General features: G+C 40.0%; 4 protein-coding genes and 1 long non-coding RNA gene across 22 annotated transcripts; 4 read left to right on the top strand and 1 right to left on the bottom strand.

Annotated features, from left to right (window-relative positions):
* Positions 1 to 98197: 98197 nt before the first annotated feature.
* RCBTB2 (RCC1 and BTB domain containing protein 2) lies at positions 98198 to 140726 on the top strand. 15 transcript variants are annotated; one of them, XM_019971273.2, is made up of 15 exons: positions 98204 to 98332; positions 109982 to 110074; positions 110732 to 110809; positions 112280 to 112330; positions 118282 to 118437; positions 118666 to 118816; positions 119843 to 120009; positions 120547 to 120705; positions 120834 to 120941; positions 121937 to 122079; positions 127302 to 127492; positions 128003 to 128129; positions 129751 to 129890; positions 134024 to 134154; positions 139468 to 140726. In XM_019971273.2, the coding sequence occupies exons 3-15, from the start codon at positions 110747 to 110749 to the stop codon at positions 139606 to 139608; spliced, it is 1728 nt and encodes a 575-aa protein (XP_019826832.2). In that variant the 5' UTR covers positions 98204 to 98332; positions 109982 to 110074; positions 110732 to 110746; the 3' UTR covers positions 139609 to 140726. The 15 variants fall into 15 exon arrangements, 14 of the variants coding, with proteins under 14 accessions (XP_019826836.1, XP_019826832.2, XP_019826834.2 ...); XM_019971272.2 differs by lacking the exon at positions 98204 to 98332 and adding an exon at positions 98566 to 98689; XM_019971271.2 differs by lacking the exon at positions 98204 to 98332 and adding an exon at positions 104712 to 107008.
* Positions 140727 to 143467: 2741 nt separating this feature from the next.
* RB1 (RB transcriptional corepressor 1) lies at positions 143468 to 263821 on the bottom strand. Of its 3 annotated transcripts, none has more exons than XM_070800086.1 (27): positions 263469 to 263821; positions 260596 to 260722; positions 238199 to 238314; positions 235743 to 235862; positions 226692 to 226730; positions 225619 to 225686; positions 223266 to 223376; positions 220745 to 220887; positions 218203 to 218280; positions 215642 to 215751; positions 214601 to 214678; positions 212151 to 212238; positions 206222 to 206338; positions 204734 to 204790; positions 204619 to 204650; positions 204458 to 204534; positions 203281 to 203477; positions 161451 to 161569; positions 158165 to 158310; positions 156556 to 156701; positions 155823 to 155927; positions 155242 to 155355; positions 154981 to 155144; positions 152683 to 152713; positions 149937 to 150079; positions 149370 to 149419; positions 143468 to 145972 (listed from the first exon to the last, which is right to left on the bottom strand). In XM_070800086.1, the coding sequence occupies exons 1-27, from the start codon at positions 263603 to 263605 to the stop codon at positions 145902 to 145904; spliced, it is 2784 nt and encodes a 927-aa protein (XP_070656187.1). In that variant the 5' UTR covers positions 263606 to 263821; the 3' UTR covers positions 143468 to 145901. The 3 variants fall into 3 exon arrangements, with proteins under 3 accessions (XP_070656187.1, XP_070656185.1, XP_070656186.1); XM_070800084.1 differs by having other exon boundaries at positions 143468 to 145941; positions 263469 to 263818; XM_070800085.1 differs by lacking the exons at positions 220745 to 220887; positions 225619 to 225686; positions 226692 to 226730; ... (2 more) ...; positions 260596 to 260722; positions 263469 to 263821 and having other exon boundaries at positions 143468 to 145941; positions 223266 to 223363.
* LPAR6 (lysophosphatidic acid receptor 6) lies at positions 176307 to 178404 on the top strand. The gene has a single exon (XM_019971270.2). The coding sequence runs from the start codon at positions 176989 to 176991 to the stop codon at positions 178012 to 178014; it is 1026 nt and encodes a 341-aa protein (XP_019826829.1). The 5' UTR covers positions 176307 to 176988; the 3' UTR covers positions 178015 to 178404.
* Positions 263815 to 276501, top strand: LOC139186183 (uncharacterized). Of its 2 annotated transcripts, none has more exons than XR_011569687.1 (3): positions 263815 to 263887; positions 264993 to 265115; positions 276193 to 276501. It is a non-coding gene; the product is annotated as an uncharacterized lncRNA (long non-coding RNA). The 2 variants fall into 2 exon arrangements; XR_011569686.1 differs by lacking the exon at positions 263815 to 263887 and adding an exon at positions 263943 to 264288.
* Positions 276502 to 286104: 9603 nt separating this feature from the next.
* Positions 286105 to 286938, top strand: LOC109566713 (large ribosomal subunit protein uL2-like). The gene has a single exon (XM_070800092.1). It carries the CDS (start codon positions 286131 to 286133, stop codon positions 286902 to 286904), a length of 774 nt encoding a protein of 257 aa, XP_070656193.1. The 5' UTR covers positions 286105 to 286130; the 3' UTR covers positions 286905 to 286938.
* Positions 286939 to 288358: the final 1420 nt, after the last annotated feature.

Here is a 288358-nt window from a genome sequence, read left to right as displayed (position 1 = left end):
TAATAATAATTTTAATAATAATAGAAAATAATCCAAGAAGAAGGAAAGAAGCAAATAAATAACTAAAAAAAAAAAAAAAGACTAAATTCTTTGGCCAATGTATTTTTAAGCTATATCTCCCAGATCCAATTTAAACCAGGATCTTTGCAAGTTAATCAAATGAGCCTTAAATTAGAAAATATATGTACATTCAGCTAACACTGTTCCTGGTGCAGAATAATTTCTAATAAATTAAGTTTCTAACCCCCGTTTCCTAGAAGCACCGGATTTTATTATCCTGAAGGAGGGTGGAGGGCCTCTTTAATTTGAGTCCTTCTCGTGACAAGGACAGATTTATGTGGGGCCATGGCATCGGATGGCTCCTGGCACTTACACCAGAGACTGCTCTTCCAGACTTGCCAGCCTGACAAGCTGACGACAAGAATGAAGACATGACAGCATGTTGACATGATGGAAAGGCAGAACCGTAGTTGTAATGTGTGGAAATTCTGGGTTCCTGCAGCAAAGAAGTCTTTTTCCCTCCTCTTCTCCCCCTTAGGTTTTTGTTTGTTTGTTTGTTTGTTTTGTTTTGTTTTTGTTTTTGTTTTTCAAAAAATGCTTTATTATTTATTTATTTGGTTGTTCCAGGTCTAGTTGTAGCTTGTAGGATCTAGTTCCCTGTCCAGGGATTGAACCTGGGCCCCCTGTAGTGGGAACTCAGAGTCTTAGCCACTGGACCACCAGGGAAGTCCCTGCAACAGGCCTTCTTGCTCCACTGAGGGAATAATTTTCACTGTGAAAGACCTGGTCCTTGCTCCCCAGTGCCCTCTGGCATTTTGTGTCAACGCATGGCAGCAACATAGAGGACGCAGAGGAAAGAGACAGTGGTTGTGTTCAACGCCATGCACTGACACAGTGAGGGCTGCTTGACAGAGGCTCCCACCGTGGGACCCCCAGGTCCTGGGACTGACCTTTCCAGAAGGCAATGAAGTCATCCAACAATAACTGTCTTAGTGGAAGGAGATGTGTGTCTCTTGAAGGAGAGCTTAGGTACCTCACTTGTTCTGATTCATTCTTGTCTTTTCTTAGCGTTTTGCACTGAAATCATGTGAGATGTCATAGACTGTCTCTCTGAAGTTGTCCTCCATTTATGGTCACCATGTCAATAAAATAGAAAACCATACCCTGGAACCCTTGGAAGCAGTACCGTACCTTGATGAAGCATTGAAATTCTTCTAGAGCTTCCCTGGTGGCTCAGATGGTGAAGAATCTGCCTGCAATGCAGGAGACCTGGGGTTCAATCAATCCCAGGGTTGGGAAGATCCCCTGGAGAAGGGAATGGCTACCTACTCCAGTACTTTTGCCTGAAAAATCCCATGGACAGAGGAGCCTGGTGGGGCTACAGTGCACAGAGTCACAAAGAGTCAGACAAGACTGAGCAACTAACGCTTTTGAACAGGAAAAAAGAAATGTCAGATTAGTAAGACATCTCTCTCTTATGTGTATACATTATCTTACTTCATCTTCTCAGGCGGTGGGTATTACTATTTTATAGGTGAAAACAATGGACTGCATAAATTGAGAAAAAAGGCATGATTTTGCTATATTAGTTTTTTAGTGCTCCATAGAAAATGGCCACAAACTTAGTGTTTGAAGACAACAGAGATGCATCCTCTGAATTGAGAGAGTAGCATTGACTTATATACAGCTGTTGCTATTGTTCAGTTGCCAAGTTGTGTCTAACTCTTCGGGACCACACAGACTGTAGCATGCCAGGCCTCCCTGTCCCTCACCATCTCCTGGAGTTTGCCCAAGTTCATGTCCATTGAGTTGGTGATGCCATCCAACCATTTAATCCTCTGTCATCCCCTTCTCCTCCTGCTTTCAATCTTTCCCAGCATCAGGGTCTTTTCCATTGAATCGGCTGTTCGCATCAGGTGGTCAAAGTATTGGAGCTTCAGCATCAGTCTACTGCCGTGTATAAAACAGATAGCTAGTGGGAAGCTGCTGAATAGCACAGGGAGCTCAGCTCAGTCCTCTGTGATGACCCAGATGGATGGAACGGGGGAGATGGGAGGAGGCTCAAGAAGGAGGGAACATATGTATACTTATTGGCTGATTCATGTTGTATAGCAGAAACTGACACAATATTGTAAAGCAATTATCTTCCAATTAAAAAAGAAAGAAAGAAATGTATCTCCACCCAGATCGCAGGACTTCCAGAAGTCCTAAATCAAGGCATCAGCATGTTCTGTCTTGCAGCATCCAGGAAGGAACCCTTCCTTGCCTCCCTCCCAGCTTCCAGAGGCAAGAGCATCCTAAGCATTGCTTGACTTGTAGGTGCATCGCTCCAGTCTCTACCTCCCTCTCCACAAGGCCTTCCCCTCTGTGTGTCTCTGCATCTGTTAAGTCTCCCTAGCCTTTCTCTCGGGACACCAGACTTCGGATTCGAATCCCTCTTTGAGTCGGGATGGTTTCACCTCTAGATCCTTAATTTACTGACATTTGCATGTACTCATACTCACGTTCAATTGCTCAGTTGTGTCTGACTCTTTGTGACCCCATAGACTGTAGCCCGCCAGGCTCCTCTGTCCATGGGAGTCTCCAGGCAAGAATACTGGAGTTGGTTGCCATTTCCTTCTCCAGGGGATCTTCCCGATCCAAAGATCGAACCTGCGTCTCCTGTGTCTCTCCTGCTTTGGCAGGTGGATTGTTTACCACTGAACAAGCAGGGGAAAGACCTCATTTTTGAATAAGCTCATATTCACAGAAATCGGGGGTTAGGACTTGGACATATCTTTTCAGGGAGGACACAAGTCAACCCATTATAGTCATGAAGAAGTGGCAAAGCCAAGACTCAAAACCAATTCTATATAAATTTAGCAATTCTGAGTCACATAGGCTTCTTCAGTGATTCAAGAGGAACTTGCATAAACCACTCTAGACTTACAGCTACACTTGAAGACAAGTTCCTTTTCTGGATTGTCTTCATTTTCTAGGAAAAAAGTTTTCCTTTCTGCTTTTCCCATTACTTCAGTTCAGTTCAGTTCAGTTGCTCAGTCCTGTCTGACTCTTTGCGACCCCATGAATCGCAGCACGCCAGGCCTCCCTGTCCATCACCAACTCCTGGAGTTCACTCAAACTCACATCCATCGAGTCAGTGATGCCATCCAGCCATCTCATCCTCTGTCGTCCCCTTCTCCTCTTGCCCCCAATCCCTCCCAGCATCAGAGTCTTTTCCAATGAGTCAACTCTTCACATGAGGTGGCCAAAGTATTGGAGTTTCAGCTTTAGCATCATTCCTTCCAAAGAACACCCAGGACTGATCTCCTTTAGAATGGACTGGTTGGATCTCCTTGCAGTCCAAGGGACTCTCAAGAGTCTTCTCCAACACCACAGTTCAAAACCATCAATTCTTTGGTGCTCAGCTTTCTTCACAATCCAACTCTCACATCCATACATGATCATTGGAAAAACCATAGCCTTCACTAGACCGATCTTTGTTGGCAAAGTCCCATTGCTTAGCTGGATTCAAGTGGAATATAATCTGAGTCAAGTCCTTCTGAGAATTTCTTGAGAAGTATGTGGGGGGTTATTCTAATGTTAAGTATGTTTGGCAGAATCTCTCTTCCTATAAGGTGCTGAAATTGTTCTGAGAAAGAATCTGGGTTCACAAGACAACAGAGGCCCTGGCAAACACTGAACCAGGAGGGAAAAGACCTTATTTCCAAATAAAGTCTTACTGAATTTGTAAAGATGCTCCTGACATGGGAAGGAGTGCTTTAGAACTATCTGTTGTGTCTGATTTCTTTAACAACAAAAATTCATTTGGATGCTCTGCAATAAAGCAGGGGTCCCCAACCTCTGGGATCTGATGCCTGATGACCTGAGGTGGAGCTGATGTAATAATAATAGAAATAAAGTGCACAATAAATGTAACACATTTGAGTCATCCCCAAACCACCCCCTTCCACCTGTGGAAAAATTGTTTTCCGTGGAAACTGTCCTTGGAGCCAAAAATGTTGGGGACTGTGCAGTAAAGGATTATTTCAGCAATTCTAGATTGTCCAAACCCTGCACATTTCAGAGACATTTCACTTCCAAGGTGGCGCTAAAGAACCAGACTGCCAATGCAGGAGAATTAAGAGATGCAGGCTAGATCCCTGTGTTGGGAAGGTCCTCTGGAGGAGGGCATGGTGACCCACTCCCGTATTCTTGCCTGGAAAATCTCATGGACGGAGGAGCCTGGCAGGCCACAATCTGTAGGGTCACAAAGGGTCGGACATGACTGAGGAGACTTAGCACGCATGCAGCACACACACACCTCGGGTCTTCAGCCATGCCAGATAGTTTATGCAAACAACTTGACTTAGGGAACCCTTGGGCGACATGGCATTAGCTTGGTCTCTGCAATTAGGTCAACCACACAAGCGGTCAGCCGTGCCTCTGTGATAGAACCCCAATAACAACCCTGGACCCCAAACTCAGGTGAGCTTCCCTTTTTGACGATACTTCATGTCCACTGCCACACTTCGATGCCTAGAGAATTCAATGTCCACGTGACCCCACTGGGAATGGACGACTGGAAGCGTATGCCTGGTCTCTCCAAGGATTCATCCTATGACCCTTTCTCTGTTGTCGATTTTAGCCTAGATCCTTTCACCGTAACAAGTCCCAACCACGATTATAACAGCTTTGCTGATTATTGTAAGCGCTTCTAGTGACTCACTGAACCTGATGCTGGGCCCCGGGAGTCTAAAGAGGACCCCCGAACACAGGAACTATTGTCTAATAAAAGTCTGTAATTTCTCAAATAGTGCATTGTTTCCTTTAACATTTCAGTTCTGCCAACGTCCTGCTAAATTACATCGGACACTCCATTACAGTGAGAATGTCTCCTTTTTCTGTTCATCTTTACATCTCCTTGTCCCCACAATACACATACAGAGCTTTGAATGTACTCTGTGCCCAATGAGAAGCGATTGGAAATGACGTGAAATCTGAGACCAGACTGAAGAAAACTCTCCTATCACTGGAGCTGACCTGCAGGCCATAGGTGAGCATTGCTGTCAATACTGGGCTTCCCGGGTGGTTTGGTGCTAAAGAACACCCCTGCGAATGAAGGAGAGGCAGGAGACATGGGTTCAATCCCTGGTTAGGAAAGATCCTCTGGGGGAGGGAAAAGCACCCTGCTCTAGTGTTCTTGCCTGGAGAAGGCAATTCTGGGAATAAGCAACTTCTTAAATCGCAACCTTGAAACAGATGCCTTGATTCTTCAAGAAAAGCAGCGTCTTCAACGGACTTTTGTTTTACAACTAGAATTTTAGTGGACTCTTTGAGGTTGGTCAAAAGTCTTAGAATAAATAAAACTGGTTGACTGAGGCAAATATTAAGTCTCTCTAGCCATCTAGAGCTAGCATACTTCTTAGGGGTCTCTGTTCTTTTGCTTTGAAAGAGAATAAAAAAATTTTTAACACATAATGCCAAGTGGCAAACTGCCCAACAAATTGGGCAGTGGTCACTAAAACAGAAGGTTAGAAGCATTTTACATGGCGTGGAAGCTGTTCTCTGCCATCCAGAGATAGCATTGCTGCTTTGTTCATCTGTTTGTTTTTTCTCATAACAATATCTTCACTAGCAAAATTGTTGTGGGTAAAACATTAACACAAAAGGGGTCGGTTAACTGATTTTTGACAAGGACACCAAGACAGTTAAAAGGGGAAAGAATAGTCTTTTCAACAAATGGTGCTGGGGACAAATGGAAAGCCACATGCAAAGGAGTGGAGCTGGACCTTCACTCCTTCACTAACAAAAGCTAACTCAAAGGATCAATGTAAGACTAACGCAAGACTGAAGAGTATAAAACTCTTAGAGGAAAATATAGTGGTTAACCTTTGTGACCTTGGATTAGGCAATGGTTTGTTAAATATGACACCAAAAACACAAGTGACATTAGGAAAAATTGACTTAGAAAAATAACAGCACCAAAATAAAAATTGTGTGCACCAAAGAACACCATAAAGGAAGCAAAAAGACAACCTACAGGATGGGAGAAAATATTTGCAAGTCATACATCTGATAAGAGACTTGAACATATGCTATATAAAGAACTCTTACAACTCAGTAAGACGAAGAGACAAGACCATTTTAAAATAGGAAAGGGACCTGAATAGACATTTCTGCGAAGAAGATATGCAAATAGCCAAGAAACACATGCAAACGTGCTCAGCATCATTGGCCATCAGAGAACTGCAAATCAAAACCAGAAAGAGATACCACTTCATACGCACTAGGATGGCCAGAATCAAAAAGTCAGGTAATGCAAGTGCTGGCAAGTATATGAAGAAATTAGAATCCTCATACACTGTTGGGAGCAGAAAATGGTGTAGCTACTTTGGGAAATAGTCTGACAACTCTTCAAATGTTCAAAAATAGAGTTCTATGTCATATGATTTAGCAACTCCATCTCTAGATATAAACTCAAGGCAAATAAAAACATACTTTGGTCCATTTGGGCTTTTACAACAAAATCCCATAGCCTGGGTGATCTAGACAGCAAACAAATATGTTTCTCACAGTTCTGGAGGCTGGAAGTCTGAGGTCAGGGTACCAGCATGGTTGGGTTCTGGCAAATGTTCTTTTTCTGATTTATAGATGGTATTTTCTTACTGTGGTCTCACATAGCAGAGAGAGAGAGAGCACGCGCTACAGTCTCTTCTTATAAGGGCACTAATTCCTTTAATGAGGCCCCATCCTATGGCATAATTACCTCCCAAAGGCCCCACATTCTAATACTATCACATTGGGAGTTAGAATTTCAACCACTGAATTTTGGGGTACACCAACATTCAGTCCATAGCAACACACATCCACGCAAAAATTTGCATGCAAATGTTCATAGTAGCATGATTCTTAAAGGCCCCAAAGGAAGAACAACCCAAATTTACCATCTGATGAATCAACCAATAAAATGTGATCTATCCATATAATGGAATATTACTTGGAAATAAAAAGAAGTACTAATACATGTTGATGGCTCAGCCAGCAAAGAATCTGTCTGCAATGCAGGAGACACAGGAGATGCAGGTTTAATCCCTGGGTAGGGAAGATCCTCTGGCGAAGGAAATGACAACCACTCCAGTATTCTTGCTTGAAAAACCCCATGGACAGAGGAGCCTGGCAGGCTACCATCTAATGGGCCACAAAGAGTCAGACACCACTGCGAAACTGAGCACTAATACACGTTAATGTACTAATACTAACACATGCGATATGGATGAACTTCAACAGCATCCTGAGTGAAAGAAAACAAAGGGCCACATGTCATGTGATTCCACTTGCATGAAATGCCCGGAATAGACAGACCTACAGAAGTAGAAAAGAGACTAGAGGTGGTTGCCTAGGACTGGAGGACATGGGGCAAGGGTGGGGGGTAGTGATGGCTAAGGGATGTGAAGTTTATTTTTTTGAAAAATTATTAATGAAAAAATTCTGAAATTGATTTTTATCATGATGGATGCACAATTTTGTGAATATACTAAAAGTCATTAAGCCATGCACTCTAGACGGGTGAATGCTCAGAATGTGACTATTTCTCAAAAATATTTTTAAGTTGCCTATTACAAAAATATGAAGGCTGAGAAAAATTTCAGAAACTGATGACATGCAAAAATAAATAAATAAATCACATAGGTTAATCCCTCCTCCATATCTCCCAGCCCAGGAGAAAGGAAACAGCTTTGCTGTGCACATCATTGGTGCCAAACAATTCTTGTTGTAAGCCTGTCAAGATCACACAGCCAGTAATGGGGAGGCCAGGCCCCCTTGAGGAGGGACCTTTTTGTTGGTTTGTTTAGTTGCTAAGTCATGTCTCACTCTTTTCAACACTATGGACTACAGTCCACCAGACTTCTCTGTCTATGGAATTTCCCAGGCAAAAATACTCGAGTGGATTACCATTTCCTTCTCTAGGGAATCTTTCTGACCCAGGGGATAAACCCAAGTCTCCTGCATTGCACATTGCTACACTGCTACAAATGTATACTGTTCCTTTTTATCCCAGCTGTCTCCGAAGGGATCTTTGGCCTTTTACTGGGTGACTGTGAACTGGGGAAAAGAAAATAACCAGACATTCAGGGGCCACTGGACACTCAGTTCAGTTCAGTTCAGTCACTCAGTAATGTCTGACTCTTTGCGACCCCATGAATCGCAGCACACCAGGCCTCCCTGTCCATCACCAACTCCCGGAGTTCACCCAAACTCATGTGCATCAAGTCGGTGATGCCATCCAGCCATCTCATCCTCTGTTGTCCCCTTCCTCCTGCCCCCAATCCCTCCCAGCATCAGAGTCTTTTCCAATGAGTCAACTCTTCGCATGAGGTGGCCAAAGTACTGGAGTTTCAGCCTCAGCATCAGTCCTTCCAATGAACACCCAGGACTGGTGGACCCTAGCTCTCAGTTAACACTAATTCCAGGAGACCCAGCACCTCACTGTGGCTCACCAGTTAGAGTCAGGGCTTACGGAGGTCAGGTGATCAATGATATTTTAGCTCAGGTCTGTCTCACAGTGGGTCCCTGAACTCATCCTGTGGTTGTCTTATTTTGAGGGAGCATAATTGCAATAGACGTACACAGCAGCTGAGAGAATCCCCATGGGAGTGGGAGCCCGCACTGAAATCTAGATTTGTTTGACTCCAGAATCTGTGTTCTCTCCACTCTGCCAGATGTCTGGAGGGCAAGACAGCAAATTATTAACAAGAGGCTCCAGCAACCCTGGAATTTATGCCTACTTTCTGCATAATGGAGTTATGGCCAGTGATCTGGTTTGTCAACACAGAGCAGACTGAAGCAGCAAATTAGAAGGGATACAAATTAGGCAGAAATGTTCTGCTGACAGCCATGAGGGATGAAAGCCCTCAGTGGGAGACAGAAGCTGCAGAAAGGCAGGAAGAGCTCCTCTTGCAAAGGGCAAAGCAGTCGCTGGGTGTGGGGCAGAATGCAGTTCCACCCCTCCCCACCCCGCCATGCCCCAAGAGCATCCTCATAGCAGCCCCTCTCAAACTTGAGTGAACTTCACAATCACCTAGGGGAGTTCTTGTTGTTGTTCAGTCGCTCAGTTGTGTCTGACTCTTTGTGACCCCATGGGCCGCAGCACACCAGGCTTTGCTGTCCTTCACCATATTCCAGAATTTGCTCAAATTCATATCCATTGAGTCGGTGATGCCATCCAACCATCTCATCCTCTGTTGTCCCCTTCTCCTCCTGCCTTCAATTGTTCTCAGCATCAGGGTCTTTTCCAATGAGTTGGTTCTTCACATCAGGTGGCCAAAGTGTTGGAGTTTCAGCTTCAGCATCCGTCCTTCTAATGAATATTCAGGACTGATTTCCTTTAGGATGGACTGGTTGGATCTCCTTGCAGTCCAAGGGACTCTCAAGAGTCTTCTCTAGCACCACAGTTCAAAAGGTGGGGAGGGTCAAAAAAAAGTTTCCCAGACCCCACCCCTAGGATTTCAGATTCAGCGGGTCTCAGGGAGCTGAGAATGGGCCTTCCTAATGCATTCTGGGGTTGCTGAGGCTGCTGGTCCCAGGACAGACTTTGAGAACTGCCAACCTAAGTGTTCATCGGAAGGACTGATGCTGAAGCTGAAGCTCCAGTACTTTGGCCACCTGATGCAAAGGGTTGACTCATTGGAAAAGACCCTCATGCTGGGAAAGATTGAGGGCAGGAGGAGAAGGGGGCAACAGAGAATGAGATGGTTGGATGGCATTATTGACTACTGACATGAGTTTGAGCAAACTCTGGGAGATAGTGAAGGACAGGGAAGCCTGGAATGCTGCAGTCCACAGGGACACACGGAGTTGGAAATGACTTAGTGACTGAACAACAGCAACAACCTAGAGACTAGCCCAGAGCATTACCAGGTGTTCCCAAAAGAAAGATGTGATTATGCCAGGTTTCTGTGTTATAAAGCAGAGGTGTACAAAGCTTGTAAAATAATTTTGGTCAAAGCTAGTCAGAATAAAAATTGGGGACATTTAAAGAGGTAAGGTTTGGGAATTGGGAAGATTCACTCCTCAGGAGCCCTGCACATGGATCCCCTGAGGAGGGGGAAAGACTACCCTCATCCCTTTGGCCATCCTCTCCCCACCCCCACCCCATCCTGCCATCCCTGGTCCCTGCTCCCCAACCTTGCTCTACTTCATCTCAAAGCATTTCTCACAACTGGATGCTTCCTTGTGCATTTATTTGTTTACATGCTCATGGTCTTTCTCCCACAGAAAGCAAGATCCATGAAGCCAGTCTCATTTTATTCTGTTCACCAAGGGTCCCCAGAATTGAGAACAGGCCTGGAACCTGGCAGGGTCTTGTTATTCAGTCACTCAATCTTGTCTGACTCTTTGTGACCCCATGGACTGTAGCATGCCAGGCTTCCCTATCCTTCACCATCTCTAGGAGTTTACTCAAACTCATGTCCATTGTGTCGATGATGCCATCCAACCATCGCATCCTCTGTTGCCTCCTTCTCCTCCTGCTTTCAATCTTTCCCAGCATCAGGGTCTTTTCCAATGAGTCAATTCTTCGCATCAAGTAGCCAAAGTGTTGGAGCTTCAGCTTCAGCATCAGTCCTTCCAATGAATAGTCAGGTTTGATTTCCTTTAGGATTGACTGGTTTGATCTCCTTGCAGACAAAATAACTCTCAAGAATCTTCTCCAACACCACAATTTGAAAGCATTAATTCTTTGCCACTCAGCCTTCTTTATGATCCAACTCTCACATCCATACATGACTACTGGAAAAACCATAACTAACTAGATGGACCTTTGTTGGCAAAGTGATATCTCTGCTTTTTAATATGCTGTCTAGGTTTGTCATAGCTTTTCTTCCAAGGAGCAAGTGTCTTAATCTCATGGCTGCAGTCACCATCCACAGTGATTTTGGAGCCCAAGAAAATAAAGTCTGTCACTGTTTCCATTTTTTCCCCCATCTATTTGCCATGAAGTGATGGGGCCAGGTGCCATGATCTTAGTTTTTTGAATGTTGAGTTTTAAGCCAGTTTTTTCACTCTCCTCTTTCACCTTCATCAAGAGGCTCTTTAGTTCCTCTTCACTTTCTGCCATGAGGCAGGGTCATAGTAAATAGTTATAATGAGGGAAACAACGTTTTGTGAAAATTCCGGCTAAAGGCAGTGTGTGTGTGTAATGTTTGTGGTGTGTGTTGGTGGTGCATTGTGTGTTTAGTGTGTATAGTGTGTAATATGTGTAGTGTGTGTGCATAATGTGTGTTGTGTGTGTGTGTATCATGTGTAGTGTGTGTGTAGTGTGTGCAAAATATGTTTGTGGTGTGCAGTTTGTGTGTCTACATGTGAGTTTGCTTGTTTTGAGAGGATCAGGGCCAGAAGAGGTATAATTGTTGGGTGGCTACAAGTCAAGAAAAAGGACCCTCCTCTCTGCACCTCCTTTGAGAAAGTGGCGTTTGAGGAGTGCGGGAAAGGAGTGGAGGGAAACCATGGATTGGGAAGAAGCTGTTTCCTTCTCCATCTGTTTTCTGAGAGTGAAGCCCAGCTCAGGAAGGGCAGGAACCCCTCGTAGGTTTTTCCTGGTGCCCCTCCTCCTCCCCAGGGCTGTATTCAGGGATCTAACTCCTTTGCTCACTTTATCCATCACCCAGTTTATCCAACCCCGAGTCCAGCATCTATTGGGGAAAAGAGGAGGCGTCTGAGACTGACTGTCAGCTCAGTGACTTCTCAGTGCAGCTGAGAAAAAAGCCAAGTGTCTGGTGGTGGAAAAATACAAAAAGAGAAATGCCCCGCACCACTCCTCCTCTCCCCTTGTCTTCCAAACAACATCCTGTTTTCCCTCGCTGTTACTCTCCAGAGAATCCCACACATACCTTCAACACAGAAAGTCAGGGGTCAGCCTTCTCTGACACAGAAGCAATCACAAACGTCCAGGAAACAGAGGTCACTCTCCCAAGTCAGCCACAGATCCAGGACCAGAATTCAACTCTGTCCATCAAGAGAGCTTTCTGCTACCCACCCTGTCACTGCAGACTTGGAGTGCCTGTGGAGAGCAACTGCCCGTTCATCTGATGGGCACCATAGCTGGTACAAAATAGATCTCAAGAAGCAGCTAGGACCAAATAGGAGAAAACTTACTATCTTTTCCTCCATATGCCCTGCAAGAGGCAGTGCGATTATGGATGACATTAGAAACATGACTGGTGTGGTTAAAGAGAGAAAGGGACATGAGAGAGAAATCACAGGACATCCAGGCATCGAGTAGCTAAGGAAAATCAACAGGATGGGGTCAGCCTTTCCAGGCTCTTCTCATACATTCTTTGTGTCTGGAAGCTCAATTTTGGAACCATCTCAAGCTAACAAAACTCACAAGAGACCATAGGGCAGGTAATTCGTATTTAGTGTTCAGGAATGACTAGGTATCTGGATTAGTTCATCAACTGTTCTCTCCCTGTGGGAAGATTTAATTGGGAACCATATCCCCTAACTGTATGTCCCAGTCCAACCCCTAACACAGTGACTAATCACTTAAAATTATTCTTCCTGTTAAGTAAGGTCCAAGAGGGCAGGCATATTTGCCTTTCTTTCTTATCAGTGTATCCCAAGCACCTAAAAGAATGTCCATCACATAGCACATGATCAGTGAAGAGCTCTTTAATCAACACAAAATTAGGACAAAATTAGGAAAATTGCACTATTGGCAGCAAGAGGCTTATGTGGATACAGCCATGTCTGCTAAGAAAATACAGCTGCCAAGCAAACCCAATGGGTGTGTGTCCATGGGCATCTTCATTGAGGGTGTTGAAGACACTGATTAGCCCTAGCTCCCTGACCTCCCTTTACTCTGCAGATCTGCCTTTGGGGTGTCAGATTATTTCTTTGGACAAGGTATAAGCCAGTTCTCTCTTTCTTGATTACACCCACCTTCCAAGCACCTGCTGCTGCTGCTGCTGCTGCTGCTAAGTCACTTCAGTCGTGTCCGACTCTGTGTGATCCCATAGACGGCAGCCCACCAGGCTCCCCCGTCCCTGGGATTCTCCAGGCAAGAACACTGGAGTGGGTTTCCATTTCCTTCTCCATCCAAGCACCTAGTGACTACATTTTGGCACCTGGCCACCTTGCTTGAAAGTGGGTTGAGGCTTTCTAGAATCTCCCCAACTGCTCATTTGTTTCTCTTGGCGGGGAGTCAGTCCTTTTCATGTTGATTCATCCTTGTTTCGCCCACAAAGGGCAACTGAGTTTCCAAGTTCAAAGCTCCCAGTGATCTAGCCATTGTCTGTAGCAAGTATTCAGAGGGAATCATGGGACAAGCCAGGAAATAAAAAACCCTCCAAACAAGAGATTCTCCTGAGCAACTAGCTGTCAGGTCTGCCATTCATTGTCAAGTATAATTAACCTGCTCATAGTATCTTACAGTGTAACAACACTCATACATGATATCACTCTCATTTTTATTATTCAAGTATCACTGATATATATATATATATACACACACACACACATGCACACCATGAATATCAATGTATATCATATATATAAGATGTTATGGAAAAAGTCAAATGAACATTTTGGCCAACCCAATGTATATGGATAACCGAATCACTTTGCTGGGCACTTGAAACTAACACAACATTGAAAATCAACTACAATTTTTAAATTTTAAGAAAAAAAAAATACAGTTGACTTACAATATTAGTTTTATGTGTAGAATATAGTAATTCTTTATTTTTATAGAGTGTACTCCATACCAAGTTATAAAATATTGGCTAGGGCTTCCCCGGTGGCTCATTGATAAAGAACCCACCTGCCAATGTAGGAGATAAGGGTTCGATCTCTGATCTGGGAAGATCCACATGCTGTGAATTAACTAAGCATGTGGGCCAGAATTACTGAGCCTGTGCTCTAGAGGCCCATATGCTGCAATACTGAGACCCCGGGTGCCCTAGAGATGCCACCACAATGAGAAGCTCATGCACCCCAACTAGATAGCAGCCCACGCGCCCCGAAACTGGAGAAAAGCCATGTAGCAACCAAGACCCAGCACAGCCAAAAATAAATACATAAATAAAATAACTTTACCAAAATAAAAAAACAAAATAAAATACTATGTTCCCTACACTGTATATTATATCTCTGAAACTTGTTTACTTGATACTTAGAAGTTTGTACCACTTAATCTCCTTCCCCGATTTTGCCCCTCCTCCCACCACTCTCCCCTCTGGGAACCACTCTTTTGTTCTCTGTATACACGTGTTATCTCTTGATCTGATGCTCATATAACCACCTGTCATAGATACAGTCAGGATGGGAGAGCCATTTCACAGAGGAAGACATGGCAGCAGCTTCACCGCCTGGTCTAAGCTGACTCTGCTACTGAAGAACAGAAGTGGAGTCTGAGCTGACTTTGTAAGACCCCAGTCTAACAATCTTCCTTTATGTCCTCTCCCTCTATAAACTGAGGATGTCATTAGGATGAGGGGAAGGTAGTGACTGAACCCAGCGGTATGTCCAGGTCCTAAAGAATAGAGACCAGCAAGATAGAAACTAAACCACCAGGTGCCCACAGTCCTGAAACCTCCTTTCTGCCCCTACCCCCATCAGCATGCTCCCCCAGTCTTTGTTCTGAGATTCCCCCCAAAGTGATCGTCAAGGAATTTAAAAATTATAAATCCATGAGGATCAGGAGAACCCAAGAGGAAACAATGATAGACAAGAAGTGCCCACCTAGTTTTAGAAGATGCTAAAAGATTGTGGAGATCCAGAGACTTTTATTTGTGTAGAACAGATGGGAATACCAGACCACCTGATCTGTCTCTTGAGAAATTTGTATGCACGTCAGGAAGCAACAGTTAGAACTGGACATGGAACAACAGACTGGTTCCAAATAGGAAAAGGAGTACGTCAAGGCTGTATATTGTCACCCTGCTTATTTAACTTATATGCAGAGTACATTATGAGAAACACTGGACTGGAAGAAGCACAAGCTGGAATCAAGATTGCCGGGAGAAATATCAGTAACCTCAGATATGCAGATGACACCACCCTTATGGCAGAAAGTGAAGAGGAACTAAAAAGCCTCCTGATGAAAGTGAAAGAGGAGAGTGAAAAAGTTGGCTCAAAGCTCAACATTCAGAAAACGAAGATCATGGCATCCGGTCCCATCACTTCATGGGAAATAGATGGGGAAACAGTGGAAACAGTGTCAGACTTTATTTTGGGGGGCTCCAAAATCACTGCAGATGGTGACTGCAGCCATGAAATTAAAAGACACTTACTCCTTGGAAAGAAAGTTATGACCAACCTAGATAGCATATTGAAAAGCAGAGACATTACTTTGCCAACAAAGGTTCGTCTAGTCAAGGCTATGGTTTTTCCAGTGGTCATGTATGGATGTGAGAGTTGGACTGTGAAGAAGGCCGAGTACCGAAGAATTGGTGCTTTTAAACTGTGGTGTTGGAGAAGACTCTTGAGAGTCCCTTGGACTGCAAGGAGATCCAACCAGTCCATTCTGAAGGAGATCAGCCCTGGGATTTCTTTGGAAGGAATGATACTAAAGCTGAAACTCCAGTACTTTGGCCACCTCATGCGAAGAGTTGACTCATTGGAAAAGACTCTGATGCTGGGAGGGATTGAGGGCAGGAGGAGAAGGGGACGACAGAGGATGAGATGGCTGGATGGCATCACTGTCTCGATGGACGTGAGTCTGGGTGAACTCTTGGAGTTGGTGATGGACAGGGAGGCCTGGCGTGCTGCGATTCATGGGGTCGCAGAGTCGGACACAACTGAACGACTGAACTGAACTGAACTGAACTGAACTAGATCACCTTGGCCTTCCCTTGTGGCTTAGTTGGTAAAGAATTTGCCTGCAATGTGGGAGACCTGAGTTTGATCCCTGGGTTGGGAAGGTCCCCCAGAGAGGGAAAAGGCTACCCACTCCAGGATTCTGGCCTGGAGAATTTCATGGACTGTATAGTCCACAGGGTCTCAAAGAGTCAGACAGTCGACTGAGCGACTTTTACTTTCACTTTAGATCAACTTAATATGATGACACAGAAAGTTGCATAATAAAACAAAGAGATATTTAAGAAGCGGTAAGAAAATTTGGTATCTGGTGGTACAATATCTGACTAATAAGACATGGGAGAAAGAGAGAACTGAGAAAACAGAGCAAGGAAATTTTAAGGAAAGAGCATAAGAACTTTTAACCAGGCTGAAGGAAATAAGACTCTGGGCTGAAAGGAGCCCACTAAATATCCAACACGATAAGTTAAAAAGGACCCCCACAGCACAGCATCATGAAATTTCAAGAACCCTGGTATTAAGAAAACACCCTAAAAGCCTCCAACCAAATATAATTTCTAAGAATCAGAATGACTTTGGGCTTCTCAACAATACGAGAAGCTAGGATACACTAGGTGTTTCAAAATTCTAGGAACTCAGTCTATAAATTGATACTTGGAATTGAGGCATTTTCAAATGCACAACGATGAGAAGTTTTTTATCTCGTGTCTGCTTTCTCAAGAAGCTACCAATCAAAAGAGTAAATGTGAAAAGAAAGGGAAAGAGTGAATACAGGAAGAAAGGGCAAGGCCATGGATACAGAAGACTAGCATCCCAGAGAGGAGAGCAGTCAGGAGGGACACCCTGATGCTGACAGGGTGAGACCACCCCACTCCCAGCGGGGCTCTGGAGAAATAAAAGGAACAGATACATTCCCTGGTGGCTTTGATCATGCTCTACAGATTACTTGGCCGCTTTAGGAAGAATTAAAGAGTGGCATGAAAAGATAACCAAATAATAAAAGGGAGACAAAGATTAACTCTGGACAATCTAAATATGTATAAGATGAAATGCAACGGTTGGCTCAGCACGGGCCGTTACACAGCACTAATAAAGAACATTCTAAATATGTGTGTGCGCAGTCGCATCATTCATGTTTGACTCTCTGTGACCCCATGGACTACAGCCCTCCCGGCTGCTCTGTCCAGGGGATTCTCCAGGCAAAATACTGGAGTGAGTTGCCATGCCCTCCTCCAGATCTTCCTGACCCAGGGATTGAACCCATGTCTCCTGTGTCTCCTGCAGTGCAGGTGAATTCTTTATCCACTGAGTCACCTCATAGTTAAAAACAAAACAAAAAGCTTATGATATAACCTAATTGACAGCTGGAGGGAGGAGGAGAAATAAGGTAGGGATGCCCGGCAGCTAAATCCTTATCGACTGCAACAGGACAACAATAGCTACCATCAGAAACTGACAAGTCAGGAAAGAGCTGTATATGTATATTCCTTAAAAATGTTCAGTTCAATAGCAGAAAAATAGAAGGGGCTTGGAAGGGTTGAAGGTGATGGCCTTCAAGGAGCAGAAATGGAGAGACAGAAAGACAGAAATGTGAAGTAGAGAGCCGCTGTTTTTTGTCTTAATCTCTTAGTACTACTGGACTTAATATGTGTGTATGTATACCGTGGATAAAAGTGAAAAAAGGCACAGAGATAGCTAGGGAATGTGGTGCATTATAAAGAAATTTCCTGCGAAAATGGCTGGAGTCAGCAAGCACCCATATAGAATTTAAGATGCAAGCTTCAGCTGTTTGAATAATGCCCGCTCAGGGCTTCCCTGGTGGTCCAGTGGTTAAGACTCCGAGCTTCCAATTCAGGGGCTGCTGATTAGATCCCTGGTCGGGGAACTAAGATGCCACATGCCACGCAGTCCAGCCAATAAATAAATAGATAATATGAAAAATAAAAATGCTCACACCCGTTGCCCCTTGTGCCCCACACTGAGCCCAGCACTGTTACCACACCCCCCAGCTCTCAGCACAAAATCTCCCCTCACACTCCACCTATTCAGGGAACAAACTGTTTGCTCTGCGAATCTGGGCAATAAGGGTTTTCTCCAGGAGATTTGTACTTTTCCATAGCGGATGAAGCATGTCTCCTACATACCCCTAAGGGGATATTTTGTTGACTCAGCCCTTCTGGTCTTTGCCAAGCATCCCAAACTGTCAGCCTGTGTGAGTTCTAGAACCTGTAGGACTGAGTTATGACTTTCATGGGCTCAAGGCACTTCACCTTTGTGGCTCCTTCCTCCATTAAAAAAAAAAAATATATATATATATATATATATATTTATTTATTTATTTATCACGCTAGTGTAAAGGTTAATATAAACAATCTAGATTCATTGTTACATGTGTTCATTAAGATGTGTTTTGTTTTGTTTTGTTTTTTTCTGATTTGAAGAGCAATGAAAACCATTTTCACTGGTCCTGAGAAATGGCAGGAAGGGATTAGCTGACCTCAACACTCTACCACCCCCTTCAGGTTCTGGGAGAAAAGTGTCAAAAGGAAATAAAAGACAAGCATCAGACGGGACAAAGTCATGGTCAAGTGTAAGCGGGTGTTTGTTAAGAAGTTATTACGTGTGTTGTGCTAAGCAATTTGCAGGCACATCTTTTTGAGGTCCCTCAGCCTTCCTGTGACATGGGCCCCATGTCCACTGACATCCCAGTGGTTCCTGAGGTTAGATTTTGTGCTTAAGTTCAACTACGCCATCAATGGCAGGCAGCCCAGGGTGTGTGGCCACCGAGTTTGCCTCTTCCCACCTTGCCCTCAACCTTTCTGGGGTGGTGGGGGTGGTGGGGGCCGTGCACCTGCTCCTGTCACCCTCTGTCTGAGTCCTCCTTTCATCACCATACACCTTACCTTGCGTGGAAAAGAAAAATAAACATCAGCGTGCAGTAAGAGTGAAGTCAGAATCTGATATACTAGGAAACTCCGCGAGTGCATGTTCCTTTGTATCTACAGAGATCAGAATGTTGGTGACATTTTTTCCCCCTCTCTATCTAAGATTCCTTATCAGCACCTTGTGTTCCCATTTCAATCTGTATCATCAGCCGGCCTTGATGGTTGGTCACCGTTTGTGGTACCTGAATGGTGCAAGGCATTAGCACAAAAAGAGTTCCCCCTTACTCTGAGAGACAGTTTTAGATGAAGTCACAGCCAGCCAATAATTCCAACTCCACCTTATTTTCGTCAGCTATTACCCATGGAAGAGAAGCTATGACAAACCTAGACAGCGTATTAAAAAGCAGGGACATCACTTTGCCACCAAAGTCCATATAATCAAAGCTATGGATCTTCCAGTAGTCACATATGGATGTAAGAGTTGGATCATAAAGAAGGCTGAGTGCCAAAGAATTGATGCTTTCGAATTGTGGTGTTGGAGAAGACTCTTGAGAGTCTGTTGGGCTGCAAGGAGATCAAAGCAGTCAATCCTAAAAGAAATCAAACCTGAATATTCATTGGAAGGACTGATGCTGAAGCTGAAGCTTCAACATTTTGGCCACCTGATGCAAACAGCCCACTTATTAGAAAAGACCCTGATGCTGGGAAAGACTGAGGGCAGGAGGACAAGGGTGCAACAGAGGAAGAGAGGGTTGGATGGCATCACTGACTTGATGGACATGAGTTTGAGCAAGCTCCAGGATATGGTGAAGGACAGGGAAGCCTGGTGTGCTGCAGTCTATGGGGTTGCAAAGACCTGGACACGACTGAGTGACTGAACAACATTATCCATGTCTGTCTGTGAAAGGGACTCAGTGAGAAATGTGACAATTCACATTTATATGGAATCCCAGCATTAATTAATCAGAACACTTAGCTACCTGATAAATCCTTCCCTGAAAGTCAGAAAGCTAAACCTTGTTTGAAAGAATGATTTGCGCTGCCACAGAATCTCACCACAGGACTCCTGAGCCTCACAACCTGAGGAAATCATTCTCTGTGGGAAAACCTGTCCATTTATTCCCACAAGGTGACGTTCCTTTCCACTCTGGCTACCCTCCTACCCACCTCTGTACCCACTCGCTAAGCAAAAGCATTATGATTAAAAAGGAAAAAACGGGACTTCCCCGGTGGTCCAGTGGTTCGGTGGTTCAGTGGTCCTTCCAACATAAGGGTAGAGGATTCAATCCCTGGTCAGGGAACTAAGATCCCACATGCCTCATGAAAAAAAAAAAAAAAAAAAACAGAGCATAAAATAGAAGCAACATTGTAACAAGTTCAATAAAGACTTCAGGGCCTTCCCTGGTGGTTCAGTGGTAAAGAATCTGCCTGCGGAGGCAGGAGACGCTGATTTGATCCCTAACTGGAGAAGATCCCACATGACGCGGAGCAACTCAGCTTGCGCTCTAGAGCCCGTGTTCAGCAGCAAGAGCAGCCATCGCCATGAGAAACCCGCGCACCACAATTACAAAGTAGCCTCCGCTCCCTGAAACGAGAGAAAAGCCTGCACAGCAACAGAGGTCAAGCACAGCCAACAAAAAAATTTTTTAAATTATTTTAAAGAAGGAAAAGGATCTTTCCTAAAGTAAACAAGAAACCACAAGAGGGTAGGTTGAGTCACGGAACACCAGCGTGACGCCAGCTGCCACGACACACAGCAGAAAGCTGTGAGGAAATGACCAAGTGAAGGAAAGGCAGGCCTGAGGCAGAACCTTGGTAAGAGACAGAAAACTTCAAGAAATGAATCACTGTGATGAACATTGGGGTTGAGCCCCAAACTGTTCACTGAGGGGTTACCTCAGAGAAGTAGTTCAGAGAGGGAGGCTGTTGGGGTTGCAGAAATCACTTCATATTCTTCTGGAGGTTTGAAATATTTGTTACACAAAGAGCATGTATTGGTTTGATTACTTTCAGCTTGGCTACCCTGGTAGTTCAGCTGGTAAAGAATCCGCCTGGGTTCGGGAGGATTGGGTTTGATCCCTGGGTTGGGAGAAGGTAACGACTACCCACTCCTGTATTCTGGTCTGGAGAATTCCACAGACTGTACAGTCCATGGGGTTGCAAAGAGTCAGACATGACTGAGTGACTTTCACTGTCAGCAGAATAGAAATAAAAGAAATTAAATGATAGCCATGGGAGGCCTCCAGGCCAAAAAAAAAAAAAAAAAGAAGAAGAACAGAGAAGCCGGAGACAAGGACTTGAATTCATCTTTGAGCTTTCTGCTTCTCAGAGTCTTCGTGTGAAAAATACAGAAGTTATGGTGCTTCTCTGCCAGGTTTACCACAGGAAGATTCCAGCAGGTGGTAAGTGAAGAAAGCATAGCGTGTCTTTTCACGTAGCCCTTATCACTAACCCCCCTAAGTCTATGGAGGATGGAATATACTGTGTCCCCAAACACAATTTGCCAAAGATTTTCTTTCAGGCCATGTCTAGGCAATGTGAGGGTCCCAGACTTGAGGAGCTGCCCAGCAGACATGAGATCCAGGCAACCTGTCAACCAGTAGCCAAGACAAAGCTCACAGACCCACGGACACGTCACCTGCACAGGCGTGTGCACACACTCACTGGTAGAGGCGAATGTGGAAACATCCCCTAACACCTTCATTAGGGCCCAGAGTGAGGTGACTGAGAGGTCAAAATGGGAGCGTCAAAGATACACAGGAGGGGGTATGGTGCTTGGGGCGGGGGAAAAGGTGTTGCCTAGAAGCAAAATTCAGCCACCAAAATATCCTGCTGAGAGAGGGTTCTCTCTGAATTCTGGGGATCCAAGCAAAGTTGCCATTAAGCCCCAGGTTGCCCTTTTCCTTCCTTTCTCACCCCTCAGTTTCCCCGATGGCTCAGGGGTAAAGAATCCGCCTGCACTGCAGGATAACGCAGGAGACCCAGGTTCGATCCCTGGGTCAGGAAGATACCCTGGAGGAGGAAATGGCAACCCTCTCCAGTATTCTTGCTGGGAAAATGCAGTGAATGGAGGAGACAGGAGGGGCTACAGTCCATAGGGTCACAAAAAGTCAGACATGACTGAGTGGCTGAGCACACAGCACGCACCCCCAGCCATCCACACAGACTAAGAACCACATCTGGCTACCTCCTGAAGAGAGGTAGAAGAGAGAGTTTGGGGGAAGAGAGATGGGGGTAGGGAGAAAGTCTACAGTGGGGTGGTGGGGGAACCTTTCAGGCTTAGACCTAGAGCTCCGTGGGGAAATGATTTGCACCATTCCTCATCACACCAATGACCAGCGTTGCAGGCATCACTGGAATTTTTATTATACTCTTTGCTGCTCTGGAAAACTGTGTTCACCAGGACTTGATATGTTGGTTCTTGGTGTTAAACCAAGTTGATTATTTAATCTTCCCCCTTGTGTAAGGAGAACAGATTGAGCAGCACATTCACACTGTCAGGACACATTCTTCTCATCTGTAAAGGGGAAACTTCTCATAAATGAAGGCTCTGCCTTCCAAGATGGACAGGAACAAGCCAGACTGTGCTCAACATGTTCAGTCCAGGAGAAATAGTAAAAGCTGGGCAAAAATTTCATAGGTTGTGTTTTGAGGTATTGCTGGCATAGAGGTTAAAAAGTTCTAACAAGTATTATTAATATTCTAGTATCAAGGATTGCCGGAAAATGTCAGGCTCTGTGGACCATCACTCAGTAAAACGTCCTGAGGCTGCTTCCTCAGGTCCACATACCACGCCAGAAGCTCTGTGATAGAAATCCTCCTCATTGTGGCTTGTCTCAGGAGGTGCTGTGTAAAGAATAATGGCTGATAAACAGCTGAAAAAGCCTTCAACAGACACCATCTGGGACAACTCCCTAACATCCGACAGACATGTGTTCTTGTCACCGATTGTAAGTGAATGGTACCCGGGGCTGGAGAGGTGCAGTGACTCACCCAAGGTTACACGGCCAGTGATGGAGAAGCTACGGTGAAAACTCTCATCTCTGCCTTCTGTGCATGCCCTTTCCCTTCTCTGCGGCTTCCCTAGCCCAGGGAAAACTTGGGGGTGATTTCCTGGTCAGTGTGCATTGCTGCCACTCAGCCACTATCCACAGATTCATCCCATCCACCTACCCTCCGATCCATCCATCAACTTATCCATCATCCACCCACCCATTCATCCATCCATCCATCTACCCATTCATCTACCCATCCATCCACTTATCTAGTTCAACAAACATTTACTAAGGACCTACTCTGTCCCAGAGTCTGTATTCTCCAGCAGTTGGAGGTATAAAAATAGGTAAAGAAGCATCTTCTTCCTTTGGGTGTCTGAGGCTCAGTGGGGGAGGCCCACACATACTCACCCACCTGCCACACTTAGACTCAAGCTAATAAGAATAAAGGCTTGGATGAGGCAGACAAGATGGGGTGGATGAGGGAGGGGCTATGTATAAACAGCTGGAAAGGAGAGGGCTTTCCTGCTAGAGGCATGGGAGGAAAAAGCACCAGGAGTGGTCTGAGAACACAAGAAGACCACGCTGTCTGGCTGGGTGGAGGATACAATAAGTGATCCGGGTTAACAGAAGCCCCAGTAAAGACAGATTCAATGCCCTGTGACCTCCTGGCTGACCCTGCTCCTCGGCAAGTAAGAGAAATGTGGGGGACAGGATGGGACGTGAGGTTGGTGCTGGGCTATGTGGACCTTGAATGTTGGAGTTGGTCACTGAGACTTGATCCTGTGACGGCGTCCCCTCTCCCTGTGTCGGAGTCATGAATCAATCCGGGGAGATCTGTGTGACTGATATCCTGTTCGTAAGTGCTTCTGAATTGTTCTTTCTACCTAGCTTGCTTCTAGTACTCCCCTGAGGGGGCGGGCAGGGGGGAATTCTGCGTCCTTCATCCTTCATCCTTCACGTCTTCTGCCCCAGCGTGTACCCCTGATCACTTCCTGATTGTTGTTTACTCGTGGTTGTTTTTGAACATCGTGTGCGGCCAAGTTATAAATAACTTATTTCATTTAAGAAGTCTAAGTACGCTTATCCACCTCACTGATACACGCTTGTTTCTGATGGTACAAACACTCTCCTGTCATTTACCTTCCTGTTGCGTCTCCCCACGCAGCTAATCGGTGGCCCGTTCTGCTGGTTCTGTTTCCTGTGATTAGCTCCCTGTTGCCTCGCAGAGTGTGACCCCAGCTCGTGTTAGGCCAGCTAACCCAGAGCCTGTCAGCAGGTTCTAACACGGACTCTGCTGCAGACAGAGGCTGGCCATTGGCCGAACTCTTGGGGAGGGACTGCACGCAGCCTTCCTGTGGACAGGAATGCTTGACAACACTGAGGGCAGAAGCCAGCCATGAAGACTTCGGTTATCTCTGATTCCAAAACCATGCCCCAGATAATTATGTTAAGTAAAGAAAAGGAAAATAAATTGCCTTCTCCAAATGCTTAAAAGGTGAGGGCTAGGACTTCCCAGGCTGTTCAGTGGTTAAGACTCTGAGCTTCTATAGCAGGGAGTATGGGTTCGATCCCTGGTCAGGGACCTCAGATGCTGCAGGCCAACTGACCCCAGAGCAGATATTACATAACACCAACAATAAACCGCCAGAGTATAAGCTACAAAAACACAAAACAATACAAAAATGCAGCTGCTTGGAAACTGAAACTCTCTCTCCTAAATCTTGGATCAATGAGAAATCAAATATGTAATCACAGAATGTTTGGAAGAAAAAAAAATTATATGAACATTTCATATTAAAACAAAGCAAACTGATAGCATTATTGTGTCATATTAAAAAACAAAAAATTAATGTGAGGGCCACCTTTACTTCATACAAGTGCCACTTAGCTACAGGGTCAGTACCAAGTGGCTGTTCTATTACTGGATTCAGACCTCATGGGATTCCATAGCTCACACAGATAAAGGGTTTGAGAACCAGTGTCCTTCACATCCCATGGCTGAAATAAAGGATTTTTTAATTTTTTTTTTAAGAAAGTGAGACAAGTGGGGACAGAGATGGAAGTGGGGTAAAGAGAGAAAGGCAATCATTAGAGGAGTTATGAGAGAAGAGAATACACACACGTCAGGATTGTCACCAATGAGAAGTGGATCATGTGTTTTTGATAACTTCTGATGGAGGGAGAGCGCATGTTCTTTTTAGATAAGTAAAGTAGTCCAGGTTATGTAGCCTTGTTTCCTGCTATGAGAGAGAAACAGAAGAAAAAAACGTTCCAGTGGTTATGAAAATGAGGTCGGTTGAATCCCCATAAAGGGTTGCCAACAAGAGACCTCATTATATTCACCTTCAGAAAAATAAGGAATAGTTTTTTGTGGGTAAGTATATCCCAAATATTGTATATTTAAAATTTTTTTGTTGTTTATCCGAAATTAAAATGTAACCAGATATCCTGTATTTTCATCTGTTGAATCTGACAACCCTACTCTTACATTAAGAAGGAAAACTCTCAATAAGCTTGACATGAGAATGGTGTTTAGAATATAAGAGAAAGGTCAGCAAGAGGTCATCCGGGGAACACCACAAAGAGTCTTTATTCAGGATCTTGAATAAACACCCGGTAAACCCGAGCTTCTTGCTCCTATGAAAGGCTGGTTCTGTTTCTTGGCAGGATGAAGGCTGCCCTCAGTAACCCCAGTTTATAGCCTGATTGGAAAACTCTCTCGGATTAGAACTGGTTTCCATGGGAACACCCTGGCTGCCCAATACTTAAGTGCCTGGCATGCATTGCTTATAGTAGGTGTTCAGCAAGAAGGGGAGGTTGGATGAGAGAGCTGGTAGATGAATTCTCTCAAATTTAGCATCAGAAAAGTGGCTGACTTTTTAAAAAATAATTAAGCTTTATTGTAGTATAATTGCTTTACAATGCTGTGTTAGCACCTGCTGCACAGCAAAATGAATCAGCCATACATGTACATATATCCCCTCCCTTTGGGGTTTCCCTTCTACTTAGGATGGGCTTCCCAGGTGGCTTAGCAGTAAACAATCCGCCTGCCAATGCAGGAGACACAGGTTTGATTCCTGAATCAGGAAGATCCCCTGGAGAAGGAAATGGCAACCCACTCTAGTATTTTTGCTGGGAAATCCCATGGACAGAGGAGCCTGACAGGCTACATACAGTCCATGAGGTCTCAATAGAGTCAGATATGACTTAGCCACTAACAACAACCCATTAGGGACGCCACAGTGCCTTAAGAAGAGTTCTCTGTGCTATACACTATGTTCCCAACAGCCGTGTATTTTGTATTGATAGTGTATATGTACCAGTTCCAGTCTCCCGGTTCCTCCCCTCCACCTCTTTCTTTCCTCCTGTGTGAGCGTGCTCAGCCATGTCCAATTCTTTGCAGCTCCATGGACTGCAGGCCACCAGGTTCCTCTGTCCTTGGAATCTTCCTGGCAAGAATGCTGCAGTGGGTTACCATTTCCTCCTCCAGGGGATCTTCCCAGCCCAGGGACCCAACCCTTGGCTCTTGTGTCTCCTGCGTAGGTAGGAGGATTCTCCACTGCTAGCGCCACCTGGGAAGCCCACCGTTTCCTCCTTGGTGATTGTTTAGTAAGACTAATCAGCCATCCAAAATGTTTCTGTCTGCACTCATTGGCCAATGTTCAGTTTTCTAAGTATAAAAATGGGCAGATCTTTAGACAAGGTCACTCAGCAGCTTAGTGGCAGAGCTGGGACGAGAAGAAGAAACTATCGTGCTGTACCATATGCCTTGGCGCATGTTTCCATTCAACAGTTTGCTTTCTTACTTGATAGCTAAGATTTTTAATCCTCACGGGGTCAAATAAAACCACACTTTTCCATAGGCATTGTGCTTTACGCATCATGTGTAAGACAATTTACACAGCCTCCATTTTCTCAATTTTTGGTTTGTTTGGGTTGATTTATTTTGGAAAACCATCACACGGTGGAACCATTCCAGCTACTCTTTTTATCTGAGGATTTATGAATATTTAAATGAACTTGGTCCCTGCCAATTTACATATGATTTAGGTAGAAATTTTTATTGCTTCTTCTATCTTCCATGTATCCAAACTCCATTAAGTGATGGTACATGACCATCATTTAAATCTAATTCACACATTTAGTTGGGAGTTAGAATATGCTTAGGGAATTACCCTGAAGTTTGATTTTATTTATTTCATTTAATTAACTTATTTATTTTATTTTATTTATTTTATTATGTCTGTGACTTTGATAAAATTTAGAAGCATTCCCAGAAAACATCCATTTTTGAGTACTTCAGATCAGATCAGATCAGTCACTCAGTTGTGTCTGACTCTTTGCGACCCCATGAATCGAAGCACACCAGGCCTCCCTGTCCATCATCAACTCCCGGAGTTCACTCAGATTCACGTCCTTCGAGTCAGTGATGCCATCCAGCCATCTCATCCTCTGTTGTCCCCTTCTCCTCCTGCCCTCAATCCCTACCAGCATCAGAGTCTTTTCCAATGAGCCAACTTTTCGCATGAGGTGGCCAAAGTACTGGAGTTTCAGCTTTAGCATCATTCCTTCCGAAGAAATCCCAGGGCTGATCTCCTTCAGAATGGACTGGTTGGATCTCCTTGCAGTACTTAGCATGTTTCAAAATCTACATCAATAAATGAGTCTGAGTTTTGAGCAGAGTATCTCCTTGCTTTCAGTCACTTAGTCGTGTCCAAATCTTTGCAACCCCCTGGATTGCAGCACACCAGGCTTCCCTGTCCTTCACCATCTCCCAGAGTTTGCTCTAACTCATGTCCGGTGGGTCAGTGATGCCATCCAGCCATCTCATCCTCTTGCCCCCTTCTCCTTCTGCCTTAAACCTTTCCCAGCATCAAGGCCTTTTCAAATGAGTCAGCTCTTCACATCAGGTGGCCAAAGTGTTGGAACTTCAGCTTCAGCATCAGTTCTTCCAATGAATATTCAGGTTTGATTTCCTTTAGGATTGACTGGTTTGATCTTCTTGCAGTCCAAGGATTCTCAAAAGTCTTCTCCAGCACCACAGTTTGAATGCATCAATTCTTTGGTGCTCAGCCATTTTTGTTGTCCAACTCTCACATCCATACATGACTACTAGAAAAACAATAGCTTTGACTATACAGACCTTTGTAGGCAAAGTAATGTCTCTGCTTTTTAATACGCTGTCTAGGTTTGTCATTGCTTTTCTTCCAAGTATCTCTTACAGGAGAGGAAAAAAAGAAGATGAATCAGACTGAGCTTCCTGGTTTTTCCTTGAGGCACAGCCTTCCATCGCTCAACTCAGATCTACTGACCTAGAAGCACCAGGCAGGGCCTCACAAATGTCACTTAGAGGGTGTCATCATCATCCCTGACAAAATCCCTGATCACACTCACAACTACTTTACCTCATAGATGCCTTTGGCTGGAATTCCAGAAGAAACTACCAAATTTCAGAACTTATGTCATCCTTGAAATGTGTGATGAGAAGAAGTGCTTGCTTGGATCTGAGAAAACAGAATTGGGCATTTACGTGGAAGGTGTATTTTATAAACTCACATAGCAGTGGTGTGGGATGGCCCTGGGACCGGAAATACTTTCAGAGCCCATGCTCAATACCAGATATTGAGCTAGACATCTGGGAAATAGAAAGATGAATTTGTCTCTCTCTTCTCAAAGGACCGTGAGACATGTAGTTAATTAATTATAGCACAAGGCAAAATACAAAGCGTGTTCTAAAAAAGCACAGAATATCATAGTATTAAGAGGAAGGAGAGGGACTGCCCTGGTGGTCCAGTGGCTAAGACTTCGTGCTCCCAGTGCAGGGGCTCTAGGCTCAATCCCTGGTCAGAGAAATAGATCTTGTATGTCCCAACAAGGACCTTAAAAAAAAAAAAAAAGAAAGTTGCTCAGTTAAGTCTGACTCTTTGCAACACCAATGGACCATAACCTGCCAGGCTCCTCTGTCCATGGACTTCTCCAGGCCAGAATACTGGAGTGGTGCAGCCAAATAAGATAAAAAATAAATAAGTATTAAAATACATAAATAATTTTTTTTTAAAAAGGAGGAAGGAGAGAGGATTGTACCAGAGAATAATCAGAAAACAGTATTTTAGCCTTGAAAGTGGCTTTTGATGACAAGACGAGGATCCAGGCAAGCTAGATTCTAACAGGGGACGGTATAGGGTGTGTGAGGAAGCACATTTCGGTCTTATCAGTAGGATGCAGAGGACAGAAGTAGCTGAGCCTAGAAAGGTAGGCTGGGGTCAGGTGGTGCCGGGCCTGGAATGGCTTAGTCTGGTGTTCAAGTTCCCTGAGGCAGAGAGTAGATTATCCTCACAATCTCACGTTCACCCAGGCCCTCTGGCTCCATCATCTATGTCCAGCCTAGGCTCTTGTCCCATACATATGTGCAGAGAGGTGCTGGACAGTGGCATTAATTTTTGCTAAGTAGCTAGAGACCAAAAGTTATCATCAAATTTTCAAGAGAGACAGAGAAGAAAGAGTTTCTTTCTAGAAACATAATCTTTAAACAAAGACATTAGTCTGCCAACAAAGGTCTATCTAGTCAAAGCTATGAAAAGCCATAGTCACGTGCGGATAATGAGAGTTGGCTTGTGAAGAAGGCTGAACACCAAAGAATTGATGATTTTGAACTGTGGTGTTGGAGAAGACTCTTGAGAGTCCTTTGGACTGCAAGGAGATCCCACCAGTCCATCCTAAAGGAAATCAGTCCTGAATATTCATTGGAAGACCTGATGCTGCATCTGAAGCTCCAACACTTTGGCCACCAATGTGAAGAACTGACTCATTGGAAAAAACCCTGATGTTGGGAGAGATTGAAGGCAGGAGGAGAAGGGGATGACAGAGGATGAGATGGTTGGATGGCATCACCGACTTGAAGGACATGAGTTTGGGCAAGCTCTGAGAAATGGTGATGGACAGGGAAGCCTGGTGTGCTGCAGTCCATGGGGTCACAAAGAGTCAGACACGACTGAGCAACTGAACAACAGCAACAGCTTTTAAACAATGACAGAGGCACATCACAAGCCTGCCCTCCAGGTGTCCCCGAAGGAAAGCCATTGCCTGTAAAGGCCAGAGCAAGAGTGGAGGGAGAAGAGGAGCCCTTGAATACGAGCGACTTCTTAGAGCCTGGCTGTGGTCAGAGTGTGGCTCTCCAGTGACTGTGCTCCTCAGGGGAATTAGGTCAACTGTCTGCACACTGAAGGACATTACCCCTTGGGCCAGGCCGCGGAAACTATTTCCCACATCCTCAACATCTCTGTTGTACTGCCCCAGAAGTAGCTGTGGGAGCTCAGCCTGTGCCCTCACTCTTGTTTACGTCTCCTCGTCACCCTTCTCCCACTTAACAAAAGAAAGACACCGCCGACCATCCCACATGTCTTACCACATACATGGTCCCAGTGTGTGAAAGCATGCACCAAATAACCCAGCAAAAGGAAACTTCAGATCCGAGAGAGGAAAGTCCCATGAGAGAAAAGCAGAAGGAGCTTTCTGGAAGGAAATCCTAGCCGGGCAGAGCAGCCACCAGCCTGCCCTGCCCCAGCCGCTCACCTGCCTCGGTATCCAAGACAAGAGTGCCATGGTCGCCATCACAAAACAGTTTCTTGAATGGAAAATGATTGAGTCAACTTTTTTTTTTCCTTGTCAGAATGCAATTTTAATTTGTCCACTGGCTTGACAGTGGGGGCTGACTTTGCCCATGAGGAGATTCAGGGGGCATTTTTTTTATCCATTTTATTTTACTTTATTGTTTTATTTCATTTCATTCATTTTTATTATTTCAAAATATATATATTTAAAATTTTTGCCACCCTGCATGGGATCTTAGTTTCCTGGCCAGGGTTGGAACCCATGCCCCCTGCAGTGGAAGCGTAGAGGCTAAATGGCTGGACCAACAGGGAAGTCCCTAGATGTCAACCTTATAATGTGCAGGGGGCGCATAATTGCTCACAACTATTTTAGGGGACGTAGGAAGGAAGCTTGAGGATCCCTGTGTTAGTCCCTCAGTCGTTGACCCCATGGACTGCAGCACACCAGGCCTCCCCATCCATCGCCAACTCCCAGAGCTGCTCCAAGATGGAGGGGAGCCTGGCGTGCTGCAGTCCATGGGGTCACAAAGAGTCAGACATGACCGAGCAACTGAACTGAACTGAGGGATCTTCAGGATCTTCCCTGGTGGCTCGGATGGTAAAGACTCTGCATACAAAGCAAGAGACCAGGGTTGGATCCCTGGGTGGGGAAGATCCCCTGGAGAAGGGAATGGCTACCCACTCCAGTATTCTGGCCTTGGGAATTCCATGGACAGAGGACCCTGGCGGGCTACACTCCGTGGGGTCAAAAAGAGTCGGACATGACTGAGGGACTAACACAGGGATCCTCAAGCTTCCTTCCTAAGTCCCATAAAATAGTTGTGAGCTGTTATGTGCCCCCTGCACATTTTAAAGTTGACATCTAGGGACTTCCCTAGCTGTTAGTCTCTACACTTCCACTGCAGGTGGCATGGGTCCAACCCTGTCCAAAGGACTAAGATCCCACATGCCGTGCAGTGTGGCAAAAAAAAAAAAATTGAAATAATAAAAATGAGTGAAATGAAATAAAATAGTAAAGTAAAATAAAATGGATAAAAATCTCAGTTTTAGTGATTTCTATAGATAAAGATCCCTAGACCTTCAAGTTCTCTTCAAACTAACCAGTGTTGGGAAATACATTAACATAAACTGCTGAGCTGAAATTCTAGTTTTATCCTGAAGAGGGCAGTATTGCTAAAATGTTACAGAGCTGAAAAACTATTTTTTCCTAATGGTTCTCTCTAAGCTAACTCATCCTGAAGGAGATCCGTCCTGAGTATTCATTGGAAGGACTGATGTTGAAGCTGAAATACTTTGGCCACCTGAGGCAAAGAGCTGACTCATTTGAAAAGACCCTGATGCTGGGAAAGATTGAAGGCAGGACAAGAAGGGGACGACAGAGGATGAAATGGTTGGATGACATCACCGACTCAATGGACATGGGTTTGGGTGAACTCCGGGAGTTGGTGATGGATAGGGAAGCCTGGCGTGCTCCAGTACATGGGGGTTACAAAGAGTCGACACGACTGAGCAGCTGAGTTGAATTGAACTGAAGCTAACTCTGCTTATTTGCTTTCAGATAATTTTACTTCAAATAAGAATGAACTTTAGCATTTGAAGGCTTGAGGAGAGAGTAGCTGTCTTTTCAGAACAGAAAGGCGTCTGTGTCAAGCACATTTTTTCAAGACTGAAACAGTATTATTATTATTATTATTTTTTTTGCTTTAAAAATTTTTTTTTCTTGAGTTCCAATAGCAAATAGGTGCTCAAAAAAGTGCTTCCTTGGTAGTTCAGCTGCTAAAGAATCTGCCCACAATGCAAGAGATCCTGGTTTGACTCCCAGGTTGGGAAGATCTCCTGAAGAAGGGTTGGGCTGCTCACTCCAGTATTCTTGGGCTTCCCTGGTGGCTCAGATAGCAAAGAATCCACCTGCAATGCAGGAGACCTGGGTTCAATCTTTGGGTTGGGAAGATCCCCTGGAGGAGGGCATGGCAACCCACTCCAGTATTCTTGCGTGGAGAATCTCCATGGACAGCAGAGCCTGGCAGGCTACAGGCCATGGGGTTGCAGAGTTGGACACAACTGAGTGAATATGCACAGCACAGCTCAAAAAACTGTTTGATACTTGGACAGTCAGGCTACCTCCAACTCCAGGGAAGTTTTTGGTTAAACACGCAGGATACTTTTGTGTCGACATGACTCCCAGGCAAGGCTCACCCACGTCCCCTGAAAGCCCACCTCACTCAGATTGCTTGAGCCTAGCAGTGCCTGGAGAGGTCAGACACAGTGTGTAATTAAAGAGGACTTTGGCACTGGCTGACGTGCAATGGCTAAACGTGATTACAGCTGCTTACAGTTCTCGATGTCTCCAGGAAATTGTGTTCTGATGTCATTTCACTAAGAAAATCATGTGGTTTCCTTATGGGGAGTTAATTATTGCCAGGTCTTGAATAAATGATGGTCGAAAATTTACACTGAAAGCACAGATAAAGCATGTAGACAGATAATCCATGGCTCACATCGAACACTACCCTATCAGGAACTGGAAGCTTCTTCAAAGATGAGACGGGGAAGCAAGATGAAGTTGAAAGAAAAAGTGTGAAATAATGAGTTCTGACTCTCAGACTCTCAATTCCTCTTTTTTTAATTTTTATTTTTAATTGGAGCATAATTGTTTTGCAGGGTTGTGTTGGTTTCTTCTCAATTCCTTTTTCCAGTGATGCGTCCACTCCCAGCTAAGTGGCTACACACTTCTCATTCTAGATGTAAAAACTGCCTTCCGGCAAGTTTTAACTTGTGAGTATTGGTTGCCTCCACTAGGGTATTTGAATATTAAATGGAACTGAAATAGATGATTTTTCTCCGAGTAGAAGGAATTCCAGCATCAGAGACAGGTGTGGGAGGTAGCTTTTCCAGAGGGTGAGTTCTGTTGCTGAGATGGCTGGGCAGGTGTGAAAGGAGCCCTCAGACTCCACACAGCCCTTCAGACATCTCATCAGCACCTTGGCACCGCCAAAACAGAATGTCAGGTCAAGGGATCTGCTGCTTTCAAGGCACGGAAAGTTTCAAATATAATCTACAACAATCAAACCACAAAACCAAAGGCACAAGGTATGCGTGCCTGTGTCTGTGTGTGTATATATGTGTATATACATGTATGTGTGTATATGTGCGTGCATGCTCAGTCACTGAAGTCACGTCAGGTCCGTTTTGCAATGCCATGGACTGTAGCCGGCCAGGCGCCTCTGTCCATGAAATTCTCCAGGCAAGAATATTGGAGTGGGTTGCCATTTCCTCCTCCAGGGGATCTTCCCAGACCAGGGACTGAACCTGCGGCTCCTGTGGCTCTTACATTGGCAGGCAGCTTCTTTACCACTGAGCCACCTAGAAACCCCTGCATGTATATATACACACGCATAAATATCATATCAATACTGTATACGATATATTGGGTATACATGTATTTAAGCACACAATTAACTGCAAAACTATAATGCTTGCTATATCAAGAACTGTATATCCTACCAGGAAGGAATCTGTCATCACCACCACCAAAGGCAAACAGTTATTAATTAAACGTCCGTGTTCACATGGCATTTTCCTGAGCATACAAAACCTCCTGCAGCTCTTCCTGAGTTTACCATTGTGTTAAATACCAGTGTGGGCCCTTCCAAAGAAGGAGAGGCAGACAGAAATGAACAACAAGGACCAGGAGTTGATCAAATTAATATAAACACATTCTGTGGTTGGTGGAGACAAGCGTGAGGACTGCATGACATCCTGGCCTTGGCTGGGCCCTATTTTTTCATTTAATACATACTACTTATGATCTTGGTTAACTGCTAACCTGACTTATTCAGGTCTTGGCTTATTCCAGACTAAACCACTGTTTTCCTGTTTCCAGATGTGTGTGTATGCTCAGTTGCTCAGTTGTGTCCAACTCTTTGCAATCCCATGGACTGTAGCCCACCAGGCTCCTCTATCCATAGAATTTCCCAGGCAAGAATACTGGAGTGGGTTGCCATTCCCTTCTCCAGGGGGTCTTCCCGACCCAGGGATCGAACTGGTGTCTCCTGAATCTCTTGCATTGGCAGGCAGATTCTTTACCACCAAGCCACCTGAGAAGGTGATGATCCAGATTTACTGGTAAGCTGGCTTATTCAGGTTCTGGCTTATTGCAGACTAAACCACTGGCTTCCTATTTCCAGATGGCAACATCAAATACACAGAATAAATATTTACGCTCTCCAAAACTTCTTGTGTTGAAATTCTAACCCTCAGGGTGTTGGTATTAGGACCTTTGAGAGATGGCATTTTTCTTGAAAGGTTATGAGAGTGGAGTCTTCGGGAAGGAGATTAGGAGGCTTACGAAAGAGACCCCTGGGAGCTGCCTCACCCCTTCTACCATGTGAGGACACAGCAAGAAGTTTTTGCCATCTGTGAATAGGAAGTGAGCTATTGCTGGACATCAAATCTGCCAGGTTGATCTTGGACTTGCCAGACTTCAGAACTGTAAAAGACACATTTCTGTTGTTTAAGTCATGCAGTCTAAGGTATTTTTGTTATAGCAGCTTGAACAGACTAAGACCCAAGGTAAAGGCCATGTTTATTATGCATAGACTTCAGGGTCCCAGAAACTAGTATTGTCATTTGGGTACTGAAGAAAGGGACCCAGGAAATTGGTGAACTGGAAGTCTACTGGAAAATTGCTTCTAGTTTACCATTAACTGGAAAACTCAGCCCTAGCCCACCTTAAATAGAGCTGTTGCCGGAGTGATCTCTAAGTCAAGAGGGCAAGGGGAAGGAGGGAACAAAAGACATTATAGTCCCTTTCCTTGAGAGTCTTACTTGCATTTCTTCACCCTCAATAAGACTATTCCAGGGGATTAACCCCAGAGATGCCAGGAAGACAGCATCTTTGACTCTTAAGGGGGAACGTTCAAGGTTAAAAACCACATTCTAAACCTCAGCAGCATCAGGCCAGGCTCTACCCAAGATAACACATACCCCTAGGAAGAAGTGGGGGCTTCCCTGGTGGTTCAGATGGTAAAGAATCCACCTGCAATGCAGGACACCTGGGTTTGATCCCTGCGCCAGGAAGATCCCCTGGAGAAGGGCATGGCAGCCCACTCCAGTATTCTTGCCTGGAGAATTCCATGGACAGAGGAACCTAGAGGGCTACAGTCCATGGGGTCACAAAGAGTCAGACACAACTGAGCAACTAACACTTTTTAACTTTTGGAAGAAGCATCGCTTGCCCCAGGAACCCAGGAGTCCACCCTTCCAGGCACTTCCTCTGTGACTCAGATCCTAGGATGTTTGGTGACCCTTGGGTGTGATAACGGCTTTGAAGCTTGTGAAAAATTAGTTGAAGAGGAAAGACGTCAGCCCCACACACCCCTCCCCACCACCCCAAAGAATGAAAGGTCTTAGAAAGGTCTCTAAAGAATACAATGACCAGACAGAGAGCTTTAGCTTAGTGTTTTGATTCTTACTTTTTTTTCAAATAGTCATGGCTTCCTTTACAGTCTCAGAGGGAGTCTGAAATTCACCCAAATTCTTAAAATAAATCCAATTTAACTTAGGAAAATTACTGTATGTCTGACATTTTCAGAAGAAGATAGGGAAGGATTTTTCTATACAAAATAACAATAATAAAATGATTGAATTCATTAAAAACCATGTATCAGTTATTTATATGTATTATATATAGTGTATATCTATAGCTATATCTGGGCTTCACCGGTGGCCCAATGTTAAAGAGTCCACCTGCAATGCAGGAGACCCAGGTTTGATCCCTGGGTTGGAATGACCCCCTGGAGAAGGAAATGGCAATTTACTCCAGTATTCTTGCCTGGGAAATCCCATGGGCAGAGAAGTCTGGCAGGCTATACCCCATGGGGTAGCAAAGAGTTGCGTAGGACTGAGTGTCTAAACAGCAACAATATGTATCTGTATCTGTCTAGCCTGAAGAGAAAGGATACTAATAAGCAGGACCCCAGTTATTCCTGCTAGGCATTTTGTAACATCACCTCCCTTAAACCTTAGACAATCACATGAGGAAACCAGGGGTTTGCCAAGATCTGGCAGCTGATGAAATCAGGTGGGATCAAATCTAGATCTGATGAGCCAGAAGCCAGTGTTCTTAGCTGACTCTGTTCCACCAACTTTCTGGTCATACTCAAAGTGGGAAAAAGAAAGGTTTCATGAAGATCTTCAGAAAGAATAGAAGGCTATTGCATCTGATTGGTATCAGCCTTTGTAAGTATCACTGGTGCTTACCAGAGCTTCCCTGGTGGCTCAGACGGTAAAGAATCTGCCTGCAATGCAGCTGACCCAGGTTCGATCCCTGGGTTGGGAAGATCCCCTGGGGAAGGAAATGGCAATCCACTCCAATATTCTTGCCTGGAGAATTCCACGGACAGAGGAGCCTAGTGGGCTACAGTCCATGGGGTTGCAAAGAGCCGGACACAACTGAGTGACTAACACTTACTTACTTACTATTGCTGGTAAATACAATATCCATGGTTTATAGTTAACATTGTTTCCATCTGTATCTTAAAAAAATTTTTTTAATTAATTAATTTGGCTGCACTGGGTGTTGGTTGGGGCACATGGGATCTAATTCCCTGACCAGGGATCAAACCCAGGCCCCCTGCATTGAGAGCACAGAGTCTTAGCCACTGGACCACGAGGGAAGTCCCTCCAACTGTGTCTTAAAGGGAGGAAGGGAATGGGAGAAGGAAAACGGGGAGGGGAGGACAAGAGTTAAAGCAGCTTTGAAATCTTTGACGAGTCTACTCTTTGTCCCACTAGGCAAGTGGAGAGCACACTTCCTGGGAGAAAAGTCAAGTCATTCCCCACGGCACATCACTCCCCAAGAACAACTGGTTACCTCCTTCAGAGGGAGGCGTGTGATTCCTGCTGGCAGGGTGAAGCACCTGGCTTCAGGAAGGATGAGACACTCGGAGATGTAATCCAGTTCATTCTAAAGACCTGGGCAGGGCAGCCTTTAGAAGGCCATTCCTTGCTCCACAAGCCCTGAGGATTTGAATGCCAGCCAGAATGACGCCAAGGAGCCTTCCTCTTTCCTGATGGCGTGGCCGAGAAACCTCACTCCAGGGACCAGCTTCCTGGCCAGATGTTTGTCATCCAGACCTGCAGACCTTAGGAAACCTAGGGTGACCTCAGTAGGTGCAGCCTTGACTTCCTTCCCACCACCACCCCTGAGATGTGGGAACTGAATGAAAATCCACACTGGGACCGTCCGCTCAAGCAAACGGGTCAGGGTGGAGAACTTCCTTGCTTTATGGCCAGTAAGGCAGGTGTTGGGCCGCCTCCTGGCACATGTGATCAAAGGACAAGACCATCCAGGCAGTGGGTCAGGCTGTTTTCTTGCAGGATGGTGTGGTGGGGCTTCTATTTTGTGGCTCATCCGGAAGCAGATGGTATTTATGCATTTATGTAGGCTGTTCCAGGTCTTTGTTGCAGCCTGTGGGGTTCTCTAGTTGTGGCTCAGTTGCCCTGAGACATGTGGGATCTTTCCGGACTAGGAATCGAACCTGTCCAATGCAGGGACTTCCAGTGTCCCCTGCATTGGAAGTCGGATTCTTAACCACTGGACTACCAGGAAGTCCCAGATGGTTCTGATTCTCTAGTGATACTCCCAGAGCCTGTGCTAGAGCAAAGAAGCCACCCCGTTGGGTTCTTGAACGTTGGATTAAGCCAGACAATCAGACAGCCGCCTTTGTGCACTGTATTTCTTAGCCTCTCCTAAAAGGGCCATTTCTGAACTAGCCTTTCATAGACTGCCCCCTTTTGCATTAGTGAACACTATGCCAGCTGTAGGACCATTTCTGTGATACCACTAAGTGCTAAGTTGGTTCAGTCGTGTCCCACTCTTTGCAGTCTTATGGACTGTAGCCCACTAGGCTCCTCTGTCCATGAGATTCTCCAGGCATGAGTACTGGAGTAGGTTGCCATTTCCTTCTTGAGGCGATCTTCCCGACTCAGGGATCAAACCCACGTCTCTTATGTCTCCTACATTGGCAGGCAGGTGCTTTATCACTAATGCCACCTGGGAAGCTGATGCTACTAAGGATGTGGCCCAATCCAGCTGACAGCATTGATCCCCTTTTTCAGGCCTGTTAAGAGAGATGGTTTGAATAACCAGAAAAATGTGTGTTTCTCCTGAATGTGAGCCTGTTTTCTTTTCCGGGCATTATGCATCTGGTAACTTACAGAATTTCTCTCTTTACGTTGGATGTTGGGAAATTCAAAGCTAAATATGTTGCCTACTTCCATCAACTTGCACAGTCCCACAGGCCATGTATTATCTGTATGCTCTTTGCACTTGTGTTCATCCTGTTTTCCTACTCTTGCTTTCTTTTTGCCCTAATTGCTTCATCTCTTAGTCGTTGTTGATCACATTGGATATATTTTAAAGGTTCCCTGTATTAGTCAGAGTAGGCCTACTAACATCACAAATGGCTCCAAAATCTCAAAGCAGTAAGTGAGGATGACCTCTGACTTGGGCTTCACTGGTGGCTCAGTGGTAAAGAATCCACCTGATAAGGCAAGGAGACACAAGAGGCAGGGCTTTGATCCCTGGGTGGGGAAGATCCCCCGGAGAAGGAAATGGCAACACACCCCAGTATTCTTGCCTTGGAAATCCCATAGACAGAGGAGACCGGTAGGCTGTAGTCCACAGGGTTACAGAGTGAGACACGACTGAGCAACTGGGCACACACACACACGGCTTCTCACTTGACTTAAGTCTAATGCAGCTATTACGTGGTGATTCCCCTCCTCAGGAACCCAAGTCCTTTTCACCATGAGGTAGAAAGATCGGAAGCATATCAGAAAATTGACTGCTTCAACCTGGAAAGCACACACCATTTCTTTGCACTTTCCATTGGCCAACGCTAGTCACACAGATGCAAAATTTCTTGGAAATATATTTCCCAATTGGGCATTCTCTTCCTCCAAGCAACTCTATATGGGAAGGAACATGAATCCTTGATGGTCGGCTATCCTTTCTCTGCCACACTCCCTAAATTGTTCTTGGAATAAGAAAATTAAACTAACTCAATAGACTCTAGATAAAAAGGAAATTTCTCCTTGCCAAAGAACCAATCACTCCAAAAGTAACCAGAATTGGTGAAGATCTATGGCTGGACTCTATGCTGGGTACTGTAGGTGACACAAAAAAATGAGTTAGACAGTTCTCGCCTTCAAGCGGATTACAGTGCTTCGTGTACACCTTCTACACTTACACTTCCATGGTTAGGAGATGTAGCCACCCTCAAAATCATTCTCTGGTAGAGACATCATTCTACCAGATATCCTGTCCTCATCAAACTCTGTAAAGAGAAGAGTCAGACGCGACAAGGAGCTAGCTTGTTCTGCGGCATAAACCAAAGGCCTTCTGAAGCCACCTTTAGGGCAGCCAGTGGGAAGCAAGTAGGCAGGCACTCTTCATTTCTGGCCTTGGGTAAAGGGTTTAATTTCCTCTTGCCTGGATTCCTAACCTGTAAATTGGAGATAATGATGTTTGCCTACCTTGCCCTCAGAATTAATTAGTGGTTGTATTGCGCTTTTTGTCTACAGATGAAAGGCTTTCATGTGAACATCATCATCATCATCATGACCATTATTACCTTGGGTCCTGAAGATAAAGTGATGGAATTCCCACACAAAGTTTCCAGGAGACTTGACCTTTCTAACCTTTCAATCTCCTCCTCTACACTTTTAAAAAGAACTAACCCACTTTCCCCCTCTTTCTGACCTTGCTGTCAAGGACTGAGGAAATGAGAGCTAGTCCTCATTTCATAGAGACCTGTGTTTCACACACCCCAACTTGACAATGACTTTCTCCCAGCAATCGAGACTATACCATTTCAACCACTCCCCGAATCCAGATGTAAGAGATAGATCAGAAGACAAGGGAAGGGAAAACACTTAGAGAAACTTTTTAAAACATCTCGGAACTCTTCAAAAAATTATTTCATTTTTTTTTCCTCACAGGACATCTAACTACATATATTGACCTTTTCTATTTACTTGATGACATTATAAGAAAGAGTATTATATCCTTTCTTCCAGGTAGCTCAGTGGTAAAGAATCTGCCTGCCAATGCAGGAGAGGCGGATTTGATCCCTGGGTCGGGGAGATCCCCTGGAGGAGGGCATGGCAACCCACTCCAGTATTCTTGCTTGGATAAACCCATGACAGAGAAGGCTGATAAGCTACAGTCCACACAGGGTTGCAAAGAGCCAGACACGACTGGGCACGCATGCAGAGGCACAATTATTTCCTTTGAACTTAGTACCATGGGCTGGATCCCAAGTTCTAGAGAGCTTGTCTGTCTCTGAAAAGGTCAAACTCTGATGTGAAAACTAGAGTCCTTCCAGGGAGATTGACAAGGCTTTGGACAACATCCTACTTTTGGAAGTGGGAGCTAGGAGCAGAGGTAGTATGGGTGATGAAGTGATAGGAGCAGCACCAAGAAAATAGGGTTATCAGAGAAGAACCTGAAGTTTCCTTGGTACCTAGATTTAGTGTTCCTGAGCCAGTGCTGAGTTGGTATAACCCAATAGGGACTTATATACAGTCCCAGTTCCCAGGACTAGATTAATTGGGGTCTTGATATTTCTGGGACACCAATAAAATAGAGTAGTTTGCTAAAGCAGTGTTAATCCTTTCACTTATCATCCGTGCTGGTACTTCCTCATTCTAAATGAGCCCTGAAATGTGAAAGCTGGTCGGGATTGGAAGAGCTGGAATGAGTCAGCTACCCCTGTGATTCCAGCCCCAGCTTGCCTTGTTTCCAGCGACAAGTTGCACAAGGGGATTAAAGTTTTGATTCTGAGTTCTTGGTGACTCATATGCTTAGTCAGGCAGTAATGACCGTAGCAAATATGTTTATGCCTCTTCCTGTGTGCTAGGCATTGTTCTACCCCTTTGGCATGAAATAAGTCATTTAAACCACCCTAGGAAGCAATTTCTATTATTACCCCTACTTTAGAGATAAGGAAACAGAGGCAGAAAGGGTTTAACTGTCTTACGCAAGCTTTCAAGGCCAGGCAGAGGCAGAGCCAGTCTTTGAACCCAAGCTATCTATACTTGGAACCCCTAAAGTACAGTGACGCTGCTGCTGCTGCTACTGCTGCTGCTAAGTTGCTTCAGTCATGTCTGACTCTGTGCCACCCCGTAGACAGCAGTCCACCAGGCTCCTCTGTGCCTGGGATTCTCCAGGCAAGAATACTGGAGTGGGTTACCATTTCCTTCTCTAATGCATGCATCCGTGCTTAGTCGCTTCAGTCGTGTCCGACTTTGTGTGACCCCATAGACGGCAGCACACCAGGCCCCTCTGTCCACAGGAGTCTCTAGGTAAGAATACTGGAGTGGGTTGCCATTTCCTTCTCCGACAGTGACTCTGTGAATGTTCTTTTCTGTGTTGTGAAGCATTTTTCTGCATCAGGAAGTCAGTCCCTATTCCTGGACTGAATTTAAACAATCTGTTTTTTTTCCACAAGTTGGAATTTTCATACCTACAAAAGACCTGCAAATACTGGGTTGGCCAAAATGTTTGATTCTTTGGCCAACCCAGTATGATCAACCACAAAGCAGGGAAAAGGCAGAGCCCAGCAGAATGGATGCCACTGAGTGAGCACGCGGTACAGACAGAAACACACACTGGGGTGAAAGGAGGGTACTGAGGGCACCGGTCCAGTCCTCCCATGGCCAAGACAGGGTTTTGTTTTGTTTTGTTTTGTTTAAAAAAACACTCTAAACCAAGATGGAGATATCTGTTGCTGATGAGAAAATCTCTCAGAAAGTAGGAGAGACAAGAGGTCCTTTTAACAAATGGTGCTGGAATAACTGGGGATCCACAGGCAAAAAAATAACACCCCAAATTAATTTAAGCCTGCTGCTGCTGCTAAGTCACTTCAGTCGTGTCCAACTCCGTGCGACCCCATAGACGGCAGCTCACCAGGCTCCCCTGTCCCTGGGATTCTCCAGGCAAGAACACTGGAGTGGGTTGCCATTTCCTTCTCCAATGCATGAAAGTGAAAAGTGAAAGTGAAGTTGCTCAGTCGTGTCTGACTCTTAGCGACCCCATGGACTGCAGCCTACCAGGCTCCTCCATCCATGGGATTCTCCAGGCAAGAGTACTGGAGTGGGGTGCCATTCCCTTCTCTGAATCTAAGTATAAATTTTACACTTTTGGCAAAAATTAACCCCACATGAGTCATAGACCTAAATGTAAATGTAGAACTATAAAACTTCTAGAAGATAACACAGGAGAAAATCTAGGTGACCTTGGGTTTGGCATAACTTTTAAAATAGAACACCAAAGGCACAATCCAAACCAATGTCAAAACTTCATTAAAATAAAAATCTTATACTACACAAAAGACGTCGTTAAGGGAACGAGAAGACAAGTCGCAGATTGGCAGAAAATGTTTGCAAAATGTGTATCTGATAAAAGGACTTGTATTCAGAATATACAAAGAGCTCAAACCCAACAATAAGAAAACAAACCACCCAATTTTAAAAAGTAAAAGGTGAACAGACACCACACCAAAGAAGATATCCAGATGGCAAACATGAAAAGATGCCTCATATCATATGTGACTGGGGAACTGCAAATTAAAATAACTATGAGATACCACTGTACATTGATTAGGAATAGCTAGCATCAAAAAGAAAAAAAAAAAAAAAACCCAACACCAGCAAATTCTGGAAAAGATGCAGAACAACAGGACCCCCCATTTGTTTTCGTTGCTGGTTGGAAGGCAAAGTAGTACAGCCACTTTCAAAGACAGTTGGGCAGTATCTTAAAAAGCTAAACACAGTTCATATGTCAGCTCTCTCTCAATAAAGCTGTGGGGAAAACAGTCTTGCCACAAGATTCAGCAATCCTGTTCATGTTTACCCAAATGAGTTGGAAACTTGTATTCTACACAAAGACCTGTACACAAATATTTATAGCAGGTTTATTTATAATTGCCCAAAATTGGAAGCAACCAAGATGTGCTTAAACAGATGAATAGATGAATAAACTGTGATATATCCAGATAATGGAATATTATTCAGTGTTAAGAAATGAATTATCGAGCCATAAACAGCTTTATAAGGCAGAACCTTAAATGCATATGCTAAGTGAAAGAACGGAGAAGGCAATGGCACCCCACTCCAGTACTCTTGCCTGGAAAATCCCATGGATGGAGGAGCCTGGTAGGCTGCAGTTCATGGGGTTGCTGAGAGTCGGACACGATTGAGTGACTTCACTTTCACTTTTCACTTTCCTGCATTGGAGAAGGAAATGGCAACCCACTCCAGTGTTCTTGCCTGGAGAATCCCAGGCACGGGGGAGCCTGGTGAGCTGCCGTCTATGGGGTCGCACAGAGTCGGACACGACTGAAGCGACTTAGCAGCAGCAGCAGCAGCAAGTGAAAGAAGCCAATCTAAAAAGGCTACATACTATATGATTCCAACTATAAAACACTGTAGAACAAGGCAACACTAAAGATCTAATTTAAAAAAAAAATCAGTGCTTGTTGGAGGGAGAGAGGGATATAAATGGATCACAGGTGATTTTTAGGACGAACTATTCCTGGCGTGCTGCGATTCATGGGGTCGCAAAGAGTCGGACACGACTGAGCGAATGAACTGAACTGAACTGATTCTGTATGATATGATAATGGTGGGTATATGACACGTATTTGTCAAAACTCACAGGCCTGTACTACACAAAGAATGAACTCAAATGAAAGCTATGGACTCTAGTTAGCATGTTGGTTCATCAATTATAATAAATGTTTCACACTACTGAGAACTATTAACTATGGAGGAAAGTGAAACAGAGAGGAACAGGGAAGGCGGGTGCATATGGGAACCTTTACACAATCTGCTTGATTTTTCAGTAACTAAATTGCTTTAAAAAGTAAAGTCAGGCTTCCCTGGTGGTCCAGTAGTTAGGAGTCAGCCTTGGCACGCAGGGGACACTGGTTCAGTCTCTGGTGCAGGAAGATCCACACGCCACTGAACAACTGAGCTAATCTGCCACAGCTACTGAAGCCCATGTGCCTAGGGCCTGTGCTCCATAACAGAGAAAAGCCACCGACCACAATAAGAAACCTGCACACCACATCTAGAGAGCAGCCCCCACTCACCACAACTAGAGAAAAGCTCGTGCAGCAACAAAGACTCAGCACAGCCAAAAATATAAATAAATAAATAAAATGATGAAAGTTTTTTAAAAAGTAAAGTCTTGGGAATTCCCTGGTGATTAGGGCTCTGTGCTTCCACTGCAGGGGACACAGATTCGATCCCTGGTGAGGGGTGCCTTGTTGTGTGGTCAAAAAAAAAAAAGAAGCGGCAGGGAGTCTTAATTATAAAAAGGGGGAAGTACAAATGATGAGAAAATTGAAGGATTAATTCAGAAAATTCAACATCTGGCCCACCATTATAAGGATGCAAGTTCAGCATTTGGAGAGATTTTATCTCTTTGGTTCATCGTTATGTCCCAAGAGCCTAGAACTGATTCTGGTATACCAGAGCTAGGTATAAAACAATGCTGTATAAAATATATTTAATATATATTAAAATATATAAACAATGCTAGGTACTCCAGAAAGAAAAAGCAGAGAAAATGGAGAGGACAAATTTATTAAGGAAATAATACATTTCTCAGAACTGAAGTATCCTCTGAAACAGAAAAATGAGGGACCAGAGGGCCAACAAAGCATGTTACCTGCCACTTCAGAAAATCCACAATAAGGAAAAGATCCTGAAAGTTTACAGAAAGGACTAAGAAAGATTTGGCATTGGGTTTCTCGACAACACCAAAATCTCTATGAGAATGGAGCGACATCTTCCAAATTTTGAGGGAAGTCTCCAACCCAGAATTCTCTGCCTTGTTAAAATATTAATTGAATATGAAGATAAAATAAAGTCTTTTTCACACCAGCAAGGGCTTCAAAATTTCCCTCCACCAACTCCTTCCCGGGAGCTTCCCTGGTGGCTCAGCAGTAAAGAATCCGCCTGCATGCAGGAGATGCGGGTTTGATCCCCTGGTGGAGAAGATCCCCTGGAGAAGGAAATGGCAACTCACTCCCGTATTCTTGCTTGGATAATCCCATGAGAGAGGAGGTTGACGATCTACAGTCCACGCAGTGGCAAAGAGTACCTCCTATTCAGAAAGTTCCAGAAGGATGTACTCCACCAAAGGAAGGAATTAAACCATGAAAGAGGAAGGCACAGATTTTAGGAAACAGAGGCTTCAACACAGACTGTGGACAAAGGAAATTCCCCAGGTGCTGACGAAGAGAAGTCGAGTCACACTGGAGAGCAGACCCAGTGAGCAGCCAGTCCCAATCCGAGCCAGGACAGAGGGGTCTCTATCTTTTTCTAAGTATGTACATATTCATGGTCATGTAAATACAAAATGTTGATTTAACCCCAATTTCAGAAATGTCCATATAGGGAGGTAGAGAGTGAAAGTGGGAAGGTGGAAATGAACTAAAGTCTCTCTGCTGCTGCTACTGCTGCTAAGTCGCTTCAGTCGTGTCTGACTCTGTGCGACTCCATAGACAGCAGCCCACCAGGCTCCTCCGTCCATGGGATTCTCCAGGCAAGAACACTTTAGTGGGTTGCCATTTCCTTCTCCAATGCATGAAAGTGAAAAGTGAAAAGTGAAACTGAAATCTCTCAGTCGTGTCCGACTCTTCGCCACTCCATGGACTGCAGCCCACCAGGCTCCTCCATCCATGGGATTTTCCAGGCAAGAGTACTGGAGTGGGGTGCCATTGCCTTCTCTCATTCTATAGTAAAAAGTCAACATGTAATGCTTATGATTGAAAAATTGATAAAAAGCAACACAGCCCATTTGGTTAAAATATGGAGGTTATTACTTTGAAAACACCATCAGTTTCCTGTAGAGAGGAGGCCTCTGGATGGGGAAGCTGTCTCTCATTAGAAAGAAATATTATGATGTTCTTTGTCTTTTGAAGCTATGACATGTGTTATATCTTCAAAACACAAATTCAGTTAAAAAAAAAAAAAAAGAAGAGGAAGAAAAGTTGTAGTAGTAACTCCAAAAGGACTCAAGCAGATATTTAAAATGGATAACCAACCAGGACCTACTGTACAGCACAGGGAACTCTGCTGAAGATTGTGCGGCAGCCTGGATGGGAGGCGAGTTTGGGGGAGAAATGGAAACATGTACATGTATGGCTGAGTCCCTTTGTCATCTACCAGAAACTATGACAACATTGCTAATTGTCTATACTCTGAGTTCAGCTCAGTTCCTCAGCTGTATTCAGTTACTCTTTGCGACTCTATGGACTCTAGCACACCAGGCTTTCCTGTCCTTCACCATCTCCCGGAACTTGCTCAAACTCATGTCCATTGAGTCAGTGATGCCGTTGTCCCCCTTCTCCTCCTGCCTTCACTCTTTCCCAACATCAGGTTTTTTCCAGTGAGTCAGGTCTTTGCATCAGGTGGCCAAAGTATTGGAGCTTCAGCTTCAGCATCAGTCCTTCCAATGAATATTCAGGGCTGACTTCCTTTGTGATTGATTGGTTGGATCTCCTTGCAATCCAAGGGACTCTCAAGAGTCCCTTCTCCAACACCACAATTCAAAAGCATCAGTTCTTTGGTGCTCAGCCTTTTTTACAGTCCAACTCTCACACCCATACATGACTACTGGAAAAACCATAGCTTTGACTATACGGACCTAAAATAAACTTTTTTTTTTTTTAAGGACTCAAGCAGGGTCCTTTGGGCTGTCTGCTGATTATATGAGGATGGAGAGGTAGTGTACAGGTGATCTGTCCATCCCAAATTCCTTTTTTGGGACACAGAATCCAGATTGTGTCTGGGGTCGAGTAGTAGACTCATTTTAGTACATCAGCAACATCATTTTTGGTCTTTGCTCTCTGCCTCTCTGACTTTGAATCCTTCACAGGTTTGAAAATATTGCAATCATACCTTAGCAAGAGAGACAGATACACATTTTATGGGACCTAAACCTTATATGACTTTGGAGATCCTTGCTAAGAAAAATAATTACAAAGGAATATTTACTCATTATTATTTAGAATGAGACAATATATCACAATTCAAAATGTTTAAAGCTGTTGAATACCCAAAGGCTAAAAATCCAGAGAAGTGCTGTTACATTTATTAATTAGCTTCCTGACACACCCTTAAAATAATTTTTTTCCTATATTGTTTTGTATGCATAATCTTTGATCCCTATAACAAAATTTTATCATATTTTTATGGAGAGATAGAAACATAATTCAGTCTTCTCTCTAGCAAGGTTGATAGAAATCTTTTTTTTTTTTTTTTTTTTACAATTGGTTGCTTAGAAAATGTTTTCTCTGGTATCTAAATCATTATTGGTAAAGCCATGTACACGTTTAACGTTGTCGTCTTGAATATTGAAATGTCTTTTTGTTCTTTTTATTTATGAACTACTTCAGACACCTTACTTTTGTGGTATACTTCACACTTGTTGCCTGCAAACACAGGAATTCTGATAAATGTTGTTGCATGCGATTTCCATCAATACAGGAAAGGGAAAAAAAAAAAAAAATATATATATATATATATGGGCTTCCCTGGTAGCTCAGCTGGTAAAGAATCCACCTGCAATGCAGGAAACCCCGGTTCAATTCCTGGGTGGGGAAGATCTTCTGGAGAAGGGATAGGCTATCCACTCCAGTATTCTTGGGCTTTCCTGGTGGCTCAGTGAAGAATCTGCCTGCAATGCGGGAAACCTCGGTTTGGAAGATCCCATGGAGGAGGGCATAGCAACCCACTGCAGTATTCCTGCCTGGAGAATCCCCATGGACAGAGTTGCCTGATGGGCTACAGTCCATAGGGTTGCAAAAAGTCAGACATGACTGAGTGACTTAGTGCGCACAGCGCATGAACACACACACACACAGGGTATCATAATTCTCTACACTGCATTTTCAAGTATATTCCTGACAAGAAAGAGCATGCATTTTGACTAAACTTGTTTGAGAGCTGAATCTTGCATTTACTGAAGATTGGAAGAATGTTCCCCATTTCACATCTTCCCAACTGAAAGATGTTTTTCAGTTCCAACCTTTCAAATCTTGTTTCTCCTTCACTGTTCTCATGCTTCCAGTGCCAAATGCCACAGGACTTTCCATGTCATGAAATGGCCTCTGTCCCCTGCATCTTACTGTCACGACTCCAAGCCAGTGAACAATAGAAGTAGCCCTTAGACATACTCAGCAGAGACCACAACATTCAACAATATATATCACTAAACCCAAACTACATGTATCTCCAGCTCAACTTCCTCCACAAAGCCCAGGGAAAGCCACAATGTCCGCACCAGATGGGAAAGAATGATGGAAAGGAAATGAGAGAAGAAACAAGGTCTTTACTGACTGGTTAAAATATGCCTTGCAAATTTTATTTTTTTAAAAAACCATATGACCATGAGGCTCTATTTCTAGAGCCTTAGAAGGCCCAGTGCAAAGGAAATGCCCTGTAGTTGAAGCTTCACTCCCTCTGACTGGCAATTAGGCAGGAAAATGGCCAGCACTCCATTCCTTCTGCCTTGACATGAAATGTCACAGCTTCTGCCCTGAGGCCAAGGGATGGGGAGGTTTAGACTTGGGGCAGGTGAAGAGGTAGGGCTCACGCCTGGCTCACCTGAGCTGACCCTGGCTGTGTGGCTTAAGGGATGTGAGCAGAGGACAAAGGAGGTCACCCTGGAAGCACTTTCTCTGCCAGGTGGCAGGGGAGGAGGCAGGGTGGGGAGTGTTGAGGGAAGGCAGGAAAGAAAGGAAAACCTGGTCCCTAACAATTACTAGCAGACACCAGAGAAAGTCTCTTCTGGCATTGGATCTTTGATTCACATCACTAGGATAATCAATTCATTGATTATTACCATTTTTTCTGAAGACAGCCATCTTTCCTGTATTTGTTTTTTTTTTTTTGAAACAATATATTTAACTATATTTATTGTTCATGCCCCTTGAATTACTCTTTAAGGGGTAGAGCATATTTTTTTAAAAAATATTTTATAATATTTTTTTAATTAATTAATTTATTTTGGTGAGTGAAGTTGCTCAGTCATGTCTGACTCTTTGCGACCTCATGGACTGTAGCCTACCAGGTTCCACCATCCATGGGATTTTCCAGTCAAGAATACTGGAGTGGGTTGCCATATTTATTTTAATTGGAAGCTAATTACTTTACAATATTGTAGTGATTTTTGCCATACATTGACATGAATCAGCCACGGATGTACATGTGTTCCCCATCCTGAACCCCACCTCCCACCTCCCTCCCCATCCCATCCCTCAGGGTCATCCCAGTGCACCAGCCCTGAGCACCCTGTCTCATGCATCAAACCTGGACTGGCAGTCTATTTCACATATGATAATATACATGTTTCAATGCTATCTTCTCAAATCATCCCACACTTGCCTTCTCCCACAGAGCCCAAAAGTCTGTTCTTTACATCTGTGTCTCTTTTGCTATCTCGTATATAAGGTTGTTACCATCTTTCTAAATTCCATATTTATGTGTTAATATGCTATATTGGTGTTTTTCTTTCTGACTTACTTCACTCTGTGTAATAGGCTCCAGTTTCATCCACCTCATTAGAACTGATTCAAATGCATTCTTTTTAATAGCTGAGTAATATTCCATTGTGTATATGTACCACTGCTTTCTTATCCATTCATCTGCTGATGGACATCTAGGTTGCTTCCATGTGTTGACTATTGTAAACAGTGCTGCAATGAACATTGGGGTACACGTGTCTCTTTCAATTCTGGTTTCCTCAATGTGTACGCCCAGCAGTGGGATTGCTGGGTCATATGGCAGCTCTATTTCCATTTTTTTTTAAGGAATCTTCACACTGTTCTCCATAGTGGCTGTACTAGTTTGCATTCCCACCTACAGTGTAAGAGGGTTCCCTTTTCTCCACACTCTCTCCAGCATTTATTGTTTGTAGACTTTTTGATAGCAGCCATTCTGACCGGCATGAGACTATTCCTCCTTGTGGTTTTGATTTGCATTTCTCTGATAATGAGTATTGTTGAGCATCTTTTCATGTGTTTGTTAGCCATCTGTATGTCTTTGGAGAAATTTCTGACTAGTTCTTTGGCCCATTTTTTGATTGGGTCATTTATTTTTCTGGAATTGAGCTGCAGGAGCTGCTTGTATATTTTTGAGATTAATTATTTGTCAGTTGTTTCATTTGCTATTATTTTCTCCCATTCTGAAGGCTGTCTTTTCACCTTGTTTATAGTTTCCTTCATTGTGCAAAAACTTTTAAATTTAATTAGGTCCCATTTGTTTATTTTTGCTTTTATTTCCATTACTCTGGGAGGTGGGTCATAGAGGATCCTGCTGTGATTTATGTCAGAGAGTGTTTTGCCTATGTTTTCTTCTAAGGGTGTTATAGTTTCTGGTCTTACATTTAGCTCTTTAATCCATTTTGAGTTTATTTTTGTGTATGGTGTTAGAAAGTGTTCTAGTTTCATTCTTTTACAAGTGGCTGACCAGTTTTCCCAGCACTACTTGTTAAAGAGATTGTCTTTTCTCCATTGTATATTCTTGCCTCTTTTGTCAAAGATAAGGTGTCTATAGGTGTGTGGATTTATTTCTGGGCTTTCTATTTTGTTCCATTGATCTATATTTCTGTCTTTGTGCCAGTACCATACTGTCTTGATGACTGTAGCTTTGTAGTATAGTCTGAAGTCAGGCAAGTTGATTCCTCCAGTTCCATTCTTCCTCAAGATTGTTTTGGCTATTCGAGGTTTTTTGTATTTCCATACAAATCATGAAATTAGTTGTTCTAGTTCTCTGAAAAATACCATTGGTAGCTTGACAGGGATTGCATTGAATCTATAGATTGCTTTGGGTAGTATACTCATTTTCACTATATTGATTCTTCTGATCCACGAACATGGTATATTCCTCCATCTATTTGTGTCATCTTTGATTTCTTTCATCAGTGTTTTATAGTTTTCTATATATAGGTCTTTTGTTTCTTTAGGTAGATTTATTCCTAAGTATTTTATTACTTTCATTGCAATGGTGAATGGAATTGTTTCCCTAATTTCTTTTTCTGTTTTCTCATTTTTAGTGTATAGGAATGCAAGGGATTTCTGTGTGTTAATTTTATATCCTGCAACTAATCAATATTGCTAATCCTGCTAATCAATATTCATTGATTAGCTCTAGTAATTTTCTGGTGGAGTCTTTAGGGTTTTCTATGTAGAGGATCATGTCATCTGCAAACAATGCATCTCTCCTGTATTTGGCTGAATGTGTTCATTCTGTGGACTGTGACAATAACAGCTTGCCATCAATTGTACTTTGGATCTGTCTCTCTTGTCATCAATTGTACGTGCAAAAGAAATATAAAAGGATATTACTGGTAGACCAAGGAAAATATAATGAAGAAGATGATTTCAGACAGAAGGTAATATATTCTACAGTCAAACAGATATTATTCTTGAAAGTCTGTTTATTTCTGGCTCTTGGAGGAATAAGGGGCTTCCCTGGTGGCTCAGTGGTGAAGAATCTGCCTGCCAGTGCAGGAGACATGGGTTCAATCCCTGGATCAGGAAGATCCCCTGGAGAAGGTAAATGGTAAGCTACTCCGGTATTCTTGTTGGAAATCCCATGGATGAAAGAGCCTGGTAGGCTACAGTCCATGGGATTGCAAAAAGTCAGGCACAAATTAATGACTGAACATGCTCTTGGAGGAACAAACATTTTTAGAGGTTTAATTTGTGCCATTTGTATTATCTCCTTTAATCTCACAATAATCCTGAGAGGAGGTGCTATTAGTTGTATTTTGCAGAGAAGGACACAAGCCCAGGGTAAAATTAAAATGTTCAGGGTCTGAACAAGATAACACAAAGGTTGTCTGACTCCCAGGCTGTGTTTTCCCACCACCTCACACTGATCACTGAAAACCACCCATAATATCAAGTCCCCAGGCTGGTCAGTGTCCTCCCCACTGAAGGGCTTGGTGTCTAGGCCTGTTACGCTCTGAGCATCTGGACCCTGACCAAAGCAAAGAACCTATCTTGTCCTTTACAGGGCTGCTCAGAGCTTGCGGACTGATCCTGACAACTAACTGATAGATTTTATTCTTTTCTCTGAAGAATTACCACTATCCTCAGAAGCAAGCCCTAGAACTAAGAAAGGTCGTAGAAAACTTCTTTTATTAATAGAAATAGTTAAAATTTTCATTTTCAGCTCACAGATTAGGGAGCTTTGAAGGTTAATAATGCTGAGTTGGATGAGTTTTTTCAAAAAATCCTTTCAATTTGAAGCTATTGTAAATATTATAGAGACATATTTTCACTCTATATCCTGGGAAACTGTCAACCAAACACTGGCTTCCTTCTCTGAGTTCTGGTGTCTGAAACAAAAGCTGATATTTCTTGCTTGCGTGCCTGGTTGTTGTTTCAAAACGAAACCAGAAGATTCTTAGCCTTCGGGTAGCACTAGTAGCCACAGACAACTGGCAATTCTGCAACCACAGTGAAGAGGTTAGGGGAAACTCCCACTAGGTCCCACACACAGATCCGCTGTGTATGCATGTTTATACATATTTTTTAGTGAAGCACAAAATGTAGACTCAGAGAAGCACAACTGCGGTTACACACTGAACTACCTTCCTGTCCTGACTTTGTGATTCACTGGACAAGTGGTTTGGGGGCTGAGAGAGGAGGGGGCCAGGACCGTGAGTCCTTTGATTACACCAAAGCTTTAGAGATGTTTCTGGAAGAATAAGCAGATTGTCTTCGTTTTCTAAATATGTATATATATATGCTGCTGCTGCTGAGTCACTTCAGTCGTGTCTGACTCTGTGCGACCCCATAGATGGCAGCCCACCAGGCTCCCCCGTCCCTGGGATTCTCCAGGCAAGAACATTGGAGTGGGTTGCTATTTCCTTCTCCCATGCATGAAAGTGAAAAGTGAAAGTGAAATCGCTCAGTCTTGTCTGACCCCCAGCGACTCCATGGACTGCAGCCTACCAGGCTCCTCCATGCATGGGATTTTCCAGGCAAGAGTACTGGAGTGGGGTGCCATTGCCTTCTCTGATATATATATATAAAACTTATGTCAGGCAATGGAGACTGTTGCTTTTTCCCACACAATCACATGTAGCTATTTCAGTCTCCGTGGCAGGAAGAGGTCCTTGAAGACCTGTATGCCTTGTCCCATAAAAGAGTAGAAGCAATCATGATGCCAGATCCATGCTGGCAAACCTCGAATGACTTTTTAAGAAACTAATTAATGTAATTGGAGGATAATTACTTGACAACATTGTGATTTTTTTTGCCACATATCAACATGAATCAGCCACAGGCATACTTGTGTCCCCTCCCTCCTGAGCCCCCCACCCACCTCCCTCCCCATTCCGTCCCTCCAGGTTGTCAAAGAGCACCAGCTCTGGGATTTTCCAAAGGACAACAGTAATCATCACGGGGACTTCCCTAGTGGTCCAGTGATTAAGGCTCCATGCTTCCACTGTAGGGGATGTGGGTTCCATCCCTGGTTGGAGAGCTAAGATCCTTTGTGCTACACAGCATGGCCAAAAATAAGAAATAAATAAGTAAAAATTTTAAAGTAACATAGAAACTATTTTAAAAAATGATCATCATGTTTGGAGACATCTTTCTCAAGGGGAGCCCAATGAATGATAGCCCTGTCTTTGACCTTTCCCTCTGAGTCCCTAAATCTCATTGGCTACAGAACAGTGAGGCATCTGCTCCTAAGTCTCCCTCCCTAGGGCCCCCTCATCCCACTCGATGCCCCAAAACTCCCTGATGGCTCTGGGTTGCTCAGAACCCCCAAAGTGGGGCACAACTTTGCTATTCCCTGGCTAGCAATATTGGCCTCACCTGGGGGCTGGTCAGAAATGCAGCATCCTGGGACCTAGCCCTGACCTGCTGGATGGAGTCTGCATCCTAACAGGACCCTTGGTGACTTGTGGGCATGTGTGTAAAGGGCTGGTCTACACTATTTTCATAAGGGTACAGCTGAGCCTTGTTACCAACTCACATATGACCTGGGGCAGGTCAGGACATACCTCTGGGCCTCAGTTTTCTCATTTGTGAAATGAAGAAGTAAAACCATCCTCAGGTAGCTCCAGAGTCAGGCCAACCACTCACCTCTGGGTCAAATGAGTCAACCCCCCACAAGCCTTAGTCTGTGCTCAGTTGCTAAGTCAAGTCCATGGGACAGGCTCCTCTGTCCATTGGATTTCTCAGGCAAGAAGGCTGGAATGGGTTGCCATTTCCTACCCCAGGGGATCTTCCCAACCCAGGGACTGAACCCACATCTCCTGTGTCTCTTGCATTGGCAGGCAGATTATTTAACACTGAACCACCAGGGAAGTCCTTAGTTTACTCATTTGCAAAATAGCAATATTAAGTTCCTATCTGATGGGGCTATTGTAGAGAGGGGGATAGATGAAAAAAATCTGTATTTTTTTCCTGTTGCTGCTATAGTAAGTTATCCCGAAGTTAGTGGCTCAAGGAAAAAACACTTTTAAATTACAGTTCTAGAGATCAGAAGCCTGAAATGGGTGTCACTGGGCCGAAACCAAGGTGTCAGCAGGGCAAGGAAGCTCAGAGGAGAATCTGTTTTCTTGTGCTTCCAGCTTCTAGAGGTTGCCCATACTCCTTGAGCCATGGCTCCCTCCACCTTCAATCTCAGCAATAGTCAGTCAAGCCCTCACATCACATCATTCCAACCACTGCTTCTGCTATTACATCTCCTTCTCTGACACTGCCTCTTGCCTCCTGCTTTCACTTATAAGGACTCCTGTGATTACCCACCAGATAATCCAAAACAATCAACCCATCTCATTGTCAACTGATTAGTAACTTTAATTCCATCTGCAGCCTTAATTCTTCCTTTGCTGTCTAATGTAACATAATCACAGACTCCAGGGATTGGGACACAGACATCTTTAGGGGGCAATTTTTTGGCTACCACATGGCATTAGGGAGTTATCGCTGTGCCCAGCAAGTAGTCAACACTCAATAAATGTTAGGTGTTTTTATCCTGTTTTATAGGAGCAGAGCAGTGGAGTGGCTGTGTTTTAATGATGAAGTTGAAACAGAGTAGGACCCTACGGGCCCTGTCCTCCACGTCCTCAGCCTGCCCTTTGTCTGTGGAAAAACTCTAGCCAAAGAATAAGTTTAATCAGAGAAGTGAGAAAATGCAGAAGCAAAGGAAAACAGTCCAACAAGACTAAATAATAATAATAGTTTGGTCATTAAGCAAAGTCAAGGACCTTTGGTTCCTCCTCAAAGGCTATAGATAAGATTCTGAGCTATGTCCTGTGAGCTGTCTTGTAGATATTACTGAAACCCCCACCAGGTCAAAGAAGTTCACTACACGATGACCAGACTACAAGCCATGACATAAGTTGCTGCAGTTCTGAGAACTGGCTTCAAGGAAATGGGAACAAACCAACCATGGAACTGAAGACTAACTGTACTTAAAATAATCAAGATGACACTGGTCAGACCACCGATGACCAATTTGAAGATGACTGTCAGAGCTGACGGTACTGTTTCTGCACGTAGCCCCTTCCCTGAGCCTATAAAAGCTTTTGCCCCCTGATTGTCAGGGTAGGGAATTGGCCTTTGGACGGAAGGCTGCTGCTGCTGCTGCTGCTAGGTCGCTTCAGTCGTGTCCGACTCTGTGCGACCCCATAGACAGCAGTCCACCAGGCTCCGCCGTCGCTGGGATTCTCCAGGCAAGAACACTGGAGTGGGTTGCCATTTCCTTCTCCATCTCCTTGGTTGCCAGCAGCCAAAATAAACAAACTTTCCTTCCCACCAACCTGGGAAGGCTTTTGAGTGTTGAGCAGCCAGACCCCACTTCCTGTCACAAAATAACCAAGACTGTTTCCATAGATGTGTCTTCTGGTTCTGGCTTGTCTTATCTGCTACAACTTTGGCTCCTGTGGTTAGACACACATCCCTAACTAGGGGGCTCCCACACCCCCTGACAAGTCAGCCACATCCCATGTCTAAAGCTTGAGAAGCTTTCATGTATACATGTGGATAATAAGTTACAGCTTCATGACAGTTACAGAGTTCCCTGAACCCATTATCTGAGTTTTCTCCTGCAGACCACCTATCCTCTATCATGTCCATTCATTTGAGAAATACTGAGTACCTCTCAGGGGCTTCCCTGGTGGCTCAGTGGTAAGGAGTCCACCTGCCAAATCAGGAGACACAAGAGACACAGGTTTGATCCCAGTGTCAGCAAGATCCCTTGGAAGAGGAAATGGCAACTCACTCCAGTATTCTTGCCTGGAAAATCCCATGGACAGAGGAACTTGGCAGGCTACAGTCCATGAGCTCACAGAGTTGAACACGACTTAATGACTGAGGATGCATGCACCAGTACCTTTCAGGTGCTGGGCACCAAAGCTAAAACAAGGTTGAGAGGGCTTATCTCCATTTGTCAATAGAAACCTATGTACCTGCAGAGGTGACATGGGAGCTGCCAACAGGGTTCAGAGGGAATCTGGGAGGCCCTGGCTTCTCCGAGCCTCACTTCAACAGAGCAGCTTCACATGAGACTCTATGGCCATCAGTGCAAAGACTTTGGACCAATTCTTTGTATTATACTTGGTTACCTCTCAGCTATATAACATCTGAGTGCAAATCATTGAACTCTTTAACAAAGTATTGTAGAGAATCAATCATAATTGGTTTTTTTTTTTTTAAAGCAGCTTCAATTTTTTTTCTGTTTCACACAGTGGAGTTCTGTGTAGTATTTTGTTTAAAAGCAGAGTCCCCTTTCCAGGACCTGGCACTCAGTGTACTCAGTTGCTCACTGTCCGATTCTTTGCGACCCCTTGGACTGTAGACCACCAGACTCCTCTGTCCATGGAATTTCGCAGGCAAGAAACCTGGAGTGGGTTGCCATTTCCTACTCCAGAAGATCTTCCTGACCCAGGGATCAAACCCACGACTCTTGCATCTCCTGCATTGGCAGGCAGATTCTTTACCACTGCACCACTTGGGAATCCCTTGGCACTCAGTGGACACTTGTAAATAAGTAAAGCTCTGTGTGTGTGCAAACCATTAATCTAGGATATGGACCCCCTTTCCAGCTGAGTCTCCTGGGTTGGCCCCTGGGTTTGCTAACGCTGACACCCCAGGTTCTCTGGTCCTGAGCCTGGAAATGCCTTCTCACCTCAGCTCAGTTGCATGGCTTCCCCTGAGTGCCTTGAGCAGCTCTCCCTCCTTTGTCCTCACTAGTTTTGACTTCCTCTATTCTTTCCATTTCTAGGCACCACCCTCCGCCGTCTTTTGGTCCACTTCTGGTATTTCTGGAGCACATGTCACCCCTCTTACCATCTTTCTGTCTCCTGTCAGTTAAATCCTGGTTTATCATCATAGTAATCAGCTCAAACCCGCGGTGATAGTTGTTGCTTTCTTCTAAAAGGGATTCAACCTGCCCTGCTTCCCGGGGGAGAGGAGAAATCACCCTCCTCCCCTTGCCAGCGCTGCCCTCTCCCTTACTCATCCATACTCCACACTCCCTCCCCCGCCTTACCATAGAGCAACAACAACCCTTACATAGGGCTTCCCAGGCGGCTCAGTCATAAAGAATCCACCTGCCAACGCAGGAGACACAGGAGACTCGGGTTTGATCTCTGGGTTTGATCTAGGCAGATCCCCTGGAGGAGGGCACAGCAATGCACTCCAGTATTCTTGCCTGGAGAATCCCATGGACAGAGGAGCCTGGTGGGCTAAAGTCCGCAGGGTCACAAAGAGTCAGACACGACTAAGGGACTAAACAACAACCCCCACACAGCTCTTCTCCACCCCGGGGGATTTGAAATTACTTAAATTAAGCTGTCTCATCATTCCCTTCCAATCACTTCTAATAACACCTTATATTTATAGCTCTTTTGAGTTCACAAAGCTCTTTGACATTATCGCATTTAATTTGAGCCTCAGACGCCTGTATGAGGTAAGCAAGGCGGTGACTTTTTCTTCTCTTTTTGCAGAGAAGGGAACCAGCTCTGGGTGAAACAGCGCTTTGCTGAAACCACTGCGGTAAAACCAGCTGCAAGTTGAGGTTTGCCCAAGCACAACCCTCTCTGCACTGTGTATTCAGCCTTGCATCCAAGGAGTAAGAAGGTTCAGGGCCTGTTTCATGTTTGTTTCGGAGGTGGAATTGGCAAACGAGCAAGTTGCTCTTGATCCTGCCTGTGGCTGTTGGAAAACTTGCCTCACCCTCCTCACATTAGTTGCCTGTTGAATTTGGAACCTGAAACAAAGAAATCTTCCGTTTGCTTGTTTGCATTTTATATTGTTTCCTTCTTTGACTTCATAGAAAGGGAAGAAGCTGGAAACTTGCATTTATATCATAGTTAGTCACTTTAATTAGGCCATGACACTTGAAAATTAAGCCAGCTTTGTCATGAAAATCAAGTTTAATGAAGACACATAGTCTGGTAATATTCTGCACAGCACATCCTTGACCTGCCACAGAATAGAAGGGTAGTTAAGATACCATATCTGAATTATTTGGTAACAGAAATAAATTCTCCTGGTCTCAGGACTCCAAATACTAAGAAATACAAATGTAGGCTGTAAAGGATCACTAGATGTCAGTTCCTGTCATTTCTGTTCCCTCTCCTCTGCCTTCCTTGAAGAAAGCTGTACAATTTGGGCTGTTCTCAGAACCTTGGAGACATGTGAAGTACTTTGTATTTTCAAACTTTTTTTTTTTTGGTTAAAATTGATACTGAAAGAAATGACAGATTACACCTTCAGAGCCAGGCAAGAAATTGTATTCTGCTTGGGAAAAGTGGTCACCCTAAAAGCTAATCAGTTTTCAGATCAGCTTTCCTCTTACTGAGTCAGGCTGGGAGCAGAATAAGAAATAAATGGTTCTAAACTTGAATGCAAAACAAGAAGTACCTCTGACTAGATGGTATTGAATTGAATGAATGAATGTAGAATGCTTTTCCATCAAAGGAAGAACCAGGTGGTTCTGGATTAGGAAGAGAGGAGTCAGTGTGATTCAGTCATGACTTAAATAAACATATATTATAATTTTCCCTACTGAAGGGCCCTAGAAACAATGACACTTCAGGAACAATAAACACACCATGTGCCCGGATATTGGTTTCTAAATGCCATTCCCCTGGATTTGTAATGAAAAGGAACAGTTTCAGGGCTGGGGAAGGGACTACAAGATAAGCCTATGATATGCCAGAAAGTAGAAAAGCAAAGACTTGCAGGTATTCATAAAAAATATCATTCAGGGACTTCCCTGGAAGTCCAGTGGTTAAGACTCCACACTTTCATTGCATAGGGCACAGGTTTGATTCCTGGTCAGGGAACTAAGATGACTCATGCGACACAGGTTGGCTGAGAAATTTCAAAAAAAAAGACAAGATCACACAAAGACATTCATGAGTCTTAAATGCGTATTGGTCAGTGAAAGAAGTCAGTCTGAAAAGGCTACATACTGCATAAATACTGTATAATTACATTATGTAATATTCTGAAAAATGCAAAGCTATAGAGAGGCTAAACAGAGCAATCTAGGGTGGGGAAGATTGACTGAATAGGTGAAACACAGGGAAACTATTCTGAAAAGTAAAGAATTTTTTTACAACACAAAAAATCACTTTGAGACTTATCTGTTTTCCAACTTCAGACTTTACTGTATAGAATTTTCTAAAAGGAAAGAACCCACAATATACTTACATATGTATGTATTACAGAATATATAGGAAGAACTGAAAACTGCAAGTGTTGATATGTAGGGTTTATAAATGCATGTAGGCAATATCTTGGGAGATAGAGTACAATAAAGTTTCAATACATATTGCAATTTGTTTAATAGACTGATTCATTTGATTCAGACATCACCTTAGGTTCCATGGAAAAGAGAAAGTGTTACTCGCTCAGTCATGTCTGACTCTTTGCAACCCCATGGACTGTAGCCTACCAGGTTCCTCTGTCCATGGGATTCTCCAGGCAAGAATACTGGAGTGGGTTGCTGTGCCCTTTTCCAGGGGATCTTCCCGACCCAGGGCTCTAACCTGGGTCTCCCATATGGCAGGCAGATTCTTTATGATCTGAGTCACCAGGGAAAGTTTCATACTAAATTGTAAATAGACTGAATGAAGTTTAATAACAAGTGCTGCTGCTGCTGCTACGTTGCTTCAGTCGTGTCTGACTCTGTGCGACCCCATAGATGGCAGCCCACCAGGCTCCCCTGTCCCTGGGATTCTCCAGGAAAGAACAAGTGCAACTGAATTAAAAACACAGAGTTTCCCTCTTCATCATGTCCTACCCCACTGCTGCAAAAAAAAGTCTCATAAAACGTAAGGGACCTATATGTCACAGACCCTGGGGCATGAAAGGCCAGAATATCATTGATGAGGCTGTCACTCTGCTTGCACCTATTCAGAAATCTAGAACCCACCTGTAATGCCTCCGAGAAGGGGACATTTTTATTTACTGTGAAGTCAAATGGGCCCCATCGAATGAGCCCATCTTTCATGGTCCCAGTTGTAAAGGTGTCTACAGAAGATGTAGAGATGGAATATCACCTGAAACCTGCAGAAATTCAAGCCTCACGCTGCTCCTGGGCTAAATCACATGGTCCTCTGAAGAATAACTTCCTCACCGGTGTGCCTCATCTAGGGCACACACTCACACACCCTTACTCACATTTACACACACTCACATACATTTCCCCCTTTTCTTCCCTGAATACTCAATTCCAAGGCAAACTCTGCATAGCACCATTTGTTTTCTTTCTTTCTTTTTTATTTTTTGTCTATGTAAGGAGCATGGGGACAAGCTTACAGATAACTGCAAACTTGTGCAGAGTCAGTATTTGTAAAACCTCTCAAAGTGACTCTTATCACTATCAAAATAGACTAGGTCAGCAGCCCAAAAAGGAAGTAAAACACAGAGGAAGAAAGATGATCTTCTTAAACTAGCATAAACATCCTTATTTATTTGTCGTGGCCTCTTATTATCATTACTTTTCTTTGCTGGAATAGCATGAATATTTTTTTCGTGAGTTGTTATCACCAATTAGCCCAGAAATAGGATAGCACTTATTTATCACTCTTTCTACTTTCTGCCTTTCTTGTCACAACCATTTTAAATCTCTTTCCAAGATACTGGTTGGCACCATGTATCATGTCCACCCTTGGACACTTTTACCAGCAACACTAAGAGAATCTATTACTTTTGTCTTCCTGGTGAGTCACACAGTTTATTAAAAGCATCTCAAGGCCAGTGTGAGTGCAGTTGACTTAATAGTTGATGAAACACAGAGGAAGTTTTTTTTAATTAGGTGAAGGCACACATGTCTTTATGTTAAAACTCTTTTGGCCACTATCCCTGGTAGTTCAAGCGATGTTTAATATGACAATTACCCTTAAACAATTCAAGCAATTTGGGTTTGGCTACAAAGGAAGGAACTGATCATTGGAAACCTTACAAAATAATCAGGGAAAAGATTACTCCCTCTCAGTTCTCTATAGAATTGGGGAGTGTTAGAGCAGGAAGGGACTTTGGGGGGCTGTCCATTTTAATTTAATTTGATTTAATTTTATAGATGAGGAGGCTGGGGGCCAGGGAGTTCTGATGCCTCATTGAAGGCTAGCGATTAGCTGCTGGACAAAACAAATTTGACCCAGTGTTTTTCCATTAAATCATGGATTTGTATTATTTTTGGACTTTTAGACAAGAAAGAAATATGTTTGTTAATTAAATTGCATCCATATTATAATCATAGTGCTGAATATCATAAAGGTCTCTAGAAAAATGTAACCAAAGGGCATATGGCTCTAGGCCTTAAACACTGATTTCTGGGAATATTTAAGTGCCTTCAAGTTCAGTAAGGGATTCAGAAGAAATCATAGTCGACATTTTCTAATTTCTTTGAAGAATAGGCAGCGATAGAAACTGTTTTGGTTAACAGATGTGTGTGTGTTCAGTCATGTCCAACTCTTTGTGGCCCCATGGACTGTAGCCCACCAGGGTTCTCTGTCCGTGGAATTTTCCAGGCAAGTTTACTGGAGTGGGTTGCCATTTCCTACTCCAAAGGATCTTCCTGACCCAGGGATCAAAACCGCCTCTCTTCATTTGTAGAAGGATTCTTGACCACTGTGGCTCAGCTGATAAAGAATCCGCCTGCAATGCGCAAGACCTGGGTTCAATCCCTGGGTGGGGAAGATCCCCTGGAGAAGGGAAAGGTTACCCACTCCAGTATTCTGGCCTGGAGAATTCCACGGACTGTATAGTCCGTGGGGTCGCAGAGAGTCTGACGTGACTGAGATACTTTCACTTCACTTCACTTCACTTCTTTACCACTAGCGCCACCTGGGAAGCCCCTTGGCCAAGAGAGGAGACAGTCAGGTATAGCTGGGAACTAAACATTTTCTGCCAGTTGCTCTTAGTTTCAGCCATCTTGAGATGTCACTGAAAATGAGATCTATGGGAAGAATTAAAGGCATGGAGATCATTATGGTTAAGAGGTCAACCATTCTGGATAGGGATGGAAAATGATATTTCTTAATATCTAAGTCACTGGCAAGGCCAGGAACTGTGGTCAGGAGCCCTCATTCTGCACCCTCTGTATATTAACCTTACCCGTCTTCTCCTGTGTTATATTAATATATTAATTATTATATTAATACTACCATCATCAGGCTTCTCCTGTTATCCAAGTAAAAGGAACTGTTAGGTAGGTAGAATAGGGAAAAGGAGTCCAAAATGGCGGTGGCTAAAAGACAAGGAAGGTCAAAGGAAGGTCTAAGGACCAGAGTGAAGACTTCAGGCAGAACAAACAACACTCCTGGCTAAGCCCAATTTGCATAGGGCAGGCCCAGGTGGAGGAAAAAACATATAAAAGGAGGAGCCAAAGCGTTTTCTCACGGGCTCTCTCCCCCACCTGCGTGCGCTCTTTTCTTTCTCTCTCTCTCTCACTCTCTCTCTCTCCTGCTATCTTCTAAATAAAATGGAGCTGTAACACTGATTTGCCTAAGAGCTGTAGCACGGATTGTCCAAGACCTGAGAGCTGTGATGCACCGAGGGCTTTAATGTCCATCGCTCCAAATCTTTGTTGTGCCGAGACAAAGAACCAAGGAACATACACTCGCGTGACAGAACCATTAAAAAATCATTTGGGGGAATTTCTTTGTGGTGCAATAGCTAAGACTTGGTGCTTTCACTGGTAGGGACCCAGTTCATCCCTGGTTGGGGAATTATGATCCAGTAAGCCACATGGTGCAGCCAAAAATAATTATTCTGGTGTTCTCCCATACTTTGTCAAAATTTGGGCATATAGGAAGCTCTTCATTTGTGTTTTACTTTTGTTATCAATTATTTAGTTGATTTGGAGAAATTGTACCAAGTTTGGGTCCGCCAATTTGTAACCATAAGGTAGACCAGTTGACCACATTGCAGAATGGAAACCCACACTTGGAACCTCTCCAGGTAGTCTAAATGTGAAGCCACACTCCTTGTGAGTAACCACTTCCGAGGTTCACACCTAGTTCTCACTGCCTCTTATTGAATCTCTCTCATGTATGTTTTCTCTTTGTTTTTCTCTCAGGTTAGTGGTGCTTCCTTTAGATAAGGCGCTAAACATCTCAAGTCAGAGTATATCGCTCTTTTTGCTTTACAGGTCACATTCAGCAAACAAGGCACGCTGGTCAATATAAATGCCTCTTGCATTGGATTTGGCTTCTGATTTATCATCTTCAGTGTCAGGATGATTATGGATTTGCTTTCAACAGCAGATTCATCTATCCAGTGGGTCATTAACTCCATTTCAATGAACACTCACTAAACACCTTCATTGAGCTTACTGTTCTAACAGGCACTGTAGAAAGCACAGTCTCTTCAGGCAATAGAATCTAATTTATTTAACTTGTCATATTATTGTAATTTAGATGTGTTTCCTGTAGTTTGCTCATTTTATCTTTCATTTCTCGGTTTTTTAAAACATCAGAGCAATAAGTAGGGCAATAGCTGCTTAGTAAATTTTTTTATGCACATTATTCTTCTGCTTATGAATTTGTAAACTAATCAATTCATATGCTAATCTGCTATGGATCTGTGTTATTTAATAAAAAATAAATCTGAAAATAGTATATTAATATTTATCAATGTTTAACTGACTAAAGTCAACCTTATATATATATATATTTAAATTAAGTATCACTGTAAACAATGGAACCATAAAAAATTCCTGAACATTTTGGGTCAGATTTTTCAAATCTGAAAGGAATAAAAAAGCTCGGGTTATCAGCAGTGATCTTTTAAAACTCAGGATGCTTGAAGGACAGCCAAAATTATAATAAGCTTGAAGCAAATTATCTAATTAATCTTGGTTGATGTAATGACTGTCCTAGCTTGTGAAGCCACCTGTCTCCATTTGAAGATGTCAACATCAAAAGTGAAACATTTACTGAGAGCCTACAATGCTTCAGGCAGTGGAGAGGAAAGCAAAATGAAAAGACCTCACTTTAGTGAGCTTATAATTACAAGGGAAGTAATGGGGAGGGTATTTTAGGGGAGAAATAAATAGAAATAACAAGATAATACTGAGCAAGAAGAAAGTTTAGGATGAGCTCAGGAAAATAATTCCTATCAAAGTTCTCAGTGTAATCACTGGAGACATTATAGTGTATAATGTTGTTGGGGTTATTAATATTAATCATAGTAATCATCATTTCTTATGAGTGCAGCATACAGAACAATTCTGCAGTGGTAGGATGATGGAACAGATAGAGCTGAACAAGGAAGGCTGTGCAGTTTATGAATTCTAAGAACAGAAGGGCTTACGTACTTCATTATCAGAGATAAGTGCTGCCTGACCACATCCAAACACGTGTCTTCTTTGCAACTCTACTCTTTTAATTAAAGAAGATGATCCTTAATGTTACTGACTCACTTGAAAAAAACACTACATCCAAGAATGTTCAGTTATCGTTAGTGGGGAGCATGTGTATCCATCTTCCTGTTTTCTTTCATCTTTAAGAAGTAATCAAAATACTTACAAAATAAGTTTATCTTGTTATTGTGCATAATTATTTGCTTATCTTGCAACTATGTGCAAGATAAATCAGGTGAAGAATAAAGAACGGAACTTTAGTAGAAAAACTAAAGAAATTTAGATTATCAAACCATTTTTCATTGAATTTCTTATTTAAATAATTGTAGATACACATACAATTATAACAAATAATACAGAAAGTATCTTCAATTCAGTTTCCCTCAACACTTTGCAAAACTGTAGTATAATATCGCAACCAGGATATCGACATTGATACAATCCACTGACACTATTCATATTTTCCTAGCTTAACATGTATACTTAATGTGTACTTAATCTTATACAATTTCATTACATATAGGTTCATGTATCTATCACCACAGTCAACATATAGAACATTCCATCATCACAAGGATCTATCCTGTTGCTTTTTATTAGCAACATCCAACTTTCCTCTCACCCTGTTAATAACCCCTGGCAACCACTAATCTATGTCCTATTTCTAAAATGTTGTCATTTCAAAATTATTGTCTAAAGGAATCATACAGAATTACCTTTTGAGATTGGCTCTTTTCACTGAGCATAATTCCCTGGAGATATATCCAAGTTACTCCTTGTATCAGTAGTTCATTTCTTTTGATTGCAAAGTAGTATGTCATGGTACGTATGAACCATAGTTTGTTTAACCACTCACCTGTTGAAGGACATTTGGACTGTTTCCAGTTTTTAACTATTACAGAACACTGCTATGTACATTCATAAACAGGTGTTCATTATGTTTGTCCAAGAGTGCAATTGTTAGATCAGATGGTTACTGCATATTTAGACTTATAAGAAAACATCAAATTGTTTTCCAAGTGGCTGTACCATTTGTAATTCCCACCAACAATGTATCAGTGATCCAGTTTCTCCGCATCCTTGCCAGCACCTGGTGTTGTCAGTATTTTTAATTTTAGCCATTATTGTGGGTGTACAGTGATATCTCATCATGGTCTTAATGTGGATTTCTTGAATGGCAAATGATGATGACCTCTTCAATAAAAGTGTCTTCCTGGCTTTTATCAAAAATTATCATGACTGACTAGGGTTTAGTCCAGGAATACAAGAATGGTTTAAGACATGAAACCCTATTAAGATAATTTTCCACCTTAATAAAATTTAAAATAAGGGATAATCTCTATATATGTTCTCCTCCAATTCAATAAGATTAGACACTTATCTATGATGTTTAAATAATTGAAAAGAATACTTTAGAAATTAGGAACAGAAAGAAAATTTCTTCAAGTGATAAAGGGTAATTATAAAAAATCTGCCACAATTATCATACTTAGTGAAACATTAGAAGCATTTTGTTTAAAGTCAGGAAAATCACAAAGATATCACCATTACTATTTCCATTCAGCTCAGTTCTAGAAGTCTTAGTCAGAGCTAAAAAAAAGAAAAAGAAATAAAATGGAAGGGGAAAAAAATTAGTTCCAAAGAACTTAATTGTTCAAACAGTGCATCCAAGAGAATCTACAAATTTTTCAAGCTAATAAGATGGTGTGTTACAAGAGCAGTATTAGAAAGTCAGTGGCATTCTAGGAGACTAGCAATGACCAATCAGATTATAATTTTTTAAAAAAATGTCCATTTACAAAATGCAATAGGAATACAACTAACATGAAATATATGAAAAAAATATGAAAAACCTTATAATGTATTACCTAGAAACATAAAAGACCTAAATAAATAGGGAGATAGACCATGCTCATGATTTGGAAGACTCACCACAATGATGTCAGTTTTTCCCCCAAATTAATCTACAGATTTAATGCTTTATCTTGGGCTTTGACAAGTTGAGCCTAAACGTCAGGGATCGAGTCCAGGTCTCCTGCATTGTGGGCAGATTCTTTACCATCTGAGCAACAAGACTAGGCTCTTCAGGACAGCTAAAAAAATTTGGAAGGAAAAAGTAGAAGAAAGGATAAAAATATGTAAAAATATATCACCTTTTCAAATATCAACATTTATTATAAAACCATAGAAAGGAAAACAATGTACCATTGACAAAGGGGCAAAAAAATAGGCCAATTAATCAGAAAAAAAAAAAAATGTCCAGAAAAAGAGCTTGGCAAGTGTGGAAATTTGATAGCTAACAGAGGAAGCATTACAACTCAGTGTAGACAAGATGACTAATTAATAAAGGATGCAGGAACAATATGTTACTGTAGGGAGGGAAACGTTTAGAACTTCATCTCATTTTGTACACATGCTCAATTATAGACAGATTAAACACACCAAAGCCTTTGACTGTGTGGATCACAACAAACTGGAAAATTCTTCAAGAGATGGGAATACCAGACCACCTGACCTGCTTCCTGAGAAATCTGTATGCAGGTCAAGAAGCAACAGTTAGAACTGGACATGGGGGGAGGCGCCAAGATGGCGGAGGAGTAGGACGGGGAAAACACTTTTTCCCCCACAAATTCATCAAAAGAGCATTTAAACGTCGAGTAAATTCCATAAAACAACTTCTGAATGCCGGCAGAGGACATCAGGCACCCAGAAAAGCAACCCAACTCTTCGAAAGGAGGTAGGAAAAAATATTAAAGACAATAAAAGAGACAAAAGAGGGAGGGACGGAGTTCCGTCCCGGGAAGGGAGTCTTAAAAAGAGAGAAGTTTCCAAACACCAGGAAACCTTCTCACTGCCGAATCCGTGCCGAGCTTTGGAAGCACAGAGGGTAACATAACAGGGAGAAAAAATAAATAAACAATTATGACTCGCAGATTGTGAGCCCTACGGTAACTCCCCCAGCGGAGAAACAGCGCAGACGCCTGCATCCGCCATTAGCAAGCAGGGGCTGGGCAGGGAGGCGCGGCGCGGGCTGCATCGCTGAGAGTAAGAATCTGGCCTGAATACCCTGAGCACTATCTGAGCGAAATAATTTGGGCTAGCAAACCAGACTGTGGGATATCTACCATGCGAAAAGCCAGCCCTAACCTAAGACACCGCCAGCCCGCTCACGGAACAAAGGACTAAACAGAGATAGCCGGCTGCAGACCTTCCCCCTCCGGCGACAGGCAGCCAGAGCCGGAAGGGGGCAATCGCAGCCCCAGAGAGACATTATCTATAAAACTGGCTTCTTTGCTAACTAAAACTTATTGGGGGTCTGGACGGTCAACATCTGCCTGAGAAGGTGCGCCGGTTTTACACCCAGATAACCGAGTGGCGGGGAGGCGATAAGTCGCAGCATTGGCGCTCGCCAAACACCTCATCACCTGAGCTGCTTGGACCTGGGAAGAGCACAAAACGCAGGCCCAACTGAGTCTGCGCCTCTGAGGACTACCTGAGTGCCTGAACCTGAGCGGCTTGGACCTGGGAGGTGCATGCAACCCAGGCCCAGCCTCGGATTGTTCCCGGCGGAACAACCTAGAGCCCAAGCAGTGTGGGCCGTGAGCCGGGGCAGACCCAGTGTGGCTGGGGCACTGCGAGCGCACGCCAGTGTCATTTGTTTGCAGCATCCCTCCCTCCCTCCCCACAGTGCGACTGAACAAAGAGAAGAAATACAGCTCCACCCACCAGAACACCGACACAAGCTTCCCTAACCAGGAAACCTTGATAAGCCACCTGTACAAACCCACACACAGCGAGGAAACGCCACAATAAAGAGAACTCCACAAACTGCCAGAATACAGAAAGGACACCCCAAACTCAGCAATTTAAACAAGATGAAGAGACAGAGGAATACCCAGCAGATAAAGGAACAGGATAAATGCCCACCAAACCAAACAAAAGAGGAAGAGATAGGGAATCTACCTGATAAAGAATTCCAAATAATGATAGTGAAACTGATCCAAAATCTTGAAATTAAAATGGAATCACAGATAAATAGCCTGGAGACAAGGATTGAGAAGATGCAAGAAAGGTTTAACAAGGACCCAGAAGAAATAAAAAAGTCAATATATAATGAATAATGCAATAAATGAAATTAAAAACACTCTGGAGGCAACAAATAGTAGAATAACAGAGGCAGAAGATAGGATTAGTGAATTAGAAGATAGAATGGTAGAAATAAATGAATCGGAGAGGATAAAAGAAAAACGAATTAAAAGAAATGAGGACAATCTCAGAGACCTCCAGGACAATATTAAACGCTACAACATTCGAATCATAGGGGTTCCAGAAGAAGAAGACAAAAAGAAAGACCATGAGAAAATACTTGAGGAGATAATAGTTGAAAACTTCCCTAAAATGGGGAAGGAAATAATCACCCAAGTCCAAGAAACCCAGAGAGTCCCAAACAGGATAAACCCAAGGAGAAACACCCCAAGACACATATTAATCAAATTAACAAAGATCAAACACAAAGAACAAATATTAAAAGCAGCAAGGGAAAAACAACAAATAACACACAAGGGAATTCCCATAAGGATAACAGCTGATCTTTCAATAGAAACTCTTCAAGCCAGGAGGGAATGGCAAGACATACTTAAAATGAGGAAAGAAAATAACTTACAGCCCAGATTATTGTACCCAGCAAGGATTTCATTCTAGTATGAAGGAGAAATCAAAAGCTTTTCAGACAAGCAAAAGCTGAGAGAATTCTGCACCACCAAACCAGCTCTCCAACAAATACTAAAGGATATTCTCTAGACAGAAAACACAAAAACAGTTCGAACCCAAAACAATAAAGTAAATGGCAACGGGATCATACTTATCAGTAATTACCTTAAACGTAAATGGGTTGAATGCCCCAACCAAAAGACAAAGACTGGCTGAATGGATACAAAAACAAGACCCCTACATATGTTGTCTACAAGAGACCCACTTCAAAATAGGGGACACATACAGACTGAAAGTGAAGGGCTGGAAAAAGATTTTCCATGCAAATAGGGACCAAAAGAAAGCAGGAGTAGCAATACTCATATCAGATAAAATAGACTTTAAAACAAAGGCTGTGAAAAGAGACAAAGAAGGTCACTACATAATGATCAAAGGATCAATCCAAGAAGAAGATATAACAATTATAAATATATATGCACCCAACATGGGAGCACCGCAGTATGTAAGACAAATGCTAATAAGTATGAAAGGAGAAATTAACAATAACATAATAAAAGTGGGAGACTTTAATACCCCACTCACACCTATGGATAGATCAACTAAACAGAAAATTAACAAGGAAACACAAACTTTAAACGATACAATAGACCAGTTAGACCTAATTGATATCTATAGGACATTTCATCCCAAAACAATGAATTTCACCTTTTTCTCAAGCAAAAAAAAAAAAAAGAACTGGACATGGAGTAACAAACTGGTTCCAAATAAGGAAAGGAGTACTTCAAGGCTGTATATTATCACCCTGCTTATTTAACTTATTTGCAAAGTACATCACGTGAAGTTCAGGGCTGGATGAAGCACAAGCTAGAATCAAGATTGCCAGGAGAAATATCAATAACCTCAGAGAAGCAGATAACACCACCCTTATGGCAGAAAGAGAAGAAAAGCTAGAGTTTCTTGATGAAAGTGAAAGAGGAGAGTGAAAGAGTTGGTTTAAAACTCAACATTCAGAAAACTAAGATCATGGCATCCAGTCCCATCACTTCATGGTAAATAGATGGGGAAACAATGGAAACAGTGAGAGACTTTATTTTTTGGGGCTCCAAAATCATTGCAGATGGTGACTTCAGCCATGAAATTAAAAGACAATTGCTCCTTGGAAGAAAAGCTATGACCAACCTAGACAGCATACTAAAAAGCAGAGACATTATTTTGCCAACAAAGGTCCATCTAGTCAAAGCTATGGCTTTTCCAGTAGTCATGTATGGATGTGCAAGTTGGACTATAAAGAAAGCTGAGCACCGAAGAATTGATGCTTTTGAACTGTGGTGTTGGAGAAGACTCTTAGTCCTTTGGGCTGCAAGGAGATCCAACCAATTGTAAAGGAGATAAGTCCTGAATATTCATTGCAAGGACTGACGCTGAAGCTGAAACTCCAATACTTTGGCCACCTGATGTGAAGAACCGACTCCTTGGAAAAGACCCTGATGCTGGAAAAGATTGAAGGTGGGAGAAAAGGGGGAAAACAGAAGATGAGATGGTTGGATGACATCACCGACTTGATGGACATGAGTCTGAGTAAGCTCTAGAAGTTGGTGATGGACAGGGAGGCCTGGTGTGCTGCAGTCCATGGGGTCGTAGAAAGTCAGACATGACTGAGCGACTGAACTGAACTGAACTAAAAGACTCTAATACGCAAAGCAAAGCTCTAAAACTTACAGAAGATTAAGAGAACATCTTTGTTACCACAAGGTAGAATGTATTTCTATACAAGACTCAGAAACCACAAATCATAAAGGAAGTATAATTAAATCTGAGTATTTTCAAATTTAAAACAAGATATTTAAATTTTAAAAATACATTTAAATTGAATTCGAATATTTAAATTTAAACGTAACACATGGTATTGAAAGGTCAGAGATTTGGAGAAGATACTTAAAATGCATGTCTAACAATAATTCAACAGTCAAACTATATGAAGAATTTTTAAAAATCAAGAGGAAAAGTCAAATAACAATTGGATAATTGAGGATGCTAAAAGAATAAATTCAAAGAAATGTATTAACATAAATACAAAAGGATGTTCCAATTGATCAGTAATGAAGGAAATGCATATTAGAACAAGGAAATGTCTTTTTAGGTCTGTCAGATTGGCAAGAATTCTCAGAATACCAAGTGCTGGTCAAGATGAGGACATTTCATATAGTGTCTAACTGATGAGAAACTGACGCAACACTTTGAAAAATAATTTTGTGTTGTCTGATAAATTAAAGTTGTACATACCATAAAGGTCTTCCCTGGTGGCTCAGATGGTAAAGAGTCTGCCTGTTATGCAAGAGACCTGGGTTTGATCCCTAGGTCCGGGAAATCCCCTGGAGAAGGAAATGGCAACCCACTCCAGTATTCTTGCCTAGAGAATTCCTTGGACAGAGGAGCCTGGAGGGCTACAGTCCATGTGGTTACAAAAAAGAAAGAGACAGACACGACTGAACAACTAACACTTTCACTTCACTTTTTTCATATACCCTAAATCCAGCAATCCTAATTTTCAGTACATAACCATGAGAGAATTTTGCACAGTATTCAGGGAGGTATATAAATGGATTTTTATCACATCATTGTTTGTAATAATGCAGTATTGAAAATATTTAAATATTCATAATTGGAAAATAGATAATTGTGATATCTAGTTGAAGCACATGAAATTGCTGCTATTCAACCATTTGTATATTGTTCAACTTAATAAATTTATAAAACTGAGTATTATACAGGAGCTAAAATGAGTGAACTAAACCAATCTGATTCACCATGGGTAAACCCCTAAAACAAAATACTAAGTTAAAAATTCATGCTATAGTATTTATGGTATGATCACAAGCACATTCAGGTAAAAATTATCATCTTTCAGATAGAGGATCTATGCATAAAAATAACTAGAAGTGTTTCAAAAATTCATAGATTTTTGAAGATGGTGAAAGGGTTCATTGAGATTTGTACAGTTTATGTTCACACTGAAAGTAGTGGTTCCCCTGAAGGAAACCATAGCATTGTTAGACAAGAAAACAGGCTCTGTGTGGCCCCAAGTTACAAATGTTCACTTTACTATTCTAGTCCCTTACTTTATTTCAGTTTATTTCATATTTACTAGGTGATCCATTACTGGATATTAATCCAAAGAGAAGACAGTAAATGATTCTATGTAGAAGACTGAAAACTCTCCAGCGGTAGAAAATAAATAGATGTTATTAATTGAAACAGAGAAGGAAATGGCAACCCACTCCAGTATTCTTGCCTGGGAAATCCCATGGACCAAGGAGACTGGCGGGCTCAGTCCATGAGACCACAGAGTTGGACACAACTTAGGGACTAAACCACCAACCACCACCATTAACTGAAAATCTTTATTACAACATGCTCCACTTGTTTCTAGACATTCCTATGTATATCATATCAATCCTAAACTTATTTTAAGTAAAGATTAAGATTGACAAATTCACTTTTATTGTTCCCCTTCTTTTCTTTGCTCACGAGGTTAGTGATCCATACATGAGATTTTAAAAATATGTCCTCTAGTTCTTAATGATAAAGAGAAAATGCAACAATACCACAAATGTGAATTAATTTTATTTCTTCATATCTAAAATTCACTATTTGTTCCCTACCATATGTCACTTCAGCTGTGTTGACCCAGGGATTGGCAGGCAGATTCTTTACCACTACTACCACCATGGAAGCCCATCAGAAAAATCATCTTCAAGTCCCAAGTACTGAAACCAAAATAGGGAAGCTATGGGCTTTCTCAGGATTGTCTATTTGGGGCAGCAATTTCTCTGAGTTTTTAGGGAGACGTGGGAGGCATGTCTGAGCTGCGAGCTAGTTTGAGTGGCTCCACTGTGGAAAGGAAAGGGAAGGAGGATTTGAGGTCAAGGGAACCAGGAAGACTGGTTAAACCAGGGCCTGACATTCTGATGAATTTAGTAGGTGACAGAGCTTGGTCACAGATGGAAGTCACAAGAGTCAGCACTGCTGTCAGAAATGAGTGTTGAGAGACCAAAAGGATACTGAAGCCCAGAGCTGAGCCAGAGAAGAGCTACTGTCAAATCCTAATTAGAGAGAAGAGGGAAGAGATCGGAGTTAGAAGTAGGTTGAGGTGAGAAGGGAGTTTCCGAGATCACGGGTCACAGCCAGAGGCAGGCAGCATGGTACCACAAATTCCTAGTTTCTTGCTGTATCTCCTGCTTCTTTTGCACCCCTGTTGTTAACCACTGACTAACAACCGATTCCTAATTTGCCTAGAGCCTCACTGTTCATTTCTCCTTTTGTGTGTGTTAGTCACTCAGTCGTGTCTGACTCTTTGCAACCCCGGGGACTGTAGCCTGCCAGGCTTCTCTGTCCATGGGATTTCCCAGGCAAGAATACTGGAGTGGGTTGCCATTCCCTTCTCCAGGGCATCTTCCAGACCCAGGGATCAAACCCGGATCTCCCGCACTGCAGGAGTCCACTGGGGAAAGGACGGATAGCCATTCGGTTTGGTGATGTTGAGACAAGAGTTCAGAAATTCATCCATAACCCAGGCTGAGCAGATCCAGGGAACAGCGCCAGAATTTTCCTACAAACCCCTCTCCTAATTTTAATTTTAGGAACCCTGAAGGTGGCCTTATCACAGCCCATTACATGGGTAATTTTATTTCAATGTGCAAAAAGAGTCAGAAAATGGGTGAAGGGGGTCAGTTGTATGGTGATGGATGGAAAGTAGACCTTTGGTAGTGATCTCTCTGTTATGGATACAGAATATAATCACAGTGGTGTACACCTGAGACTTATGTAATGGAATATTACCTATTTTCAATTTTTAAAAAAGCTAAAAAAAAAAAAGAGTTAGAAATTTCGTTGTGTTCTTCATTTCACTATGATATATTTGAGATCATCAGGTCAGACTATATTACCAAGCCTTGGAAATATCACACCAGGCCCTGCAAAATGAGATCATGAATTGGTTTCCAAGTTTTCTCTAGTGACTTGGATCTGAGGTCCCAAACCTGAGCTAGGAACTAGCACACTAGATAGAAATCTCAGAAGGGAAGGGGATTAAGTAGACACTGGTACTAAATAATACAGTCTCCACAACCTGACTTCTAGGTGGGACTCTTAAACTCTCCCACCACTGACCCATGCCTTGTGTTTTTACCTGAGGGGATGGCATTCTTGACCCAAAGTAGACCTGAGATCCTAAATCCTGAATGGCTTGGCAGGAAGACAGTCTAAGCCTTTCCTCCAAATTTGCTACAATATTTTCTCCAGGGGCACACTGACTCTGACTGCTGTGGAAATGTCAGTTTTGAGTCCCTGCTGTTGAAGCCTTGTTTGTTGTTTTAGTTGCTCAGTCCTGTCTGACTCTTTTGTGACCCCATGGACTGTAGCCACCAGACTCCTCTGTCCATGGGATTTCCCAGGCAAGAATACTGGAGTGGGTTGCCATTTCCTTCTCCAGGCGATCTTTCCTACCCAGGGATCCAGCTGGCGTCTCCTGCATTGGCAGGCGGATTTTTTACCGGTGAGTCACCAGGGAACCCCAGAAAAGCCTTAGGGAGGCCTTGTCTAACCTCTGACCAGATTTCAGAACAGCCTGTCCCCTAAAAGGCAAGTTGAGTGAAGAGCCAGTGGTATAGGAAGACCCCAGACAACCAGGCCCATCACGAAGCTATAAGAATGCTCCCAGGGAGAATGGCATTGAAACATGTATAATATCATGTATGAAACGAGTCGTCAGTCCAGGTTCGATGCACGATACTGGATGCTTGAGGCTGGTGCACTGGGACTACCCAGAGGAAGGGTATGGGGAGGGAGGAGGGAGGAGGGTTCAGGATGGGGAACACAGGTATACCTGTGGCGGATTCATTTCGATATTTGGCAAAACTAATACAATATTGTAAAGTTTAAAAATAAAATAAAAATTAAAAAAAAAAAAAAGAATGCTCCCAGGGGAGGGTATGAGCAACGTCACCTCACTGAAGACTCAGGGCAGGACAGGGAGAGGACACCAAGGCTGTAATATGGTCCTTGGATAGATGGCCTGCTGTATTTGTCCTGGGGTCAGGGCCACAGCCCTGTGTCTGTGGGGAGGTGAGTTCTACTGCCAATCATCTGGTGATAACGTGGATCTATTGCAGATATCTGCAGATAACCTGGCTCAGAGTTTCACCACTTCCATGCTGCCTGCCAGGAGCAAGCTGCTCCTCCTTTAGAGCTCTGACCTGAGGATGGACAGAAAAATGCTTGCTCTCTGTTACCCTTCCCACAGATGAAGTAAATTCAGCTCTGCCAAAGGCTCCATGGTGTCGAGAGAGAACAAGGGAGAAATGACCCCAGAGACCATAGAATGTAAGTGTTTGCTTAATCCCTCTTTTCTCCTCTCCATCCCCAAATGACCTCTCAAATTCATGCTTGCATTGTCTACTCTAGACTCCAGGGGCGCTTCTCAATTCGTCCCCCTACATTTACCTGCCCCTTCATGCCATCCCCCAGACCATATCTGATCTCTGTTAAAAATTCACCTGTGACCTCAAGGAACTGCCTTTCTAGATTCACCTCCAGCTAGTCTCCCCGCATGCCTTCGTGGTGTGTCTGCACTAGCTCATGAGGTCTGTGAGAGCAAGGTTAGCTCGTCCACTGAATTTGCCACAGCATCTACGGTAACACAGGGCACACAGCACATGGGTCATAGATACATGTGGATTCTATTTCTTTTGTCCACTGTCATAGTCAGCACGGCCCTGGCTCCCTGTGTTGAAGGCCTGGTGGAATCAGTAATCAGTTAATTACACAAAGGGTAATTAACTAAAGGAAAAAAGGCTCTTCTTCCATTTTACTCTGGAGGCCAAGAATATTCTGAAAACCAAAAAGATTTTAACATCTTTTCGGCTTTAAGAATATGTAATTTCTTGGGAGAATTAAAGGTGCCTAACAAATACACTAGACCATTCAGGTACGACCTAAATCAAATCCCTTATGATTATACAGTGGAAGTGAGAAATAGATTTAAGGGACTAGATCTGATAGACAGAGTGCCTGATGAACTATGGAATGAGGTCCGTGACATTGTACAGGAGACAGGGATCACGACCGTTCCCATGGAAAAGAAATGCAAAAAAGCAAAATGGCTGTCTGGGGAGGCCTTACAAATAGCTGTGAAAAGAAGAGAAGCAAAAAGCAAGGGAGAAAAGGAAAGATATAAGCATCTGAATGCAGAGTTCCAAAGAATAGAAAGAAGAGATAAGAAAGCCTTCCTCAGTGGTCAATGCAAAGAAATAGAGGAAAACAACAGAAGGGGAAAGACTAGAGATCTCTTCAAGAAAATAGAGATACCAAGGGAACATTTCATGCAAAGATGGGCTCGATAAAGGACAGAAATGGTATGGACCTAACAGAAGCAGAAGATATTAAGAAGAGGTGGCAAGAATACACAGAAGAACTGTACAAAAAAGATCTTCATGACCCAGATAATCACGATGGTATGATCACTCACCTAGAGCCAGACATCCTGGAATGTGAAGTCAAGTGGGCCTTAGAAAGCATCAGTATGAACAAAGCTAGTGGAGATGATGGAATTCCAGTTGAGCTATTTCAAATCCTGAAAGATGATGCTGTGAAAGTGCTGCACTCAATATGCCAGCAAATTTGGAAAACTCAGCAGTGGCCACAGGACTGGAAAAGGTCAGTTTTCATTCCAGTCCCAAAGAAAGGCAGTGCCAAAGAATGCTCAAACACCGCACAATTGCACTCATCTCACATGCTAGTAAGGTAATGCTCAAAATTCTCCAAGCCAGGCTTCAGCAATACGTGAACCATGAACTTCCAGATGTTCAAGCTGGTTTTAGAAAAGGCAGAGGAACCAGAGACCAAATTGCCAACATCCACTGGATCATCAAAAAAGCGAGAGAGTTCCAGAAAAACATCTATTTCTGCTTCATTGACTATGCCAAAGCCTTTGACTGTGTGGATCACAATAAACTGTGGAAAATTCTTCAAGAGATGGGAATACCAGACCACCTGACCTGCCTCTTGAGAAACCTATATGCAGGTCAGGAAGCAACAGTTAGAACTGGACATGGAACAACAGATTGGTTCCAAATAGGGAAAGGAGTACGTCAAGGCTGTATATTGTCACCCTGCTTATTTAACTTATATGCAAAGTACATCATGAGAAACGCTGGGCTGGAAGAAGCACAAGCTGGAATCAAGATTGCCGGGAGAAATATCAATAACTTCAGATAAGCAGATGACACCACCCTTATGGCAGAAAGTGAAGAGGAACTAAAAAGCCTCTTGATGAAAGTGAAAGAGGAGAGTGAAGAAGTTGGCTTAAAGTTCAACATTCAGAAAACGAAGATCATGGCATCTGGTCCCATCACTTCATGGGAAATAGATGGGAAAACAGTGGAAACAGTGTTAGACTTTATTTTTTTTTTTGGCTCCCAAATCACTGCAGATGGTGACTGCAGCCATGAAATTAAAAGACGCTTACTCCTTGGAAGAAAAGCTATGACCAACCTAGATAGTATATTGAAAAGCAGAGACATTACTTTGCTAACAAAGGTCCGTCTAGTCATGGCTATGGTTTTTCCAGTGGTCATGTATGGATGTGAGAGTTGGACTGTGAAGAAAGCTGAGCACTGAAGAATTGATGCTTTTGAACTGTGGTGTTGGAGAAGACTTGAGAGTCCCTTGGACTGCAAGGAGATCCAACCAGTCCATTCTGAAGGAGATCAGCCCTGGGATTTCTTTGGAAGGAATGATGCTAAAGCTGAAACTCCAGTACTTTGGCCACCTCATGAGAAGAGTTGACTCATTGGAAAAGACTCTGATGCTGGGAGGGATTGGGGGCAGGAGGAAAAGGGGATGACAGAGGATGAGATGGCTGGATGGCATCACCGACTCGATGCACATGAGTTTGGGTGAACTCTGGGAGTTGGTGATGGACAGGGAGGCCTGGCGTGCTGGGATTCATGGGGTCGCAAAGAGTTGGGCACGACTGAGCGACTGAACTGAACCGAACTGAACAAATATAAATTTCTTACATGTAGGTTAACAGGAGACTACTTATTATTTTTACCACTAAGTGAAAATTGTGCCAATTTTATTCTCTTGGTGACTGGGAAATGTCTCTATAATAAAACGCATGTTTTTCTCAAAGTTTTTTTTTTTTTTTTCTTCAGCAGGATAACTGTGTCCCCCTGGGCTACAGAGTACTGTTAATTATAATGATAAGATACACAAAGAAAAAAAAAAAGGTCAGGAAATGCTTAAAAGTCTCCAACAAATGTTTATCAGGAAATGTTATTCCAGAATCAAAACATTTCCTGTCCAGTGATTATGCCATGGAGAAAAATCATGTGATGCCAGTTATGGGGTCCTATGAAAAGAATTTTTCTGATGAGATATGTTTATTTGAAGCAAAATCATTACAAATAACATGAGATAAATGAGAATTGCTCAGAATCACACTTTTAAAAAAAGTTTATTATTTACATCAAAATCTAAACCTCAAACCTTACAGAAATATATAAGAAATAAATTGGAAATTCACCATCTCACCACTCAGAGATAACCACTCTTAATATTTATCTTAATATTTAAATGAACATAATTCCAAGTGTGTGAATGCTTAGTCACTCAGTCATGTCCATCTCTATTTGACCCCATGTACTGAAGCCCTCCAGGCTCCTCTGTCCATGGAATTTTCTAGGCAAGAATACTGGAGTGGGTTGCCATTTCCTCCTCCAGGGGATATTCCTGACCCAGGGATCGAACCCATGTTTCCTGAGTCTCCTGCATTGACAGAGTCTTTACCACTGAGCCACCTGGGAAGTCCTTGGACTGAAAGAAGATCAAACCAGTCAGTCCTGAAGGAAATCAATCTTGAATATTCATTGGAATGACTGATGCTGAAGCTGAAGCTCCAACACTTTGGCCACGTGATGCGAAGAGTTGACTCATTGGAAAAGACCTTGATGCTGGGAAAGATTCAAGGCAAAAGGAAAAGAGGGCAGTAAAGGATGAGATGGTAAATAGCATCATCGACTCAACGGATGTGAATTTGAGCAAACTCCAGGAGATAGTGGAGGACAGAGGATCCTGGTGTGCTACAGAGATTCTTGAGTGTCTGTGTCAGGACTGACTGGGGCCAGGACCCTGAGAGGAGGAAGCTGTGCAAAGATGAGAGGTCAAGGTCATGAATCCAGGGGAGTTCAGGACAGTGGGAGAAAAGGGTCAGCCTGGGGCTGCCAGCCAGTCTCCTTCCTGTGCAGAGTGTGATCAGAGCCCAGGCCATGGCGGAGAGTCCCAGAGCTCTGGGAGAGCAAACCTTCCAGTCCATGGGGTCACAAAGAGTCAGACACGACTTAGTGAATGAACAACAACCGAGACCAGGTAGGTCTTGGTGCATATATATAATAATAGGTGTATCAGCAACATACATAGATATCTTTCCCTGTCAAGAAGTCTATAACTGCAGTGTGTATTCATAAGTGTGCATGAATATCATATGTATCCATTGGGATGTTCCAAGCTTCAGCAGCAGCTCTTCAAACATCAAGTCCTCAGGTGACAATATGAGAAAAGCCTGAAGGGAAGAGGGGGCAGCTGAGTGGGTGGAGAGGTCATTCTTTAGTGTGAACTTTCTCATAAGTGTCTACATCCAGGATTAGCCACCTGCCCACCCCAAACACTGCCAATGAGAAGGCACTGATAAAAAGTGCTCACAGAAGCCAAGATTTCTTCTCTGTGACTAATTGCATTGCTACCTAAATGAAACAGGGTTCTGTGAGCAAGAAAACACATGAGCAATGAAACACATGAAGCAAGCTTAAATCCATGAATTCACAATGATACCAACAGACAAACTCATTTGATCATCTTTGGAGACTGTGAGTGAAACAGCTCATTATTTTGCAAACTAGCAAATTAAGAAAAAGAATTAAATGCCTTTCTGGTCTTCCTATATCACTTGGAAACCAACTCATTGAGGAAAGTAGTTTCCTTTTATAAAAGTGTTCCAACTAATAGAAGAGAAATGATGGCGTTAGGATTATCACCATTTATAACACTAGATGCTAATCTAATCAGTAGATTGAATTCAGTATAGTATGAATATATACACTGAGCATCAACAGTTACTAACCTCACACACCTCTTGATGGAAGGACACAACATTATCTAAGAAGAAGTCATCTGGCTGGGGAAAAAAAAAAAAAAAAAAACCACCTGAATCTAACCAAGACTCTAGATCAGGGGTCCCCAGCCTCCTAGATCTAATGCCTGATGATCTGAGGTGGAGCTGATGTAATAATAAAGAAATAAAGTGCACAATAAATGCTAATGTGCTTGAATCATCCTGAAACCATCCCCTCTACCCATCTGTGAAATAACTGTCCTTCACAAAACTGGTCCCTGGTGCCAAAAAGGTTGGGGACTGCTGCTCTAGATTATCAGTGACCAATTTATGGGAAGTGTGAAGAGTGCATTCAGGAAAATCCAGAATTTGGAAAATCTAGAGGACAAAAGGAGAAGGCAAAAGGAAAAGAGGGTAGTAGAGGATGAGATGGTTAGATAGCATCACTGACTCAGTGGACATGAATTTGAGCAAACTCCAGGAGACAAGGAAGGACAGGGAAGCCTGACCTGCTGCAGTCCATGGGGTCACAAACAGCGACTGAACAACAGCAACAACAACAGAGGACAAATAACTTAAAAATTTCAAGGAAATGAAAGGAACTGAAGAGGGAACCTGTGAATTAAGAGAGACAAGACGTATCAACCAGTTGCAGCGTGCAGACTTTGAGTCCTGAGTCGCCCAAACTGTTAAAAAAGTATATAAGGCACTTTTGAGGTAATTAAAAATTTGAACTCTGAAAGGATGTCTTCTGATCAAGAAATCTGTGAAAGGATGATAATATTTCAGTTACAATTTTTTACAAAAGAGTTCTTATCGTTTAAGAACTTTTACATACTTATGTATTGAAATATCTAATATTCAAATTGAAATATTTACAGATGAAACGACAAGATGCTTCAAAATCATATGGTGGTGGAGAGAAATATTGATAAAACCCATTTTGCCTGTGGATTGCTAATTGATGAAGCTGAATGATGAATACATGGGGGCTTATTAATCATTTTTCCATTTTTGTACATGTTTGAAATTTTTCCTAGTACAAAGTGAAAGAAAGAAATGAGGAAAGAAAGAAAAAAAAGAAGGAAGGAAGGGAAGGTGGCTTTTAGGTAGGCCACCAATAGTATTCTTTTACTCTAATTTTTCTAATTAGGCTGTTTTTCCTTTTCTTCTAATTATAAAGATGCTGTGATGGACTTCCCCGGCGGTCTAGTGGTTAAGATTCTGTGCTTCCATTAAAGGGGGTGGGGGTTTGATCCCTGGTGGGGGAATTAAGATTGCATATTCCACTGCCCACCCCTACCCAAATACTGTGATTTATAGCCATCTGCATACATCTTTTCACATTAACAGGTTCCCACACACACTACACACACACTAAGTCACTTCAGTCATGTCCAACTCTGTGCGACCCCAGAGACGGCAGCCCACCAGGCTCCCCCGTCCCTGGGATTCTCCAGGCAAGAACACTGGAGTGGGTTGCCATTTCCTTCTCCATTGCATAAAGTGAAAAGTGAAAGTGAAGTCGCTCACTCGTGTCTGACCCTCAGCATGGACTGCAGTCCACCAGGCTCCTCCGTCATGGGATTTTCCAGGCAAGAGTACTGGAGTGGGGTGCCATTGCCTTCTCCCAACAGATTCCTAAAGGTGGGTTTATTAAGCCAAAAATAAATTTAATACATAAAGTCAAACTGCTTTCAAAAGGGCTCTGCCGAAATACACTTTCAAATGGATTTTTAAGTTATTTCAATGAAAATATTGAGACTTTTATTAGGATAGCATTAGACTTACAAATTAATTTTAGGAAAATTGACATCCTTACATTATTGAATCTTCCTCTCTAAAAACAATACAATATTCTTCTCTATTTTGCCTTCCTTTGTCTCAGTAGTTTTATAGTTTTCTAATTGATTTTTGTATATTGATTTTGTAACTGGCTATGTTGCTAAACTATTATTTCTAAAAGTTTTTCAGTTTCTATTCTTGGCTGTTCAAGATCTATTTCAGTTAAGCCAAAAGTATGAATGATTAAGGTGGTGTTTGACAAGGAGGACCAGAAAAACTCAAATCCTATTCTGAACCTGCTTTTCTTTAAGGTCCCCAAGAAGAGTACATGAGCACAGACACACAAAGAAAGCAGGGCCCTGTTACACTCTGATGACTTTCGCCAGGAGCCTTGAACTCAAGCAGATTAGGCTACACTGTCACACTATGGGCTTCCCTGGTGGCTCAGATGGTAAAGAGTCTGCCTGCAATGCTGGAGACCTGGGTTCAATCCCTGGGTCAGGAAGAACCCCTGGAGAAGGAAATAGCAACCCACTGTATGTGCCTACATGACATAAACAAAACAGGCATGGAACCATGATCTTGGCTCTTGCCTCTGCAATGCAGGGTAAACACAAGCCAGAGCACCTGGTCAAGAAAAGCATGTACTAGAGCATTAAAGCATTTGCTCCAATGCTTGGGGAGTTGGTGATGGACAGGGAGACCTGCCATGCCACAGTCCATGTGGTCACAATGAGTCGGACATGACTGAGCAACTGAACTGAACTGAACTGAATAGGGTAGGGAAAAGAGGCTGTGAGTATCCCTCAGCCAAAAAATCTAACTTCATCATCAATAAATAATGATAAATTATCTGTATCCTGGGAATTCCGTGGCATCCAGTGGTTAAGACTTCGTGATTTCACTTCCAGGGTCTGGGTTGAATCCTTGGTAAGGGAACTATGATCCTGCAAGCTGTGAGACACAGTTTAAAAAAAAATTTTTTTTCCCTCTGTATCCTTTTCAGTCTTCAGTTCCTTACTTTACTTTCTTATCTAATTGTAACCATTGTTTTATTACTATATATAACGGACATGCTGTTAGGATTTCACCATTAAACATGAAGCTAGTTTTCAGTGTGTGCGTGTAGCCTTTTAGTAAAATTTCTTTTTATCAAAAATGAATATCATGATTGAATTATATCAAAGATATTTTCAGCATCAATCAAAACATACCCTATTCCTTTGTCCTGTTTTTAAAATCGCACTACACCTTTATGGTGCTTTTGCAGATACCTTGTTTTTGTTTTTTTATAAATTGAAAGTTTGTGGCAACTGTGTTGAGCAACTCTTTTGGCACCACTTTTTTTTCCCAGCAGCATTTGCTCATTCTGTGCCTGTGTCACATTTTGGTAATTCTCACAATATTTCAAACCCTCCACGAGGAAGAGATTATGACTCACTGGAGGCTCAGATGAGATTTAGGAGTTTTTGTCCTTTTTTACCCACTCCAGTACTCTTGCCTGGAAAATCCCATGGACGGAGGAGCCTGGTAGGCTGCAGTCCATGAGGTCGCTAAGAGTCGGACACGACTGAGCAACTTCACTTTCACTTTTCACTTTCATGCATTGGAGAAGGCAATGGCAACCCACTCCAGTGTTCTTGCCTGGAGCATCCCATGGACGGGGGAGCCTGGTGGGCTGCTGTCTCTGGGGTCGCACAGAGTCGGACACGACTGAAGCGACTTAGCAGCAGCAGCAGCAGCAGCAGCAGCAGCATTTAAGGTATGTACATTTTTAGACATAATACTATTGCATGCTTAATAGACAACAGTATGGCACAAACACAACCCTTATATGCAATGAGAAACCAAAAAACATGCAACCCACCCAGGCATACCTTGGAGGTTGGCTCCCAGATCATCACAATAAAGCAAAAATTGCAATAAAGTGAGTCACATGCATTCCATGGTTTCCCAGTGCACAAAAAAGCCATGTTTACACTATACTGCAGTCTTTTGACCTATTATTATAGAGAAATAGGTTAACCAATATTTTCTCAAAATCTTCTCAAATTCATCTTTTCCTCTCTCTTTAAGCCCACCCCACTGTCACACTGAGTTCAACTCTTCTAACCAGACTGCTGGAAAAAACCTAAAGTCCTGAGAAAGTGAAAGTGTTAGTTACTCAGTCATGTCCAGCTCTTTTCGACTCCATGGACTCTAGCCCACCAGGCTCCTCTGTCCATGGTATTCTCCAGCCAAGAATAGGAGTGGTTTGCCATTCCCTTCTCCAGGGGATCTTCCTGATCCAGGGATCGAACGTGCATCTCTTGTGTCTCCTGCATTGACAGGTAGATTCTTTACCATTGTGCCACTTAGGAAGCCCATTTAAAATATTACACAGATTCAAAACATATGGTGAAATCAGATGCCTGCCTACAGAGCTAATGGTACTCTAAGGAAGTTGGTCTGTACATATTTAATAGTTTTATTTATTCACTTTTGGCTGTGTTGGGTCTTCTTTTGGGCTTTTCTCTACTTGCACAAGCAGGAGCTACTCTCTAGTTGCAGAGCGCAGGCTTCTCTTTGTGGTGGCTTATCTTGTTGTGGAACATGGGGTCTAGGGTGCACAGGCTTCAGTAGTGTGGCACATAGGTTTAGTTGTTCTGCTGCACGTGGGATTTTCCCAGATCAGGGATTGAAGCTGTGTCTTCTGCATTGGAAGATAGATTCTTCACCACCCAGCCACCAAGGAAGCCCTCTACGCGTTTTTGATCATGTACTATGACCACCAAAAATACGCACTATTGTCAATCTCCATGTTAAATACTAGAAAAGTTTGAGTTCTGGGGGGAGGAGCCAAGATGGCGGAGGAGTAGGACGGGGAGAACACTTTCTCCCCCACAAATTCATCAAAAGAGCATTTAAACGTCGAGTAAATTCCACAAAACAACTTCTGAATGCCGGCAGAGGACATCAGGCACCCAGAAAAGCAACCCAACTCTTCGAAAGGAGTGCGACTGAACAAGTGAGCCTAAAAAAAAAAGTTTCCCCCACCGTCCCCTTTGTGTCAGGGCGGAAGCCAGACACTGAAGAGACCAGCAAACAGAAGAAGTTATAACAGAGGGAAACGCCTTGGAAGCTACGGGCAATAGATTAAAACCCCATGGTTACTACGGACTACATAGGAAGGGGCCTATAGATCTTGAGAAATATAAGTCGGACCAAGGAACTAGCCAAAAATGAACTGAACCCACAATACAACAAAACCAGAGAAAGTCCTAGATATATTTTTACTATTTTTACGATCATTCTTTCTTTCTTTCTTTTTTTTTAATTAAAAAAATTTTTTTAAGTCCTCTATTGTTCCTTTAATTTTCACTTTTATAACCTATTACTTTGCAAAAAAAAAAAGACCCTATTTTTTCTTCTTCAGCAAACTTCATATATATATATATTTTATAATTTTTTGACCTTGTTTTTTTTTTTTTTTTCTTCTTTTCTTTAACATTGTATTTTTGAAATTCCAAACTCTACTCTAGTTTTTTAATTTTAGCTTTTTGGTATATCTTATCAATTTTGTACCTACAGTTTTTTTTATATATAATTTCTGTGAATTTTTGTTTTTTTTTCTGTTTCATTCTCTTCTTCTTTCGTATAACATTGTATATCTGAAATTCCAAACTCTACTCTAGATTTTTAATTTATGCTTTTTTGTATTTGATATCAAATTTGTACCTATATTTTCTTTATAATTTTTGTGACATTGTTTTTGTTTGTTTGTTTTCTCTCTTTATGTTTCTTCTTCCTTTTTTTTAACATTGTATTTTTGAAATTCCAAACTCTACTCTAGATTTTTAATTTTTGCTTTTTGGTATTAGTTATCAATTTTGTACCTGTATTTTCTTTATAATTTTCGTGACCTTGTTTGTTTTTCTTTGTTCATTTTTTCTCTTTCTTTTCCTTCTTCTTTTCTTTAACATCATATTTTTGAAATTCCAAACTGTACTCTAGATTTTTAATTTTTGCTTTTATGTATTTGTTACCAATTTTGTACTTTTAAGAACCCAATCTTCAGGACCCATTTTTCACTAGGGAGTGAGATTACTGGCTTGACTGCTCTCTCTCCCTTTGGACTCTCCTTTTTCTCCACCAGGTCGCCTGTGTCTCCTCCCTAACCCCTCTCTACTCTACCCAACTCTGTGAGTTTATGTGTGTTCCAGATGGTGGAGAACACTTAGGGAACTGATTACTGGCTGGAGCTGTCTCCCTCCTTTTCATTCCCCCCTTTTACCCCTCTGGCCACCTCTGTCTCCTTCCTCCTTCTTCTCTTCTCTGTATAACTCCGTGAACATCTCTGAGTGGTCCAGTTGTGGAATGCACATAAGGAAGTGACTACTGGCTACCCCACTCTCTCCACTATTGATTCCACCTCATCTCATTTGGGTCACCTCTAACTCCCTCCTCCCTCTTCTCTTCTCCGTGTAACGCTGTGAACCTCTCTGAGTGACCCTCACAGTAGAGAAACTTTTCATCTTTAAAGTAGATGTTTTATCAACAGTGCTGTATAGAAGGAGAAGTTTTGAAACTACTGTAAAAATAAGACCGATAACTGGAAGCAGGAGGCTTAAGTCCAAACCCTGACTCCAGGGAACTCCTGACTCCAAGGAACATTAATTGACAGGAGCTCATTAAACACCTCCATACCGACACTGAAACCAAGCACCACACAAGGGCCAACAAGTTCCAGGGCAAGACACACCAAGCAAATTCTCCAGCAACAAAGGAGCACAGCCCTGAGCTTCAAGATACAAGCTGCCCAAAGTCACCCCAAAACCATAGACATCTCATAACTCATTACTGGACATTTCATTGCACTCCAGAGAGAAGAAATACAGCTCCACCCACCAGAACACCGACACAAGCTTCCCTAACCAGGAAACCTTGACAAGCCACCTGTACAAACCCACACACAGCGAGGAAAAGCCACAATAAAGAGAAGTCCACAAACTGCCAGAATATAGAAAGGACACCCCAAACTCAGCAATTTAAACAAGATGAAGAGACAGAGGAATACCCAGCAGATAAAGGAACAGGATAAATGCCCACCAAACCAAACAAAAGAGGAAGAGATAGGGAATCTACCTGATAAAGAATTCCAAATAATGATAGTGAAATTGATCCAAAATCTTGAAATTAAAATGGAATCACAGATAAATAGCCTGGAGACAAGGATTGAGAAGATGCAAGAAAGGTTTAACAAGGACCTAGAAGAAATAAAAAAGAGTCAATATATAATGAATAATGCAATAAATGAAATTAAAAACACTCTGGAGGCAACAAATAGTAGAATAACAGAGGCAGAAGATAGGATTAGTGAATTAGAAGATAGAATGGTAGAAATAAATGAATCGGAGAGGATAAAAGAAAAACGAATTAAAAGAAATGAGGACAATCTCAGAGACCTCCAGGACAATATTAAACGCTACAACATTCGAATCATAGGGGTTCCAGAAGAAGAAGACAAAAAGAAAGACCATGAGAAAATACTTGAGGAGATAATAGTTGAAAACTTCCCTAAAATGGGGAAGGAAATAATCACCCAAGTCCAAGAAACCCAGAGAGTCCCAAACAGGATAAACCCAAGGCGAAACACCCCAAGACACATATTAATCAAATTAACAAAGATCAAACACAAAGAACAAATATTAAAAGCAGCAAGGGAAAAACAACAAATAACACACAAGGGAATTCCCATAAGGATAACAGCTGATCTTTCAATAGAAACTCTTCAAGCCAGGAGGGAATGGCAAGACATACTTAAAATGAGGAAAGAAAATAACCTACAGCCCAGATTATTGTACCCAGCAAGGATTTCATTCAAGTATGAAGGAGAAATCAAAAGCTTTTCAGACAAGCAAAAGCTGAGAGAATTCTGCACCACCAAACCAGCTCTCCAACAAATACTAAAGGATATTCTCTAGACAGAAAACACAAAAACAGTGTATAAGTTCGAACCCAAAACAATAAAGTAAATGGCAACGGGATCATACTTATCAGTAATTACCTTAAACGTAAATGGGTTGAATGCCCCAACCAAAAGACAAAGACTGGCTGAATGGATACAAAAACAAGACCCCTACATATGTTGTCTACAGGAGACCCACCTCAAAACAGGGGACACATACAGACTGAAAGTGAAGGGCTGGAAAAAGATTTTCCATGCAAATAGGGACCAAAAGAAAGCAGGAGTAGCAATACTCATATCAGATAAAATAGACTTTAAAACAAAGGCTGTGAAAAGAGACAAAGAAGGTCACTACATAATGATCAAAGGACCAATCCAAGAAGAAGATATAACAATTATAAATATATATGCACCCAACACGGGAGCACCGCAGTATGTAAGACAAATGCTAACAAGTATGAAAGGAGAAATTAACAATAACACAATAATAGTGGGAGACTTTAATACCCCACTCACACCTATGGATAGATCAACTAAACAGAAAATTAACAAGGAAACACAAACTTTAAATGATACAATAGACCAGTTAGACCTAATTGATATCTATAGGACATTTCATCCCAAAACAATGAATTTCACCTTTTTCTCAAGCGCACATGGAACCTTCTCCAGGATAGATCACATCCTGGGCCATAAAGCTAGCCTTGGTAAATTCAAAAAAATAGAAATCATTCCAAGCATCTTTTCTGACCACAATGCAGTAAGATTAGATCTCAATTACAGGAGAAAAACGATTAAAAACTCCGACATATGGAGGCTGAACAACACGCTGCTGAATAACCAACAAATCACAGAAGAAATCAAAAAAGAAATCAAAATTTGCATAGAAACGAATGAAAATGAAAACACAACAACCCAAAACCTGTGGGACACGGTAAAAGCAGTCCTAAGGGGAAAGTTCATAGCAATACAGGCACACTTCAAGAAACAAGAAAAAAGTCAAATAAATAACCTAACTCTACACCTAAAGCAACTAGAAAAGGAAGAAATGAAGAACCCCAGGGTTAGTAGAAGGAAAGAAATCTTAAAAATTAGAGCAGAAATAAATGCAAAAGAAACAAAAGAGACCATAGCAAAAATCAACAAAACCAAAAGCTGGTTCTTTGAAAGGATAAATAAAATTGACAAACCATTAGCCAGACTCATCAAGAAACAAAGGGAGAAAAATCAAATCAATAAAATTAGAAATGAAAATGGAGAGATCACAACAGACAACACAGAAATACAAAGGATCATAAGAGACTACTATCAACAATTATATGCCAATAAAATGGACAACGTGGAAAAAATGGACAAATTCTTAGAAAAGTACAACTTTCCAAAACTCGACCAGGAAGAAATAGAAAATCTTAACAGACCCATCACAAGCACGGAAATTGAAACTGTAATCAAAAATCTTCCAGCAAACAAAAGCCCAGGTCCAGACGGCTTCACAGCTGAATTCTACCAAAAATTTAAAGAAGAGCTAACACCTATCCTGCTTAAACTCTTCCAGAAAATTGCAGAGGAAGGTAAACTTCCAAACTCATTCTATGAGGCCACCATCACCCTAATACCAAAACCTGACAAAGATGCCACAAAAAAAGAAAACTACAGGCCAATATCACTGATGAACATAGATGCAAAAATCCTTAACAAAATTCTAGCAATCAGAATCCAACAACACATTAAAAAGATCATACACCGTGACCAAGTGGGCTTTATCCCAGGGATGCAAGGATTCTTCAATATCCGCAAATCAATCAGTGTAATACACCACATTAACAAATTGAAAAATAAAAACCATATGATTATCTCAATAGATGCAGAGAAAGCCTTTGACAAAATTCAACACCCATTTATGATAAAAACTCTCCAGAAAGCAGGAATAGAAGGAACATACCTCAACATAATAAAAGCTATATATGACAAACCCACAGCAAACATTATCCTCAATGGTGAAAAATTGAAAGCATTTCCTCTAAAGTCAGGAACAAGACAAGGGTGCCCACTTTCACCATTACTATTCAACATAGTTTTGGAAGTTTTGGCCACAGCAATCAGAGCAGAAAAAGAAATAAAAGGAATCCAAATTGGAAAAGAAGAAGTAAAACTCTCACTATTTGCAGATGACATGATCCTCTACATAGAAAACCCTGAAGACTCCACCAGAAAATTACTAGAACTAATCAATGACTATAGTAAAGTTGCAGGATATAAAATCAATACACAGAAATCCCTTGCATTCCTATACACTAATAATGAGAAAACAGAAAGAGAAATTAAGGAAACAATTCCATTCACCATTGCAACGGAAAGAATAAAATACTTAGGAATATATCTACCTAAAGAAACTAAAGACCTATATATAGAAAACTATAAAACACTGGTGAAAGAAATCAAAGAGGACACTAATAGATGGAGAAATATACCATGTTCATGGATTGGAAGAATCAACATAGTGAAAATGAGTATACTACCCAAAGCAATTTATAGATTCAATGCAATCCCTATCAAGCTACCAACAGTATTCTTCACAGAGCTAGAACAAATAATTTCACAATTTGTATGGAAATACAAAAAACCTCGAATAGCCAAAGCGATCTTGAGAAAGAAGAATGGAACTGGAGGAATCAACCTACCTGACTTCAGGCTCTACTACAAAGCCACAGTTATCAAGACAGTATGGTACTGGCACAAAGACAGAAATATAGATCAATGGAACAAAATAGAAAGCCCAGAGATAAATCCACGCACATATGGACACCTTATCTTTGACAAAGGAGGCAAGAATATACAATGGATTAAAGACAATCTCTTTAACAAGTGGTGCTGCGAAAACAGGTCAACCACTTGTAAAAGAATGAAACTGGAACACTTTCTAACACCATACACAAAAATAAACTCAAAATGGATTAAAGATGTAAACATAAGACCAGAAACTATAAAACTCCTAGAGGAGAACATAGGCAAAACATTCTCTGACATACATCACAGCAGGATCCTCTATGACCCACCTCCCAGAATATCGGAAATAAAAGCAAAAATAAACAAATGGGACCTACTTAACCTTAAAAGCTTCTGCACATCAAAGGAAACTATCAGCAAGGTGAAAAGACAGCCTTCAGAATGGGAGAAAATAATAGCAAATGAAGCAACTGACAAACAACTAATCTCAAAAATATACAAGCAACTCCTACAGCTCAACTCCAGAAAAATAAATGACCCAATCAAAAAATGGGCCAAAGAACTAAATAGACATTTCTCCAAAGAAGACATACAGATGGCTAACAAACACATGAAAAGATGCTCAACATCACTCATTATCAGAGAAATGCAAATCAAGACCACTATGAGGTACCATTTCACACCAGTCAGAATGGCTGCGATCCAAAACTCTACAAATAATAAATGTTGGAGAGGTGTGGAGAAAAGGGAACCCTCTTACACTGTTGGTGGGAATGCAAACTAGTACAGCCACTATGGAGAACAGTGTGGAGATTCCTTAAAAAACTGAAAATAGAACTGCCTTATGATCCAGCAATCCCACTGCTGGGCATACACACTGAGGAAACCAGAAGGGAAAGAGACACGTGTACCCCAGTGTTCATCACAGCACTGTTTATAATAACCAGGACATGGAAGCAACCTAGATGTCCATCAGCAGATGAATGGATAAGAAAGCAGTGGTACATATACACAATGGAGTATTACTCAGCCATTAAAAAGAATTCATTTGAATCAGTTCTAATGAGGTGGATGAAACTGGAGCCTACTATACAGAGTGAAGTAAGCCAGAAGGAAAAACACCAGTACAGTATACTAACGCATATATATGGAATTTTTTAAGACGATAACAATAACCCTGTGTACGAGACAGCAAAAGAGACACTGATGTATGGAACAGTCTTATGGACTCTGGGGGAGGGGGAGAGGGTGGGAAGATTTGGGAGAATGGCATTGAAACATGTAAAATATCATGTATGAAACGAGATGCCAGTCCAGGTTCAATGCACGATACTGGATGCTTGGGGCTAGTGCACTGGGATGACCTAGAGGGATGGTATGGGGAGGGAGGAGGGAGGAGGGTTCAGGATGGGCAGCACATGTATGGATGGATTCATTTTGATATTTGGCGAAACTAATACAATTATGTAAAGTTAAAAAAAAAAGTTTGAGTTCTTAATTTAGACAAAAATAGAGGTATTCTAACAATTTCTTTCCGCAATCCAACTGCTCTATGTGTCAGATTTGTTGCAGGAAAGTTCCTACTTTATATTCTAGGAATATATTCTATAATCAACACTTGCTTGCATCCTCTGTTCTAATCATTCTTGCAGTAATCTCATCTTAACATCAAATTCCCCATTAGCAATATATTTCAGTGCTGAAATCACAGACGGTCTCTACTATATACTGTCTTTTATTTTTTCATCATTTAGGAATAATCTCAGGACTAAAATCTTCAGGACTTTAAAGATATATGTATCTTATTTTAAAAATACCTTATCTTTTAAAAATTAGTTACTAATTTGTCAGCAGTATTATTTCTGCAGAGAAAGGATTGTTATATAGGTTGATTTGTAAATTCTGTATGACATTCCGTATGAAAGTTTTTTTAAATTTTATAACTTTGCTTTCTAAACAGTGACTCAAATCCCTTGCATGTGCGCTAAGTTGCTTCAGTCATGTCCGACTCTTTGCGACCCTATGGACTGTAGCCCGCCAGGCTCCTCTGTCCGTGGGGATTCTCCCGGCAAGAATACTGGAGTGGGTTGCCAAGCCCTCCTCCAGGCTATATTTCCCACCCAGGGATCGCGACCCTACTGCTAATCAAGTCTACCGCACTAGCAGGTGGGTCTTTACCATTAGTGCCACCTGGGAAGTCCCTGAATCCCTTTAAATGCCTTAAATATAGTATGGATACAGGCATAAAGAGGCAGGAAACGGCGAGTGTTTGAGTAACAAAGAATTCCTGTTTCATGAATCAACTCTAAACTTGTTTAATGATGAATTTTAGCTTTGGTGGTGATCAAAGGAAAAGTCCTTTCCTGAACAGAAAAATAAGTGATTTTTAATGAAGACTCAGTGTTATGGTAATATGCGACAAGGAAAGCAGGAGGGAGAAAACTGGTTGACCAGGTATTAAAAAAAAACAAAAACAAAATGTGACTTAAAGCCTTTTCGGATTAGTATCAATCACACTTAAGACTATGCCAAAGCCTTTGACTTTGTGGATCACTACAAACTGTGGAAAATTCTTCAAGAGATGGGAATACCAGACCATCTGACCTGCCTCCTGAGAAATCTATATGCAGGTTAAGAAGCAACAGTTAAAACTGGACATGGAACAACAGACTGGTTCCAAATTGGGAAAGGAGTACATCAAGGCTGTATATTGTCACCCTGCTTATTTAACTTATATGCAGAGTACATCATGTGAAATACCAGGCTAGATGAAACACAAGCTGGAATCAAGATTGCCAGGAGAAATATCAATAACCTCAGATATGCAGATGATACCACCTTTATGGCAGAAAGCAAAGAAGAACCAAATAGCCTCTTGATGAAAGTGAAAGAGGAGACTGAAAAAGTTGGTTTAAAACTCAACATTCAGAAAACTAAGACCATGGCATCCAGTCCCAACACTTCATGGCAAATAGATGGGGAAATAATATAAACAGCGAGAGACTTTAGTTTTTTGGGCTCCAAAATCACTGCAGATGGTGACTGCAGCCATGAAATTAAAAGACAATTGCTCCTTGGAAGAAAAGCTATGACCAACCTAGACACCATACTAAAAAGCAAAGACATAACTTTGCCAACAAAGGTCCATTTAGCCAAGGCTATGGTTTTTCCAGTAGTCATGTATGAATGTGAGAGTTGGACTATAAACAAAGCTGAGCACTGAAGAATTGATGCTTTTGAACTGTGGTGTTGGAGAAGGCTCTTGAGAGTCCTTCGGACTGTAAGGAGACCCAACCAATCAATAGTAAAGGAAATCAGTCCTGAATATTCATTGGAAGGACTGATGCTGAAGCTGAAACTCTAATACTTTGGCCACCAGATGGAAGAACTGACTCATTGGAAAAGACCCTGATGCTGGGAAAGATCGAAGGCAGGAGAAGAAGGGGACGACAGAGGATGAGATGGTTGGATGACATCACCGACTTGATGGACATGAGTCTGAGTAAGCTCCAGAAGTTGGTGATGGACAGGGAAGCCTGGTTTGCTGAAGTCCATGGGGTCGCAAAGACTTGGACACGACTGAGCAACTGAACTGAACTGAACACTTAAGAGGTGTGTCTAACCAGGCTATCAGGTCCAGGAGAACTGGCACAAACCATCCCAAATGAAAGTAGACTATGGATTCACATTTATGTTTAGGTCTTTTCATGTAGTAGCAAAGCATATTTGAGGACCCAAAGGCACATACTGTGTTAGTCACTCAGTCGTGTCTGACTCTTTGGGACCCCATGAACTGTAGCCTGCCAGCCTTCTCCATCCATGGAATTCTCCAGGCAAGAATACTGGAGTGGATTGCCATTCCCTTCTCCAGAGGAACTTTCCCAACACAGGGATCAAACCCTGGTCTCCTGCCTTGCAGGAAGGTTCTTTATCGTTTGAGCTACAGAGAAGTAAAAGGCACATAATCAAGGTTAATTTGATTCCACAAACAATTCTTAAGCATTTTATGATACATACATAATAAGGCAAGATCTATCCCCTCAAGGGTGCTTCTCTGGTGGCTCAGACGGTGAAGCATTTCCCTGCAGTGAAGGAAACCTGGGTTTGATCCCTAAGTCAGGAAGATCCCCTGGAGAAGGAAATAGCAATCCACTCCAGTACTCTTGCTGGAAAATTCCATGGATGGAGGAGCTTTGTGGGCTACAGTCCATGGGGTTGCAAAGAATTGGACACGACTGAGCAACTTCATTTTCTTTCTTTCTTATGCCCTCAAGAGTTTCACAATCTAGTGAGATAGAAACATCACAAGTAATTGTATAAGGAAGGTAAGTTTAAGTGATAACCCCACCTCATCTGGCCACCCTCCCCCTTAGATAAACACTCTTGAAGGAGTTCCTTTTGATTATCCTTTTCAAATAAAAATTCCAAGCTGAACTTTCACTTACAGTTTTATTAGTTTATATCAAAAGGCCAAAAGGGGGAACTCCCCAGCATTCGAGGGCATGGAATGTGGTTAGGATGTTGGGCTCTCACTGCCAGGGCCTGGGTTCAACCTCTGGTCAGGGAACTAAAATACCACAAGCTGAGCAGTGCACCCAAAAAAAGCAAGCCAAAGGATAACTAGTTGTTTGGTGGGGTGGGGTGGGGTGGGGGGACTTTGTCTTATGCAATGTCGTCACTTCTGTTCAGCTCATATCCCATAAAATCAAATAAATGCAAGCCCCGTGGGGCTCAGAGGACTATGATCTGATGATAGACGTAATGCCTGCCAACTATAGCACCTGCCATAAAAGTGGTTAGATGTTCCAGAATGATGCTTCTTCAATGATATGACAAAAGCCAAACCACACAAAAGACTGACATGGTCATTCTGAGTTGAAATCTCAGTTACTCCATGAGGCTATGCGGCTTTTGGTAAATCATTTGAACTTCGAACCTGTGTCAAACATTTCAGATGTGTGCAGCAGTAAGTGACAGCTTGCAAGCAAACAGCAGTGAGCGGTGGCTGGAAGCAAGGTCTGAGTTTCCCAAACCGGGAGCCCTAACCACCGGACCACAGGAGCCAGGAGTTAGGGCTAAAAGTCCCTAGTCTTGCCTGCCTAGTCAAGAACAAATTCAGATGAGGAGGCAGAAGGTAAAGAGTAAATTAAAAAGTTTATTGAAAAGAAAAATACATGTGGAAAGGTACATGGAGAGCTGAGAGAAAGAATCACGCCTTTGGGAAGTTTAAATCCTTCATAAAGGGGCAGTTTCATAAAGGGGCAGTTTTCCGGGTCTCAGACCAGTCACGTTGCTCTGCCCCTCTCTGGTTATTTTGTCTCAGGACCCTCCCCTGGGGTGACCATGCGCAGCCTAGCCAAGATGGATTTCTGAAATGAAGGCTTCTGGGAGGAGCAAGGCTCATTATAGCCTTGAAGACTCATTAGCCTCTGACTTTTGACTACAAGGAGCCTTTCTGCACATGTGCAGTGTCTCCCTTATCAGACAGGGTTTTTTTTTTTCCTTTCTTTGTCCTCGCAATGATTATTCCCCTGAGGTGAGAGACAAAGACTGGCTATGTATCCTGTTGTTGTTGGCTGTGAATTCCTCAACTGGAGCCCATCTATCCCTTATCTCAAAAATTGTAAGCAGAAGTGTGACTGATTGTAAATTTCCAACCTGGAGCCCATCTATCTCCTACCTCAAAATCTGTGTTAAAAAACCAGTGTAAAAGAAACCAGTTTACTTCATAGGAACAGCTTAACAACATCAGTTACAGCGCATTTCATCAATACCAAAACCCACTTAGGCCCAAAGTCACTGCAGAAAGGTGGAAGAAATTATTGCACATTATAAAGCTGTGAACCTGGCTGCAGTGCAGGAGACCCGGGTTCAGTCCTTGGGTGGGGAAGATCCCCTGGAGAAGGGAATGGCAACCCACCCCAGTATTCTTGCCTGGAGAATCCCATGGACAGAGGAACCTGGCCGGCTGCACTCCATGGGGTTGCAGAGTCGGAAACGACTGAGCGACTAACAGCACACACATAAAGCTGTGATGCATTTTACGAAAATCTACGAAGACCAAGAGAAGTGCAGTGTAATACAAGAAATGACTGCAGATCAATAAACGGAGAGCACGGTTGTTCCAAAGGACCCAACGTAACCTTAACCTACCTACGTCACCGCCTCAGCTCCCATCACCCATTATTTCGGCCTTTGGATTAGAAAGGTACAGGACTTCAGCCCCACAGCAGTGAAGGGAAAGCAGGGAAACCGTGTGTAGAAGTGATCTGAACTCCCTAATGGAGGGACCACCAGTCGAAAAGCCAGCACTGGCTTGGGGAGAGGGACTCTGCAAGAGGTTGCCCCAGCATCTTCTGTGCGCCTCATCCTTCCGGGTCAGGCATCTCCGAATTCCCAAGACTTTGGGGACCAGAAGCCTGGAGAAGGTGGGGTGTGTCCACAGGGGAATCCCTGAGAAAAGGGCAGAGGTGCACACAGCGGGGTAACCGGTGCCCAGTACTAGGGGTCCGTTCACAGGCGAGAAAGGGGGCGGGGGCGGGGGCGGCAGGGGGGCAGCGGGGAGGAGGGGCGAGGCGCCATCGCCCGGCCCCCTCCCCTCCCCTCCCCTCGGGTCCGCTCCCCCCTCTTCCCTCCGCGATCGGGCATCCGGGCGCATCCCGCCGAGGCCCGGCTGCTTCTGGGGGAGGCGCCAGCTGGTTGTTGCGCCGGTCCCCCAACCGAGCAGTAACGGCGACCCGGGAGGCCGAGCGGATGTGGTTCGGGCCTGCGTTGAGGTAAGGGCAGAGGGGATGGCGCAGGAAGTCAGGAGGGGGTGCCGGGCTCGAATCCGGCCCCTCGCAGATCCCCACAGCGGGAAGCCACCTCTCCCCGCCCCCCGCTGCCCGACCTCGGGGCGCGGCAGCTGTGAGAGTAGCCCCTGGGGCGAGAGCCCCGCCCGGGGCCGCTTGCTTAGGCGTGTCTGCGCGTGCGCAAGTCCTCCGGCGAGGCCTGGGCGCGGGGCTCGGGGGCGACACTCTTGCCCGGTACTGGGGCTCAGGTGTCGGCGTGCGTGCGCACAGCCGCGGGCGGTGGCACGGCGCACGGCCCTGGGATCGTACCCCGACCCAGGTCTCAGACCGAGGCGGCGTGAGGTGCGCATGCGTGAGTCACTAGCGGAAGTGGCGCGGCCCCGCGAGGGTCGCGTGTGGCGTCTTGCCAGGGCTCGTCACCCAACTGGAGGCTTTTTCTCTTTAGGCTAGCGCGGGTGAGGCAACTGCCTCGGGGCTTCGCCTTTCTTTCCCGCTCTCCGCACCTCCTTGAAGCTGCGGTTTTCGTTTCCGTCACTCAATCTTGGATTCCCGTCCTGTACATCTCTATTTCCCCCAGCTTCCGGGCCCGAACCGGCGCGCTAAACTCACTTTGCCTTCAACATTCGGTCAAGGGATAGTGCAGGAAGTCTGACTAAAAGCTAGGCCAAGCTGTTTGGGAACTGCTGTGGGGGGGTGGGGAGAAATAGCCTTCAGTCTTTATTTTAAGCTGGAAGATACTTGCCCTGGAAGCAGGGATTTTTTGAGACGCTAAAAACTTTCCAAGTGCTCCGCCCAGGTGGAGAAAGAACTTCCTGAGTTGGAAGGCGAGTTCAAAGGGAACTTTTTGCTTTTTGTTCTTTGGGAAATTACATAATATGTCTGAACAGTTCGAGCCCAGGACTGTAACAAAACGCATGTCGAAGAACTGACTGGTACTGCGCTTGGCGACTTAATCTTTGTCAGAGCTGAGTAAAAGGGAGTAGAGTTCTCAAACAGTGCTTTGCCACGAAGATCTTTCCCCCTAACTAGGAAGTGACAGTCACTGTTTGATGTTTACTGAGCCTCCTAGCTTCACACCTTTCTAGTACTACGTTCCTACTTGGCTTTGCACCTTCCGGGGCAGTGGTACTTAGGTCAGTTTCGTGACTCCTGTGGCTGTTCTTGGAATGATTTTTAACAATATTGCTGTGTGCCTTGTAATCTGATATGATGTGCTGATACAGCTATTTGGAGGCTGGAATAGAAGCATTTACTATCAGAGAATCTGAGTACTCTAGGTGAAATGTAATCTCTTTTCCAGGGCGTTAGGCGATATACACGGTATTAAGTGTGGGTAAAAGCAATAGGGGGCTTCCCAGGTGGCGCTGGTGGTAAAGAACCCATGTGCCAGTGCAGGAGACCTAGGAGACCCTGGTTCTGGGTGGGGAAGGAAAAGGAAATGGCAGTCCACTCCAGGATTCTTGCCTGGAGAATCCCATGGAAGGAGGAGCCTGGCTAGCTACAGTCCATAGGTTCGCAGAGTCTGACAGGACTGAAGGGACTTAGCACCCATGCACGCAGAAGTAATGGATACCACATTCTTGCACACTCCACTCATTCTGCACAGGCCTTACTGTTGTTTCTGGACTTATCAAATCTGCCTCCATCCTCAGCATTTTCTCCATACTCAAAGTTCACTTAACCGTTCTACCCAAATCTGCATGGCACCCAATTAATTGCCATCACTTCAAAGGGGACTACCTCATCTACAAAGGCACTTCTCTCACTCACCATCCCCTTAGGCTTTTTTTTTTTAATCCTCTATTTGGCTTTGTAGCACCTATCACTGTCTTTTTTTTTTTTTTTTTTTTTACATTTATTTATTAGTTTGTCTGCCCTGGGTCTTGGTTGTGGCACTTGGGATCGTCTGTCTTTGTTGCTGCATGTGAGGTCTTTAGTTGCAAAATGTAATCTCTTAGTGGAGGCGTGTGAGATGTAGCTCCCTGACCAAGGATGGAACATGGACCCCCTTCATTGAAAGCATGGAGTCCTAGCCACTGGACCAGAAGGGAAGTCCCAGTAGATTTTGTTAACTGTGCACATGAAATTGGTATTTAGCTCTAGAATATTTTATACTGAAGCCGCAATGTAAATTCATTCATTCATTCAAAAAACATTTTCTGAGTGACTGGTTTGTATAAGATTGTCTTAGGTGTTTAGAGTAAGTCAGTGAACAAAATAGACAAAGATCTCTTTCCTCTGGAGCTTAAATTCTAGCAGAGAATGATTTAATTATTTATTGTGCTAGAAAATTGTAAGGGCTATAAAAAAATGAAAAAAAGGAGGGCAGAGAAAAGGAAGTGAGAATTTAGATGTGGGTTGCAGTTTTAAACAGCGTGGTTATGCTAAGTCTGAAGGATAGACTGAAGGTGACATTCATGGTGGAGAACTGGTTTTTAGAATTGAATTATCTTTCTGGGAAAACTTTTTTTCCCCACCATTCTCTACTGTGTATTTCATGGGACCCCACAGCATGTCCATTGTGGCTAATGTAACTGTCCTTTGTGATAGGTGAAAAAAAATCTTTTCCAAAAACTTCACAATATTCATGGTTTTACAGTTTAATGCAGCACATCAGATGAAGAGAGTGGGCTCTTGAATGGATAAGATGAACCAAACAAATACTGCAGATGGGTGGAGGAAAAATGTGTATTCTCTTCACATTTTACTGCACTTTGCAGTTGTTTTCTTTATGTCCCTCTGACTATGGATGACCAGGTGAAGTTGTTTTGTATGAGTAGTCATTGATTTTCTTTATTTGAAACTGTGTTGAAGAGTCACCTGATATGACGTCATGCTTTAAGGTACTAAATTATTGCTCTTAGAGGTTTCTCAATGAACCAGACAAGCCTGGCCAAATTGCAGTACATAATTAAAGGATGCTTAGAGAAAGAGGCTGATAGAGAGGAACAGTTTTAGAAAGTGAAGTGTTTTTCCCTTTGGGTCCTTTACTTAAGTGGATTACAGACACTGTGTTTAAACATCAAAAGCTATTAATCTAGAACTATAAATGTAGAGTACCCAGGGGATTTGCTGATGACGCTAGGAGTTTGTCATATTTAATTTTGGATTTATCACATGGCTAAAGTGAAATTAAAATGCCCCTAGGATGCTGTTACCTTTGAGGTTTACTGAAATTGACTTCCTGTAAATCAGAATTGACCAGGAAAGATTTGAGAATCTCTTTGAAAGGGAGTGGAATTATGAAATGGAATGATCAGGGTTGCAGTGTGACATCAGGGACTCCTGTTCAAAGCTGAACATGGAGGGCTGAATGAGGTTTTGTTTTTTTTTTAATACGTTTGCTTGTTTGTTTTTGGCTGCACAGGTCTTCACTGTTGCGCAGGGGCTATTCTTTGTTACCGTGCTCAGGCTTCTCACGGCCGTGGTTTCTCTTGCTAGGCACACCGGCTTCAGTAGTTGTGACGCACAGGCTGAGTTGCCCCGTGGCATGTGGGCTCTTCCCGGACCAGGGATCAAACCTGTGTCCACTGCATTGGCAAGTGGATTCTTAACCACTGGGCCACCAGGGCAGCCCTAAATGCAGATATTTACTTAAAGGGAGCAGGTAAACTTCCTTCTCTGAAAGGGATATTCATAGTGTCCTTCAATGGAAGGCTGGTAGGATCCTCCTTGCTTTCATTATTCAGAAGGGACATTTGTCTGATTCACGTGGCGAGCTCATCTTAACATGAAAGTCTCCAGGGAATTTAAGACATAATAGTTTTTTTCAGCATTAATCTGACATTGGAGTGTACTTTTTATATATCTCAGCCTTGCTGATCTAACCTGAACTCATATCTAGTATGTATATGTCCCCATGGAAGACATTTTGAGCTGACATGTACCAGTGGATGATAGTATGTGAGTAAATCATGAATTGTGATCACATTATAATATATTCTGTATTATGCTGAGTGTGTTTGACTGAACAGTGTGAATTGCAAATGGAAATGAGCCAAGGCTAAGGGTTGTTGGCCTTGTTGAAGGCCATGTTAAAGTTACATTGTGGGGCAGAGATCTTTAACAGGATGCTTTTTAATAGGCATGTTAAAGGGCTTAAAAAAATTATATTAGATCTATAAGGATCTAAATTTCAAATGGATTTACAAATGTCTCAAGTACCTGTTCATTTTAGCTAGTGTGTGAAAGTAAAAGTGTTAGTTGCTCAGTTGTGTCCGACTCTGGTTCCTCTTTCCATGGTATTCTCCAAGCAAGAATACTGGAGTGGTAGTCATTCCCTTCTCCAGGAGGTCTTCCTGACCCAGAGATCAAACCCAGGTCTCCTGCATTGTGGGCAGATTCTTTACTGTCTTGAGCTGCAATCTAAAAATATTTGTATAGTTAATGTTGATGATTTTTCATATTTGAAAGTGGCACTTTTGCTGTGCTTCTCTGAAAAGATTAATGCTGATGAGCTCGGTAATCTCTTCCAACTAAATGCAACTTTGCTTTGGATTGAAGATCTGCTTCATCAGTCTTTGTGAAATTTGGAAACTGTTTACAGTGAAATCATTAAAATGGCAACTGTGTTTCTGTGTTTCATAAGTCATTTTGCTGTTTATCTTAAACATGTGGCAATACCATTCCCTTTGAAGTTGTGCTTTGGTTTTAGTTGGGCCTTTAGTTTTTCAGTCTTGTCCATCCTGTCTATAATTGACCCACTTTAGTTGGCAGTTTTATAGGAGGGATCTTACTGTCATTGGTTTATGACACCTCATTCAAGTGGAGGTAAGTTATGCCTACCATTCTTTTTGGCAAGGGATAATTGGGATCATGTTTAATTATCTTATATTACATTTATACATTTTTATATTACTTCTAACTTTCAGAAGACATACCATTTAAGGGCTCAGGTAAGCATGCAGGTGGGCACCATCATTACTCCATTGACATTTACTTGGTCTGGAGCTCATTAACACACTGATTCTGTAAGCTGTATGCTGGTGTCCTAAAAGACATTGGTTTTCCTTCATGCCCTATTTCTTTGATTATAAAAGCATCATCAGCTGTGTTGCCCAGATAGGCAGATTTGTTGAAAAAGCGTTGGGCGTTGTATTGCAAGAAAACTTTTTTATATATTAAGTTTCTCCAGCATAGCTTTAGAGTTGATTTCATACTGTGAAGTTGAATTTTGAAAATGTATGACACTGGGCTTATTCTCAGTCATGTCCGACTCTTTGTGACCCCCATGGACTTCTCCATGGAATTCTCCAGGCCAGAATACTGGAGTGGGTAGCCTTTCCCTTCTCCAGGGGATCTTCCTGACCCAGGAATCGAACCAGGGTCTCCTGCATTGCCGGCGGATTCTTTACCAACTGAGCTTTGAGGCTTTCTCTGCAAAAAAATAATTTTCTTATTTTTCATTTTTCTTCTGGGATCACTTCTAGAGAACAGGTACCGGCATTTAGGAGCTTCTAATTAACTGCACAATAACAATTCCCATGGAAAATGCATTCTCTGATAGATAGTGTGTCTAGTTTATTAGTGCTTAAGGCCCATGCTTACTACTGGGTTGGGGTAATATTGACACAGGCAGCTATGAGCTGGATATCCTTTTGCTCCATGTTATTTTTATTTTTTTACATATTTGCTTTCAATTTAGTGCCTCCTGCAGGCACTAAATCAATATCTGTTGAATGAATTAGGCAAATGAATGTCCATTTATCAGTTTAATTAATTAGGTCAGAGGTATTATCAAGTAATATGACACATTGCCATATTAACAAACACTGAATAATACTGATTACCAGTAATAACATGTAGAGATTGCTTATTATATGCTTTGTACAGAAAAATGAATTATTTGATCTGTTCTTCAAGAGGATTAGGAATGAGTATGTTTATTGTGTTCAGTTACTGAAAGACTGTCGTCCTGTCCACTGATCTTTAACTGTGTTATTATTAAAAGTACAGATAAAACTCTCAAAATACAGTATGTACAGAAAGGAGTTATCTGTCCCAAACAGGGATAGTTTAGAAATAAATTATTGAACTATACAAGTTTAAGAGAAACAGCCAAAGTAGGAAATGTCATGCAAAAGATTACCTAAGTTGATATATATTTGGTTTTGGAAGTTACTCTTATGGGAATTCGCTGGTGGTCTAGCAGTTAGGACTCTGTGCTTCCACTGCAGGGGCCACAGGTTCAATTCCTGGTCAGGGAGCTAAGACCCCACATGCCATGTGGTGTGGCGGAAAAAACGAAAATTACTCTTAAAAAACTTGGAACGTTGGCTCTTGAGTGTCTTGTTTGGAACCTCTGAAGGCAGATGTCAGTAGCAGGAGCTTCTGGCTGGAAAAGGTACTTATTCTTCTATTTCTTTTTATATTGCAAGGCAAAATATCAGTATGTTAAAATTCCATAATAACATTGTTCTTTTATTACATTTCAACAAAATGAGGAAATGCATAAGAAACTATTTTTCAAAGCACAAGGCACTTTTTAATTTGAGTAATTCAGTAAATACATGAGCCAAGTTATGTATCCCAAAATACACATAAGGAGAAAACAGTAAAGCAGCATATATTGTGGGTATCATATGGGATGATCTTTTGCCATGACACTGTCACTGTGAAGAAGAGTTTCCCGGTGCAAATGCCAGCCTCTGCCCTGGGGCTCCCTCCTGTTCAGAAACGGGGGAAATTTGCAAGCAGAGTGAGAGCAGAAGTAAAATCACGTTGTAATGCACTTTTTTCCTATTTCAGATCCTTCTTCCCTGGCGTTTTAAGATACTCTCCTTTTTCTATGTTATTGAGTTAATATCTTCCTGTGCTGTTGGTAGAATTTTATCTTATGATGAAAGAAATTGTGGTTTATGAATTGTCAGTATCAAGCCTTCATTGAATTCCTATGTTCATGGTAAAGACAGTATTAGAGTGGTTTATTCTGATTCTGCAATTTTGTTTTCCTTACTGTTGGGTAACTGTATCCTTCCTTCATACTCCGATGATTAACTTAAGCTTAAAATCTTGAAGATTTTCTTGTCAATTGGAAAAACCAAATTACACTAATTCATTGATAGAATTACGTGGCAAATTTTGCCTTTGGCATTACCTCTGGTCTGAACTTTGTTATGAAAACATTTCCATCAAAGTCCAGCCATGGGTATGTCAATATCCATTACACATTAAAATAGTATTGTTTTCTGCATGTTTAAAACTTTATCAAATAGTGTATCATATGCATTATTCTATGACAGTGATTTTTGATCAGAATTGTTTTGGAGACTAATCTGTGTTGATTCTAGATAATTTAATTGTTGTGCAGTATGTACAATTTGTAAATTTTGTTGATGGAGCCTGTTGATCAGTTCTATGCACTATTTCTAATGTTTTCCTATTGCAAACAATTTTGTATATGCTCTAGAATTTCATCTAGCCTAATGTTTTCCAGGACGTGACTTGTTAATGATCTTGAAGTTATCTTAGTGGGCTGAAACCAACATTGTAAAATTAAATAGAAAAGGATAAATTAGGGTAGGAGTAGAACTGTTGTCCAGTCGTTGAGTTGTATCCGACTCTTTGTGACCCTGTGAACTGTAGCATGCCAGACTTCCCTGTCCTTTACTATCTCCTGGAGCCCTTCACTATCTCCCGGGTAGAATAGAATAATGTAAAATAGAAAAAAATAGGAAAGAGGATATCCCTTAGTATCTCATGTAGCAAGGGTAAGAATTATTTTGTGAAACTTTTGTTTCAGGTACAGATATGTATCAAAAAAGCTTGAAAGATACTGTTCTGGTCTAAATATTGTTGCTGCTGCTGTCGCTTCAGTCGTGTCCGACTCTGTGCAACCCCATAGATGGCAGCCCACCAGGCTTCCCTGTCCCTGGGATTCTCCAGGCAAGAACACTGGAGTGGGTTGCCATTTCCTTCTCCAATGCATGAAAGTAAAAAGTGAAAGTCGTGTTGGACTCTTAGCGACCCCATGGACTGCAGCCCACCGGGCTCCTCCGTCCATGGATTCTCCAGGCAAGAGTACTGGAGTGGGGTGCCATTGCCTTCTCCGCTAAATATTGTTAAGTTGCTCTAAAAGTAATTGTACCAGTTTACATTCCTTCCAGTAATATGAGTAAAATGTGCCTTTTGATCTTTATCCTCACTAACACTGTGTATTATCCCCTTTAATTTTGCAGATCTGATTGGTGAGTTCTATCTCATTGTGATTACATTTCCATGATACATTCTGTGGATGTGTTTGTTAATTTCTTCTTCTGTGCCTTGCCTCTGTCCTTTTCCCATTTCTAAATTGGATTGTTTGTCCTTCTTTTTCTGCTTTTGGGTATTCTTTATATATTATGGATACAAATTATTTGCCAGCTATCAGTTATATATGTTGAAAATATGTTTTACAACTCTGTGGCATGTTTTTCCTTTTGTTCATTTTGTCTTTTATAATGCCAAAGTTTTAAGCGTTAGTGTGGTAAAATTTACCAGTCTTTTCTTCGTGGTTTGTGCTTTTGTGTCTCAGTTAAGAAATCCTTCCCTGCCCTAAGATCGTAAAGATATTTTCTATACCTTCTTCCAAAATTTGAAAAGTTTGCTTTTTTCCTTTTCCAGATGGTTTCCCTTGCACTTTCTGTGTTGAAATACTGTAGATTAAACCTTAAGTGTCTTTTGGTAAGTTTCAGTGTCCATATTGTTGAGGCCTTGTCCCCAAACTTATAATATCTGAAAGTTATATTTTATAATATTAATTCTTTTTATAATTGAGCACCTCAATTGCTGACTTTCTAATAGTAAATTTAACTGATACAATTTTTAAACTATATTTTTCTCAGATAAATACTGGCTTTTTGAAGCCAGTGGTATGTTCTATGCAAGATGGTATGTTCCTTTTCTTTTCTATTTTTCTGTAATAGAATTTATTTATGTATTTCTGTTTTCAGTCACATTAACCTTACTCTAGAATACAACTTCACAAAAATCTAGAAGGAAGGGGATTAAAGATGACTGAATACTGGGCTCCAGAAATTTAAAACAATCAGATACAAACATTTTTGGAGGGAATATTCCCAACCAGTCAGTACAAAATGAAACCATCTGTAATGTACACAAGAAAACTTAAAATATCCCTGCAGTACAGGGGAAAGTCCCAAGATCGAGGGCATTGAAATGAATCCTGGCTCCAACCCTGCCTGGCTGGTGACTGTTGGTCAAAGTATTGAAAAATGTCTGTTAAACAGAGGCAATGATGATATCTGTTTCTTTTGGCTATTATAAAGATTAAATGAGATAAGGCACTTAGTGTTTGGCAATAGTTTGGGTAACTATTTATTTTAACTATTATTATTGTTCCTGTTATTTAGAATTCATATTTATCCCATCATTGATGTGGTATTCTATATGTGTATTAATGAATTTTAAGATGTATATGTTGATATATTACTATAACATTGTTATTAATAATAGCTAGGTGAAATCAAATAGATAACAAGATGAGATGATTATAATCTGCACATATATTCCACAAACTATATTCTTCAAGTAGTGTAAACTGGGGAAGCTAGTTTTCTCTATTATATTTATATCACATCGGAATAATGTTAAAAAACCAACCAGGGAATTCCCTGGTGGTCCAGTGGTTGCGACTCCACACACTGCCTTGGGTGTGCGTCCAATCCCTGATTAGAGAACTAAGATGCTGTAATATGCAACAAGACCAGAAAAAAGAAAAACAAAACCCATTTTCTACAGTGCTACAGATTTTGACTTTTTTTTCATAGTACTGCATAATAGTAATTAATTGTGAACCATTTTTAAATCTTCAAAGGCATTCTGACAAAAATGAAGTTAATATTATATTTAGTGTTAATTGAATCTTACTGAATGTGATTTCTTTGAGTATGGTAATTTTCATCTGCCATACATGTAATTATGTCTTAACCTGATTAGTCAAATAAATGGAATGGCCTGTTTTACACCATTCCAATTTTTAAAGAGTTAAGATAGTTGCAATTAATCAAAGACACTGAGAAGAGCTATTTTTTTGTTTCCTTGAGCACCCAGGATATGCTGGTATTTAAAATTTTCTATTAGCTAATACAGAGTACTTTCCAGGATACATTGTTAGGTGAAAAAAATAGATCGCAAAAGAGTATGTGAAGTATGCTATTTTTTGTATAAGGAGGAATTGGGAAATAAAAACACATAAATATATATACTTATTTTGCAAAAAGAAACAGAAGCAAACCAGAAACCAGTGAAATTAGTTATCTACAGTGGTGGAGGGATGTGGTGGGGAAACAAAACAAACCCCAGGATTATTGTGGCGTGATCTCAGCATATTAGCAGGATTTCCTTCTACTAGGAACAAAGGTGTCCTGAAGTCCAGCAAGAGGCAGTCAGTTCTCTAATTAGATCTGGTTTCTTTCTCTTGTTTCTTTTTTTTGCCTTTGAATTCCCTTCCTCTGCTCTTCTCCTTTGTCTTCTCTTCCCTCACCTATCTTTTTATCTTTTATTCCAATAAACTGGGGGCAGCTATGGAAAAGATCTTTCCAGTTAGGATGAGGTAAAAAGAGAAGAAACTCCAGTATAGACTGTCTGCAGTCAACAAAAGGGTGTATTCAAAAGATGCTTTCAACAAATATCTTATGTTTTCCTCTGAGCCGTGTGTTGTGGTGGTAATAGCAGTGACTGGGTCATGATCCCCTCCCTTTTTTTCTATTTTGTTATAACTTACCTATTTATCTTCGGCTGTGCTGGATCTCCGTTGCTGCGCAGTCTTTTCTCTAGTTGCAGAGAGCAGGGGCTACTGTCTAGTTACAGTGTGTGGGCTCATGGTCCCCTCTCGGAAGGAGCTTGCAGATTAATAGAGAAGATAGATGATATAGGAATAACTGCCACATGAAATGATTTTTTCCATATTGGCAGCCAGATCAAATTTTATAAATTTGTAAGTGAGGAAAGTCTAAGTGATCCTTTTCTCAACAAGTGTATTTTTTCCAAACATGAGAAGTAATGATTTGTATTATTGCCATAGTTTGAGTAACTGTTATTCTGAAGGTATCATTTATTATTCTGTATATGCTAAGAGACCTTTTTACAGCTGAAGAAAACATAATTTTACCAGTATCCTCAAGTGAATATAAAACATCGATAAGTACACTTTTAAGAGTTACTCTTATTTTGATGATTGCTTTTATCTATTGCTAGGCTCTAACTGCTTGTAGGTAACAAACTTCAAGAAAGATGTTCCGATGTTAGCACTTGAATTCTGGGTTTTATCTGAGTAAATAGAAGCCAACCTAGTAAATCAGAGTGTCAACATTGTTTGACATGATTATATTAAATTGCTTTTAGGGGGAGAGAGAATATTTATTCCTATTTATTTTTAGTGATAATTGTGTAACAGTTTAACCAGATCCCAGACATCCTGCATATTTTGTGACAGGGCTGCTTCTGCTGTTACTTGTATGTGGTAGAAGGTAGTAATTGTGGAGACAGTTAATTAAGGCAAAAACATTCAGTGCAATGGCTACATGCTTGGCGGCTGTTTTATCAGATTTTTTGTTAAGGTCTAAGGTAACACAGTCACATTTGTTCATTCATCCTTTTGTCCTTTTCATTCATTCATTTTTTTTCCCCACTTAGCAAATCATATATTCTTCAGTGAAGCTGAGAATTGATAAGTCTGCTCTTCACAGAGATTTGGAACTTTCCAGTCCCAGAGGAAGTTTGACCAAGGTCCAAAATTTATTTTTTCTTACCTCTAGGAAGTAAACTCTGAAATGAAAATTTTCTACTCATTCCCTAGTAGATGTTTATCTTCTACTAGGGAATATACGTTTATCCTGGGATTATTTTACATACCTCTGCTGAAGGATTCTCATCAGAGAACAACAGTTAAAACATTTTTATGTTTTATAGCTGTTAACGCCCATGCCCCAAACTTAATTCCCTTCACTATATTTGAAACTTAGCTTCTTTTCTCTGTTAACTAGAAAAGTGAAAAGTGAAAGTCACTCCATCGTGTTTGACTCTGCGACCCCATGGCTTTATAGTCGATGAAACTCTGCAGGCCAGAATACTGGAGTGGGTAGCCTTTCCCTTCTCCAGGGGGATCTTCCCAACCTAGGGATTGAACCCAGGTCTCCCACGTTGCAGGCAGATTCTTTACCAGCTGAGCCACAGGGGAAGCCCAAGAATACTGGAGTGGGTAGCCTATCCCTTCTCCAGCAGATCTTCCTGACCCAGGAATCGAACCGGGGTCTCCTGCATTGCAGGCGGATTCTTTACTAACTGAACTATCAGGGAAGCATTAATTAGAAGTAAAGTAATTTTAACCTATCCAGTTTCACTCGACACATGGTATCCTGATTTTACTACATACTTTTTCCTCAGGGACTACACAGAACCATGGAGGACTATGTGGAAGATGAACTTTTCCTTCTCTATACTCTCTATGGAAAAAGTGGCAAGGTTAGAAAAATCATGCCCGTGGAGCATGTATTTTCTGTCATGTAAAAGAAACTTTGTCAAACATCTGTTGGTCATTCAATAGGAAGATCATTGAGATAGTGTCTTTCTTTGCGGGGCTCACAGTGTAGTGGCTAAGGTGCTGGCAGCTCACTGTTGTGGATGTGCAGAATGCCTGGGGGCCAGCAGGGAATGTGGGGATTGTCCAAGGGTTAGAGGAGGGGTTCCCAGAGGTGGTGACGTTTGAGCTGGATGAGGAGGAGGCCACCCCTACTTCCACAGATAATGCTGTTTAGTCTCTCAGTTGAGTCCAACTGTTTATAACCCCATGGACTGTAGCCCACCAGGCTCCTCTGTCCATGGGATTCTCCAGGCAGGTTCTCCTGGAGTGGGTTGCCATGTCCTTCCTTAGGGGATCTGTCTGACACAGGGATGGAACTCGCATCTCCTGCATTGGCTGGTAAATTCTTTACTGCTGAATCACCAGGGAAACCCTCCACAGATAATGCTGTCCTACAGAAGGGTCTGGGTTGAACAATGTTTGCTCCACTGCCAGAGATTAAAAAAATAATAATAAATTCAAAATAGTTAATCTTGGATGACACATCCTTAATTCATTGCAGATATTCTTTATTTCATTTCTGTCACATCCAAACATTACAGTCAACCAGCTTAACTCTGGTCAGTGTCCCAACTGACGTTGAAAGTTTCACATCTTTCAGCAGGCACATCCATCTCCATCTTGTGTTGATTTTATTAAATTTATGAAACATCTTTTCAGTGTTAACAGCTTAATGTTAACTGCCACCGTTAACTTTCATTTTTCTGTTTTCCACTTTTTAGAAAATATAGTCAAAATGCTGTAAAAGACGTAAATCATTATAACAGCCGGCACAGTGTACAAGACAGCACTGTGGACCACAGACAGCAGCCCGAGCTGTGGTCCTGCTGTGCGCTGAGTTGAAGTGCTCGTTTATGAGCTTCTGTAGGAGAGTAGCTTGAAAAGCAGTCTGTAGAACCTGAAAGTCTTACAGAATATTCATAGAAGATTTCTTTGTTGTTTTCTGGGAACAGATTTGGTGAAATAACAGGCTCACAGCATTAGCAACGAAATTACTTTATTACATGGTGTTATGCTGCCAGGAAATCCTTAAAGGGTGAGGTATCTGCTGTTGTTTTTGAAGGTTTTTTTTTTTTTTTTTTTTGACTATGCATGCCTGCTGTGTAATCTTAATTCTGTTTTTATATGCTGTATTGTAAAATTGCATTGTGGCAACTTAATAATTGTCCATAGTTAAGTATCATAATTCGCTTGTTCTTTGTATGCATGCAGGAGCAGAGTTAATACGGAGAGCACACACTCAAAGGAATAATAAAATGCATTTTGGTATCTAACTCTATGGAGATGTATTTCCTTAATTATGTTCTCCTTGAGCTAATATTAAAATCTCACCACTTTGCCTTTCCAAACAGATGCCCGTGAAAGATGAGAGAGGTGACCTGGATGTGAGCAAAGTAGTGAAGGTGAGCTGGCCTAGGGTTAATTCTCAGCTGTGTTGGTGAGTTGTGTGGGAAAAGGAGGGTCCAGGCCAGGATGCAGATTCCAGGGACAGGATCTTAATGATGTAAATGTCAAGCTTTCATGCCCTCATAGTGTATTTTTCCCCTACAGATTTTTTAAATTGCCTACTCTTGGCTCCTGCTCAGCCAATCCCTAACTTAACAGTTGGATCCAGAGGTGGTTGGGTGCCTTCTGCAGAGATGCCTGCTGTCATGCAGGTTGGCCATGGTGTGATTGAGGCTCCTAAAGTGTGTGTATCCTTACGTACACTCCTACTATATACAGTGTATGCGTGCATAGGTGCTAGGTCACTTTAGTTGTGTCCGACTCTGTGTGACCCTATGGGCTGCAGCCTGAAGTATGTGTGTGTATGTATATATATACACACACAGGGTATGGACTGGAAGAAACACAAACTGGAATCAAGATTGCCGGGAGAAATATCAATAACCTCAGATATGCAGATGACACCACCCTTATGGCAGAAAGTGAAGAGGAACTCAAAAGCCTCTTGATGAAAGTGAAAGTGGAGAGTGAAAAAGTTGGCTTAAAGCTCAATATTCAGAAAACGAAGATCATGGCATCTGGTCCCACCACTTCATGGGAAATAGATGGGGAAACAGTGGAAACAGTGTCAGACTTTATTTTTCTGGGCTCCAAAATCACTACAGATGGTGACTGCAGCCATGAAATTAAAAGACGCTTACTCCTTGGAAGAAAACCTATGACCAACCTAGATAGCATATTGAAAAGCAGAGACATTACTTTGCCAACAAAGGTTCGTCTAGTCAAGGCTATGGTTTTTCCTGTGGTCATGTATGGATGTGAGAGTTGGACTGTGAAGAAGGCTGAGCGCCGAAGAATTGATGCTTTTAAAGTGTGGTGTTGGAGAAGACTCTTGAGAGTCCCTTGGACTGCAAGGAGATCAGCCCTGGGATTTCTTTGGAAGGAATGATGCTAAAGCTGAAACTCCAGTACTTTGGCCACCTCATGCGAAGAGTTGACTCATTGGAAAAGACTCTGATGCTGGGAGGGATTGGGGGCAGGAGGAGAAGGGGACGACAGAGGATGAGATGGCTGGATGGCATCACTGACTCGATGGACATGAGTCTGAGTGAACTCCTGGAGTTGGTGATGGACAGGGAGGCCTGGCGTGCTGCGATTCATGGGGTCACAAAGAGTCGGACACGACTGAATGACTGATCTGATCTGATCTGTTGTAACTATATATGCTCATGATTATGCCAGACAGAAGAATGTATTTTTCTTCAAAGAACAAAGATGCTCAATTCCTTGAGAGTGATGTTAAACATTTACTTCAGAAAAGAATATTTAAAAAGTGCATTTTATAAATGAAATCATCAGTTTTCTATGAAAAAGTTTCCCCATAGAATTAGAAAAAAATGAATTTTGATGACTCACCTCCAGCAACCAGCCTTCTGGCAGAGATTTAAAAAGCAATATTCACACTTGTGTTGTATTTAGGTTATATTGTAATTATTTGTTGTCTATTAAGTTGTGAGCTCCATGAAGGCAATAACTACGTATTTTTGTCTTGGTATCTGATACTTGGTAAATGTTCATCGATACCATCAGACCCAGTGTTCTCTCACCCAGTAGCCTTCTTTACCAAATGTACCACTGCAGGTGATGTCACAGATCCACACACCGGAATCCCACTGGTCAGTAGAGTTATGGGTTGGGTACCATAGATTTTGTAGAAGTGGGCCAGGAGGAAAGCTCAGAACTAATGATTTGTAGATAAGTGTTAAGGAGCTGGCTGGATTGACAGCCAGATTCTAGGCTTCTAGTTCAGTTCAGTTCAGTCGCTCAGTCGTGTCCAGCTCTTTGCGACCCCATGAACCACAGCACGCCAGGCCTCCCTTTCCATTACCAACTCCCGGAGTCTACCCAAACCCATGTCCATTGAGTCGGTGATGCCATCCAACCATCTCATCCTCTGTCGTCCCCTTCTCCTCCTGTCCTCAATCTTTCGCAGCATCAGGGTCTTTTCAAATGAGTCAGCTCTTCACATCAGGTGGCCAAAGTATTGGAGTTTCAGCTTCAACATCAGTCCTTCCAATGAACACCCAGGACTGATCCTTTAGGATGGATTGGTTGTATCTCCTTACAGTCCAAGGGACTCTCAAGAGTCTTCTCCAACACCACAGTTCAAAGGCATCAATTCTTCAGTGCTCGGCTTTCTTTATAGTCCAACTCTCACATCCATACATGACTACTGGAAAAACCATAGCCTTGACTAGATGGACCTTTGTTGGCAAAGTAATGTATCTGCTTTTTAATATGCTGTCTAGGCATCTAAGAAACCACTTGATTTTGTAGCAATCAAAATCCAAAAATCTGCTTGAAAGGAAAAAATGAGGTAGCAGTCAATCACTGTATACTACTTATGTTCTTGTTGTATGTCGCTGTCTGTCCTGTTCTTGGAAAGACAACCTGTGGTGGGCATTGCCTTGTTCACTAAAGACTTCCTGAGCACAACAGCCCAGACCCTACAAGTGTGAGCAAACACTGGGTCTGCCAGGAGTGTCACTTTGTATGTGAACTTTTTACTCAGCCACACATGATGTGTGGAAAGAAATCTGGTCCATCCGCTCAGAAGCTAGTGATGTGGAAGATTTCTTAGTCCCTCTGACCCTCAGGCTCCTCCCAGGTAAAATGAGGACAGCGCTGTGTGTGTCCTTCACTTGTGAAGATGAGGAGTATCAAGAATATGTAAGAACCCTTTTAACTAGCACATTAGCATGTCTCCATGAAATATTTCATGCCATATCCCAAACATTGTTCTTTCTGAAAATTAAAGACTTAAAAAGGAAAAAACATTAAAATGGAGGAAGTTAAGAGGAGGCTCATAGTAAATAAGATTCCGTCCTAGTATAATGAGGTGGGTAATTTAGAAGCTTAGATTCAAAGCTGACATAACAAGGTTCTGTCATTAGCGCCACAGGGCCCCCAAAGATAATAGGAGACATCACTGTCCGGACAGGATCTTGCAGTTTGAGTGGCATAGTGGGGAGCAGTGGCCAGATTTGGCACTAGGGGAGGCTCTGCCGCTCGTGAGAGTGATGCTGCTGGCATTGACAAACTGCTTCCCCTCTGTGTTGGTTTCTTCACATTAGTTTCCGCCCTGACAAAGCACCACAGTTCAGGTGGTTTAAAACAGCAGAAATCTATTCTCTGACAGTTCTGGGGGCTTGAAGTCTGAAATCATGGTGTCGGCAGGACCACGCTCTCTGAAGTCTTAAGGGAAGAAGTCCTCCCGCCTCCTCCCCCTTCTGCTGGCTCCTGGCACTCCTTGGTGTTCCAGGACTGTAGCTGTCCCACTCTGGTCTCTGCCTCTGTCTTCACATGGCCTTCACTGTGTGTCTTCACACAGCTCACTATATGTGTCAACTTTGAGTGGGCCCCTCCTGCCCAGGTTAAATATCATCTCTGGGTGTGTCTGTGAGGGTGTTTCCAGATGAGAATAGCACTTGAATTGGCAGACTTAGTAAATGGGTTGCCCTTCTCAGTGTAGGCGAGTTTCCTCCAGTGTGTTGAGAACCTGAATGGAACAGAAGGCAGAGGAAGGAAGAATCATCCTTTTTTCCCTGCCTCACTGATTTATCTGGGAGATCTCATTTCATCCTCTGCCCTCGGGCTGGGGTTTACATCATGGTCTCCTCTGGTTCTCAGGCTTTTGGACTTAGATTGAATTATGTCATCAGCTTTCCTGGGTCTTCAGTTTGCAAATGCAGATGTAGGACTTCTGCACCTCCATAATCTTGTGAGCCAAGTCCTTATAATAAATAAGTTAATTTCCCCTGACTCCTTTAGCTAGTCTGATCTTCTCTCTACTAGAACATATATCTGGTAAGATGGACTTAATATCTGATGGAAAAGACAGGCCTTAGAAAATTCTTTATTCCTTTAAAGGTAGAGTATGGTGATTATTGGGGCTTCCTGGGTGGCTCAGCTGGTAAAGAATCCTCCTGCAATGCAGGAGACCCTCGTTCGATTCCTGGATCAGGAAGTTCCCCTGGAGAAGGGATAGGCTACCCACTCCAGTATTCTTGGGCTTCCCTGGTGACTCAGACAGTAAAGAATCTGCGTGCAATGAGGGAGACTGGGTTTGATCCCTGGGTTAGGAAAATCTCTTGGAGGAGGGCCTGGCAACCCACTCCAGTATTCTTGCCTGGAGAATCTCCATGGACAGAGAAGCCTGGTGGGCTATAGTCCATAGGGTCGCAAAGAGTCAGACGTGATTGAGCGACTAAGCACAGCACAGGACATGGTGATTATTGAGGGAAATGCCATTTGATAGCCCTGTTGGCCATTATGTAATTTTACTGTAATCTTAAGCATTTTTGGAAGTTGAAAAGTGTGTAAGTGTATATATTTCCAGTATAACAAGTAGAGAAGGACATGACAACCCACTCCAGTATTCTTGCCTGGAGAATCCCATGGACAGAGGAGCCTGGAGGACCACAGTCCATGGGCTCACACAGTGTCGGACATGACTGAAATGACTTACCACATAGCAAATATGTAAAAGCTCTCTTTAAGGAAGCTTCATCATGTCCACATTGAATGCTCTTATGGGAGTGTGGCTGCTTGTAACCTTAATGGGTGCTGTGCTGGGTTTGATTTTATCCCCCCCAAATTCATACGCTAAAATCCTAACCCTCAAAGGTAATGGTTTTAATATTAGAAGGTGAGGCCTTTAGAAGTTGCTTAAGTCATGAGGGGCGAAACCTCATGAATGGAATCAGTGCTTTATAAAAGGGGCTCCAGAGAGACCCCCAGTCCCTTCCACCACATGGGGACATAGAATACACGGGCTCTGAACTAGGAAGGGCACTTTGATCAGAACACAGTCATGCCGGTGCCTTGATCTTGGACTTCCCAGTCTCCAGAACAGTAAAATACAAATTTTTGTTGTTTATAAGCCACTCATTCTATGATATTTTGGTTTAGCAGCCCAAAGGAACTAAGACACCTCATTATTCTGGAAGGTGACCTTATTTGGAAATGGGGTCACTGCATATGTAAATCATTTAGTTAAGAGGAGGTCATGAGGGTGACCCAACCCAGTATGACTGGTGTCTTTATAAAAGGAGGGAAATTTAGACACAGAGAGAGAAAGACTTGGGGAAGATGATGTGAAAGATACTGGAAGATTCAGCCCTCTGCAGGCCTGGGGGAGAGGCCTGATAGATCTTCCCCTCACAACCCTTAGAAGGAACTAAGCCAGCTGATACCTTGACTTTGAATTTAGCCTCCAGAACTGTGAGAAAATAAAGTTCTGTTGTTTAAGCCCCTCAGTTCGTGGTTCTTTGTTACAGCAGTCATAGCAAGTGTATGCACATACTTTCTGGGTGTTTCTTCCTACCAGCCCCCAGATCTGAGTAGGGGCTTGAGGGAACCCACCAACTGCTCCAGCTGAATGGTCAGAACTGACCCGTGAACTGAAACTTCTGGACGTTTTCCTTGGTGTCACCTTTGGCATTGTCCTTTCCCAAGGGCTGCTTTTGCTAAGACTCAGGTAGCCGATGAAACAGCAGTATTCCCTCTTCTTTCCTGCTTTTACCCCCAGCCTATTTTCCAAAGCTACTTTAAAGACATAACTGCCACAGAAAGTGCTTGCCAGGCATTCAGCTCCCCGGAGTTCAGCGTTGGATGGCTCCAGTGTCTTTGAGGAAAATTAATAGGTGAGATCTGATTCTATCCTGGGACTCTGGCTCTTGGTTGTGGTGAGAACAGTCCGAAGTGGTCAAACCTGTAAAAGCAATTCCCCAAAATAGACAGGGTTTGTTTCTCCTCACACCAGTGCGCACTCTTACACAGAAGGGGGCAGAGAAAATGTGTTCTCTATGAATCATTTTTTTAATAATTAAAAAAAATTCTTTTTCAGCCAGTCCAGGCTACTCTGTCATCTTTGAAGATGTTAGATGTGGGAAAGTGGCCAATTTTCTCCCTTTGTTCTGAGGCAGAACTGCAGTTAGTTCGTCAGGCCTGTGTCTTTGGCAGTGCCAGCAATGAGCTTCTGTATACTACGGTAAATGATGAGGTAATGTTGAAGAAAAATATTCAGCCATTATATTTTTAGTAATGGGTTTGCTAAATTGAAGATCTTGGGGGAACTAAGGCATTAAGATTTAAAAAAATGCACAGAGTAGATCCTTATTTATTAAATAATGAAGCAGTTTTCCTGTAAGGGGACTATGCCTGTTTTGAATGTAATTATAGGTTTGTCGGAAGTAGAACTGCTTGAGCTAATGGTGGTTTTTCCCCACAGATTTTTGTGCTTGGCACAAACTGCTGTGGTTGTTTGGGATTAGGTGATGTCCAGAGCACCATTGAACCTCGGAGACTGGATTCTTTAAGTGGCAAAAAAATCGCCTGCCTCAGCTATGGGAGTGGGCCACACATTGTCCTTGCAACAACAGGTAACCTAGGAACAGGGTAGAATTTTAGCCGTTGCTTCATTTGTTGAGGAGCAAGCCTGGGACCACCCCTTACACTGAGAACACACTCTTTGACTGGGCAAGGCTTTCTGCCTCTGCCCTGTGAACTCGTCTATGCTTTGGACTGTATGAAATATGAGCATATCTGGATATCAGAGTAAGAAAAGGTAGCCGATGGAATCTAGCAGTTATTGGCACTTTGGTTATCAGAATGACAGTGCTGTAAGCCTACTTTAGGAGTGTAATTATTTTGCATTAGAATGCTGAACCTCACTTTGGACATTTTGAACTTGAGATTCTTGATCTACAAACAAAGAGATTAAAGCCAGATTCTAAGATCCCCTCTATCTCTTAACATTCTGGGATTCCAATGTTAAATAATGACTGATGGCTCTAGTTGGTGTCAGTAGTATAAGGACTTAAATATTCTCATGGCTTTTTCATGCATTCAGACTGATAAGACGTTATCATTAAAACATACCTTATTCAAAAAAGTTCATAAAATATATATACACAGTTTTATAAATAATTACAAAGTATGCGTCCATGTTCTGCCGCCCAGATCAAGAGATACAATCTTAGGATTATCCCCAAAGCCCTGAATATGTATTGTACTGCACAATAAGTAATATAATAAAGATTTAAAAAATTAACTGGGTAACCATTTATAAATAAGGAAGTTAAGATTCAGAGAATCTTACAGTCTTGAATTTCAATCTGGGTTTTTTTGTTTTTTTTTCTCAGTAGCCTTTTCTCTGTTATTTATCAAAAACCTATCTTCCAGTTATTTTAATTGCATCCATTTAAATTTCATCTTGTTGCTTTGAGGCAGAATGTAGTTTAACTTTCCGAATGTTTTCTTTTACAAAATGAGTTGTGTGGAATAGGGAAGTTGATTAACTTTCACATGTGAATTTTTAGTTTCCATCTGTGGGAGTGTGTAATACATATACTTTCATATAATGAGTAGTTGTTTTGAAAGTCGGTTATGTTTCTTTTTATTTTCAGAAGGAGAAGTCTTTACCTGGGGTCATAATGCTTACAGTCAGCTGGGCAACGGGACAACTAATGCTGGTCTAGTTCCCTATCATATCTCTACTAATCTGTCAAACAAGCAAGTCATTGAAGTGGCCTGTGGGTCTTACCATTCTTTGGTGCTAACATCTGATGGAGAGGTGAGAATAGTCAGCCTAAATCTCACTGATCATAAGGTTTCAGTAAGATTATATAGATTCCTGTAGCAGACATGGAACTATGGTCATTTAATTAAAATAACCACCAACCTCACATTCATCTTACTCTTGTTAGCAGTTCATAGTCATGGTGTTTATATCATGACGTGTACCTGTATGTGGTAAGGATTTGTGTAGCTGCACAATGTTGAAGGATGTATTGTTACTTCTCTGTTGCTATACTCAAGGGGGTTATTAAAAAGAAAAATTCCCCAAATACTAGAAATTATGGCTGAAGCAAAATAGATCTTTTATAAGGATTATATGACATTTGATTATTGCTGTTTGTGTAGATAATGCCAATAACCTAATTTTATAAAGTAATATATTTTATGAGAATGCATCCTGTGAAACTTCCCTGTCTATGTTCTGAGAATTTATGGATATCAAGCACTTGGAGGGCAAAGATGAGGCCAGAAGTACCACTGAGACACTCGGTATATTAGCGTGTTTCATTTACTGATCTCTTCTTTCAAATAGGTATTTGCGTGGGGTTATAATAACTCCGGGCAGGTAGGGTCTGGATCAACAGCCAATCAGCCGATCCCGCGAAGAGTCACCGGCTGCTTACAGAGTAAAGTGGTTGTGAACATAGCCTGTGGGCAGATGTGCTCCATGGCAGTGGTGAACACCGGGGAGGTAAGAAAGGCATTTCACAGGTCGCTTCAAAAAGCCCGTCTGCCTTCTCAGTGTCCTGCTGACCTCACGACAGAGGCCGTGACTGTTTTTCGGCTTTTGTGGGCATCGCGTCTCTCGTTTTCTCTCAGGTCTTTGTCTGGGGCTACAATGGAAATGGGCAGTTGGGACTCGGCAGCAGTGGCAACCAGCCCACCCCCTGCAGGGTAGCAGCTCTCCAAGGCATTCGTGTCCAGCGGGTACGTCCCCTTGGGTTTATGTGTGCCTGTTTTTAAACCTACGGTGGCAGACATGCCAGTGTACTAAAAAAATCAGTCCTCTTAGCAGATGAAAAGTTGAAGTAGAAGTTAAAGTTCTTTTCCTGAATTTAGTTGTAATATTTATCAGAAAAATTTTATCTCCAACGCACTCTCACACGTAGCTCTTGGAATGTAAACTTTTATTGTCTTTTCCAAGGAAACTTTGGCAGTATGTATCAAGACCCTTAAAAATATTCACCCCCTTTGATCTGTAATTCTGCTCGTAGGGCATATATCCTAAGGCACCAAAGAGAAAGTGACTTAGAGAAGGTATAGTTCTTAGAGCAGACAAAACAAAAAAAAATGAAAGAAAAAGAAAACAATGGTAAATAATAGATGTTGCATAATTTATCCAATCAGACAGTAAGTTAATGGTTAAATAAGTGATATAAATCTCTATTAACAGAAATGATGCTTACAAGGGATTTTAATAGTGCTATATGCACTGTTGAGTAAAAAGATACAGGACTACTTATACAGTATGATCATTTTTAAAAAAGCTTTCAATGCATATTTCTATATATTTTTATAAATAAACAATCTTGACCTTGAGATGACTTTCATAATTATATTTTTCTGTATCTTTTTCACATTGAATTTATGTTTTACTTTCATAATAAAAAGAAAGTAATTCTTGAAAAAGAGAAGAGTCTATTTCTTATTCCTTTCACACGCCTTGATCTCTGTGAGCATGATGAATGCCACAGTAAAGGTGGCTGAACTGGACTCTGGTCACTGCAGGACTCATGTTGATCTCAGTGCAGTTTTCACCACACGTGGGACCTAAGCTACATCTGGAGGGGCGTTGGCTAACTTTAGTGCCTGCCTCTCTGTCTGCCGTCTCCCCTTTTTCATTTTTGATTCTTAACCTGTCTTGTGGAAAGCGTGTTTCTCTCTGTTTGCGGCTTGAGTGGGTTTGGTTTTTCTCTTTCCAGGTTGCCTGTGGCTATGCACACACGTTAGTATTAACAGATGAAGGTCAAGTGTATGCTTGGGGCGCAAATTCTTACGGCCAGTTGGGTACTGGCAATAAAAGTAACCAGTCCTACCCTACCCCTGTCGTCGTGGAAAAGGACAGGTAATATGCATATTTTCAAAATGAATTCAGTGTTCTTCAGTGATTAAATAAAACTGAGGCATGATTCAGAATTACGGGCAATTTATTGCTAGTATTAAAATATTCCTGAACAAGACCATCCCTTCCTTTTTAAAATTAGCTTTAGAATTTGGGGGAAGGTTGAGTGTACGTTAAATATTCTATTTTCGTCACCCATGTTTCATCTATACCTGTAATAGTTACTCTATACAAACTACAATGACTAGACCTCCAACAGCTCTTTGGCATTATTCTTCTCACTCAGAAATTTCCTTTCCCCCCATTCCCATTGTTCTCTGTTTCACGTTCCTAAGGAATTGATAACATTTGAGGTCTGTCTTCTGAGATTTAGGAAGATGAAAGTACCTCCGATGGGAGTATAATGCCATTCACCCAGCTGCTTATCAGATTTGCCAGTTGAAAAGGATAGGGCTGTTTCTCATGACCTCAGCTCCTAGGCTCTCACTATGGGGAAGAGCGAAATGGTTCTAAAATGAAAACTTCGTTTTGTGCACTTGTGTGCATGGTTGTGTTACTGAAGTGAAAGTTGCTCAGTCGTGTCTGACTCTTTGCAACCCCCTGGGACTGTAGCCTGCCAGGCCTGTCTGTCCATGGAATTCTCTGGGCCAGAAAACTAGTGTGGGTAGCTGTTCCCTGCTCCAGGGGATCTTTCCAACCCAAGAATCAAACCCAGGTTTCCTGCATTGCAGGTGGATTCTTTACCACCTGAGCCACCCGGGAAGCCCAAGAATACTGGAGTGGGTGGCCTATCCCTTTTACAGAGGATCTACCAACCCAGGAATCGAACTGCAAAGTCGTGATGAGTGATTAGCATAACCCCAGAGTTTTTTCCCCAAATTATCCTACTATTTTTGAAGGTCTCTTGAACTTCTCAACCATGGCCTTATCACTGCCTTTTCACTCTTCATTTCTTGACACAGAAGCATGGAACACGAACATTTCATCTTTTCTATTAAACCAGGGTTGAAATCATTGTAGAAATCAATATTGCTATTTTCATTTTTAGTGTACATATAAATTTCTGCAATATCTGATTTTTAAATATATGGACAAGTTATTTTGCATTTGTATGCAGTTCTTTTCTGTATTTCTGTTGGAATATTTAACAGTGAAAATGAAGAACCAGTCATTTTCAGTCTCTTGATTTTCATTTGAGTATTGTCCTCCCTGCCCCCTCCCCGCCCCCTGCTGATCTTATCATAAGACCCTAGACTCCTTAAGAACTGGGGAGGATGGAGAAGGAAATGGCAAGCCACTCCAGTATTCTTGCTTGGGCAGTCCCCTGGACGAGGAGCCTGGTGGGTAAGGGTTGCAAAAAGAGTCAAACTAGACTTAGTGACTAAACACCACAGGGAGACAGAGACTGGAGGCAGACGGGGCGAGGGCCATGTGTGCGGGCACCCCGGGATCACAGCAGGCACCCCTGTCCTGCATCTGCATCGGCCTCCTGCAGCCTGATGGCTGAGGGCCCTTAGAGGGCCACTGGCGGGGGTCTGCTGCTGAGCTCGGAAGTATACCTGGCATCACACCAGTGAGGGGGTCCACAGGAGGTGATCGGGATCTCCCCCTGCCCCATGCCTGCCCAGGACCAGGTGCTGGTTTCCAGTTGCTGCAGTGAACCATTCAAGCAGGAAAAAAAAGCACAAAAAAGAAGTGGGGAGGAGGGCAGATACTGAAGGTCCTGTGCTGACAGGCACAGCACATGCAAGCAGCAGTGTCACTCTTACTTCTCCTAGAGGTAGTTCAGAGCCACTCAGTAAAAGGAGAAGAGACAGTCTTGAGGCTTTGAATAATCACAAAAGTGCCTCAGGCAGCAAATCCAGTCACTTGGGACATTTAGTATTTAAACAACACAGCACAGAAGTGTGACAGGGCCAGAGTTAGCATGGATAGAAAAACAAGCTATATCTGCATGGCGCTTTACCATTTTCCTCATGCTTCCTCGCTTCATATAAAGTTGCACTCCTCTGTCCTTGGACTCATGGAATCGGCTGCCATGTGCCCACCTGCGATTTGCCCCACCTCATGCCACTGGTCCTGATGGGCTCAGAGCGAGTGTCGGGTCTTCTCACTGTAGTCACTCTGGGACGGACAGAATATAGGGCGACTCAGTGGGAGAAAGCCAGAGAGAGGAGACGCAGGCATGGGAGTTACGTGAGTGTCCAGATACCTGGCACTGGAGAGTTACCTGTTCCTTTCTTTTTAAAAAATCTTCACAACTTAAAAACATTTGTTTTTTTAAATTATATAGGTAAAAGTAGAAATTGCTAAACACGTCCATGCTTGATGTTGTCCACCTAAACATGATTTTGGCTAGAATATCAAGGATGAGTGTGTTGAATGAGATGTTCCTGCTTTTCTCAGTTTCCTGTGCTTGAATTTCGTGCGGTGATTTTGAGCTTGTGGGCTCTCTGTCACACGAATATTGCAAGGGAGGAACCTCTAGGTTTGCTAGGACTTGTTCTGCACCTCCCCGCCCTTTTCAGTGACTGAAGCTTTGCAGGAACATTATGACTTACCTTTCAGGAACTCCTGACTCTTGGGGCTCATTGTGGGGAGGCTGAGCTAATTAGAAAGAACAGGGTTGAACTTGGGCCGGGATGGATCATCAGGTCTTGGTTGCGTGTTCCCAGAAGCGGAAAGTGAAAATCTGGCCACGTGGTTTATTTGCTCAAATAACAACCCAAGAAAAACCGGATTAAAAAAATTTGTTTTCACAGAAGCCTATTTGTGATGAAGAATGCTAACATTTTATGTTCATAGAGAAGTGATTTTAATAGTTAAAATGATTCTCTTTAACTTAGTCATTCCCAGTCTTTCTGAATTTTCAATACTTTGATTTACCAGCATTTAAAGTTCCATAAAAAACATATTTTGGGTTAAATTGATTTTAAAACTCACTTTGCCTTGAATTTTTGTTAATTTGTAGCTTCTTGAGGTGTTAATAATTAGTAGTGTGTTGGCCTCACAGGACCAGAATTGAGAAGCACTGCTCTGGATCTTGTAATGGTCATGATTTCTTCTCTGTTATTCTTCTTCTTCACAAATTACCTTATTTTCGCTCTTGGCTGTTTTGTGTTTTGCATTCTCTCACTCTCTGCTGTTTCAGTTCTAGTACCTCTTAGCAATTAAGCCATGCCATTGTGGTGGATCTAGTTTTATTGAGGTGACACCAAATCCATTTATTTTCAACATATAGTAATTTTTTTTCCAGTAAAAATGGCTGGCTACAAAATAAAGTATGCAGTACTCCAGACCTCCTGGGCTTCCCTGGTGGCTCAGCAGTAAAGAATTCACCTGCCAATGCAGGAGACATGGGTTTTATCCCTAGGTCAGGAAGATTCCCCTGGAGAAGGAAATGGCAACCTACTCCAGTATTCTTGCCTAGAAAATCCCATGGACAGAGGAGCGTGGCACGCTAGTCTGTGGGGTCACAAAAGTGTCAGACACGACTTAGCGACTAAACAACAGCAATGCCAGACCTCCTGACAGTAAACCTTAGCTCAGTTTATCGTCCACTGCATGTATGACTGGACAATTTGAACTTCCGTGTTTGCTTCTTGGTATGAATCAGACGAAGGACAGATGACCTCAGACAAAGGCAGGGCACTTTGGCAGGTGCTGGAGTCCCAAGCCCAGACCTGAAGGTTCCCTTAAACTTTCTCCCTTCTCGTTGCTGCAGCAGCTGGTGCTGTCAGCCAAGCCCAAACCCCACCCCCGACTTCCCTAGTGGCACTGGGTGCTCCAGGTAAACGCCCTAGCCATGCTCAGGGAGGGCCAGCCTTCCCAGCCTCTCTGTATCTTTAACCCCTGACTGTGGAAGCAGCATCCTGCCTCCTCGAATGAATGGCAGAGGCTGCTCCCCATTTTTGGAGGGTCATGGTAAGCATTTCCAAAGTGAATGTAGGAGTGAAGTTATTTTGGTTTTCTGGTGTTGGGTAGTTAGCACACAAGTTCACGATTGTGTTCCAGTCAGTTACATTTTTCATGGAACGTTCGTTATCAGGGAAAAGAGAGGTCCACCAAAGAACATTGCTGACCGAGGACTTTGTGCCTAGTGACGTTGAGAGGCAGTGAGTACTTTCTGTTTGTTCAAACAGAGGGTATGTGGGCAAAGATGATGTGACAAAAAGCTGGCCATAGATGGTAGGCAAATTATAGGAGGCCTTAAGGACATGTGTCTGGATTTTTGTCTTGTGGGAAGTCAGTGACAGGTTTGAAAGGAGTCATGAGAATGGGTTTTCAAGAGAATCATGAACTTGACAGCACTGTGCGATTTAGGTCAGAAGAGAGAGAAAGTCTAAGACAGGGAGACCGGTCTGGGTATAGGGTGTGCTTGATGAGGCTCTGACAAGTGGGAGATATTACAAAGAAAGAATTTGTTGTCATTTTGCCAACTGGATGTTCTGAAGAAAGTGCTAAGTGAGGAGGGAGGAGAAGTCAGAGATGACCCTAAAGTTCTGGGAATGCTGGTACCATTGCCCGAGGCAGAATCAAGATGCCACCTCACTTGGGGTAAAATACTATTTTAAGTCTGTGTGGTGGCTTGGTCTTAGAGAAGACAATTAGTTTGAAGTCAACAAAACAGTGGTTTCCATTAGGAAGTGTGCTGAGAACTATCTGCCTGTCAGCCATGAACTTACTGACGTCAGGTCTAACATAATGTTTGGTCCCAGAAAACTGCTCTCTGGGGCTCTAGATGATACCATTCAGTGAGTCAGAACTACTGCACTTACTGCGTGCAGAGTGAGTTGGGGTGCCCCATAGCATGCTCCATGGAACCCTAAAATTGGTGAAGTTTTGATAAAAATGTTTATTGACCCTGGGTGGAGATGCCCCTCATCTTTTTGATTTGCTTTCGTAAGCAATGTTTTAAGAAAAAATTAAATTACCTTTTTTTTTTTTTTGGTCTTTTAGTCTCTGTTCCCTTGGCTTGTACTTCAGTTTCAAAATAGGTGCATATTTTTATTGGCCTACTGGCTAGAAGTGGTAACAAGAAGACCTTCATGATGTATAAGTGCTTAAATGAGACATTGCTTAAATGTAGATAATGGTTTGGTCCCTAAAAATTTACAAGTTTAGGCTTAATGAAGAGTTTGTTTTTTTTTAATCAGTTAATGCTAAGGGAAGGAAAAATCGACTTGTTTCTTCTCCTGTTTACTTGGTGTGTGTTTGTGAACTAGAATTATAGAGATTGCAGCCTGCCACTCAGCGCACACATCGGCTGCCAAGACACAGGGCGGCCACGTGTACATGTGGGGCCAGTGCCGTGGCCAGTCGGTGACCCTGCCGCACCTCACACACTTCTCCTCCACCGATGACGTGTTCGCCTGCTTCGCCACGCCTGCCGTCACGTGGCGCCTCCTGTCTGTGGGTGAGCTGACTGCTGTCTGTCGGGTGATGGCCTGAGAGCTAGGAAGAAAACTCTGGTGCTGTTGTTTTTCAATAGTGTGGACTTTTGTTAAGTGTGGTATCAGGCAATTCACTTCCCTCTCACAGGCTCCTATGAAAGAGAACTCACCAGACCAATTCATTTTCCTTAAAAGTATCAGAAATCTCATACTAAAATTCAAAGAACTTCGGATGGCTTTTTGATGTGACTGGGAAACCGTGGCTTTTATTTTTAGCGGGTATATTTACTCAAGCTTTCAACATGTTTATTTAGTGAGGTGGTTGGGGCTTTAGTTATTTTGCCAGATTTACAAGCAGATGTGTCTGAGGTTCTTAAAACGATTGCAGCAGCGGGAAATCTGTATTTAGGGAAAAAAGCACACTGCTTAGTTGGTCAGTTATTTTGGGAAATTGGTATTTTCATGAGTGTGAGCAAAGTGATGCTATATTTGGCCTGCATTTTCATTGGAAAACACTGGTGTCATTCCCTTAGAACCTGACGACCACCTCACAGTGGCCGAGTCCCTGAAGAGGGAATTTGACAACCCCAACACTGCAGACCTGAAATTTCTGGTGGATGGAAAGTACATTTATGTGCATAAAGTCCTTCTCAAAATCAGGTAAGGCATCATTTGAGAATTGAAATAAATATGTTTGTTATTTTCTAGTTGCAAAGACCTATGTCAGGCACTTCAGTGATTCTGAAAAAATGTGAGGCTCTTTTCGCCCTTATGAGCAGACAGTACAGCAGGGAAAACACATTATATGTGAAACAAGAAATCACAGAAGCCGTGGTATGCAGTGGGTGGGGTGTGGTGCAGGGCATGCACAGTTGGCTTCCTCAGAGACTCTGTAGACAGCTTGTCCACCTTGGCACCGGAGAGCAGCCATCCAGCCAGCGGTGAACATCTATTGAGCCTTGTTGGGGCTGCTTGCCCTAAGTGAACCTCCCTGCCCAGGAGCTGAGTGCAGCCCATGAGAGTCACTCTCCTTAGTCAGCTGTGGGATACCACAGGTTTAGACCTCGAAAAAAGACAAGAGCAGCAAGGTTTGGGGTAAAACTAACAGGCAGACTTTTAAAAATTCACTTTTATTAATAGGTAGTTTTTGAGCATCCATTTAAAATGTGCAGCCTGAGGCGTTTTGACATGTGTATATTCTCTGGAAACCACCATTCCACACCAGGATACAGAACGTTGGCATCGCCCCCCTCAAAGATCCCTCAGGCCCTGGCCCTGGGGCAAGCCCTGGTCTTCTTTCTGTCAGTATAGATTAGTTAGCGTTTTCTAGAAGTTGATGTAAATGTAATGATACAGTACGTATTCTTCTCTGACTGTCTTCTTTGTTCTAGCCTAATGATTTTGAAATTCATTTTGTTGTTATGTAACAGATATCCAGATCCTCCTGCAGTGAATCACACACAGTATAGTATTTCAGTCTCAAGTTCGCTTCTTAGTGAGGCCAGGCTGTGCAGTGTTTGCTCACTTCTCCTGTTGTCCGTAAACCTTCATAAAAATGAGGAGGTTGTGGTTTGTTAGGGCTATTGTAACAAAGTTCTGTAGACTGATTGGTTTCAGTAACAGAAATTTATTCTCTTATGGTTTTGGAGGCTAGAAATTCAAGATCTTGTTGAATGAATTGGGTTGTTCCCTCCTCCGTCCCACCTGGTGGTTTGCTGCCAGTTCTTTTGCCCTCCTTGCCTTATGGCAGCATAACTCCAGTCTTCACGTGGCTTTCTCCCTGTGTCAAAACCCCCCTTTTTATAAGGACACCAGTCATGTCAGTTTAGGGCCCACCCTAATGACCTCCTTTTAATTTGATCCCTTCTCCAAATACGGTTATATTCTGAGGTTAGGACTTCAGTCTGTCAATTTGGGGATTCAATTCAACCCATAACAGGAGGAGAAGAAACAAAATTACTCAGAATTTTTAAAAATAAAGCCACCTGATTTCTATAAATGCTGCTCTGTGGACATGGTGTGGGAGGGACCCATCTGTGGCCACAGAGGCGGCCGCCCCACAGCAGGCTAGCATTTGCAGCCTCCTCCAATAAACCACTGTTTGCAGACTTCTGGCCAGCAGAGGAAGCGAGGGGCCCAGGCCAGGACATGAAGGCGTGTGGTGTGTGTTTTTCCTCTCTGCATGCTAGTTGTTTCCTCTTAACCACTATGAGCACGTGCTCCTCGGGAAGGTTATCGGCTCTTGCCCAGAAGCCAGGACCTGACATCTTTCTTCCTTCAGGTGTGAGCATTTTCGCTCTTCATTGGAAGACAATGAGGATGATATTGTAGAAATGAGTGAATTTTCGTATCCTGTTTACCGAGCCTTCCTGGAGTACCTGTACACAGACAGCATCAGCCTGTCCCCCGAGGAGGCAGTAGGTAATTCCCACCAGACTTGACCAAGAGTTTGGCAAAAAGGTGGTTTGTGTAGAGCCTGAAAGGAAGTCTCTATGAGGGTAGTCACAAAAGTAGTTCTGTTTTTGTGTGCTAAACCCAAGCTCTCTTTCCTTCTTCCCACCTCATACAAAGGTTGACTTGATGGATAAAATGAGAGGTGGGTGAATTATCAACCTGTCGACACTGTGGGGTGGGTGCCATTCCTCCTGAATTGCTAGACACCGTACACAACTTTTTAGTTTCCACAACCTGCTGCCTTCAAGATATTTACATTATAAAAATGGTAAGATGCATGTAACAAGCCCTGCTGGCCTCCGTAACTGACTGTCTCTTTGGGACGGATTGCCGTGGTCCAGCGCCTCACGGCACTTCAGGGCTACTGACGTTAAGAAAGCAACACGGCATCCATTTGGGCACAGGGTGAGACACATACTCACTTTCAGCTTACAGCTGTCAGTATCGTTGGCCAGTGGGACAGAAGAATTAAAGAATTGCTTCTGTAAGGAACCAAAGAGTTTAACCCTCAAATTTTTAAATTCGGTATTCATTTTACATGTGTAAAGCCAGTAACACTTTTTACCAGATCAGCATTTAATTTTCCTTGGGTGAACAGAAGTCTGATTTCTGAAGTTTTCTAGTTTTCCTTCCTTTCTCCCACAGTGCTGGAGGGCCAGGGCCCACGGTGTGCCACGCTCCCCTTGGCACCTGTGAGGGAGACAGACCAAACCCTGCCCCGTGGAGCTGGTGCTCAGGGGCGGGAGGCCAGCCAGTAACAAGAAATCAAAGTGGTCAGTCAGGTCAGGGAAAGCCTCCGTGAGGAAGTGTGCTGAGCAGAGAGCAGGGGGAAAGCAAGCAGACACCCAGGCGAAGAGCATGCTAAACGAGAGATGGTGTGACGGTCTGAGACAGGAGCACGGAGAGCGCCTGGAAGAGGAGGAGGGGGAGAGAGTGAGAGATGGGCAGTGGCGGTAACTGAGGCCAGGCAGCTGGGTCTGGCCAAGACCAGATGCGGCCTTGGAGGTCACGGTGAAGGGCTCGAGTTTTAGTCTTGATGTGATAGACAGCCTTGGAAAATTTTGACAATGGGGGTTGTGTATTTAGTTTTTGCTTTAATAGTAAAATGGAAAAAGGAAGTGGCTTAAACGAGGTGGTTTCTCTGTCTGTCACCCAGGGACACAGTGCAAGGCATCCTTACGCGTGGCCCCTGGATTCATGGCCACGGCCACATCTGCACTGCAGACAGTGGGACAGAGGAAGGGACAGAGGCGAGGTGCCAGGGCAGACCCTGGTGTCTGTAGAGGAAGTCCCACTTCTTTTAAACCAGGGACCAGAGATGACCAAGGCCTTAATTAGCTGCATAGGAAGTTGCAGGGAGTGGTCACTTCTAGATGGCCATGGCTCGGCCACATAGTCTAGGATTTGGGGAGAAAAGGAGGATGGGTTTGTGTATTTTATGGAGGGAGGAGGCACCCGCAGCTTTGACTCCAGGAGTGAAAAGATGAGGAACTGTAATGGTTGAGATGTCAGGTGGTGGTGCCCTGGGTTAAGGTGGTCTAGCGTGGAGGTGCTGAAAGAGATCAGAGTCTGGACACATCTTACATAGCGAGCTGACGGAATCTGTTGGCGGTGGTTGTGGGGTGTGAGGGAAAGAGAAGGATGGGGTATTTGGCCTGAGTGTGGAGAGCACCAGGTTTTGCTCTGGAGTTTGAAAAATCAAAGGAGTTTGAGCTGCCTTTTAGACATCTGTGTGGCAGGTTTTCTATAGGCCCCTGGGCAAGAGTCTAAAGGAGGCCTACATACCACATATCTAAAAATTTTAAGTTATGTGTCAAGCTAAAAGCATCAGATAAAATGTGTTAAATCCTCATACCTTGAAAAATACATCTTCATTAAGAACTGAGAGGCCAGGGTGGCATTTCATCTGGAATTTAGAGTGGTAGGTCTCTTGGAGTTCTATGCTAGGACACCACTGCACAGGAAGTCAGGCCCCTGGCCTCCAGCTTGGGATCTGCCGTCTTTGTTTACCCACCACCAGCTACCTCCTGCACCATAAGAGGTGTGCGGGCACCCAGCCTGCATCTCCACGCTCCGTCCATCCCGCCCTGGCTACCCCTTGGGACTGGGGTTCTGTACCTTGGTGACAGGGTCAAGGGGAGGAAACACTTGCGTGTGTGGCCTCAGGGCTGATTAGGCAGGGAGTCCCAGGGTCCCTGGGGGCTCAGACGGTAAAGAATCCACTTGCAATGCAGGAGACCCGGGTTTGATCCCTGGGTCAGGAAGATCCACTGGAGCAGGAAATGGCTACTCACTCTAGTGTTCTTGCCTGAAGAATTCCATGGACAGAGGAGCCTGGCGGGCTGTAGTCCACAGGAGCGCAGAGTCGGACATGACTGAGCGGCTAGCACTTTCACACTTTGCCAGAGTCCCGGGTGCACGAAGTGTGGTCTAGGAGCGGGCACGTGGCTCACTGGCCACTGTGGAGAGGGGCTGCCTGGAGCAGGTGCAGAGCTGGGCCCTCCTGAGCGGCAGATCCAGCCAGTACCTGTGAGCACACACATATGTGAGTCTGGTGCCTGGGGTGTGGGGAGCTGTCGATGTGAATCTGAGAGTTGTTGAGAACTGACTAGAAACAATCAGGTCATTCGCAGCTCTCAAGATTTCAAAAGATTTCAGTTTGTTTTCCCCAGTGGGCCATAGGCCTTTCTTCTATGATAATATTTGTCATGTTACAATGAAAGCAAGTTTCCAACTAAAATCTACCACATTGTGTAAAACTTACTGTACGGTTGAAGAAATCCTGGCTCTGTGTCCTTTGGGCCCTCTATGCAGTACCTTCCATGAAAAGGTTATCTTGAAGTAAGCATGGCAACAGTCGAGTCAGGATTCAGCTGGCTTTTGATCAGGTGGCAACCAGGACTGAATTGGACCTAGCAAGTGTTCCATTCTTCTCAGGGTGTAGGATGCTGAGCCCATGGCGTGGGTCCCATTCATGCAGGGGTGGAGGGGACTCTCACAGTATCTCTAGCTGAGTGACATAACTCGAGTGCCGCTCACTTCACCAGTGACATACTTTATGCTAATTAACAAATCCTCAAATGGAGACTTAAATAACCATAATTGAAGCCATTTGACAAGGGTCTTTCAAATACTAACTGACTGACCATTCTTTTTTTTTTTTGGCTGCATTGCGCAGCATGTTGGATCTTAGTTCCCTGACTTGGAATTGGACCCTTGCCCCCTGCAGTCGAAGCTTGGAGCCTTAGGCACTGGATCACCAGGGAAATCCCCTGACTGACCATTCTTGATTAGAGTGCTTTTCATAGTATCCCTTGTGTGCATGTTCAGTCACTCAGTTGTGTACAACTCTTGGCGACCCTGTGGACTGTGGTCCTCCAGGCTCCTCTGTCCATGGGATTTCAGGCAAGAATACTGGAGTGGGTTGCCATTTCCTTCTCCAGCAGTTAAACATCTAAATCATTCTATGTTGTATTATTTGAAAGTAGATGACAGATAATATAACAAGAATCATCAGGTTTTTACCAGATAGTATTAAAACTGTGAGGCTGGAGATCATTTAGGGAAATAGGTAAAATAAGAGTCTGAATATTGAACTCTGGGGCAATCGAGTACTCAGAAGTCAGGAAAAATGGTCCAGCCACAAGACTGAAGAGTAACTTCTGAAGGAAAAGAAAACCTGAGCAAGTGTTTGAAGAAGCTGGGTGCTCTCACAGCACGTGTGAATGCTGCTGGAGAAGGTGCTGATGCTTCAGGGGGAGGGATGACCAGAGGAGAAGACCCAAGCCGTTTTCACCTGCTGCTTCTTTCCCCACAGCTACTCATTTGTGTGTTGCATTTGCTCAGTGCAGCTGTGTTCTTAGATTGAGCCACACACTCAGAGTGTGTAAGTCAGCCTAAGCTTCAATTCCCACACCCCTTCGCTGAGGATTATATTGGGTTGGCCAAAAAGTTCGTTTGGGGTTTTCCATACAATGTTACAGACAAATCTGAACAGAAAGTTCTGGCCAACACAGTATTTAAAATAATCTCTGATGGTTGAGTGAGTTTAAATCAGGATACTTGAGATCACTCCCCTAATAAACATCTCTTTCTACCAGGATTGCTTGATTTGGCTACATTTTATAGAGAAAATCGTTTGAAAAAACTCTGCCAACAAACTATCAAGCAAGGAATCTGCGAGGAGAATGCCATCGCGCTGCTGTCGGCTGCTGTGAAGTATGAAGCTCAGGTAAGAAAAGCATCCTTTCAACAAGCTCACCTTCTGGAAGAAACAGCTATCTACTTCACACCTTGCACTGAAAGTCTGCTTAAAGATCTAATTTAAATAAAGTACTAAAAGAAAAAATATATAAGGGAATTTTTATATAAAGTTAGGATGGACCTCAAGGGCAGAAACCATGAAGGAAAGGATTGATAGATCTGATCTCAAAAAATTAAAATGTTTACACACACACACACACACACACAAATAGAAAGTAAATGACACTGGAAAAAATATCTTTAACAGTGAAGCAAGTTTACCATCAGTTCAGTTCAGTCACTCAGTCATGTCCGACTCTGCGACCCCATGAATCGCAGCACGCCAGGCCTCCCTGTCCATCACCAACTCCTGGAGTTCACCCAGATCATGTGCATCAAGTTGGTGATGTCATCCAGCCATCTCATCCTCTCTCGTCCCCTTCTCCTCCTGCCCCCAGTCCCTCCCAGCATCAGGGTCTTTTCCAGTGACTCAACTCTTTGCATCAGGTGGCCAAACTATTGGAGTTTCAGCTTCAACATCAGTCCTTCCAATGAACACCCAGGACTGATCTCCTTTAGGATGGACGGATTGGATCTCCTTGTAGTCCAAGGGCCTCGCAAGAGTCTTCTCCAACACCACAGTTCAAAAGCATCAATTCTTCGGTGCTGTTTTCTTCACGGTCCAACTCTCACACCCATACATGACCACTGGAAAAAACATAGCCTTGACTAGATGGACCTTTGTTGGCAAAGTAATATCTCTGCTTTTGAATATGCTATCTAGGTTGGTCATAACTTTCCTTCCAAGAAGTAAGCATCTTTTAATTTCATGGCTGCAATCACCATCTGCAGTGATTTTGGAGCCCAAAAAAGTAAAGTCTGACACTATTTCCACTGTTTCCCCATCTATTTCCCAAGAAGTGATGGGACCAGATGCCATGATCTTAGTTTTTGAATGTTGAACTTTAAGCCAACTTTTTCACTCTCCTCTTTCACTTTCATCAAGAGGCTTTTTAGTTCCTCTTCACTTTCTGCCATAGTTAATGTATAATTCTTTAAATGATAATATGAGCAGTTTGATGGAAAAAAATGGACCAAATGGATTTATGAACAAATGAAAACTAAGAATGAAAATAAAGTATAATTTTTCAGTTGTCAATAGGGAAATCTATTTTTAGAAATAGTACAGGCTCAGGATAATGGGTATTCTCCTAAATTGCTGAGGACAATGCAAATTAGTGTAATCAGTTGGGACGGTTTGGTATAATATGTAATAAAAGCTTTAAAAATTTAATTCTTTAAGGAATTCACTTGTAGAAAGTTATCTTAAGTAATCATGGATTCAAAGATTTAGCTTCAAAGACATTTCCTGCAGTGTTGTTTATAATTTTAAAAAATTTAAAAAATTCAGCATAAATATATCAGTTCTCAGTTCAGTTGCTCAGTTGTTTCTGACTCTTTGCAACCCCATGGACTGCAGCATGCCAGGCCTCCCTGTTCATCACCAACTCCCAGAGTTACTCAAACTCATGTCCATCAAGTCGGGGTTGCCATCCAACCATCTCATCCTCTGTCATCCCCTTCTCCTCCTGCCTTCAATCTTTCCCAGCATCAGGGTCTTTTCCAATAAGTCAAGTCTTCGCATCAGGTGGCCAAAGGGTTGGAGCTTCAGCTTCAGCATCAGTCCTTCCAATGAATATTCAGGACTGATTTCCTTTAGGATTGATCTCCTTGCAGTCCAAAAGAGCCTTCTCCAACACCATAAACACAGCATAAAGGTAGGAGAAAATTGTTTAAAAAATGGTATAGTCTTTGGGGTCACAAAGAGTTGGACACAACTTAGCAACTGAACAACAACCTCAGATATGCAGATGACACTACCCTTATGGCAGAAAGTGAAGAACTAAAGAGCCTCTTGATGAAAGTGAAGAGGAGAGTGAAAAAGTTGGCTTAAAGCTCAACATTCATAAAACTGAGATCATGGCATCTGGTCCCATCACTTCATGGCAAATAGATGGAGAAACAGTGGAAACAGTGGCAGACTTTATTTTGGGGGGCTCCAAAATCACTGCAGATGGTGATTGCAGCCATGAAATTAAAAGACGCTTACTCCTTGGAAGAAAAGTTATGACCAACCTAGATAGCATATTGAAAAGCAGAGATATTACTTTGCCAACAAAGATCTGTCTAGTCAAGGCTATGATTTTTCCAGTAGTCGTGTACAGATGTGAGAGTTGGACTATAAAGAAAGCTGAGCGCCAAAGAATTGATGCTTTTGAACTGTGGTGTTGGAGAAGACTCTTGAGTCCCTTGGACTGCAGGGAGATTCAACCAGTCCATCCTAAAGGAGATCAGTCCTGGGTGTTCATTGGAAGGACTGCTGTTGAAGCTGAAACTCCAATACTTTAGCCACCTGATGCAAAGAGCTGACTCATTTGAAAAGACCCTGATGCTGGGAAAGATTGAAGGCAGGAGGAGTAGGGGACAACAGAGGATGAGACAGTTGGATGGCATTACCGACTCAATGGACATGAGTCTGAGTGAACTCCGGGAGTTGGTGAGGACAGGGAGGCCTGGCGTGCTGCAGTCCTTGGGGTCGCAGAGTCAGACACGACTGAGGGACTGAACTGAACTGAACAACAACAATGTTAATACCATTCAAGATATATCACTGACTGAAAAACTATGGTCCTGTTTTTTAATAAGTATATTTGTTGAATAAAAATATTTTAAAATTTTAAGTATAAATAGCTAAATTGAAAAAGACCAAAATTTATTATCTACATAGAATAAAAGACTGAAAAATATAGTCAGTGGTTATCTTTGAATTGGTGGGATTGTAGATGATTTTCATTTTGTTATATTTGCTAGTTTTTCCTGAATTTTCTATAGTGACCATGTATTGTTTTGATAATAAATAAAACTTGTCTTAGAGTTAAATCTTGAGGAAACAGGCCAGACTCCTTGGAGTCGATTTCCTTAAGGATATCCTTTCCTTTGTCAAAGAACAGGGACATTTTAGCAGTGAGCAGAAAAAAGCTTATAACTTCTTTTCTGCTTATATAAGTAATAATATGCTTATTAAAGAAAATTCAGAAAATACAAAAAGTATGAGGAAGGAAATGCCTCATCAACCAGAGGACACAAACATTTCATACAGCTCCTTCTGATTTTTCCCCTAGGTTATGTGTATATCTCTAAATACTAGATTTTTTTCACTTAACATTAAAAAAAAAAAACCAAAAACTTCCCTGCCTTGAAGCATGGACATTTAAAAGCATAGTAAATATTTGTCTTTCATCAAGGTAATAATACACTGGGCACTTACAACATGCAGAATGCTTCATGGCCAAATAGTAGCTATGTGCTTGGTTTCAAGAGTTTGTTACAGTCACGGCGATAATACTAGACTCTTCTGGACTGCGTCAAATCATGAGATGGCAGGCACATACTGCTTCCCTCTGAACTAGGCTTAATTTGCAAGACTTCTTCACGTTTCCTATTTATGTGAATTATTTGAATGCTTACCATCCAGCCCTTTGTTTTCTAGAAAGCAAGCTCCTTGAGGAATGGCAAGGACTTTGTTCTGCCAGACCCCTAGTGCGTAGGATAGTGCCCGACACATAGTAGGTGCTCGCTAAATGTTTGTTTAATGAACGTCCAACTTTGCCTTTAGAGGTAGACTGACTAACTGTTGTGCCCTAAATTAGTACGACAGACCACAAATAAAATTGACTCAGTGCATATGTCACATAAAAGTTTTTATAAAGAACAGTGCATTTGATGTGACTAGTATTCTTACTTGCTGACTCTAGTAAGCAAGAAATGGACAAAAAAAGAAATGGACATTTTCAGCAAATTATTCCTCATGCTTGACTATACTTAATACATTAATACAAGCCAGGGATTGTTCGAAGCACAGTTCATATCGTGCTTAATTCTCAAAAGAACCCATTAAGAATATAGGTATTATTATTATTCTAATTTACAAGTGAGGGAGCTTGAATCTGAGAGATTAAATTCTTAGTAAGCTATTAATAATAATTTTAAAGGTGAAATGCAATCCAGATTGGACCAATTTCAAAAGCACACGTTCTACCACAATTCTCTATTGTCTCCATATTTTAAAATCAGCAGTGTTTATGCACTGGCTCAGCAGATATCCACTGAGTGCCCATTAAATGTCTGACACCGTTCTAGGCACTTGAGGGTCCAAGAAGTGAACAAAACAGACCAAAGTCTCTGCTCTTATGGCACTTTCTGGTGGTGAGGCAATAGATAAACTAATATAATATGCGTTGTTAGGTGGTGATAGTGATATAAAAAAGTAAGTTAGGGAAGGGCAGTGGGAGGAGGCCAGACTGAGATGAAATCTGAAGGTTTAAATCTGAAGGAAGGAAGGGAGGGCTCACCAAGCAGAGCGGAGCACAGATGTGAAGGAGACGTGGCGGGCCGTGCAGCCTGGGCTCGAGGCCATCAGCGTCTCCAGGCTGGCCTGCCTTTCGCTCTCAGTTCTCTGGGGCCGGAAGTGTGTCCAGCCACCTGATTTCTGAGTCTCAAGTTTGCAGATCTAATCAAGGGAATCACTATGGGACTATTTTGTGTTTTTTTTTTGGCCTAGCGTACATTACAGTAAGCCAGAAATCACCAATCTGTGGAGTTTCTCTCAGCAGAAAGTTGTGATTTCTTCCAAGCACTTTCCCACTTCAGACCACTGAAGCTCTGTGTGATCCGATGACGCCTAACCATCCCAGCCTTGTCTTCTTGTGAAGGAGAAAGAGCAGTGGTCTGTTCATGACTTCAGAGCAGCAGTTCCCCAGATGACTCTTTCATGGCATACGCTTTCCTCACAAATTCTTTACAGGTAGAACTATTTAAGCCCCAGAAGAATATAAAAGAGGAGTGTTGGGCTCAACATAAAATCTCTTAATCAATTTACTCTATGCATTCACACAATAAAGAAATATTACACAAACAAAAAAGAGTGTTGTACTCTGAATAAATAGTGAAAGAGGAATGAACAGTACACACTGGTGCCTATCTCTGGGAAGAAAAAGTCTCATTTTTTGCATTGGTTACTGTGGATGAATTTGAATGCTTTCCTGTTACTTACATTTTTCCAAGCATAGACTCTTACCAGCTGTAGAGTTTTATAGCTGTTCTTTAGGTACTGCTGTCCCAGCATTTCTCTGTTGGCCATCAAATCCTCTTTCCTCACCTGTGTGTTTTAGGAATTTTTGTGCTGTGTTGCATTGCGTCAGGATATGCGAATTTGCTAAAACGTTTCTGTTGTCGTCCCTAGGACTTGGAAGAATTCTGCTTCCGGTTTTGCATAAACCATTTGACTGTAGTAACACAGACTTCGGGCTTCGCAGAAATGGACCATGATCTCTTGAAGAACTTTATCAGCAAAGCAAGCAGAGTTGGAGCCTTTAAAAACTGACCCTCACCTGCAGGAAAGAATTTCTAGTGTTTCCACTCTCCGTGCAACAGCCAGAGAATAACTTCTCCTTAATAGTGTTGATGATGAGCTACATTTGGGCTGAAAATGTTCTGTCAAAACAAGGGGATGGTGGTGAGTCTTCCCCACCTTCTGAAATCCAGTCTACAAGAGAAGGCATTAAGTGCTCTGTTCAGATGGGACTAAGCTCAAGGGGAAAAAATTGAAATGTCTTACTATATTTACCATTTCCTCTTACGAGTCACTTAAGTTGGAGACTTTTGGTACAGGGCTCTAAGTGTATGCTATTCTGGCCAAATTTCCATATTCAACAGGCTGGTGCCACACGGACAAGCGTGACCAGGAACGCTGGCACTGGCACTTTCAGCATCCAGCGCGCTGCCTTGCGTATAGTAGGCACTCAGCTTATTATCAAGTTTAATCATGCCCGAACAGCGTTTTATTTATGGGACACTGGATGAAGGAATAACTCAGGCAAAACAGATTTAAAACAACTGAGGTTCCTATTTTTATGGTACATTTTTCTGAGGAATAGTGGCTAATTTAGAGCGTTAATTAGAATTCACAAAAGGCCTTGGCAATTAAATTGTTGAAGACCCAAGGGCTAATTGTAATTCTGTGTTTTACTCTGAGTCCTTAATTTCTCATATGAAATTATTGAGTATGAAATACTATCTTTGAGTGAGTGTGATTCCTGGGCTCATTTGCCTTACGTAATTGCATAATGTCCTTTTACTTTTGTGTTAAGAGATTTGCCTCTGTAAGTAAAAATGGTTTTCTCTTGTAGTTGACTTTTATGTCACCACAAAACAGGTCTTTTAACTTGGCACAGTGTGATTATAAAAGTAGCAGCCAAAAAGGAACTAATACTTACATTTCATGGGCAGCACTAGCAAGAACGAGGTAAATTTATACTTTTTAGACCAAGTTACCCAACTGCGAATGAGAAACTGAAACAGGATGTAGGCTGCAGTGTCAGGCTCCTAACGTGTATTTCACAACATGATACCATGTGAAGAAACCTCTTTTGGAGTTAGAAACCTTGTTCTGATGCTGAACTGTTTGATAATAAAGTGCTCATTTGTAGGTAACAGAACAAATGCGTGTGTTTTTTAATTCATCAGAAGCAGCAAGATTCTACCAGCCTTATGTCTCTTAGATACACACAAGATTGTTTCACATAAGCTAATTTTTTAAAGGAGTCACTCAGATAAGGCATCATAGCAAAGCCTACCCTAAAACATAGATGACTTCTAAACAGGTTAATTACTATTCATCCACTTACCTACGAGTGAATGGTCTTTACTGGTGAGGTCACTCGAATCCTTATTTGTTTTTATTTATGTTTTCGCAGACCTGGTCTGGTAGAGGCCAAGGAGTCCGGGTGTCTCTAATTAAGGCAGAATCCCATTTTTGGAACTATACAGTATGGGTTATTTTAAAACAGCCTCACCCCATGTGTCTGAATGTTCTGGTAGGTTTACTGTTCTCTCCAGCAAAGAAACATCGAGGCTTGGGTGTTACCAGTCAGCTTCAGTTCTCACAGTCAGATGTCCACAGGCTTCACTCACTTCCGACTTCTCCTTACCCTGCTATGCTTGCTGTCACTGACCAAAAGCCTTTATGTTTTACAATGTCTTCCCGAACCTTCTCTTCCTCTTCCTTGCCCTTTTTGGACAGTCTTCTAAGTTCCTCAGGGCCTTTTTCTTTTATGAACTCATTTCATGGAAACATGGGACCACCCAGAGAGAAAAAAAGGTAAGTTTATTTAGGGATGAAAAATAGATTACCCTTCATGAGGCTCCATAGTGGGTCACCACTCTGCCAGAGTACATGTTAGTAAGAAGGGGTGGATGGAGTTCTAGCTAGATTTCCTCCAGAGAGGGAGAGACTATGATTTGTTTCCATAAACTTGGAAAACATACCTTCTGTGCCACCACCCCCCGCCCCCCACATATGGACTTCTGGATGCTAGAACTACAGTAGCGGGTAAGACCAGTCAGGTTGATCCCAGGATGGGTAAACAAGCAATAGGCAAGCTGAGTAAGGTCATTCCTGATGGTGGTGATGCTGTTACACTTTCAAAGGAGAGTGGCACAGTACAGAGGAAGGATTTTTAGCTTGGATGTCAAGGAAAACCTCTGAGCTGAGAGCCCTGAAAGATAAGAAACAAGCTAAACAAAATTGTGGGGGAAGATCACTCATGGACAGAAGGAAGAGCAAATGTGAAAGCCCACGGCAGGGACGGGCTTGGCATCACAAGACAAAAAGGCCAGTGTGGGCAAGCAGAGTGGGCATGAGGAGGAGGCAGTGACCCCCATTGTGAGTGCCCCTAGGAGAGGAGCGCAGCCAGTCCATTTACACTTTATTTTTTTAATTTAAATTTATTTTAACTGGAGGCTAATTACAATATTGTATTGGTTTTGCCATACATCAACATGAATCCGCCACGGGTGTACATGTGTTCCCCATCCTGAACCCCCTCCCACCTCCCTCCCCGTACCACCCCTCTGGGTCATCCCAGTGCACCAGCCCCAAGCATCCTGTATCCTGCATCAAACCTGGACTGGCAATTCATTTCACACATGATATTATACAGGTTTCAATGCCATTCTCCCAAATCATCCCACCCTCGCCCTCTCCCAGAGTCAAAAAGACTGTTCTGTACATCTGTGTCTCTTTTGCTGTCTCGCATACAGGGTTATCGTTACCATCTTTCTAAATTCCATATATATGCGTTAGTATACTGTATTGGTGTTTTTCTTTCTGGCTTACTTCACTCTGTATAAATCGGCTCCAGTTTCATCCACCTCATTAGAACTGATTCAAATGTATTGTTTTTAATGGCAGAGTAATACTCCATTGTGTATATGTACCACAGCTTTCTTATCCATTCATCTGCTGGTGGACATCTAGGTTGCTTCCATGTCCTGGCTATTATAAACAGTGCTGAGATGAACATTGGGGTACCCGTGTCTCTTTCCCTTCTGGTTTCCTCGGTGTGTATGCCCAGCAGTGGGATTGCTGGGTCATAAGGCAGTTCTATTTCCAGTTTTTTAAGGAATCTCCACACTGTTCTCCATAGTGGCTGTACTAGTTTGCATTCCCACCAACAGTGTAAGAGGGTTCCCTTTTCTCCACACCCTCTCCAGCATTTATTGCTTGGAGACTTTTGGATCGCAGCCATTCTGACTGGCATGAAATGGTACGTCATTGTGGTTTAATTTGCATTTCTGTGATAATGAGTGATGTTGAGCATCTTTTCATGTGTTTGTTAGCCATCTGTATGTCTTCTTTAGAGAAATGTCTGTTTAGTTCTTTGGCCCATTTTTTGATTGGGTCATTTATTTTTCTGGAATTGAGCTGCAGGAGTTGCTTGTATATTTTTTGACATTAGTTTTTGTCAGTTGCTTCATTTGCTAGTATTTTCTCACTTTAAAAGGATCACTTTCACTCTTTAAGGAGTAGAAAGGTGAGGAGGGAGGCAGAGACCAGTTAGAAGTCTCTAAGAGTGGTCCAGACATGAGCTATCAGAAGACAAGTTTTTATCTTGAGCAAGTATGTGTTTAGTAAAATGGGGAAAAACCAGGGTAGAAACAAGGTGTTTTTGTTTGTTTGATTTTGGTTTACATTTTGAGAAGCTGGGTGGGGTAGGAATTGAGTTCTTTTGGCGGTGAGAACTCTGACTTCTATGAAGAGGTCAGGGCTGGAGAAATAAATTTGGGATTCATCAGCATACAAAGCCCATCAAATGCTAAGAATGGACGAGCTACTAGGAGAGAATTTAGATACAGACGAGACTGTTACTGCACTTAATACAAAGACCACATTGGACCACTGAGACTCTTAACTAATTTATTGAAAAATAGACAGACTATTGTTAATTGTAGAAAATAGTAATGTAGCAATTTCAAATGTACAGTTTTAACCAATACAAAAAGCAATAAAGCAGTATCTGAAGTCTTATGTAAGAAATCTCAATACACGATCTCTGAAGTTCCTTAAATTCTGACACCAATTCTAACATGAAGTTATTAGCAAAAGACCCAGTAATGTGGTAAGCCCTTGACCTAAAAGCTAACTGATTTGTATGATATTCATGCAAAAATGAATGAGGAAGTGAGATAAAGCTTTCTAGTGCCTGTGTTACCAAGATAACTGTCAAAAAATAAAATTGCAACTTAATTGAGCACAAAATAAAATTTTGCTTTCTAACAAATAAGACCAGATTTCTTTTTAAAAAGAACTCTCAGTTTAAACAAAGTAATTTTCTAAAAGCTAGTAGATGCTACCTTAAATACCACCTATTTTAAATTATACCATCTCTAAATAAGTTAATCACACAAGATAGTTTAAATTACACCTTTAGGTGTCAGGGGGAGGGGGAAAGCGCCTCTTTTTCTACTGTAGCTATTTTAATTTGAAGCTTCTGCACAAAATCAGAGAGAGAAACATTAATGCCTAACCCAAAGACCTTTCATCACCCGCACTGTGGCCTAGAAATAATGTGGCTTTGAAGGTGCCAGTGTAAGACCATGCTGAAGTTAAAAAAAAGACAACTGCTAGTTCCAAAGATACATGGGAGACATGTACCATTCCAGGAAAAAAAAAAAGCCCTCTTCCCAAAGGAGAGGAGAATCACTGGTGAGATGCAATTAGGTGGGAGACATGTACCATTCCGGAAAAAAAAAAAAGCCCTCTTCCCAAAGGAGAGGAGAATCACTGGTGAGATGCAATGAGGAAACTCTAAGAAAAAAAACTAAAAAAAAAAAAAGCTCCTATAGTTAACAGTCTGTTTGTAGAGTAAAATTACTTTGTATCTTGATTCTTTGGGACCCAGAAACATCAGAAAGTGTCCTTGGGATGTACTGGATCCGGATCCTCGACAGCAAAGCTCTAGTTGAACACTTTATTTTCCAAGTACTAGACAGGTACTTAATGAATTCAGTGATCTGAATGGTATAAAAACCAAAAGTACTATTAATAACTCTTTATTTTTAAAGCATGAGTTGGATAAAGAAAAGGATCAATAAACTCTTACAAGTCCTGAGGTATGAAACCTATATCAGTAGTATGACAGTATCTCAGGTTTATACTTTTGTTTTCTGTTTGCATTTTAAAACTAAAATTTATAAAACAAACACACAGTACACCCATTTAGTTTCCATTAGTAAACTAAACTCTAATGTGTAAAAAAATCATTTTCTCCTAAGTTTCTAGCATCTGTTTTAGCGCAAGAGTTCAGGGTCATTTGGGTGAATGGGGGCAGTCAGCCAAATTGCATTTGGAAGACAAGACGCATTTTCTAAGGGTATTCATGTTAAATTAAAAAAATAAATATAAATTAATAAAAATAACAGCAAACATCACATACGTGCCACAAGAGAAGACAAAGTACTCGGATAGGCACAGGTTGTGAGACTCACTCCTGGGGGATCCTGCCACCATTTGTAAAGCAGAACAATTATTAAGTAAGACCCCTACGTATCAACGAGTTCCATTCCAAGAGCACGTTCTTAAGTCCAATTTGTTCATAAGTCCAACAAAGTTAGCCTAGGTACCCAACAAACACATTGGCTATATAGTACTGTACTATAGTAGGCTTATAATACTTTTCACACAAATAATACATTAAAAAAACACATAAAAATAAAACATTTTCAGTCTTACAGTACAGTACCTTGAAAACTACAGTAGTACAGTACAACAGCTGGCACACAGGCTGGCACTGAGTGAACAGCAAGAAGAGTTACTGATGGCGAAGGGACAGGAGGAGGGAGACGGCAGAGCTGAAGGGTCGTCAGCAACAGGAGACGGAAGGCAAGCTGCAACTTCATGCCTGATATTGACGGCACAAGTTCTGGTTCCTCGCTGGGTTCAATTGTTCACATCTTTGAAAGTTCACATCTTGAAGGTTTGTACATAGGGGCCTTACGGTACTTTGGAAATAGAAACATCTGGTACAGCTTTTTCAATGGCAGGATCGACATAAGATTTGATCGACAGACACAAGATTTTCAATCTTGTACAAAAACAATGCATGTTCTAGTGAGTACAATGTTGCCAGTGGCTTAGGAATCCCCTGCACAAATACTCAACTGTGCTATCCACAAAGAGATATGTATTATCTTCTTCACTAACTGTGGCTGTAAACAGAACCTGGGAGAGCCCTACAATCAGATCTGTAGGAGACAAAGACAAGCCGGACGTGTGTAGGGTGCCCACCAAGGTCGTGGGGTCCTCACTTTTCTTCCCTGTTTGAGGTATCCACGCTCTCATTCATTTTCTGCTTTTGCATTCGTGTTCGAGTAGATGCTAAAAAAAGGATGAAGAAATGTGAACAGCACTGATGGTGTGGGGTAAGTTGGCAAAGGGCTACTCTATTTGTTATGCTCACACCAAACTGATGGAGCCCAGAACCTCACAAGCTGTGCTTTCCAATTTTTAAAATCATATACCCCTATCAGCCAGCTTTCTCCCAAAATATGTACCATTAAAGTATGTATGTATTTATGTATATGTGTATAAATTATAAAACATATACCCCAAGCATTAAAAATCAATGAGATAAATAAGCATTCTAATATTGTCTTATGTATCTCCACAAGGTGATCTTACACACACTCAAGTGTGCCCAACTTTGTAGACCACTGCTCTAGAGGTGATGTGGTTAAGTCTGGCATCTAAGCAAAGCAGAATCCTGGGCTGGTCCAGAATCTGCTGGAGTGAGTGTTATTCTTCATGAAGTTCAGAATTCCCTTGTGTTTGGAGATGCACGCAAGTACTGCAAACACATCAGCTCGCAGCTGATTTATTTTTTTTTAATTTAATTAATTTGGCTGCACTGGGTCTATTGCTGCGAGGGCTTTCTGCAGCTGTGGTGAGCAGGGACTACTCTAGCTGCAGCGCGCAGGCTTCTCACTGCGGTGGCCCCCGTGTGGCCGAGCACAGGCTCTAGGTGCCTGGGCTGCTAGTTGCGGTGCGCGGTCTCTAGAGCACGGGCTCAGCAGTTGCGGGGCACGGGCTTCCTTGCTCCTCACCATGTGGGATCTTCTCAGACCAGGGATCACACTTATGTCCCCTGCACTGGCAGGCAGACTCTCAACGGCCAGAACACCAGGGAAGTCCAGCTTACAGCTCATTTAATTTGGACGTGGACATTTTAAAATACATTATTAATTACAACATAGACAAAAACAGAAAGCTTCTTTTAAATTATTTCAAAATTCTTAACTTGATTTTAGAGGTGGGCAAGAGTTCTTTATAAATAAGCACAAAGAACATTCACACTTGGTAAAGAACAGAAAGAGTGACTCAGTCTCCTCTTCTGGTCCTTCCACTCTGAGCAGTCCAGCACTGTGTGATGGCCTGTTTTTGAGGAAAGCTGAGGAGCGACCTGGAGAATTCCTTACCCTTATGGATTAAAACTCCTGCCACTTCTCCTCCAGTGTCTAGCTGTACGAAGGCCCTGGACTTCAGTCTGGCAGAGGGAATTCACAGTCACTGCTAAGCGTGTCAGTGTGAAATGGACTGACTACAGCAACTGAGCTCCTCTCTAGGAAAATACACATATTTTTACATCTTTCTACTCCTTTTAAAATGCATATTTGTGGGCTCCAAAAGGCTTCCACATATTTTTAAGGCCTGATTTTGGTTATAAGCTTCATGTCTGTTTTCATGCACTGGGGAAGAAAAGCTACAAAAACAGTAGTATATTAATTGATGTAAAATCCAAAAAGATTAATTTATAAGCAAAGAACTTAAACTTTTGTTACATTTAGTTTCAATAGTATCTTCAAATAATATACATAGAAAAATGGTTTAAAATCAAAAGTAATTTTAAAAACTTTGTATCTCAATGTTAGTATACACAGAGATGTACTGAGAGAAAGCTTCTTTTTAAAAAGTCACATTTTAATTGGTATTGTTCTTATCGATACGTCTTATGACCTAAGGATGACAGTTTTAATTCTTATTATCTCTTGAATATTTGTCTTCTTTCCAAGCCCTGTTTCTATTTCCTGTTAATGGATCTGGCACCAGATTATCAGGAAATGTCACCTTTTCCTGGTGACATTACGTGCCTACCTCTCTAAGACAGTCCAATAACAGTCTGTGCTTCCCTGGTGGCTCAGTAGTCAAGAACCCATCTGCCAATGCAGGAGACCCGGGTTCGATCCCTTGGTTGGGAAGATTCCCTGGAGGAGGAAATGGCAACCCACTCCAGGATTCCTGCCTGGAGAATTCCATGGACAGAGGAGCCTAGTAGGCTCAAAGAGTCAGACATGACTTGGCAACTAAACAACAACAAACAATTTATGCACACTGATCTTTTTCCTTTATTTACTTTTTTTTAATGTGGACCAATTTTAAAAGTCTTTATTGATTTTGTTATTGTTTCTGTTTTACGTTTTGGTTTTTTGGCTGTGAGGCATGTGGGGTCTTAGCTTCCACACCCCCTGCACTGGAAGGTGCCTTCTCAATCACGGGACCACCAGGGCAGTCCCCTGACCTTGTTCTTAATGTGCTGTCCATCTGACTCTACTAGGGTTAATCTTTCACAATCTCTGATTAGTTTAGGAGAGAATTCCATTTGCCTTAACATTCCAATGGAAACAGTGACAGACTTTATTTTTTGGGGCTCCAAAATCACTGCAGATGGTGGCTGCAGCCATGAAATTAAAAGACACTTGCTCCTTGGAAGAAAAGTGATGACCAATCTAGATAGCATATTCAAAAGCAGAGACATTACTTTGCCAACAAAGGTTCGTCTAGTCAAAGCTATGGTTTTTCCAGTAGTCACGTATGGATGTGAGAGTTGGACCATAAAGAAAGCTGAGTGCCAAAGAATTTATGCTTTTGAACTGTAGTGTTGGAGAAGACTATTGAGAGTCCCTTGGACTGCAAGGAGGTCCAACCAGTCCATCCTAAAGGAAATCAGTCCTGAATATTCACTGGAAGGATGGATGCTGAAGCTGAAACTGCAATACTTTGGCCACCTGATGTGAAGAACTGATTCACTGGGAAAGACCCTGATGCTGGGAAAGATTGAAGGTGGGAGGAGAAGGGGACGACAGAGGATGAGATGGTTGGATGGCATCACCGACTTGATGGACATGAGTTTGAGCAAGCTTCGGGAGTTGGTGCTGGACAGGGAAGCCTGATGTGCTGCAGTCCATGGGGTCACAAAGAGTCAGACACGACTGAGTGACTGAACTGAACTAACATTCCAAACTGACATCAGTCTAACTTGGAAAATGATTTAGTATTCTTTATCAAAATTCTGATTTCTAGTAATGGAAAACTTTTGTTTGAAATCCAGTTCTAAAACTTGCAAATTAGGAAAATTCGGTAATAGCAGAATAAAAGATTATTCTTTAAGTAAGGGTGATGGTATTTATATATGCTAAGTTTCTAACACTCTCCCTATATCCAGCACTCAGAGAGTTCCTCATTATAGTTCTGCTATCCCAAAATATTTTCCAGCCACAGCCATCCGTAATGAAGATGTGGTTTCACTTCTTGGTCTTCCTGCTGCACAGTAGATGTTCGGATGGATGAAGATGACCTGAACTTTGCATCATACATTTAATCCACAGATACTTGTAAATAACATATTGTTGACTGAATTATATTTTAAATGCATAAAAGTCTGCTATTCTATCAATTTATCCTTATAATGAAAAGGCTTTTTGCAATGTAAACAATTGTTCATTTATTTACTTACTCAAATAAGTACTTACTCATTTCTGCCAGTTTCTGTTGAAATTTGGATTCCCCTGGGAGATGTTTACTGCAGATTTAAAAATTCAAAATATTTCATATGTATATGTATAAATGAAAAACTCAAATTTCCAAAAACTGTGGCATTTTCAATGACTATTTATGCTCTTACTTTAGTAAATAGCTTTTATTGTCAAAGGATTATAAATCAAACATCTAAAATACAAATGTCATAAATTTATGAGCCTAGATATTTTATCCGTGGTTCTTATAAAGTAGGGTAGCGTTTTTCAAGAGCGAGCATTTTAAAATCTAATGTTAATCAAAACTAACAAAATTCTATCCATGGCATTGTAAAGCCTGATTAGATTTGTAAACATCTGATATTTTCAATGAATTTCAGTAGATTTACGTGGTGCTTTTTTAACTTTGGGATGCAGTCACATCTTTTATTTTGAGCGAGCCTCATAATTTCCAAAATATTATTGGCATGAGAGAGACTGGCAGAAGCCAGGAGCAGAGCGGCCACTCTGGGTTCTCCCGACGACCAGCTCAGCTCCTGAGACACGTGCTAGCACTGTCCCTACCTTCCATCTGCTTCATCGGATCCTTCGATGTCAAAGCGCAGTTTTTTCAGTGGTTTAGGAGGGTTGCTTCCCTCAGCACTTCTTTTGAGCACGCGGTCGCTGTTACATACCATTTGATTTATTTTCTGGAACTTCTCTGAAGTCTACAAATTATGGAATTCTTTATTTTAGATCATTTTGTAGTTAGCAACCCCAAATTGTAGGTTTGAGGTGGGTCAAAAATCAGGCAAAGGTAATATCTGCATTTAACTTCCTGCTTTTTTGGACCAAACGGGAGATACGAAAAATGTTAAAATCAGACTAACCGCACCTAACTCTGTCCCAATAAATACCCACTCTTCTCACACCCTCCTGTGTCTTCCCAACAACTCTGACTACTACTTCAAAAGTCCTGGTTCCTCATTTTCAGAACTTACTCAAGCACAAAACCAGGGCTATTTCTCAGAAGCATGCAAAGCTGGAAGAGCTTTCTGGAACCTTTTTTTTTTTTTTAAGCACAGCATAACCGGAGCAAATGTTACAAGAATTCAATAAGAGGTGTCTAGTGAAGAATAATTTTGGACTCACTTTATGAATATCATGCTGACAAGTCACACAGCTTATAAATTTGAAATCATCACTGATGTAGTATTTGTTGATACTCCTAACTCTTAAAGGTTTAAAATAAAATATTAAATATCTGAAAAAATCAAAGTATTTGAGTCCTTCCAAGTACTATTAGAGATAATTTGATTTATATATCTCCTGAGGAAGAATCCTTTCACAGTAAAGAAAACTTTGGTAAAAAATGCTGAAGAGGGCACAATACCTTATTTTATCCAAAGGACAAACACATGGAAAAACTGTGTCTTATCTATTTCAGAACGAGACTGAGGTGATTATCTCAGTGATGTGTATTAACATGCTTATTTGGATTCTAGCATGAAATCAGACTTTCCAATAGAAGTTAAATCTGATTTGACACTGAGGATTAGCTTTGCTAATTATGCAAAGCTAATTTTCATTAGCTAATTTACCAAAAATTAAATGAACTAAGTTTCTAAAAATTAAATGCAAAACCAGATTTTGATGGAAAATATATTTAGAGAGCATGTATAATATGATAGAAATGAAATTCTGTACACCTATTAAATGGATTTCCAGTTATCAGCTTTAAAATATGGAAGTATGTATAACATTCTTTCAGCTCTTTCAGAGTTTATGGCAAGCAAAACAGTTTGAAGACCACTACTCTATACTTGACTTCCCTGGTGGCTCAGATGGTAAAGCATCTGCCTACAATGCAGGAGACCTGGGTTTGATCCCTGGGTCACGAAGATCGCCTGGAGAAGGAAATGGCAACCCACTCCAGTACTCTTGCCTGGAAAATCCCAAGTCAGACACAACTGAGCGACTTCACTTTCTTTCTTTCCACTCTATACTTAATCTGGATCCAATCCTATTTATGTGGTCCACATCGCCTTTGTGAAGCCTGACAGCTGTAGCCTGTGTTTAGCTAAATGTCATCGCATTTACTATTTTGTAACACACATGTTAATATTTGGTCTCATAGTATACAACATGTATCTCTCTCTAGTTATTTCATTGGAGGGGCAGTGTGTAGGCAGAGGCTAGAATGGCCTTCAATAATTGTCTCCTTGAATGTGGGGCTGGACATAGTGTTGTCCTGCTTCTGACAAAATAATGCAGCAAAAGTGATGGCAAGTCACTTCCAATATGACAAAAAGACTGACTTCAATTTTGCTTATCTCCCTCTTCCCCTCCCCTCCTCTCTGTTGTGAGAAGCCACTCGAGGGAGAAACCCGGGTGTCAAGGAACTGATGTTGGCTTGAGCCAACAGCCATCAAGGATCAGCCAACAACCATACGAGTGAGTCTAAGTGAGAAAGGTGGTCCTCCAGGTGAACCTGGAGATAACTGCAGATCCAGCTGACATGCTGACTGCAGCCTCATACAGACAGACCCTGGACCCGCTGAGCCAGGCCTGCTCAATGACCCACAAGGAATGAGATTAAAAAAGGTTTAAGTGCCTAAGTCTGGGGGTGGTTTGTTACACAGCAATAAATAACAAACATAGGTGGGAGTGGTGGGGTGAAACATTCAGTATGCTCACTGAATATGGACTGTGAATTAGTGACCGTAAGGAAAGGCCAGCTAAAGTAGTGGGCTCCCAGACTAGAATAACCATTTCCAAGCTTAACTTCCCCCTGGATTCCACTGCAACAAAGACCACCACATAGCCTGTCACTTACACTGGGGCATGTAACCAATTCCTAATCAATTTACCAGGGAAGAATATCCTAGAAGTTGGAGAAGAAGGAAAAGCAAAAGTGTATATATGTACAGAAAGAGACCAGTAGGCACTGGCTGGTGACAAGTGGGCGCGGTGACTACATTTTGGAATATTTTAAATCATACTCCCAATTAGTGAAATTCAAAGCTGTTTTCTAAAACATTCCTTTGAGACTGTATAATGCACATATATATTTGTATGTATATACATTAATGTATACACACATATAAGCTCAAAGATGTTTAGAAAGCAGTTTTGAAATACACCAATTATGAATATGATTTAAAATTAGACCCAATTTGAAAATAAATCTGATATATATCTTCTAAATTTTATGCAACATGCTTGAATAAGGTACTTGAATAGTAGCATTTATAAATTCAATTACAGAAAATTTCAAATTCTTTTTTAATTATGGTATCATGCTATAGTAATTCACAGAAAAAATACTCACCCCAAATGATTCACCGATTGATACTAAGATTCTGTCAAGTTAATATAAAATACAAATTAGTAATGCAAATCATATACAGCTATGCAGAGATGAACATACACAAGTTATTCTGAACTCACAGGAAGACCAAATCAAAGGTTTCTTCTACCCCTAGAACCACTGACGAATTATACTCACTAAAGGCTAATTTTGGTAGTGCTAGTCTAGTTACACAATAAGCTCGTTCCTTAGATTTTTAAAGCAAGAACTGCATGTCTACAAGAATATATTTTGCCATTGCTCACAAGGAAAGAGGGTAAAAGAAAATTTTAAGTTTACTCATACTTAATTCTTCATAAATCAATGAGTAAGGAAACAATTCAAATTCATTTCACATTTTCTCATTAAAAATTCAAGTTGTACGACCCAGAGGGATGGTGTGGGGAGGGAGGAGGGAGGAGGGTTCAGGGTGGGGAGCACATGTGTGCCTGTGATGGATTCATTTTGATGTTTGGTGAAACTAATACAATTGTGTAAAGTTTAAAAATTAAAATACAATTAAAAAAAAATTCAAGTTGTATTTGTAAAACTGTATAAGTGATAACCTGAGTTCTGTTTAGGACCTACACTGATATATGGTAAAGGCTATTTAACATGTGGGCTTCCCAGGCGTCTCAGTGACCAAGAATCCGTCTGCCAGTGCAGGAGACGCGGGTTCGATCCCTGGGTTGGGAAGATCTTCTGGAGAAGGAAAGGGCAATCCACTATAGTATACTTGTCTGGGAAATCCCATGGACAGAGGAGCCTGGTGAGCTACAGTCCACGGAGTCACAAAACAGTCAGACATGACTTAGCAACTAAAGCAACATTTAACACATATCCTCGAATCAGAAATCTCTTTTAGTTTGTCCCTGTTTGAATCATATAATTTATGCACTTGATAATAAAGCTGAAGAACAACATTAGCCTGATATGACAAAGATTTGATCATATGCACATGGAATCAATAGATATATGGATTTTATTGTTCTCCAATTCTTTGATAAGTAGCCATAGTTCTATATGATTTACCAAAATATGGTGAATACGGAGAGTGTTAAGATGCTCTCTTAATAGCTGATCAGGATTTTCAGAATGTGACTTTTTTGCTAAACAATTCCAACCCAGAAGTGAATTAACTAAGATCAGCAAGGAGCTATCATTATCAGCATAATATGGGTTAATTATCATCATTAAAAATTTACCTACGTATACATTTTCCTGTAGCAATGTATAAATTAGACATGGTGTGCACCTCAGCAGCTTAGAATGTAAATTGTAGATATTAGTACATAGATACTCAACCATAAAAACACCAAATATATAGAAAATAACACAGGGGCACACGAGAGCATTGATATCATTTGCCAGTTATTTTCTACTTTTTCTTTTACTGTACAGTTTGAAATTTTTATGAGTGTGCATTGCTTATATAAGTAAACACACTACACTTATGTTTTCATAGGATTACTATATCCCCTTCTCCTTGTCTTTTTCTTGCCCATTAAGTGCAACTATATGGGCTAACAATTTCTGAGATGAGACTACATTAACTTTACTAATTAATCTGCCTCCACTATTCAAATAAAGTCCGTTTCAAATAGCCCATGATAGCATATAATAAGTCAGCTGAAGTACCTCAAAGCCAGAGAGCACCCAGTGTTGACTGCAGAAGATAACATAATGATTTGTAGGTGCACAGAGCCTTTCATCTAAGAATTTAAAACAGCTTCACACTCATCATTTACCTGAGCCACAGCAGCCTTCTGAAGCAGAGACCTGCCAAGGTAATACAAGGAGGCCGCGGGCAGAAGTAGGGATGGGCTTCTAAAGACTTCATTTACCATCATCTACATTTATTCAGTCATCTACATTTTCATAAGCAAGATGAACAGATGCACAGAAAGAGTTCACAGGACATTCAATAAATTCTAGAATAAAAATTCTTAACAAAACGAATCTACTTTGTTTAGCAGGGTAGCTACTTAAAAAACTCCGAGAGTGATCTGAAACTTAGGATCAAATTAGTACTCAGATTGTTTACAAAAGACCCAAGAAGCCAGGAAAGTTGATGACTAAATTTGCAAACTCATCTAAGTAAACAGATGATCTCACCCCCAAAACCCCCGATTTTTATTTTTTATCATATCACTTACTATAAATTAGGAAATTAGGGACTAGCTTGTAGTAAATGAAGAAAGCTTTATGGTTTTATGCTTGGATTAAAAAAAAAACAAACCCTCTCATTCTTTACCGCTTTCCTAAAAAGAAAACACAAACCTTGATCTTGGAGTCATTTTTGTTGGTGTCGGCAGACCTTCTGAAATTTTATATGGATTATTTAGGGGTGATATATAGATGTTCCCCCCAGGAATCCGTAAAGGTGAACTAGAAAACTTGTAAGGACTTCGAGGAATGTGAGGAATCGGTGACAAGGTAGGGGGCTACAGCAAAAACAAAAGCAGGAGGTTACTTAACACTTTAGTGAGATCCACTGCTTTATAAGCAGATTTGCCCAAATAAAGGACGCCTTCAACATACCCTGGTGGAAGCGTACTGCAAAATATTTGTTTTCAGTCTCTGCATGAAGACCGAATTATAGAATACGATAATGGAATCATACTCCTCTTCTCTAATCAAAACACGTTTGAATGTCTGAGGAAGAAGAGCAAAAATACTTGTTAAATGAATTTGGGAATTTATCTCTTTAGAGTTTCTATTTTAATAGTTCATGATACTTTTTAACAGTAAAAAGACATTATTTTATAGGAAAAAACAATCTAAAGAAGCCATTTTAGGCTTGGGTTATAGCTATTCTACTGGAAGTGAAAAGTCAAACATATATACTGTATGTGTTTTATATATATATATATAAAAGTTTATTACAAATGTTCTGCTTACTGGCACAATACAGTGTTCCCTATTTATTTTATAATATGAATTTGAATATTAAATTGTTAGCTTCCCAATTACATTTTAACTACAAATAATTAATAATATGAAAATAAAAAGTAGATATGTAAATTTATACAAATCAGTCAGAACATATGGTACAATTAATGACTAAAGTTATCCATATTATGGATATATTTTGAAAATTCTTATCATGGAAAATTACCTACCTCCTGAACAGCATGAGGAAGATCTTTGTATGCTGTGACAATGATTTTGAATTTAAGGTCTATATTCTTCACTTTGCATATGCCATACATAGAACACATCATAATCTAGTAAATAAATGTGATACAAAAACAGGGTTTTGTTACACGGTTGTGCTCAGAGAACGAGATGGTTGGATGGCATCACTGACTCAATGGATATGATGAGTTTGAGTGAACTGTGGGAGTTGGTGATGGATAGGGAGGCCTGGCGTGCTGCAGTCCATGGGGTCGCAAAGAGTCAGATACGACTGAGCGACTGAACTGAACTGTGCTCTAAAACACACTGCTATCTTTTAGTTAAAAAAAAAAAAGGAAATTTAATCTCCTACAGAATTATCTTTTCCTATCCTGAGTTCATTTGGCACTGTTTTAGATCAACTATTCTTATGTCTCATGCTTTTTCCACACTAAATGAATTCTAGTTTACAACAACACAGAAAACGCCTATGATAAAGTTTCTTCAGTGGTTTCTGCAACAAGAACTTTCATGTCATTAAATAAGTAAATACTGAAATATTCTCAAACTCTAAAGTTCTCATTTGTAAAAAATACAGCAAAAATATAAAGGGTAGCCAGTAAGCAAATATATGTTAACTAAATTGATGAAGCTTCTCATTTGAATCCAAACTTTTCTTAAGAAATCAGTACATAGCTAACAAGTAAGCAGGAGAAGAGAAGTGCGTAATTTCCTTACCTGGTCCAAATGCCTGTCTCTCATGAGTTCATACTCATTTTGCAGTGTGTGCTGGAAAAGGGTCCAGATGATATGCTCTAGTTCTGGGTGGTCAGACAGAAGGCGTGCACACAGGGTGTTCAGTCGAAGATATGCTAGTCGATACACTGGAAAAATAAGGGGAATTAATCATATTTACTCTTAATTTTGTATCACAGGTAGATATTTTCAAAATATTAAACTGTTATAACGAAATGCTGTTAAATAGCATTTAACATTAACTTCATTTCTCCCACTATTTTCCTTATGATTTCTAGTCTTAGGATTGTCCTACATACATAGAAGGCAAAACAATACTTTGCTGAAAATACTATTCAGCAAAAATAATTATTTTGCTGAATTATTATAGCATAAAGTTGAGGCAGAGGTGAAAATTAGAGGAAGAAAGATCCTAAGATATTGTGAAATTAGACAACCCAAATACAGTTTGTTTCAGTTTCACTGGTAATCATGCATTACAGATGTTGAATATTCTATCAATATTCAAGAGAGTAATTATTTTTAAAAATAAGAGAATTTCCAAACTCCCTTAATTTTTTCAATCCTGAAAACAAAAAACAAATAGTGTATTTTTCTATAAAAATGCTAGACTTGTAGATTACTTAAGTGGTAATATGACTGTGATATTAAACATATTGAGCGAGTTTATCTAAAAATACTACTGGCACACAGGTTGGAGAAAAGTAATCCACAAAATTGAATTTTCCTCCATCTGGTTTAAATGCACCTGTCAAAGACTTGCATAAAGTAATCAGAATTTTTTAGTTAATAATTTATCCCACTGGTCTTCAACTTTGGCTTACCTCAGACTTGCACTGCGGACTTGTTAAAACAAGGATTTTTTCCTCATCCTACTAGAGTCTCTGACTGAGTAGTTCTAGCACTGGGGCTCAAACAAAAATTCTCCTTTCTGCAACTTATCAAGTGAGGTGGATTCTGCTGGTTGGGGACCACACTTTGGAACCACTGCTCTAATTTAAGGACTTATAACATGCCTATAAAGCTCAGTATATTCACTTTATTCAAGTCAGAAATAAGATTCATCACAGAGGAATCTGGCCTTCTACTTTTCTTCTAAGAGTTTCAAGTGGGTGTGCCCTTGTGTGTACATGCACAGACACCCAAATGACCTCCCCACCCCGTCACACACACAATCAGAAAATGCTGTACAACCTGGTCACCAGGAAAGGCATCTGCATTAGGCCACAGCCCATTGTATAATCTCAACTTACACACCTCAACAGAAGAAGTAATGTTAGGGGCAAATATTTCCAAGCATAAATTTGAAAGCGTAACAGTAAGCAGCAAGAATAACAACATCTGACACTTTTTGAGTGCTTACTATGTGCTAGACACTCTTGGGAGCATTGGGAGTATTCATTCATTTAATTATCTCAAAACCCAAATAAGGTAGGTTATTATTATTTCCATCTTACGGATGAGGAAACTGAGGCATAGAGCTTTTAAAGTGACTTGCCCAAAGTCATACCTAGTAAGCCGAAGAGCCAAGATTTGAATCCAATCAGCCTCGTTCCAGAGTCCACGCTCATGAAAGTAATCATCTACTAACCTTTTTTGTAGAAGAGTGAAAGGGAGGTAGATTTCAATGGCTTCTGAGTCTGGAAGGCTGAGGTTGCTTGTGCCTCTGAATTTGGAGTAGAATTTACACGTGGAGTTGGCCCTTTTTTCTTTGGGGATCTTACAGGAGAAAGATACCTAGATATATTCAAAGTAAAAGCCTTCATGTGAAGTTTTCTCAGAATCTCTCTCTTTCACAGATACACAAACACACACAGCTGTACACATGCATCCAAACACATTTTGTCTATTTAATCTACTGTTTTACACCAAAGTCCTATTTAAATACAAGTTGGAAAAGAGAGCTTAAGAGGAAAAGCTTAAGGCTTGTTATCAAAAGCTTGTTATCAAAGGCTTGTTGTTATCATTTCTAACCCTATTTTCATAAACGGCCTTTCCTAGAAATTACTGCCTTATTGAAAAAATAGCTATATATGTTTATATGTTCAATTTTAATAATTAAAGTGAAATTGAGATAATAAAAATGACTCCAGCTTAAAAGAACAAGCCATTGATATTAAAATATCAATTTCTCTGATTCTTCTCTTAAAAATGTTTCACTGATAACTACGGTTCATTTACATAAGACTGAAGTTACATACACATACATCTTCCTAAATTATATAGTACAGAATTATATGAATTAATATTCAGGTAACATTAACAAGGCAGGTTTACACCCATATACTAGACATGTAAGGCATAAATCGAGACGGAGATATGAGTACATATGAACTCTCAGTTTCTGACCTATCACTACTCTGTGTTGCCCTTTATTTCAGGGGACAGTACAGGTCTACCTTCTGTTTTAGTATCAGACAGTAAAAAAATCCACCTGCAGTGTGGGAGACCTGGGTTTTACCCCTGGGTTGGGAAGATACCCTGGAGAAGGGCATGGCAACCCACTCCAGTATTCTTGCCTGGAGAACCCAATGGACAGAGGAGTCTGGCAGGCTACAGTCCATGGGGTCGCAAAGAGTCAGACATGACTTAGTGACTCAGTACAGCTGAGAAATAATTCTGAGCAGGAAGTAGGATTTGTACCTTACTATGGATGTTTCTACTACATGTAATATATTAACTAGAACACTAGAAAAAGGGAACCAGTATCATGATTTTATAAGTACCAGGGTCTAATCTATCACCCTTGAATTTCCCTTCAATTCACTAGCAATACTGTAGACTGACTTAACTTGGGTAGAAGTTAGTCTCCCTCGAAATCCAGGTGAAAATATTACCTGCTGGATAATAGGTAATAACTATAACCTAATCAGGATAATACTTACTTCACTTCCTGAATCTCAGACTTAAGAAGGCCAAAGTGGAGCTCTTCATTTCTCCATGTTTCCAATCTCAAGAAATGGCTCCGTATTACAACCAGTTTTTTAAGTCAAAAACTTAGGAGATATTTTAAATTTTTTCCTTTTCCCAATCTTCAAACTCAATGGAAAAGAAAGTTCTCCCTCTAGAAACATACCCCAGATATTTTCCATTTCTTTGTATCTCTACTGACATATCTTAGACCAACCCATTTATTTACATCTCTCATTTAGGCTATTGAAATTGTCTCCAAACTGGGTCTTTCTATTTTCTTCCTTGCCCTGTTCTTTTCTCTCCTCCTACCCCGTCTGTACTTCAAATGGCAGCCAAAAAGTGGCCCTTTAAAAATACAAATTATAGCAAGCTGCCCCTCTGCTTAAAACCTTAATGTTTTCCCACAGCTTTTTAAAATCTGAACTCCTCTCTGTGAGTCTCCTCTCCGATGAGACTCTACAAGATCTAGCCGCAGTCTGCCTTTCCAGCCTCATCTTGCATTGCTCTCTTCTTGTTTGCTTTGGGATTTCTTTCTGTTCCTCAGACCAGGTAAGTGTGATCACCCAGGGACACTGCACTCACTGTTTGCTCTGCCTGGAATGCATACCATACAGATTTTGGCAGGCCAGCATCCGTTTGTTCTTGAAGTCTCAGGTCAAACATCATTTCAATAGAGAAAGCTTCCCTAAACATTCTATCACTTTCTCAGCTCCTCTCCTTCACATCATTCTGTGTTTTTCCATTACAGAACTTATTACACTCTGAGATCACCTTACATATTAGTTTCCTTGTTCACTGGTCCTTGCCTTTCTTCGGAACGTAAGCTCTGTGAAGGGAAGGACCTATCCATCTTACTTGCCTTTGTATTCCCAGTGCCTAAAACGCTTCCTGGCACCCAACAGTCAACTGCTTATTGAATTAAAGAAAAAGATAAGGCTTGACATATTTATATTAACGTATGACCTAGCAAGCTAAGTTATACATGAAGGCAGAGGTTCCACACACTAGGAATACTCTGGATACAAATTAGCATGGAAATGGCACCTCTGGAAAACAGCCCCTGCACTCATCACAGAGCTTTGTAATGTCAATTCTTACACAGAACAACAGAAACATAACGTTACACACATTCCTGTGAAAGGCAATGTAGCTGGAATGTTTCAGAGCGTGGGCTTTGGGGTCAGACCGCTTGGATCTGATTTCTGTTGGCTTTGGGTAAGTTACCTTATTTCTCTAATTCCTTTTTCATAGATAATGAAGGCTGCTACAGTGTCTATTGCCTTACAGGGCTGTTTGGTAATTCTCCAGCACTGAGTGGGCCCTCAATAAAGGTTAGTGATTGCATTCTTCTTCTAGCATGTCATCAGGCACTCATCAACCATTTTAGTCTTCTGTTTGCACTGCATACTCCCTATGTCCATCCCATGGTGGTTTTAGTCGCTCAGTTGTGTCCAACTGTTTGCGACCCCATGGACTGTAGCCGCCAGACTCCCCTGTCCATGGGGTTTCCCAGACACGAATACTGGAGTGGGCTGCCAGTTCCTTCTGCAGGGGATCTTCCCAGCCCATCCTATGCTGCATTACAAAGGCACTGAGCTGCACTTCTGAAAAATGTTTCCTGCTCTCCCGGCTGTTGTACTTTGAGGTTCATGCTCTTTCTGTCTCCTCCGTCCTCTCCCTTCTCTCTGGTTTCCATGTTGAAATCCTGGTCTACATCTGAGGACTATCTAAATTGTCATCCCTGCATGAAAACTGTCCTCATGACACTAAACTGGAGTGATTTCAGTAGCACTCTGTACCGCTGTATATGACCTTTATTTGGGTCTTGTATCTTATATTCCTGATTCTTGAAAGCAGGAACGTCTTATGCAAAATTCTATTCCCTGCAGCTTTTGCATAACAGCTTGTATCACACTATGCTCAGAATCCTTTTGTGAGCTGGATGGACAACAGATTTCACTCACATATCTGCTGCAGTGTGATTATTCTGGAGAGGAAGGTTGAGAGTACAGGCAGGTTCAAAGTGATCAACTGGTCCTTCTCGGTCCTTTGCTTGTTTAATAAGATCAAATAAAGGTGAATCCTACATGAAACAAGATGACATTAAAATAACACTGGTAAGCGTGACATTCTTATATATGTATCAAAATCATAATGTTTGACATGGTGAGCATTATTAATATAGTCGTAATTGACAACGGCAATTCTGAAGTCAGAATAAGGTTCTTGTTTCCATTTTGAAAATGATTGCCAATTTTTGTACTATGCACAAAATAAATTAGGAATATGTATAACTTAAAATGCTTATATTAGAAAAGAAATTAAAAGTTAGAGAAAGAGATACAGAAAAGACCCAAAGAAAGTAGAAGGAAGAAAATAATAGAGATATGAGCAGGAGTTAATGAAACTGAAAACAAAGATAAAATACACGGTCTGATAAACAAAGCTAATAACTGCTTCTTTGAAAGAACTAATAAAATTAAACAAACCTCCAGTCATACTGAGAAAGGAAGAGACAGATAAATAATATTAGGAACAAAAATGGGGCCACCATTACAAAGATCAGAAAGATAATAGGGGACAGTTATAAATAATTTTATGTCAATAAACTGGAAAATGTAAACCAAGTGGAAAATTCCACAAAAATAAAAATTAACAGAACTCAATAAGAAATAAACCTCAATAGTCCTATAAAGTATTAAAGAATTTGAAACGGTAATTAAAAATCTCCCCACAAAGAAACGGCAACCCACTCCGGTATCCTTGCCTGGAAAATCCCATAGATGGAGGAGCCCGGTAGGCTACAGTCCACGGGGTCGCAAAGAGTCGGATACGACTGAGCGACTTCACTTCACTTCACTTCCATAAAGAAAACATTCAAGTACCTCTGGTTTTACCAGTAAATTCTACCAAACATTCAAGGAATAGATAATTCCACTTTTACTTCAGCTCTTCTGAGAATGGAAAAAGTAAGAACATTCTCTGATTTTTGAGGCTAGTACAACACTGATACTAAAAACTGTCAAGGATATTACAAAAAGAAAAATTATAGCCCATTCTCACTCATAAACAGAGATATAAAAATTCTAAAATTAGCAATCCAAATCAGCAGTATTAAAAACAGAGTATGTCATTTACCAAGATGAGTTTATCCAGGTTGCAAGATTAGTTCAATGTTAGAAAATCTATAATGCAATTCACCTTACTAATAAATCTAAGGGGAAAAATATTGTCAAAATCAATGCAGAAAAAGCTCTCATTTAAAACCCCATTTATTATGTTAAAAAAGAAGAAAAGTTTTAATAAATCAGGAACAGAAGGGCACTCCTAATTTGATAAATGACATCTACAAATAAACAAAAAACCCACAGCAAACATCATGTGTAATGGTGAAACATTAAAAGCATTCCCCTTAAAAAATCGGAGGTAAGAGAAGGATGTCCCATTATCAGGCTTTCTATTCAGTATTATACTTGAGGTTCCAGTCAGTTCAAAAGATAAAGAAAAGAAATTAAAGATCAAAAGACCAGGAAGGAAAAAAGAACAAAAATACCATTATTCGCAAATGATTTATGTCAATAAGGTGGTTCAGTGGTAAAGAATCTGCCTGCCACTGCAGGAGATGCAGGTTCAATCCCTGGGCCAGGAAGATCCCCTGGAGGAGGAAATGGCAACCCACTTTAGTGTTCTTGCCTGGAGAATCCCATGGACAGAGGAACCTGGCAGGCTACAGTCCATGGGGTCAGGAAAGAGTTGGATACAACAAAGAAAACTCAAAAGGATCTACAGAGAAATTATTAGAATGAAAGAGATTAGCAAGGTCTCAGTACTGCTATAAAACCAATACAAAATATATTTCCATATATCAAGCAAGAAGTTTAAAACGCATAATTTAAAAATCATTTATAAAAATGTAAGACCAGAAGTAAGAGCCATTAAAATAACTGATTCAAAAATTGTAACTTTTTGGAGGTGACACCTTGCAAGACCATAAAACCTGGGGACATACTTATTTCACTCTTTTAGTGCTTGAACTAAGAAAGAAAGGAAAGCAGACAAATTGCCAAGATGATAGGTCTATATAAAAAGGAAAAGTGGTGCATCTGTAAATAAAAATACAAAACACTGTAGAATGTAGATTTTGTGAAAATATGAAGATGTCTATTCAATAAAATGTGTTTGAAAAATTAGCTAACAATTTGAAAAAAAGGCTATTATACTTTCACAATTATAAAAATCAATTACATTAAAAAACAAAATTGAAGTATTAGAAATACAAAAGAATATCTTTATAACTTCTTTTTTTAAATCTTTTTTCACCTTTATTGAAGTATAATTGACAACAACCATATATATTTAAGGTGTACTATGTGATGGTTTCATAGAAACACACATTGTGAAATAATCACCACAATCAAGCTAGTTAGCATTCATTACCTCACAGAGTTACCTTTTGTTCTCTTTGTATCCCTTCCTCTCCTTTATAACTTCTTGATAAGGAAGGGCCTTTCTAGGTTTGACCAAAACCCAGAAGTTGTAAAGAAAAACACAAAACAACCCGACTACATAAAGCCTGAAAACCTCTGTGTGACTAAAACAGCAATAAACTAAGTTAAACAAAATCTTCAAAAAGTAAACAACACTGATTTATTCTAATTGTACTAATTCCTATTGTCAAGTCATTCTTTATATTCATTAGGGGCACTCTGAAGTGCAATCTCCATAATGGCTTTCAGCTGAGTAAAGCAAGGCTAACAATGAAAACCAGCTAATGCATGCATGCCATAGTCAGTGTTCTACATTTTCTAGTCATTGATGAACTGAACATCTTTTCATACGGGATGAATCTACATATATTCAGCAGGAGTGGCCTTATCCCATTCTCTTCTCAAACAAAGACCTTTCAGAAGACCTTGAGACTCACAGAGATATGCAGGTAAACTTGAGCCTTTAATAGGACATAGGTATGTGGCTGATGGGCATTTTACTTTCTCTTCAAATATGGTTTAAACCCATAGATGGTTTACCTGGTTGAATTATCACAATAGGATTCTACCAAAGTGAATTCTTCTTCTAAGAAGTGCCATTCTACTCACCAACGGTCTTCATGTTTCACCCAAGTATCACTTTTATTACTCCATCTCTCCCAGCCCGACTGACACAGAGGTATACAGAGAATGAAGTATGCCATGAGAATAATAATAAGTACGGCGCAATGCACAGAAGCACAGACTCTGGAGTCACACCACAGGTGTTCAAGTCTTGACCATGTACTGGCTGCCTGACCTTGGAGAGAGTCGCTTGACCTTGTTATGATTCACTTTTCTATACTGTAAAGTGGAGATACTAATGACAATAATGCCTAGTTATCATGCATCCATCCACCCACTGTTTGCCATACGTCTGCTCTGTAACAGGTGCTATATTAGGAAGTAGGAACCTAACAGTAAGCAATCCTCCAGATGTCAGCTACTGATAGGGTCACTTCAGAAGCCTCTGTCCTCTTCCGCCTTACTCAACATGTTCATCTGAAATAAACTTTAATCATCGTCTACCACAAAAACCTCCCACTCCTATCCACTTTTCCCCATATCATTATCACTTATATACAGTTGTCCAAAGCAAAAAGAAATCACCTATTCTTTCTCTCACTCTCCACTGGAATCCAATCCACGGAAGTTATATTGGCTCAAACTTCAAAATATATCCCAAGTCTGACTTCTTCTCCAGGTGGGACTTAGAGAGTTCTTAAAATCCCAGTGCCAAGCATATATATAGTGGACACTCAATAAATATTTCTAGAATGTTATATGACAAAACCCTATCATGGGTTTAATTAAATACAGCAAAGCATAAAGATGAAAGTGGATGATAGGATTTGCTTTCTAATTGATAACTAAATATCAACTGTAGCAGCTGGCTTCCAAGATAACCCCATTAATTCCTCCCACTGGGTATTTATACCCTTGTACACTTGTACACTGTACCTGGGTTAGTCTGTGTGGTCCATGGCATATAGCAGAAGTGATGGCATGCCAGGTCTGAGATTAGCTTATGAAAAACCTGCAGTTTCTATCTTAGGTTCTCTCTCACGGATCTCCTTGTGCTCTAGGGGAAAGCAGCTGCCATGGACCAAGCAACCGTATAGGGAAGTCTACATGGCAAACAAATGAAGCCTCTGGCCAACAACAAATAAAGGAATGAGGGCTACTAATAACCATGTGAGTGAACTTGGGGGTGGATTCTCCAACTCCAGGAAAGACCAAACCCGATGGCAGGCTTGGTTGATAACTTGAACAACTCTCCTGAAAGAACTGGAGCCAAAACTACATAGATAAACCACTCCCAGATTCCTGACTTTCAGAAATTATGTGCGAAGTAAATCATTAGTTCTTTTATTAAACTGTTAAGCTGTGGGATAATTTCTTACACAGCAATGGATAACTAATACAGAATCTGACTTTTTTAATCTAAAGAAAATACTTAATGGAATATTTAACTTTTGAAAATTTATGTATTTGTATCTATAGCACTGCTTGCATTCAGGATTCAGAAGTTTACTCTTGGGTTTCAGGTAAGCTGTTTTATGTCACTGCTAACCTACTTAAATTAACTCTCAGCATAATCACTCTCTGGACATTTCACTCCATTTTGCCACTTAATCATGTGAAGGAAACCAGATTCTCCCTGTCAGCAATATTAGTATAAATCCCACTTAATAAGTAATATGGATAGAAAAAGTAGAAGTTGTAAGTCTATTCTACCTGATCTTTCATATTAACATACATCTAAAGCAAGAGTGAACGCCTCCAGAGAGTAAAGGACTTCAAGGCTATCAGGTCAAGGTATTCTTAAAAGAGATTCTGATTATCTAAGTAAGTACAAGGTCTCCAGTGCTAGTAGAAAAGTTAACAATAGGGGAAGTGGAAGACAGGAATTGCTATTGTTTTCTGGGCATTTTAAGAAATATTATTGGCCCTACATTACAGGAAATGTTTTTGTACTATCCTAAGCCAAATCATTATAAGACCATTTTACCTTGCAAAAGGAAATTAGAATACAAAACACAAAATTGTGGGCAGGCCTTGACCTGACAGTTCTTTCCCATTTAACTTCACTACTTCTTTAACACTGATATTTTTCAGAATTCTTCTGCTAATATATATGCTGGCTGAGCCATGATCATGAGTTTAGTTCTATCTCTGCTTACTCCTAAATCTATTAATACATTTCTGACTAAAACTACTCTTTCAAATTCCAGATCTAGTGCTTCCAACTAAACACCTCAGATGTCCGCACATATATGTGGCAAGTATCTCAAATGCCAACATGTTCAAATATTAACATGAACGTATTACCTTCACCACCAATCAGCTAAGACTTCTTCCATATCCTCTTTGGTTATCTGTTATCAATCACTTAATTACCCACAGAACAAGTCTTAGAATTACCCTCAGTGCCATCTCTGCACTTATCCTTTTGATTCATGTCAATTTTAACATATTTACACCTTCATATTTAAAACTGGTTTCTTGTACATAGCAAAGGGATGGGTCTTGTTTTTTATCCATTCTGAGAATCTCTGCCTTTTAATTGGAGTTTGGACTATTTACACTTAATGTAGTCATTGACGCGGTTAGTTTAAATTCTACATCTATTTGTCCCATTTGTTCTTTATTGCCTTTTGACAAACGTGCAAAAGCAAATCAATGGAAAAAGAATGAACTTTGACCTAAATCTCAAATTTGTAAAAATAAACTGGAAATGGATCATCTAAATATTAAATGTGAAGCTATAAAACTTTTAAAACATAGGGGAAAACCTTGGGGATCTAGGTTCTTAAGACTTGACAACAAAAGCATGATCCACAAAATAAAAAACTGATAAACGGCACTTTCATCAAAATTTAAAATTTTTGCCTTGAGAAAGACCACATGAAGGGAAGAGTCTACAGAAACTTTGAGAAATTATTTATAAGCCACATATCCAACAAAAGACTAGAATCTAGAATATTTATATATTCTAGAACTCTCAGTGGTAAAAAACAAACAAACCAACCCACAATTCAATTAGAAAATGGGCAAAGACCTGAAGAGATACTTCACCAGAGAGAAAACACAGATCACAAGTAAACAGAAAAAGATATTCAACACTATTAGCCATCATCCTGATGGGCAATGTAAATTATAATGTCAATGAGCTATCCTTACATGATCAGAATGGCTAAAAGAAAACTGAGACAATACCAAAAAATGGCAAGGATGCAAAGAAACTGGATCACCCATGTATTGTTGATGGTAATTCAAAATGGTATAACTGTTCTGGAAAATATCTGGGAGTCCATACAACACAATAATTACATGACTTTGCAACTGCACTCTTTGAGTATTTATCCAAAACAGTGAAAACTCATATGTTTATATAAAACCTGTACACAAAAGTTTATGGCAGCCTTACTTGTAATAGTCAAAAACTAGAATCAGCCCAGATATTCTCTAATATGTGTACAGTTAAAGAAACTGCAGTACATTCATACTATGAAATATTAGCAATAAAAAAGTATGAACTATTGATATATACAATATCTTAAATGAATCTCCAGAGACTCTGGCTGAGAAGATAATCCTATTTGATTTCATTTATATAACATTTTGAAATAAGAAAAATTTTAGACATAAAGGACAAATTAATAATGGCCAGGGGTTAGGGCAGGTATAGTCAGGCTAGAGAAATATGAATATAGTTTCTTGTGAGATGGAACTGTTCAGTTTCTTGTCTGTGAGGGTGATTATGTGAATCAGCACATCGTCCCCAGACAGGCTGCCAGGTAACTCTTAGTTGAGGGCTTTATGGTAAGTGAAATAAGTCAGACAAAGACAAATATATCTTCCATATCAGGGGATGTGGAACCTGTGGATATAGACGGTTGATTGGGCTATGCCATTTTATATAAGGGACTTGAGCATCCACAGATTTTGGTATCTGCAGGAGTGCTGGAGCCAATCCCTTGCAGACAAGGGTCGACTCTACAGTAAAATCTCACTTATATGTGCACTAAAATCAAGAGCTCACAGACACAGAGAACAGATTGAGGGCTGCCAGAGCCAGGGGGTGGGCAAAAAGGGGGAAGGGGATCAAAAAGTAAAAACTTCTAGTTATAAAATAGTCATGATAGAAGATACAGCAGGGTGAGTATAGTTAATAACACTGCAGTGAATATTTGACAGTTGCTAAAAGAGTAAATCTTAAAAGTTCTTATCACAAGAAAAAAATTCTAACTACATTTGGTGATGTGACTCACTGTGGTGACCACTTCACAATATATACAAATATTGGATCATTACGTTATACACCTGAAACTAATACACTGTGATAGGGCAACTGTATCTCAATTAAAAAACATTTTTTAACCTGGAAAATTATAAACAGCTGATTAGAATAGTAGAGTTATATCATCTGTTCACTTTTAAGCTTTTTTTGTTTCTCTTATTATTGCTAAGAACCTTAATAATATCTTTCCTACATTATAAATAAAAAATGTATTCCTAGAAAAACCTTAAACCTCACAGAATGATATCACATGTGTTTAGAAAGTAGCAGAGTTTAGTCAGAGAAAACTGAAGTCATGATTCCAGGTACAAGTAGGGATGGATAATGGTCATATGTCAGAAAATGACAGTAAGGCCAAGACTTGACTGTGAAGGACAGACATGGTAACCAGAATCTGAAGGTAGATTCAAACTTAGGGTACTATGTTATCAAGGAAAAAAAGGCAAGGGGGATAGAACTACCTTTAAGATCCCAGATGCTCATTCAACCATACGTAGGATAATTAACAGAAGTCAAGAAAGCTAACCTAGTTGTGCCTACTTCAAAACATACCAACAAACAAAAGCACAATGTTAAAGTTGAGTCAAGCTTATTTAGTATCTTACTGAGGACTGTAGGCTGGAAGAGGTCACGGGGGAGGTCGGTATATACCTGCATTCGGTGAAGGTGAATCTTGCAACCAAGCATCCATCTGGGTAGAAGGTTAATGGTGTCAGTGCTTTTCTAAGCACGGAAAGATGCAAGAATCCAGGTTCATAAAAAATTTCTCCTGAAAATGCCTATCAGAAGGCCTCTTCTGCCAGTTTTCCCAGAGCACATTCTGCCCTGAATTCCTTTCAGGGAGTGCTAAACTTCAGTGACTGCACTGACCAAGGACTTAATTCTTGCAGAAACTGCTAGCAAGAGACATTTTTTAGTTGGCATTTGTATCAACAAGTTAATACAGGTTGTCAAATGTCACTGCTTTATTGGAAAACTGAACTCAGCAGAAGAAAATTCAGTCCCTTGAGGTAACAGGGTACTAGCCAAAGCACGAAGAGAAAAAGATAAAATAACAACTGCACAGGGACACAGAAGTCAGGGTAGATCTGACTTGAAACTGAACTACTGACCTGGGGCTCTTTTGATAGTTAAGTCTCCTAGAAGCATTTAGCTTGAAGAACACTTTCAAGTAGCCACAACCAAAACAATACAAAGCTCCCAGTTTATGATGTGCCATGCCAAACAAAAATCAGAAGCAGACACACAGAATTTCGTCAAATTTAAACACTATCTAGAGATTTCCAATTGCCATGAAAATCTTGGGGACAGGAACTTGGTGAGTAAAGTCATGGAAGATAAAGCTGGGAAATAGAGACTGAGGAGAGCTTTTTATAAGATTGTTTCTCTTAATTCTCCCTCCAACACAGCATTGTAAAGCAGTTATCTTCCAGTTAAAAATAAATTTTAAAAAGAGATTGTTTAATAGTTAAAGGGTAATTCTTTAAGACAGCTATATGATTTATTCTTCACTTCTTTCAAGTGTTCCTTCAAATGCCCCCTCATCAATGAGCCCTTCCTAAAACTCTCTACATAGAACCTCCTTTTTCCTAATAAACGTAGTTTTTTTTTTTTTTTCAGACAACTTATCACCATATGTCCTACCCTTCCTATAACTCTCTACTAGAACCTCCTTTTTCCTAATAAACGTAGGGGTTTTTTTTCCAGAGAACTTATTACCATATGTCTAACCATACAACTGTTTGCTTATTGACTGCCTGTATTCCCACAGTAAAATATAAGCCCAGGAATTCTCTTTCGTTTGCTGCTATACTCCCAACACCTAGAAGAGTTCTTGGCACACAGTTTGCACTCAGTAAATATCTGTTCCTGAATAAACAAATAAATACAGCATACCAGAGATAAAGATAGCATAACCAGGAAAAATAATTTAAATGTGCTTATCCTAGTTCCCTATCCATATAACCAGGACAACAATCCAGCAATCTTTCTCTTGTTTTGATCAGCCTGAAACAGTTCGTTCTTGTTTAACTGAAAACAACAACAAAACAAAAGGTTTGGCTTTAAAGGGGGCCCTTTTGTAGTCAGTCCTTCCGGTCTTTTGTTTGTAACCTTTCTGAGGCAGCACTGGTAACAGCTGGTATTGACAGGAAGTCCTCAAAATTCCCAAGAATGTGAAATCAGTTGATTAAAATGAACACACTGGCAAACCAATAAAAAGAAGTGACCATGAAAATTTTGTTCTGGGAATGGATTAGTAGTGGCTTAGAATCTTAGTGATTAATTCTTCCATATGCCTTTGCATTTAATATATGTTAAAGAGAAAAATCTTTTCCTTTGAATTTTGGCTTGGTTAGGCTAGGTTAAAAGCAAAACATCTACATTAATGCTTAAAGTCAAATGTATTTCTGCTTTTAAATGTATTTGCAATCATGTTCACAGTATTAGATCTTAAAAATACATCATTCGTTAAAAAAAGGAAAGAAAGAAATGAAATGTATATACTCATTGCCCTTCTAGGAATTTAGAATGAAACTAGTTATGAGGCATTCTTCAGAGAACTGAGGAGACAATCACTCAAATTATCTTCTGTGTTTTTGGTTGAGAAAGACATGACTATTCTAGTGAGACTACTGCTGTTTTTGTTGTTTTAGTCACTAAGTCACATCCAATTTTCTTGCAACCCCATGGACTACACTAAGACATTATTATCAGGCATGGCTCTAGTCATCAAGTCTTGAAATTTGAAACTTATTCAACTTTAAAGGCTAGCCTTCTCTAGACATCATCTGCTCTGGATGCCCTTTAACTGACTTGATTGACTCTCATCTCCATATTGTACAAAAGCTATTGTTATACTCTATATTACAAGTATTTCCTTGTTTTTTTTTAACCTAATTCAGTTATATGAATATAGTTTAAAAGTGAGACACTTTAAGTATCGTGGAAGTAGAGAAGAGGAATTGATGAGATTGAAAGGCCTCACAGAAAAATGGGATAAAGTTTTAAGAGGGGCAGATGAAGGAATGGGGACCAGGAAGATAGGAAAAAAGGAGGAAGGGAACAACTCAAGTGTTAACAGTGATAAACATGCTCACCCAAGTAAAGTCTTACACCACATTCTTGCTTCTCTTTACTTCATCTCTTTGCTTGAACCTGCTACAACCATCATTCTTATACACTTTTACTTTGTTATAAATCACCATCCATTAGCTTTTAAATCTTTCTTCTAATCCCACCCATCCCTATAAGCTGGTTGCACCGTTTGAACTTGCGTAGATGACTCTTGCTCCAGTAAAGAGTAACATAAAGTGTTATGTGTCTGCAGTAATAACAGAAAGGTGAATCATTTTCAAATGATATCAATTATCACAAATTTAACAAATGTTCCTGTTAGGCTAAAATATTTTTTATATAAAACAAATATATTCTATCAACATACGTTATAAATGTTCTTTTTTCAAAGTGAGGAGGTTTTGCTTCTAAATCTAAATAGAAACTATCATGGAAAAATCTAAAATGAGAAAACTTTGGCTTTTTCCATAGGTGTAAATTTGAGATGGAAAAGGACCCTGAAGAATAACTTCTCATCAAGGCAAACATTTCTTGTATTCAAAATGAATAAAATAAATTTAGAATGTTTTTCTTACATTTAAAAACTTAACTGTCTCACACTCTCTTTTAAACTTGAATATATTTATTTCACATACTTTCTCATTCAATTTTTTGCATATATTTGGACTATCTTAATCTTCCAACAAATAATACATTTTCCCAGAACCAAAATTTGACATTGGGCGGTTTTCCCAAATTGAGAGTCAACAAGAAATGGCATACCTTCTACCATTAGATCATAATTTGAAGTGGTTCATGGGTAAAGATTCACAATGTATTTCTGAGATAAAGCAAATTTCTTTCTTTGACATCCGGGACTGTTTTCTTTCACTAAATGAAAACTATGCAATCTACTTTATTTTCCTTTTCTCCCTTGTGCCAAATGCAGCAGCTTCCCCTCACCTAGATTTTTCTGCCCTTCCCATTCTTCTCTTTCCCATGGTGTATTATTTTTTATTCTTTTACTAATGTGTTCAAAAATTTATGTTTTAAGATTTTTATTTTTTGCTTTTGCAAACATTTATTGCATTCAAGAGGAATAATTTTTAGAATAATGGATATGACTAATATTCAGAATAATTTCTCTCACATTTCTCACATTTAAAAACTTTTAACTGTGCCACACCAACTCCCTTTTTAAACTTTTAAAATGTAGGCATAATTTACATAAAATAAAATCTTAAATATTTAGTTCTATCAGTTTTGACAGTTTTAAAATTATAACCTGCTTTAAGTCCTTTTTGGATGAAATGAAAGGTATAAATGAATAAATAATTAGTTGATTCATTCATAACTTGATCTACGACTATCTGGCAGGGTAAACTGGTAGGACTGGAAATAAGACAAGTAAGACACTACAACAACCATATAGATAAGAGCAGCGGGGTCAGTTTAAGAAGACAGCAGTGAGAATAAAGAAGGTACAAGATAAAACTGATATTACCATTAAGGCTAGAAATAACCAATATGAACCAATATGAAAAAACAGAAAGGAAGAATAGCTGAGGAGCCCACTTTACACATTATTTGTTTATAGCGGTGTTCAAGAAAGCCTTTTTGAATCAGGCATGAAAAAGTAGAAGACCCCCTAGAGAAGGAAGGGGCAACCCACTCCAGAATTCTAGCCTGGGAAATCCCATAGACAGAGGAGGGTTACAGTCTGGTGGGTTACAGTCCACAGGGTCACAAAAGAGTCCGATATGACTTAGCAACTAAACAACAACATTAAAAAGTCAGATTTCTTGCCTTCTCACAACCACAGTTATGGCAGAAATTTAGTCAAGAACTCAAAAGTTACTCAAATCCTTACAAGTTAACAGAATTCTCTCTCAAACTGATAACAAAAAAAAAAATAGTTATACAACTAAAACACAACTATATCATTACTAGAGTGATAAATAATATATATACTTTGAAGGCTAGCTAGTTACTGACCTGACTTCTTCATAAAATAAAAATTTGAAAAGTGATGAGAAAAGTGAAAGGTAATGAGATTCATAAAATTTCAAATCAGCTCTTAAAAAACCCATATAAGAAACCAAGAGATTCCCAGATTTAACTTTGAGAAGTCTGTTGCTGTTCAGTTGCCCAGTTGTGTCCAGCTCTTTGCTACCCCACGGACAGCAGCACACCAGGCCTCCCTTCAGAAGCATACAGATCTCATAATAAACTGTTTGGTCTCCTAAGTCTGTCAAAACAAAAGCACCTATTAAATATACTCGAGTACTTAGACTTATTTAACTGCCTTTGTAAGTAGTTATTTCACAATTTTCATATATTAATCTAAGGAATTTTAAAGTTGTCTAATTTCACTTTGATTCCTTAATTAGAAGTCAAATTAAATATTTTGAAACATCTAGCATTCAATGATCTTCCCATTCAAACAGTCATTCTGCTGTTGCTCTTCCTCAGTAGAAACAATTCTCAATAAATACCAGTTTATCAGTATAATTCATGCCTCAGTAAACATGTGAGTATCTACTAAGGGCCAAGCACTGTGTAAAACTTGGAAATACAAACTTATACTAATATACTGATAATAACAAAGTTTAATTCAATGAATAGTGATCTATCCATTTTTAAGCAAATGAAACATGAAAAAACTACAAATGAACAGTTAACTAAATATTAAGTCAAGTGAATAACATCAGTATGTGGAAGAATATTCCAATGTCTCATTAGCTCATTTTATCGGACAATGCCATATTCAAAATGAAAGGAAAAGCAAACAAGATCAGGGCATATAACTGATTATATTTCATTATTTAACGATATACCTAAAAAGACTGTCAATTTGAAAGTAGATTACTGAGAAACTGTAACAGAAATTTTTCCCCAATGAGAATACAAACTTATTAACTACTCTCCTTATTACTGTTCACTCTAAGTTTCCACCTGTCTTCTTTTATGAACACATACTGCCTCTCTTCCATACCAATGTGATACAAAGAAATTCAGCCTTCTAAAGTTCTAAGTTTATTGAGTGCAAGTAATATTCCTATTTTTTTGTGTGTCACTTGATTATAAATTTCCTAGTCAAAACAACAAAAACAGACTATAATTCAGGGGATATTCATCAACAAACAACAAAAGTTGCTGATCTTGGTGAGAGTGCAGTCCAAATTAAAAAGGTTAAAAATCAGCATAAAACATGCTGCAAAATCAGTTTTAAATTAGCTACGTAATTCATCAAAGAAAAATAAATTGCTCTTAAATTTCCTTCACTGATACCCTAAAGGAAGAATTTCAGCCCTTCTACATCTAGTAAAAACGGCAATATAAAATAAGAAAAAATAAGAAAATGTGTCCATAGATTGTGATATCATCACTCTTTGAGGAAGTAACATCTATATTCAACTACCCCTTTCCCACATATACTTTCTTCTGATTTCTTTGGGCTTTAAAAATGAGTACACTTTAAATATACAGCGAGAAAACACTCACAAGAGCTTTTAAACGAAAACAAAATCTGACCCATAGTCCAATATATAGTTAATGTCATAAGAAATGGGGTAGAGGGAGGGCTGGTGGCGGGGCGGGGGGAAGGTGCTTAAAATAAAATTCTGAACCTAAAATTTAGCCAAGTAGTGTAACTTTTATTTTCCAAAATTTATTTCAAGCAATATAGGGAAAAAATATCTTTGTTTACAAAGATGCAATTTTGTTCTATAAGCTTAATACTACACACCAAACAGAAACATTTTAGAATTTATTCTTTAGTAAAAGTGATTATTAAAAAAAAATGGAAGTGCTATAAAATATTAACTTAAGTTTCTAGAAAAGAGGAAAGAATGTGAGAAAAATGTTTATGAAAAAGTAAAGAGATTCAGGATTGGAGCCATTCACAACCATGGCAATTAAATTAAATCTTGAGGAGCAATTATGGAAAACAGAAGCCAAGGGTGGCAAAATTTGGGTCTCTCAACTCAAATCCTTTTTACGACTAAAAATGAAATTTCTCTCTTTTACAGCCAACAGATTTTTTAACGTTATATTAAGTTACCACCAACAATTTCAATCTATAAATATACCTACACATTTTAGTTCCCCCCAGCCCCCAAAAAGTCTAATCCCAAACACAGAAGCAATCACATACAGATTTTTTCCCTCTCTCTCGATTACTACCAAAAAGAAATAAAGAATTTTTTAAAAAACCTCCTTGAGAGGTAGCCAACATTCCAGAAGGCATTTCTGCAAAAAAGGAGTTAAAGGGCAGACTGCTTAATTAAACAGTCAGAGGCCCTTTGCAAGCCTCCTAGGTATATCCCCAGCAGATAGGGTATCAGATTAAAGGAACTGCAAACAAACTGGGCAGAAACCTTTCTTTGTTCAAGCCCAGCCTCTTCTTCCTGTGATGTCACATTACAAATCAAGCAAGCCTCTCTTTTTCTCTTCAGAGAAAGCCCGTCTCGCAACACAGCTGGCAACTGAGGAAAAGGCCTCCAAGTCAGCAGGAGCAAACACGCTTAGGAATTTATTTCGGAACCTTTGAAAGACTCCTCTGCTTACCCCATCTGGGATCCACTGCAGGAATACCGAAAAGGAAAACTTCATTTAAAAGGTGTAAGAAGTAAGTGAGATTGAACTGGGAATGTTTAAGTCTCAGAAACTTTGCACTGAAAAGCAAAATGTGATTGCTAACTTCAGCTTAAACATTCTGCAGCATAAAGAAACTTTCATTTTGGAATATTCATCTTGACCACGGAAACAGAAGTTTACAGGATGAGGAGTTTTACTCTGTGTCAGAACACAGTTTTTATTTAAACTTTATAATCCAATGGATTGGCTTCATTGTGTTTTTAATACGAAGCCCTGGGATCACAGATTTTCTGGAAACTCGAAAATGAACATTTTTTCTTGTTGAAGAATCAAGTGGAAACTTTATAGCAACAAACTTCATGTTTCTTTTGGAAGAAAAAGAAATATTTGTAAAACCTTGCAAAGATCCAAAGGATTTGCAAATACATTGGAGGTTACAAAGTAGTCACAATCTGAGTATCAAAGGAGACTGTTGCTGACCAAAGGACTTCAACACTGTAAACTGGACGTGCCTTTATAATGGTAAGCAATAACAGCTCTGACTGCATATATAATGACTCCTTTAAGTACACCTTGTATGGGTGCATGTTCAGTATGGTGTTTGTGCTTGGGTTAATATCCAACTGTGTCGCCATATATATTTTCATCTGTACTCTCAAAGTGCGGAATGAAACAACAACATACATGATTAACCTGGCAATGTCAGACTTGCTTTTCGTTTTTACTTTACCCTTCAGGATATTTTACTTTGCAACAAGGAACTGGCCCTTTGGGGATTTACTTTGTAAGATTTCAGTGATGTCCTTTTATACCAACATGTATGGAAGCATTCTGTTCTTAACCTGTATTAGTGCTGACCGGTTTCTGGCCATCGTCTACCCATTTAAGTCGAAGACGCTGAGAACTAAACGAAATGCAAAAATTGTTTGTATTGCTGTGTGGTTAACTGTGATGGGAGGAAGTGCACCAGCAGTTTTTGTTCCATCTCCGGGCAGCAATACTTCAGCAACCTGCTTTGAAAATTTTCCAGCAGCTACATGGAAAACCTTTCTCTCAAGGATTGTAATTTTCATAGAAATAGTGGGGTTTTTTATTCCTCTCATTTTAAACGTAACTTGTTCTAGTATGGTGCTGAGAACTTTAAATAAACCTGTAACATTAAGTAGAAGTAAAATAAATAAAACTAAGGTTTTAAGAATGATATTTGTACATTTGGTTATATTCTGTTTCTGCTTCGTGCCTTACAATATCAACCTTATTTTATATTCTCTTATGAGAACACAGACATTTGTCAACTGCTCAGCAGCAATAGCAGTAAGGACTATGTACCCAATCACTCTCTGCATTGCCGTTTTAAACTGTTGCTTTGACCCTATCATTTACTATTTCACGTCGGACACGATTCAGAATTCAATAAAAATGAAAAACTGGTCTACCAGGAGAAGTGACTCCAGATTCTCTGAAGTTCAAGGCACAGAGAACTTTATTCAACATAACCTACAGACGTTGAAAAATAAGATACCTGATAATGAATCTACAATATAAGCTGTCTGAAATAAGAACGCCAGGACTTTACTGGGACAGAACCTCCAAGGTCCTTCAACTGTGAAAAGTGTTTTCCTGGACAACAATTTTTCCACCTCAGAAAGAAAATAAACATGTGGACATTTTAAAGTTTTTAGTATTAAAAAAGTATTTGATGTGTTAAGCATTAAAATGTATTCTGTTCTTGTATACACTCAGTTTTATTTTTCTGAGCCACTTTGATTTGTACCTTTCTCTTCATTAGAAAAAAAAATCTCTAGAAAAGTTGTTCAAAATATAAAAGTAATCATGATTTAAGTCATGTGATAACCATCTGTATGGTCTTTGAATATCACAGTGATTTTATACTAAATAATTAACAAATATTAAAATTTTCATTTAAGTGTTTAATACCTTTATTCAATATACACCTAATTTTGATTTCAGTCTTAATTGAAACGACTAATCATGTTTCTTAAACTATAATAACATAAATGAGAAAGAGTCATGTAAAGAATCTATAAGTGTCTTTAGAGTATTTTTCAAAAACGCAGTAAAAATGCCTTCTGTAGAATGACACACTGACACTACTTGAGGATGTCCAACTCTTACAGATAATATTTAGGATTTTGTCTTGGTGTGCGATTTGTAAAAAGCAGATACTGTATATATAGAATAGTACACTTTAAAATTACTCTTTTGATTCATTTTCTTCATTTAACAGCACTCAATTTAAAAAACGATATATGCCACAAAAAGTGATGTGGAAACCAACAAAATGTTATTTTGCTAAGTAAATTTTAAAAAATACTACTACAGGTATATTTTAAAGGCATATTTATGTCACAATAAGTAACTTGTTTTTTAAGTATTTTAGATCAGAGAAATAACATATAATACTTGACACTTAAGACAGTGATCAGTACATATGTTTTGATCATTTAAGCCAAACAAATTTTTAAACGTCTAGAAATTTGTATTTTCCCTTTACAGTCAATTAGAACTTTTCTCCATATAGAATTCTAGGTTTACAATCATTATTTTTCTGAACTTTGGAGGCCTTGATCCATCTTTCTTTAAATTGCAAGGTTGTTAAGTCAAATATTGAATAGCTGAAGAATATTATTTCAAGTAGACAAGATGTTATTGTATGTCAAAATAACTTGTGAAGTAAGGATATAGGTCCTTCCATAAAAAGTAGCAAAACTAGAGGGTCAAATAACTAAGTACAATTACATTCATTTTACTAAACATAAATAAGGTATCACGTTGAGCTAAAATTTAGATATGAAGCACTATCTACACTGAAACGCTTTCATTTTCCAACATATCTTTTCTTTCCTCAAATTCAAGCAGTTTTCCAAAGTTAACTAAAAAAATTATTTATTAGCATTCAATCTATCTGATTTTCACATTTTCAATCTTTCAAGTCCTGAATACAAATTTGGGTAAACAAAACACTCTTTGTTTTAAGGTTTAAGTTTGAATTTTGCTGTTTCTGGGTTTGAGTTGCAATGTTTCAAATAAATCATAGAAGTAAGCTAAATAAATTCATTTCAAAAAAAATAACAGTGGAGGATTTTCTTGTTAGTGAGTGATAGTCTCCTTCAAATGAACCTACAACAAAATAAACCCTTAAAAAAGAAAACTAGTGAAGAAATTAAACGTAGCTCTTTATATGCCAAGAGAAGTATATATGTTATAAAGATGTTTTCTTCAACTGACCCTGAAGTACCTTTATTTGATACCATTCTTCAGAAAAAACAAATATATTTAGCACTCTAAACATATAATTTTGAGTTGGAAAGCAACTAACAATTTAATAATACAGAAGAAAGGTAGAGATTTGTAACTGAGATTTCTCAGTTTTCTTGGATTAAGTATCTGTGAGCAAGACCTCAAAAGCATTCGTATTATTTTAAAATATAAGCAAAAATAGTCATCAGATAGTTGTTACTACTGGAGAAATTTTTGTTGCCTGCTTGTCAACAGGAAGATGAATCAAAAAATTTATAAGATTCTCCTTGAATACATAACAGACAAATATTAGTTCTCCTCAACTACAGCTTCAAATCCTAGGTAAATCTTAACTACAGGGACAAAGAGGGTACAAAAGTTATTTTTCTCTGTTGGTTTTGCATTTTTAAGTAAATTATACATTCAGAGGGTTATCTCTTTCCCTTTTACCCAGAAAATCTGTATTAAGAAAACTCAGAATTTACTTTTTGTTTCCTTAGAATGACAATACTAGCCCCTCTCTCCCCCCAAACTGCCCACTGTTTTTTACATCTTTATAAAAGAGTAGATGATTTATCTAATCTTCCTTTCCGTATTAAAGTAAAAGAAGTAAGATGAAAAGTTTTGAAGTGTGTAAAACCACTTTCCAGCATCCTAAGGATTGATTTCAAACTTAGAAGTGATCTTTTCTAAGCAAATCAACCAAGTAGCTTGTTTAACAAAAGAATGTATGAAAATATATGTATTATATCCACAGAAAATTAAAAGGAACTTAAGGCACTACTTTATCAAGGAGTTTTATCTTCATATCCTGCATTCAAAATACTGAGAGTCAATCTGACGTATAAACCTTAATTATGGGATTGGTATTGAAAGAATTAGTGACTCACTTGAGGAATAGAAAATGGAAGATCAGCAAATTTCATAAACCCAACTGAGAAACATTTAACTTATAACTGGTATGCAGCTAGCAAGAATCTGAGGCAACTGCAATTTTAGACCTCTGATGAACAAGGTACCCAGTCTTTCGTCACTGTATTAACTTCTGCCCTGCGGACTGATCTTTATTTACTATCTCCCAACACTCAAGACTTCCCTGGTGGCTCAGAGGTTAAAGCGTCTGCCTGAAATTCATGAGACCCGGGCTCGATCCCTGGGTTGGGAAGATCCCCTGGAGAAGGAAATGGCACCCCACTCCAGTACTCTTGCCTGGAGAACCCCATGGAGGAAGGAGCCTGGTAGGCTACAGTCCATGGGGTCCTAAAGAGTCAGATATGACCGAGCGACTTCACTTTCACTTTCAATACTCAAGAACTTTTTAATACCTGCATGCCACATCCAACCCCAGATATCACAAATGAGGGAAGATATGACCCTTTTATATATAACATTTTATAAACAGTGCCTACTAGTAGATGAATCTTAAGGAAATTCTAAGGGAAATTATTTTTAAAAAGTTCTTTTGAGCTGTCCTGAAAACCAAATAATCCACTTATGACTTTTAAAAAATAAACTCCAAATCTAAAAGAATGAATGGATAAATGTAAAGACACAGAACATATTTAAATCAACCAGAATATTTAATGATCAACAATATTTCTTAAATAGCAACATTTTCCAGAGGTCAACATTACACTATCCTAAAATCACTAGTTCTTAAATTTCTTTTATCTCATTTTTTTCATGACATCTGCTACCAATTTTTTTGACAGTCAATTTTATAAAAGTATAAAGAATATCACTTAAACAGGGCAATAAACCAGGATAATAAAAGAATATGAAATTAACTCCAGGCAAACTTTTCTAACAAGTCTTTCTCCTTCTTCCATCTCTTAAAAAGATTTATTTCAGTAACTCCTTAAAGGGGAACAAAATTACCAGTGCTAAAAGCAGTGGCCAAAACAGAATTCAAGATGCAGGACCCCAGAAGTAGAGATAATTAACAAATTTAATTAACGGTTTTCAAACTCAAAATTTGCTTTATATAGATTCAACCAATACTTTTTGAAAATAATTGACATATTTATGGCCAGCAGGAATGTGAAAATATATTCAACATCTCTAATTAAAACAACAATGAGATATTACTTCATACCTGTTAGAAGGACTATTCTCAAGAAAAGAAGGACTAACAGTGTTGGTGAGTATGAGAAGAAAAGAGAACCCTCCCACAGTGCTGGTGGGAATGTAAATTGGTACAACTGTGGAGAACAGCATGAGATGCCTCAGAAAATTATGAATAGAACTACCACATGATCTAGCTGTTCCGCTTCTGAGTATTTATCTGAAGAATATGAAAACACTAACTAGAAAAGATATATACATTCCTATGGTCATTGTATCATTATTTTTAATAGCCAAGATATGGAAACCACCTAACAGCCCATCATCAGATGAATGAATAAAGAGTCTGTTATATATTTGTTTGAATAAATGGTACTCAGTCATAAAAAAAAAAGAAACCCTTGCCATTTTCAACAACATGGATAGATCCAGGAGGCATTATGCTAAATGAAATAAGTCAGATGAAAAATAGCAAATGATTTCACTTGTGTAGAATCTAAAAAAACAAAACAAATGAATTTAAAAAACAAAAACTTGTAGATACTGAGAACAGATAGTGATTACTAGAACATAAGAGCTAAGGGGTAGGTGAATTGGTAAAGGGCATCTATTGTATGGTGATCAATGGTTTTTGGTGATGATCTCTTTTTTCATAGTGTATACAGCTGTCAGACTGCAGTGGGGCACACATGAAATTTATATAATGTTATATACCAATTTTACCTAAATAAAAATAGGAATAACCTATGGAAATAAAATAGAATGAGAAACAAATATGTGCTTTTATGGCCAAGTTACAGTTATTAGTCATAGGGTGAATGTGTTGAGTTTCATTATGTTCCTATCAAAATGACTGGTGGGAAATTCATAATTTAAAACTGAAAGAGTCCAGGGGTCATTTATACAACTTCTTTATCTTAGGTAGAAGAAACGGAAGAAGTAAAGGGCCAAGTAACTTCATAAGGTCACATAACAAGTTAAGGTAGAGTCAGGTAAGAGTTTTGTTTTTTTTTTGACTTGTCTACTCCTTTAATGGTGGTAAAGGGAGTAGCAGATGCAAAGGCCTCCTTGGAGAGAACCTGGTATGTTGAAAGGATTAAACCAAATCCACCGTGTCTGGAGATGGAGGGCTGAGATCCCTCATAAGCCGTGATACAGCCATGGCAAGCTCTGAGGAGGTGGGGGGCGCGCTGAAGGATTCCAAGTAGAAGGAAAGACACGAGTATGCATTTCAAAAAACTCCCATCCCTCTGATTATAGTGAAGAGATGCATTTAAACTCAGGAAAAAGAAAAAAACAATCACAATAGGAGCTATATTTATTTCATTTAATTTTAAAGAGATTCTCTTATCCTCTATTTTGATTATGTCCTTTCCCCCTTATTAAAATGCTTTCTTTTTGAAATGATGGTGATGATGAGTAGGAAGACTATTTTAATGTGTGTTACTTGGAAAAATTAAGTTAGCAGCCCTGTGGAGAAATTGATAACATTCATATACTGCTGGTGGGAAACAAAACGGTGTAACGCTAATGGGTGGGAATTTGATGCACGCACACGCACACACACTCACTCACTCACTCTTATCCTTTAACCCAGCATTCTGATTTCTAGGTATTTACCTTGAAGACACACTTTCATATAATAATATAAATATATATTTTATTCATATATTCATATGAATATATTATTATATATGAATGCATATTATTTATATTCATATATTAATATGAATATATTCATAATATAAAAATACATATATGTACAGGATGCAGTATTATTTGAAACTGGAAAACACTGAAAATTCCCTAGATGTCCAAGTGCAGAAAATTGGTTGAATAAATTACAGCACATGTACACAGTGCAGTATGTTAGTTTTTGAGAATTCTTAAAGAGTATAATAAAAATCTTAAAGAGAAATTATCTGTTGTAACTTAATGGAGGCTGAAGCTGAGCAAGAACAATAAAAAAATTTTTTTTGAAAGAGTGAGACACAAAACACAGCTGTTTCCTATTTTAAGTTTTCTTATTGTGTTCTAAATCTAGCATGTACAGGAAGACACCAAAAACACCTTTGATATTTGTCTATTTCTGACAGTAGCAGAAAAGATTAAGAACCAATATGCAAATTAATAGAGCCACATATGCAAAGGCCACTTGAATGCATTTTAAAACAGACTAGGTTGTGACAGTTTAGTTTTTAAAACATGACATAAAAATCTGGAAAAGATAGATGTCAAAAAGTTGGTTCTATTTTTAATTAAAAGTAACTGAACTTACACGATTTAAAAACAATTGCCCTAGAGTGGTTCTAAAATTTTATTAAACTATTAATAACAGCTTCTGATTTTGCTGGAGGAATTCAGAAACTCCATTAAACAGAACTGAGATCTCATAAGATACCTCTATTTTTGTGTTCCTTGCACATCCAGATTCCAAAGTCCCTCCTCACTATTACAGTTAGGATATGAATGACACTAGTTTAGAGACTGAAAATTCTTGGACTATATTCAGGTAATTTTCTAACATCATGACCTTATAGAAGACTCTCTGAACAAGAGTACAAGTGCTTCCATTTCAACAGGTTAAGTACAGAGGATATCTCCATGCTATTCTTTTACAATTGCCATTTCTCTTGTTTGTACTTGACTAATGAGCACTGACCTCAGGGTAATTAGTGACATGATTCACAACTAAAGCACCACAACAAATTCCAACAGCAGTATAACAGAGAACACTGCCCATATTTAACAATGCTGGAGTTCAGTTACACCTGTTTTTCCCTGAACTTATTCCATTCTGAGAAGGCAGTGAGAGAGACAGAGGTACGTCAGAAGAGAAAATTTCTACATACTTGTAAGCCAGGACAAACAGATCCAATACTGTTTAACTGTGTTCTCAGTCCTCTGTTCTTAGGAAATCACTGTATAGTAGAGAAAATGAACTAAAGAAAACTAATGATTAATTGTGATGTTTCTAAAAGGTACCATTCTCATAAATGTACATTTATTCCTCATGGCAACCCTGATAAGTATTATCATGCCCATTTTACAGATGATGAAAATACAGTCTGAGCTACAGGCACATAACTTGCTGAGAATCACACCAAGAAAGTTACATGGCATCTCTGAATGAACCTCAGCTTTTTCTTGTCTATAAAACAGGAACAGCAATGTTTATCTTCTGGGAAGATTAAATGGGATATGGTGACGCCAAAATCCAGACAGAAGGATCTGCTATAGCACAGTGACACAAACACAGATAAAACATGAATAAAGAAACTAATCACAACAGTGCATATACCTGGTGGTAAATTAATATACACCACGAGGCAGCACAAAGGTTAAAAGTACCGTCTCTGGGACCAAGACAGTTTGATCAAAATTCTAGCTCTGCTATCAACTTAGTTTTGTGGATAGGGGAAACGTTCTTAATCTCTCTGTGCCTCCACTTTTTCATCCATGAAGTGGTGATAATGAGAGTATCTACTTCATACATTTGTGCGAAGTAAATGAGTGAACACATTTCAGCACTTTTAACAGTGCTGAATGTTACCTATCGTCACTTCTACACTGCAATGTAATATGCATAAGTGAGGGTCATTTTGATGTAGGTCTGCATGATGATCAGATTCCAAAGAAGCTAGTGATGAGCTTCTTACAAGCACTGCTTCCTAAAGCAAGTTTCTGTGAGCTACCTAAGGCACATTTCTGAGTTTGAGATTTTTTGTTCTTGAATTTCTTTAGTCCTTTGTGCCAATTCATGAACAAGGAGAATGTGTCATATGGACAATGGGGGAGGGGAAGGGAGACATGAATGGACAAGTCACGAATACTTTTCCTCCACAGTGAACTCGAGCAATTTCTCACGTGTGTCAGGGTGTTCCAAAGATTAAAAAAAGAGACAAGGACATAGAGAAAAGAACACACTGAGGAGTCAAGCCCCGGGCTCAAGACAAGATGGCACTTGAACAAACGTCTAGAAATGGAAAAAATTTTACGTTTAAAACCATAAACAGATCTGGATCAAGAACTCAGGTTCACAAAAACATTCAATACAAGAGAAGATGTGGAACAATTTATAACAGTTATCTGTCTCAGTTTCTTTGGGTTTTCTGTTTGTTGTTTTTTAACATATGAAGAACCACATAAATAAACCATTTAATGCCTCACTGCTTCTTCAATGGTTCAATTATAAAGAAGAGTTATTTTATTAAATTGAGCTTACTTATATCTTAGAGCTTTATAAAGCAATAATTTATTCGAATTTCAGTGGATAATTGTTCATATGAACTAAGCTACTATCCTTATTTTTGTGCTTTTTCTGTATATTTGTATTTTTTTTAACTTCTCTCTAGACTACTTCACTAGTAGAACACAAGGTCTCTATCAAAAATTTTATTTCTAAGATATTGCCTTCCTTTATTTTTCATTCTTGGACTTTACATTTTTTCATTCTTACAGAAGATGTTAGGCATACCTGAAATTTTTCGTTTAAAACTCAGAAAGAACTCAGTTTTAACATTTCAATCTATAAAGAGATCTAGTTTTCCATTTCACCTCACTCTCACCCTTCCCTTCAATCTCCCTGAGAGTTGATTCAAATATTTAATTTTCTCAACCCTAAACTATATATATAACTACAGATTTAAAAAATACTTATATTACTATACTAAAATATCATTCAGAGAGTTACATAAATGGAACATACAGATGCACTAGTAACTTCTTTTAGAATCTCGTTTTCTCCTTTTGTGAAGTCTTCTAATCTTTTCTTCCTGGGGAATCTAGTAGATCAACAGCGACAGCACACCACACAAAGGAGGGCCTCACAAAGGGCTGCATTTTCTCCCGTTTCCAGTACCGACTAGCTCCAGGGCAAAACAGTCCACCTTGTTACTCGAGATAAAAAACGTACATGCTATTTTTTTCATTTAGAATAAAATTTTATACTGTCTCCTATGCTGGACTACGGAGAAGGCAATGGCACCCCACTCTAGTACTCTTGCCTGGAAAATCCCATGGACAGAGCTCTGAGCCTGGTAGGCTGCAGTCCATGGGGTCATGAAGAGTCGGACACGACTGAGCGACTTTACTTTGACTTTTCACTTTCATGCACTGGAGAAGGAAATGGCAACCCACTCCAGTGTTCTTGCCTGGAGAATCCCAGGGATGGGGAGCCTGGTGGGCTGCTGTCTACGGGGTCGCACAGAGTCGGACACGACTGAAGCGACACAGCAGCAGCAGCAGCAGCAGCAGCATGCTGGACTACATGCTACAGTGGTAATAAAAACAGTGTGAATGAATAAACAGAAATAATGTGGTACAATGAAAGGAGAACTTTACTAGACTAACATGGAATTTGGAATCAAACCAATCTGGGTTCATATGCCAAGTGGGTGACTCTAGACAAACTGCTTAACCTTCCTGAGCCTGCTTCCACTTTTGAAAAACGAAAACAGTATTAACAACATCACAGGATTATTATGACAATTAAATTAGACAAACACTTTTGGTGCACAGCGCACTGCAACTAGTTAAGGAGTATTAGCTGCCTTCCATCTACGGCTAATGAGCTGCTAGCTGGGACACAGATTCCTAGGTTCCTCCTCATATGGGAAATTAGACTCACGCCTATACCTACTTTGTGGACTCAGTGTAAAGAACCAACAGAGCACTTCACTTTAAAGTCAAAATCATGTAAAGTCAACTAGGATTTGGCCACTCTAAAGAGTGGTCCACGGGCTAGCAACATCAGAACCACCTGGGGGCCTGTAAGAAATGCTGAATCTCAAGTCCTGCCCTAGAACCACGTGATAAGAAAATTTATTTTAATAAGACCTCCATGCATAGTAAAGTTTGAAAAATACTCCTAAGAAAATAATCCTCCGCCTGGAAGGAAGAAAAGAACTTTATCAATATCAACTGTGCCAAAAACTCAAAAGCACAAAGGGCATTTACAATAGGACATACTGATTTAATTAGCTCAGGAGAGCAAGTTAGAGAAAACAGGCATTACGGATTGACAGAATCTGAAATTGTGAGAAATACAGAATAATTCACAAGGAAAGGGAGGGGGAAGGCAGGAAAAAAAAAATTAAAACACTGGGTAAAGAGCACAAAATTTTCCAGAAGCAAATGGCACTCTCACCCATGAATAATACAGTAATGTCTATAATGATGTCCCTAGCTAAAGAAGAAGAAGACAAGAAAGCATATATATTCTCTTTCAAAATTATTTCCCTCAAAAAACCTGTGTGTTTACACACATGCACACATATACACACATATATTCTAAAGTAGTGCATAAAAAAAATTGAACCCTGAATATTCATTGGAAGGACTAATGCTAAAGTTGAACTCTACTTCGGCCACCTGACTGGAAGAACTGACTCACTGGAAAAGACCCTGATGCTGGGAAAGATTGAGGGCACAAGGAGAAGGGAGCAACAGAGGATGAGATGGCTGGATGGCATCACTGACTCAATGGACATGAATCTATGCAAACTCCAGGAGATAGTGAAGGACAGAGAAGCTTGGTGTGCTGCAATCCATGGGGTTGCAAAGAGTCAGACACGACTTAGCGATTGAACAACAACAAAATTATCTTGTATAATATCTTTTGTACAATATCTTTTGTACAATATCTCATTTACCAAGAGAGCTAGCTCTTCACTTTTAAAGGATTAAAAACAGACTTTTGAGACTAATTTACTAGTCTTAAATCAAGACTCATGTACCATTGCCAATGTGGTTCATAATTTTCCCCCAAATATCTTTCCACATTTCCACACCCAGTTTAAGTTTTTTCCCAGCCACTTACAATTGATCACTCCCTCCTTTGACCCTCATGGCTTATCTTATTTCACAGTATATCACAATGATTTACTTTCCTATAGGTTCCAAGCCTCTTTAAGGGTAGGGGCTATTTCCCATGTCATTAGACACTTCGCTGGGGAAAGTATAATTCCTTTCAAATAACTGATATACAAATACCAGATATGATCCAAAGAGAATTGGGAAAAACTGAGGTAAAGGAGAGCAGGGAAATGAGACCTCTCTGTTATCCTTTTTTGAAAAATGTTTCTTCAACATTTTACACATTGTGAAGCAATCTAAAGTAGTGGCACAGCTTCAGCAGTGGCAACTAATTCTCAACATTTACATAGTTTTGTAGAATCATAAAATATTTGAGCTAGAAATACTAAAATCTTTTTGGTCTGTCTCAATTTACAAAGCAAGAATCTAAGACAAAGACATTAACTTACACGTGGAAGAGGTGGGCTCTAAATGTCAGGTCTTCTGATTCCCACATTAGGCCATACTCACTCTCACTATGTCAAAGTGGTTTGCTCCAGAGACCAAAGAATTCTCTGAACACAGTGTTTCACCATGTTGCAAAGGAAGGATACTCCAATTAAAAAAAATAAGAAAAACAAACCAAAACAACAATAAACATAGGGAGTGCTTGAAGAATAGCAGAAGGCTAGAGCAGGGTCCAGAGCAGGCACTGGCGACCCACTCCAGTACTCTTGCCTGGAAAATCCCATGGACAGAGGAGCCTAATAGGCTGCAGTCCATGGGGTCGCTAAAAGTCGGACATGACTGAGTGACTTGACTTTGACTTTTCACTTTCATGCATTGGAGAAGGAAATGGCAACCCACTCCAGTGTTCTTGCCTGGAGAATCCCAGGGACAGGGGAGCCTGGTGGGCTGCCGTCTATGGGGTGGCAGAGTTGGATATGACTGACACAACTTAGCAGCAGCAGCAGCAGCAGCAGAGCAGGGTCCAATTATCACAACCAGAGTAAAGAGGCTGCATTTATCTAATGGCAATGGGGAGCTACTGTGGGTTTCTGAACAGGAATATTGCATGAAAAAGCATTTAAGAATATTCACTCAGCACCAAACTATAGAATGCAGGGTAGTACCAAAGCTGGGAGACCAGGCAGGAGTCTATAATAGCATGGTCAAGGTAAGAAGGTAATGATATGATCTAGGAAAACATAAATGAAAATAGATATTTAACATACTAAATAAATAACGACATGTGGTGTTTTTTTTTTTTTTTTTTTTTTTTTTGGTTTTTGTATTTATAATTACTGATCAACTTTAACTGATGCTTTTGAACTGTGGGGTTAGAGAACTTCTTAGAGAAGACTCTTGAGAGTCCCTTGGAAAGCAAAATCAAACCAGTCAATTCTAAAGGAAATCAACCGTGAATAATCTTATGGAAGGAAAGATGCTGAAGTTAAAGCTCCAATACTCGGGCCACCTGATGTAAACAGTTGACTCACTGGAAAAGACCCTGATGCTGGGAAAAACTGATGGCAGAAGGAGAAGAGGGCAAGAGAATGAGATGGTTGGATGGTATCACTGATTCAATGGACATGAACTTGGGCAAACTCCAAGAGACGGTGAGGGACAGGAAAGCCTGACGTGCTGCAGTCCATGGAGTCGCAAAGAGTTGCACACGACTTGGCGACTGAACAACATTTTATATTAAGACTATAAAACTACAGAGAAAAATAAGAAAAAATGTTCAGTATTCAAGCCTCGATGACTTGAAAAGTAAAATGTAAAAATACAAATATTGGGAAGCAAAGGTGTATGTAGAACAAAATAATTTTAGCTTTGAAAGGTAAAGTCAAATATTCTAAATCACTTGAAAGCGCCTACTTAAACAAGGGAATTAAGGGCAAGAAATTAGGAGTATGCTGGGTCAGAATGAGAAACATTATAAAACCACAGTGATGTTTTCAGAAAGAATCAGATTTTTAAAAACTAAAATGTTTTACTGGAAAAAAGATAAATATATGCTTACTTAAAAAAACTCATGAGGAGCTTTTAAAAAACCCAACATAAAGCATTTTTCATTATAGTAGCATGGTTGCTATATAAATATAGTATATGACATCATATTACCTCACCATCCTTATTTTTTTAAGTGTTAAATACAGCTTAATCATTATCTTACAATTCATTTGCCTTCCTGAGACATTGCTCTTCGTAAAATATAACTGTTGAAAAAAACTAACGTCTAATGGTAAATACTAAAACCATTGTGCAAAGTGCACCAGAGGTTAATGATCTACCATCCAAATACACAACAGATATCCTTTTTGGCTTTTTCAGAGCCACAGGCTTTTCTCCCTTTTGTGTTCATTTCCTGTCAAGTTTGACATTTCAAAAGAATACCAAAGAAGCTTAAAAATTTGTTTACAAGTGTGTCATTAAATCAGGACTCTAAAAATAAAAGCTATTCATTGCAACTGCACTGATGTATAAAAGAGACCTTCATTTAAATTTTGGAAAAATAATAAAAAAGGAAACATTTTTGATCTTTTCTTATATAAAAGTGCTCTGGTCCAATATTTTTGAAACTGAATGAAGAAACTTGCTGATGTGTAGTGACTACAAAAAAAAAAAAAAAAAAATAGAATCCAATTTAATGAGTCAGCTATATTTGACAACATTTAGAGGAGGCTCAGCTTTCTTATGACTTATTAAAATTTAATACAACAATTAATTACTAATACTTCTACATTCTCCGTACAATAAGTATCCTCTGAAATACTATTATTCAGAAGATATGATGCATTTAATACAGGAAAATAGAAATGAAACCCTAAATATTCTTTAAGTATACATATTCAAAAATCTTTATCAATCACTAAATACTATACATAACTCTTTTGGCTGTGATAAAGGAACAGAGACCAGATCTGTCTTAACTACAAAATCAAACAACATAAATAATAGTTTTCAGACACTGAGTACAGGCTAGTAATAGGACAAGCAGTATAAGACAGTAATTCCTGGGGTGGGGGGAAGCAAATGCTTAAGCTCCACCTTTGCCTGGAGAGAGTTCCCAGGTTACAAGTCAGGGAGGAGAAACGGAAATAGAACTCAGTGGTCTCCCTGCTTGAAGAAACAGAATTGAGAATTCAAGACAGAGAAATTAGGAAAATTAGCAGGACAGAGTAGCAGAGGAGAGACTTACACAGAAAAGAGAGAGTTGCAAAGAGAGTGCTCCAGGAGTCTGCAGAGAGTTACTCTCGGTCTTTACCCCAGTCCTGATCAACGCATGCAAACTACTGGAGGCCAGGAAAAGAAGCACGGGAAGAAGCAGAACCACTCCAGGAGCTGTACCAGGGCCAAGGAGAGTTCTGATTTCCACCAGCCAGTCTGGAAAAACCTTGTAATGTATGAGACATCAGGTAGAGCATCTAGAAGGGGACTGCCTCAAGAGTGGGGGGAAAAATTAGTCATAAGATTAAAGACTGGCTTTGTCTAGAAACAAGAAAAGCCTTTAAAGGATCACACACTCCCAAGTAACTACACTGTGTCCCAAGACACAAGAATAGTGAAAGGAATATGAAAATATCCAGGACCACTAAGGTAAAATTCACAAGGCCTGACATCCGATAAAAAGTTACCAAGCAGCCAAAAAAAAAAGACCATTCAAAAGAGAAGTATCAGTCAATAGACAGTACTAAAAAGACATAGATGTAAGAATTAGTGGACAGGGACTTTAAAATTATTATTATAACTATATTCCAGATGTTAAATGTAAAGGAAAGCACAGACATGCTGAAAAGACATATGAACGATTTAGAAAAGGATTCAAATCAGAGTCTAGAGATGAAAAATCTAATACCTAAGATTAAAAGCAGAATAGATGGAATTAATAGCAAATAAGACATTTCAGAAGAAAAAAATTAATGAAGATATAGGTGTAACAGAAACAATTTCAAGTGAAACAGAAACAAAACATTTGGGACAACAACCAGAGCATCAGGGAGCAATGGAACAATTTTAAGTGACCTGATATATGTGTGACCAGAATCCCTGCAGAAGGGGTGAGAGGAGTCAACAAAAACATTTTGAGAAAATAACAGCCCCAGATTTGATGAAATCTATAAGCCCACATTTCAAAGTAGAACACCAAGCAAGAGAAACAGGAAAAAAACTGAATTAAGGCACATCTTAATCAAATTACTTAAAACTAGAGATAAAGAGCTGCTCTGTAAGAAGGGCAACTACTTTAAAACCAAAAATGCTAAGCTGCTGCTGCTAAGTCACTTCAGTCAAATGCTATGAGATGCACCATTTCTCATATGAGAACTCAGGAGGATAAGATGAGGAGGGGAAAAAAAAGAAAGGGAGGGAGAGGTCAGCACATACCAGGCAGAAGCAAGGTACTAGACTTCTAAGAAACATTTTAGTAGTGAATCTTGCCCCAGACACCAGCTGACTCCGCATGGTCTGGGAGGAACTGTCCAGTCTAGCTCTTCCCAGATTCCTGACCCACAGAATCATAAGCAAAATAAAATAATTGTTTTAAGCCACTAATGTGCCATTCAGCAATAGATAACTTGTTTCTATCAACATTTAATCCTTCCTTTCCCATCTTGAAAAATAATTATCCCGCTGCCTCACATACCTCCAGCTATACCTTTACTTTCCTTTACAGTTAAAACAGGTAGAAACTATTTATAACCACTGTCTCCACGTTATCTCTCACTCATACCTCAGCCAAATTCCACTGAGATCTACTCCTGCTCCCACATCACTTCTTCTGACAGTCCTTGCTACCTTTACCAGTGGCTTCCTTGTTGCCAAAACTAATAGCCACTCTTCAGTTGCTACTGACTTCTCCCACAGTATTGGAAATAGCAAGCACTCAGACCTTTTCATTCTCTCTTTATGACACCACTTCTGATATTTCTCCTTAGTGACAGGAGGATTCCTGGATTTGATCTCTTTTGTAGGCTTCTGCTTTCTGTCTATCCCTTAACTGTTGGTGCTCCTTAGGATTCTGTCCTAAATTACGTTCTCTTTTTGTACTACACTCTCCTGTTAAGTGACCTTATTCTATTTCCTAAACTTTAGTCATTTGGTAAAACACAGGGATTTATAGTTTTGGAGCCAGAGAGACCTGTGTTCGAGCCCTAAGCTCCGCTGTTTAGCTTATATGGTTTAGGGCAAGTTATTAAACTTCTCTGAGCATTATTTCCCTCATTTAGAATAATAATACCTCATGGATTATTATAAAAGTCAAATGAGATGATAAGTACTCACCATAGTGTGGGCGACACAAGATAAATTGTCAATAAAAGGTGGTAATGTCTGTTATTATATATGTGCCAGCAGCTCTCAGGTTTCTGTTCCTGGCCTAGAATTTCTTTCCTAAACTCCAAACATACCCAACTGCCTCTTGACACCTTTACTTGATGATCTACAGGCAATTCAAACTCAACATAATCAAATTTCACCTCCTAAGGAAATCTCATTCAATTCCAGCTATCTTTAATGAATGACACTAACTTAATGTCATAAGTTGACCCTTTCTCTGTCCTTCATTCTCACTCCTGTAATTAACTGCCATATTTTATAATACAAAGCCAGAGATGCTGTTCCAAGTGCTTTTCCCATACATTAACTCATTTAAAATGAAACACACACATGTAATAAGATACGAAGTTTATAAATGACCAGGAAGTAGTACTGATCAACACTGTAAGACTGCAAAGGAGAAAAGAATGACTATAGACTTAGGATGGTCTCAAAAGGCAAAGTGGAAGTAGACCTGAAAATGTGGTAAATAAAAAGGGGAAAGCATTTCGGGTGGAGCCTATGAAGTAAACAAAGACTCAGAGACAGGCAGAGACAAACATGGATGTGTGAGTAATAGTAAACAGAAGTCAGAATCGAGAAGAGAATATAAGGAAAGTATTCTCAAAATATTTTGGACTCAGCATCTTGTAACATTCTTAAATTATTGAGGACCCAAAAGTTTTTGTTCATGTGAGTGTGTCTATCAATATTTGAGAACCCCTGGGACAGAAGAGCCTGGCGGATTACAGTCCATAGAGTCACAAAATGTTGGACACCACTGAAATGACTTAGTACACATGCAATATTACTGTGCTAATAATTAAATCTTAATTTAAAGTTAATTAAGAAAACTAAGATGATGGGATCTGGTCCCATCACCTCATGGGAAATAGATGGGGAAACAGTGGAAACAGTGTCAGACTTTATTTTGGGGGCTCTAAAATCACTGCAGATAGTGACTGCAGCCATGAAATTAAAAGACACTTACTCCTTGGAAGAAAAGTTATGACCAACCTAGCCAGCATATTAAAAAGCAGAGACATTATTTTGCCAACAAAGGTTCGTCTAGTCAAGGCTATGGTTTTTCCAGTGGTCATGTATGGATGTGAGAGTTGGACTATAAAGAAAGCTGAGCACCGAAGAATTGATGCTTTTGAACTGTGGTGTTGGAGAAGACTCTTGAGAGTCCCTTGGACTGCAAGGAGATCCAACTAGTCCATCCTAAAGGAGATCAGTCCTGGATGTTCATTGGAAGGACTGATGCTGAAGCTGAAACTCCAGTACTTTGGCCACCTCATGCGAAGAGTTGACTCATTGGAAAAGACCCTGATGCTGGGAGGGATTTGAGGGTAGGAGGAGAAGGGAGTGACAGAGGATGAGATGGCTGATACATCACCAACTCGATGGACATGAGTTTGGGTGAACTCCGGGAGTTGGTGATGGACAGGGAGGCCCGGCGTGCTGCGATTCATGGGGTCACAAAGAGTCGGACACAACTGAGCGACGGAACTGAACTCAAGTGTAATTAAAACTGAAAAAATTTAAGAATGCAATTTATCTGAAATAACCAAAATAAGCTTGCTATGGACATGAGTTTGAGTAAGCTCTAGGAATTGGTGATGGACAGGGAGGCCTGGAGTGCTGCAGTCCAGTGCTGCAGAGTCAGATGCGCCTGAGCGACTGACCTGAAGTGAACTGAAGCTGTCTATGTGTTAACAGAGCTAACATTTTCATGAAGCCTAACTCTACTTCCCTAAATAAACAAAAAATTACAACAGTGGCAAGAGGTTACAATCCTGCAAATCCCTTTAATACCTAGCCTATAGAAGAGACCTGAATTCTCACAGCTGCTTCTGTATTTGCTTCACTGAAATGTGTTGTCTGTTCGAAGTATAAGAATATCTGGCCTCACACAATATGTAGTTGAAAAAAGAAGGAGTATTTTAATAGACTTTTCAGATAATAAGGGATACTCTTTTTTGACACTACCCTAAAACTCAACAAGCAGTAGTTTCTTAAAGGTTAATTGCAATGTGAAATTGGAAGCAATTTTCATGAATTTTAGTTTTCATTGAATTTTTAAGTTTCATGAATTTTAATTCATGAATTAAACCACCTTCTGAGACCTTAAAAACCATTGATCTATCTATCAAAGACCTTAAACTCTGAAGAAACTTCTTACTCATGAATGATTTTATAGCATGATGCACTGGTCATTTGGAAATAACAGTTCACTGAATTACATAGATCTTACAGTGCTGATGAATCTCTTTATGTAATGTTAAACAATCACATGTACTAATACTACAGAAAAGTCTTTGATGTATTGGGAAGCTATTCTGCTTACAGTGAATACAAGATTATCAAAATTCTAATTTTCCCTTGAGAACTCAAAACTTATCATTGGCAACATTTATTGTTAGTTGCTTTCAACCACACTGTACTTGAGAATAGAGATTATATAAAATAAATACTTTTAACTGGCTCATCATTGATGTTTTTAAATGATAACAGGCATGTTTTGCTTTGTTCTTTTTAACTGAGAGTTTGTGGTGGTGAAGAATACAGTGACCACAAGCCTGGAGGGGAGGGGACTTGGGGGCAGAATGGATACAAGTATATATGTGGCTGATCACCAGAACCCCTTCGCTGTTCTCCAGAAACTACCACAACATGGTTAATCAGCTATACCCAAACACAAAATAAAAAGCTGGGAAAAAAAAAAACAAAACCCACAAACACTTTGATGCTACTGCTCTAATCCGGTGCAAAGGTTCCAAAAGTTTTGCAATTAATGTCATTGGCATAAACGTCAACAGAGTGAAAAAAAGATATAATATCTTAACAGTAATATGAGAATAGCTTTCACATTCCAGATCGCCTAAAATGTTTTCCGGGATCACCAGGGGATCACAGACCACACTTTAAACTGCTGATAAGAAAAAAGGAAGAGACAAAGCTTCTAAAAGAGAGCCTTGCAGGCATCAAATAATTACTTAAAATTCCCACACTAAAAACATACATTTGATTCCTTTGACCCTCTTTGTATGCTGGGTAATTATAGAACTGTATCCTGAACACTGTAAATGTTTAAGTTGTAAAGATTCTGGATTCTGCTATTTTTATCAAATGAGTATATTTTGTTTCTTTGTCTTAAAGCAGGTGATTATTTTTACTGAACTTGAGCTGTAAACTGTTTATTCACCAGCAGCTTCTGTTTCAAGTCACATCTTTTGCCTTTCACTAAAGCCACTTTAAGACAGGCTTCCTGGTTGCTCAGTCAGTAAAGAATCTGCCTGCAATTCAGGAGAGCTGGGTTCAATGTCTGGGTCAGGAAGATCCCCCAGAGAAAGGAATGGCAACCCACACCAGTAACTTTGCCTGGAGAATTCCATGGACAGGGGAGCCTGGCAGCCAACAGTCCATGGTTGTTTCAATTTTCCAGTTTCCCTAGTCAGAAAGCCTGAGATTTTCCCACTGGCACTCAGTTAAGTTCAGTTCAGTCACTCAGTCCTTTCCGACTCTTTGTGACCCCATGAACCACAGCATGCCAGGCCTCCCTGTCCATCACCAACTCCCGGAGTTCACCCAAACCTATGTCCATTGTGTCGGTGCTGCCATCCAACCATCTTATCCTCTATCGTCTCCTCCTGCCCTCAATCTTTCCCAGCATCAAGGTCTTTTCAAATGAGTCAGCTCTTCGCATCAGGTGGCCAAAGTATTGGAGCTTCAGCATCAGTCCCTCAAATGAACACCCAGGACTGATCTCCTTTAGAATGGACTGGTTGGATCTCCTTGCAGTCCAAGGGACTCTCAAGAGTCTTCTCCAACACCACAGTTCAAAAGCATCAATTCTTCAGTGCTCAGCTTTCTTTATAGTCTGACTCTCACATCCATACATGACCCCTGGAAAAACCATAGCCTTGACTAGACAGACTTTTGTTGGCAAAGTAATGTCTCTGCTTTTTAATATGCTGGCTAGGTTGGTCTTAACTTTTCTTCCAAGGAGTAAGCGTCTTTTAATTTCATGGCTGCAATCACCATCCGCAGTGATTTTGGAGCCAAGAAAAATAAAGTCAGCCACTGTTTCCCCATCTATTTGCCATGAAGTGATGGGACCGGATGCCATGATCTTAGTTTTCTGAATGTTGAGCTTTAAGGCAACTTTTTCACTCTCCTCTTTCACTTTCATCAAGAGGCTATTTAGTTCTTCTTCACTTTCTGCCATAAGGGTGGTATCATCTGCATATCTGAGGTTATTGATATTCCTCCTGGCAATCTTGATTCCAGCTTGTGCTTCCTCCAGCTTAGCATTTTTCATGATGTACTCTGCATATAAGTTAAATAAGCAGGGTGACAATATACAGCCTTGATGTACTCCTTTTCCTATTTGGAACCAGTCTGTTGTTCCATGTCCAGTTCTAACTGTTGCTTCCTGACCTGCTTACAGGTTTCTCAAGAGGCAGGTCAGGTGGTCTGGTATTCCCATCTCTTTCAGAATTTTCCACAGTTTGTTGTGATCCACACAGTCAAAGGCTTTGGCATAGTCAATGAAGCAGAAATAGATGTTTTTCTGGAACTCTCTTGCTTTTTCAATGATCCAGCAGATGTTGGCAATTTGATCTCTGGTTCCTCTGCCTTTTCTAAAACCAGCTTGAACATCTGGAAGTTCACAGGTCACTTATTGCTGAAGCCTGGCTTGGAGAATTTTGAGCATTACTTTACTAGCATGTGAGGTGAGTGCAATTGTGCGGTAGTTTGAGCATTCTTTGGCATTGCCTTTCTCTGGGATTGGAATGAAAACTGACCTTTTCCAGTCCTATGGCCACTGCTGAGTTTTCCAAATTTGCTGACATATTGCGTGCAGCACTTTCACAGCATCATCTTTTAGGATTTGGAATAGCTTAACTGGAATTCCATCACTTCCACTAGCTTTGTTCATAGTGATGTTTCCTAAGGCCCACCTGGTTTCACATTCCAGGATGTCCGGCTCTAGCTAAGTGTGAGTGATCACATCTTTGTGATTATCTGGGTCGTGAAGATCTTTTTTGTACAGTTCTTCTGTGTATTCTTGCCACCTCTTCTTAATAACTTCTGCTTCTGTTAGGTCCCTACCATTTCTGTCCTTTATTGAGCCCATCTTTGCATGAAATGTTCCCTTGGTATCTCTAATTTTCTTGAAGAGATCTCTAGTCTTTCCCATTCTGTTGTTTTCCTCTATTTCTTTGCACTGATCGCTGAGGCAGGCTTTCTTATCTCTCCTTGCTATTCTTTGGAACTCTGCATTCAAATGGGTATATCTTTCCTTTTCTCCTTTGCTTTGCCTCTCTTCTTTCACAGCTATTTGTAAGGCCTCCTCAGGCAGCCATTTTGTTTCCCCCTATACCTCCCAGCCCCAGGCTAAAAGCTTCCTACCCAGGCCCACAGCACCCCTACTCCATTTCTTAACTAGGCTGTTTGCTCTAAAAGGTCAGTGACTTCAGGTAATTCCTTTGGTAGCTCAGTGGAAGAGAATCGGCCTGCAAATCAGGAGACACAGAAGCTGTGGGTTTGAACCCTGGGTCAGGAAGATCCCCTGAAGAAGAAAATGGCAACTCACTCCAGTATTTTGTCTGGAAAATCTAATGGACAGAGGAGCCTGGTAGGCTACAGTCCATGGGGTCTCAAAGAGTCAGGCACAACTGAGTGTGTACAGGTTTTATAGTTGTATTTTTTTGTGAGGAGTCATATGGTATGGTCTCCCTCCATATTACCAGAGGCACAGGTCCCCTACAAAAGATTTTTCATCTGAGGCATTAGCATCATGAGAGTTGTTCTGCATTTATAAAAAAATTTCTCTGGTGGCTGTGAGAGAAACAGTATTAAGGTAGCCACAGAAGTGGGTAGATCAAGAGGAAAAATCCACAGAAGTCCACAAAAAAGACCATTTAGAGAATAAACTACCTGGTCTATTTTGGTTGACAAAGATTTTACTGAAAAAAAATCCAACACAGTCTGAATATATTGAAAGTAAAATATCCAAATCTCACCTCATCATCTACTGGCATGATAAACTGCTTAACAGATTTAAGAGGCCTAAACGTCTGTAAGTCTTTTGGTCCAATCCTTAGGCATGGTTCATTTTAAACCACAACTAATCTTCCAGATTTCCAGAGGACAAGATTTCACTAGGTTTTTCAATAGATTGTTTAGCATTTTATATTCATATATCACCTGTTAATCTCTCTGGGATTAAAAAAAAACAGAAGTGTGCTTATGCCTTCTTAAAGTTATTCTGTTCTTGATTTAGTATTTCTCAAGACTGTGCAGTAAAGGTACTCAACCCTTTCCCCATTCAAAATACAACTCCTGCAGCTCAATTCCAGAAAAATAAACGACCCAATCAAAAAATGGGCCAAAGAACTAAATAGACATTTCTCCAAAGAAGACATACAGATGACTAATAAACACATAAAAGATGCTCAACATCACTCATTATCAGAGAAATGCAAATCAAAACCACAATGAGGTACCATTTCACAACAGTCAGAATGGCTGCGATCCAAAAGTCTACAAGCAATAAATGCTGGAGAGGATGTGGAGAAAAGGGAACCCTCTTACACTGTCGGTGGGAATGCAAACTAGTACAGCCACTATGGAGAACAGTGTGGAGATTCCTTAAAAAACTGGAAATAGAACTGCCATACGACCCAGCAATCCCACTGCTGGGCATACACACCGAGGAAACCGGAATTGAAAGAGACACGTGTACCCCAATGTTCATCACAGCACTGTTTATAATAGCCAGGACATGGAAGCAACCTAGATGTCCATCAGCATATGAATGGATAAGAAAGCTGTGGTACATATACACAATGGAGTTTTACTCAGCCATTAAAAAGAATACATTTGAATCAGTTCTAATGAGGTGGATGAAACTGGAGCCGATTATACAGAGTGAAGTAAGCCAGAAAGAAAAACACCAATACAGTATACTAACGCGTATATATGGAATTTAGAAAGATGGTAACGATAACCCTGTAAGCGAGACAGCAAAAGAGACACAGATGTACAGAACGGTCTTTTGGACTCTGTGGGAGAGGGAGTCGGGGGAGGATTTGGGAGAATGGCATTAAAACATGTATAATATCATATAAGAAACGAATTGCCAGTCCATGTTTGATGTAGGATACAGGAAGCTTGGGGCTGGTCCACTGGGATGACCCAGAGGGATGGTACAGGGAGGGAGGTGGGAGGGGGAGGGGAGTTCAGGATTGGGAACACATGTACACCCATGGTGGATTCATGTTGATGTATGGCAAAACCAATACAATATTGTAAAGTAAAGAAAAAAAAAAATACAATATGTTCTTTCTTTCATTAAATTACCAATGAATAAAGTAAGTAGTATCTCACTTGATGTTTCCCTGTGAGTATGTTCTCATAAATATCTTCAGTTCAAGGAGAGATTCTGACTGTAATACAGAATCAAAAAACCAAGCAGGTTTGCTCTGATTCTTGATCTGGATTTTGGTATCATAGGTGTGCTCAATTGCTCTGATTCTTGATCTATATATTTAGTAACGTGGGTACATTCTATTTGTAAAAAATCCTTTGTACTACAGCTTGTGATATATGCTTTTCTGTATATACGTTATACTTCAATAAAGAAAAAAATCCTACAGTCTGTGAAAGCTCAAATTTATCTATAGTATGCCTACTCTCTAAAATGTTAAATTATTCTCACAGGAAAGACTCACATATTATGTTGTGTGGCATGACTTATGTTCATAGTTACCCACCACCACTCTGTTCTGTTTATGATTAAAACAGCAGTCTGTATTGATTTTTTGAAAATTCAACCAAAAGTAGCCTATAATCTCATCCCCTAGAAATAGCAAAGTTAGAATTTAAATTCAGAGGCTTATGAAGTCCACACTACTCTATTATTAAAAAACTGTACCCTTGACCAGACTTTGTACATGTTACTTTTCCTCCAAAAATTCTCAAAAATAAAAGAATATTGTTTAGAATCCTAGAATACCAGTAACTGAACTAAACAGGCTTGAACACAAGCAATTTTCAACAGTAAATTTCTACTACTTCCTCCATAATTTTCAGAGCTCATGTCTTTTATATATCCTCACAATATCTACCTCAATGCTTGGCATATAGCAGATGTGTATCGATAGAAATAAAGTCCTCTAAAAGAAATAAGAATAGTCACTTTCAGATGATACAGTCATGTCTTGATTTCAATTTCTAGGAAAAGCGGGCATGGCATCCTCTGAAAAGTACTCTATTTATTTTGTTTATTGATCTATGTATTTATTTTTGCTACTTTCATTGAACCCCCAGATTCTGAGAGTTTTCTCCTAAGTACTCCTTTTTTTTTTTTTTAACAAAGCAGAAGCTTTTGTATAAAAGACTTAGCCAATTCAATCATAGCAATACAATGTCTATCAACTTCCCCTACTTCTCTCCTTTTCTATCCACTCTGTCTATACAGCAATACAAGAAAAGCACGAAGAAACAAGTTATCTCTTAGCCATTACATTTTTAAAATATAAAAAAATTTAAAACTACATTTACATGAAGATTAAGATTCTAATATAACTAAAGCCTTAATTTTTTCACTGTCATTTCTATATGCTGAAATAAATGAAAAGATGTAAGCTTAGCATGCAACAGTTTCAAAAGAAACCAACTGTATATCAATCTACAAACCTGATGATTAACAAAGTATTGCCCAACTATGAAGATTTAAAGAGCATAACAGAAGAACTTCATATAAATGTTTTATTATTACTATATAGGAGATATAACCTTTATTTAAATAAAGCTTTATCAATAGCTTATATGCTATAAACAGACTACCTAGAATATTCTTTTTGTCCATACAATGCTATAAGCAATAACTACACCAGTGTAGATTTTAGATTATCTTTAACGATGGGACCAAAAAAAAAGCAAATTAAATTGAAATAAAAATCTGTTCTTTTAAATCATCTCAATAGCCTGTCAATTTTTTTTTTAATTATTCTGTTGAAATTTAAGACCAGACACTTAAATTTTCAAACATGACACTCCTACTTTAAATAAAGTTCCCAAATACTTTACAGAATTCTGCTTTGTTTTGAAGTGCCAAGCTTTAAGAAAAGCAATTCAAAAAAAAGAAAAGCAATTCATAATAAATTCCTATATGAGATAGTCTGGAGAGCTCAAAGACACCATTCTATTGATAATATTCCACTTGATTCTTGGGCTCTACTTGGAAATCATATTATTCATTAAATCGCATATTTGCTCGAGGTAAATTTTAACAAATATATCTCACTAACAGATAACTGTTATCCATATGCATATGAATATCTTTAACTAGTTACTTACTGAGAGCCAGGCAAGGGACTCCATGATTCGATGTTCACATCGTTCTAAATGTTTAATCATTTCTCTGGTCAGGTTGGCTTCTGCTTTGATGAAACTTTCAATCACTTTGTAAAAATCAAAAGCTTTTAAGTTAAATACATTCAGAATCCATGGGAAGGATAGATCTGTTCCAGTATCCAGGCTCTGAGACATACTTCCTAAAAATGAAAGAAAAATAACTTAGGAATGAAACAGAAAGTCTTGAATTACATTATTTTTCAGTTCAAAGGTTTTATTAAACAAAAAATTAAAACACAGTAGAAAGGCTAAACAAAAAAAAATTTACTTAAAACAGAATTTTTTATTCTGGGGTCCACAGACTCCTAGGAAATAGGCTTCCCAAGTCTGAGGGCATATGCATGTATGTCTCTTTTAGACAGAAGGCTCATAGCTTATACCAAATTTTCAAAGGTTTAAATATTCTACACTTGTATCAGGGACAGGTTTAACATCCAACCAGTAATGCACTGGCATATCCATTTTAACTGTCTCATTAATCATTGATTAAGAGGGGAAGTGATTGTTTAGATTTTGATAATTTGGTTAGAAAAATCTGTTTCAATTGTGTATTTCTTGGTTATATTAGTTATGTAATATATTTTTATCCTTAGACAATTTTTTTTCTTTTGTTTTTTACAAACAAAACTTTTTTGACAGTCGCAAGATTATTTGCAAAGTAATGATACATGTTGAAAATCGTATTTTAAAAAACCCCTATTGGTGCCTCTGTTCCATTTATCTGGCAGATTTCAGTTCTAACCTTTGGTCTCATAACCACTGAATATATATATGTGGCAGTGCTTCCTTATCAGTGGAAGCTGCTCAATGGTACTTCTCAGGGATTTTACAATCTCCTAAGTCTTTAAAGGGGGTTAATAGGTACATTTCCTGGATTCAGTATAGACCAAAATAGAGACCTTGTGAAAGTATTTCCAAGATGATTTGAAACAATCCAAGTTCACAAGCCGTTCTAAGGTGACCAATTACATTCTTTCGTATATAATGATCTAAAATATGCATTTCTTCTCCTTAACTTCTCCATCTCCGACCCCCCTAAAAAAACCCACATAACACCTCAGATAAGTTTTTTTAAACTTTAAATTGAACTAGAATGTTTATTTACTAAAATTTAACTTACTGCTATAGGTAGCCATTACAACCTCAAGAGCGCATGCCAACAAAGACATATGAAAGATGTTGTCATTCAGGAGTTTGCTAAAGGAAAAAAAGAATGATTTTTGTAACATTTACTTTTATAAAAAAAAAAAAAGAAATTGTTTTACTAAAACAAAAATTTACCTAAAATTTTGAATGGATAATCGTTCTTCTTCCTAAAACAGATTTAAAAAATTAACTGAAGCCTTCTTTGCATTAGCAATGAATTTTTCTTTCTATTATATTCTTTTAAACTTACTGATTTAAGCATGGATTCCATTACTCGGTAATACAATCGGACTCCAAGTTTGTATCGCTACAAACAAACAAACAAAAAATCAGATCCCACTATTTTAGAAAACATAACAATTACTAATTTTTAAAAAGTTTTGCCCTGAGACACATCTCTGACCCTTCTCAGAAATATGGCTACCAAGAGAGCACAAAAGCTAGCTTGTCTAAAACTGAGGAAACTGAAAGCACTGGTCACTCAGTTGAGTCCGACTCTCTGCGACCCCATATAAAATGATGGTTTTCACATTCCCGATAAGTTTTTAAGAGGAGGGGTCCAGTATATGGTTTTCCTACATTCCTACTTCAGTCTACATCATAACAGATATATATGTACTAAGAATATATTATATGTTAGTGTTAGTTGCTCAGTCGTGTCCAACTCTTTACCACCCCATGGACTGTAGCCCACCAGGTTCCTCTGTCCAGGGGATTCTCCAGGCCAGAATACTGGAGCAGGTAGCCATTCACTTCTCCAGGGGATCTTCCCAAGCCAGGGACTGAACCTGGGTCCATTGTATTGCACACTGATTCTTTACCATCTGAGCCAATGGGGAACCTGGTACTGTTCTAACCATTTTACACATGAATATAACACTCCTGTGACATGTATTTAAGATAGCTCTCCAGGATTAAGAGAATAGTACCTTTCCATAAAGCTGGCAAAGGCAAAAATCCGATCTAAAGGATCTTATCAGCAAAAAGTTTTAATCAAATAACTAGTTTCCATTAGTTTAAAAAACAGTCCAATTTTAAATACACACAAATATACACCTTAATCCTTCATTCCAAATTATGACCAAAAGAACTTTTAAATATAATTGTTTAAAATACAGATGGTATCAAAACATAACCTCACTACACTAAAGCAAATGTGTATAGTAGATTACAGTTTTCAAATATATTTTATATATTACCTCAGTAATGCCACAAAGTAAAGCAAATATAGAAACCTGACAGCTCATATATGAAAGAGCCAGATATGAAACCAGGGCTTGGATCCAGAGCCCATTCTCTTGCCAAATATTAGTTTTAGATTTTCTGAAATAATAACAGCAATAGTAAAAGTAACATCATTCAATAATACCACTAATAAATGGCATGTATAATATTCCATTCATATAAGTATGTGCATACATAATATTCCATACGTGCAAAAGTTAAAGAATATACACCAAAAACTTAATATCAACAAGATTTTGATTTTTTTTTACTTGTACTTTCTAAAATTTACATAAGTTTTCCAAAATTTTCTGCATGTTTCCTTTTGGTTTCTGTATAGAGTAAGGAGAGCTAGCCCATCAAGTTTTTTCCAAATAGCATCATACACAGCCGACTAGGATTTGGTAGCTGCCAAAATTTTATACTATTAGATAGCATTTACACAACTTGGACAGATATTGCATTTGAAATTATTTACTATACAGTGGTACTCATCAAAATGAGTTGAAGTTACCTGTGATCCAATTTCCATACATCCTTGTCCCACAGCTTTAGCAAATTTCTCTTTAAAGACGTCCCCAATATCCTTCACTCTTTTCAGGATACTGTCCTTTGGATTCACTGTACAATTCTTTAAGATGGAAAAATAGAAATTAAGATAGAGGATACTGTCTAACCAGAGAATTAACACCTTCTGTTCTATAACAGCATGACTTATTACTTTCAATTTTTATACTGTGAAAACACTTCACAATAAATAAGTAAATACAACTACTGAAAATATGAGAAATATTAAGCATTCCATTCTGGGATGATAGGGACCAGAAACTACTAGACTACAACTAAAAAACCCCTATTATCTAAATTTTCTGCTGGCAAGTTAGGAAAGATTTGTTAGCCCTTCCCTTAGCCATCAAAAAACAGCCTCATAGATTTTACAACTGATACCAAAGAAAAACAGCTCATCATAAAAGACACAAATCAAAGTACTGCATGCTCAAGGAAATTAATATTGTTAAAATATTAACACTACTCAAAGCAATCTACAGATTCAAAAAATTCCTGTCAAAATTTCAAGGTATTTAACAGAGTAGAGCAGCTGTATGTAGAACCACAGAAGGCCCCAAACAGTCAAAGCAATCTTGAGAAAGAAGAACAAAGCTGGAGGCATCAAACTATACTGCAAAGCTAGAGTAATCAAAACAGTTTGCTTTGGCATAAAAACATAGATCAGTGGAACAGAATAGAGCTCCAAAATAAACCTATGCATATGATCAATTAATTACCACAAAAGACTCAATAATACAAAATATAAAGTAAGGAATGGGACAATTTCTTTAATAACTGTGCTGCTAAAACTGGAAAACCAGTTTCAAAAAACTGAAATTCCACTATCTTACTCTACACACAAAAATTAACACAAAATGGATTAAAGACTTGAACATAAGACCTGAAACCATGAAACTCTTGGAAGAACACATGGATGGCAAACTCCCTGTCATTAGTCTTGGAGATATTTTGGTATTGACTCCCCAAAAAAAAGGTAACAAAAGCAAAATAAACAAGTGGAACTATTTCAAAGCAAAAAGCTTATGCAAAGTAAAGGAAATATCAACAAAAAGAAAAGGCCACCTACAGGATAAGAGAAGATATTTGCAAATGATATATCTGATAAAGGGTTAATAGCCAAACATACAAAGAACTCATACAACTCAATATCAAACAAACAAAACAAAAAACTAGCTGATTAAAAAAGAGGCAGAGAACTGAATACACATCTTTCCAAAGAAGACATACAAATGGCCAACAATCACAAGAGAATATGCTTAACAACTCTAATCATTCCCTGGAGGAGGGCATGGTAACCCACTCCAGTATTTGTACCTGGAGAATATCATGGACACAGGAGCCTGGAGGGCTACAGTCCATGGGGTCTCAAAGAGAAATGGCTAATCATCAGAGAAATGCAAATCAAAACCATAATGAGATATCGCCTCACACCTGTCTAATGGTTATTATCGAAAAGAGAACAAATAATTAAGTGTTGGTGAGGATGTAAAGAAAAGGTAACCCTTGTACACTACTGGTGGGAATCTAAATTGGTGCAACCACTATAGAAAACAATTTGGAGACTCTTCAAAAAATTAAAAACAGAAATACCATAAAATCCAGCAACTTCACTTCTGGGTATTTATATGAAGAAAATGAAAACACTAATTTGAAAAAATATTATGCACCCTTATGTTCACTGAAGCATTATTTACAATAACCAAGAATGAAAGCAACCTAGGTGCCCATCAATAGATGAATAGATAAAAATGTGGTATACAGGTATTCCAAATAGGGAAAGGAGTACATCAAGGCTGTATATTGTCACCCTGGTTATTTAACTCATATGCAGAGTACATCATGAGAAACGCTCGGCTGGAAGAAGCACAAGCTGGAATCAAGATTGCCGGAAGAAATATCAATAACCTCAGATATGCAGATGACACCACCCTTATGACAGAAAGCAAAGAAAGAGACTCTTGATGAAAGTGAAAGAGGAGAGTGAAAAAGTTGGCTTAAAACAACATTCAGAAAACTAAGATCATGGCATCTGGTCCCTCACTTCATGGGAAATAGATGGGGAAACAGAAGAAACGGTGGCAGACTTTATTTTTTGGGGCTCCAAAATCACTGCAGATGGTGACTACAGCCATGAAATTAAAAGACACTTGTTCCTTGGAAGAAAAGTTATGACCAACCTAGACAGCTTGGGACGACCCAGAGGGATGGTATGGGGAGGGAGGAGGGAGGAGGGTTCAGGATGGGGAACACATGTATACCTGTGGCGGAGTCATTTTGATATTTGGCAAAACTAATACAATTATGTAAAGTTTAAAAATAAAATAAAATTTAAAAAAAAGGCAGAGATATTACTTCGCCAACAAATGTCCATCTAGTCAAAAATATGGTTTTTCCAGTAGTCATGCATGGATGTGAGAGTTGGACTATAAAGAAAGCTGAGCACCAAAGAATTGACGCTTTTAAACTGTGCTGTTGGAGAAGACTCTTGAGAGTCCCGTGGATTGCAAGGAGATCCAAGCAGTCTATCCTAAAGGAAATCAGTCCTGAATATTCATTGGAAGGGCTGATGCTGAAGCTGAACTCCAATACTTTGGCCACCTGATGTGAAGAACTGACTCAATGGAAAGACCCTGATGCTGGGAAAGATTGAAGGCAGGAGAAGGGGGTGACAGAGGATGAGATGGTTTGATGGCATCACTGACTTGATGGACGTGAGTTTGAGTAAGCTCTGGGAGTTGGTGATGGACAATGAAGCCTGGCATGCTGCAGTCCATGGGGTTGCAAAGTGTCAGACACAATTGAGCAACTGAACTGAACTGAACTGATACAGGTGTATGGGCTTCCCTGGTAGTTCGGCTGGTAAAAGAACCCACCTGTAATACAGGAGACCCTGGTTCAATTTATGGATGGGGAAGATCCCCTGGAGAAGGGACAGGCTACCCATTTCAGTATTCTTGGACTTCCCTGGTGGCTCAGATTGTAAAGAATCTGCCTGCTGGAGAATCCCCTTGGACAGAGGAGTCTGGTGGGCTATATCCATGGGGTCACAAAGAGTCAGACATGACTGAGCAACTAAGAATAGGACAGCACATATAAGTATGTATGTATGTGTATATATATGTGTATATATATATATATATATATACACACACACACACACAATGGAATATTATTTGGTGGTAGTTTAGTCCCTAAGTTGTGTCCAACTCTTGCAACCCCATGGACTGTAGCCTGCCAGGTTCTTCTGTCCATGGGATTCTCCATGCAAGAATACTAGAGTGGGTTGCCATTTCCTTCTCCAGGGGATCTTCCTGACCCAGGAATCAAACCCAGGTCTCCTATATTGCAGGCAGATTCTTTACCGACTGAGCTATGAGGAATGACCCATTCCCTATGAGGGGATATTATTTGGCCATAGAGAAAAAAGAAATCTTGTCATTTGTGACAACAAGTATGGATGTAGAGAATATTACGCTAAATGAAGTAGATCAGACAAAGAAAGCAAATATTATATGATTTCACTTATATATGAAATCTAAAAAACAAAACAAATGAACAAATGTAACAAAACAAAAACAATCATAGAGAACAAACAGAAGGGAGGGCGTGGGTAAAGAGAGAAACACGTGAGGAAGATTAAGAGGCACAAACTTCGAGTTACAAAATACATGAGTTATGGGTATGAAATGTACAGTGTGCGGTATACAGCCAATAATTATGTAATACCTTTGTATGGAGACAAAAAGTAACTAGATTTACTGTGGTGATCATTTTGAGATGTACAGCAATACTGAATCACTATACTATGCGCCAGAAACTAACCAAGTCTTGTAGGTCAATTACACTTCAAAAGACAAACAAACTCATAGAAAAAAGATCACATTTGTAGCTACTAGAGGCAGGGGATGGTGGGAGGGGGAACTGGATGAAGGCAGACAAAAGGTACAAACTTCCAGTTATAAGATAAATAAGCACAAGGGATGTAACACACAATATGATAAATATAATTAACACTGCTGTATGTTATACATGAAAGTTGTTAAGACAGTAAATCCTTGTAAAGAGTTCTCTTTACAAGGAAAAGAATTTTATTCAGTTTCTTTTATTCTGTATCCAAATGAGATGATGGATGTTAACTAAACTTATTGAGGTCATCATTTCATGATGTATGCAAGTCAAATCACTATGCTGTATGCGTAAACTTATACAGAGCAATATGTCAGTCATATCTCAATAAAATTGGTAAGAAAAAATGTCTATAGCTTCTAATATTTTACTTATACAAGGAAGGAAAAATGGCACTGATTTTTAAAATGAAGAAACCAAGAAACAAATTCAGAGAAAAACTTAATGATTTTCAAGATATGCCCCCTCTGAGACAGGCAATTTGTAGTACACGCAAAACTTGGCACTCCAACTATTGCACTCCATTTAATGTTAAACTTTAAACTAAGTTCTGGAAACTATCTCTGAGACAGAATTTTCTGCTCAATAGAAATAGTTTAAAATAAAAAAGAGGTCCTACATACTTTAAATGTTGGAGGAAATACCAAAAACAATATTTAAGGAAACAGAGATTATTGTTCTTTTTACTTATATCATTATCCCTTCTAAAAGTTCTAAGTAACTGAGTACCTATGTTTGGGAACTATTCTTGTGCTACAAATTACCCAGAAATAAAAACAACTTTATGCAAATTGGACAAAGAAAATCAGTTCTGAGCCAACACAGTTATGAATATGATGACAGAAAAATACTTTGTTAATCCCTGGGGGGGAATATAAGCAAGAAGACAACGACAAAACCACAGGCAGCTTATGATATTAAACAGAATGTTAACCAAACAAAGCACACAGTTACTGGATAAGCCAAACTTTAATAAGTCTTCAAGCCTCATCCAGCTTCCACAGAGGAGCCTTTCAGTCAGCCCCAAGCCTCATCTAATTTTAAAGGAGGAAAGGAACAAGCATGCAATACAGACACTAGCTTTCATTCTCTTTCTTTCTCACTCCCTTTTTTTAAGGGGAGGGAGGGTAGCAGGTGCCTTTCAGATATCAAACTTAGGGTCTATCAGGAGTATATACTGTAATGCACACAGGGCCATACAGTAAAAATAAATGAAAATGGGCTAAATAAAAAAGACTGCAGAGATATGACAAATATTAAATCCTATCTAATGTCACATTCAAAGAAAGTATCTTAACAGCAGCCAGAGGGAAAAGACAGATTAACTGTAAAGAAACAACATTTGAATTGACAGAAAACTTCTTACTAGCAACAATGAGAGTCAGGAAGTAGTAAATACCTTCAAACTACTAAGGGAAAGTAAAGGTCAACCTAAAATAGATGATCCAGGTAAACCGCCTCACAAAAATTAAGATAAAGATATTTTAAGACAAGAAATAAAACACAAAGCTTGTAAACTCATATCAAACTAACTCTCACTAAAGGAATTATTAAAAGATGTATGGGGGCATGGAAGCTCAAGAGGGAGGTGATACACATATAGTTATGACTGACTCACACTGTTGATCGGCAGAAATCAACATAACATTGTAAAGCAATTATCCTCCAATTAAAAAAAAAATGATGTATCTGAAGAAAGAAGAAAATAAAAATGGAAGAGAGGTCTAAGCTGCAAGAAAGAATGGTGAGCAAGACAAACAGTGCACATGAGAAAATCTGAAAATAACACTGTCCAAATAAAACAATACTACTACTAATACCTAATTTGGAGAGTTAAAAAGGAAAGCAAGAAATAAGATAATAGACAACTTATTGGGAAATGGGTGTTTAAAAAAACAGTATTTTAACTTCTAATTTCAAATTTGTTTGCCAAGATATCATAATAAAGTGTTTCACATATGGCTTACATTAAAATAGGAAATCAGATTTTCCGATGGTTGATCACTTGCTGAATTTAAGATCATCATTAATTGTTGGATAGTATTCATAACAGTTCTAGAAAAAAATATGAAGAAATGTTAAGAAATGAAGTAACAAACAGAACAAATGAAGTGTATCTATGTCATAAGTTACGCTTATCTTCAATCTCACTGTCTCTTGTTAATCTTTAAGTTCTCTGAAATAAGACTTTACAAATCCCTTAGTGTACTGTTGTTTATAAGGAATTAACATTTTAGTTAGATCTTTAAGAACTGATATGTTCATAATATGTTTATAATTAAAAAACATATGCTTATTTACTAATAAAACTATATATCAATAAAACAATTGATAAAAGTAATGACATTGTTTTAAGGACAAAAGGGCATCAAAATAGTAATATTTTAAGCAAAACATTACTACAATTAAATATTAAAACTAGTCAAATAAAGACTAAGATATTTAATAACTCAAGTAAAGAACCAAGTGACTCTCTTTTACAGAGATCTTCAAGATGAAGGCATACATGATTTTAGAAGTCATCATTACTAAAACGTAAATGTAAGTCAATCTCTTATAATTTTGTGTGTATTGGGGGGTACATGGTAAATATTAATAATCCAATTTTGGAGTAGAAGTACATTGCTACTCTGTATGCACTGTAGAATGCTGTAGAATGTTTATGGCCAAAAGGTTCCTTAAATATTATTTAATAATCCATGTTTGGTTCTCAGCCAAGCCTCTCGAAACTGATAGCTACAATTCCACGACTTTTAAATATAACGCTTCTATGACATGTTGTACTAATTCCTTAAGCCACAGTGACTAAAGTCATAAATGACCGACTGCTAAAACCAAAAGATCTTTCTTATTCGGTCTGATACTTGATTTTCTTGAGACATCTCACACTCTTAAACATGCTCTTTTCTGAAACTGCCTTGGCTTCCTTGGCTCCACTCTCTGGCCTCCCCAGTCACACCTCATTCTTTCTAATCTAACTTCTATCTAGTCCTTAAATTCTAGCACTCTTAGCGTTCAGTCCTTAGTCATCCATCCGTGTCATTATAACCCTCACTTCAGAAAACCTCATCTGTTTTTCTGGTTTTAACTCTTCCTGATGATTCCCCAATCTATTATGTAAGATCCTTATGTCCTACTACTTATTACATTATCTTCTTCATGTCCCATAAATTCCTTAAGAATAATATTCTAAATTTGAATTCATCAACTATTTATCAAATCTCTTCTTGCTCTTTCATTCCCACTACCTATCTTTTGGTTTAGATCTTCAGCATCTCTCAAGTGAATTACTGCAATGCAGGATTTTGACAGGGATTTCGACTCACTATGTCTATGGCAGCAGGATCAAGGCATATGTACTTTGGGGGGAAAAAAGCTCCTCAGGGTATCTAATTTGCATCCATGGTTAAGAACCACTGTGACAGATTGATAGGTCTATTTCTCACCACACCCTCCTCAGTCCCTCTCTTCACAGGTGACTATCACGTAAATTTTCAAAAACCAAGTCTGACTTTATCCTACCCCTGCTTAATCCATGTATAGCAACAGACTATATCCTGCACAAGCTGAAGTCCAAACTTCTGAGCATGGAATAATAATAAGGCCCTTCATGACTAGTCCCCAACCTCCTCTTCTGCCATTTCATCTTCCCATTTAGTCTGTCAGTACAAAGCTGCTTACAGCTCCCCTGACACATTGGGCTGTTTCATATGTCCATTCCTCTGCACATGCTGTTGGTCTTCTGTGACACAAACTTACACATTTCAAAATTCAGTTTAAACATCACTTCATAAAGTCCCTTCTGTGCCAAGTCTAAGTCTATTACTGTATTCAAACAAGAATGCATTTGTATACGTGTATGTAGTCATTTGAAAAAATTAATGATTGGTAACTATGTATCAAGTATTATCTTAGGTCCTAATTATTTAATTTAATGGTGAACAAAAAAGTCATGCTCCATCGCAGTATAAACTTAAAGGTTATTATGGGTATTGACAGAAACAAGTAAATACACAGATGAATTCATAATTATAAATTGTGATACACACTATGAAGGGAAGAACGTGATGCTGTGAAAAATAATAATTCCAGAGAGAAAGACATCTGCATTATATATTTGTATATACATGTAACAGGTATATACTGAGTGCTCTTTGTGTGCCAGATGTACTACTAATTGCCAACAATATGATTATTAGACATAGGTCTGTCTGCCCTTAAGGAGTATAACCTAGAATGAGAATGTGTTCCATTTTAGTAAATAAAAAAGAGAAAAGTGTTATCATTTGCTCTGTATATATCCCAGAAGGACTAGAACCATTTTTAATGTCTTTCCCTCACAAATGATTAAACCTGAAGCACTATAAAGCACTGATTAAATAATTATAATGAAAATCAAAAGTAAGAAAAGTCATACCTAACTGGAGTCTGTGGAAGAATCATATTCACCTCTTCATCAGGGTTACTTTTTCGTGGTGTTCTTTGCATTTCAAAACTAAATAGTGATAAACAAAGTAATTCAGACTGAAAATTTACAACTTGGGCTTTATGAGTCAAAAAAGCAGTATAATACTTTCTGTTGCCTCATGACATCATACAAAATGGTTAAGTAAATAACAGAAGTTAAAGGAAATAGATGATCCAAAAGCTGCTTACACAAATAAAATCTCTTTTTTTCATCATCTTTTTAAAGTTAGGTTTCTTTCCACTAGGTTTATGGACAAACAGGCGTGCAATCATTAAGAATTTTTCTGAAAGTGAAAGTTAGATGCTTGTTTTCTCCAGAACGTTAGATGTTGATGATATTACTAGTCAAGTTGTTCAGTATTAAAAAACACCAAAGCTCAAGTTTTTCAATCATTATGCCTTCCAAAATTTACTTTGGCTTAAATAAAATTAGAAGTATTTTACCTGTGTTTAATTTCCAAATTATATATACATATATATATTTTAGCTAATATTAAATGATTTCATGCTTAACAACATAATCATACAATCATTCAAAATTTTTGTACAAGCATATCTCATTTTACCGCACTTCGCTTTACTGTGATTCACAGAATTGGTTTTTTAAAACACTGAAAGCTTGTAATCCTGCATTGTCAGATGATAGTTACCATTTTTAGCAATACGGTGTTCTTAAATTAAGGTATGTACAATCATTTTTTGGGACATAATGCTATCGCACATTTAACAGACCATAGTACAATGTAAGTGTAACTCTTACACGCACTGGGAAACTAAAAATATTTGTGTGCTTTGCTTTATTTCGGTATTTGCTTTATTGCAATGATGTAGAATGGAACCCATAATATCTTACAGGTTTGTCTGCAGTTATCTTAACCATTCCTATTTTACGATTCTATACAACAATTCAAGAGAATATACTTTGGTATTATTAAGTTTTTAAAAAAATGAACCAGCATATCAACAAATACTAATATATCATGTGAAATACCTGTCTGTAGGATCAGCCTGAAGAGTTTTATCATGATCCAGAAATAATCTTGCATCTAGATCTTTGTTTTTAAGGTAAATTTCTTCATATTGTTTAGAGAGATTTTCCACCTCAAAAACCAAAAAATATTGATAATTATCCTTTTCATGCCATTATATCCCAGCATACATATTTAAACAATTTTTGTACCTATAATATCACCTAGTTCTACATTACATAGACTTCACATGCAATAGAAACAAAGGCATATAACTAAAAGTGAAGTACTTTAGTGCAAAAATTGCACACTTTTTTCAACTCTAATTTTAAATCTTGTTTTATGGAAATATCCCATACTTTATCTAGACAAGAATCACCAACGCTACAAAACAATACTGAGATGGAAATGTAGATAAAAATAGATATGCTGCTGCTGTTGCTGCTAAGTCGCTTCAGTCGTGTCCGACTCTGTGCGGTAACCACTTAATTGCCAAGATCCTCCATTCTATACATCTTTCACTTTTAATCTTCTACTCCACTTATCAATATAAAATAATTTTTCAAACACTAACAAATCTTGCCTATCTTTTCTAAATCCTTTGGTTTACTCACACTTTCTTTAGTAACATATCTTGGGCATATAATCTCAATTAATTAGCCTAATTAACATACTTTTTTTTTCTATTTAACATACTTGCACAATTTATTTCCAATCTCAGACACTTTTCCAAATGCTAGAATCAATAATTCTTTTATCCGCCCTGGGTTCATAATTTTCCAATCATAATATAAAAACCAGTGCCTGATAGACAATTATTTAACATGCCTTCTCCTGTGACTTTTTAATCTGAGAGTGCTAAAACTGCATTCTAAAAGGAGTAGTAGGAAGAAATTCATTTAAATGTAAACTTTGTGCTTGCCTGCATAAGCTTTTTAGGCAAAGCAGACATTTCTATTTGTTTAATCATTGTTCCTGCCCTGTCTCAGCGAGGTACTAAATATCAACAGGTTATTGACTAGTAGCCATTAGTGCTACATAATGTACAGTTTACCTTGAATTTTCTAACCTTGTAATCCTTTCAAAGGGAAAAAAATTACAAATGCCTAAGATTCTTTAGAGTTGTAAATACCGTATTTTTTGATATATAAGTTAGTAACAGGACTCAGTAATACACCATCCAGCCCCTTCTTGCTTCTTTAGTACCATGTCTTACCAGTCCCTGCTCTGTAACCCAGGCCAGAATCCCAGGGACGGGGGAGCCTGGTGGGCTGCCGTCTATGAGGTCGCACAGAGTCGGACATGACTGAAGCGACTTAGCAGCAGCAGCAGCTCCGTATCCCAACTTTAAGGAGGAGTTGGAGTTCATTGAACAGACGATACTATCACATATCATTGTGCCCTGGAATCTATAATTCCCAACTCCTGGAAATGCTACTTCTCATAAATCTTACTCCACTCAGAAATCACATCACCTCCAAAGAATTTTGTGCAAAATCTACCTGGCCCAATTTGAATTAGGTAGCCCTCCTCTGAGATGTCACCACACCCTGTGTACACATCTATTAAACTCTTGTAGACTCCTATTAGTAAAGTTCTCTGTATGTCTCTCTCATTCACTAGCATCATAAGGACGATGACTGTGAGTTAAACCTCTACAGTGACGACATGTAGCACGATGCCTGGCACAGGTTAAGCACTCACTGAGTAACTGCTGAATTAACTCAAGGACTAGCTACCAACTCAGGTCACAGAATCAGCAATCTAGCTCTCTGATTTCATGCCTTTTGGTCTTGGTGACTGATGCTAGGTGTGTCTAAAACACTGCTTCACCATTGAGAACTTGCTCTTCATCATTTAGGCATCCTTTTCTCCACAAGTTACCACATAAAGTTCTCAGCTGTTCTGTTCTCACTGAAGAGCAAGACATTTGAGGCAAAATGGGAAAAGAAATGGATGGCAAACCACTAAGTTAAAACATGTCTACAATATAATCACAGTCATTTCAACCAAAGCTATTTCCAATTAAGTAGCCAAAAGAGGAAATTCCCTGGCAGTCCAGTAGTTAAGACTTGGTGCTTTCACCACTGGGGCCCAGATCTGATCCCTGGTTGGGGAACTAAGATCCTGCAAGCCGCATGGTACAGCCAAGAAAAACATACTCAAAAGGATGTTCCAAAATTCAGTAATGCCAATATGTTGATGGCATTAATCAAGGCTTCTATGTTTAAAGAAGCATAATAAAGCAAATCAGAATAAATTAGATTGCAGAAATTTAGTTTAAATATTTAAGGCATTTAGAAGTTCAAAAGCCTGTATTTTGATTTTTGAAAACTTTCAGTACAAATCAATGTCTAGTGCAAATGTTAAAATGCTGTTTATATATATACGTTTGAGCATATATTACAAAGGGTTTTTTTGTTACTATATAAAATTGAGTCACCATAATTCTACTTAGATTCTTTCCTTGAGTGAAAAATATTTAATATATAGTAAAGTAACCTTATGAAATTTAGACAACTCTTCTTCCCTCCCCAAAGTCCCAAAACATATTAACTTTTTATTACGTTTTCTTTCAGATTACCTCTGGAAGTCCATTAGAAGCTACAATTCCAAGAGAATTCATAAAAGGTATAAAATTTTTGAAATAAACATTTTTCACCTGAAAAAGATAAAGTTACAACATGACCATTGAAATTTTAAAAAACTGGTTTTTTAACTGCTTTTGACTGGTTTTTTGACTGTCACTATTAATACTAGAATGAGTGAACTAACATTTTGATCAATAAGTTACATTCAACTCAGTGTGATGTTTATTTATAATTAATACAATTATTCACTTTTTAATTTATGTGAGGCAGATTTCAGGTCCTAAAATGGAGGTGCAGGGGGGAGTTGTTAATGAAATGAGATTTACAAGAAGAAAATCCATTGAAACCAACTTCAAAATCCCATATTTAACAAGTGGTGAAAAGATCAGAGGCTCAAAAAAATTAAGCAACTTGACCAAAGTTACATAGCTAGTAAGCGACAGAGATGGAATTGAAACCCAATCTGCCCAGCATCAAAGCCAAGGCTCTTTAACTTCTCTACACTGCCTCTGATTTCTCCCCAAAGAGTATTTTTGGGCCATTTCATACACATATCAAACTTAATGTATATTGAGTCAATTATTTTAGCACAAATTTAGGAAAAGGACCTGCTTTTATAAGAAAATAACTTCACATACATATACCTAACAATTCTCTTCAAAACTGAATGAAAATGCTTTGTTTGGGATTTACACAGTTTCATACAAAAACTCCCCCTACATTTAACAAGGATAATAAAGACCATATTTGGAAAACTTGGAATTGTATCTCTGACTATTCTATACTGACAAACTATCACAGAATTGTAAGCAACTTACTTTTCTTCATGTAACTTCCTTTTCCAACTTTGGAGTCTACATTTGTAGAAATAATTTAATATATGCCTATTAATACGTTCCTATCTTCTACTTCACAAATAAGCTATAAGAATTAAGCTTCTATAATACTTATTAATAGTATTGTTTTCCAATTAATTCCCACTTAACTGGAATAATTATAAGATGGGTAGTTCTATTTAACCAATTAGTATGACTAACCAATAATGATATGACCATAAATATAACTAACCAATAGTTATATAATCATAAATGCTATATGCAAATAATATTACATATTTTAATATATAAAGTATCAAATTAATTAATATAATTAGTATCAAATTATTACATATTTTAATAAGTATCAAATTAATTAATATAAATTACTAAAGCTATTGATCACCTACACTTTATAAGTCACTGTTACATCATAAATTATGAAAGAATTATTTAAAATAAAAAGGAAAAACATGATTTATTCCTGATTTTTGGCAAGCAATTATATAAGTAATTTTGAAATCCAGAGATTTAACCACCAGGAATTAGAAAGCTGTCTTTATTTATATTCTTTATCTTGAAGGACTAAACAGCAGACTGGAGTTAAAAAATTTCAACTACATTTGTCACCTTATTAGTGAAGATAAAATGTCATTCTAGAAAAGTAAGAGTATATTATATGGGTAAAGTTGATACATCTACATGTCTATATCTATATATTTGATGAAATTAACAAAACTCATAGTGCCAAAATTCAGACTTGATAAATCACTCCAATACTTATTAAACTAGATTTTGATATCATACCCCCATTCTTTCCCAGAGTTGACAGAGAAATTTCAAAGATGCAACATTTCATACAGTGAATTGTGGACAATGTAACAATCTATGAGAGAAAGAGCATGGCACAGTGAAAGCAGCACTGGTAGCAGATGTTCCAAAGCACAGACTTTGTTAGTAATCAGCCATCAGTCTCTAGAAGCTTGTCTGCTCATTAGTAAAAGGAGGCCGAGTACATTAATTCTAAGACTCCTTCCAGTTCTAACATTCCAGATTTTATTAACAAGATAAGTAATTCCTGGGTGTTCTTCCAGTCATTAGCATCTGGTGTGATACTTAGAGTAATTATACAAGACTGAACAGAAATTTGGGCTTCCCTGGTGGCTAGCAATAAAGAATCTGCCTGCCAGTGCAGGAGACGCAGGTTTGATCCCTAAGTTGGGAAGATCCCCTGGAGAAGGGAATGGCAACCCACTCCAGTATTGTTGCCTGGAGAATCCCATGGACAGAGGAGCCTAGTGGGCTACAGTCCACAGGGTCGCAAAGAGTTGGATACAACTTAGCGACTAAACAACAAACAGAAATTTAATCTTGGTATCACTTATCACTAAAATCAAAACAATAGGGTTTTCTTAGTAGCTTACTCTAAAACATTAGGAGTATCAATAACCACAGAAGAATTAAAGAACAAATATATTTGAAAACTACTGCCTTAATCATGTACATTTCAGTGATTCCAGAATGAGGGAGCTATTATTCTCTTTAAAATCAAAGTAGCTGAATATGAAAATTAAACTTTTTCTAAATATTTTGCTACTGCAAAAGAGTTGGCACTAATTACAAAAAAGCAAGCTCATCATGAAAGAATTATATATTGTTAGGAAGAACTTACATCTAAATCTACCGTAACTATTTTAAAGAAATCATGAAGTTAAATTACCTCATCTATATTACATTCATGTTCTTTACAGAGAACTTCAATAATTCTTGTATCATTTTCTAGTTGTTTTGCTATCCGTGCACTCCTGTTCTGACCTCGCCTTGGTGTTCGAGGTGAACCATTAATAGGTATTACAGCTGTTTCTGTAAAAATGGTAAATTAGATAAGAACAATTGCACATTCCACTGTATAAAATAATGAAGTATTCTAATTATAACTTGGAAGGTTGGAAATAATCTTGGTAACATTCTGCTACTTTTACTTATTAGGCTTCATGAAAAAGCTAACAGCTTCATCTATTTACTGAATATCTATTGTAAATTATATACTGGTAATAGTTTTTGCCATCCCTATTCTCTTCTGCCCCCAGCTGGTCCAAAAAGAAACCTAAAACTCCATGGATAAATATGAAAAAGGCAAGGGAAATAGCCAACTTATAAACTAATTTTAAGTGTATTCTACTCAGTTGGTGGGGGGGGGGTGGGGGCGGAAATGTTTCCTATCTTAAAAGAGTCTTAAGAATGTTAAGCATTATTTATGGATTCACTTTCGAGGTAAAGTATAAAAATAAGTTTTAAAAATTTTAGCAAATACCATATAAATGATGATGATTTAAAAAAAATAAGCATACAAATACAATAATGTGATACTAAATTGTGATTTTAGAAAAAAAATCCCCTGGATTATTTTGAGCATTTTCAATTCAAACTGAATGTGGATTGAGCTATTAAAGAGATTACAGATGACTAAGTATAAAAAATATTAACTGCCTCTAGGCCCAGCAAGAAACTGAGAGGACAGAGGAACATGTTAGACTACACCATAGGATGCAATCAGTAAAAATTAAACCATGGAAAAGTCAACAGGAAAGACCACCTGATTATTTACTAAATAAATTACAAGACAAAAAAGAGAAAGATAGATGGAGGAGGAATATTTTAAGTCTTAAGGTCGTATCAATCAATCACAAAGTATAGATGTTATTTAGATTCTGATTTAGTCAACCTACAAACATTTTTAATTACTTTTATAAAACAATTGAAAACATGGGCACCTACTAGATATTTGGTGGAACTAAGGAATCACTATTAAAACTGGTTTTTAGGTGTGAGAATGGTATTGTCATTATGCTTTTCAAAAAGACTTTATCTTTCAGGGCTATATATTGAAATTTATAAGGATGAAATGGTATGCAAAAATGTGCTTCAAAATAATATTGCCGGTAGAACTGGGCAGTAGATAGGACTATGAGTTGATCACAAGTTATACACTGAGGGCAGGTGATAAATACATGGGGGCTTATTATATGATTTAATTATGTTCACGGAAATTCTTAATAAAAAGCTAATTAAAAGTTTACCATAGACGTTAATTCGATACCTTATCCTGGTTTCTCCTTTAACATGGCACTTGGAGAATTAACTGAACATTAACTGAATTATCCAAAAGCACAAAAGCTGTCAACCTAAAGTTACATTCTTCATCAACTTATTACAGTTATAACATATTTTAAAAGTGAGGAAAAGGCATATAAAGGAAATTTTTAAAGATTCGGGAAGTTTTTGAATATATTATTTTGTATTTTTTTCATGTAGCATGTGGTTTCTGCTAAATGACCTGCCTTTTCTGTCAAATCATGTTCAACACATTTTCAAAATTCTGCTCCAGACTTCATTTTTCCATGAAGTTATTGCTCATGTAGATTAGTTAGGCTTCAGCTTTTCAATTACTCCAACAATACTTTGAGACTTACATGTTTTGATCTGTCCTCTATTATTTCTAGTATTATTAATACTTTTATCATTTTAGGAGCAAGGAATCAGTTAAGCCTAAGTTAAGTTCACATTTTTCTGTAGTATAAGAAGTGTTTTTTTAAATCCTACTCTATATGCCACCAAAAGAAGCAATTTCATTCTAAGAGGAGTATACTTATCTTTGCTTAATGCTATCTAATTATTTCAGTAATAGTTATTATTTAACTACACTTTCCATCTCATTACCCTCTGAAGTGGACCAATTACAGCCAAAAAACAAAAATCAGTCACATAATCATTATAGCATCCAATAAAAAAAATGTAGTTAATCTGTTCCTGTAGGATGGGCCACCCTTTTCCATACAGTTTAGTTCATATCTGTTCCTTGCCTATTGATTTTTTCTTTACTGGGCATGCCCTCCCCGAACTTACCACAACCCTCAAACCCTAACTACCACTTCAACACTCAACTCAAATGCCACCACTTCGAAATGGTCTTCCTTGGTCTTTCTCAGCTGGGAAAACTTTCTCATCTCCTAAACTCCCATAGTATTTTCTGTATTTTGGCCCAGACCACTTTCAACCATATACTCTAAAAACTTGCTTACTTGTCTAATCTCTTCTTCCATATCTTATGCTACTTAAGAGCAGAGGCTATGTCTGACTTCTTTTTTATTATTCCTTTGGCTCTAGAACTGTTTTGGATCTAGAAGTCAATAAACAACTTTGAATGATGAAGTAGGAGGGGTATAAATTAAAATACTCACTGTATGGGTCTTTGAGCAATGCAGGAGGTGAGAGTTTGATAAAATAGTCAAGGACACACAGCATTAATTGAAATGAGATCACCAGATCATCTTCCATTTGTAATACTTGTCCTGAAAACAAAAATGGTCCACATTTTAAGGTAGAGATTGAGATATTAAGTCAGGAAAAATTGTGGACATGAGTGTATTCATATATTCATGATTCAACAATCACTAGGAGCATATTAAAAATCATTTTCTATATCCCTAGGTATGGTGCAAAAATTTGTTTATAATACACTTAGAAGATGTTAAGAAATGCCATAGAAAATATGGCAGTAAAAAATATCAAGGACCTCTAGCTAAAGATAGTAGAGTGAGGTCAGATCAGAGAATCTCTCTTCCAATACCTAACAAAATGAAAAGAAAAATATGTACTGGTTAAGTGCTAATAACAACACCAAATTTGAGAGATAATGACTCAGAGCATCCTTATCTTTCCCCTCTTTTTACTTAGAAGGAATAGGTATCACTGATGAGAGAGGGAAAAACGGAGGAAGTAAACAGCTACAGCAACTCTGACCAGCATAAAGACTCCAGTATAACATGCTGAATTAGGGGACAATCTGAATCCTAACACACTCCTTTTATGCAAACAGGACAAGTGCCTGTTTTACAGGTCATTCTAACCGAAGTCTCAGAACAATGACTCATATCATTCCAGATGAGGTCCTGACTTTCTCCCTCATCCTCTGAATAAAAGTAAGTATAATTTTTTTAAAAAGACTGCTTTCATACAATAGCTCTTTGGGGAACACAACAAGTCACAGATGAAGTGCAAAGTGAGTTAAGGGAAATGCATTCACACTACATCAAAGAAAACAGAACATCAGGTCAGAGAGGCCCAAACAAAGTCCTAGCAACAAGGTGGATGGAAAGAGGGTGGGAAGCACAGTAGTTAAGCAAACATAAGAGAGAAAATAAAAAAGAAAATTAAAAAATAGAATCACGATATAAGAAGGGGGAAAACTGGGTAGAGAACCGCATCTTGAAGATAATCAATCTATCAGAAGAAAATGTCCTGAGTCCTTGCACTGAGAACTCAAAAGAACACGAATTACATAAAACAAGGAGCTAGACAAGGTAAGGAAAAACTCAAGACCAAGTAACAATTACAAACATAGTTTAGCTCAAAACAGAAGAAAAGTTTGAAATAAAAATAGTACATAAGAAAAAGACCAAAGGTTAAAATAACATTAGAGAAGACAATAAATAGGGAGGACAAAATCAATCTAAGCTAAGACAGTCGATGTTCTCAAAATGTAACAGAATAATATCTTAAAATGTAGCATGCTAAGATTTCCCTGAAATGAAGAGCAGAATCTTCAGGACATGATTCATAAACAGGCCAAACATAGAAAACATGGTACCAAAAAGCTTGTTTGAAAAACTCCATGGTAAAATCTAGACAGCTGAGGATAGATCAAAATAAAGAACTCAGAAATGGAGAAGCTATGATATAGGAGTGACAAAAAGCTTAGAATTGATTTAAACACATAAATGAGATAAAACAAGTGTGATAACTATAATTACAGAACAGAATATAAATATACTCTTGTATAATGTAATGATGATAAAAAAATAAGCAAAGGAGAAAGGAGGAAACAGGAAGGTGACATGGAGAGGATTCTTTTTCTTCAGAGCAGACTAATATATATCACTTTAACTTATAACACAAAGGTATATAAAGTAGACTCTAACCTCTTAAATGTTTTCATAATGCTTGAGAAATATTTGAGAAAATAATATTGCTTAAGTGATAAAACATTCAGATAAATTTAAGCAATTCCTTCCATTTCTGTTTATTTTCTTCTATAAAATTTGAGTAAAATTAATTTTTACATTTTAAATAGCACAACAATATGATCTTATTTTTAGAAATTTATATCTCTTTGTGAATGCACTCATTCACCCATCTATTTTAATCAGAATGTCATTTCAGATGTATTTTGTGCATATGCATAATTTTGATTATTATTTTAGGTGGGTTCTCAGTAAATTTTCTATTTTTCTTTGTATTTCACTGTATTATTGAATTCTTTATCATGAGTACACATCATTTTTATAAAAACAGTAACATTATTTTTAAAAATAGGAAAGTAGGAAAGAATGAAAAAATAGTAGAAAAAGAAGTGAAATGAGACATTTTCAAGGTTGCTTCCAGTACCAGAATTATGAATTTGCTAAAAGTTAAAAAAATCACAAGAATTAGAGGTAAGGAGGAGCAACATTGAACTGAATTAAAATTTTGAGCTTACTCAAAAGAAGGATCAATTATTACATTTGAAACATTATCATGTAACAATGACTTTACCTTTAGCTAATAAAAATGTGATCCAAGAAACTTTTAGCACCAACATAGAATTTATTTCAGTAGATATCCTAGTAAACAGAAAAAAAAATTAGTTTTCTAAGTATACCTTTTTCCCCATGTTTTACAATTACAGACTACAGTTGACTGCATAATAGAATACAGCCCATTTTAAATGCACAATTTACACATGAATTCAATTTTGTCTCAATTTAGTTTGTGTTTTTACCAAGTTACTTACATTTTCCCACAGAGTAGTATACCTTTTCTAAAGAAAATACTGAATACCTTCTATTATAATCTAAAAATATGCACAGGAAGTGGTATAATATGACATACTTGGTTTCCAATTAATTCTTTTCTGCTGTTTTCTAATTAAAATCAATTTTATGTAAGCAGAAAATATAGAGGTCTGGGTGACTCTAGTTTACCAGTTTAACACTATGCCCTCATAAACTTTAAATCGTTCACTTGGTGGAGTTAACAAGTGGAATTAGATTAATAGAGTTAATTAATAAATATACAATTTTTCTTTGTATCAATTGTTTCAGTATCATTATTTCACTGGGGCAGAAAATCTCATATATTACTCATTATGTTTTTTTCAGTTTTTTCTGAAAAAACAAACTGTAGAGCTCTTACAATGGTATACTGCTGGAACATGTATCATACATTTAAAAAGACTATTTGGAAATTTAAATATAGACATTCATATTTATTCTTACAGAAAAATTATGCTTTAAGTCTTAGTTAATAAAATGTCTGTAATACACTCTCAATAAAGATTCTGTCAACGAATTAGCATTTTTCTCAGAGTTGGTAAAAAAAACTGCTCTGAATCAACTTCTCCCTTTAGTTTCCAATTAGTTCTCCCTTATAGTAAAAGGCCAGTATTTCATACCACTTTCTTTGTGAAAAGATAAATAATCTGCACAGGGCTTAAATCTATGACCTTAATTTATGAAGTAGTGTGAAATAAGCAATCAAACCAACCCTGAAATTATCAATGTGTTTGGGATTATTTCATATATTAAAAAACCCAAAAAGTGAAAAATAACATGCTCTGAGGTACTTACGAACTGCTGGGTTGTGTCAAATATATAAGCTCACATGTCCTGAAAGGAAGAAATAATTATGTTAACATCATGGCTTTTTTGAAAGTTACTTTTAAATTTTTTTCATAATTTAGAAGTCAATTTTATAATGCTGAATTTTGTCAAAGGCTTTCTCTGCATCTATTGAGATAATCATATGGTTTTTATTTTTCAATTCCATTTATGATAAAAACTCTCCAGAAAGCAGGAATAGAAGGAACATACCTCAACATAATAAAAGCTATATATGACAAACCCACAGCAAACATTATCCTCAATGGTGAAAAATTGAAAGCATTTCCTCTAAAGTCAGGAACAAGACAAGGGTGCCCACTTTCACCATTACTATTCAACATAGTTTTGGAAGTTTTGGCCACAGCAATCAGAGCAGAAAAAGAAATAAAAGGAATCCAAATTGGAAAAGAAGAAGTAAAACTCTCACTATTTGCAGATGACATGATCCTCTACATAGAAAACCCTAAAGATTCCACCAGAAAATTACTAGAACTAATCAATGACTATAGTAAAGTTGCAGGATATAAAATCAACACACAGAAATCCCTTGCATACACTAATAATGAGAAAACAGAAAGAGAAATTAAGGAAACAATTCCATTCACCATTGCAACGGAAAGAATAAAATACTTAGGAATATATCTACCTAAAGAAACTAAAGACCTATATATAGAAAACTATAAAACACTGGTGAAAGAAATCAAAGAGGACACTAATAGATGGAGAAATATACCATGTTCATGGATTGGAAGAATCAATATAGTGAAAATGAGTATACTACCCAAAGCAATTTATAGATTCAACGCAATCCCTATCAAGCTACCAACAGTATTCTTCACAGAGCTACAACAAATAATTTCACAATTTGTATGGAAATACAAAAAACCTCGAATAGCCAAAGCGATCTTGAGAAAGAAGAATGGAACTGGAGGAATCAACCTACCTGACTTCAGGCTCTACTACAAAGCCACAGTTATCAAGACAGTATGGTACTGGCACAAAGACAGAAATACTGATCACTGGAATAAAATAGAAAGCCCAGAGATAAATCCATGCACATATGGACACCTTATCTTTGACAAAGGAGGCAAGAATATACAATGGATTAAAGACAATCTCTTTAACAAGTGGTGCTGGGAAATCTGGTCAACCACTTGTAAAAGAATGAAACTAGACCACTTTCTAACACCATACACAAAAATAAACTCAAAATGGATTAAAGATCTAAATGTAAGACCAGAAACTATAAAACTCCTAGAGGAGAACATAGGCAAAACACTCTCCGACATACATCACAGCAGGATCCTCTATGACCCACCTCCCAGAATATTGGAAATAAAATCAAAAACAAACAAATGGGACCTAATTAACCTTAAAAGCTTCTGCACATCAAAGGAAACTATTAGCAAGGTGAAAAGACAGCCTTCAGAATGGGAGAAAATAATAGCAAATGAAGCAACTGACAAACAACTAATCTCAAAAATACACAAGCAACTCCTACAGCTCAACTCCAGAAAAATAAATGACCCAATCAAAAAATGGGCCAAAGAACTAAATAGACATTTCTCCAAAGAAGACATACAGATGGCTAACAAACACATGAAAAGATGCTCAACATCACTCATTATCAGAGAAATGCAAATCAAAACCACTATGAGGTACCATTTTACACCAGTCAGAATGGCTGCGATCCAAAAGTCTACAAATAATAAACGCTGGAGAGAGTGTGGAGAAAAGGGAACCCTCTTACACTGTTGGTGGGAATGCAAACTAGTACAGCCACTATGGAGAACAGTGTGGAGATTCCTTAAAAAACTGGAAATAGAACTGCCTTATGACCCAGCAATCCCACTGCTGGGCATACACACTGAGGAAACCAGAAGGGAAAGAGACACGTGTACCCCAATGTTCATCGCAGCACTGTTTATAATAGCCAGGACATGGAAGCAACCTAGATGTCCATCAGCAGATGAATGGATAAGAAAGCTGTGGTACATATACACAATGGAGTATTACTCAGCCATTAAAAAGAATACATTTGAATCAGTCCTAATGAGGTGGATGAAACTGGAGCCTATTATACAGAGTGAAGTAAGCCAGAAGGAAAAACATAAATACAGTATACTAACGCATATATATGGAATTTAGAAAGATGGTAACAATAACCTGGTGTACGAGACAGCAAAAGAGACACTGATGTATAGAACAGTCTTATGGACTCTATGGGAGAGGGAGAAGGTGGGAAGATTTGAGAGAATGGCATTGAAACATGTAAAATATCATGTATGAAACGAGATGCCAGTCCAGGTTCGATGCACGATACTGGATGCTTGGGGCTAGTGCACTGGGACGACCCAGAGGGATGGTATGGGGAGGGAGGAGGGAGGAGGGTTCAGGATGGGGAACACATGTATACCTGTGGCGGATTCATTTTGATATTTGGCAAAACTAATACAATTATGTAAAGTTTAAAAATAAAAAAAAAAGCACAAAAAAAAAAGAAAAAAAAATTTTATAATGCTTTATTCATTCTATTTTAAGAAGGGTACATTTTTTAAGTACAGCATTATAAAACCAAGTTAAAGTAGATGTTTCCAATTTATGCCCTTTCATACATTCCTGTAATATCTAGTTACAAAATGACTGGACTCCATGTGTGCATTTGTAACTTGGTATACATTCAGTAATTGAAACTTGATCTGGTTACAATCTCACACCAGGTCATAAAAGCTTATTTAATAAAGTCTTGCTGAAATAACACAACTGAAAAGTACTACTTAACTGAAACCTACTTATTTAGGGCAGTGACTTCTGGAATGGTGGGTAGAGTAAGGATCTTTATAGACCTGTTCCCTAAAATAAAAGTTATAATTGGTAAAAACTATTTCTGAAAAACCATTTAAAGTCTCTGGAAATTTTTCTAAGGGCATACAACAAAAAAGGGAACATATCCTCAAGAAAATCTTGATGAGAACAATGAGTCCGAGGAATTCAATGCAAAACTCGTTTCTTCCTTCTCTCCAGTTCAGCATAAGGAAGCTCTATGCCTGACAGGTGTAGCCAAGACACAGGGCTCCTCTCTCTCCAGCTCTCAGCCTGGAACTCTCTCTGGGGAGAGCAGGCTATCAGTGTTTCTCATCTCCCACAGGTCTATGTTGCAGAAGGTCTAGCCCAGGCAAGAGGAGCTGAGCAGCATGGGGCTCCTGTCCTCCACTTTGCACCCACTCATAGGGTGAAGTTTTATTCCAGGCACACAGCACGTCAAAATACTGATTTGTCTTGTCTCAGCTGGCTCATGGGACAGAGATTCCAGACAAGAGAGGCGATCTGGGAAGACTAGAGCTAAGACTGTGTCTCTCCTCAGTGCCCTACTCTTAAAGCAGAGGTAGCCCTGCAAGAGACGAGACCACTGTCATCTTGCTCTCCCAACCACCAGCACAGAAGTGGCAGCTAGGGGAGAAGCAGGTCTCAAGAACACAGAGCCTTGAGCTCTCCCTAGGGGAATTAACTTCACCCAGAATGCTGTGGGGATGTTCAAGAATAACAGCACAGTTGAAGGCAACGCAGATTTTGGTAAAGGCAGAAAAAAGAGAAAACCAACAGATCTTATGAGAGCAAAAAGCTAAATCCTAGATCATTGAGAGGACAACCAGGGAAAGAAACAGCTAGGAATAACTCTCCTGACATCAAAGACTACTCCTGCAAAGGGAGCCAAATTTAATTGGATTAAACTGTGAAGCAATTTGTGACTCAGAGCGTTGTGAAAAACAAGAAAGTAATCAGCAATAAATGAGAGGTAACAATTAAGTGTGATATTAACAGAGGCAGTTAGCTTAACAACAGGGGGAAAGATGGTTAAAGGGAAAAAATCCACTGTCAGCTCAGTGACTGTGCACCTGTCCAAGGCTACACTGAGGAGCAAATCAGAGGTAGCACACTGGGAGAAAAGACCTCACTGAAATAGTACCTTCCATGTCATGGATATGCCTGTTCTGGACATAACATATAATAAAAGTATGTGGCCTTTTGTATCTGGTATCTTTCACTTAGCTCAATGATTTCAAGGTTCACCCACACTGTAGTATATATCAATACTTTATTCCCTTTTATGGCTGAACAGTATTCTACCATATGGATATGTGTGTCAGTTGCTCAGTCGTGTCTGACTCTTTGCAATGCCAAGGACTGTAGCCTGCCAGGCTCCTCCAAGCAAGAGTACTGGAGTGAACTGCCATTTCCTTCTCCAGGAGATCTTCCCAGCCCAAGGATCAAACCCAGGTCTCCTGCATTGCAGGCAGATTCTTTACCATCTGAGCTGCCAGGGAAGCCCTCTAATATGGATAGTTCACATTTTGTTTATCCTTTCATCAGCTGATGGATATTTGGGATGTTTCCATTTTTTGGCTAATACAAATAACACAGCCATGAACACCTGTACACAAGTTATGGATGAATGATACATATCAAAATTTGATGTTTTGAGATATATGAGTTAAATAAAATGCTAAAATTAATTTCACTTGTTTATACTTGTCATGCAGCTACTATTTAAAATATATGGCTTGCATTTTTATATTTCTAGGTAACAGCACTAATGTAGTTAGTAATAGCTTTAAAAGCTACTGTTTATTAAGCATTTAGTATGTGCTAGGAGGTGAGGTAACAAGTAATATTGTCTTACTTAATTGTTACAATTACTCTGCGAGGAGAGCATTATTAGCTCTATCTTACAGATTGAAATTGAGGTTTAAAGATGTTAAGTATCTTTCTCTAGCTTACAAAGTCGGTAAATGACAAAATTAATAATCATATCTAGATCTGTTTAGCTTTTTAAAAGTTATCCTAATCACTACAGCACACTGCCATACACATACATATACTGAACCCAGAAATAAACAGGCTTTGGCAGGTCTGTTTATTTGTCCATGTGTCCATGAGTCAGACACAACTGAGTGACTTTCACTTTTGGTATCACAGCTAATTTTCCCAACAGTTCTTCAGAAGAAGGTACACATAAGATAGAAAAAAAAAAAAAAATCCTGATTCACTTCAAGACCAATAAACATTAAATTATCTCATAAACTAGTCAATAAAAATTCCAAATCCCTTTAACAAAGGCCTGAGTGATTTTTTACAGGCCAAATTAGACTCTGTCACTTGCTAGCTTAAAATCAATGACTCCATCGCCTGCTGGGCAAAGTTCAAGCTCACTATCAGTCTCATCCCCTCCTACCTTTTAGCCATTAGCAATATCCAAAGTACTTTATGGTACTGCTTTGGCTCTGTACACATGCTGATCACTCTGCCTAGGATGCTCAGTCCCAGTCTCCACATATTTTGCTTGGTAAGTTTCTAATTATCCTTTAAACTCTACTCAGACATTGCCTTCTTCTACAGTTTTTTCACCCCATAATTATTCTTATTACTTTAAAAATACACAGTATTGTTACCCACTACATAATTTCTGCTTCTTACAAACAACCCTCTACAATAGGACATCAAACAATTACTGCATGTAATTTTATTGAAATACATAATTTACTTATTTACTATAAACTTCTTGATGATCACAGTATCATATGATTTCATATTACGAGCATCTAACACATAGTGGTTACCAATAGTCATTTCATTAATGCCTGTGTAGTTTCTTAATGTATATGCACTAAAACAGCTGATAGCCTAAAGTTTCTTAAAGGATATTGACCAAAAAAACTACTTCCTCTAAATCACCATTAATATACAAGTCACAACTTGGTAGTAAGGTCACCACTCAGTTCAGTTCAATTCAGTTGCTCAGTCGTGTCCGACTCTTTGTGACCCCACGGACTGCAGCACGCCAGGCCTCCCTGTCCATCACCAACTCATGGAGTTTACTCAAACTCATGTCCATTGAGTCGGTGATGCCATCCAACCATCTGATCCTCTGTCATCCCTTTCTCCTCTCGCCTTCAATCTTTCCCTACATCAGGGTCTTTTCAAATAAGTCAGCTCTTCACATCAGATGGCCAAAGTACTGGAGTTTCAGCTTCAACATCAGTCCTTCCAATGAATATTCACGACTGATCTCCTTTAGGATGGACTGGTTGGATCTCCTTGCAGTCCAAGGGACTCTCAAGAGTCTTCTCCAAGACCACAGGTCAAAAGCATCAATTCTTAGGTGCTCAGCTTTGTTTATAGTCCAACTCTCACATACTCTCTGACTACTGGAAAAACCAGGGCCTTGACTAGATGGACCTTTGTTGGCAAAGTAATGTCTCTGCTTTTTAATATGCTGTCTAGGTTGGTCATAACTTTCCTTCCAAGGAGTAAGCGTCTTTTAATTTCATGGCTGCAGTCACCATCTGCAGTGATTTTAGAGCCACCAAAAATAAAGACTGCCACTATTTCCACTGTTTCTCCATCTATTTGCCATGAAGTGATGGGACCAGATGCCATGATCTTAGTTTTCTGAATGCTGAGCTTTAAGCCAACTTTTTCACTCTCCTCTTTCACCTTCATCAAGAGGATCTTTAGCTCTTCTTCGCTTTCTGCCATAGGGGTGGTGTCATCTGCATAACCGAGGTTACTGACATTTCTCCCAGCAAGCTTGATTCCAGCTTGTGCTTCATCTAGCCCAGCGTTTCTCATGATGTACTCTGCATATAAGTTAAATAAGCAGGGTGATAATATACAGCCTTGACGTACTCCTTTTCCTATTTGGAACCAGTCTGTTGTTCCATGTCCAGTTCTAACTGTTGCTTCCTGACCTGCATATAGGTTTCTCAAGAGGCAGGTCAGGTGGTCTGGTATTCCCATCTCTTGCGGAATTTTCCACAGTTTGTTGTGATCCACATAGTCAAAGGCTTTGGCATAGTCAATGAAGCAGAAATAGATGTTTTTCTGGAACTCTCTTGCTTTTTCCATGATCCATTGGATGTTGGCAATTTGATCTCTGGTTCCTCTGCCTTTTCTAAATCTAGCTTGAACATCTCAAAGTTCACGGTTCACGTATTGTTGAAGCCTGGCTTGGAGAATTTTGAGCATTACTTTACTAGCGTGTGAGATGAGTGCAATTGTGCGGTAGTTTGAGCATTCTTTGGCATTGCCTTTCTTTGGGATTGGAACGAAAACTGACCTTTTCCAGTCCTGTGGCCACTGCTGAGTTTTCCAAATCTGCTGGCATACTGAGTGCAGCACTTTCACAGCATCATCTTTTAGGATTTGAAATAGCTCAACTAGAATTCCATCACCTCCACTAGCTTTGTTTGTAGTGATGCTTCCTAAGGCCCACTTGACTTCACATTCCAGGATGTCTGGCTCTAGGTGAGTGATTACACCATCATGATTATCTGGGTCATGAAGATCTTTTTTGTACAGTTCTTCTGTGTATTCTTGCCACCTCTTAATATCTTCTGCTTTTGTTTGGTCCATACCATTTCTGTCCTTTATTGTGCCCATCTTTGCATGAAATGTTCCCTTGGTATCTTTAATTTTCTTGAAGAGATCTCTAGTCTTTCCCATTCTATTGTTTTCCACTATTTCTTTGCACTAATCACTGAGGAAGGCTTTCTTATCTCTCCTTGCTATTCTTTGGAACTCTGCATTCAAATGGGTATATCTTTCCTTTTCTCCTTTGCTTTTCACTTCTCTTCTTTTCACAGCTATTTGTAAGGCCTCCCCAGACAGCCATTTTGCTTTCTTGTATTTCTTTTTCTTGGGGATGGTCTTGCTCCCTGTCTCCTATACAATGTCACGAACCTCTGTCCATAGTTCATCAGACACTCTATCAGATCTAGTCCCTTAAATCTATTTCTCACTTCCACTGTATAATCATAAGGGATTTGATTTAGGTCATACCTGAATGGTCCAATGGTCTTCCCTACTTTCTTCAATTTAAGTCTGAATTTGGCAATAAGGAGTTCATGATCTGAGCCACAGTCAGCTCACGGTCTTGTTTTTGCTGACTGTATAGAGCTTCTCCATCTTTGGCTGCAAAGAATATAATCAATCTGATTTCAGTGTTGGCCATCTGGTGATGTCCATGTGTAGAGTCTTCTCTTGTGCTGTTGGAAGAGGGTGTTTGCTATGACCAGTTCATTCTCTTGGCAGGACTCTATTAGCCTTTGCCCTGCTTCATTCTGTACTCCAAGGCCAAATTTGCCTGTTACTCCAGGTGTTTCTTGACTTTCTACTTTTGCATTCCAGTCCCCTATAATGAAAAGGACATTTTTTTTGGGTGTTAGTTCTAGAAGGTCTCGTAGGTCTCCACAGAACCTTTCAACTTCAGCTTCTTCAGCATTACTGGTCAGGGCATAGACTTGGATTACCATAATATTGAATGGTTTACCTTGGAAACAAACAGAGATCATTCTGTCATTTTTGAAATTGCATCCAAGTACTGCATTTCGGACTCTTTGGTTGACTACAATGGCTACTCCATTTCTTCTAAGGGATTCTTGGCCCACAGGAGTAGATATAATGATCATCTGAGTTAAATTCACCCATTCCAGTCCATTTTAGTTTGCTGATTCCTAAAATGTTGACATTCATTCTTGCCATCTCGTGTTTGATCACTTCCAGTTTGCACTGATTCATGCAGCTAACATTCCAGGTTCCTGTGCAATATTTCTCTTTACAGCATAGGACCTTGCTTCCATCACCAGTCACATCCACAACTGGGTGTTGTCTTTGCTTTGGCTCCGTCTCTTCATTCTCTCTGGAGTAAGGTCACCACTAGGAAGAATCTTAAATTTAGATGACTCTTCCATTCAGAACTACAAGTCTTCTGGCAGAGAAGGCTAAAGTGGGAACGAAGTTCATTAAAACAAGTAAAACATGAATAAAACAAATAATTTTGGAAGAAACATTCAGAATGTATATGACTGGACAAATAAGAAAGTCAAGACTATTAATGGGACAAATCTAAGGTGCAATACTTAACAACTTTACTAAGTATGTAACAGTTCCCAGATGGAATCTAATATGAACAGTGACATGAAAATGCAGGGTGCAATCCTAATAAAATTTTTACTTTACCTTTCTAATTTGCTGTAGAGTGCACACAACACATTATACTTCTTCAACAGTCTTGACATAGCATTATCAACTTTGGTACTGGTATCGATTTCTTTTAGTAAATCAAAGAATTTATAGACACTGCAAAAGAAAGCATAGAAAAAAGTGAATCCACAATTTTAGAAATTCATTTTTTTTTTCATTTTCAAAGCATGGACATTTCAATTCAAAAGGCCTGTTAGCTCTGTACCAAATCACTATTATATCCTTTGGAAGGAATTAGTTTTTGCATTTTACTAGAATTTAAAGGGAAAAAATATCAACTAATCTCAACCTATATCCCTGTATCTATACACCTAAGCCTACATCTATTTATCAACAAGAACACAGAAAAAATAAGGGTTATTACAGACATATACAAATATTTAGTTCTATATCTAGCTATATGTTTTAAAAATCCTAAGTTCACATCCATTTATCTAACACAAAAACTACCTGTTTCATTCCCATGTTTTCCTTTACATATTTATAACTCTTCTTTGACAGTGAGAAATCTGGGATCCACTTATCTCTAATTTACTCATTTAATCAATCCCCCTGTAACGACCAAGCTACCCACTCCTCCATGTTGGCACCCTCCTCTCCTGCTCAGACTGACTCCCCCACCCTGAACTGCCCTCACCCCTCCAAGTAGGGATCTGACCGCTCATCCCAGACAGCTCTTACCTCACATGTGCTGTGACTCCCTATACCAGCTGTCCACACACCTGCTTCGTCTGCCCTTGCACACCAAGCAGCCCGTGTCAAGAAGCCCCCCACACCCTTGGGAGATGACCTCCTCATCCCACTTTGGCTCTAACAGCCTTCTCAGGGAGCCATGGCTCTCCCTCACCACAGATGCACACACCTTCTCTCTTTACCCCACCAGTGGTTTTAGGGGAAGGAAAAAGGAAATAGCTGGAAACTCAGATGGTAAAGAATTGGCCTACAATGCAGGAGACCTGGGTTTGACTCCTGGATGGGGAAGATTCCCTGGAGAAGGGAATGGCAATCCACTCCAGTGTTCTTGCCTGGGAAATCCCATGGACAGAGGAGCTTGGCAGGCTACAGTCCATGGGGTCGCAAAGAGTAGACCCCATTAGTGACTAACACTAATAATTTTTATTTCACAGGAAAGGAAAGGAACCCGAGACTTAATAAGGATAAGCAATCTATTTCAAGTCATATATCTTGTAAAATATACCCAGTCTATCTTAACCCAAATATTGATTCTCTTTCCAATCCTCTGAGGTAACTAAAACATTTGCTGATATAAAAATTTACCTCTATATTCAGATTGTTTTCAGCTATATAAAACCTATTTTGGTTTAGTGATTTTATTTAATAAAGTTAAACTTTGAAATCTCTGAGAGGTAAACAACTTCTAATTTAATCAGTTAAATATGAACATGCTATGCTATGCTAAGTCACTTCAGTCGCGTCCGACTCTGTGTGACCCCATAGACGGCAGCCCACCAGGCTCCCCCGTCCCTGGGATTCTCCAGGCAAGAACACTGGAGTGGGTTGCCATTTCCTTCTCCAATGCATGAAAGTGAAAAGTGAAAGTGAAGTTGCTCAGTCCTGTCCGACTCTTAGCGACCCCATGGACTGCAGCCTAATAGGCTCCTCCGTCCATGGGATTTTCCAGGCAAGAGTACTGGAGTGGGGTGCCATTGCCTTTAGAAGGTCTTTGTTTCCACATTTTATTTAGAGGTAGTAAGAAAGTTACTAAAATGTGAAACAATTTTATCTCATTTACACAAAACACCAATTATGTTTAACTCTAGATGGCTTTATCTAAGAAGAAACATACTACTATCTTTTTGGTAAATTATTTGCTGTTAGATATTGTAAATATACTGCAAAAGAAATGACTAGAAGAAATGATCAGAAGGCTTCTCTTGAGTTGTTGGAAACAATTAGTAAACTCTCATTAGGCTTATAAACTCAATACAGACATTAAGTAATTATAGGGGCAAGTATGATAATAGATACTTAACTGAACACACAGTCTCAAAACATATATAATTACAATATCTATTATATTAAAAGTTTTAAACTTTAATAAATCAACTAAATTCCTTGAAGATGGGCTCATACTACTTTTACAAAGGTTTTACTATATAATAAAGCCTATTTAATAAATCTGCCTATTTTGTCCACTTTATCAACAGCTACAATTAAGAAAGTTAACACAGTGAGAGATACAATGAAGATTTTCCCAGGACACAGACTGCTACATTTTAAAGAAACTGCAGCATAAAGACATTAAGGGCCCCAACAGAGTAGGAGAGTTCACTAGTTGACCCAAGTTCTCCATGTTTTAGTTAATTTTGGCATTTCCCACCAATTCCCTGAAGTCTATTAAAATGATAGTTCAGGAATAGTTTTTTTTTTTTTTAAATGGCAGAGGCCTATATTAATGCAAGAAATTTTACCTGGTTTCAATGTTTTTCTGTAGCTCAGTGAAAGTGAACGGCATCTCATCTAAGTCAACTGCTGCGATAAAAATACAGATTCCCCACAGTTCCTTTTTCTTTTGAACATAACCTTCCTGCAAACAAAACAAAACAAAAAGGTTCAAGTAATTCGTTAAGTCATTTACACACAAAAACTGTGTTAAAACTATACTAGGCAACTTTTTTCTTATTGAGCATAACAAAATAAATTTGTTCCCAAGTCTTTATGAGAGTATTTAATTCTAGGCTAGTACAAACTAGTTACAAAATTAGTAACTAAATTTTATATTGTAAAGCAAAAAAAAATTACCAGATAAGTCAAAAAGTTAAACTACAACTTTCTATAAAAAACCTAGAAGCCAGTCAGTTCTCTGAGGTAAACATTTTCAGTTCTCAATAACACAACATCATCCAAGCCAAGGTGAAAGATTTTACTTCATAAAATAAATTGTTTTTAAAAAAACAAGCCCATTTTCTCACTTGATTATCCTCCTTTTGCTCTAATTCACTTGTTCTTTTACCAATCTATTGATTCAAGTATTTTTTTAACCTTATGAAATTTATATCTCTCAGTGCTCTAACTGCCTTCCTTGTAAAATGGAAATAATAATACTTACCTCACTTTGTAAGAATTAAATGAGACTTTATATAAAGCCCTTACCACAATGCCTGTCATTTAATTAGTACTCAATGAATGACAGCTATCATTATTATTAGAATATTTTTTCATTATCATTAGAATACTTTTTCCCCTAAAAATATATCTTTATTTAAATATGTGTTTTATAGGTAAAATTAGATTATATTAAATTAAAAACAAAAAAAACAAATTATCTAATGTTCTATCAAAGAGTTGGAACTACTTGCTTACTCTTAATTGTAGAGTACAATGGGGCTGAAAAATATGTGATACAATTTTACATTGTTTTGAAATCTCAATTATATAAAAGTTTTAGGAAAAAGAATTATTCTAGATTATCAAATTTTAGGGATAATACAAAGCTGATCACTATCCAACTCTAAACTTTTCCTTAATTTTAAAAATCATATGTTTATCTTCATACAGTTTTATCTCTTCCAATTCGTTTTTTAGTATCTTCTAAAATTGGACATATCTAATAATTTAGATCACCGACTCAATGGACATGAATTTGGGTAAACTCCAGGAGTTGGTGATGGACAGAGAGGCCTGGCATGCTGTGGTTCACGGGGTTGCAAAGAGTGGGACACGACTGAGTGACTGAACTGAATTGAATAATTTTTAAAGAAATATTTATTATGCAACTAACACAGTTTTGTCATTTTGGGGATTCAGTGATGAAAACAGAACAAACAAAAAAATTCCCTGTCTCCCTGGGAGTTACACTTCTATTTAAGTTAAAAACATGAATTTTTGTGTCAAACATTCAAGACTTTGAACACATACTCTAGTTGTATAACTGTAAGCAACTGATTAAATCTAATTAAACCTCAGTTTTTACTAAAATAGAAATATAATAGTATCCTATCTGGGTCACTATAAAATTTAACAGTGAGGATGCTCTTAAGTAATCAGCACAGTGCCAGGCATTATACTCATTCAATAATAAACAGCAGCAGCACTATTATCAGTGAATCTAGCACTCATTCCTCTATATCATATCTGTCTCAAAAACTGTCCACAACCCAATCTTCTCCACACCAAAAATATTCATCCCTGGGAATGCTGAGGAATACTGGAGTTTTGTGTGTAAGAAATCATTTTTATTGACTTCTAGTCCCTGGCAATCACTGATCTGATTTCAGTTCCTTCTCTAGAATGTCATACAAATGGAATTATATAGGCTGTAGCCTTTTTTGTCTGGCTTCTTTCACTTAGCATAATGCTTCTGAGAACTCATCCATATTGTTGTACCTATTAGTATTTATCCCTTTTATTTGTTGAGTAGCACTCCACTGTATGAATATACCACACTTTGTTTATCGATTCCAATAGCTGAATACACTGCTATGAATAAGGCTATTAACCTTAGCCTTAAATATTCAACTACAGATCTTTAAGTGGATGCATATTTTCATTTCTCTCGGGTGAATACCTCATTGGGGAATGCTAAGTTCTGTATTAAATGTAAGTTTAAGTTTGTAAGAAACTGGTAAACTGTTTTCCAACATGGCTGTAATGCTTTGCACCCCCGCCAGCTACAAATGAGAGTTCACGTTTCTTCACATCCTCACCAGCACTTAGTTTCTGTTCGTCTGTTTTCCAGTCATCCCAGTAGGTGTGTAGTGGTACATTTTCCCAAGGACTAACAACACTGAGTACTTTTTCAAATCTCACTTAGCATCTGGATCTCTTCTTTTGCCAATTTTCTCTTCAGTTGTTTGTCTTATAAAGTTGTTAAGAGTTACTTAAACATGTTGGATTCAAACTCCTTAACAGGTACGTGTTTTGCAAAAATCTTCAACTGATCTGTAGCTTTTCACTTTCTTAAATAGTGTATTTCAAAGGGCGTAAGTTTTTAATTTTGATGGAGCTCAATTTATTACCTTGTTTTATAGATCATGCCCTTGCTGGTACTATCCATGAAATCTTTGTTTAATCCAAGGTCACAAAGGTTTTCTCCTTGGTCATCTTCTGGAAGTTTATATCTATGCTTCATTTGAATTAATTTTTATGATTGTGCAACAAAGGGACTAAAGTTCATTTTTTGCATATGGATGTCGAATTGCTCCAGTATCATTTGTTGAGAGGAACTCCTTTCTCCATTGAACTACCTTACCCTCTGTGTGCAAACACTGACACGTATGTGTGAATTCTATTTTCTGATTCTCTGTTCTGTTCCACTGACCTACTTGTCTTTCTTTCCACCAATACTACAATGACTTGATTATGTTTTGTTCTTTTTTTAGTTCAGTTTGGTTCAAGACTTTTAAATCCGTAAAACGACATTTGATTCAGTTCTCATTGTGCAGATTAAGAAACTGAAGATTAGAGCGTGGAGAGTTGCCCAACACAGCCTATCAATGCCACAGGCCTATAAAACCCAAGTTTCCTAACACTCAAATTAGTCTTCTTCCCTTTATTTAAGAGTATTTCCTTACTACATTTCTACATTGATTTCCTAACATTTTCACTATTGAAATCCTTAATCTCACCACCCCACTAAGAGTCCTGTACTCTTAACTATTTTACTGTTCTGTACTCTTCATTTTTATTTTGTTGAGAAGGTTAGAGAATCACAATTCCAAAGGCCTCAACATGTTTCTCCACATCAAATAATTTCTAATTACCATATACTCCCAATGTCTCTGCATCTAGCTTCAGGTCCTTCTTCTCTTCTGACTTTGACAAATGAACATCCTCCTCCACTCTTAAATCAGTAAATCTACTCCCTCACTTCTTCCCACTTTGTATCACCTCCTTCAAGACCTATTTGATTAATTCCTCCCTCTGTCTTACATAATTTATCTTACAGGTCTTTCTAAACACATGCTTCTGTTTAGCTACAAACCAGCTTGTGCTGTGGTGTGCTAAGTCACTCAGTTGTGTCTGACTTTTTGGGATCCCATGGACTGTAGCCCACCAGGGTCCTCTGTCCATGGGAATTCTCCAGGCAAGAATACTGGAGTGGGCTGCCATGCCCTCCTCCAGGCAGGGGATCTTCCCAACCCAGGTCGCTCCTGCATTGCAGGCAGATTCTTTACCATCTGAGCCACCAGGGAAACCCAAGAATACTGGAGTGGGTAGCCTATCCCTTCCCCAGGGGATCTTTCCCACCCAGGAATTGAACCGAGGTCTCCTGCATTGCAGTCAGATTCTTTACCAGCCGAGCTACCAGGGAAGCCCCACAAACAAACTTACATCACTTTAAAAAAAAAAAAAAAAGCTATCCTTCTATCCCTGGACTTTATCAAGCCACTGTTCAAACCAGACATACAAACCTCTTACTATTCACACGCACACTCACCAGATACACTCTCCCAGTACACATCTACTGCACCCACTGAACACATACTTCTACTATGTAAGCGCTATTCTACTGAGGCTATTGTCTAAGTGTCGAAAGAGCTCTCTCTAAACTGAACAGACTTTTCTTTGGTTTCATCTACAAAGACCTCTATACGACATCTGACACCACTGTAATGAAACTTTTCTCCTCAGCTTTTCAAACACAGTCAACATCCTCATTCTCGTTTTTATCTCTGTCAACTTTTTCAGAGTTTCCTAATTCCAAAGACTTTTCCCCACCACCTTCTTTTTCCTTCTGCCGTCTGCAGCTTCATCCACTTCTACAGCAGCCCCAACTCCTCGACACAGCTGTTTCACATGACTCATCCTGCTTTCCAACCCTCACTGCTGTCTCAAGATCTAGGCCCTATTTTCCAACGGCAATTACAACCCAAAAATTTGTAACTGATTTGTTTCCTCAAAAATTTAGTTGAGAATTATGTAACGGGCTCAGAATAGCACCTTTGAAACCATTAAAACAGAGGAAAAGAAAGTTTTACTCAGCCAAAAGAATCACAAAAAAATAAATGAAAGAAGAAAAAAATGAGGAAAGGATAAGAAAAAGCATTTTACAAAAGAAAAAGACAGTAATTTCCAATAAACATATTTGGAATATAAGAACCTTAGAAGAGTGTTAATTGAAGGACATTTTGCTAATTTGCATCAAGAACCTTAAGAGTTCAGTTTTATCTCTATGGATTTATCCAATGAAAATAATTACTGAGTAAGATTTAGTATGATAAATGTTCAAAGAATTACAACAGCAAAAATAATGGGAAACATTCAAACATCTTTAAATAGAATAGTTAAATAAATTATGATAGAGCTGTATCAAGAGCTACATAAAACTCTTAGAAAACATTTCAAAGATTATAAGGACATGGGGAAAAAAACCAGACATGTTACGAGAAAAAAACATCAGAATACAAAATTCTGTGTATATTTTGACTCCAATTTGTTGAAAAAATTTAAAAGAAAGGATATGCAAAAATATATCAAAATGTTAACTATTATCTCTAGGTGGTAGGATTACAAATGGTTTTCATTAATCCTAGATATATTTTCTAAATTACCTACAATTATAAAATAGAGGGGAAAATAAGTCAATTAAGAAGTACTAAATTTATATAAAACAGGTGAGAGGAAAAATTATGAATATTCTTGAGAAAAATCTTTTTTAAAATAGTCAAACTTTAATTACATATACTACAGTTTAAATCATAATCTATAATCAACACTTAAGAGACTACTCATTTAAGCTATCATTTAGTTTAGTTTACTTAAATCACCCAACTGGTAACCCTGAGTTAGTGATATGACTTAACCAAAAAGTTTGTTGAGTTTTTTTCTCCATGATATTTTATGGAAAATACTGAACAAAGTTTTTGGCCAATCCAACACTTGCTCTTTTACAATGCACTAACTTATAAAAGAGCTCCCCCAAGTGGTAACATAAATCATCTTAGAAACATCTGAAAAGTAGGTTATCTTACTGAAAAGTAGGTTAACATAACTAGCATGAATTTAACCTGAAATTTTAAAAGTTAAAAACACTACTCTCTCTTATCTTTACTTTTTAAGATATCAACCATGAAAATGATGGAAATAAGCCATAGTAAACATGCTCTTTATCTCAGGGTCAAAAGGATACATCCTTACACCAGATTCATGAGACTGTAATGAGTGATTAGCAATAAAGTTACAAGTTAAATGTATTATAGAAGTAGAGGGGCTAAGAGCTTCCTTTATATCTTCCCCTCGGGGATTTCCTTACCAAGGTTATATGTAAGAACAAAAGAAACAACATGCTAATATGCCAGAAAATCCTCCCTCTCGCTTGCATAATATTAGCTGACAGCAGTTGAGCGCTAAAGAAATTCTTGATGTGCTCATAAGAACCAGAAGGCAAGAGTAGCACAGCCAAGAAGAATACAAAAGCTAACTTTACTTGTGCTCGATCATATTTTTGATTCAACATGCAGAGGTAAACACCAACTGAATTAGCCATCCAGTTACACAATGCCTTTGTGGGGAGAGTTGACTCTACTCCCAGAAAAATATGTTCTTGGCAAATTCAGATTCATCTAGTCTTCTGCCCAAGAGATGAGTACTTGGAGCTAAGAACTTCTACAGAATTCAGTGGTTAGGACTATTTAAGCACCTAACTAAACTCAATTCAGTTTACTAGATTGTTCAATTGTCCCTATCTCAACTATTTTGTAAGCATTTTGAAGGCATAATCACACTAAGTACACTGCTGAACCCGCAAGAACCTAGTACAATGGCCAGCACTAACTTGACATTAAATGTATATATTTTTTAAAAGCAGCATCAATAGTCATACCCTAGTATAGGATAGAATGACTTTTTTGACTTTCTTGTTTTTCCCCCTAGTAGGCTCAGAGAACTAAGCAGCAACTGAATCATGAGTAAAAAGTTTTAAGGTGAGAATATTGGTGCTACCACAATTTCTTTATCTCCTGATCACACACACATTGATCAGCTACTGAGGATCAGCAGGATTAATTCACACAAAGAAATGAATTACAGTCTTCACTTCCTAAACTTGTAATAACATAACTGACCTGGAATTTAGTTCCTAGTCAAGCTCTCTGCTTTATTGCATCAAAGGCCCAAAAAATGATCCCCAAGAAGACAGAGCCATAGAGCAGTGAAAACAGCCACCATATTAAAACAACTACTAATTAATTAATTAACTAGTGTCTACCCATCTTAGAAACAAAGAGTCAATTACTACAACTCAGATTTAATTATGTGTATAAATGGTATTTTTCAAAGTTAGCATGTCCATTCATTCCACCAATATCATTTGAAAAAAAGAAAACACAACTACTGAATAAATGAGTTGGCATTAGAATAAAAGAATCTCAGTTGGAAGGGAAAATGAAAGAGATCATTGATCACTGAAGTCCTGTGGTCTGGGAGTCTCTAGGGTTCAAATCATAAAATGATAATCCTTGGCAAATTTGCTTAAATTTTTAAAAACTTAAGCGAACCCATATGTTTACTTTCAATAATGCCTCAGTAACTAAAGTAGCAAGTGTTTCACTTTTGCTAGAAATCAATGCAGCAAGGTAACACAATTTACCTTTATACTGATAAAAAACAATGGCTGTCAGGCTTGAATAAAATTAGGAAAAATTATTATTTAATAAACAAAGTTTGGTACACTTTCTAAAAGAGATCCAAGGTGGGGGAAAGTTTGGTGGTTTCTGACTGCAATATAAATTTGATTCAACTTATTTTAAAAACGGTTTGCAGAATGAGAAAAATCAAGGCACGTACTGAAAGGACGTAAAACAGAAAAGGAACAGGCATTTTTGACAAAATAACTCACTTCAAAACTCTCCTAAATATCTAGGTCTCATATAAACTTGACTACTTGTTTATAGCTGAACATGTAATAGAAATAACTACCAATCTGAACATCAGTAATTATGAATGTCAGGCCTCTAAAATTATAATGTACATAAGGAAAAAAATTGATTCACTGAGAGTGTATTTATAATCATTTCTTTCAAAACAACACCTGTTTTATCTAAATTATATAGGGCATAAAGATGTTTAAAGTACAGAAAAACAAACAGTCCTATTAAATTGAGGTTTAAGATACCCTAGCAAACCTGGAAGCCTGTAACTCTCCACAGTCATTTCAATCCGATGGGGAAAAGGTGCTATACAGTATGTGATATGTTCTTCTGGTACCTACCATTCTTCTGGTATCTACTTCTAACATGAAGAATAAAGAGAGGTGAATGAATAAAGAAGATGTGGTATATATAATCAACTAAATGTCACTCAGTCATATAAAAGAAGGAAATCATTAATGCCATTGGCAGCAACATGGACGGACCTAATCATACAAAGTTAAGTCAAAGACAAATATCATATAATATCACTTATGTGTGGAATCTAAAAAACGATACAAATGAACTCACAGACAAAACAGAAAAAGACTCACAGACAGAGAAAACAAACTTATGGGTTACCAAAAGGGAAAGAGCTTGGGAGAAACAAGATATTCAGTATCTTGTTATAACCCATAATGGAAAAGAATTTGAAAAAGAATATACACACACATAACTGAATCACTTTGCTGTACACCAGAAACCAACACAACACTGTGAACTTCAATTAAACAAAAAAGCAGGAAAAGGTGAAGAGAAAATCTGAGGGAGAAGTAGGGCAGAGTACAGGTACAGTATTAAACAGTGCTAGGCCTTATTGGAAAAGTGAGATATCAGCAAAGATTTTATCCTATGAGCAAAGACATAATCTATTAAATTTTGTAAGTGTGAATGTCTTCTGACCCAGTGGTTTCACTTCTAGGAATCAACATTACAAAAGTACTCTTTTTTGTGCACCAAATGTATATATAAAGCTATTCACTGCAACAGTTTGTAGTATCAAATGTTCAAAAATAAACTAAATGTTAATAGGGGAATATATAAATAAATTACACGTCCATACAATGGAAAATACATCCACTAAAAAGATTAAGCTAAACACAGAAGGAGAGGTACTCTTCACTACATGAAAAAAGCAAGGTACAGAAAAACACAAAAACTAGAAACTTTTATTAGCTGCCTATGGAGAAGTGGGTAACTTAGGGGAAAGAATGACAGAGGTTTTCATTGCTTACATTTTTATTTCTTTTGAATCTTAAACCATCTGAATCTATTGCCTATTCCAAAAGCATCAATAATTACTTAAATTGGTTAAAAAGTGTAAATAAATAATAAAACCTCAGTGGGAAAAAAAAAATCGTGTGTGTGTGTGTGTGTGTGTGTGTGTGTGAAGGGGGAAATGAGGAAGGGTTGGAGGGGCAGAATGAACAAAAATTTATCAGTGGTTATTTCTATAGAGGTGGGAATACAAAGAGAGCAACGGATATTCACTTCTCACTTTAATACTATAAAAAATTTTAAAAACAAGTATATTTGCGTTTCGAATATATATGTGTGTTTATATATAAATATACATTTATATATGCATGTTCATATGTAAATATATATTTCTTTGAAATACTGAAAGGGAAATATAGAAAAGTGGGAAAAAATGACAAGAAAGATGTTAGTGAGAAAAACTACATGCTATGTCTTGAAAGTTGGCATTCAAATCCATAAACAGTTACAAGAGTCATAATGACCACAAAATAAAATAAAATTGGTTCTCAGAAGAAGCCTCGCTAGTCTTCATTCAGAGATGAGAGTAAAATTCCTTCCATGGGTCCTCAGAAAAAAGAAAATATGCTGCAGTAAAAATAGCAGTCAAATTATATATTATTATAACAATTATAAATAATTACATGTTAGATATATCTGAGTAGTTCATGATGAAAGCTCATGTAGAACTTTAATAATGCTATCTGACATATATATTAAGTTTAAGACACTAAATGGTGAAGAGGGAATAAATGGTTTGATTAAATTTAGAGAGTATAAAAGTAGAGAAAAATCAATAAAACCAAAAATTGGTTTTTTGAAAAAAAGATAAGAGAAACTTTTAGTTAGATTGATCAAGAAAAATGATTCAAATTAGTTAAAATTAGAAATGACATGAGGATATTAAGACCAATCTTATAGAAATTTTAAAACGAATCATAACAGGAATGTTATGAGCCACTGCATGCTGACAAATCAGATGATTTAGATTAAATGGACAAACTTCTAAAAAGAGAGAGAAGACCAAACCATCACAAAAAGAAACTGACAATTTGAAAAGACCTGTAACAAAGTTAAGAGACTAGACTAGTAATTTTAAAAAATCTCTACACCGAGAAAAGTCGAGGCTCAGTTGGTTTCATTGATGAATTCTACCAAACATTTAAAGCAGAATTAGTATCAATTCACCAAGTGAACAGAGAAGGCAATGGCACCCCACTCCAGTACTCTTGCCTGGAAAATCCCATGGATGGAGGAGCCTGGAGGGCTGCAGTCCGTGGGGTCACGAAGAGTCGGACACGACTGAACGACTTCACTTTCACTTTTCACTTTCATGCATTGGAGAAGGCAATGGCAACCCACTCCAGTGTTCTCGCCTGGAGAATCCCAGGGACGGGGGAGCCTGGTGGGCTGCCGTCTACGGGGTCGCACAGAGTCAGACACGACTGAAGCGACTTAGCAGCAGCAGCACCACCAAGTGAAAGTGAAGTCACTCAGTCATGTCCTACTCTTTGTGACCCCATGGACTGTAGCCTATCAGGCTCCTCCGTCCATGGGATTTTCCAGGCAAGAGTACTGGAGTGGGTTGCCATTTCCTTCTCCAGGGGATCTTCCCAATCCAGGGATCAAACCCTGGTCTCCTGCACTGCAGACAGACACTTTACCATCTGAGCCACCAGGGAAGCCCATCAATTAACCAAAATGCTCCATAAAAGCTGAAGATCGAAGGAAACATTTCCCATCTCCTTCAGCAGTCAGTACTACCCTGACACTAAAATCAGACAAAAACACTGCAAGGAAAGAAAATAGAGACCAAAATCTGTTATGAAAAAATGCATAAAAATGCTGAACAAAATACAAGGAAACCAAATTTAAATATATATATATATATAAGAATAATTACGCACCATAAACAAGTGAAACTTATCCTAGAAACACAATGTTGGTTTAAAATCTCAGAAGAATATAATACGTTATAATAAGGAGAAAAAACATACAGTTGTCTCAATAGATGCAGAAAAAAATCATTTGACAAAATCCCAAACCATTTGACAAAATACTCAACACAACTGGAATAAAAGGGAAGTTCCTCAACCTGACAAAAGGCATCTCCAGAAAGCCTACATCATAGGTAACAGTAAGACTGAATGTTCTCCCACTAAGATCAGGAAAAAGGTAACAATGTATTGGAGGTTCTAGCCAGGGCAATCAGCTAAGAAAAAGAAATAAAGGGCATCCATCTCAATTCCAAAGAAAGGCAATGCCAAAGAATGCTCAAACCAATGCACAATTGCACTCATCTCACACGCTAGTAAAGTAATGCTCAAAATTCTTCAAGCCAGGCTTCAGCAATACGCGAACCGTGAACTTCCAGATGTTCAAGGTGGTTTTAGAAAAGGCAGAAGAACCAGAGATCAAATTGCCAACATCTGCTGGATCATGGAAAAAGCAAGAGAGTTCCAGAAAAACATCTATTTCTGCTTTATTGACTATGCCAAAGCCTTGGACTTTGTGTGGATCACAATAAACTGTGGAAAATTCTGAAAGAGATGGGAATACCACACCACCTGACCTGTCTCTTGAGAAACCTGTATGCAGGTCAGGAAGCAACAGTTAGAACTGGACATGGAACAACAGACTGGTTCCAAATAGGAAAAGGAGTACGTCAAGGCTGTATATTGCCACCCTGCTTATTTAACTTTTATGCAGATTACATCATGAGAAACGCTGGGCTGGAAGAAGCACAAGCTGGAATCAAGATTGCCGGGAGAAATATCAATAACCTCAGATATGCAGATGATACCACCCTATGGCAGAAAGTGAAGAAGAACTAAATAGCCTTTTGATGAAAGTGAAAGAGGAGAGTGAAAAAGTTGGCTTAAAGTTCAACATTCAGGAAACTAAGATCATGGCATCTGGTCCCATCACTTCATGGGAAATAGATGGGGAAACAGTGGAAACAGTGGCTGACTCTATTTTTGGGGGCTCCAAAATCACTGCAGATGGTGACTGCAGCCATGAAATTAAAAGACCAACCTAGATAGCATATTAAAAAGCAAAGACATTACTTTTTCAACAAAGGTCCATCTAGTCAAGGCTATGGTTTTTCCAGTGGTCATGTACGGATGTGAGAGTTGAACTATAAAGAAAGTTGAGTGCTGAAAAACTGACGAAGAAAAGATAGAAAAGATATTACTATTACAATAATAGTGTATAACTCCACGTTTTGTTTCTATATAATTTAAGAGACTGATGCATTACAAAATCATTAGTTTATGTTTTTGGACTCTGGATATAAAAAGGCATACTTTTGTGACATCAATAACTGAAAGGAGTTTGGACAGGGCTAATGAAGTATAATTCTCTATATTATTGAAGTTAAGCTTGAAAAAATTCAAATTAGAGTATAAAACTTTAAGATGCTAAATGTAATCCCCATGGTAATGACAAAGAAAACAAAGAATATACACAAAAGGAAACAAGAAAGGAATTTAAACATTTCAATACAAAAGGTCAGCTAAATACAAAAGAATCACTGAAAATAGAAAATCAACAGAAAAACCAAGGAAATCAAAAGCTGATACTTTAAAAAGATCAATAAAATTTAAAAAGCCTACAGTCAGATTAACTTTTAAAAAGAGAGTGAAGGAGAAGACACATTATTATAATAGAAACGCATGTGCCTCTTTTTCCCTTGCTGCCTTTTGAATTCTCTTTAACTTTCACCATTTTACTGAGGATATGCCCTGGGTTCATACTGTCTGTGACTGTGTTTCCTGCACCTGGATGTCTGTTTCCTGTCTATGTTTGGGAAGTTTTCAGCCATAATTTCATGAGACAAATTTTCTACCTCTTTCTCCCTCTCTTCTCCTTCTGGAACCCCTATTAATGTGATTTTCAGTACACCTAATGTTGCACCCAAAGTCCCTTAAACAATTCTCAATAAAAATTTTTTTTCTTTTTGCTGTTGCGACCAGGTGATTTCCATTATTCTATCAGATACCTCATGCATTCTTCTGTATCACCTAACCTGCTCTTCTCTCTAGTGTTTTTCATTTCAGTTATCCTGTTTTCTAGCTCTGACTGGTTCTTTTGTAATGTGTTTTCTAATCCCTTGTTAAAATTCTGTGTTCATCTATTCTTTTTCCCAGTTCAGTTAGCATTCTTATTACTATTGGATTCTTTATAAGGTATTTACCTCCGTTTCATCAGAGATTTTTTTTCAGGGGTTTCTTCTTGCCCTTTCATTTGAAATATAGTTCTCCGTCTTCTCATTTTGTTCAGCCTTTTCCGTCACCATGAAATTAGGTGAAACAGTTACCTATCCCAGTCTTGGTGGCATGGCCTCATGGGGCGGGGGGGGGGGGGGGGGGGGGGGGGTTGGAGGGCGGAGCGGTGTCCCAATAAAGTCTGCATGTGCCCAGTGGCTCTGATCTGCGAGCTGCTGGATCAGAAGCGAGCGAGCGCAGGCTCTCGTCCCCCGGGCTGTGCGGGCAGCCATCATTCTGATGGGTTGAAGTTGGAGCAGCTACAGTCCGAACTGGGGCTTCTCTGCTCAAGGGCGGTCTCCACCCTATAAGGGGTGGGGGCGGGGCTCCAGCGGCTGGAACCAGAGTACTGAGGCAAGTGGGTTTCTGCTAGGAGGAAAGTGGGTTTCTGACAGGAGTCCCTGTCTAGATATGGGGCGCGTCCAGTGCTGAGGACACGGGGCTCAACTTCTGTGCTGGTTTCTCTCCCTCCCCAACCCCGGGCGTGCATGCCTTGGTTAGAGGCCGGGTCAGGACTTGAGCTGGCGCCCGCGCTCACTGACCCGGTTTCACTCCGTTCCAGATGTGCGCAGAGACACACAAGCCTGCGATGGCAGGCCCCACCCTAGAGCTAGTTTTACTCCCCCTCAAGTGTGTGCAAGGTCGGCCTACCAAGTGACAACATTCTCCGCCTGGGATGCAGCTTTGCTTCCTCCAGGGTGTACACTCTGACACCCAGGCTGGCAATGTCTGCCTCCACACTGGTCAGAGTCAGGAGCAGTGTGCAAGCAGGCTCGCAGCCCTCCAAGTGTGCGCACTCTCAGGAGCAGCCCGCGCCTCAGTAGGTGCAGCGCCAGGGCAAGAGGCGCTGGAGCAGGAGCCCTGAGCAGGCTGCGGGATACACTGGGATGGTCCTGGTAAGCCGGCCAGAGCCCAAGGAAGTTTTCCATCTGCTGACTCTGTGCTGTGACCGGGAGGAGGCAAGTCTGTGCATGTCCTTCAAGGGCCGAGTCTTGGTTTCTTAGAGCCCTCCGGTAAGCCCCAGTGGTTTCCAAACCAGCTAAAGGGGTCGTATTCCCAGGGTTGGACCCGTGGGCTAGGTTGCCTAATACGTGGCTCAAATCCCTCACCCCCCCAGGGAAAATCCCCAAGCCTGTGCCATCTCCCTCCCCTTCCGTACCCTCCACTAGCGGGTGCAGGTCCCAACCAGACCAGACTGCTTCTCCTCCCTTTCTGCCAGCCTTTGTGTAGTTCTTCCTTTACAGCCTTGGTTGTGAAAGAGCCATCTGGCTAGTTCCCAAATCAATTTTACCAAGCACCACTCTATATGTAGTTGTGGTTTTGATGTGTTGGTGAGTGAAGGTCTACTCCATCTTGATCTCTCCTCCCCAGGTACGGTTTTTCACAGTGGATGCACCAATATACATTCTTAGGAACAATGTACGGTTCCCTTTTCTCTATATTGTCACCAACGCTTGTTACTTCTTGTCTTTTTGATAATAACCATTCTAACAGATGGGAGTGGTATTTTACTGTGGTTTTGATGTGCATTTCCCTGGTGATTTGAGAGGTTAAGCACCATGTACTTGTTAGCCATCTGTGTGTCTTCCATGGAAAAATACCTATTCAGTCCCTCAGCCCATTTTTTTTTTAAACTGGATTATTTGTTCTTTAAGTACTTTGGATATTAACTCCTTATTAGATACAAGATTTGCAAATATTTTCTCCCAATTGGTAGGTTGCCTTTTCATTTTGTCAATGTTTCCTTTCCTATCAGAAGCTTTTTATTTTGATGTAGTTCTACTTATTTTTGCTTTTGTTCGCTCTGCTTTTGGTGTCAAATTCAAAAAATCATCACTGTCAAATTCAAAAAATCATCACCAAGACGGTGGTCAAGGAGCTTGCACCTATGTTTTCTTCTAGGAGTTTATGGTTTCTTATGCGCAAGTCTCTTAATCCAATGAGTTTATTTTTATCTATAGTGTGAGACACTGGTCTAGTTTTCCCAGAACCCTTTACTGAAGAGATGGTCTTATCACCATTGAATATTCTTGGCTTCTTCTATCATAAATTAACTGACCATATATGTGTAGGGGTTTATTTCTGGGCTCTCTTTTTCTCTTGATCTATGTGTCTGTCTGAATGCTAAATCCCATTCTATTCTGATGACTACAGCTGTGTAATAGTTTGAAATCAGGAAGTGTGATGGAAATGATAATGATACAATACCAAAGGCATGATTCATAAAAGAAAGAATTTATAACCTGGACTTTATTAAAATTATTTCTGCTCGCCGAAAGACACTGTCAAGAGAATGAGAAGTTAAGCCAGAGAATGGGAGAAAATACTGGCAAAAGGAATATCTAAAGAGGACTGTTTTCTAAAACACACAAACTCCTCCTAAAACTCAACAATGAGTAAATAAACAACAGATTAAAAAATTGGCACAAGGTGTCAACACCTCTCCAAAGAAGATGTACAGATGGCAAATAAGCATATGAAAAGATGTTCAGCATCATATGCCGTTAAGAGAATTACAAATTAAAACCGTGAGATATCACACCTATTAGAATGGCCAAAATGCAAGACAGTGACAACACCAAATGCTCGCAAAAATATCAAAGCAGCAGTGCTTTCTTGAATGGTACCACCACTCTGGACACATTTTGGAGGTTTCCTACAAAAATGAACATACTCTTACCATAGGATCTCTGCAATAGGATCCAACAACAACACTCCTTGGTGTTTAAAGAGTGGAAAACTGATGTCCACAATAAAAATCTATAACAAATGATATAGATATAGAAGCTTCATTCATAGCAGCTAAAACCTGCAAACAACACAGCCACCTTTCAATAAGTGAATGGTTAAACAAAACTGTGGTCCAGCCATACCATGGAATACTTCCAAAAAATAACAAAGAAACAAACTATTTTCAATGAGCTGGATTGTGTTCCCTCCACAAAATTCCTATGTTGAAGCCGGAGCCCTAAGTATCTGAGAACATAACTGTGTTTGGAGATAGGGTCTCAAGTGGTACATAAGTTAAAATGAGGACAGAAATGTAAACCTAATTGAATCTGATTAGCATCCTTACATGAACAGGAAGTCTGGACACCCAAAGGGCACCAGGGATTTGTGCACAGGAAAACCATTCCAGAAGACAAGGAGAAGGCAGCCATCTGCAAACCAAGGAGGGAGGCCGCAGAAGAAACCAAACTTGCCCATAATTTATCTCGGACTTCCAGCCTCCAGAACTGTGAGAAAACACATTTCTGTTGTCTAACCCACTCAGTCTGTGGTATTTTTTATGGCACCCTTAGCAAACAAATATAATGACATTTAACATCAATGTGTCTCCAGGGAATGATGCTTGGAAAAAAAAGACAATCCCTAAGGTTAAATACTACATGATCTGATTTCCATTTCATTCTTGAAATTACAAAATACAGCTGACTCTTGAAGAATATGGCTGCAAACTGTGTGTTATATACTTTTTCAATAGTAAAGGCTACTGTTGTTTTCTAGTCGCTAAGTTGTGTCCAACTCTTTGCGACCCCACAGACTGCAGCACGCCAGGCTTCCTTGTCCTTCACTATCTCCTAGAATTTGCTCATATTCATGTCCATTGAGTTGGTGATGCTATCTAACCGTCTCATCCTGTGCTGCCGCCCGGCCCCCCTTGCCTTCTATCCTTTTCAGCATCAAGGTCTTTTCCAGTGAGTCAGCTCTTTTGCAAGACTATAGTACTACACTATAGGCATTTTTTTTCCAATAGTAAATATTATAGTACTACATGAGCTGAGATTGGCTAAACTCTCAGATGTGAAACTACAGAAATGGAGGAACCATGTATATGAAGAAACTGTGTATACAGAGGGTCAACCATAAGTAATACAGATTGTCGACTGTGTGGAGGTTTGCTGCCCCTAACCCCAGCACTATTCAAGGATCACCTGAATGTTATTTTTGAGTAAAGATCTTATTAAATGTCTATGTATAGTCAAACTGGTCTATTGGTATTATAAGATAATATTAATACTTGAAAAGATGATTATAATCATTGGTCACTTTTGGGGAATGTTATAAGACCAACTCATCAGTTTGAAAACTAGTCAATAAACACAAAGAATAAAGCACTTATCCTACCTTTCCTGAATGATCTATACTTCAGAATAAACACAGTTGATGGAGGAAAGTTTCTATTTACAGAAGAATTACAACTAATAATTGAAAAGGGAAAGATTAGTTCCTCTAATGGCTCCAGTCAATGGTCATCAATAATAGCTTACATTAAAAGAGAGAGAACAAGACATTATGTGTCTACCAATAGGCATACACAACAACATCTCTGAAGCATTTCTTCTGAAAAATATCAAACCAGGATCTGATCAGGCCTCTACAATCATTTCTAGAAAACACAGAGAATTAGGAAATATGTTAAACAATGAAGGAGGTACAATCTGTAAAATACACACAGTAAAAAATCTCACAGGATAAAAACTCCAGTTTCTTCAACAAATACATTGAAAAAAAAGAATAAGAAAAGAAAGGAAAAGGGGGAGGGAAGGAAAAGGCAAAATCTACAGACTGAAAGAGATTTAAGACACAAATCAACCAATCACACTGTGTAGGCCTTATTTAAATCCTGAACTTACTGAAAAGAATTTCTGAAACAAGATAATTCAAACAATGGATATTTGATATTAAGGAATTTTCATTAATTTTATCAGATATGATGAACTGTGGTGCTTCTGTGTTTGGAGGGGATTGTCTTCTGGTGCAGCTTGTAGGATCTTAGTTTCCAAATCAGGGATTCAGTCCATGACCCCTGCAGTGGAAGTGTGGAATCCTGATCAGAGGAACACCAGGAAATTTCTTGTGGTCATTTTTTTAAAGAGTTCTTTTTTTTCCCCCCATACATACTGAAATATGTATAGATGAAATATCATATCTTGGATTTACTTTAAAATAATCTGGAGTCAGGGAGAAACAGAGTTTGGCCATGACTTTTACTACTGAAGCTGGTTAAGAGTTACGTGAGAGTTCATACTATTTTCTTTAACCTACTTATATAAATATCTGAAACTCTCCAAAATAAAATGTCTTTAGAAATTAATCTTAGAAGTAGAATCAGAAATAAAAGAACCTGCAGATATCCTACATCTGTAATACAAATGTAACACTCACGTCCATGTTCTTTAGCAGTTCACAGTCCACAGGGTCGCAGAGAGTCAGACGCGGCTGACGACACACACACAAACATGTTCTTAAATGTATTTTGCTCAGCAAAACCCACAAGCAATCAGAATATAAGCACCATCTTCAAGTAGATAGGGTGTATAAGGACTAAAAAATTACAGGTAAAGAAAATTTTCATTATACATAATTTTAAAATATATATTCTGCTAAGGTTATTAAGAAACCTCTTCATATTTTTGCAGCACAGCTTAAATAGAATGCCTAGTTTTACTCTAATTCCAAACTATTCTCTTCAATTATCTTTCTAAATGTAATTACCTCTAAAATGCTTCTATCAAGGGTAATATATTTCAAAGCCCTTGAATATATACACACACAAATAAACATACAAACATACAAATACACACACACACCCCTATGCAAAAGCCTAAAAGGATGATATTCAGATGTCATTTCTGCTTTTCAGATGAGCAAACTGAGACTGGGATTAACCAATTTGCCTAAAATCATATAGCTACATTACAACTACAATAAGAGTTTTTTGCCCTGAGGTCCAAGGTTTATTTCTTCTCTGCCACACTGTCATTCAAGATGCAGAAAGAGAACCAATATTCCAACAACTGATTTACCATAAGTCACAGTATGTGAAGGACATCTGACCAATTTCTTATTTTATTCATATGCTGTTAAGCAGCATGAACACAATTTAATCATATGACAGCAACCACATATTACACACTTACTAAACATTTATACAAAAAGGAGAAATTTCTAGACAAAATACCACAAACCTTTCCTTTAAAAGGATTAATATATGCTTTCCTGCACGTATAAACAACTTTTTTTTACTCTCAAGAACCTAAAAATGTAAATTTTAATGAAAGTGCCACATCAGAATCACTATACATCCATTTAAAACTTAAACCATTTTAACTGATCCTTAAATTCTTTTAAAAAATATTAATATAAGATTTTCTGCAGTAGCTCATTAGTCATGACCAAATATAAGCACTCATTTACACTAATAAATGCTTTATATGCATGAATTTAATCTACCAAATAACTCCAAGACCCAGAAATTATTGTTAGTTCCATTTACAAATAAGATAATTGAGACTTGGAGATTTTAGGTACCTTTTCAAGATCACAGAGGCAGTAAATGGCAGATTTGAAACTTGAGTTAGTCCAGTCTCATGACAAATTCTTGCTCTTAACCCATCCTTTGTTTCAATAAACATTATCTATTTTCAGTTGCCAAAAATTACCCTGAGTTACCACATTCTTCTTGTTTCAAAGAAGATAGCCAAGTACAACTAGAATGGCTGCATCAGAAACAGGTTCATTTTGTCACTCTCTGGCTTCTCAGCATTCACTGTGTCACATTCTCCCTTAGAAATTACCACATAAATGAAGATTAAATTATCAGGCCAACTCTCAAAAACTTAACTATCACTGAAAATAACATTTCTTGGAAGAGTCTAGTGAACTGTAACAGAAAAATACAACATCATCCTGTCATACCCAACGAAAAGATGCCCCAAATTCCAACTGTAACATGAAGTTCCTTTCTTATTTTCCTCAGCACACAACCAGGAATGACTTCTCATCTCTTAGTCCCCATCAAGAGCATCATCAGGAGATGAGTTTTAAACTATGCCAGTTCCCATGGAAGATAGGGACAAAGCCAGGAGAAAGAAAAGGGTAGGATAAAAAGCAGTAACATTTGTTTATTTATATATGTATATATGAAGGTCCGAAGCCCAAAACTATTACTGCTAGAATTCAGTCTTTTTAAAAAAGTTTCCTGTGAACTAGCCTGCAAATCTAACTACATTATTATACTTACTAAGAGATCTGGATTCCTGGGTCAGGAAGATCTGCTGGAGAAGGGATAGGCTACCCACTCCAGTGCTTCCCTTGTGGCTCAGCTGGTTAACAATCCACCTGTGATGTGGGAGACCTGGGTTCGGAAGATCCCCTGGAGAAGGGAAACACTACCCACTCCAGTATTCTGGCCTGGAGAATTCCACGGATCAGAGTTCCATATAACTGAGTGACTTTCACTTTCAAGAAAGCTGGAACACAACTCACTTATTTGGCAACTATCTGCACTTACCAATACTATACCAATACTGTCTATAATCAACTACCCCTTTTCAACTTTCTGAAAAGTAAAAGCTTAGTATTTATGGAAGATAGAGAAGTGAAGGAGTGATGACTCTCTTTAACAGCACACGCAAAGAAATGGCTTTGTACATGATGTACCCAAATCAGTGGAAATACATATTAGGTGCTTTGGGATGATAATACCAAAGTCATTCATCCAAGATACTTCAAGAATGCCTTTTTAGTATGCAGTTCTAGAATATGTTCAAATCTTTGGAAATTGTGAGGTTTGTTTTCTCTTTTTTTTTTATTACCAGATACTGAAGCTGAAACTCCAATACTTTGGCCACCTCATGCGAAGAGTTGACTCACTGGAAAAGACCCTGATGCTGGGAGGGATTGGGGCAGGAGGAGAAGGGGACGATAGAGGATGGAGATGGCTGGATGGCATCACTGACTCGATGGACATGAGTCTGAGTGAACTCCGGGAGTTGGTGATGGACAGGGAGGTCTCGCGTGCTGCAATTCATGGGGTCACAAAGAGTCGGACACGACTGAGCGACTGAACTGACAGACCGAATGCTTGTGTTCCCCTCAAATTCAGATGCTGAAAACCTGATGCCCAACAAGATGATATCAGGAGGTAGAGCCTTCAGGAGTGATTAGGTCAGTAGGGAAGGGCCCTCATGAATGGAATCAGTGCCCTTCTGAAAGAGGCCAGCAAAAGCTCCCACCGGTTCTGCCAACTGAGGCCAGTGACAAGGCACTATCTGTGAATTCCCTGTGAATAAAGAAGTGTGCCTTTACTAGACCCAGAATCTGCCTGCACCATGATCTTGGACTTCCCAGCTCCAGAACAGTGAGAAATAAATTTCTATTGTTTACAAGCTATCCAGTCTAAGATATTTATTTTAATAGTCCAAACAGACTAAAACACTAGAGATTTTTTTTAACAGTTATAAATAGTATTTTTATGGGATGTATATAAACATATTTTGCTGCGTTGATTGGATGAGTAAAAAACCAAGTCAGCAGTGTACTCTAATACAATGCTGAATGAAAACGTAAACTCATTAAAAGTGATTAGAGTGCAATTTAGCAAAAATTACCAATAGTTTTATAAATGCTCATAGCTTCTGACTCAGTAATTCAAATTGTAAGAATTTATCCTAATAATCAGAGATTTGTTCATTAATCCATTTAACAAATAATTGAAGACTTAATTTGTGCCAGGTATCACTCTTATGAATAAGGATGTTTATCACATTGTGTATACAGCTCCAAAAAGTTGGGGGGGAAATGTCAAATAACAGAAAGCTAACAAATCAGAATACATCTAATGGATAAAATATTATAACACCACTGGAAATGACATTATCAAATATATCAAAAAATATTTAACAACATAAAATGCTCATGTTAAGAAAAAAAATTTTTTTAATTTTACAAAAACTACATATAATTACATATATAACTATATGTATGATCCCAAATCTGTATTTTAGATCTTATTAGTCAAGATCCTTAGTTAAGTTACTCAATCTCACTCAGCTTCAGTATCTTCATTTATAAAATGAAGATTTTACATTTTACATGTAAAATAAGGATTTTATGCTTCACATCTTAAAGGCTTGTCAGATGAGTTACTTGCAAAGTGCTTACAATATTCTCTAGTACATATAAAGTGTCAATAATTATTTGCTAGTGATATTATTATATACATAGATGTTGAATATATATGTGTATGTATTCAAGAAAAAATGGAATATCAAAATATTATCAAAGATTCTGAATTCTAAATAAATAATTATAAGGCAATCAGGAAATTTCAATACTGATTATGCATTATGATATTAAAATTATTTTATGAGTCATTTTTTGTTTTTTAAAAAGTCTTTATAGCATAGTGAACTATTTATGAATAAAATATAAAACCTAAGATTTGTTTTAAAATACTTTGGTAAGGGGCTTACATGGAGAGATGGGTTTTTAAAAATTTTTAATGTTATCAGAAATAAACTACCTCTGGGTAATAGGATTATTAGTAGCTTTGCTTTATAAATTTTCCACTTTCCAAATTTTCTATGGTGATTAAAAATTATTTCTGAAATTAAGAAAATGTTTTCAAAAAATTTTGACATTCCTTACCAATACTCCATCCACAGATGAAACTTTTTCCCAAGTTAACCAAGCTCTTTCTCTGACATGATCTGGTAGCTTTAATTTCTGACATAATGCAGTAAAATCAGGTTCTTCAGTTTCTTCAAACTCAAGCCTACCAAATGAAAAAATATATAATAGGCACATATTTCAATCAAATTAATCAGATAAATATTTGTTTCAATAGTTTGCACAGAATAGCACTATCCTGAAAGACAGCATCACTAAATACTTTAGAATCTTATTTATCTTTGAAAAAAATTACACTTAGAATTTAAACATATATTCATCTTTTTCAGTCTTTCCAGAATGGTAATACCACACAGTGAAAAATGTTTGCTGGTCTGGTGAATCACATACTTCAGAGCAGCAAAGTAGCTTAAAGTAAGTACAAGAGCTAAAACTGTTTGGGAAAGTTGGGTTGGTTAACAGCAAGAGGAAAGCAATAGATAATATTACAAAACCAATTTAATATCACTAACTTTTGCTAAAATTCAGTTTACCCTTCACAGTGGTTTATTTAATCTACTTACTAGTAGTTCTTAGATGAGGATTAAATTCAGCCTTTTCTTCCTGATTTTCCTTAACCAAGACAGGCAGTCAAAAAATTCTTCTTGGCTAATTCTTTTTCAATCAGTTAATGTCTACTTGACCTCTAATAATAATAGTAGTAGTACAAGGAATAGCTTATAATTTTTTAGTATTTATTATGATCCCACACAAAGTACCTTAGATGAAGGTAGATTGAATCCCCACATCGGCCTATTAGATAAGTCCTCTTACCCTGTTTTACAGATAAATACCAAATCAGAGAAGTTAAAGCACTCACTTGAAATCACAGACAGTATGTCAGAAACCCTGATAGAAACCCAATAATCTAACTCTATAATCCTGGCCCTTGAGCACTATTCCAGACTGCCAACCCTTCTCTGAAACATAATTAACTTTTGGTTATCTCAAGAATGAAGATGGTGTGCTGTTTCCCTTAAGTAAACTTTCAATTCTCAAAGTTGACATGGGCTCCATCACTGGAAATGCAGTTGGACTGGGCCCTGAACCCACCCCAGGTAAAATTCTTGGCTTCAGACTGCCAGGCAGTGGTTCTATCTCTGTTAAGTAGTTAACCCGTAGTTTGATAGCCCATAAGGACACATTTTATGGGTAAGAATAATCAAGAACAGACTATCTTGCGTGGTTCTGACTTAAAGAATTTGTGATAGTTTCGTCATTTAAAAGTATATAAAATTAAGTGTTTGAAAATAGAAGGAAAAAAAGACTTTCTTTTCCCAGGTGATGGTCAGAACTTCAACATTTCTGGTTACTCTACAATATTCAAGAATGCTTCCATGCTCTGTGGATAACAGGGTTCTTTGCAGTAGACTTCACTGCTCTTACCAAAGGGAAACTGGAAAATACTGGACATATCAGAGTTTAATCAGAAACTAATGTCTTCTCCTAGAACATCCCTGGGCTTTCTTTTTTTTTTCCCCCACTAGTGAGAATGATTTTTAATTGATAAGACAGTCATATATGAATTTCTAATAGCCCTTCACAAGCCATTTCCAAAAGCTTTTCCCAATCTTTAACAATTTGTCCCGAATTCTCTTAGTGCAGGGGGAGGTGAAAGAAATAGGACCTGCTGATGGGCTAGAACTGTGGGAAGGAGACAGAAAGGAGTCCCATTTCACTGTAATTGATGTGCAGTCTCAAAGCAGGGCCAACTCTGACAATAATAATGGATAATTATACTCGTTCAATTTTTGGTTCTAACCATAAAGCATCACAATCAAGAAAAATAAGATGTTGCAATACATTATCTCCCTTGTCAAGTTCCACTGCATTATCGTAGACTTGCTTAAATTTAGAATCCACTTACGAGAAGAAAAATAATTCCACGTGAGCACAAAAACACTCGTTTTGTACTACAACAAACGAAACAAACAAACAAAAAACAACAACAAGGACACCAGGATCCTTGCTGGCTCAAAGCCGAAAGGCAAAATGGAAGAAATAACGAAGCACGCTGAAGCCAATGAAAATACGCAACAAGAGTTCTGGAAAACAAGAGAAAAGTTTAGGAACTTTTAAGCTCTTGGGCTAAACGTCTCACAATATTTTTGCCCAGGCACGAGTTCTTTCTAAAGAGTTACGTTCCACCAGTCACTACCGATGGCCGTGAATCCTCAAGACCGAAAACCCCCTTCTAAGAGAACGCCACAAGGCGCCTCAGCCGAGCTTCCTGGGGGATAACTGACACTCAGGACCCTACCCTTCACGTCCGCGGGCATCTCTGCCGCCGCATCCAAGGCTTTTCTGGCTGTCTCTCCCAGGACTGGGCTTCAGATACAGCTGCGCGCCCAGAGGGGGTGGAAAAAAAAAAAAACTTCCAACTGTTGCATCGTTAGAGACCAAAAGAGAAAGTCAAAAGACCACTGGAGGACCACAAATCTCAACGGGGAGAAAAACCTGTCCAGCAGACACCAGTTAGTTCTTTTCTTTTTTTTCTCTTTTGCGTGTGATGGGGTCTTGAAATCACCCGCCGGATGCGCAGGGCCGTCTCGCGGAGCAAAGGCGGCACCTGTCACTTCGCTCAGCGACCCGAGCCCCACCCGCCCGACACCTGTCAAGCTGGAGCCGAGACCCCCTCCCGGCCGCCCTCCCCTGGCGGCGCCCGCACCGAGACCCCTGTCAGCTCCCTCCGGGCGCTCCGCCGCGAGGGGTGGTGGAGGGGGGACCGTCCTCCCGCCCGGACCGGCGCCCCGCGGGGACGCGCCCCCGCCTAGACGCCGCGGCGCCCGCCGACGCAGCCTCGGGGCGCCCTCCCCGTTCGCCGCCCGCCGCCGGTGGCTCGGCCCGCTCACCTGGCCAGAGGCAGGTCCTCGGAGCCGCTGTCCTGCTCGGGGTCCTCCTCAGGGGGCGGCGGCAGGGGCGGCGGCGGGGGTTCCGCGGCGGCGGCGGCGGCGGCTGCTGCTGCTCTCCGGGGGGTTTTGGGCGGCATGACGCGCTCGCTGGGCAGGCGCCGGCGGGCGCTGGAGGAGGGCCGGGGAAGGGAGAGGACGCGCGCACCTCGGGCACGCCCCGTCCTCGGCCGACTCCCGTTACAAAAATAATTTGAACGTTCCCCTGAGAAAAAAACCGGGCCGGCCCTCCCTCGCCCGGCAACCGAGCGCCGCGGCCAACCGCGGGAAAACGTCACTTCCGCCCGCGGCGTCACGTCCGCGAGGCTCCCGGGCCCGCCGGCGTCGGGAGGGCACCGGGGTGCTGGGCTAGGCGAGGCAAGGCAAGGCGAGGCGCGGGCCGAGCGGGCGGGGAGTCCCGGGCCGGCAACTCAGGCGGCCGCCCGGAGGCAGCAGCCGCTGCCGCCGCCTCAGCCTGCCTCTTCTCGAAACTCGCCCCTGCGGGCGTGGGTGGCCGAGTAAGGGCGCTGCCCGGCCCGGTGGGTACGCGCGGGCTCCCTCGCTATAGCCGGGTGGATCCGGGACTACAGCCGAGGCCCCCGCCGGGGAGTATCGGGCGAGCGCACCCGGGGCGGGCACGCCCCTCTCCTCCGTGGGCGGCACCCTCCCGCTCGCCCGCGCTCCTCCCGCTCAATCCGTTAAGCGAAGTCAGCCAAAACAAAAACAAATACCCTCTGGGACACCTATGAGGAGCTGGATATTGCCCACTACTAGCGGAGACCAAGTATGGGACGACGAACCTGGCCTTTTGAGAGTTCTTTGAGGGAAGAGGGGTGGGGGCTGCGGGCAAAGAACTGATGACAAGGTGCTGCGCGGTTTTAATAGTAGCGTAAAACCAGGAAGCACCATCGAAACGTCTAAAGGACATCTTCACAGGAACAGGGGCATTTGAATAGAAGTTTGCCAGACGGACCTCACCTCTAAGGAGGACTTACTATGTGCGCAAGGGATTGTTCTGGCCATTTTACCTCATTATCTTACCGAATCCTCAGAAACAGCCCTTTAAAATGAGTTGTAGTCGTATTACACTTTAGATAGGGAAAACAGGTTCAAAAGAGTTAATTCATTTGCCCAGTACTCCAGTATTCTGGCTTGGAGAATTCCATGGACAGAGGAGCTGACAGGCTACAGACCATGGGGTCTCTAAGAATCAGATACGACTGAGTGACTTACACACACACACACACAGAGCCGATGGGTGTAGAGGTTTTGAACCCAGATATATTTGACTCTACTTATCCATTACGTTGTGTTAAAGAAAACACCAAGAGGAGAGAAATAGCATGTGCAAGGCACAAAGACATCAGAAAAGAGTTTGCAGGAATTACTGTGGTCAAACACTGACTTAGAAACTGTTTCCTGTCTCTTGGTATTTACTTATGCTAATAGATTGCCTAGTTTGAGTACCTGCTTTTGTCTCACTGGCAGATGCTATGGGTTGCCAGCTCGGAGCGAAACTGAGGTGCTATGAATAAAATACAGCTGTGCTCTGATGTGAATTCCCTCATCCTTGGAACAGCTCAGCAGGGCTGAGGCAGCCAACGCCTTCAGGCAAGTGGTAGCTCTTGGGTTTATCCCTGTGGGCCATACAATGGATTATCATTTTCTGTGTATATTATGGTGTATGCCAGAATGTGAAAAGGGGTTAGCAGTTATTGGCCTACTCAACAACAAGTTCTGCCTAAGTTCAGAAACTCTCTCTTGTGGACTCAAAAGTTTATCAGGAGTTAGGGTCCATGCCCAGACCCAACTTCAGAGGCCAAATACCATCACAGCGGTAATTCCACTCATTTTTCCCAGGATTCAAGTAGGGTAGTAAGGAACACAGCGTACAGTTTTGGTTTTTGTAAGATGCAGTTTTGGTTTTTGCAAGATCAAAGACAGTCAGCTGGGAGCCTCTAAAATGAGATACAGATGACATAGTTCTACCCCTTAACTATTTTGAGAATGTGTCACTTGCAATTGCTGCAGCCATAGTGACTTAAGACAAGCTGACCTGAGGATGAGGCAGAAATACTAAAGATAGCTCAGTAGTAATATCAGAAAATCTGGGTCTTTGGTGACGTGACTGAGCCTCTGATTTGACTGGCCCTGGAGCTGACCTTGATGGAGCTGGGCTTTTCAGTTGTTTCCACCAAAAAGCATCAAAACCAATAATTTTGCTCCAGTGAACTCCTTCCATATAGAGACTAGTCATTAATGTAGCCTTAGTACCTAACATGGTGTTGGGCACACGGTAAATGCTTCTTTGCTAAAACTCGGGATGGAGTCAAAGTAGAGGAAAGTCTGGGAACTGAAGTAAACTCTCTTCATATATAGATATGACTTGCTTTATTAAACCTATTTTGTCAATACCTGAGTTTACTGTAATTATGATAGCTCAGAGATTTCTCACTTTACAAAACGATGTGTATCTTACCATGGATACATTTAAAGTCCTGGGAATTCCCAGTGGTTAAGTCTCTGAGCATTAAATCCAGTGGATAAGACTCTGCGCTTCCAAAGCAGGGGGCACGGGCTTGAGCCTTGGTTGGGGAACTAAGGTCATGTACACTGTTTGATGTAGCCAAAATAAAGTCCTTATACAAAACTCAGGAGAAACTGAGTCAATTAAAAATCCCTGTATTCCTCCCACAGCTTTCTGTTGCATTGCCAAAGAAGTGTTAGAAAGTCTACAGATTCTCCAAGGAAGTTTCCCCCGATCTTTCTGCACCTTCATAGTAGTTTTAAGATTACTGTAAAACCAAAAAAAAAAAAAAAATTCTGTCTTAGATTTTCTACCTGGAGACAGAACTCTCTTCAGTTTGAGGCCCCTTCAGTGATATCAGACCTTTTTTTTTTTTTTTAAGCCTTCCGTAGTCTAAGTCTACCTTTGACTTTTTTTTTTGATTTTTTTTTTTTTTTCGCTGTGCTGGTTCTTTGTCCTGGTGCACAGCCTCTTCATTGTGGTGCGTGAGCCTTCTCTGGTTGCGGAGCACCAGCTCTAGAGTTGGAGGGCTTAGTAGTTGCAGCAACAGGCCAGCTGCCCCGTGGCATGCGGGATTTTAGTTCCAGGACCAGGGATCAAACCCTTGTCCCCCGCGTTGGAAGGCAGATTCTTAACCACATTGGCCCATCAGCAAAGCCCCTCGACCTCCTTGTAAACTGCCACACTGTCTCCATTTCTTTCCCATCTAGCTTCTTGAAAGGGTAGTCCCCGTGTGCGCTTCTCTTGCAACTCCTCAGCCTGCTAGTGTTGCCTCCAGCGCTCCACTGAAACCACTCTCTCAAAGGTCACCAGTGTCCTAATTGTCAACTCATGGCTTCCTTTTGGTCTCAACCTACTTGACCTTTATTGCAGTTAACACAGTGAACTACTTCCTCTTAAAGCTTCCATAGTCTTCCACAAATTCGTGGTCTCCTTGTTCCCCTCCTCTCTTCTGTTACTTCATAAACGCCTCTACTAGTTCTTCTAGCAGTGCTGCTTAAAGTGTGGTTCTTGGACCAGTGCCAGTCTGCAAACTACTTCTGTTTAGTACACAAGGAAATAAGGACAGAAGTTAAGAGTAAATGTTTCAGGCTTCCCTGCTGGCTAAGACAGTAAAGAATCCACCTGCAAAGCAGGAGACCTGGGTTCGATCCCTGGGTTGGGACGATCCCCTGGAGAAGGGAAAGGCTACCCACTCCAGTACTCTTGCCTGGAAAATTCCATGAAAAGAGGAGTCTGGTGGACTACAGTCCATGAGGGTCACAAAAATATAATTAGCATTCTATAAACATGAAAAAAAAGAGTAAATGTTTCACAGCGTTTATAGGAGTTTAACATTTCAGCAGTATCCAAGCATGTGATCGTTGGACACCTCTGGTTAAACAGAGTATAGAGTGGTTCAGATTTCTCCAACTTGTGTGACAAATAGTAGGTGTGTGGCACGAATTGTAGGTCTGTGTCCTTGTCACGTGCTATAGGACCACATTAGTGAAAGAGTGAAATTTTTAAGGTTAGTTTCTCAACTGTAAGCCAAAAGTGAATAAAAATATGTGGAAATGTAAATTTTTCCGTTTACAACTAGTTATTTTTACAGTCATTTTATTTTTACAGCCATTTTCATTTTTAATCAAGCCTGTTTTTGAAATTCACAGCTAAAGTTGGGAAGTAAAATTTGTGTCATTTATTTTTAACCCTAAATTACAGATGGTGAAATAAGCCTTTTCTGTCTTGTCAAGAAAAGACACGTCAGTAGTGGGTTAGTAATGATAGTAGTAAACTGAATAATAACCAGAGAAGTAATTCCAAAGAATTAAATATCTGAGTGTTTGTATTAACTTTGCTTAGAAGTGAAATTCCCCATCTACTGAGTTCACAGCCATATCTCATAGCCAAGTACTGAAACTATGAACTGACTGATGAAGCAAGGCCATCAAATTTCAGTGGCATTTATACATAAAACATAAAAAAACTATGAATTTGAGAAAACATTTTGGATTTTTATTTTCTATGAAAATAGACACACATAGGGAATTCATGAATCCAGAATTCCTTTCTTTCATTGAAAGATAATTTAAATGTAACTATTAACGTAATAGGATAAATCTTTGGAGCAGGCTACTGATGAAGAATTGAAAATGAATTTTTAAAATAAAGCATCATTTGCTTCATTTGGAGTAAAAGTTAAGAATGAATATCTGAGCTTACTGAATTTCCTTTAAAATCTCAGTGGTTAGGACCCAGCACTGTTGCTTCCTGGGCCCAGTTTCTATCCCTCCTTGGGGAACTAATGTCCCGCAAGCCTTGTGGCGAAAAAAAAAAAAAAAGTAAAGTCTTTTCTTCCATTTCCTTAAACATACCTTTAAGAGACTGATTGCTCTGCTATTAGTATTCTTAAATACAACACAGAAACAGTTTAGGGACTTCTGTGGTGGTCCAGCAGTTAAGACTCCTCACTTCTACTGCAGTGGGTGTGAGTTTGATCCCTGATCAGGGAACTAAGATCCCAACTGCCCCACAGTGTGGCCAAAAAATAAAAATAAAAACAACGGAAAATAACAACAAAAACAACAAAGAAACAATTTAAATATACATTATGCTAGTGGCATTGTCAACAACCAAGCTACATTAGAGGACTTAACAAGGAAGAAACACATCCAATTATCATGTTAAAAACTTTAAATGTTAACAGATGTAAAATATTAAATATTGTTATAGTATTTAATATAGGAAATTGTCACTTCACTGCCAACCTTTTGTTTAGACCGTGGAGTGATGGAAAATTAAGGGTGTATTAGCTATTCTCTATATTGATCACCTATCTGTACACTTTCAGTGAACAAAGTGCAGTTGTTATAGTTTTTTCCTTTTATCTTATGTTATTTTTTGTTTTAATTCTGTTTTTCGAAATGCAGTTTTATGTCTGAAATACTTGAAAGTGTGAGTGAGCTTGTGTTTGGTGTGCCATTTTTGTTTCATTTCGTTTTTCTAGTGCTTTTCCATATTTTACTTTCCAAAAATTTATGTTTCACAAAAAATTAAAATTAGAAAGTTCATTCCTTTATGGGTGCTGTGAGATAGCACTGGCCTAGAAGATCTTCATCTCTCTTCTATTCTTGCTCTATTTCATTCCCATGATTTAAGTCACCTCCCACATGTGTGTGCTTAGATTCTTTCTGATTTCAAGGAATAGAAACCTACTCAGTTTACCTGAATTATTCAGGGTTTAAAAAGGCAATGCCAAAGAATGCTCAAACTACCGCACAATTGCACTCATCTCACACTCTAGTAAAGTAATGCTCAAAATTCTCCAAAGCAGGCTTCAGCAATGCGTGAACTGTGAACTTCCTGATGTTCAAGCTAGTTTTAGAAAAGGCAGAGGAACCAGAGATCAAATTGCCAACATCCACTGGATCATGGAAAAAGCAAGAAGTTCCAGAAAAACATCTATTTCTGCTTTATTGACTATGCCAAAGCCTTTGACTGTGTGGATCACAATAAACTGTGGGAAATTCTGAAAGAGATAGCATACCAGATAACCCGACCTACCTCTTGAGAAACCTGTATGCAGGTCAGGAAGCAACAGTTAGAACTGGGCATGGAACAACAGACTGGTTCCAAATAGGAAAAGGAGTATATCAAGGCTGTATATTGTCACCCTGCTTATTTAACTTATATGCAGAGTACATCATGAGAAACGCTGGGCTGGAAGAAGCACAAGCTGGAATCAAGATTGCTGGGAGAAATATCAATAACCTCAGATATGCAGATGACACCACCCTTAGGGGAGAAAGTGAAGAGGAACTAAAGAGCCTCTTGATGAAAGTGAAAGAGGAGAGTGAAAAAGTTGGCTTAAAGCTCAACATTCAGAAAACTAAGATCATGGCATCTGGTCCCATCACTTCATGGCAAAGAGATGGGGAAACAGTGGACACAGTGTCAGACTTTATTTTTCTGGGCTCCAAAATCACTGCAGATGGTGATTGCAGCCATGAAATTAAAAGACACTTACTCCTTGGAAGGAAAGTTATGACCAACCTAGACAGCATATTAAAAAGCAGAGACATTACTTTGCCAACAAAGGTCTGTCTAGTCAAGGCTATAGTTTTTCCAGTGGTCATGTATGGATGTGAGAGTTGGACTATAAAGAAAGCTGAGCACCAAAGAATTGATGCTTTTGAACTTTGGTGTTGGAGAAGACTGTTGAATGTCCCTTGGACTGCAAGGAGATTCAACTAGTCCGTCCTAAAGGAGATCAGTCCTGGGTGTTCATTGGAAGGACTAATGCTGAAGCTGAAACTCCAATACTTTGGCCACCTCATGCGAAGAGTTGACTCATTGGAAAAGACCCTGATGCTGGGGAGGTTGGGGGCCGGAGGAGAAGGGGACGACAGAGGATGAGATGGCTGGATGGCATCACCGACTTGATGGACATGAGTTTGGGTGAACTCCGGGAGTTGGTGATGGACAGGGAGGCCTGGCGTGCTGCGGTTCATGGGGTCACAAAGAGTTGGACACGACTGAGCAATTGAACTGAACTGAACTGATGATTAGTTTAGAGGGAAAAAGAGCAGAAGACCAAAGAAAGATTCCCTGCTGCTGCATCCATGTATTTTGTCATCTATCCAGCAGCAGGCACTGTGAACGCTGCTATTCTTCATCTCTTTGTTCTGTTCTCCTGCCACAAGAACCTTCTCTCCATGCTACCAATTCACATTCTTCAGGAGAGAAAACGTGATCAATCCCCCTACTAAACTGTAATTTATATTAACAGGATCAGATAACATAATTCATGGAGCTCGGTGTCAAATGAAAATGTAGAGCCTATTGTTCGAAAATTATTGAGACTTCCAAGATGGTGACAACAGAGCTTTAAATCAAGTTCAAGGCCCTTCTAACGTGGAGTGTTACAGAACTGCATGGTCTACATGCCCCAAAAGCCAGGTCTGTCCATGAGGGTAGATCTATGTCTGTTCCGCTAAGTAGCATATCCCCATGACTAGCATGTGTCCACAACACTGAGCAGTCAGTTGGGTAGCCAGTTTAGTACTACACTATTATACTGGGTTGACCAAAAAGTTTGTTTGGGTTTTTCCATATGATCTTCCAAACAAACTTTTTGGCAACCCAGTATTAGTTTCCCCTCCTCTCCTGCCCACTCCCGTCTTCACTCCTTTTTCTTTCAAATGACCCTAAGGCTCTATTTTCTAGAGAATCCAAGCTAAAAGACTTGGCGCCAGGCTAAACTCCAGTTAGAATGGGGATCAATGGGGTTTTGACTCAACACCACATTCTGTGGTTAAGTCATTGGAAAACAGAATGTGGATGGATCTAAGGGACTGAGAATAAAGCATTTCTATCTTTGTGTCTCATGTTCATTTTCACCAAAGAGCATCTACCACAGCAGAGGTCCTCAGGCACCAGGTGAACAAGATAATTGTGGTATCAGCTAGCACAAAGAGCCTGTGATAGAAAGGTCATGGTGGCAGGGATGAAAGTCTTGGCATGGGTCCAAAACTATGGTCTCTTCACCAATTCTGTTCTAGCTAGATTACTAGTTGGTGCCATTGCTGAACTCCCAACTTGCTATTTTCGGAGACCAAAACTGAGCCTTTGATGAGGCATTACTCTTTGAGAAGACTGTCTGCCACTTGATGGCAGATTGATTATACTGAGAAGGAGGAGATAGTGATTCATCTTTATCAGAACCGGTGACTAATGTGGTTATGAGCTTGCCTTCCTGGCCCTCAGTGCCTCTGCCAGCACCACAACTCAATTTATGGAAGCCTAATATACTGACCAGTTGATCCTAAAGGAAATCAACCCTGAATATTCATTGGAAGAACTGATGGTGAAGCTGAAATTCCCATTCTTTGGCCACCTAATGTGAAGAACTGACTCATTGGAAAAGACCCTGATGCTGGGAAAGATTGAAGGTGGGAGGAGAAAGGGACGACAGAGGATGAGATGGTCGGGTATCACTGACCCAGTGGACAGGAATTTAAGCAAAGTCCAGGGAACACTGGAGGTCAGAGGAGCCTGGCATGCTGCACTTCATGGGGTCACAGGGTCAGACACAACTTAGCAACTGAAGAACAACAATATATTGACATGATTTCTCTCATAATAATGGCTCAGATCAAATAATCCATTTTATGACAAAAGAGAAACAATGAACACATGACCAGGGGCCCCTCTGGTTTTACTGTGGGACACGTCTATATTAGATAGATCTTATTGCATTAACAGAACACTCCAGACTTAGCACATTCCAGACTGCAGGAACCTCCTTGCAAAATACAGTATAAGCACCAAACCGACTGATCATATATGATGCTGTGGCCCCCAACAACTAAAATATAAGGGTATAAGAAAGAAAGAATGGAGATAGAATTAGCCCCTTGTGGTGGATGAATGGGGCTTCCCTGGTGGCTCAGATGGTAAAGAATCTGCCTGCAATCCAAGAGACCCAGGTTTGATCCCTGGGTTGGGATGATCTTCTGGAGAAGGGAATGGCTACCCACTCCAGTATCCTTGCCTAGAGAATTCTAAGGACAGAGGAGCCTAGTGGGCTACAGTCCATGGGGTGAGGTGGATGGATGCTGTTGGTGCTTTGCTTAAATCTCCTTTTTCTACTGGCACTCATCCCCCAGCTAATGTGAGTGTTGACTGGGGATTGTCCTCAGCCAAATGGGAGTTGCCTCGTCTATGACATCTATAGTCCCTGACCCCTCATCTATGACATCTGTACTCCCTGATCTTAGTTCCCTGAGCAGGGATGGAACCCATGACCCTGCATTGGAAGAGTGGGGTCTTAACCTTTGGACAGCCCAGCAAGTTCTGGTCCCAGAGTTTTTCAGTTGGCAATGAGGAATGAGATGTTGAGGGACCAGACAACACCTAGACATGCATAACCCAGAAATGTGGGAGATTTAATGTCTGAGGAGAAAAATTTTATCTCTTATTTATTTTATGTATCAAACAAAGGAAAAAACAAGGGGATTTAACAGATCTTTTTTCTTTTTTATCTTTTGACCACACCAAGAGGCATGTGGGTTCTTAGTTCCCTGACCAGTGAGCAAACCTGTGTGCCCTGCCTTGGAAGTATGGAGTGTTAACCACTGGATTGCCAGGGAAATCCCTAACATAAATTCTTTGTCTTCTTTTTCCCAGAAGTTTGTTCTGAGATCAGGGTCATTTATGTTGTCTTTTTAAAGATGCTCTCATAAGACTGAGCAGTTATTACCAGTTGTGTTTAATATACAGTGATGTCAAGTTCAGGCTTCCCTGGTGGCCCAGTGATGAAGGATCCACCTGCCAGTGCAGGAAACAAAGGTTTGATCCCTGAAAAAGAAAATGGCAACCCACTCCAGTATTCTTGCCTGGGAAATCCCACAGAGGAGCCTGGCAGACTACAGTCTATGGGATTGCAAAAGTCAGACATGACTTAGCAACTGAGCACAAACACTCACACAATGTCCAGTTCATAGAAGAAGCGATAAAGTGCATATATTAATACATGTAGGATGAACAATAATGTGTAGACACAGGTTATCTCTCTTCATTCACTTTATTTTTATACAATAAGTTTAGACTTGTGCAATTCTATGTATGGTGTTCTATGATACAAAAAAACTATAATTTTAATTTACAAATCTATACAATCATTATTGTGAGATTCTTACATTATATGTAAAGTTGTATAATATTAGTTCATCACAGTACATATTATAATCACAGAGCAATCAATCTCTAAAAAATGAAAAAAAGACATAACTGAAAAAGAAATACACTTCAATTAGAAAGCAGGATACAAAAGCAAGACATGACAATATGCTTTTTATTAATACAAGGAAGTGAAAGTGAAAGTTGCTCAGTCGTCTCTGACTCTTTGCAATCCCATGGACTATACAGTCCATGGAATTCTCCAGGCCAGAATACTGGAGTGGGTAGCCTTTCCCGTCTCCAGGGGATCTTCCCAACCCAGGGATCGAACTCAGGTGTCCCACATTGCAGGTGGATTCTTTACCAGCTGAGCCAGAAGGGAAGTAATATAAGAGATTTACTTTAAATACGAAGACACGACTAGGTTAAAGTGATGGACATAAATATGCCATGAAGATATTAATCATAAGTTAGAGCTTCTATTTTAATATAAAAAAAAGTAGACTGGGACTTCCTGATGGTCCAGGGGCTACGACTCTGCACTACTAATGCAGGGGGCCCCGGTTCAATCCCTGGTCAGGGAACTAGGTCCCACACACTGCAGCTAAGAGTTCGCACACTGCAAGTAAAGATCCTGCGTGCCACAACTAAGACTTGGTGTAGCCAAATAAAAACAAATATTAGGAAAAAAAGGAAGTAGGCTTCAGAACAAGGAGTTTTACCAGAGACGAAAAGGATATTTCATATTGATAAAAGAATCATTCAAGAAGATATAATACTTTTAAATATGCATATGTCAAATATAACTTCAAATTCATGATGTAAGAATTGACAGAACTTAAGGAAAAGACCCTGATGCTGGGAGGGATTGGGGGCAGGAGGAGAAGGGGACGACAGAAGATGAGATGGCTGGATGGCATCACCGACTTGATGGACATGAGTCTGAGTAAACTCCGGGAGTTGGTGATGGACAGGGAGGCCTGCCGTGCTGTGATTCATGGGGTCGCAAATAGTTGGACACGACTGAACGACTGAACTGAACTGAACTGAACTGAAGGGAGAAATAGACAAATCCTTAGTTGTGGTTAGTGATCATAGCACTTATTTCACAGGAATTGATAAAAACAAGTACACAAAAATAATTGAGCATTTTCTAGATTTTTTTGTATTGATCTCTAATTTGAATCTGCTAAGCCCAAAAAACATACTGTTTGATTTCAGTCATTTGAGATTTATTCAGACTCGTATTATGGCCTAACCTATGGTCTGTCTTGGGAAATCTTCTATGTGTCTTTTAAAAGATGTGTATTCTGTAGTTGATGGGTATAATAGTCTAAATATCAATTAGCTTAATTTTTATATAGTGTGATGTAGGAGTGATGGCTCATTTTTTCCATATAAAGGCTCAGTGATTTCAGTACTATTTGTGAGAATCTTTGTGAACAGAATGTATAAAGAACTCTTCCAACTCAACAATAAAAAGACAAACAACCCAACTTTTTAAATGTTTAAAAACTTTTAAAATACTTGAAAAGACATTTGCCAAAGGAAGATATATGAGTGTTCAATAAGCACATGGAGAAATGTTCAGTGTATTAGACATTGCCGCTGCTGCTAAGTCGCTTCAGTCACGTCCAACTCTGTGTGACCCCAGAGACGGCAGCCCACCAGGCTCCCCCCTCCCTGGGATTCTCCAGGCAAGAACACTGGAGTGGGTTGCCATTTCCTTCTCCAATTCATGAAAGTGATAAGTGAAAGTGAAGTCTCTCAGTCGTGTCCGACTCTTAGCGACCCCATGGACTGCAGCCTACCAGGCTCCTCCGTCCATGGGATTTTCCAGGCAAGAGTACTGGAGTGGGTTGCCATAGGGAAACTCAAAACCATACTCTCCAACAACTAAAATGCCTCGAATTTAAAAGAAGGCAACACCAAATGCTGACAAAGATAGGAAGCAACCAAAACTCTCATTCATTTATGGTGGGAGAATGCAGTCCACACACTCCTAAGGTGGCCCTCTGTGATCCCTTCCCCTTAGTATCCCTGCCCTGTGTTCCCCCCCTCCTCTTGAGGGTGAGTGGAACTTGTAATGGAATATGGCAATAGAATGTGGCAAAGGAGATGGGATATGCTATGCTATGCTATGCTAAGTCACTTCAGTCGTGTCCGACTCTGTGTGACCCCATAGAGGGCAGCCCACCAGGCTCCCCCATCCCTGGGATTCTCCAGGCAAGAACACTGGAGTGGGTTGCCATTTCCTTCTCCAATGCGTGAAAGTGAAAAGTGAAAGTGAAGTCGCTCTGTCGTGTCTGACTCTTAGCAACCCCATGGACTGCAGCCTACCAGGCTCCTCCGTCCATGGGATTTTCCAGGCAAGAGTACTGGAGTGGGGTGCCGTTGCCTTCTCCGAGGAGATGGGATAGACGTGGTTAAATGTATTTGATTACTTGATTACGTAGTATGATTGTAGCACTCATCTTGCTGAGGTCTCTTGCTCCTTAGTTGGCCTTGAGGAAGCAGCTGACCATTTAAGGAACCCCACATAAGGAACTGCACGCAGCCTCTGGAAACTGAGGGCAACCTGCAGCTAAGAGCCAGGAAGAAAATGAAGCCCTCGATCCTGCAACCAAAAGGACATGAATTCTACTGACAACCACATGAGTCTGGAAGCAGGTCCTTTTCCAGTTGAGCCACCATATGAGAAACTAGTCTTGTTCAACACCTTGATTGCATCTTTCCTTGCAAACGATCAGCTAAGCTGTAATTCCTGACCCACAGAAACTGGGAGATAATAAATGTGTTTTGCTTTAAGCTGTTATGTTCATGGTAATATTGTTAAGCAATTAATAGATAACTAATACAGACTATAAAATGGCACAACCACTTTGGGAGATGGATTGGTATTTTCTTACAACATTAAACAGAAACCCACCATAAAACACACATATTCTACAATCAAGAGAAACATCATAAGTCCTCAAAAAAGACCCATATACAAATATTCATAACTTCATTCATAATAGCCAAAATTCAGGAAAAACAAATTTCCATCCATACAAATGTAGATAAAGAAATTGTGTGTATTGATACACACAATGTATTTGTGAAAATTGTGAAAGTGAAAAGTGAAAGTGAAGTCGCTCAGTCGTGTCCAACTCTTCGTGACCCCATGGACTGCTGCCTACCACACTCTTCCATCCATGGGATTCTCCAGGTAAGAGTAAGAGTACTGGAGTGAGTTGCCATTGCCTTCTCCTTGGTAAGTGCAATAAAGGAAAAAAAACAGAGTATACTTTTTTTTCTTTTTCAAGTGTTAGTCACTCAGTCATGTCCAACTTTTTGTGACCCCATGGACTGTAGCCCACTAGGCTCCTCTGTCCCTGGAATTCTCCAGGCAAGAACACTGGAGTGGGTTGCCATTTCCTTCCACAATGCGTGAAAGTGAAAAGTGAAAGTGAAGTCACTCAGTCGTGTCCGACTCACAGCGACCCCATGGACTGCAGCCTACCAGGCTCCTCCATCCATGGGATTTTCTAGGCAAGAGTACTGGAATGGTTTGCCATTGCCTTCTCTGATATAATCAATGAGTACTCATAATATGATCTATGCACAAACAAGTCTCCTGAAATAACTTTATCATGTGGTTACTTCAGACAGGATCTGACTTTCACCCAGTATCAAAGGTAATACTTAATTCAATATAATATTTATTGTGGTGCTCTGCCAAGCTATATACAGAGATTAAGTTATCAAAAGACCTAGAAGCAAAAACCTGTCACGGATATCAAAAACAAGAGAAGTCTGAGAATCTGGCATCATCTAAGGAGCTTAAGGAGAAATAACAACTAAATGTAATTTCATATCCCAGATGGGATCTTAGAATAGAAAAAGGACGTTAGGTTAAAAACCAAAGAAGTCTAAATAAAGTACGGACTTCATTAACAGTAATCTGTCAATATTGGTTCATTGATTGTAAAAAATGTACTAGTATAAGATGTTAATAATTAGAGAAACTGTGTGTAGGGGTGAAAGGCTATATGGGATCTCTCTGTACTAGTTTCTCAATTTTTCTATAAATGTAAAATTGCACTAAAAATTAAAATCTATTAAAAAGAAAAAAGCCATGAGAATGAAGTTTTGTATCATGATAGGATCTGGGAAACAAGCACTGTAAGAGACTGATCACATACAGAAGATTAGAAGACCATGGGATCAGAGGAATGGGGTAGCACCCCAGGAATAGAACAGTGGTTTTGAGTCTGTTACATTTCCTTTCCTCCAAATTGTTGCTTCGGTTGTAGTCAGCGTCAACCAGCCTCTTCTCTAGCACCCGCTGTGATTTCTGTTTTTATCCCCTGCCAATCTGGATATGCAACATCTGCATGTTCCCCCAAATAAATTACTGGCATAAAATTATTAACAAGAAATGTGGTTGTTTTTGGTGATTTCATAGGGAAAATGGAGAAGGCACTTATGTTGAACACAGCAAACAGTTTTTAAATCCCCTTTATATTGGAGATTTAGAAGGATGTTTTTGGGATAATGGGGAAAGTGTTTGTGTGTACTGAATATTAGATATTTTATTGTATCAAGTTTAAATTCCCGAGTGGAAAAATTATACTGTGGTCATATAGGAGAATGGTTTCATTCTTAGGAGACACATACAGAAGTATTTCGTGGTGAAGTTTCATGCTGTCTACCTACAACTTTCAAATGTTTCAGAAAAGTATATACATATATATATATATATATATATATATTTCTCTCTGTATCTACTTTTTATCTAACTATATACAAAATTTGTGAATACATACATTTATAAAATGTACTCTTTGTCTCTATACATGTAAATGCAGTGGATATACTACATTGTACTATTTTTGTAACTTTTCTAAAACTTTGGTCTTTTTCAAAATAAAACATTGGTGGGAATTTCCTTTAATATATCTGTTCTCCAAAATCCACACTTGGCTCCCCACTTCAATGGATCTCTCTCGCATACTCTTTCCCCAGTCCTGCCCTATCCTTTTGATGGCTCTAGTGTTTTATCCAAGATTTCTTTCTCCCTCCCACTTCAAATATGTTTCCTCTTTCTTACCTCTGCTTGGCTTCTATTCTCAAATTCACAATCCTAAACCCATCACAATTTCCAGTGAAACCTAGGGGTCTCTAGTTGATAAGGCCTACCTTCCCTAAAAGACAGTCTAGCAACCATCATATGCAACTGAGCATGTGTTTTTGAGCTGTCCTCCCTACCCTAGGTAGCACAATGAAACAGTCCCACCAAATGCTACTTTGAAAGAAATCTGGGGAATGGAATTTTCATCTCATGTCGCAACTAGAGGATTCCAACACTGCACCAAATTAGGAAGACCGCATCTGTTTCTAAACTTACGGCATGTCATCCAACCTCATGTTCAGCTTTCAGAGTAAGAACAAAAGTTTTCACATATAAGTGCTGAGCTTCCAGAGACGTCTCAAAGGAAGAACAACTAGTTGAGCTAATAGCAGGGGCTTTCATGCTAAAGACTGTAACTAAGAAGGATTTCCAGTGGTTGAAAAGATTAACTCTTGGTTTCTAAAGCCCCAATTCCTATTAAATTTCTTACACTGAAAGCTTGAGAAGTGATTGTCCTATTTCAAAACTATAAGATAGGACAATGTACCATATATTAACTGTCAGTAGATCTCTAAAATGAATGGGCAAGAGACTCTGACAGGTACTCCTAAGTAAAGAGTTTGATGTAATTACTGAACTTCAAGTCAGGATACCTGGGTTTGCCTCTGATGCCCATATAACTCCTCTCCTTTTTTCTCCTCTTCTGGACCATGTTTTTCCAGTAAACCTGATTTCTTCATGTTGAACTATCTGTTCAGAGACTCCAAAATAGCAGTGTTCACCCCCATGTGTCGTCTACACCTGTACACTTCTTTCCCCATTGTCACCTCCCCTGCAAAATCATACCCCATGGGGTCCAGTTTTTACCACTTACAAAGCTCTTTTAAAAATGTTTTATTTGTGTTTGTTTGTTTATTTGCTTTCCCAGGTCTTAGCTGCTTCAGGCAGGATCTTCAGTTGCATCATCTGAACTCTTGGTTGCAGCATGTGGGATCTAGTTCCCCTTGGAGGGATCGAACCTGGGCCCCCTGCTTTGGTAGTGCAGAGTCCTAGCCACTGGACCACTAGGGAAGCCCCACAAAGCTCTTTCATGTATAGTGATTCACTTCTCTCAATAATTCAATGCTATGTGTTTTATTAAACCCTTTTTACAGTTGATTTGAGGGCTCCCCTGATGGCTCAAAAAACTGCCTGCGATATAGGTGACCTGGGTTTGATCCCTGGGTTGGGAAGATCCTCTGGGGAAGGAAATGGCAACCCACTATAGTATTCTTGCCTGGAGAATGCCATGGACAGAGGAGCCTAATGGGCTACAGTGCATGGGGTTGCAAAGAGTCAGACAAGACTGAGTGACTAACACTTACAGTTGATTTGAAACTGAATTTGAAGAGGTTAAGAGATTGTCCAGGGTCACACATCTATTTATGGCAAAGCCAGAAATTCAACCTGGATTGTGATTTCATGTCTAACATTCTTGTTTTCTCACCTCAGATAAAATTCCAGTTTCAGTGGTCTATAAAGTGTCCTTCCTGAATATGCTAGAAAAACAGGAAATCCCATGGAGTCAGTATGAATATCATAATGAAAACAAAAGAGATGTTGGATTTTCATCTATTTTCTTTCTTTTTCCTCTTGACTCTCTCTTCCAGTTAGAAAGAGGATTTCTCAACCCTTCTTTCCTATTTCCTTTTTTCTTCCCCCAAACATCTTTTATTCTCCTGCTAGTTCAGTAGAGACCCACATCTCACTCAGATCTGCTTCTCAACTGCAAAACTAGGTTAGGGGATACTATTAATAAAAGTAATGGTTTCACTTTTAGCTCCCAAACCCAGCTGTGTTAGAAATAATAACTTTATTTTCCTCTGAACTATTTTCTACTTAGAGTCCCCACCCTCTAAGTGGCAAAAATTTAAATTTAGTCAACATACATCCAAGACATATATCTAATTTCTGGGGTGCATGTGGAGTGTCAAAGCATTGGGTGTTGTGACATCTTTGGCTTGGCTTCCATTTAGCCATCCATCATCTGGTTTCATCTTTGTTTACTGGACATATAAGGCGATCACTGCATCATCCCCATGAGCCCATTAAAAAGGCCCCTGCAGGTTTGACAATTATTCTTTTAACTTCTATACAGACTCTAGGGTGCAAAAAAACTCATTTCAGTGCCAGGCTGAGTCACGGAAACTGGGGTGCTCCCTGAAACCCCATCCACTCCTGTGGCACTCTCAGGCCACAGAACCAGCCATCTACCACACTGCATCAGATGGGACTCTATAAGCTGTCCCACACTTTAGACTTGTCACACAGCCCTTCAGCCTCTGAAATCTTGGGTCTCCTTGGGCCTCTTTCTAAGAACACATGTAGATTGCCTCTCCTCTTGGATCCCATAAACTTACCCGATGTTTCTGTCATTCTGCTCCTCCCCACTGGGAACAGGATCAGTCTGTCTTCAGTGACCCATAGAGCAAGTTCTTCTCTTGTTCTATTTGCCATCTGGACTTTCCCTTTCCTCTCAACCCAAACGATCTTTAATTTTCTCTGATTCATTAACTGAAGCTTTTCTCTGATTCATTATCTTCTTCTACTTAATTGCTTATGCCCTGAGTCCTCTCAGGGTTTATGAAGATTCCATGAGACAAGTACAAAAGTATTAACTGGGGAAATGAGTTGGGACTTCCCTGGTGGTTCAGCGGCTAAGACGCTGCACTCCCAGTGTGAGAGGCCTGGGTTCAAAACCTGGGCAGGGAACCAGATCCCACATTCACCACTGAAAGATTCTACATGTGGAAGGAGGTCCCACGTGTGGCAGAGCACAGCCCATGAGCCACAACTAAGACCCAATGCAGCCAAACAAGGTTCTTTTAAGAATGAGTTAAAATTGGCCATAATAGAAGGTTAAGTCATAGGGACTTTTTTAAAATTAATGTTAATTTTTTAAAAAATTGTATTATTTTATTTTAGCTGCCCTGAGCAGCACCTGGGATCTTACTTCACGGCCCAGGGGTGGACTTGTACTCCTTGCAGTGGATGCGCAGAGTCCTAACTACCAGGAAGTACTCCCTCACGGACTTTTTAATCCAGAGAAGCTTTCGAAAATAAATTTTCCATTAAAAAGGTGCTTCCTGAATCTGTCATCTTTCCATTCTGAATAGTAACTTTTATTTACTTTATTACTCTATTTAGTCACAGTTAGCATGGCTTTTATTTCTACTAGCTAGAGTACAGGTTTACCTTCTTGTTACAGCCTTCATTTTCCTTTGTCATGTCAAGAAATATAATTTTAGAATGTACAATTTTGTAATAACTTCTCCTAAGGATTAGTTCATTTTCTTTCCCTTTTCAATTTAACTTCTCTTTCTGAAAGCAATTGAGAAAAAATTTGTTAAGTCCCTCTTTATGCACAGGTATGGGAAGAATATAAAGAAGAAAACCTATAAACTCTCTCCTCAAGCAGCCTATGATCTTTTAATAAAGCAAAATCCATAAGTGAAAGTTAAATAGCAAGAGAAGGGTATGAGTGAAAAACATGCCTTTAGAAGATTGTTCCAAGTTGTCTGAGTTTTTATTAGAATCTCTAGGAATTAGACTTTTGAGAAATTTACAACTCTTAAAGAAGGGCTACGTTATTTTTTGATTGACATTTTTTAACAGAAGGGGCTAGTTAACAGATCTCACTAAATAAAGAAATAAGGAGGGAAAAGTATTTTTGTATATTTCAAGAAGCCAAAGTTCTAAACCTACCTTTGCCATCTGTATGCTGTGTGTATGAATACATGTGTGTGTGTGTGTGTCCACGCTTGCTTTGGTATTTTGAGTGGGCCAGAGGGGAAAAGAGAGAGACTTAAGAGAAAGAACTAGAGGAGAAGCCAGGCACCCACTCCTGCAGCTGTCTACTATCTGCATGTCATATGCAAGAAAAGATTCATCACAAATGTGATAGAACTGTGTATTCACCAGCTGGTGAGGCCTTCAAGAGTAACTTTCCCACATTTTTTTTGTTAATTTATTCATCCAGTAAATATTTACCAAGCCCCTACCATGCGGATACTCAGAGGGGGAGCCTTTATAGGCCGAGATTCTGCCTTCATGAATCTTACCAGCTGATTGGGAGGAAGACATTAAAAATTACTCAGATTTATAATTACAGACTAGGAAGGAATGGGATGTAGGGTAAAAGGTAAAATGAGGGAATTCATTGGGGGACTGAAGGGCAGCTTCCCTGAGAAAGTCACATTTGAACTGAGCTCTGAAAGATGAGTGGGAATCAATAAATTAAAGAATCAAAGAGAATGGCATGTGGAAAGCCCTCAAGGCAGAAGGGAGCATGGCATATGAAGAACTAAAAGAAAATTGGAGCACAGCACAGGAGGAAGGTGGCGTGGGATAGAATTGGAGAGGTTGGCACGGGTGTACAGGGCCTTTGCAGGCCACAGTGTGGGAGACAGGAAGGGATTTTAAATAAAGGAAGGACACAGTCAAATTTCCTGACTGCTGGGTGGAGACTTGAAAAGAGGAAAATAACAGACAGGAGGAGGTCATTTAGGAAGTCATTGCATTAGTGCCTGATGTGATAAGAGCATCCTACTGTTCTTTTGTCTGGGCCTCCAAGCTCAAGGCCTGAATGAAAGAGGAGAAGCCTTTCAGAAGATCCTTCCATCCCCAGGTCAGTCCTTGTCCACAAGTCTTTCAAGACAGTGAAGTGCCCCTAGTGCACCCAGACCTCTGATGATCTGTGTGGGGCAAGAGTTCTGCAAATGGATTGCAGGAAGCACAGTGCCAAAGACAGAATGGGTCGAGGTAAGAGAGACAGGGAGCTCTGCCTTTGGAGCTAGGGCCATTTGATAGAGACAGACTGAGCCTCCTGTGGATGAGGGCTGCATTCACTCACTCTTGGGTGTCAGATTTAGGGGAAAGAATCCTCAGAGACGGAGGGGTAGGGATGTCAGGCTTGAGTACTTGAGATCTGGATAAAGGAAACTTGAACTGATGTCAGGCTTTCACTGCAGCTGGTTTTATTGCCGGGTTCAATTAGGGAAGTTGCTGCCACTGCTGTGGGTGAGATTCATGAATCACTCCTTTGCCTTTCTTTTTTAGTATTATTTTAATTGGAGAAGAATTGTTTTACAGTGTTGTTTTAGTTTCTGCTGTACAACAACGTGGATCAGCTATCATGAATTAATCTTGAAACTACTCACATAGTAAAGTCTGTGGTAATCTCTTTTTGTGTCTGGGAGATGAAAGTTATAGAACTGTGGTGAATAGAAGCATGGAATGTTTACCAGCTCTGGTGGATCACTAAACTCCTGAAAACCCTATGTAAAGGGCTCTACCGGGAACTCTAGTTATTTCATAGGAAACCAACAGTCTTCATTTCACTCCAACAAAAGGCTGATTGTGAGACTTTGACCGCAGCTGTAGGATGCAGGGCCACCTGTCAGCTAAATAAAGGAATCTGGGAGTGGCAAACTGCTCAAGACTCTACATAAGGTTTGGCTGATGGCAGAACAGCCAAGAAGTCTTGCATCAGAACTGTGGGGCCTGCGGACAAGTCTCTTCTTTGTGCCAACATGGAATTTTTCCAGCCTGTACGGTGGCTAGATATGTGATTAGTTTCTCCATTATTTTAGTGGGAAGAAACCTAGGAGTTGGCAGCGTAAGTCCTAGGAAGAAGCAGGAGCTGGCAGCATGGAAGGCAACTATCACAGACAGAGGCAAGTAGCAAGTTCAGTCTATTGTCCAAGAAGCAGAGGAGATAAGTACTGCAGAATGCTCTGGGCAAAGGTCAATAATCAACACAGAGCTATTCCAATTTTCCATAGTCATTCCAAGTTCAACTGAATTAAGTGCTTTAACAGTAGGCATTTTGAAAAATAAAACACATCAGGGCCTCCCTGGTGGTCCAGTGATTAAGACTCCCCCTTGCAATGTAGAGGACACAGTTTCATCCCTGCTTGGAGAAATAAGATCCTACATGCCGTGCAGTAACTAAGCCTAACTGTTGAACCTGAGCTCTGGAGCCTACACTCCACACCTAAGGAGTCCAGAAGATCCTGCAGCAAAAAATCCCGCATGATGCAACTAAGACCTGACCCAGCCAAATAAGTAATAAATGAGTAAAAATTTAAAAAATAGAACACATCCATTTAGTGGGTATTTAGACAAAACTCAAAATCTAGACAAGAGATCAAAACCTTTCTAATATCCCACACACTAGCATTACTTTGCTAGCGTGTAAGATGAGTGCAATTGTGCGGTAGTTTGAACATTTTTTTGGAGAAGGAAACGGCAACCCACTCCAGTATTCATGCCTGGAAAATCCCATGGACCGAGGAGCCTGGTGGGCTGCAATCCATGGGGTCGCAAAGAGTTGGACACGACTGAGTGACTTCTGTGTGTGTGTGTTGAACATTTTTTGGCATTGCCTTTCTTTGGGATTGGAATGAAAGCTGGAATGGGAAGTCAAGTGGGCCTTAGGAAGCATCACTAGGAAAAAAGTTAGTGGAGGTGATGGAATTCCAGTTCAGCTATTTCAAATCCTAAAAGATGATGCAGTGAAAGTACTGCACTCAATATGCCAGCAAATTTGGAAAACTCAGCAGTGGTCACAGGACTGGAAAAGGTCAGTTTTCATTCAAATCCCAAAGAAAGGCAATGTCAAAGAATGCTCAAATTATTGCACAATTGCACGCATCTCACACGCTAGTAAAGTAATGCTCAAAATTCTCCAAGCCAGGCTTCAACAATATGTGAACCGTAAACTTCCAGATGTTCAAGCTGGTTTTAGAAAAGGCAGAGGAACCAGAGATCAAATTGCCATCTGTTGGATCATCGAAGCAGCAACAGAGTTCCAGAAAAACATCTGCTGCTGCTTTATTGACTATGCTAAAGCCTTTGACTGTTTGGATCACAACAGACTGTGGAAAATTCTTCAAGAGATGGGAATACCAGACCACCTGACCAGCCTCCAGAGAAATCTGTATGCAGGTCAGGAAGCAACAGTTAGAACTGGACATGGAACAACAGACAGGTTCCAAAATCAGGAAAGGAGTACATCAAGGCTGTATATTGTCACCCTGCTTATTTAAGTTCTATGCAGAGTACATCATGAGAAACGCTGGGCTGGAGGAAGCACAAGCTGGAATCAAGATTGCCAGGATAAATATCAATAACCTCAGATATGCAGATGACACCACCCTTATGGCAGAAAGTGAAGAACAACTAAGGAGCCTCTTGATGAAAGTGAAAGACGAGAGTGAAGAAGTTGGCTTAAAACTCAACATTCAGCTCTTTGGGCCGCGCTCTGCAGCAGACCGCCGCCATGGGCCGTGTGATCCATGGGCAGAGGAAGGGCGCCAGCTCCGTGTTCCACGCACATGTGAAGCACAGAAAAGGCGCTGCGCGCCTACGCGCCGTGGATTTCGCCGAGCGACACGGATATATCAAGGGCATCGTGAAGGACGTCATCCACGACCCGGGCCGCGGAGCACCCCTTGCCAAAGTGGTTTTCCGGGATCCGTACCGTTTTAAGAAGCGGACAGAGCTGTTCATCGCTGCTGAGGGCATCCACACCGGCCAGTCTGGGTACTGTGGCAAGAAGGCCCAGCTCAACATCGGCAACGTGCTCCCGGTGGGCACCATGCCTGAGGGCACCATCGTGTGTTGTCTGGAGGAGAAGCCTGGTGACCGAGGCAAGCTGGCAAGAGCCTCCGGAAACTATGCCACAGTCATCTCCCACAGCCCTGAGACAAAGAAGACGCGAGTGAAGCTGCCTTCGGGCTCCAAAAAGGTCATCTCCTCTGCCAACAGAGCTGTGGTCGGTGTGGTGGCTGGAGGTGGCCGCATTGACAAGCCCATTCTGAAGGCTGGCCATGCCTACCACAAGTATAAGGCAAAGAGGAACTGCTGGCCACTAGTGCGGGGTGTGGCCATGAACCCTGTCGAGCATCCCTTCAGAGGTGGCAACCACCAGCACATCGGCAAACCCTCTACTATCCGCAGAGATGCCCCTGCTGGCCGGAAAGTGGGTCTCATTGCTGCCCTCCGGACTGGCCGTCTCCGGGGAACCAAGACTGTGCAGGAGAAGGAGAACTAGGGCTGTGGCTCAATAAAGCTGGTTTCTTTTCACACACACACACACACACACACACACACACAAAACTCAACATTCAGAAAACTAAGATCATGGCATCTAGTCCCATCACTTCATGGCAAATAGATGGGGAAACAATGGAAACAGTGAGAGACTTTATTTTTCTGGGCTCCAAAATCACTGCAGATGGTGACTGCAGCCATGAAATTAAAAGACACTTGCTCCTTGGAAGAAAAGCTATGACCAACCTAGGCCACATATTAAAAAGCAGAGACATTATTTTGCCGATAAAGATTTGTCTAGTCAAAGCTATGCCTTTTCCAGTAGTCATGTATGGATTTGACAGTTGGACTATAAATAAAGCTGAGTGGTGAGGAACTGATGCTTTTGAACTGTGGTGTTGTAGAAGACTCTTGAGAGTCCCTTGGACTGCAAGGAGATCCAAGGAGTCCATCTTAAGGAAATCAGTCCTGAATATTCATTGGAAGGACTGATGTTGAAGCCGAAACTCCAATACATTGGCCACCTGATATGAAGAGCTGACTCATTTGAAAAGACCTTGATGCTGGTAAAGATTGAGGACAGGAGGAGAAGAGGACAACAGAGGATGAGAAGGCTGAATGGCATAACCAACTCAATGGACATGAGTTTGGATAAACTCCGGGAGTTGGTGATGGGCAGGGAGGCCTGGTGTGCTGCAGTCCACGGGGTCACAAAGAGTCAGACACAACTGAGCCACTGAACTGAACTGAACATCTCACTTGTTACTGGGGACTCAATCAGATTTAAAACGAAGAAAAGGGGATGGAATAGATAAGGCAATGAACTCTTATTTCCACTATCCTTCTCTGGGCTCCTTCAAGGTTCTTTTGTACTCCTTCATGCATGCCACATTTGAATCAGCTTCTGCTAAGTCACTTCAGTCGTGTCCGACTCTGTGAGACCCCAGAGACAGCAGCCCACCCGGCTCCACTGTCCCTGGGACTCTCCAGGCAAGAACACTGGAGTGGGTTGCCATTTCCTTCTCCAATGCATGAAAGCAAAAAGTGAAAGTGAAGTCGCTCAGTCGTGTCCGACTCCTAGCGACCCCATGGACCGCAGCCCACCAGGCTCCTCTGTCCATGGGATTTTCCAGGCAAGAGTACTGGAGTGGGGTGCCATTGCCTTCTCCCGAATCAGCTTCTATATTTATGTATTTATATGGCCCTTCATTCAGCTATCCCATGCATGCATACATGCTAAGTTGCTTCAGTCATGTGGGACTTTGCCACCCTACGGACTATAGCTGCTAGGCTCCTCTGTCCATGGGATTCTCCAGGCAAGGGTACTGGAGTGGGTTGCCATGCCCTGATCGAACCCGTGGATCTTACGTCTTCTGCATTGGCACGCAGGTTCTTTACCACTAGTGCCACCTGGGGAGCCCTAAGCTATCCCATAAGTCAATGCTAAATTTTAAG

Source organism: Bos indicus, chromosome 12 (genome assembly GCF_029378745.1).
Source record: "Bos indicus isolate NIAB-ARS_2022 breed Sahiwal x Tharparkar chromosome 12, NIAB-ARS_B.indTharparkar_mat_pri_1.0, whole genome shotgun sequence".
Classification (NCBI taxonomy): domain Eukaryota; kingdom Metazoa; phylum Chordata; class Mammalia; order Artiodactyla; family Bovidae; genus Bos; species Bos indicus.
The sequence above is the reverse complement of the archived record's forward strand: the minus strand, read 5'-3'. Positions and strand labels throughout refer to the sequence as shown.

Coding starts and splice junctions, on each gene's coding strand:
- LPAR6 (XM_019971270.2), top strand. CDS start 176,989: ATGGTAAGCAATAACAGCTCTGACTGCATATATAATGACTCCTTTAAG.
- LOC109566713 (XM_070800092.1), top strand. CDS start 286,131: ATGGGCCGTGTGATCCATGGGCAGAGGAAGGGCGCCAGCTCCGTGTTC.
- RCBTB2 (XM_019971271.2), top strand. CDS start 106,949: ATGGTTTCCCTTGCACTTTCTGTGTTGAAATACTGTAGATTAAACCTT. Junction 110,810..112,279: donor TCTATGGAAAAAGTGGCAAG/GTTAGAAAAATC, acceptor CTTTCCAAACAG/ATGCCCGTGAAAGATGAGAG. Junction 128,130..129,750: donor AAAGTCCTTCTCAAAATCAG/GTAAGGCATCAT, acceptor TTCTTCCTTCAG/GTGTGAGCATTTTCGCTCTT.
- RB1 (XM_070800084.1), bottom strand. CDS start 263,605: ATGCCGCCCAAAACCCCCCGGAGAGCAGCAGCAGCCGCCGCCGCCGCC. Junction 235,863..238,198: donor CAGAAAAACATTGAAACCAG/GTAAAATTTCTT, acceptor TTTCTTTTGCAG/TGTCTATAAATTCTTTGATT. Junction 155,356..155,822: donor TTCCTCATGCTGTTCAGGAG/GTAGGTAATTTT, acceptor CTTCTTCCTCAG/ACATTCAAACGTGTTTTGAT.